The sequence below is a fragment of the Vitis vinifera genome, chromosome 19, assembly GCF_030704535.1.
Source record: "Vitis vinifera cultivar Pinot Noir 40024 chromosome 19, ASM3070453v1".
In the NCBI taxonomy this organism is placed as follows: Eukaryota; Viridiplantae; Streptophyta; class Magnoliopsida; order Vitales; family Vitaceae; genus Vitis; species Vitis vinifera.
The window spans coordinates 23,632,685-23,865,527 of NC_081823.1; the positions used below are offsets into that span (position 1 = coordinate 23,632,685).

Genomic DNA, 232,843 nt, shown 5'->3' on the forward strand with positions numbered 1-232,843 from the left:
GGTAATGGAGTCTTGAGTTTGCTCTTGGTGACGGGTTTGGGCTTGAGTTGGAGCCCAACCCAACCATGTTGATGAAGAGCCTATGCGCCCCCCCCCCCCCCCCCCCCCATGCTAGCCACCCTCATTGGCCCATGCCCACATCAATTTAGCCCATTAGGTTGCCCAAATCCTAAATAATTCTCTTAAAAATCTCTAATATCTATAATTAATTAATTTAATCATTCCCTTTTATTTGTTATCTTATTCTATTTTTACCAATTTAGTTAACTCAAACTTAAAGACAATTAAAAAACAAATTCTTATTATTAATTATATTTTTATCTCGAAATTTATACTATTTAATTTTACTAGTTTAAACATTATGATTGTTGATTATTATTATTGTTTCGTATGTATCCATTTATCATCTTTTAAAAATCTCATTCATTAAAGTTAAATTCTAATCCTTCAAAAACCCTATGTCTTAAATCTAATCTTTACATAATCCGTTCAAGTCTCATTTTCATCAATTGGAATTATTATCATATAATTATCTAGTTATTTAAAGTCTAACCCTTTCAAAAATCCCACATCTTAATCTAATTTTTCTATAATTGGTTTAAATCTTATTTTCATTAATTAGAATTATAATATCGTATTTATCTAGTTATTTAAAGTCTAATCCTTCAAACATTCTATATTTTAATTTAATTTTTCAATTCTAAAAAAATCCACAATTCGTTTAAACCTTATTTTTATCAATTAGAGTTATTATCCCATATTTATCTAGTTAGTTAAATTTTAATCCTTCAAAAACCTTATGTCTTAAATCTAATATTTCCATAATCCGTTCAAGTCTCATTTTCATCAATCAGAATTGTTATCATATAATTATCTGTTATTTAAAGTCTACCCCTTTCAAAAATCCCATATCTTAATCTAATTTTTCTATAATTGGTTTAAATCTTATTTTCATTAATTAGAATTATAATCTCATATTTATCTAGTTATTTAAAGTCTAATCCTTCAAACATTCCATATTTTAATTTAATTTTTCAATTCTAAAAAATCCACAATTCGTTTAAACCTTATTTTTATCAATTAGAGTTATTATCCCATATTTATCTAGTTATTTAAAGTCTAACCCTTTCAAAAGTCCTATGTCTTAATCTAATCTTCAATAATCAGTTCAAATCTCATTTTCATCCGTTATAATTATTATAACATATTTATCTAGTTATTTAAAGCCCAATCCTTCAAAAATCCTATGTCTTAATCTAATATTTCAATAATCCGTTCAAATCTCATTCTCATCAATTAGAATTATTAATCATATACTTATCCATTTATTCAAAGCCTAATCCTTCAAAAATCCAACGCCCTAATTTAATTTTCAATTAAAAAGACTCCACTACTCATTTTATTTATTTATTTATTATTCGTTTAAACATTATTTTGTTAATTAGCATCATTACTCCATATTTATTTATTTATTTATTTCAATCATTAACACTCAATTCTTCAAAACCAGATTTCCAAATTTAATCTTTAGACTAAAAAACTCCTCATTCGCTTTTATTCATTTAAATATCATTTTTGTTATCATTATTATAAATTCCATGTTTACTTATTTCTTTCTTCTAAAACTTCCAATAATTAAAGTTCAATTATTCAAAGATCCGACTTTCAAACTTAATTTTCAAAATTCCATTATTCATTTTTTTTATCTATTTAAAATGTTATTTCCTTTAATTAGCATTATCATTCCCTATTTATTTACTTATTCTAATCGTTAAAGTTTAATTCTTAAGAATCCGGCTTTTCAAATCTGATTTCCAATCTCAAAAGCTCCATCGTTCATATACCGCCGTTTAATGATGAAAAATAGAGAAAAATTGAACCAAGACAAAAAGAACTTCAACTTGATGACATTTAGGAACTTAGGAAGACAACCATGACTCAAAAATATGCAACAAGATGTCCTAGACAAGTTTTAGAGGATGTCAACGAAGTGTGCATAAACCTATGGATCTTCTAAGTGATTCAAACCTAGACACATCCAAAGGTTTAGTGAGAATATCAACAATTTGACCCTCTATTGGAACATATTCCAAGGATACAACTTTGTCTTCAACTAAGTCACGAATGAAGTGATGTCTAATGTCAATGTGTTTTGTTCTAGAGTGAATAACGGGGTTCTTGGAGATGTTGATGGCACTATAAAACACAACCATGGTTCTTTGATCAATTCCATAATTTTTAAACATTTGCTTGATCTATAGAAGCTGAGAGCAACAACTTCTGACGACAATGTATTCAACTTTAGTTGTCGAGAGTGAAACGAAGATTTGTTTCTTACTCATCCAAGCAACCAAACAATTTCTTATATAAAAACAATCACTTGAAGTGCTTTTCCTATCATCCACATTTCCAGTCCAATCAGCATCAGCATAAGAATGAGTGTCAAATAGATACCAAAGGCCTAGCTTTAAAGTACCAGCAATGTACCTAATGATGAGCTTAAGAGCTATGAGATGAGATTCCTTAGGATATGCTTGATACCTAGCACACACTCCAACACTAAAAGCTATGTCCGGTCTACTAGAAGTGAGGTATATAAGGCTACCAATCATGCTCATATATAATGTTTTTTGTATCCTTTTTTTGGATTCATCTTTACTTAGCTTTAGGTTGATAGGCATTGGTGTCCTAAAATGTTTGGTTGACTCAAGCCCAAACTTTTTGACAAGTTCTCTTACATACTTGGATTGGGATAAGAAAATCCCATCCTTGAGTTGTTTCACTTGGAAACCAAGAAAGTAAGTCAATTCCCCTACCATGCTTATTTCAAACTCACTTTTCATATTTTTGGAAAAATCTAAAGCCCACTCATTGGAGATAGAGCCAAACACTATGTCATCCACATAGATTTGTGCTACCAAGAACACTTCATCATTTCTCCTAATAAACAATGTTCGATCTGCTCCCCCTCTCATGAATCCTTTCATAAGAAGATAGGATGTGAGTATTTCATGCCAAGCTCTAGGAGTTTACTTTAAACCATAGAGGGTTTTTCTAAGTCTATAAACATGATTAGGATACCTAGAGTCTTGAAACCATTTAGGTTGTTCCACATACATTTTTTCATTGAGAATCCCACTAAGAAAGACACTCTTGACATCCTTTTGAAACAATTTAAATTTCCATGTGCAAGCTACAACGAAGAGTATTCAAATGGATTCAAGTTTTGCAATTGGAGCAAAGGTTTCATCAAAATAAATTCCCTCAATTTGCTTAAACCCTTGAGCAACCAACCTAGCTTTATTTCTCACAATCACTCCATTTTCATCCATCTTATTTTTTAAAATCCATTTTGTTCCAATGACATTCACATCCTTTGGTCTAGGCACTAAGAACCAAACTTCATTTCTAGAAAATTGATTTAGCTCTTCATGAAGAGCCTCTACCCAAGCTTCATCATTCAAGGCTTCTTCAACATTTTTTGGTTCAATTTGGGAGGTATAGCAAACATAACTTATCTCATTTAGCTTGGCTTGTCTCCTTGTTACCATGTTATCCTCATAGTTCCCAATCATATTGCTCAATGGATGGTTTTTAGGTACCTTTGACTTATTTTTCTTTGATGGCTCAATTCTCTCCCTATTTCATTTCTTTCCTTGCTCTTCTCTATTTTCTTCCTTAACTTTTCATCTTCAGATTTTTCTTTAATCAATTCAATCTCTTTTGACACATCAATTCTATCCTCATCACACTTTCTTGACCTTGATCCTAGATCATCCACAATCACATTGATTGATTCCACCATACATTTTTGTTGATTTTCGTGGAGCGATTTATGGTGAAAATTAGAGAAAACGAAAAGAAAAACACAGATTTATCGTGGTTCGGTAGATTGCTTACGTCTACAGGAACAAGGAAGAAGACTTTCACTATATCTCTAATTAGGGTTACATAAAAGGGTATTTTACTAACCCTCAAATAACAAAAAAAATCCAAAAATACCCCTAAATCGTATTGTGGGAGGGCGTTGCCCTCATATACCCCCCAACCTATCGTTCACCCTCAACAATAAAAATACAAGCTTGAATAGAAAATGTCATCACTTCACTCCAAAATTTGCCCATTAAATATATATATATATATATATATATATATATATATATATATATATATATATATATATATATCTTTCACTCAATATGAACCGCATATTACAACAAATTTGAACTCAAAATGTATGCTCTATATGCCCAACTTTTGGTGGAATATCCCTTCATCACTCTTAGACTCAGAAACTCACCAAGATTTTCATGATCTTTCAAGACATAACATCTACTTCCAAACACCCTAAAGTACTTCACACTAGGTTTCTTTCCTTTCTATAGCTCATAACAAGTCTTCTTAATGTGAGAACGTAAGTGAACTCTATTGGAAGTATAACAAACTAAGTTGATGGCTTCAACCCAAAAATGTGCAGGAAGTTCATGCTGATTTAGCATTGTTCGGGCCATTTCTTGAAGGACATAATTCTTTATCTCAACTACCCTTTTTTTTAGGTGTTATAGAAGTGGAAAACTTATGTTTGATTCCTAAAGAATGACAAAATTCTAGAAAATCAAAATTATCAAATTCTCTTCTCCTATCACTCCTAACTTTTTCAATGGGATACCCTTTTTCATTTTGAATTTTCAAACCAATGTTCTTGAAATTTATAAATGCTTCACTTTTATTTCTTAGGAATGCAACCCATGCCTACCTAGAATAATCATCAACCATCACCAAAATGTATTTCTTGCCTCCTAAACTCTTAGTTCTTATTGGTTTCATGAGGTCCATGTGTAAGAGTTCTAAAGGTTTAGAGGTCAAAATTTTATCCACTCTCTTATGTGTACTCCTATTTTGTTTTCCCTTTTGACAAGTACCACAAATAGGATTAGAAGGTTTTCCAAGCCTAGGAATCCCTTTGATGACTTCATTATTAGCAACCTTCATCAAGTCATGGTAGTTTAAATGACCCAACCTATGGTGCCACAAATCAATTGATTCAAATTTTGAAATAACACACATAAGGGAAGAAGAAGAAGAAGTTGAAGGATTTTGACAAACAACATAACAATTATCTGAAGTTCCTAATCCAATCATCACATAATTTCCATTCAAATCAAGCACTTCATATAAATTTTGTGAACATTGAACTTCTTGTCACATATTTGACTAATGCTAATCGAGGTAGCTTTCAATCCTTCCACATATAGGACCTCTTCAAGGTTAGGGATGTCGGGAGCACAAATTGTGTCTTTCCCTTTCACACTAGCAATATTACCATCACCAAAAGTCACATTTCCTCCATCAAATTCAATGAAATTAGTTAAGAATGATCTATTACCTATCATATGACATGAACAACCACTATCAAAGTACTACGAGTGTGACTCAATAGCCCTAAGTGCAATGTGAACAACAAGGCAATTAAGTTCACTTTTTTTCACTCATATTTGTTTAACACTTGTGACTTTGGTCATTCCATTGGAAGTGCCTCATTGGAAACCACTATGATGAGGGACATTTGAATCCCTCTTTAACACTCTTTTTCCTCCTTGTAACAACCTATTTCTTAAAGTGAATGATTCATTCATTAGGTTGGTCAACTTTCTTTGTAAACTCTTAAACATCTTAGCACAACATCTATCAACGGTGTGTCCCATTTTAATGCAATGAAGTTTCAGTTTAGAGAGGGTTTTCTTAGGGAACACTCCTTCACAAGGCTTGACAAAAATTGTTTTATCACTACTTGGAGTGGTAGTTTCATCAACAAAACCTAAACCTTTTTTATCAAATGATTTCATCTGCGAATTGATCAAATCACTAAGTCCTTTAGAGTTAGGATGTGACTCTTCTTTCCTAAGACTCAACTCATTCTTACACACTTGATTTTCATTCTTCAATTCATCACACATTTTCTTTATGTCAAAGTGTTCCCTCAAAGTGTTCACATTTTCTTTAGAATTTTAACCTCATTGATTAAACTCCTTTTAGAAGCCTTCCACTCAACTTGTTCCTGTTTGAGACTTAAGCACTCCTTATACAAAGTCTCATATGCATAGTCAAAACTTATCTCATCACCATCAGAGTCACTTACCTCACAAGACTCACCAAGAACCTCTTTCTTGAGTGGTTCTTTAATGACACTTGCCATAAAAGCTGTGAAATTAGTGCATTCCTCACTTGCATTAGATTCTTTTTCACTTGATTGACATGATTCCGTGTCACTCCAAGTGACTTGCATGACTTTTTTTCTTTTTTTCTTTGAGGGACATTCGGTGGCATAATGCCCATTTTCCCCACACTTGAAGCACTCAACCTCAAGGTCCTTTTTTATATTCTTGTCTTTCTTTTTGTCTTTTACATTTGATTTTTCCATTGAATTGTTCCATTTTTAAGCATCTTCCTTGGACTTTTTCTTATATTTCCTGAACTTCATGTATTTTTTGAATTTTCTAGCAAATCTAGCAACTTCTCTATTTGACATTTTCTTATCACCCTCACTTTCAGAACCTAAGGACTCATCTTTAATGGCATTTGAGGCAATGACTTTGATTTCCTAGGGGATTCAAGAGTTATTTCAAAGGTTTGGAGTGAGCCTACAAGTTCATCTACTTTCAAGGAATCCACATCCTTAGACTCTTCAATGGTAGTGACTTTTGCGCTAAATCTCTCAGGAAGAGATCTTAGAATTTTTCTAACCACTTTCGAGTTAGGGATGGGCTCACCTAGATTAAAGCTAGAATTCATAATGTCCATTAGCTTTGCATGAAACTCTCCAAATTTCTCATGATCTTCCATCCTAATTGTCTCAAACCTAGCGGTCAACATTTGAAGTTTGGACACTTTCACAACATTAGTTCCTTCATGAGTCACTTAGAGGATATCCCAAGCCTCCTTAGCCGAAGTACATGTAGCTATCCTATAGAATTCATTTGTGCTAATAGCATTAAAGATGGAATATATGACTCTAGCATTGTTCTCACTAGCTTCATTGCCACCTCTATCCCATTCCAACTTAGGCTTAATAACATTTGTTGGTCTACCTTCTTTATTCAACATCTTAGGTGCAAACTAACCAAATTCAACGACATTCCAAACTTTTTCAATTTGCATTTTGAAAAAATATTGCATTTTCACTTTCTAATGAGAATAATTTTCGTTGGTTAAGAATGGTGGTCTCCTAATGAAAGATCCCTCTTGATGAGGCTCCATAATTGAAATTCAAGGATTGAAAATGATTTTTACTTTAAAAACCTACTCTGATACCAATTGAAAGGTGAATCTCAATAATGGACTATACCTAAAATGGGAGTGAATAGGTGTTGTTGAACTATAAAAAAAATTTTCCAACAAAGATTACCTAACCTTAGAATTTCTCAATATCAATAAACTTCTCTTCCAAGTATGTATGTATGCACCAACACTCTCTCAACAATTTATAAATGCAATTCACATGCAAATGCTCAAGTATCCAATGATATCAAAAATTGAAAATAAAACAAAGAGTGGAATGAGAGAAAGAGACATTTGACACCAGATTTTAATGTGGAAAACCTCCGAAAAGATAAAAAACCACGAGTCTACTATTGATAAAAAAATCTACTACGAAGAATAAAAACTGAATACAAGGTTTTACCTAACTCAAGTCAACCAATCCTTCTTGAACCACTTGACTAGTACCTTCACTTTTAGCTTCTTACCTTTTTCTTCTAGAGCACACTTGGAGTTTGCACCAAACTTGATCTCAACCTTTTCTTGAATTCACACAAGAAGAAAAATGAGTTTTTTTTTACACAAAACCAAGAGAATAAGAGATGAATGTTTTAGAATCAACCCATGCTCATTTTTCGAAAATCTATTAAAAAAAAATTCTTGTAAAACTTGGATGCATTTTATTAGTAGGCAAAGACCCTTAAAATGGTGAGGAAAGAAAAACTCTCTCACGGCTGCTGCAGTCACCACTTTTAGAAATGGGAGAAATTTGATTTTAAATGAGAATGAAACCCTTAATACAAGGGTTGAAAAATGATCTTAAAAATAGGTTAGTTGGATCAATCTGCCCTACACTTGGATCAATCTAGAAACAAGGGAACAAAAGCCTTTCACTAAAAAATATTTCTCCCAACTTTCTTAACTCTTTTAAAGATGAAAAACAGGGTTGATTCATATTCAATCACCATACACTCAACTACATACCTTAGCCTCTTAGCAAAGTTTTAATCTTCAAAAGTCAAGTAGTCCGAAAAGGAATTGGAAAACCGAGTTAGGGAACATTTAGGAATTTTGTTTGGAATTTCCAACCTAGCTAAACACTCACATCTATCATTGGGGTTAACTACCTAGTCAATATTGGAAAAGGCATGAAGACGGAGTGGAAAATTCTTATGCAATAAGAGACCATGATGAAGTTTACCAACCAAATAACAAAGTAGATGCTTGATTGTGGACCAATGCATGATGGTGGTTGGACACATAAACTGGGAACAATCCCACCTCTAGGAGATATTTTGGACTTCCATGAACAGGAGGTCAATGTGAACTGCAATCAACTTTAGTTCCTCACTGAACTTCCTATTCTTTAGCATATGAGTATCAATAGACTGGAACTAAAACAAAGTACAAAGTTTTTAATATATTGATTGAAAAAATGATAAATGACCAAATGATCAAAAATGAGAGAAATTGCAAATTGGATAATGAATACATATCATGGACGAGACACAAACTAAAGAGATCATAGATTTGAGAGTATGGTGGAAGTAAAATTGTGTCAATTTAATGACTTTTTTTATTGTACATCGATTTAAAAATGCAAACCTTTAAAACTTCGTGACTTTTTCAAACTTATTATTTTATGAAACAATTTGGCAGTAAATAATAAAAATTGAAGCTATTAAAAGTAAGAAGAAACATTGGATTGCAAAACTGAAATATATTATGGATGATATGCTTGAATCAAAGAACATAAATATTTTATGAGTCAATCATCCATTACCTTTGAAGCTCAAATTCAATTTCAATTCTGGAAACATTGAAGAACTGAGGGGCACATCCCCTTCTGGCGATGATTCAAATTCAGGGCATACAACATTTTGAAGCTCATTAAGAGATCTTTGGTTGTTTATCCAGTCTAATAAAGTTGCTAAACAAGAATAGTGTTTTAAGAATTTCTAGAATGGTAACTAACATTTTGATGTCCCAATGATTAAGACACCAATTCAAGCTCCTAAGTCCTTGCAATTTGCATGTGAACCTCATCCCCATTATCTAACAAAAGAAGTTGTCTCCAACATTATTCAAGGTATCAAAGTTAAATGACATTGAATCCACTGGTGGAGATGTATATCATGATAGTTAATTTTAACCATGAAAATGCATATCATTAGTAATTGATATCTTTAAAGATTCGATTTGCAAACCAACAAAGTTCAAACTAAATTATAATATGACTAATGGTAATATCAATGGACTATTGTTTCTCTCTTTTCTAACTCCACTTGGTTATAGTTGATGTTGAAGAAAATAGTATAAAGCAGACCAATAACTTCTGTTTCGTTTATCCTAATACATACAGAGAGAGTAGAGACAAGACAAGTAGTACTATTGAATTTTTTTTCCTTTACTTGATCCAGTAATAAACAAAATTATAAATGAGTACAACACCCTCAATATATCAATAGTAAAATTTACGATGCAGCAGCCATCCCTACTTGGAGAAGGATTGCCTGAAATTTATGTCCACCAGCAGATTTGAATTGAAAACAGAGCAAAAGCCCGTTCTGCGTTAGTCATCTAATAGAATATGAATTTATGGGTCATGTGAAATCTTTAGGGCGATCCAAGACTTGTGTCCTTCTAGCATCCCTTTGGGCATTAAGCCAATCATAAGCTTCTTTAAGGAAGGTGAAATTTGTGACAATGGTTTGAAAATGGAAATCAAACTTGCAGATCTAAACATTTTAACAAACATATGAGGTTCAAATATAAATGAAAACGCAGCATTTTGCATGTAAGATAATAAAATTGAGAAGAAAGTTGGGTGAAAATGACATTCTGTATCCCTAAGTTGAGTGATCATGAAAATGCTTCATGATCTTCGACACGAATATGTGGGATATGAGCAATCTTGGGCCAGTCTTCACCTATTTCCTCTCGACATTTTTCTGTTAGGTGCTTACAATAATATATATTAAGTTGTGTAAGTGAGGTGAGGCAGCCTATCCAGTGTGGTAATGCTGCCAAATGACAACAGTGTTCAATTGTGAGACATTGAAGAGTTGAAACATGTTGAAGCAGCTCATCTGGGAGAGATGTCATATCAGCCATGTTGTTCATACATAGCATCTCCAACGAAGATTGTGAGACAAGAACTAACTGCCGTAATACCTCAGTTCTCTCGTTATGCCGGTATAGAGTCTTAAGAGAAGGTAATGAAGACACTTGCAAGGATGTCAACTTGGCCCAACCGTTGATCTTTAACTTAGAAAGAAGAGGAGATGAACACAATTCCATGGATGTCAACTCATCACAAAAGTTGATCTCTAAATGTGTAAGAAGAGGAGATGAATGCAGTAGTAAGGGTGCCAGCTTGCAGCATTGTCGGATCTCTAACCCAGAAAGAAGAGGAGATGAATGTAGTTCCAAGAATGCCAAGTCACCACAATATTCGATACCTAATTGTGAAAGAAGAGGAAATGGTGGCAGTAGTAAGGATGTCAACTGAGGGCAAGAAGTGATTTCTATTGTAGAAAGAAGAGAAGATGGAGGCAGTTCCAAAGATGCCAAGTCATGGCAATACGTGATCTGTAATCGCGAAAGACAAGGAAATGAAAAAGGTGGGTGTGTTGGAGGTAAGTCCCTCTTCCACAACTCCTTTAACTTTGGCATTTGATTGACATTGAGGTTTTCAAGAGATGGGAAGAATGGCCCTTTTGATGAACACTCCTCCATGCACTCCACATTTTCTAAATAATCAAGCTGTAGAGACTTGAGGTGCGGAAGTCAAACGAAGCATGGCAGAGTGTGGCATCTTGAACATCCTTCCAAATTAATTGTGATGAGGTTAGGTAGCATGGTACTCAACCCACCATTCATCATCCAACTAGGAAACCTCATTCCACCATAACCTTTTAGGTTTGGATGTGGTTGCAGGCCTTCCATCGGTGATTCGGAATCTTCACTCGATTGGGCTCCTCGGTACCACCACTCTAATCTTAAAGATTGAACATATTTTTTCTCCTTTAAATTTGCTTTCCTGGATTCTACCACGACATCCCTCACATTTTGGAGATTTTCAATCCTTAGTTCTCCTTTGAGATTGTTAAGCCCTTTCAATTCACTCAATCTACCAATTTCATGATCATCCCTGAATCCCCCTCCCCTATTTCCAACAATGAATACCCGTAGGGTTTGAAGCAAAGTCAACTCTCCTATTCCACATGGCATATGAGTCACACCACAACACCCATTATTCTCTAAGTGCCTAAGATTGATCGATTCTCTTATATCTTTGGGAAATTCTTTTAATTTAAAGCATTGAGCAAGCTGTAATATTTGCAAATTTTTTAACTTTGTAATACTATTTGGGAGTATCTCAAATTTATTTTTGGAGAGATCGAGATATCTTAGATGAGTCAATTGGTCTAGACACTTTGGTATTGAATTTAAATAGAAATGATTTAGGCCCAACACACGTAAACCCTTAAAACTTGAACTTGAAAAGGTTGAATTAAAAATTACATTCTCTTTACTATCATATTGATTAGATCTTTTAATACTTAAAAGGGTCCTTATGTGTTTCACCTTCAAAGCTGTCAACTTGAGATTTGGTCCAGATAATGAAACATGAAGAACTTCTTTTGAGATCTCCTTCACATCATCATTTAAAGTAAGGACCTCAGATCCTATAACTGATTGTGCAAGATCATGGATAAGATCATACATTTTACAACTTAATAAATTATTATAAGCATCCTTTTCAAACTCTTCCAACAATAATCTTGACAATAATCCCTCAAAATATTCATCCCCTACATCCTCATCTAAAATATAGCCTTGCGCTATCCATAACTCTACCAACAATTTTTTCTCAATTTCATAGTCTTTTGGAAATGATGCACAAAAAGTAAAACATTGTTTCAAATGTATTGGTAGATTATCATAGCTTAGCTTTAATACTGATAAAATATTATCATTTCCAATTCCAAGTGACAATAATTTTTCAGTATTTTTTATGGACAACCATTGACTTTCTTCGGTTTTCAAGTACAATATTGTTCCTAATGTTTTGATGACAAGCGGAACTCCATTACACTTGTTTACAATTTCTTTTAAAATTTCTACAAGGTTTGGATGAACTTTTTCTTGTCCTTCCCTAAATGCTATTTTTGAAAATAAATCCCAAGATTGAGTTTCTTTCAAACATTTCAAAACAAATGGAGAATCAATTCCCATGATTGACGCAACCTTATAATTTCGAGTTGTCACTTCAATTTTACTCTCCTTTCCAACAACCATCAACAAAATTCTCAATTGATCCCATTTGTCAAAGCTTTCATTCCAAACATCGTCTAGTACTAGCAAGCATCTCTTTTGACTTAATTTTTCATGGAGGAGATTTTTTAGACCATTCAACTCCAATCTACATCTTCCTTGCGTACTTCTTTTAAGATTTCTTAACCAATGACTTTACATCAAAATTATTAGAAACACAAACCCATATTCTAGGTTCAAAATATTGTACTACTCTCTCATTGTTATAAACCAATTGAGCAAGGGTGGTCTTACCCAACCCTCCAATGCCAACAATGGCAACCATGGAAAAATTTCTTGATTATCAGACGACAACAACAACTTTACAATCTCCTCTTTGTCTTCATCTCTTCCTACTATTTCAAATGTTAATACATGTGAGTGAGTGTCTCTCCTACTACTCTCCATTCCCCTATGAGTTATGTCCCGTTGAATAAGATTCAGCAGAGGGATTTCTTTTGCAATATCATCTACCCGTTCTGTGATATCCTTGACTTTATTGCTCATCTTAGAACGAAGATGAGAAGAAGTCACTGACCTTCCTTGCTACTCCTCGTTGCAGCTGATGGGTTGCAAAGTCATCCAACATGTCATCAGCATCATACACAAAGTCTTTGAGCCTCCTCACCCAAGCTTTTACCGCATGGCTTTCCTCCTGCTTCTCCTCAGCATCAAGAAATACAGCTTTGATGGTGTCCAGTTTCTCCTCCAGCTTTCTGAGCTCCTTTGGAACACCATAAATGGATCTAATTTCTTGAATGGCCGAGGAACCTAACTTGGCTAAGATGTTAGCTATAATATTGAACGGGATTTGTTCAGCCATTTTTTTGAAGAGCTGAAACTGCAGAAGACCAAGAAAGTAATGGTTTAGAAAATGAGAAGTGGGGAGGATTGTAAGAGAGAATACTTGAAAAGTAGTGATACATAGCTAGTGAGAGGACAATAGAAGTCCCATGTTGTGGACCCAATATGTTATATACTATAATATGCATAACATAAGATCAATGGTGTTACATATTTGAAAGAAACCAAAATGTAGGTGGCCAAGAAAGTATAAAATTGAACATGTGAAATGAGAGCAATATAAGGGAGAGAATAAACAAGTAAAAAACAACTGGAATTCACATGGAAGCAATTAAAATAATGTGTTTTAAATGAAAAAATTATTGTTATGAAATAATGAGGACTTTAATTTCATTCTTATTTCGATGAGTCAAACACACCTAAATCAACTTCTAATGATGATAAAAGATAGAAAATTTGAGGAGAACGAGGATAGGAGGCAAGCTAGTCATATAGGGGGTTGCGGATTAGGTGGACAGGGGCGAACTCCCATGCATGCAACATAATTATTTTAGACTAGTTTCAATTTAAGCAATTTAAATATTAATTAATTCAATTTTTTTTAGTTTTAAATTATTTTTAAAAGTTATTAAATTAGTTAATAAATCTAATGCATTATGTTTCATTTGATTTTTTAAAGTTTTTTAACCTATCGACAAAACTCAAGAAAGTTGGTGAACTTATTAAGGGAACTATAAGTCATTCAATGGTTATAGTAGTGCATGTGCGAGCATGGGATAATGCATATTTTGATAAGGGTTAGTACATGCATAAACAAATAATAACACACCCATGTGATTATTAGTTCCAATTAAAGCGTCTTGGAATTTCTCACTAGGCATACAAGTTTGGAATTGAGCAACTTTAATGCTTTGGATTTATTAACATGTTCAATCATTTTAAAAAATAGTTTGAAACTAAAAAATTAAGGGAATTAATATCATAATTCCCAAATTGGGCTAGAATGATTGTCAATTCCTCTTCTCCATATAATTATATTTAAAAAAAAATTATAGGCAAATGACTCCAAATCAAGTGTGAGTTGATATGTTAGATTTTTTAACGAGTCTAATAATTTTTAAAAATAATTTGGAACTAAAATACTAAACCAATTAATATCTATTTTCTTATAATAAAACTAATCAAGAATGATTATGCTAGTTTTTTCTCTCTATATAACTATCATTTTTAATTTTTCTCTATATAAGAATAATTTTTCAAATTTTTGAATAACTGATTTTTACATCAAGTGAGATTTATGTTTGAATTCTTGAAAGAGCTTAATAATTTTAGAAATAGTTGCTAGAAAACTTTAATGGACTGGTCCATAGTATCATATCAATATTTAAGAAAAAATTTAATTTATTTATATATTTATAAAATTAAACTAATTTTGTTATAATTAATTTTAGACAAAATATTATTAATTATTATAATTAAAATTATAATAATAATAAAACACAAACAATGAATTTAAATTTGATATAAATATAATATTAAAATTGAAGTAATTGAACAATTAGAATTAATACTTAAATTGAACCATAATCATAATTTGTAATAGTACTAGTTCACTAACATACCTGGAATTGTTGCTGATGTCTGATTTGGAATAGATCTGCAGCTTCGGCACAAGCCTCAAAATTGTAAAATTTTAAAAGAAATAAGAAAAATTAAGATGCAATTTAGTACGGGATTTAGAAAGCTTTCAAGTGGATTGTGTAGAGGAAATGGAATTGGTATGGAGTATTTATAGGCAAAATATGGACAAAAAAATAGCGAAATGATTTTGACTGTTGGATCACATTCAGATCCAAATCTAACTGTTGGATCATGAAATAGCAAATAAAAAACGATATCAGGGATCATTTCCAACCGTTGGATGGGAGAGACGTTGGGAGGAGGGGGCCAGCGTCTCCTAGGAGTGGCAAAACGCATTTGTTTCCTTCGATTAATGTGGATTAGTGTGTGGATGCAATTATTATAATAATTTGCTGACTGTGGTGTTGGGAACAGGGGAGGCGTGCATGTCAGCATTCACATGCAAAACCGAGCTTCCATAACGTAATTTTTAACGCTTTGAAAGTGTCACAAATAGTAGAGAAATCATAATAAGAATTTGAAGGACCAAAAAAATTATAAATATATATATATATATATATATATATATATATATATATATATATATATATATATATATATATTGTAAAGTGTGTAGGAAAATATAATAAAGAATGTGAAAAATGTAACGTGAAAGTGTGGTTTTGATTGGTGTGACACCATGTCTGAGTGTACTTAGGTTAAAAATCTACGATAAATAATGACAACTTATGTTGAAGCAAGTGAATTTCATATGCAGAGCTCACGGTTGGGAAAATCACGGCACCAATACAAAATAGAAAAAATAAATGAAACAAAGAAAATAAAATATTCACATGCTTTGATATCATTTTCTACATTCATGTGACAAGCAAATCAAATTTATTATTAAACTTCAAATATACACACTTCAAACTTTTTTTCAAGTTTTTTCAATTCTTTTTTACTTAAAGCCCAATATATCGTGTGCCGAACTCTATCCAATCTTTACTCACTTTTTTCTTTTATATGCTGAACTGTATTCACTCTTTACTCACTTTTTCCTTTTATCTTAAAATCCAATATAAAACCATATACCATCATAAAATCTTATGAATTTATACTAAACAAATAATTTTTTAATCCTAATCAAATTTTAAAAAGGGATTTTATGAAACACAAATTTTATAAATATTGACTATCCTAAAAATAAAATACAAATAATTTGAGTCAGATACCTACACTCACATGTTGACCTTTGGTATATATTGAAGTGATTGAAAGCAATGCATTTAGTGGACAAGTTGGGAAAAGCCTAGCTATAACTTGAGTTTTAAGGCATATGAAGAATTTGCGGATACAAGGAAAAAAAAAAAGATTTAGATAATCTTAATATATATATATATATATATATATATATATATATATATATATAGAAATTACTTGTTTTCATATTTTATATTAAAAAAACATCACTCTCCCTTCTTTTTTTTGTGTGTATATATGTTTGGGGAACATTAAAGCAAATAAAAAAAATAATATAATGATATGTAAAAAGATTTTTTTTTTCTTTTCTTTTATTAGAATTGTCCTAGAACAAGGTACAAATGTACAATTAAGTAATTATCAAAGCTCAAATAAATTGATGTTAGGAGCACTAGAATAGAAAATAATGATGAAAAAATAATTTAATTTATATTGATTAATGCATTTGAATTTTTTTTTTTTAAATGGATATATGAATAAAAATTTATTATTATGAAAATCAAATCTTATTTTGGATAAGATTTTAATTTTCCCACCTCCATTTTTATCTTATTTTCTTTCATAATCGGATGAACCAAATACACTTAGAATCAAATTTTAAATGTAATAAAAGAATGAGAAATTGAGGGGAATTGGAGAAGGGAGTCAAATAACTAGGGGCATGTGAGGAGTGTAGAAGTCACATGGAGCCTTATATTAAAATGCTAATTTTGTAAGGGATTAGGTGGACAAGTGGGAAACACACATGCATGAAAGCCGTAATTATGAGATATGCTTGGTTGGTCAAGAATATTAAATGAAAAGGAATGTATACATAGGGTTTATGAAGATAACAAAAGAAATAACATGGACGTAATGTCATAAGATGCTTCAAATGACCCTCTTCATAGGGGTTATATAGAGGGTAGAAAGTTTCTGGAGACTCCTACATTTAACCATTTGTGGGAAGAGTGTGAAAGGTTTTAAAGATGCCTAGAGAAGTTCACACATTTCTACACTATGGTGAAAGGCATGAGAGGGGTCCAAAACTTTCTAGAAAATTCTAAAAATCTCTTATATATTCTTGTACATAGGCTTGTACATAGAATTATGTAGGGCATTCTAGAATCTTCTTGATTTGTAAGGAACCCTCTAAGGTTTCAGAGAGTTCCATTGGTACCTATAAATAGGTGAGAGCCTCATTTGGTCAAGGCACCAAGCAAGTGAGTTCCCAAAGCACTTGTAAAGCTTCCTTTGAGCAATAAAAGTTTCTATTCTTTAAGAGTTGCAAACTACGTCTTCTTAAGCTTCCAAGTCGTGAACATCTTAGCCTAACAAGCTAAGCATTGGGAGTAAGACTGACTTAACAAGATCAAACATCTTGACTTGTCTAAGTGCCATATGAGCTTAAGAAAAGACTAAGTTCATGACAGTAAGGAGTTCATGAGGATAGAAGAAGCTATCATATGTGGTTGATATGTATATACCTAAAAAAATGACGGTATAAATATATAAAAAAAAATTGAGAATTGATTGAAAATAACAATAATAAGAACAAATAAGATGAGTTTGATAGTGTTTCTATTCGAAATGTTTTCTTTAAAAGTATTTTTATAAGAATCATTTCTCAACTATTTCTTTAAAATTACAACAAGTGATTTTTCAACACTATAAAATGATTTTTCAAAATTTTAAAAGTATTTCCTAAATTTTACTAAACACCTAGTGCTTGTTTGGAAATTGTTTTCAAGAACAAGTTTTTGTTCTCTAAAAAAAAAACATTTGATAATCAAAAACAGTTTTTTGTTTTTTATGATTAAAAGCAAAAAATAAGATGTTTTTAGATAACATCTTTTAGTTATTCTATGTTATTTTCACTTGTTTTTGTATGACTATTTTGAAAAATAATTATACAAACCTGTAAAATGATTAAAAATAAAACACTAAATATAAATTTGTTTTTAAAACATATTTAAAAATATTAAAAATAAGTTAAAAATATTTTAAATTTTCAAACAGACTTTTATTTTACAAAACATCATAGAATAGTTTTAAAAAACTATTCTAAAAAAAATTGTTTCTAGTTTTTAAAAATAGTTATCAAACATGCCCCTAATTTTCCTTTAAAAATACTTTTTAGGCTAAAAATATTTTTTTTAAAACACTATCAAATGCACTTTAAGGAGACTTACAAGGTCTCATTTTAGTTGAATTAGTGAAAAGGAACCAATGTAGTCTCAATAAAAGCAACAAATATTAGAAAATGGTATTGAAGCAACCAATGTAGTATCATTTCAATAAATATGATGTAGATGGTTGAGGAAATTAATTGGGTCCTAAGTAAGGTTAAAAAATCGAGATATACCATTGATATTGGGCTAAAGCCATTTTTCGACATCAAAATGGGAAAACTAAGAGGTAAGGTGCTTGGTCTTTCAGGTTTAAAATTCAAGGTATGCACCACGGGGTAGCACATGCCTTTAGTTAATAATTGAACATATAATGGGTTAATTTTATTCACCTTTCCTTAGTTTTTAAGTGCGTACCCCCAAGGATAAAAATATCGGTAATCACAGATATATCGGTACTTCGATTTTACGGACATATCGGAGATATATCGGCGGATATTCTGGAAAAAAATATCGCTAGACTTAAAATTATTAAAAACTCATGGAAATGTAAGGAAAATCTCATAATAATATAATTAAAAGTATAATGGACATTTTAAAGTTGTTTTATTGAAAAATTTGATATATATATATATATATATATATATATGATATAATTTGCGATATTAGATGTAATTATATCATATCGATCTATAAGAAATGTTAATTTTGTAATTATTCTCATTATAAAGTCACATAAACTACTTCATTTAATTAAATATCAATAATTTGTACACATTAAATTTATTAAATAAACATATTTCATATTCAAAATATACTAGTTCATGTTAATTAAATTAATTAAATAATTTAGCATGTTGATTAAATTAATTAAATAATTTAGCTAAGTTAACTAGTTTAATTTAATTCTAAATGTGAAAATAAATCACAAATAATCATATAAAATAAACATATCAATTTATAATTAAATAATCAAATTAACCTAAGTTAATTCAATAAAAATATAAAAATTAATTACAATTGAATGTAAAAATAGCATTAAATCATCCATATTGCAAACATACTAATTAATTGAAAATACATGAATTAATTACAATTGCAAGCAAAATTAATTACAAGTTAAAACAAATATACCTTAAAATGATTAAATAATTGAGCAACCTTAATAAAAATTGGAGTAATGAGAGCAAATGAAGAATGAAAGCAAAAATGTATGAAATATATGAAATTTGGGCTATTAATAGAAGAAATTTGGGCCAAAATAGCCATTGGAACATTAATTTACCGTTGAAAATCAATTTTGGTCATTGGATAAAAAATTGAGAGCAATCTGGCCGTTTGATCGCCATTACCATTGGAATCACATCTAGGCCGTCAGATCAACACGGGCGTGATTTGGGCCGTCAGATCACATTGCATGAAGGAGGGGAAATATCGTCAAAAAATCAGCGATATATCTCCGATATATCACCGATATTTTGTCACTAGAGGCGATTTTTTCAAAAAAATCTCCGATATATCTCCCCGAGCCGATATATCACCGATATATCCCAACATTTTCCTCCTTGCATACCCCTGATTTACATTAGTTTAAAATTTCATCAATATCCTCTTTATTTTAAATGGGAGGGTAGATAAGTAAAAATAATAAATAAAAATAATAGGAAAGGTATTTGATGATATTTCAAACCAATGGTACCTAAGTGTATTTAGTCAAAACCTTACACCTAATTTTCATTAGTTTGAAATTTCACTTATATAGCACTAGTGATAAGGAGAGAAAGTTTCTGATGCTATATAAATATGAGCTCCTCTTAACCTTGTACACGCATTTTAAAGTCGTTAGGGCTCATTTGGGCCCCAAGTGGACAATATCTACATGTTTGGTGCAGGTCGTTTCAAATGATATCAAAGTCAATCCTTAACTCCGATGTGGGGGTTTGTTTTACCCTATGAGGATTGTCTGTCTATTTAGCCCCATAATCTTATGAGATACGATGAGAATGTTGTGTCTGCATGGGGGGGGGGAAGGGGGGTGTTTGTGATATCTCATATCGAATATGGGGGAAAGTTATCGAGCCTATATGTATATATATATATATATGCTCTTCTTAACTTTAGAGATGCATTTTAAAGTCATGAAAGTCATACAATATCTACACAGTTGGGTGCGTGTCATTACAAATGGTATTAAAGCCGATCCTTGACCCCAATGTGGGGGTTTGTTTAGTCTTGTGATGAGTATTTGTATGTTTGTTTTGCAATCCCGTAGGACATAATGAAGATGTTGTGCTTGCATAGGAGGATGTTTGTGATGTTTCACATTAGATAGAAGAGAAAGTTTCTAGCGCTATATAAGTATGTACTCCTCTTAACTATGTAGATACGTCTTAAAGCCGTGAGGGCCTAAAGGGGCCTAGAGCAGATAATATCAAGACGGTTGGGTGTGGATAATTACAAATGATATTAAAGTCGATCCCCAACCAACTCTAGTGTGGGGGTTTGTTTGCCCCCATGAGAAGTGCCTGTCTATTTAGTCCTGTAATCTTGTGGGACACAACGAAAATATTGTGTCTGCATGAGAGGGTCTTTGTGATGTCCCACATTAGATAGAGGAAAAAGTTCCTGAAGCTAAATAAGTATGAGTTTCTCTTAACCTTGTAGATGCATTTTAAAACTGTGAGGACCAGTTTGAGCCCAGAGTGGACGATATTTACATGGTTTGGTGCGAGTCATTACAAATAGGAATTTAAATAGTTTAATGTTTGTATACTTGTGGAAAACTTGATGAATGCTAGACATGATGAGCTCTTAATACACGATTTTTTATTTTTTATTTCCCTTATGAGAGTATACTAACTGGGGATTATAAAGCTTCTTGTTGTGAGATAACATTTCTTTTGTAGTTATGGTTGTAGTAGACTTGTACAATACTAAAGAGTAAATCTTTTATAGAGAATCAGAAAGAGTCTTTGGTTTCTAAATATTTCATCTTTTTGCAGACTCTAGATTATACTTATAGTGGGTGGAACTGTGGAAGATGATTGTGTTCAAACTTCTATAATGGTTCATTGTCTGGATAATCCAACTGATATAGACTGAGTGACTGGCCTTTAGATGATAGAGGGAAAAGAGAAGATTTCCATCACATATCAGCTAAGCGAGATGAGCTTTTGATGATACTATGCTGCGCAAATAATTTGACCTCAGGATTTATATTGTAATGTAATGATGAACCGATAATAATTTACTCAAAAAAACGAAAAGTTAAAAGTTATTGTGTATGATTGGATACATTTTTCATATTTCATTTTTTTTTTTAATATGAAGTGTAGGTTGATTGGGATCTGTTTTTGAAAAATTGTTTTTGAAAATTGTTTTACAATATTTTGTAATACAAAAATTTATTTGGAAATCTAAGATGTTTTGAACCTATTTTCATTATTTATAAATATGTTTTAAAAATAATTTTTATATACTTTATTTTGTTTTTAAAAACAAAAAATAATTTTCTAGTTATCAAACATGCTTTTATGTTTTTTTTTTTGTTTCAAATAACAAACCGTTTAAAAAATAGTTTACAAATAGTCTAATAAAGATTCTCATACAAAAAGATGACGGATACCTTGAAAGCTTTTTTTAAAATTTGAAAAAGTAGGATCATGTTTAGGGTGATAATCAATTCAAAATCATTTTTAAGAATTGTTCCACAAAATTGTTTTCTAAAATTGTTTAAATTTCTTTTTTTTTCGAGAATTGTTTCCAAAAACATTTATAACATATATTAGAAAAATTCACTTCCAAATATTTTAGATATTAAAATTTATTTTTAAGATCATAACGAAAATATTTACTTTGTACGTTGAAGTTCTTATATTTTATATAGAAATTTTTATTTTTAAATGTAAAAATAGAAAGTATATTCAAATGTAACCTAAGAGCTGGTTTAATATTTGATTTGAAGAAATCCAACAAACTCACCATCTTGACGTGGAAATGATTAAGATCATATTTAGTTCTTTGAATATAGTTTTATTTGTTGTGAATATACTAAGTTATCTTCTTACTTATTATATCTCATATTACTTATCACATCTCATAATAATTATAAAAGTGATGAGATATATCATAAATCCTCTTTTATATTATCTCTGAGATATAATAATCACAAGTTAGAGATACAATATTTTCATATCTAATATGTCATAACTTTTTTCTTCTTTCTTTTTTTATCGATTTTGCTCATTTTTTTTCAAGTTTTTTAAATTACTTATTTTACAAAACATAATATTTTGATTAAAAAAATATTAAATTTATAGTTAAAAAAAATTATATATAAATTTTATTTATATAGTAAAATATACTAATATATGTATTATTTAATCTATAAAAAAACATTTTTATATATTTAACTACATATTATAATATTTTTATTTAGAAATTTTAAATGCTTTAATCATGAGTATCATTAACAAAGAAAATGATTATTTATTAAATTACAAATTATAGAATGATTTTCAAATAATACTAAATGAAAGATTTTATGCTTTTTAAAAGAGAAAATATTGAGATATAATATAATTTTTATTTTAAACACAGTTAAAATATAATATGTTTTCTATTCCATTTTTTATCCTTTTTAGAAACCTAACGAGGGAATCATACATAAAACATATTTCATCGGGTACTGTTACTACAAGAATGGAGAATTAGGAGAGGAGTTTTTGCGGCATAATGAATTGATACTTTAGGGAAGATATCCCAATTCTTTAATTTTATCCAGATTTTAATAACATTAATTAATCTCAACACTTTTAACAATGAGTAAAAGATAACTAACCTCACATAAGAAGACCAAATATAATATAGAAAAATCACCTAAGAGTTTCCCAAAAACTCCATAAATCTAAAAAATAACAGGTTGAACGATAGTAAATAAATTCATTAAATTAAAAAGGACTTGTGTGGTGCTTTTACTCCTAGAGTTTTATATTGATCAAAACCCACATAATCCCACACAACCTTGGTGCAACACCCTCATACTCTCTAATGAATACTTCAACATTATGTTGACGCTAGCCGATTGAATATTCTATTTTTCACTAAAAGAACTATGTTGAGATCACTATTGAAACAAATATTAAGGTTGTGAGGATGCTTCTGTTTTTGTATGTACAATACAATTCAATAACATCACATATGTATACCAAAAATGTAGGAAATCTTTTTGGAAAGCAGTCGTAAATTTAAACTTAATGTCCTTTAAAATACAAAGAATAGATGAAAGAACTTAAAACAAAGACCAATGTTTGAATGTCCATGGGGGACAATGGAGCACTTGGGGAAGTGGCATTTGGATGCCCTTAGGATGTTTGAATGCTGTTTGGGATATTTGAATGTCTCTTTCCAATTTGAATAATAACTTCTCTATCATCATCTACCTAAAAGATCAACCAATTCTAAATCAGTTCAAATTTGACTGAAATCAACAAGACAATGTAAAAAAAAAAAAAAAAAACTCAATACATCAATAATTATCATATATCATAGAATTTTTTCTATTGAATATAATATAAAAATATATGATTTTGATATATACATATTTGAAATTAATGAAATATTAATGAAGAATGAGGTAATAATGAAATATTTAAATTATTCTCATTAATGATTATATTATACTATTTAATTTGGAAGGGGAATTAGCCCAACAGCTGTGCTAAATACTTTTTGCTCTGAAACTTTTGCATATTTCTTTTTCTTTTCCCTAAAAGGACATTATAAGCACAAAAATTGAGTTCTAAATCTGCAGAAATGTCAGTGACGTGAACAAAATTTTTGGAATGCGATTAAGTGAGATTCCAAACGACACCGTTTAGAGGGGGTTTCATAACTTCCATTTCATCAGCAAGGTTCACATTTCCCACCATTTCTCCCTTTAAAAGTTTCTAACGTTCCACTCTATACCTCCCAAGAACGTCCCTTCTCCTGCAAGAAATTCTCTGAATTTCCTTTCATACTGCGAAAGCCTCACATAAGATGGATGCAAGAGATCAACAAGGAGAAGATTCAAAATCCACTGATCGAGTAAAGAGAAAGATGGATGGAGAAGAAGATTCAAAAACCAGTGATCGTGGAAAGAGAGAGATGGATGGAGAAGACGTGCAGAAATCTCAAGAGAACCCTTCCCAGCGCCCTTGCCCTTCTACGGTTATCCTCAATTCCCTACATTCTTCAATTTAAATGATTTATTGACTAGCTTTTAACTTCTTCACTGAAAGGTGTGTTGATTTGATGGAGAATGGAATCGGGGAAGAAAGAAATGAGGTGGTGTTGCCGTATAGATACGATCACTCGTGGAGATAGTTTGGTTCTAGTAAAGTAAAATGAGACTAGTTTATGATAAACGAGAAGCCATTGTTGAGTTGTGATGATTCTTTTGAAGTTGTGTGCATCAATTGATGACAATTTTAATTTGAACAATCTTTTTCTTTCTTTCTTTCCTTTTAAAATTTCTGAGTATCCATTGGCAACCCCACTCCCCAGATTTCCCAATTAAGAGATTACGTGTACCTGCTTGTGGTTTTTGTCTTAACTGATTTCTTCTTATAAAACTATATTGTTTATTTATGTTGGAAATTAACTTTTGTTAAGCTTTTAATCTCATCGTTTTATTGGGCAGGAGTGATTTTAGAATTCTTCTATGCAGTGTTTCCTTCATTTTCATCAGGATTTATTTATTTCTTTTGGTTATTTCAAGTTTCTGTCAAGTAATATCTATATTCAAGTCGTCAAAATTAGTGACATTTTAGCAAGAAATATATCAGAGATTTAATTCCTGAGGATTCTAAAATCTGTTGATATGACAAAGGCTTATGCTTTGGAGCGCAAATGGGTGTTTAAGATTCTTATCTTAGCAGGCTACTGCTTAGTTACGTAATTGTTAAGGCGTAGTGGCTAGCTCTAAGTACATGTTAATTTAATTTATGTATTTATTTTTACTCTCAAGGCTTCATTTTCTCAATAGTCTTTGTTGTGCATCGGTAGAACAGAATCAACCAATGGCGAGCCAATCTCCAAATATCGGGTGCAGTCAATTTTATTTTCGTAGAATTGAGATTCCTGCAGACAAGGTGAATTAATTATTGCACTGCCAATGCTTCCAGGTTGGTTATGTTGTTGGAAGGAATCGTGCAACTATTGGTAGAATACAGCAATCTTCTGGAGCTTAGATTAGGGTTTGTGATTTAACCACAAAAGATTAAATTGATAATTTGCCTATAGATTTATCATTTCTGCGGCTAGCCATATTATAGATAATAATTCTCTTACTTTTTTCAGATTGAATCTGGGGAATGCACTCCCGGTACGTATAGAAGAGTGCATTTAGGCGGAACAAGAGAGCAGATTCAGTCAGCAGTAAAAGAGATTTATGACGTGCTTCGTCAGGTGAGTCATGTGTGGGTGAATAAGAGGTGTATAACATAAAACAGACACATTTTTATGAAGCCTATAATTTATGGGAAGGTTTTTGGCAGGAGGCAGAACTGGTGCTCTTAATTTATTGGAAGTTTCTTTCATTGTCATTAAACCATATAGGCAATGCCCTTTGTCATCTGGAAGTTCTCGTTTCTGTTGAAGTGACATTTTTTTAATGCTCATTATGATAGTTATAAGGCCATAAAAAATGATCTTTGGGTGGATATAATAGAGTTAAAAATTAAATGTCCGATAATGATTTTAGGGAATGTTTTTAATCTTAAAAAATGTTATACTTTTTATATTAAGTAAGGTAAACTTAATCCAAGACAATAAAAAACAAAATAGTTTGGGATAAGCTTAGAGGGATTATGTCAAAAACAAATTAATTACTCATAATTAAATAACTACCCTTTCTGTTGTAATTCACTTCCATTAAAGAAAAAATAGAAAATTTTATATAAAAAATAAAAATAAAGATTTTATATCTTTAAAAAAATTTCAAATTTTTAAAATTTTAAGCAATAAATTTTTTTTAATACTTTAATTGTTTTAATCAATATTAAAAATGGTTATATTTTTAATATAAATTTCTAAAAGCTATTATATTTTATATAAAATTTATTATATTTTTTAAAATAGGAAATGAGGCCAAATGTACACTACAAAGATAAGATAAGGTTGTGCTAATTAAGAAAGCATATGACACCACCTAAAAAGGCTAGTCAAGATTAATATGTTGCAGGTCAAGTCACAGCCATAACATGAAATGATGTGCCAAAAATAACGGGCTATGGCAAGTCAAAGCTATAGACATAACTTAAAAGACCAATAAAAGTAGAAAATAAATTAGTTAAGGCAACAAGAAAGCTTTAAAAGGTTAAGGATATTAATTTGAGTTATAAACAAGGTTTAAAATATTGGTAAATATGGATATATCGGTATTTGAATTTTATGGATATATTAGAATATTGGTAAGTATTTTGTACACAAATATTGATTGAACATAAATGATTCAAAATTAATAGAAATGCTTAGAAAACTTTCAAAAAATGATAAAATAAGAAATAATATATATATATTAAATTTATTTTGTAAGTGTATTTAATAGAAGTACTATTAAAGATAATATTTATCAAATTTTTATAAAAAAAATAGCTTAAATTTCTTTAATATATTTTTATTCATTTATTTTAAAAAATTTTTAAATGTTTTCATTAAAAGTGTCCTAAGCACAAGTCTTTTTAGTAAAAATGTTTTATTTAAAAGTCTTTATGAGAAAATCACCTATTAAGTCTCTAATAAATACTATAAGTGGTTTTTTAAATTTTTTAAAGTATTTATTAAATTTTATCAAATATTTGATTTTTCTTTTTTTCAAAAATATTTTTTTTTATATTAGAAGTATTTTATGAAAAAAACTATGAAATCGACTCTTAAAGCATTGATAGAGGCTGACTAAATGAACTTGAAATCATAGAGGGAGAAGACCATAAATCACAAGGGTCTATGATAATAGTTTAATGGGTGAAGTCTATTAGCTAGCTAAAGTAATTATGATTAACCTCAAGGTAATAATTTAATTAGTGTTATTTAAGTTGTCAGGTAATGAATGACTAATAATAATTTACTCAAAAATGGAAAAAAGTTATAATGTTGTTTAAATACATCATTTATTTTTTATTTAAAAAAATAATAATAGTAACTTTTATATAAAATGGAGGAACCTTTTTGTAAAAATAATAGTGACAAAAAAAATTAAATACCACTAATTTTGAATTAAATTTTTTGGAAAGTAATTACTCTTATGCTTTAAAATTAGAAATAAAATGAAAATTATATCCAAACAACCCCTAAAATAGTAAGCTGAACAAATGTCGGACAAATTCTAGAATGTAATAGAATAAGAATCCAAAACGGCACCTCCATCCATCTGAGAAAGTCTCTTGATTTTCTTGGGCTTTTTTCCACAAGAATTTCTCTAAATTTCCCTTCAGACTAGGAAAATGAATGAAGAAGATCAAGAAGGAGATGAAGCTACCATGGACGTCCATCAAACCATTGATCGTGGCAAGAGAAAGGTAGAGGAAGAAGCTGCACCAAAATCCAAAGAATATGCATTCTTGCTTTTTTTTTTTCTATACTTATTCTCAATTCTCAACATATTCTTTATTTTAAATCATTTCTATACTTTTCTTCTTCACATGTGCTTGTTTTGATGGAAAATGGGAACGGGCAAAGAAATGAGTTGGTGATGCCAATTGCCCAGGATCAAGCTCTGTTTTAATTTCAAAGTAGTTTAGAACTTGAAAAAACATCCTCGAAAATGATAGTTGCCCAGGATCAAGCTTTGTTTGAACAATTTTTTCTTTCTCCTTGCTTTATTTCTTTCTTGAATTCTTTAAATTGGACTTGACAGGCCATGCTGTTGTCTGGTCCGTGTTATTTAATTTTTTATTATTCTCTCTGTTCTAGAAACTTCAATAATTTGTACCACTGTTATGCCTTTTAGATTGCTACTTACAAGTTGGGTCAGTTACCTTTTCTACCATCTCAAAAATCGTCTTAATTTTTTCAAATTGAATCTAGGCCATGCTTTGTCGATCGGTACAAGTAGAAGAGTGGAATTACGTGGAGCGAAGAAAACAGATTGAGCAGCTGCTTAGTACCAGGCAAAACCATCAGGCAGGTATCCAGCAGTACCATGGCCAGGATCTTCTTCAGACTTGGGGAACCATTCTATTCAACCATCTGCTCCAGACCGGGTAAATCCTTCAGCCATTTGGCCAGGATCTGATCTTCCATGAAGGCAGTGTTGGTTAACCATTCTTTTTCCACTTTTTTTTTCCTTTTCTGTATGGTGCTGCAGTATACTTATTAGAAGTAGTATTTTTATTTTTTTTTCTGAGGTACCCTTTTTGTTCATCTCCATTTTGTAGAAAAGAGAAATAATCGTAGCAGTTTTGGGAGAGGAACTGCTACAAAATGGAGATGAACAAAAAGGGTGCCTGAGAAAAAAAAAATTCCTACTTCTAATTAGTGTATTGTAGCACCGTGCACAAAAAAAAATTAAAAAAAAATGGAAAAAGAATGGTTAACCAGCACTGCCTTCATGGAAGATCATATCCTGGCCAAGGTGCCAGAGGCATGGTTAATGGGTCTGCCTAGTACTGAGCAACTAGTTGGATGGAATGGTTCCCTAGGTTTGAAGGGTGTGTAAATGAAGATCCTGGCCAAGGTGATAGAGGGCATGGCTGATGGGTTTGCCTGGTAACAAGCAGTTGGTTGGACGAGATGGTTCCCCAAGTCTAAAGGGTGTATAAAAGAAGATCCAGGCCAGGGTGCTGGATGCCTGCCTGATGGGTTCGCCTGACCCCAAATTGATGGTTGGGTAGAATACTTGCCAAATTCTCAACCATGATTTTTACTCAACTAAAGGATCTATGTAGTTGGGGCTTCTGATAGCTACTGCTGTAAAGGTATGACATCCACTAAATTTAATACTATATACCACTTATAGACATGACCCTTTGTGAGTGGTGGCTACAGGGATTCATATGGAAGCCACTTTTCCTTGCCTACTGTCATATGTTATTACGTGGACACAACTTATGCATGGTCACACCTACTAAAGTCTTGAATATTTTTTTCCAAATATTTTAATTAAAATTCTCATTTCAATGTTAAAGAGGTGCAACTTTCTTTTTCAACATATATTTTTTATTGTATATATAAAACTTTAGTTGAACCTTTTTAAAACTTTTAATCAAATTTTCCTTATCTATGATATTGACATCAGTTATTATCGATGTTGTATAATTGATTAAATAAACTTTTGAAATATGTTATTATGCAATTAATATTATGCATGGATAAAACTTCGATATATATTAGCAAATATGACATGTACTATGTTAAATCAAATGACATAATATAAGAAAGTAAATATCCTCAATGGTAATTTGAAAATAAACATAGTCAATTAATTAGTAAATTTTTATCATTAAGATTTTCAAAGAAAATTATAATAACATAGGTTCGATATGTCAACCATCATCCTTATCAGTAAGATTCATCTCTATTTGCAATTTTTTTTTCTTAAATAACATTTGGCAAAAGTGAACAAAATGCTTGATTATAGGATTGGTACTCATCATCTATCATTGTATGTCACACCTTTAATAATCAATGTTATGATTTCACATAGGTTTATATCCGCAAACATGATTTGTTTTTTTCTTTAATCATTTTACCAATTCTGATGGGAAAGTGTGGTCTTCTTTTTGGGAAAACTATAAGCACCATAAATTTAAGAGTCATTTTATACAACAATTCATATCACATCTTGGCCCATTGCCATATTCTAAAGCGATTAAATGCACTTTTGGGAATAACTCCAATCCAGTTAGATAAGACTAAAAATTTTTCATGAAAAAATCATTATTCTCGTATACATGATCTAGTTATAGTGAGCTTTGGAAGGAATTATAATATTTTGATGGTTATATATCTCTTTTATATTATTATATAGAATAAATGGCCTATTTAAGGCTCTTTACTAGTGTTATATTTTTGCATTTTGTAGAGTGATTAATTTTTCTACAACATGAAATTGATAATACGAATCTTCTGGGTTTGATATGGTCATTGTACAAGAAAATAATATATTGAAAAATAAAAATCTTTTAGGTGGTTTGATTTTGTCATTGTTGGCATCAAAGTCCAAAAATTTTAAAATAACAAATTTTGCAATCTTCCAAATGTCACCTAATCATGAGTGTGAAATCAATTATAAATATTTTAGTAGGCTTTTATTTAAACATTGTATGTGAAGGCAACACAATATAACCTAATAAAAAATAATAAAGACTTAAATAGTAGTACAAAAATTAAAAAAATATATATTAAGTAATAATTGTGGGCACCGGAAGCCAATCAAATAGCTTCACCTGAATGAATCATACCCGGTCAGATCTCTTTAAATAATGCAAACTTGGACAATAAGGTTATAAATGCGATCGTTATGCGTTTTACATAAAGCAGACAATCAATGCTCAACATAAATAGCCAACCATTACCGACAACCAATGATTAAATGTTAGGCATTAAATTTATAGTAAATGATAATCATAAGAACACATATAATGTTACAAGATCCCTCGCTATAAAAGCACATCAGATGCCAAAGGAAAATGTACGCACATTAATTCATACTAAAACTCCACCAAAAATTCCCCAAAGCTGACTTAGCCTTCGGAAGGGTTTACCCAGGCAAACATTCGAACACTCCTTTTTTGCAGGTCCGTTTAGCAACTAAGTAGGTGAGGCTACCCAAAGAAAGATATTGTTGCTTGTGTACCAACAATAACAAACCTACCTAACCTACTAGCAATCCCCTTCCAACATCTATGAAGCTTCAACAACTAACTAAGAAGCTTTAGAGTTTGATTTGCTCATCAGATTAGAAAACAATGTACTAGAAAACAAAAATATTGTAGGTGGGTTGATTCAATCATTGTTGGTTTCATAGTTCAAAATTTTAAAAATTGCAAAATTGATAAAAGAGAATTGATACAAAGTATTGTGTATGAAATTTTATCATCATTGTTTGTTTTATAATTATACATTTTTTTTCTACATTCATTGTGTTTTTCTTGGATCAATTTTTCTTATTTCAACCTAGTCTGGATGTAAAAATCCAACCCTTAATATTGTTAATATGTAGGAAATTGAGAAATAATAGAAAAAAAAAATTTTAAAACATATTTTCTTAGAGAAAAAAATACAAAATATTTGATGATATAAAACTTGAAATAGCTAGATTTTATTTATTAATTAAATGCTAAAGAAACAACATATGTGCTGCACTACATAGTATGTAATACTTCAAATTTTTATAATTTAAAATATCAGTTTAATTGTAAATATACGTACTAGTATTCTCATCTACTATATGATATAAGTTGGGTTGGGTTTGAATTGGATTGAGGCAACCTATCCAAGTTGTACCCCTACATAGGTATCAAACCAATAGTTCTATCCTTTTTGGTTTTAATTATAATTATATTTTTCAAAAATTTGAGTTTGGGTTGGGGCATAAGGTTAGAATTAAATTCCTAATCTAGCTTCCAAAAGGATCCAGGCCTGGCCCATTTAGATGGTTGTGTGTGTGTGTGTAAAGTAGGAAAGAGCCATTCACATGGTGTGGCTCCCAATGAATTTTCAATATCATATAAAATGTGGTAATTATTTCTCAAATTGATTAAATAATTATGCATTTGGATACACTTTTTGATTTTTGTTTCGAATATATATATATATATACAAAAACTCTTAGGCTATGTTTGGTCCCTGGAAAATGTGAGAGAAAGAAAATTGGGAGGAAAAATGGAAGAAAAGAAAAAGCTAAGGAAATGAATATAATTTTTTTCACTTGTTTGGTTATCCATAAAAATTCAAGGGAAAAAAAAATTATTTTCTTTTGTTTGGTTGACCACAAAAAAAAAAAAAAAAAAAAAAAAGTAAGGAAAAATAGAAGGAAAATAAAATCAACAATTTGTCTTAAATGGTTATTAATTTGTTGAATAATAAAATAAATTAATCCAATAAAAAACCTGTTGAAAAGCGTGAATTTTTCAACATAAAACATTGCTCATAAAAAGTCCATGCTATTATTTTTTTATTAATAATTATAAGATTTATGTATAAAATTTTCCTCATGCAATACAAATAAAATATATGAGTAATAACTATTTTTTATTTTCAAGGGAACATTTATAGCTAATAAAAAAACTCTTAAAAAAATTCAGAAGGATTTTCGAAATCAAAATTTAGAAATAAAATATGTTCATATAATGTAAAAATAAAAAACTACTATATAAAATATAAAATTCAAAATTAAAAAGGATTTTCTAAATCTAAATTTAAAAAATAAATTTGTAAAAATAAAAAGATACAATATAAAATATTTTTTATTTGTAAAAATAAAAAATTGTAACTTTTCATTTTTACATATTTCGATCTTACATTCGGCCAAAACTCACTAAGAAGGTCCTTCAAAATCTCCAAATTTCCCCCTCTGGTAGTAACATGAACAACTCTATTTATCATCTCCCACTTAAAAACAGAAGAGATCTCCCCAATTTGCTCCTCCATCTCTCCATCTTTGCCGGTGGAGAACCTTGGGGGGACTACAAAATCAAAAACAAGCCTAAAAACCTCACAATTCTTTCTCCTAGCAACGGCATAAAGTATATCAGTGACACCATATTCTCCTTCTCCAAAAACAAGAAGAGGGTCTCTTTCAAGCAATTCCTAAACAAAACCCAAGTCTCTAGTCGAGACAGTAGTATATAGAAACCATCCACCATAGCCAGACTTAAAACACAAGCTTGTGCTTGATTTGCAGTCTAGAACATGCAACCTTAGGGAAACTGTCATCATTGGAAGCATTATTGAAAAGGTCTCCATTCCTGCTCTACATTCAAGGTATGCGCTTGTGTGTATATATTTGATTGGTTTGTTCTTCTGATGATGGGTGTAAACTATAGTTTGTTAGTTGAAGTAGTTTGGTATATGGGTGACAGAGGTAGTATCCTCAAAAAAGAAGGATAGATTCAAGCTCTCCTGAATGAAATTGGAGTCTGTTGTGCACAAAATTCGCCTTAGCCCATTTAATAGCATTGAGCAACGACAAGTAGCTTTTGAGCCACCTGAGAACGACACCTAGCAACATCATGGAACTGTTCTTCATCATCCCACATAGTTTCAAGGAGACGAACTCTGGGGAGTGAGGTGAGCTTGATAAGGTGATTGTTGTCAATGCGAAGGAGCTCCCTGACCAAGTCATAGTGGCCATTTACAGCAGCCCAATCAATGGGGGAAGCAAACCACCATTGATCACCAGTGCTCTCCCACCAAAAAGGAAAGTATGAAGGAGGCATTATGAGCACAAAACTCAAAAGCAGAGGAAGATAATAACAAAGAAGACCAATTTTTAGGGAAAGAAAACTAGCAACCCTTTTGGGATCCAATTAAATCCAACTGAACAAAGCTATAACCCAACTGCTTGGTATCAGCTATGCCAATTCTAGTCATTTTTTTTTTTTTTGAGATAAATATCTAGAAAAATGAAAACCTAATCAATAATGCAATCGAGAAAATTGCAACAACTATGTAATCACCTAGAATTCACCATACATTGTAAAACTAAAGAAGTCTTACATAACAAACAAATAAAAAGAAGCCTTTATAGCAAATGAATAAAAGAAGTCTTCATAAGTCTAAAAATATAATAGATCAATTTCTAATAGTCAACTATCATCCATGAGTTTTGATATCAAAACTTCACATATAGCCCCAAAACAAAAGTAAAACTAAAAATAAAAATAATCTTCATCTTAAATTAGGCATAAAAAAAAGTAGGTCCAAATTTAACTGACAACCAAAGCTTACGCCTATCAATTGGACAAGCAAGAAAGGCTCAAGCTGTACTCACATCACCGGTAAGAGCTTGATATGCTTTCATATGAGATACATCACTCATGCCTCCAATCTTAGCAATCTCTTCAAACAATTGTTTTTCTGTATAATTTTGAAGGTTGCTTCTATCAAGAGCCACAACAACTGCATCCATTCCAACTCTAATTGACCTTAATTCTTCACTTACAATGTCAGCATATTTTGCTTTTCGCTTTTTTGTTTCTTTGTTTGACTTTGGTGCAGAAACAGATGCATCTACAGATGAGAAAGATGTCTCAATTGTTGCTTCATTTTCAACATAAGCAAATGTTTCATCTCTGATCCCATGTTGTGATGATTCTAATAGAATTGTGTCATCCAAATTTTGTTCCTAGGCCCAACGAAGTTGTCTTTCTTTTGCACCTGCAGCAAGACTTCCTGTTGCTCGATCTTTTCCAAGAAGAATGAACAACTTATCATAATTTCTAATAGGTTTGTATCTGAGCTGAGATGCTCCTGGGTGTGCCTTTTAACATCATAAAAAACAAATATTAACAAAACTCAAGTTCAATTGTGATAATGTCTATTAGAAATTTATAGCTCTACATTACATGCAAAATTTTTATTTCTAATAACTTAAAAATAATAATTAACTCACCTTAGTGTAAGTAGTCCATACTTCCGTGGTAGCTTCGATCATTTGAGTTGATTCATTGAAACCAAATCCACTACCACTTTGTAAAACTTCTTGAACAGCATAAAAGTTTTTTTTTTAAGTTTTCATTCTATTTTTTATGTGCTTAGAGTTACAACTCAATTCAAAATTTTCCCCAATTTCTCGAGCAACTATTGCATAAGTTGTCTTGGTGAAGACTCCTCCTATCTTTTGCCCTTTATGCATTTGCTCCATTAATCGATCAACCAAAAAGTTGTCCATTTCATCAATCCAAGTCAAGTTTCTTTTTTCACTTACACTTTTGTGTACTTCAAAGCCTTCACTATGTTCCATCTGAAATAAGAATACATATATGTATGTTTAAAATGAAAAGTCAAGAGGAGGAGATATAATAATAATTTCATTGTAACTCATTCAAAATGTGATTTTAACTAGAGGATTTATAGTTCTAAATTCAATCATTGTACTTAATATGAAACACAAAAAACTATACAAGAAAAGAATCATAAAATAAAAGGACTCATCAACGGTTTCTATTGTAATCTTTCCACATGTCCATGGCTATTTTCTTCCTTAAGATTTCTCCTTCCTTGCATTTTTCAGCTAAACTCAAAACCATTGATTCAAACTCCGTCTCTTCGCTAAAAAACTCTCTATCGACCTCTACTATTAATCTTTCATCTGGATCAACACCCATGAGATAGTTATAGAGGATACAACATGCTAGTATAATATCAGATTGTGTGTCAACAGGGTAATGTGGCTCTGTCCCACTAGCTATTATTGGAAACCTTTTCTTCAAAACACCAAATGCTCTTTCAATTGCATTTCTCAAGGACGAGTGTCGAAGGTTGAAAACCTCTCAAGCATTTTCTGGTTGATGAACACTATACTCTTTTAAATGGTAACGAGTGCTTCTATATGGGGTAAGAAATCCAATTTTTAGCTGAAAACCCGCATCAACCAAATAATATTTACCTAAGAAGCATAGACAAAGGATCTTTGTTATTACTAATAGTCACTTGAGCTAATAAATTATGTTATTATCTAATCACCAATAATTACCTTGTGGAACAATCAATTTATCAAAATCTCTCACTAATGCATTATCTAGGATTCTCGAGTCTGACACAGATCCTTCCTAACCAGGTAAAACATATGTGAACTTCAAGTCAAAGGAACATACTGTTAAAACATTTTGTGTTGGATAGTACTTTTGCCCTCGATACCTTTGTACAACATCATTTGACACTTTTACACGAAAATGTGACCCATCAATTGCTCCCATGCAATCCTATAAAAAAACAAAAGTATTAGTTTATTTTGAAATATAAATAATATTCTAATGATGTTTGTTAGATAAGTAAGTTTACCTTAAAGTAGGGCCAAAATTTGGTATTGTCCTTGATTTCTTGAGGGCACTTTAATCCATCAGGTTGTTTTAAGAAGACATCATCTAAAGATATTATAGCTCTAAGAACTTGATGAAAGTGATGACTAACAGTTTCACTAGAACGCTTGAAATAAAATTTCATAGTTCTATTCCTTAAATTATGACCAACAATGTGAAGGAATTTGGCAACTTGTTCTTCTACATTACTATGTGCATTATTTCTAAGACGACCTGTTCCCCGAAGAATGTTTACTAGTCTTGCGAATGCATCTTTTCCCATACGTAGTTGATTATAACAATCTTCATTATCCATTAGTGTAAGTCTTTCCATCAAAGCATGTTGTTCATAATCTCCTTCATTAGAGATTGATCTCTCCAAATAATTTGAGCGATGATAAATTGAAACAAGAATTGCCGCATATGCAGCATACATAGCTACACAAGTTGCAGCCCATCTTCTAAGTCTTTGCCACTCTTCATTATAAGTCTACATGATAGCAAAGTAAGAGGAATGATTTAGTAAAGTCATTAGGAAAAAGTAAGAGGAACTAAGGTATTATGATTTCTAGCTATGAAAATTTCGAGGAAAATATTGCATGAAAATTAAGGATAAGGAAAATATTGCAAGTCATGGAGGGTTTTGTAGTTACTGGGTGTTCCTGCCTGGCTTTCCTGGCCTAGCAGGTGAGATACCAGTACCATATGCTTTTGCTCAGCTATCTGGAGACATTTTGCACACAGCGGGTCAGCTCTAGGTATCGCCTAGGTAAAGGGTCGCTTCTGCCCACTAGTTCTTTTCTTGATGTTAATTGCAACATGGCTTTGCTATATAATGTTCGAACAAGGAGACAAAACTACCTAGTTCTATCAATCAAGACACTGAATTAATTGGACCTCTATGCTTGATGTTGAATAGTTTTTAAAAATTGTACTTAATGGGCTGGGCTTAGAGTGAATACGTGTGAGTTAGTGTGTAGCTTTGTGAGCTACATTTAATCCATCAAGAATATGGACCCTATGTTGTATCACAAACAAACAAAATTGAAATAAATGCTTGGAGAAAATGCATGAAAGAAAAATAACTCAGAGTTAAAACTAATTATTCTTCAGTAAAGGATTGAGTAAAAGACTTCAGATTAATCCAGCAATTACAATGGGGAAAAAGATAGTTTGGGGCGTGGGCCTCATCGGAAGTTCTTTGCATAAGATAAAAAAAAAGGAGAGGGCAGACATGCTATATATTAATTGGCATTAAACCCTAGCTACTAACATAAAGTATGAGCCACGACCTATGAAGATAAGCAGGAGTAAATGACACTAAAGATGACAAGCTTGGAATTTTAAATAATTTAGACAAACATGAATTCAGTAGGAATCCAGATCTCTCCTAGCATACTGCCAAATCTGGGACTGGAGAGTCCATGAGGATTCCGGACTTGGTTATTTAAGATTGATTTCATAGGATGCAAACAAACACTAATATAGTTTTCGGGTTATTTGCATTATTAGTAAAGCATGCTAAATGCTTCATAGTTTATGCTTTTTGCGGTTTTTAAGGAAGCCTGCATCATTGTATATAACAAGATCACCTAAACCAGTGGCCAACCAAAAGAACAAAACTGGCCACAGTATTTAAAATCATGTCTCAACCATGTCTCATTAGGAGTTAACATGGAGGACAAACCAGGTTTAAAATCTTGCACTAGAAAAAAACTTGGGTGCAATTAAAGAAATTCTAGAATCACCCTAGAATGAAATGGGCAGAGCAGAGCAGGTTTCCCAGTTTCATATGTTCTATTGTCACCTCTATTTTAGACAAAGTCCCCATATCAAAGGACAAAGAATCCAAAACCCTTAAATTGTTAGCCTATTGTTGCCAGTCTATTTTCTCACTTCTCAAAGCCAAGAAAGATACACAATCATCAAATATCTAAAAAAAATTATCCATCACCATAAAGTGGGCGGCATTAAACCAAACTTATCCAACTAAAAAAGACAATTAAACTTCTCTTATAATAGAACTGAAAGACTCTTGCAACTCTGTGCCCAATACTCCCTCAGAAGCTATATAATATTGCTGAAAATTTTCCATAGTGCTAATATATATAATACACGCACTCCTCCACAACCCATAGAAAAACTAAGAGCGCATTTGAGCCTGAATCAATAATAAGAATCCATGAAACTATCTCCCTAGCACCCATGAACTTCTTCAATTCAATATATAGCCATCACTATTACAATCCAAATCTGTCCTTATTTTCTTTCTGGTTTCTTTTTAGTTGTCAACTTGTCATGCCCCAAGCAGAACACTTCCCTGAGCTCTAGTAAATTTTCCCATCACCAGCAGTATCAATGAGCTTAAACTCTTGCTTGATCAGCCAGTTAGACTTCCATGGCAGCAAACGATGAGCAATTACAACTCCAAATTAAACTAGTAAGTATTATCCTGGGCTCTCTTCTCTTTTCCATCCTTTTAACATCTCTAGAGGCTTTGAAAGATGAAGACAGTTTCCACCCACTTGTCTGAACAGGCTTAGGTGAAGAAACACTAGGAGAGTTGGGATGGCAGAGTGAATAAAAAAGGAAACATAACCCAAGATGATTAGGAGCTTCCAATAAGAATAGTGTATGTGGAGTTGCCGTTGCTGCTGATTCCCAATTAACATTCAAAGTTGCAATTAACAATAAAGAGAATCAAAACCCTAATAACATTCAAAATCCCCATTCTGAAACCTGAAATCATTGGTCCATAAAGCCCTAAGAAATAACTCAAATCGAATTCAAACCCTCATTTGAAGGGGGAAAAAAATTAAGAAGCAAATATCAATCCAAACAAACTCAAAATTCCAATTGGAAACCTTAAACCCTAATTTCTAGTCAGTTGTATGGAAAAGGCTGAATGAGTGAAAGAGATCATAAAATTAAACCAACATCAAACATAGAGAAACTCGCAAGGAATGGAGCGATCAGAGAGACAAAAGAGTTTGGAGACTGAGATTAAGCAGAATGCGATTTGATTCTTAATCCAGTTAATTGACGTTGGGAGGTAGTTTGACTAATAATGGGATTCAATTCATAAGGTGTAAAGTTAAGAGAAAAGAGTGCAACTCATACCTAACTTGAAGACATGGATCCGAATACATTCATTGGATTTGAAGAATTTATTTCATCCATGGAAACTTGATTTGAAGAACACACTTCATCCATGGGAACTCGAGTGCCTGAAAATAGTAGGTTTTCAGAGGCACTAGAAAGATGGTCGGAGTGATAGTGGTGGCCGTTGAAAGGGTCGATGACGGTGAGAAGTCATAGCCACCAATGAAGAGGAAGTTAGAGATGAAGCATCGGTGAACAAGAGCCCGACTAAATTTTCCTCCCCTTTTCCCTGCTTTTTTTCTTTTATATTTTCCTCATTATTTTTTAAAGAAAATAGTAAGGAAAATATTACAATATTTTTTTTAATATTTTCCTTCATATTTTTTATCCATCATATTTTCCATGTCATCCAAACTAAAGAAAATCATTTTCCTTTGCATTTTTTTTCCTTTCCTTAGCATTTTCCGAGAACCAAACATAATCTTAGAAACATATATTAAAAAAAAAATTATTGTTTTAAAAGTTGTTTAAAAATTTTTTACTACATCATATTTTAAAATTTATAAAAGTGATTTTCAAAGATATAATGTATATATATATATATATATGTGTGTGTGTTTTGTATAAAATATTCTACTTTTTATAAAAATAAAATAAAATAAATTATTTTAAAATAAAAAACAGAAAGTATATCTAAATTGACATTAAATTATAAATTTTTATAACAAATAATTATGCGTAATGTGAACAAATTGGTTCGTTTTCTTCTTTGTTTTCATCTCCCTATGCACCAAATTTAGTTGATTGACCATTTAATCTTGAAACTTTGTGATTAAAATATAAAAATAAATTAAGAAAGAAGAAAAAAAAATACAGAACCCTATGTTTTCTCAACAAGTGTAAAGCATTTAAATATTTGAAAACTGCAATTTTATCATCACTCTCAACTCTCTTCTTCTATTCAATAGTTTACAAAAATATGCACCTATAATATTTCACCAAAAAAAGAAAAAAAAAAAAAAAAAACCTCTCTAATATTCCACATCCTCTATAGAAAGTTTGGTGTCCTCTGCAATAATCTTCTGAAGGACGACTGCAAGATACAATATCTCAGTTGAATTCAGCAGTAACTTTCTGAATCTTGCCCAGCAAATCACAAGTGAAATGATATTGTTAACATACCTGAAGATGATTTCCATCAACCTTTGTCCCCAGCCCCAGGAGACTTTTTGTCCGTAGGAGTTGGTAAAACATGTTATTGCTCCAATGTAGTGCACTCTTTGTGTTGAATATAATGTATGTATAGTATACTATCTTTCCTTGTTAATATAGGTCACATGTATGGTAGTTAGGACTCCTAGCCTTGTATATATATATCTCTCAATTGTAAGTAGACATTACATGAATGTGAATAAGGTTTTTCTCCTCTCTCTCTCTCTCTCTCTCAACATGGTATCAGAGCCAAAGGAGAAAACCTAATTTTTTTTCGGTTTAGCCGTGTACTCAATTCCGGCGAACCGTCCAGTGACCGTGTTTCACTCCGGTCCCCTCATTCTCTTCCCGAACCACCCCGGACAACCTCATCGCCGTCGGATCTCCACCACGCCGGCAACCTTTTCCGGCGACCTCTTTTCCGGGCAACGACCACATATTCCGAAACGCCGGAGGCTGATCTACACTCCAGTGGAAACCCCACCGGCAACCGGAATCTCACGCGCCCCCACGCGCCGCTCTTCTCCTCTGGACTGTCACCCACGTGCCTGCGCGTGACGGCGCGTGGCTCACTTTCCGGCCACTTCCGACACCTCTCCAGGCTCGTCCGGCGCCGTCTTGGCCTTCTAGCCCTCCGGCAGTCCTCCCCGAGCCCTGCATCTCCATTTTTTCCCTGTTTTTGGCTTTCTTGCCATTCCGGCCACCTCCGACAGGGCTCCCCCTCCATCTCCGAGGCTTGGGTGCTGCTTCTCTTCCTCTCCAGGCACGACACGACCTTTTTTCTCCATTGATTGCACCTCTCACAGCCGTGGTTTCACTGTTTTTCTCTCTCCGCCGAAATCTGAACCCATTTTAAGGCTCTCTTCGATCCAAATACGTGAATATGACCACCAAAAATCAGATCTTTACCTCTATTCTCTCTGGATCTCCTCTTATTACCTCAGAGAAATTGGTTGGCAGTGAGAATTATCTCTCCTGGTCTGCCTCTGTTGAACTTTGGTTTATGGGTCAAGGATATGAGGATCACTTGGTTACCCAGGAGGCAGATATCCCTGAGGTTGACCGCGTACAGTGGAGGAAGATAAATGCACAGTTATGTAGTGTATTATGGCAATCGGTTGATCCCCGGATTCTTCTTCATCTTCAGTCCTATAAAACTTGTTTTAAATTTTGGACTCAGGCCAAAGGATTATACACGAATGATATCCAGCGTCTTTATAAGGTGGCTTCTGCTATTGTCCATCTCAGCCAACAGGACTTGGATCTATCTACTTATATTGGTCAGATTGCCTCTCTTAAGGAGCAGTTCTTGACTGTGATGCCTCTTACTCCTGATGTTGGGGCTCAACAAACACAGCTTGACAAGTTCTTCATGGTCCTTACTCTTATTGGCCTCCGTCCGGATCTTGAGCCTATTCGTGATCAGATTCTTGGTAGTTCATCAGTTCCGTCCTTGGATGATGTGTTTGCTCGCCTCCTCCGTATCTCGTCCACTCAGACTGTGCCATCTGATAGCGCTTCAGATTCTTCTGTGTTAGTTTCTCAAACTACCTCTCGAGGAGGACGCAGTGGTACCCAAGGTAGAGGCCAACGTCCTCATTGCACCTATTGCAATAAACTTGGCCACACTCGCGATCGTTGCTATCAGTTACATGGAAGACCTCCTCGCACTGCCCATATGGCCCAGTCCTCTGATTCTCCGCTGCCTCAGCCTCCGAGCTCCTCCGCATCTCAGACATCTCAGGCTTCTATTGCCTCTGTTGCCCAGCCTGGTAATGCCTCTGCCTGCCTTACCCACACATCTTCTCTTGGACCCTGGATTCTAGATTCTGGAGCATCTGATCACCTATCTGGTAATAAGGATCTTTTCTCCTCTATTACTACTACCTCTGATTTACCTACTGTTACCTTAGCCAATGGTTCTCAAACTGTGGCTAAAGGTATTGGTTTGGCCCTTCCTCTGCCTTCTCTACCTCTCACTTCTGTCCTTTATACTCCTAAATGTCCTTTTAATCTTATTTCTATCAGCAAAATCACTCGTACTCTTAATTGCTCTATTACCTTTTCTGATAAATTTGTGACCTTGCAGGACCGGAGTACGGGGAAGACGATTGGCATAGGACGTGAGTCTCAAGGCCTCTATCACCTCACCTCAGATTCATCTCCTGCAGTTTGCATTTCCACTGATGCTCCTCTCTTCATTCACAATCGTCTGGGCCACCCTAGTCTCTCCAAGTTCTAGAAGATGGTTCCTCGTTTTTCCACTTTGTCGTCGCTTCCGTGTGAGTCATGTCAGCTTGGGAAACATACTCGTGTCTCGTTCCCAAAGCGTTTGAATAATCGGGCAAAGTCTCCTTTTGAGCTTGTCCACATTGATGTTTGGGGTCCTTGTCGGACTGCGTCTACTTTAGGATTTCAATATTTTGTCACTTTCATTGATGACTATTCTCGATGTACTTGGTTATTTTTAATGAAAAATCGAGCTGAGTTATTCTCTATTTTCCAGAAATTTTATACTGAAATCCAAACCCAGTTCAATATTTCTATTCGTGTGTTACGCAGTGACAATGCCAGGGAATATTTTTCAGCCCAATTTACTTCGTTTATGTCTCATCATGGGATTCTTCATCAGTCTTCTTGTGCTCATACTCCTCAACAAAATGGGGTAGCTGAACGCAAGAATCGACATCTTGTTGAGACAGCTCGTACTCTCCTCCTCCATAGTCACGTTCCTTTTCGCTTTTGGGGGGACGCTGTTCTTACCGCTTGTTATTTGATTAATCGTATGCCCTCCTCTGTCTTACACAATCAGATTCCTCACTCCCTTCTTTTCCCTGACCAACCACTTTATTTCCTTCCTCCTCGTGTCTTTGGTTGTACTTGCTTTGTTCATATTCTCACTCCTGGACAGGACAAGCTTTCCGCCAAAGCCATGAAGTGCCTCTTCTTGGGATATTCTAGACTTCAGAAGGGTTATCGTTGTTATTCCCTTGAGACTCATCGGTACTTTATCTCCGCTGATGTCACCTTCTTTGAGGACTCACCATTCTTTTCCACCACTTCTGAGTCTCTTCCTGTTTCTGAAGTCTTGCTCATTCCCATTGTCTCCCCACCTGATGCTATACCCCCTCGACCACTTCAGGTTTATCATCGTCGCCCTCGTGTCGTTGCTCCTCTCCCTTTTCCTGAGGCGCCTGCTGACTCACTTCCTATCCCTTCGGCTTCACCTGCCCCGACTCTGCCTTCTCCTAATGACTTACCCATTGCTATTCGGAAAGGTACTCGCTCTACTCGTAATCCTCATCCTATTTACAATTTTTTGAGTTATCATCGATTATCTTCACCCTATTCTGCTTTTGTTTCTGCTATATCCTCTGTTTCTCTTCCAAAGAGCACCCATAAAGCTCTTTCCCATCCAGGCTGGCGACAGGCAATGGTAGATGAAATGGTTGCTCTGCACTCTAATGGCACTTGGGATCTTGTTGTTTTACCCTCTGGTAAATCTACAGTTGGTTGTCGTTGGGTCTATGCAGTTAAGGTTGGTCCTGATGGTCAAGTTGATCGCCTTAAGGCCCGCTTAGTTGCTAAAGGCTATACTCAAGTTTATGGTTCTAATTATGGTGACACATTCTCCCCTGTTGCCAAGATTGCTTCTGTCCGCTTGCTTCTCTCCATGGCTGCTATGTGTTCTTGGCCTCTTTATCAGTTGGATATTAAAAATGTCTTCCTTCATGGTGATCTTGCCGAGGAAGTTTATATGGAGCAACCTCCTGGTTTTGTTGCTCAGGGGGAGTCTGGTTTAGTGTGCAGGTTACGCCGTTCTCTATATGGCTTGAAACAATCTCCTCGAGCATGGTTTAGCCGTTTTAGTTCTGTTGTTCAAGAGTTTGGCATGCTTCGCAGTACAGCAGACCATTTAGTTTTTTATCATCATAACTCCTTGGGGCAGTGTATTTATCTGGTTGTTTATGTGGACGACATCGTCATTACAGGCAGTGATCAGGATGGTATTCAGAAACTAAAGCAACATCTTTTTACCCACTTTCAGACCAAAGACTTGGGGAAACTCAAGTATTTCTTAGGAATTGAGATAGCTCAATCCAGTTCTGGTGTGGTCCTTTCCCAAAGGAGGTATGCTTTAGACATCCTGGAAGAAACCGGTATGTTAGACTGTAAACCGGTAGACACACCTATGGATCCGAATGTCAAACTTGTACCAGGATAGGGGGAGCCTTTAGGAGACCCCGGGAGATATCGACGGCTCGTAGGTAAATTGAACTATCTCACCATTACTCGTCTAGACATTTCTTTTCCTGTGAGTGTTGTCAGTCAATTCCTACAGTCACCATGTGATAGCCATTGGGATGCCGTAATCCGTATTCTTCGATATATCAAAAGTACACCAGGCCAAGGTGTATTGTACGAGAACAGAGGTCATACTCAAGTTGTTGGTTACACAGATGCAGATTGGGTTGGCTCACCCACAGATAGACGTTCCACTTCAGGGTACTGTGTTTTTATTGGAGGTAATCTAATATCTTGGAAGAGTAAGAAACAAGATGTAGTGGCCAGATCTAGCACTGAAGCCGAGTATCGAGCTATGGCCTTGGCAACATGTGAACTCATATGGTTGAGACATCTTCTTCAGGAGTTGAGATTTGGAAAGGATGAACAGATGAAACTCATCTGTGATAACCAGGCCGCATTACATATTGCATCCAATCCAGTCTTTCATGAAAGGACCAAGCATATTGAAGTTGACTGTCATTTCATTAGAGAGAAGATCGCATCAGGATGTATTGCTACAAGTTTTGTCAATTCAAATGATCAACTAGCAGACATCTTCACTAAATCTCTCAGAGGTCCTAGGATTAAATATATTTGTAACAAGCTTGGTGCATATGACGTATATGCTCCAGCTTGAGGGGGAGTGTTGAATATAATGTATGTATAGTATACTATCTTTCCTTGTTAATATAGGTCACATGTATGGTAGTTAGGACTCCTAGCCTTGTATATATATATCTCTAAATTGTAAGTAGACATTACATGAATGTGAATAAGGTTTTTCTCCTCTCTCTCTCTCTCTCTCTCAACACTTTGTTACCCGTAAAGCTTTTTAATGAGGACATTGTGCAGTTCTCTTTTGTAAAGTTTGCCTATAAATAAGTCAATGAAAGAAAGAGAGCTATCAGAAATTGTGGAAACACCTTCATAATGGAAGAACAATGACAGAATAAGCAGCAAGGCATTTCAAAAATTCCCATGCTGAAATTTGAGACAACAAGAATTGAAAAACAAATGCCATTATATAGCAGAAAAGACATTCTTCAGAAAGTTAAAAGATTACTAGATGATGAGATTTTTTCAACATCTGCCACAGGCCCAACTCCCTGGAAACATTGAAACGAGCAATTGGACCAACTGAAATTTATCAAATATAAAATATTAACCACATCTCTAAATCTCTAATGGAAACAGAAAACCTGAAACTAAAGGTATAATGCTAAGGCAAGTTGCTCCAGCCAATACCGCACTTGACAGTCTAGCAAACACAAAATTCCGTAGCTCCTAGTCAGCAGCAATTCTATTCACTGGTCTGCCAAAAGTAGCTCAAGATTTCGAACTTCTTTCAGATGATGGTGCCTTGTCAGGCTCTAAACCATCCTAATTGACAACAATAAAGAACAGAAACTAAAAAAATGAGTGATCTAATTATTTGCACCGGAATTCAAGTATATACTCATTGTGGGTTATACTGAGATCCAAATATTATATAATTCTAACTTCTCATCAGGGAGAACCTCAACCACTTCATGAAAGTTTCAAGAAAGTGACAATCAAAACATTCGGTATATGGTTTATGATACCACCAAAAACAAGCACCCCCAAAACGTGTGCCCCAAAACAGGTACCTGCATAAAGTCCACCTCATGCGATGTGTACGACAAAGTCTAACCTTCGTTCAAAAGATATCACCAACCTTTGACCTTATCCCGAAAAAGGCTGCAGCTCCATGTGAAAACTACGTCATCAACTGAAATCTTTATGCATACTATAAAAACAAAAGCGAAGAGGAAAAGAAAACTCAAGCTTTCTCTAGTCTTCAGTTTACTAAGTCGTAAATTACAGATGTCCCCTGATGCCTAGTCCCAATGTGTTGGAATGATGAAAAATTCCAGGTTCTATCACAAATTTAGCAGAATTTTTTACTCTACCAAAAAGTTTCAGTTACAATTTGAAATTCTCTAATGAACATTCATTCACAAAAGTCTCCTATTGTATTCTTTCAAAATACATCAAATAAAATGGTATAGAACCATGAAACCCTCATACTATGTCTAGAATAAGCATCATAACTGAACTTGCATACAACAGGATAGTTTAACAACTTGCATCTATAACTAAACATCTTCTATTGTATTTTTTTTCTGATTAATCATAATGGCTAGTATCAGAAAAAAAGAAAAACCAATTAAACAAAAAAAAAAGTGCTAGCTAAACGAATTTATATAGCTTGCCATTGCAAAGGTCTATCATGGATAAAATTACAAGCTGCCCCATGAACCACAAAAGACAAGTACCCATTTGACAGATTTTACAATTGACTTGAGACACAATTTGACAATGAATATTCATTTTCTAGAGAAGTTCCCACCAATTTTGAGGCTATCTTCCACACAACTTCTGAATTTCTTTTGTTTAGAAATCAATTGTTTGGGCAATAGGACTGACATGTTTTCAGTAGAATGTGAGGAATATGCACAAATATATTACATGAAGGTGGGTTGAACTTACTTTCCACCAACGTAAGGAATGCCCTTCCCTGAATTGCCAGGAATCTCTCCTTGAAACCCAGGCATTATTTCTGTCATTTCCTGGACAATTTTAGGATCCTCACTATAGCTCTCTAGCATCAGCCCCATCTTGGATCTCTGCATACATGATATATATACAAGGGTCCAAGATTAGAGTCAACACGGTGCAAAGGCATATGTACTGCTAGTATCTCTAACTTCAAGGGCAGTTGCAGGATGACATAATCAACCAAGTAATGGATCAAACATCCTCTGCAATAAAATACTTTAACCTAAAGTGGAGTATTTTCAGAATGGGAAGAGTGATACTCCAAATTCCCTTTTAATGAAATAGAAGACGAAGATGAAGAAAAGTCATTACCATTATCCTCGGTGTATTTCAGAGTATTTAAATTCCCATGCTCAAGAAAATTTAGAAAAGTGGGGAAACCAAATTTTCTTATGATTCAGTACTATATGTGTTCCTCACAAAAGTGTTGGTATTCTACTGTATATGAGAACAAACAAAAAAAGTTCAGGAAAAAAATAATTATATAAAGGGAAGCAATAAATTAATAATCCAAAAACTAAAAGCACGGAGAGAGGAAGGAATTATAGACCTCAATAATGAAGAGATTATAGACAACAAGCAAAAATGAAAGAAAGCATATAGGTTTAGGAGAATGATGAAATTAAAACAAAAAAAAAAAAAAAAAAGTTAAAGTGAGCTCTCTTTTCACATGCGTCAACCATCAATAAGCCACCATACACATTTATCTCTTGAATATTGAACCGATTTGAGTAAGTTCTCAACATTATATTCAACTGAATTGAGTAAGTTCTCAACATTATCTAAACTTTGGAGAGAAAACATGAAGCAACTTATGATTTATTGGGTGTATAATTTTCCATTAATGATAACAAGCATGAAATAAATTTCAAATCTAACCTAATTATTCAACAAACATGCACTGTGAACTTAAATAACATTATTAATTTTTCCAAAAGTAATTGGTTGATATAATTATAAGTGTATTTATCCAAAAATACTAAATTAACTCACAATTCAAAACCATGCAGAAGGTTTGCCTAACATGGAATCTTTTTAAGATTTCATATCTTCAGTAAACTACTTTTGCATCAGAAAAATAGAAATAAAGGGCAACACTTTTAGAAGACTGACAATAGAATGAAATAAATGGAGTCATAAAAAATGGAGAGATTGCACTCCTGGAATCTATTATAGATGACATGCTTGAATTAAAGAGCACAGAAATTCTTTTGACATCTTTTAATAAGTATAACATTCTCATTTTCATGTATAATTTATCAAGTATGGTTATAATGTCACTTGCTCTGGCAATGGTACTCCCTTTCAAAGTACTTTTTCAAACTATTGAGTCTAGCTATTTCAGATATGAGAAGAATAGTGCTACCTTCAATAAAGTTGAAGATGACTCTATCACTGTCACTCCAAACCATTTAGGTTTCCAAGCTTGAGTAGCTTAAAATATTGCATCCAATGATAGAGATGTCCAAGCCCCACCATTATCCCTTTTTACATTGAATTTATACCAATTACATCTGCAATAAAATAGTTAACCCGAGAAACTTCCAAACACAAAATAGAAAGTTCATTTTAGCAAAACAGAATTAGCAATTGATATCTTTAAAGATACATTTTTCAAACTTTACTAATTACAAGCATGCTTTCAGGCCACAAAGGTTCAACTAAATTATAATATCAATGGAACATTGTATTTTCTCTATGCTAAGTCTATCAATGGTTGACATAATAATCAAGTGTTCTTGTCTATGTTGTGCTTCGGTTCGAGTGATATTTAGAAAATAGTATAAATCATAGGAATATCCTACTGTTTTGTCTATGCTAATACATACACAGGGCATAGAGAAGACAAGGAGTGTAGAAAATCAATGATGATGCAGTCATGGACAGTGGGAGAAGGATTACCTGAATTGAAAAGAAAGCAAAATTCCTTTCTGCATGAGTCATCTAAGAGTATAAATTTTTGGGTCATGTGAAATTTTAGGCAAATTCAAGACTTGTCACCTTTGGGCTTTAGGCCAATGAATAATCTCAAGTTTCGAATCTGCAAGAAAATAGTAACTAAATCAACCCTAGAGTTTTCCAAAACTCTTAGAATGCAAAACTTTAAGTAACATGATTAGCTTGGTCCTCAATTACCAATTAAGGACTTGTCTAATTGTACATTAATTGGAAGATGAAAAATTTTCAAACTCAGTGATCTAAGATTTTTCCAAATAGATTGGGAAAAAATGATAAAAATTGAAACTATTAAAAACAAGAAGAAACATTGGATTGCAAACCTGAAATATATTGTAGATGACATGCTTGAATTAAAGAGTAGAAATCCTTTATGAATCAGCCATCCATGTCAATTTTGAGAACATGTTTCGTTTTGTGTCTCAAACTATTAAGTTTGAGTACTTTCAGAAATGAGAAAAATGATGCCACAAATTGTCTTTCAATGAAAGTAAAAATGATCTCAATACCATTAATGCTTTACTCCATAGCATTTTTAATTCAAAAGGTCAAGAAACCTGAAATAAAGGGTGACCAGATTGTCATATGATTCAGTAAGATGCACTCCTGCAAATTGTTGGTGTTCTACTACATATAATAATTAGAAAAATCAAAACTCCAAAAAGAATATGAAAGTCTTTAACAAATTGAATGGGAAGTATTAAATTAACAATCAAAAGTTTTAACATGTAAAAAGCAGATGGAAGGCCAACAACGTATATTTCCCCCACCTCCCCCCCCCTTTATACATGTTGGTGCTTATGAGAATTAGGAAAACAAAATTTTAAACAAAGTATTTAAACTCTTAGAAGATTGATTGTAAGATTATAAAAAATGAAGCCTTCAAAAACAGGAGAAATGTTTGATTACAAACCTAAAACATATTGTAGATGACATGCTTGAATTGAAGAGAGCAAGATCAATTCAAGAATCAACCATCATTTCTAGTCGGCATCAATTGTGGGAACTTGAGAAATTTCAGGAGGTCAGTCTTTGAGTTTTCCTTTCGGCATGTTTCTAAGCATAGACAGTAGGCTCACAACGCATCTTTTCTGGAAGTGCTTTCATATCAGGGCAGTCAACAACTGAAGGCCAAACCATAGAGATAGCTTTTGAGGCTTCAAGGGTAGTGATTAGGAATCACTTGAGACACACACATTAGGACACAACAGCTTTGAATTTTCAATAGCTTGAGAAAAGTGAGGTGTGGAATCGCTGCAAAAGACAATCCTAACTTTCCAGTTACTGAAGGGAAGTGGGATGTTTCAGCCACAATGTTATCTGTTTTTGCTTACAACACTATCAGGTTTTACTTTGATGCGACAACAATTATATCTGCAATAAAATAGTTCACATGACAGTTACACGATCCATTTAATAAACAAGATTACAAAGGTGCACAGAATTCTTAATAGATAGATTGAAAAATAAAAGATGAAGTAGCCATCAATAACAGGAAGAAGGGTACCTGAAATATATGGTTGTCATCATCCTCATTCTCTAATAGATAAAGTTCTTCTCAATGGTTGTGGCATGCTGAATACGTTGAGACAGAGACATTGTTCTCTACACAAACAGTTTACAGTCCTCGAGAGAAGGGAGGTGTCACAGTTCCACCTCTGGCAGAGATATTTTGAGATTTCCATGAAGAGGAGGCCAATGTGAACTCCAATCAGCTTTAGTTTCTCACTTAACTTCTTAATTCTGCTACATATGAGTATCAATAGATCATAACTAAAAACATAGTACAGAGTTTTTAATAAATTGATTGAAAAATGATAAATGACTAAAGGATCAAAGCTTAAAAAAAGAGAAATTGCAAACCCGGATAATGAATAAATATTATGGATGAGACACAAACTAAAGAGATCATAGATTGGAGAGTATGGTGGAAGTGAGTTAACTCTTTCCAAATTGTGTCAAATTTAATGGCTTTTCTAATTGTACATTGATTTAAAGATGCAAACCTTTCAAACTTATCATTTTATCAAACAGTTTGACAGTAAATAATAAAAATCGAAGCTATTAAAAGCAAGAAGAAACATTGGATTGCAAAACTGAAATATATCATAGATGATATGCTTGAATCAAAGCACATAAATAATTTATGAATCAATCATCCATTACCTTTGAAGCTCAAATTCTGTATTGGCCATCTAGTATATATGAATTTTTGGGCCATGAGAAATCCTTAGACCAAACCAAACTTTTGGCCGTGATTTTATGCTGGGGAATTGAAGAATGCAGGAAATGATTTCAAGATGGGCCAAGGAATAATCACAAACTTCTTAAGTAAATAAGGTGAATCTACTATAAAATAGTAATTAAATCAAGGTCGATCTTTAATTATAATTTTATACCGTCATTAGCAATTGAATTGAAGAGCAAAATTGTCAAACTTTCTCATTCAAGCATTTCATCATATGGACAAGGTGCGAACATTAATAATAAAATCAATTTCTGCTTTATATGCTAATATAATCAACTTTTGCTTTAAATAAATTACTTAAATAGAATTCATGTTATTATAGGATATTGATTGTAAAATCAATAAAAACGAAGGCATAAAAGAATGAGAAGAAGGGTACATTTCAGACCTGAAATGGCTTTCTGCATCGGACCCATACCCAATCAATACTAATGTTTGGGACATGAGCAATCTTGGGCCAATCTTCACCATTTTCCCTTTGGCATCTTCTGGATAAGTGTGGACAGTAGGAGATTTCGAGTATGTGGAGGGTTGCGAGGGAACGCATCTCTTCCTGTAGTGATGTCAATTTAGGGCAGTCACAAATTCCAAGTTGACACGAGGAAAGGTTGCCCATCAATAAGTTGTACGGGGACATGAGCAATCTTGGGCCAATCTTCACCATTTTCCCTTTGACATCTTTCGAATAAGTGTGGACAACCAGAGAGTTGGAGTATGTGGAGGGTAGTGAGGGAACGCATCTCTTCTGGCAGTGATGTCAATTTTGGGCAGTCACAAATTCGAAGCTGAGTCAGCGAGGAGAGGTTGCCTATCCAGTGTGGTAATGTTGCCAAACGAGTGCAGTTCCAAATTTCGAGAGTTTGCAGAGTGGAAACATGTTGATGAAGCTCATCTGGGAGTGTCATCAAATCATCTATCCTTTCAATAGACACAGACTCCAATGAAGAAGCAGTGGCCAACAATGACTGCCGTAGTACCTCGTCTCTCACTTTCATCAATTTTAGTTCCTTGAGACAAGGTAACGAAGACGCTTGCACGGATGTGAGCTTAGGGCAATCGAAGATCTTCAAACTAGAAAGAAGAGGAGATGAATGCAGTTCCAAGGATGCCAGGTCACCACAAAACCTGATATCTAATCGTGAAAGAAGAGGAGATTGAGGCAGTCGTAAGGATGTCAGCTTAGGGCAATGGTGGATCTCTAAAATAGAAAGAAGAGGAGATGAATGCAATTCCAAGGATGCCAACTCGTCACAAAAGACGACCTCTAATTGTGAAAGAAGAGGGGATGAATGTAATTCCAAGGATGCCAACTCATCACAAAAGTAGATCTTTAATTTTGAAAGACAAGGAAGAGAAGGAGGTGGGTGTGTTGGTAAGCCCCTCCTCCACAATTCCTTTAACTTTGGCATTCGATTGACATTGAGGTTTTCAAGAGATGGGAAGAATGGCCCTTCTGATGAACACTCCATGTACTCCACCTTTTCTAGATCATCAAGCTGTAGAGACTTGAGGTGAGGGAGTCGGACAAAGCATGGCAGAGTCTGGCATCTTGAACATCCTTCCAAATTAACTGTGGTGAGGTTAGGGAGCATGCTACTCAACCCACCATTCATCATCCAACTTGGAAACCTAATTCCCCCGTAACCTTCTATGCAAAGCTTCTTTAGGTTTCGATGTGGTTGTAGGCCTTCCAGCACTGACTCAACATCCTCACTGGACTGAGCTCCTGAGCGCCGCCAGTTTAATCTCAAGGACTGAATGTGCTGTTTTCCCCCCAAATTTGCTTCCCTGGATTCTAGCACGACATCCCTCACATTTTCAAGCCCTTGAATCCATAGCCCTCCTCGGAGGTTATTAAGCTCTTTCAATTCACTCAGTCTACCGGCTCTTCTCACATTTCCAACAGCAAATACTGGTAGGCTTTGAAGCGAAGTCAGCTCTCCTATTCCACATGGCATATGACCCAAAGCATGACAGTCATCATTTTCCAAGTGTCTAAGATTGATCAATTCTATTGTATCTTCGGGAAATTTTATTAACTTATAGCATCCAACAAGCTTTAATGTTTGCAAATTCTTTAATCTTGTAATACTATTTGGGAGTACTTCAAATGCATTGTACGAAAGATCAAGATATCTTAGATTACTTAATTTGCCCAGAGATTTTGGTACCTTATATACAATGAAATTATTTAAGCTCAACACACGTAAATGCTTAAAACTTGAAAAATCTGTACTTTGAATTGAATCAAATAGATATTCTTTATATGTTATAATGCTTAAAAAGGTCCTTATGTGTTTTACCTTCAAAGCCTTCAACTTGAGATTCATTGATTTAAACAACGATATATGATGAACTTCTTTTGAGATCTCCTTCACATCATCTTCTAAAATAAGGGACCCTATAACTAATTGTGCAAGGGCATGGATGAGATCATGCATTTTGCAACTCAATATATTATTAGAATCATCTTTTCCAAACTCCTCCAACAATGATCTTGACAATAATTCCTCAAAATATTGATGCCCTACATTCTCATCTAAAGGTTGAATATAACCCTGTGCCATCCATAATTGCACCAACATGTTTTTCTCAATTTCATAGTCTTTTGGAAATAACGCACAGTAAGTAAAACATGGCTTCAAATAGATTGGCAAATCATTGTAGCTTAACTTCAACACCGATAAAACATTATCATTTCCAGCTCCTAGTGATAGCAAATTTCTATTATTTTTTATGGACAGCCAATGACTTTCTTCTGTTTTCAGGCGCAATATTGTTCCCAATGTTTTGATGACAAGCGGAACTCCCTTACACATATTTACAATTTCTTTTCCCATTTCCACCAACTTTGGATGCACTTTCTCTGGTTCTTCTGTGAATGCTATTTTTGAAAATAAATCCCAAGCCAGGCTGTCTTTCAACCCTTCCAAAAAAAAGGGAGAATTAATTCCCATTATTGATGCGACTTTACTATGTCGGGTGGTCACCAAAATTTTACTCCCCTTTCCAACAACCATCAACAAACTTTTCAATTGATCCCATTTTTCAGGATTTTCATTCCAAACATCGTCCAGTACTAGCAAGCATCTCTTTTGACTAATGTTTTCATGAAGGAGATTTTTTAAACCATTCAACTCCAACCTTTCTACATCTTGGTTACACACTTCTTTTAAGATTTTTTTAACCAACGACTTCACATCAAAATGATCAGAAACACAAACCCATATTCTAGGCTCAAAACATTGCACCACTTTCTCAGCATTGTACACCAACTGGGCAAGGGTGGTCTTACCCACCCCCCCAATCCCAACAATCGCAACCATGGAAGGAATTTCTTGATTATCAGATGACACCAACGACTTTATTATCTCCTCTTTGTTTTCTTCTCTTCCCACAATTTTAGAGGTCAACACAAATGAGTGAGTCTCTCTCCAACTACTCTCCACCTCCCTCTGAACTATGTTCCCTTGAACAAGTTTTAGCAGATTCATTTCTTTTACAATTTCATCAACCTCTTCTTTGATATTCTTGACCCTACTACTCATCTTAAAACTAAATACGAGTTGATTCGAAGATGAGAAGAAGTCACTGACCTGCCTTGCTACTCCCCCACGCTGCAGCTGATGGGTTGCAAAGTCATCCAACAAGTCATCAGCATCATACACGACATCTTTGAGCCTCCTCACCCAAGTTTTTACTGCATGGCTTTTCTCCTGCTTCTCCTCAGCATCAAGAAGTACACCCCTGATAGCGTCCAGTTTCTCCGTAAGCTTCGTTAACTCTTTTGCCACACCAAACGCAGATCCAATTTGTTGAATAGCCGAGGAGCCTAACTTGGTTAAAACGTCAGCCATAATATCGAATGGGATTTGTTCAGCCATTTTTTGAAGAGCTGAAACAGCAGGAAGACCAAGAAAGTATGGTAAGAGAAGGAGAAGTTGAGAGACTTGTAAGAGAGAATACCACCAGACAAGTAGTGATGATATACACACAGCTAGTGAGAGGATTCTTGAAATAAGTACGAAAGTGGATGCTTTTAGTAGAATAGAGGGGTTTATAAAGCAAGGTGGTTTACAAAATGAGAATGACACCATCCTCAAAGAAATAGTAAGTTATTTTTTGAGGGCAGGTGGAAGGAACTATTTTTAAGAAAATTGGACATTTTATCACACGTATATATGTAAACAATTGACGGAGATAAAATTTGAAACAAAACCTTTGTTCACAACTATTTATTATATAGAAAAAGCTCAAATAAATTGATGATTTTATATCTTAGGCATTTTAAAGCAAGTAGCTTATATAGAAAATCTTATAGAGATTACTTATAAGTCCATGTTCAAAGCATTGGAATAAAAAATGGGAATGTAAAATTAATTTTATTTTATTTTATTAATTAATGTCTTTAGATTATTTTTAAAATAAATATAAAAATAAAAATTTAAATTTTACTTTTATTGATATTTTAATTTTCATTTATATATGATATTATAATTGGTCTTCATTCTTGTTTTTCTTTCAATGCGAAATGTTAATTGAATATCACACCAAATGTTAATTGACCCTTGTTTCATTCACAATCAAAATATGAAAAAATAAAATAAATATTGGTGATTGAATTTTATGAATGAAATTTAATTAAAAACTTATGAAATATTAAAAATATTTCCAAAAATAAGCAATACAGTAATATATGATAAACCACATAAGATTATGTCCAATTAAATCAAATAATAAACAATTTGAATTAATACTCAAATTGAACCATAATCATAATTTATAGTAATATTAATTTGGTGACATACCTTAAGTAGTGGTTGAGGTTGATTTGTAATAAATCTGCAGCTTCAACACAAGCCTCAAAATTATAAAGTTTTGAGAGAAATGAGAAAAAAATTTGATGCAATAATTAATACGAGATGGGGAAAGCTTTCAAGTGGAATGGAGAGGAAATGGAATAGAGAAGAAGCATTTATGCTGGGAATCAAAATAGCCGTGTTGGGAAATGTTTTTGACTGTTGAGATCGAAATCCAACCGTTGGATTATGAAATTGCCACCGGAAAAAACGTTTCTGACCATTGGATGACATCATGGATCATTTCAGCCGTTGGATGGGAAGACGGGTGTGAGGAGGGGGCCCCAACTTCTCCTTTGCGTGTAATTGTGGGTTGGGAATTGGGGAAAGCGTGTGCATGTCAGCATTAAGATGCCAAACTGACATTTCATCACATTAATTTTTATTTTTTAATGCTTTGAAATTATAATAAAGTATTCGAAGGACACCTATTGAAATAATGAAAAGACAAAGATAGGAATCTGACAAAGCAAAGTGATATAAGGCAGCATATGAGATCAAAGTAACGTGAACATATACAAAAAAAGGTAAAGCATCAAGTGGAGAATATGGAGGTGAATAGATGCATTCCATTCAACATCAAGTGGAGTAGGAAACTACCTCAAATCACTTCCCAAAGATCCTTTAAAGGAATAAACTGAATATGGGTGATAAGATAGGCGTTCAGTTGCTCCAGAATTGGATATATCAAATTTTTTTAAAAATGTATCAAATTTTATAAAAGATGTACTAGAATTTTTAAAGAATATACCAAATTTTGTAAATGATGTACCATAATTTCCAAAGTCCGTTTCAAGGTGGGGAATGACCTTCAATCACTTTTCGAGGGTCTTTAAAGGAAGAAATGGATCATGGGAAGGGGAGATAGGTGTCTTGTTAGCTCAAGGAATTGATGTATCAAATTTTTTAAAGAATGTACTTAGGGTTTCAAAGTCCATTTCAAAGCAGGGAACAACCTTTAATCATTTCTCAATGGTCCCTAAAGGAATAAACAGACCATGGATAATAACATAAGGGTCCTAGTAGCTCAAGGATTTGATGTATCAAAATTTTTTCGGGATATACCAAATTTTGTGAAGTATGTACTAAATTTTGTAAAAGATGTACAAAATTTTGTAAATGATGTACCAAGGAAGGACCTCCAATCACTTCATGAAGGTCTCCAAATGAAGAAATGAATCATGAAAGGGGAGATAGGTGTCCCATTATCTCAAGGATTGGATGTATTAATTTTTTTAAAGGATGTACCTAGGGTTCCCAACTCCGTTTTGGAGTGAGGAACGACTTCCAATCACTTTCCAAAGATCCCTAAAGAAATAAACGGACCATGGGTAATAAGTTAGGGGTCCTGGTAGCTCAAGGATTGGATGTACCAAATTTTTTTAAGGATGTACTAAATTTTGTAAAGGATGTACCAAGGGGACCAAAGTCCATTCCAAAGTGGGGACTGACATCCAATCACTTCTTAAGTGTGTCCAAAGGAATAAATGGACCATGGAAAGGAAGATAGGTGTCCCGTTAGCTCGAGGATTATAAATATCAAATTTTCTTAAAGATGTACCTAGGGTTCCAAAATCTGTTTTGGAGTATGAAATGACTTCCAATCACTTTCCAAATATTCCTAAAGGAATGAACAGACCATGGGTAATAAGATAGGGTTCCTCGTAACTCAAGGATTGGATGTATCAAATTTTATGAAGGATGTACCAAATTTTGTAAATGATGTACCAAATTTTGTAAAAGATGTACCAAAGTTGCCAAAGTTCGTTTTGAGGTAGAGAACAACCTCTAATCACTTCCCGAGGGTCTCTAAAGGAAGAAGTAGACCATGGGAAAAGGGATAGGTATCCCGTTAGCTCAAGGATTAGATGTATCAAATTTTCTCAAGGATGTACCTAAGGTTCCAAAGTCTGTTTCCGAGTAGGGAACGACCTCCAATCACTTTCCAAAGATCCGTAAAGGAATAAACGGATCATGGTTAATAAGATAGGGGTCCCAGTAGCTCAAGGATTGAATGTATCAATTTTTTTTAAGGATGTACCAAATTTTGTGAAGGATATACCAAATTTTATGAAGGATGTACCAAATTTTGTAAAGAATCTACTAAGGGGGCCAAAGTTCGTTCTGAAGTGGGTAACGACCTCCAATCACTTCCTAAGACTGTCCAAAGGAATAAATGGATCATGGGAAGGAAGATAGGTGTCCCATTAACTCAAGGATTAGATGTATCAAATTTTCTGAAGGATGTACCTAGGGTTCCAAAGTTTGTTTTTGAGTAGGGAACGACCTCCAATCACTTTCCAATGATCCTTAAATGAATGAATAGACCATATGTAATAAGATAGGGGTCCTGGTAGCTCAAGAATTGGATGTACCAAATTTTTTTAAGGATATATCAAGGTTGCCAAAGTTTGTTTTAAGGTGGAGAATGACCTCCAATCACTTCATAAGGGTCTCCAAATGAAGAAATGGACCATGGGAAGGGAGATAGGTGTCCTGTTAGCTCAAGGATTGGATATATCAAATTTTCTCAGGGATGTACCTAGGGTTCCAAAGTCTGTTTTGAAGTAGGGAATGACCTTCAATCACTTCCCAAAGATCCTTAAAGGAATAAACGAACCATGGTAATAAGATAAAGGTTTCGATAGCTCAAGAATTGAATGTACCAAATATTTTTAAGGATGTACCAACTTTTGTGAAGGATGTACCAAATTTTGTAAATGATGTATCAAATTTTGTAAAGAATATACCAAGAGTGCCAATGTTAGTTCCAAGGTGGGAAATGACCTCTAATCATGACCTGAGGCTCCTCAAATGATAATATAGACCATGGGAAGATAGATAGGGGGTTTCAATAGCTCGAGGATTGGATGTACCAAAATTTCTTAACGATGTACCAAATTTCCTTAAGGATGTACTTAGAGTTTCGGGGTAAGGAACGACCTTTAATTACTTCCTAAAGATCCTTAAAAAAATAAACGAACCATGGGTAATAATATAGAGGTCCTGGTAGCTCATGGATCGAATGTACCAAATTGTTTTAAGGATGTGCCAAATTTTGTGAAAGATGTACTGAATTTTGTAAATGATGTACCAAATTATCTTTAGGATGTACCTTGGGTTCCAATGTTCGTTCTAGGATGGGGAACAACCTCCAATTCCTTCTTGAGGGTCCCCAAAAGAATATATAAACCATGAGAATGGAGATAGGGGTCTTGGTTTCTCTAAAATTGAATATACCTAAGATTCCAAAGTTTGTTTTGGGGTGGGTGAGGACCTCCAATTACTTTTCGAGGGTCCCAAATGAATATATACACCATGATAAGTATGATAGTGGTTTCAGTTCCCTTAAGCATGAATTTATCTTTTTTTTTTTTTTTTTTTTAAGAATGTACCTATTTTTTTTTATGAAATTAATATAAAAGGTTAAATATAATTTATTTTTTTTATGAAAAATATATTTTATTTTAATTAAAAATTAAATATTTTAACTAAACAAAAAGTTAGATCCACAATCAAACTAAAATCATAAGAAAAATGATAAAAGCACCATCACTTATTGTGATTTTGATATGATAAATTTAAAATGAAAATTAAAAGAAAAATAATGTAAATAATAAAATAGTATTACAAAGATATTTTTTACTTTTATATGTGATAGAATTTACAAAATAAATAAATCTTTTGTTTAGTATTAATATAAAAAATCTTATATCATAAACTTCTAAATAATAAAATAGAATTATTTCATGAATTTTTTAATTTTTAAAAATAATTTTGAATTCAAAAAACCAATCTAATTAATTACATATAAAATCAAAACATTTTATAATATTATGTTCATAATTCAATTCTACATGAGTACATGGAATGAAAATTTTGACTCATTTTTAAAAAATTAAACTTTATTAATTATTCAATTTAAATAAAATATTATGAAAAATTATTACTTTAAATATTAATTATTAATTTTTAACCCAAAAAATGATGAAGATGTTAATATTTTTCTGTTTCTAACATATACTAAAATAGTATTTTTTTTTTATAAAAATAAAATAAAATTAACCTATGATTTTATTATAATATCATATATAAGTAAAAAATTATAAGTACTCTTTTGTAATAGATACTAAACCTTTGTTTAGGTTATATTTGATTCCCAAAAATTTATTAAGAAAATTAATTTATTTTTTTCACTATTTTTATCATAAAAAATATAAAAGAGAATCAACTGCAATTAAAAATTAGTTAAACATTTATATATTTTTAAATTATATAATCTTTATATAAAAATAAATAAATAAATAAAATGAATTAAAAGAGCCATAAAAAAATAATTTATTAACCTTAAATTTGTTTAGTTTTCTTTTTTTTCCTCTAATATTCATAAACCAAATATAGCATTAGTAAATGACTTATTTAATTAAAAAGGTTATTGAAAACCCAATTTTGTAAATCTAACCCTTCATTATTTTTTTGACATCATTTTAAAAAAACACTCTCATTTTTTCCTTATAAAAATAATTATTTCTTTTAAAGCATTCATGTAAATACTTAAAATAATCAAGGGTATTTATATATAAAAAAAATGAGTTACTCTTCAAATATAAGGATTATTTTCATCATTTTTAACTAATTAGGTTTTAATAAATTGAGTTACTCTTCAAGTATAAGGACCGTATAAAATTTTGTATAATGGTACAAAATATAATGTACAAGAAATTGTATTGAATACTTTAAAAATATCACTCAATTTTCTATTAGTATAAATAAATTTACATTATATTAGTGACAAAAAATTTCCCTATTACTCAATTACATTAATACTATATTGCAAAATTAAATTACAATAGAAAATTAATAATTATTGAATTTTTTTTTCAAATAATCATAAATGATTTAATAATACGGAATGAAGGGTATGTATTTACATGGTCAATTACATTTATATTTGAATCAATCTTACTTCATTATATCATGTAGATTTTTTTTTATATAATATTTTACAATTAAATTACAATAGGAAATCAATAATTATCAAAACAAACTTTTTTAAAAGAATTTTTTTATAAAAATATTCATTTATTTAACTATTATTTATTTTAATTAAAAAAACATATAAATAAGTGGAAACAAAAGATGATGAACTTAGGTGAGATCGTGTTTATTGCTTTTTTTTAATACAATTTATTTTTATATGGTAACAATATGAAACATATAAGTGAGTGAAAAATTGAATATTATAATTTTTATATAAATGTGTTTATATATATTTAATTTGAAAAGTAAATTTTTTTCATTTTATACATGGTTAGGTTAAAATTTCAAAATGGCTTTAAAAGATGATATTGGTTGGGAGCATGCAGAACCTATTGGTGATAGTAGAAGAACCACAAAGTGTAAATATTGTAGGAAAGTTATACATGGTGGTATAACAAGATTAAAGCAACACATCGCACATATCTCTGAACAAGTGGAAGGATGTCCACATGTACCGGTAGAAGTGTCACATAGTCTTAGACAACATATGTCTAATACTTCAAAAGAAAAAGCACAGTTAAGGAAAAAAAAGAACGACTTTTGAATTCCTTAAATAGAGAAAATTTCTATGAAATTGATGAGGGTGATTCTGATGATGAAATTGAGGAAGTTGCTATGACTAATTTTGAAAGGAGACAAATGAAACAAGCAATGAAAGAAAATCGTCGAATTTTTGAAGAAGGTGGACAAGAGCATCAGAAGGGTGGTAGTTCCTCACAATCTTCTAATGTTAGGATTAAGCACGGACTGACACGTAGCTTCAGTGTAAGAGAAGGAGCTAGCATACCTCCAAAAGGAATTGATCCTTACATGTTCCCATCAAAGCAGAAATCAATAAAAAGCTTGTTTTCTACTGAAGGCGTGAAGAAAGTGGGTAAAGCTATTTCTAAATTATTTCTCTTTAATGCAATAGCCTTTAATGCAGCTGACAGTGGGCCTTACTATCAATCAATGATTGATACCATAACAGAAGCAGGTCCAGGCATCAAGGGTCTCACGGGATACCAAATTGGAAATACATATTTGGAAGAGGGGTGGTAAGAGCTTGAGGTATACATAACAACATTGAAGGCTAAATGGCCTATATATGGGTGCACAATCATGTGTGATGGTTGGAGTTCTAGGACTAGAAAGTCTATCATCAATTTCATGATTTATTGTGATAGAAGTATGATATACCATTCTTCAGTTGACACTACCAACATACCTAAGACAGCAGACTACATCTTTTCCCTTATGGATAAAGTTGTAGAGGAGGTTGGGGAGGAAAATGTTGTTCAAGTAGTCACTGATAATAAGGCAAGTTTTAAAGCAGCCGGTATGTTGTTGATGAAAAAGCGGAAGCATTTGTCTTGGTTTCCTTGTGCAACCCATTGTATTGATTTAATGCTTGAAGATATTGGAAGCATGAAGCAAATTAAGGAGACATTAGATCAAGCTAAGATGATCACATATTTATTTATAATAGCTTGAAAGTGGTGAATTTGATGAAAGTGTTCACCAAGGATAGAGATCCGTTAAGGCCAGGAATAACCCGTTTTGCCACTGAATTCATTTCACTTGAGAGTCTTATACGTTATGAGGCTGATTTGAAGAGAATGTGCACAACAAATGAGTGACATGAATTTAATAAAGATAGGAGCAGAAAAAGTCTAAGAGATAAGGTATTCAACCTTATCTTAACTGATCGATTTTGGAAGAAAGCAGGGAAAGTTCAAACCATCATGGAAAAGTATTGAAATTGGTTGATCAAGATAAAAAACTCACACTATCAATCATTTATGAAGCAATTGATAGAGCTAAATTGGTTATCAAGGCATCAGTTAAGCAATGGGAAAAGTATTGGGAAGTCATTGATAGAAGGTGGGAAGGTCAATAGCACAAACATTTGCATGCTGCAGGTAATAAAAAAATTCTTTATATATTTTTTATTATTTTTTTCAAGTACAAATTATTATAAACTGATTATTATTTAACTTATGGCAGATTATTTTTTAAATCCAATGTTCCAATATTCAAAGCATTTCTCCAACCATCCGGAAATTAAAATTGGATTAAAGAAGGTTAACAAGAGATTAGAGCCAGATTTGGATAGACAAGCAAAAAAAACTAGATAACAACTTGAATAATCAAAAAATATTTTTTATTCTAAAAAATATAAAATATAAAATTTTCAGACAATATTTTTTAATTGATTTTACTTTTTTTTTTTAAGAATTGTTTTAAAAAATAATTATATAAATTTACATAATAATTAAAAATAAAGATTTAGATATAAAAATTATTTTTAAAACATATTTAAAAATGAGTTAAAAATATTTTAACTTCTCAAACATATTTTTATTCCAAAAAAAAACAATAGTTTTAAAATATTGTTCTTAAAAATAATTTTTTAGAACTGTTTTTAAAAACGATTGCCAAAAGACTTAAGTTTATCAAAGCTCCTTTTATTATTATTATTATTATTATTATTATTATTTGACATATATTGATGACATTATGATAAAAAAATTATTTATTTTAAAAATATTTAGTAAAATATGATAATTTTAACATAATTTCCTAACCTACATTTAAAAAAAAAATTAGCATCTTAAAAGCAATTTCCAAATTCAACTGGAAATACAACTTTCAAATGAAATTTTCAATTATTATATTTTAAAAATAATTTTTAAAATTATTGTATTTTTTTAAATCTCATATATTAACAACCATTTAAAATATAAGTAAATATAAATTCTTGTACAAAAGACTATGATTCCTGACCATAAATAAGGCTAATTATCAAGAAAATGATCATTAAATATTATGAGGATGGAAAATTAAGTGAATAAAAACAAGAATATATCCAAAAAAGAACATTAGCTTTGCAAACACAAAAACGTGGAGTGGTTGAATTCTTGTGGAGTGGTCCAAATATATTATGGATTCTCTCCACCTTTTTCAAGGAAAAAAAATATTTGGGTTGAATTATGGATTTAGGTAGTTTTCCTTTTCTTTTTCTTTTTTCATTTCAAGGAGAAGTAGTAAAATTCTTACATTTTAATTATTATTTGAGTAAAAAAAATAGCTTCTAAATTCGTGACAAGACCTTTAAAAATATTTTAAAAATTGCCTATAAGTTTGAATACTCTAAATAATTATAGAATTAACAAAAAATATTGATGGATAGAAATTTTATAAATTTTTTATTTTTATTTTTCAAGATAAAAATAAAATGAATATAAATTAATAATAAAAACAATATATTATCATATGATACTAAGAAATTGTTTTGGGTTTCCATTTAATTTTGTAACATTATCCTGTTGATGACATGTAACGGTCAATACTTACGATGGCTCAGGCCAGCTTTATTTGGGATGGCCTACATATCCCAAATATCACAAAATGATTGAAATTTTGAAATTTCACATGCCAGGTACCCACATGACTTATAATTGAAATTTCACAAAACGATTTATCAGAAGAACACATTAACATATCCCATTAAAGCTTCATGAAATATATTTCAAACGTAACTACATGAATCACACTCACAGACCATGGAAAACATTTATCACACGAGAAGTTTTTAGAATGGTGATTAATTTTGCTTCTGAAACAATCCAGGAACTAGAGAAGGAGGTGTCATTGGACAGTTATGAATAGCAAGCCTCGATGTTAACTTTTCACATTGATGTGCCCTATTCGAGTCTCTCTATTGGTGCTACACATGTCATGGCATTGCGTCCATGGCTCACCAAGTCATCTCCTTGCACAAGACATTGAGTCCTTGTGCCACCTTGTTATTGTCCATGTCAAGGCTAACAAAGTCAAATCCATGTGAACCTACAAGAAACACCTGTAGTATAAATGTGAATAGAACATATCAGATAAGTATCTTTGTTGAAATACTTTTGGTGACATAGTTTCCATTACTACTTTCTCCTATCGACATAATTTTTTTTTAGACAATTATACTTAGACTCTGTTTGACATTGAATTTAGGACGTGTTTTTAGTCTAGAAGTGTTTTTGAAAAAAAAGAAAAATTAGGTGTTTTACAAAATTTAAGAAACACTTTTAAAAATCTGAAAAATCACTTATAGTATTTTTTTGGAAAAACACTTTATATGTGATTTTTATAAAAATACTTTCAAGGAAAATACTTCCACTAGAAATACTTTAAGTAGCAACACTGCCAAACACGCTCTTTTTCCAATTTATTAAAATAATATAGCAGTGCCCAAATATGAAGAAGAGGATGCTAATTTAGCAATAGATGCTCAAAAATAAATTTTAAACATTTTACAATTCATCAAAATTTCAGAAATACATGGACTTACAGAAAGGCTCTTCATGAAAAGATACTCCACATCCTCTACAGAAAGTTTGGCGCCCTCTGCAATGATATTCAATGGAATGGTACCATCTTCTGAAGGACGGCTGCAAGATACAATATCTCAGTTGAATTCAGCAATAACTTTATGAATCTTGCCCAGCAAATCACAAGTGAAATGATATTGTTAACATACCTGAAGATGATTTCCATCAACCTTTGTCCCCAGCCCCAGGAGACTTTTCATCCGTAGGAGTTGGTAAAACATGTTATTGCTCCAATGTGGTGCCCTCTTTGTTACCTTTAAAGCTTTTTAACAAAGACATTGTGCAGTTCTCTTTTTGTAAAGTTTACCTGGAAACAATCAATGAAAGAATATCAGATATTGTGGAAACACCTTCATAATGGAAGAGCAGTGACAGAATAAGCAGCAAGGCATTTCAAAATACGATGCTGAAATTTGAGACTATAAGAATTGAAAAACAAATGGCATTATATAGCAGAAAATACATTCTTCAGAAAGTTAAAAGATTACTAGATGACGTGATATTTACAGCATCTGCCACAGGCCCATCTCCATGGAAACATTGACATGAGCAATTGGACCAACTGAAACTTATCAAATATAAAATATTAACCAAGTTGCTAAACCAAAGGTTTAATGCTAAACCAAGTTGCTCGAGCCAATACTGCACTAACACAAATATCCATACCTAGTCAGCAGCAATTCTATTTACTGGTCTGGCAAGAGTAGCTCAAGATTTCAAACTTCTTTTAGATGATGGTGCATCCAAATTGACAACAATAAAGAACAGAAACTAAAAAAATGAGTGATCTAATTATTTGCACCGGAATTCAAGTATATACCCATTGTGGGCTATACTGAGATCCACATATTATATGATTCTAACTTCTCATTAGGGAGAACCTCGACCACTTCATGAAAGTTTTAAGAAAGTGACATTCAAAACATTTGGCATGGCTTACTAAGTAGTAAATTACAGATTTCCCCTTATGCCTAGTCCCAATGTGTTGGAATGATGAAATTTTCCAGGTTCTATTACAAATTTAGTGCAATTTTTTACTCTGCCAAAAAGTTTCAGCTACAAACAATTTGAAACGCTTTAATGAATATTCATTCACAAAAGTCTCCTATCGTAATCTTTCAAAATACATGAAAGGAAATGATGCAGAACCATCAAACCCTCAGACTAGGTCTAGAATAAGCATCTATAACTGAACTTGCATACAACAGGATAGTATAACAACTTCAAAAACTAGGTTTCAGAGAACTGCCATCTAAAAAATATTTTAAAGATGGGCATATCTTGATTAATCATAATGGCTAGTATCAGAAAAAAGAAAAACCAATTAAACAAAAAAAGAGGCTAGCTAAACGAATCAATATAGCTTGCCATTGCAAAGGTCTATCATGGATGAAATTGCAAGCTGCCACATGAACCACAAAAGACAAGTACCCGTTTGACAGATTTTAGAATTTTCTTGACACACAATTTGACAATGAATTTCTTTTGGTCATAAATCAATTCTTTGGGCCATAGGACTGACATGTTCTCAGTAGAATGTGAAGAATATGCACAACTATATTACATGAAGGTGAATTGAACTTACTTTCCAACAACGCAGGGAATGCCCTTCCTTGAATTGGCAGGGATTTCGCCTTGAAACCCAGGAATAATTTATGTCATTTCCTGGACAATTTTGGGATCCTTACTGTAATAACTAAGTTATAATAAATGACAAGTAAATCATAATATCAATGAACTACTCTATCACTGCCAGAAATTTTTTTATTTACATGATCCATTAATTAACAAAATTATATATGAGTATAACACTTTCAACAGATCAAGAGTGAAATCAATCATGATGCAGCCACCAATAATGGGAGGAGGATTACCTGAAATATATGTATTGTTCACATTTGAATTAAAACGGAAGCAAATGTCCTTTCTGCTTTAGCCATCTAATAGATATGAATTTGTAGGCAATGTAAAATCTTTAGGCCAATCCAAAACCTATTTCCTTCTGGCATCCCTTTGGGCATTAGGCCAACTTAAGCTTCTTAAAGCAAGTAAAATCTGTGACAAACGATATTTATATGAGAGTTTGGTATTTCCTCGAACTTTTAGAATGCAGAACTCCAAGTAAAATGATATTAATTTAGTAAACTGCATCAGCATATGGTTTGAAGATGGAAAAAATTTCCAAACTGACTCATTTGAGCATTTTGACAAATATATGAGGAGCATATAAATTTTGAATACCAGGACAAAACGGAAATAGAGAATTTTGAATGTAAGATAATAGAAACTAAAGAAAAGTTAGGATTTCTGACCTGACATGGAATCCAATTTCATTCATTCTTTCATAGATGAAATCTATTTGTGGCCGGTCTTCAACAGTTTCCTCTTGGCCACTTTTTTCTAAGTTCGAACAATCAGAGACAACAGCTTTCTGTAGGCTGTTGAGGGAAGGCATCTTTTCCGGCAGTGATGTCAATTCGGAACATTTATATATTTTAAGCATTCTGAGTGAGGAGAATCTGCCTATCCAGTGTGGGAATGCTGTAAAATTGGGGCAGTTCCAAATGTTGAGAGTTTGGAGGGTGGAAACATGTTGGAAGCAGCTCATCTGGGAGAGTTCTCATATCATCCACGACTGCAATAGATAGAGACTCCAATGAAGAAGCAGTGATGAACATTCCAGGTAATAGCTCTTCCTTCACCCCGAGCAGCTTTAGAGCCTTAAGACAGGTTAACGAAGCTACTTTCAAGGATGTTAGCTTGGGGCTAACCCAGATCTCCAAACTAGAAAGAAAAGGAGATGAATGCAGCTCTTGGGGATGCTAACTTTTAGAATAAAAGAGTATCATTTATATTTCGATAGAAAAAATAAAATTAGAAAATAAATTAAATTAGTTTGAGATCAGGAGTGTGGAGCTCTATTGAAAAGTATGCAAAGGACCAATATCATGCCATTATAATTAAAGCAACATTAAAAATTATATAAAAAATTTTCCCATAAGGTTTTCAACTAAACAAAATTATATAATGTAATTCTTGTATTAATTTTTGTACCAACATATTATTATTTTTAAGTTACACTCTTGAAATAATATTTTCGAAAACATTTATTTACTCAAAAATAAAAATTTTCATTCTAGAATCAAACACGCTTCTTTTACCTCTAATATAGATACAACAAATATAAAAAGAAAATTAAGAGTATTTTTTTGACAATACTTCTACTTGAAGTGTTTCTCTTAAAAATGTCCAAAAAATACTATAAGTATTTTTTTAACATTATAATAAATTATTTTTCATATTTTTAAAAGTATTTCCTAAAATTTATTAAACACTTAATTAGTTTTCAAAAACACTTTTTAGGTTGAAAGTACTTTCTTAAATCATGACGGAACTGACTCTAAATTTTTAAATTGAATTCTCTCATTCACTAATTAATTGTCCTTTTTATAACTAAAACCCAACCAATTTAATTATTAATACAGGATAAAATGCTTAGCATGGGAAGCCTAAAGTCAAAGTTCTCTCGTGACTCGGTATCACTAATTTCCTTAGTTGCTAATTTAAAATGCATTAATGTCTCTATTCCAAATATTTTTAGTAAAAGTTTTTTCTGTACAAATGTTATTAGAAAAATCTCTTATAAATGTTTCTTTAAAAAACACTATAAGTGATATTTTAATTTTTAAAAAATATTTTTTAAAATTTATCAAATACCTAAATTTTTTCAAAAACATTCTTTAAACTAAAAATACTTCTTAGAATAATTATATATGAACTATTAATAAAGTCATTCCTCACTACAAGTTAACACTCATCTTATAAAATATTTTATACTAACAAAGGATATTACAATGATAATTCACTTTACCATCAAATAAGGGAAAAAGAAAAAAAAAAGGGAAAAAGAAACCTCAAATCAATTATTTATGGATGATACAATTAGCCCTTCATCTCATTCTCCTTACTCTATTTTTTAGTTAAGAATTATACAAATGACAATTCTCTCTTCAAGTTAAGTATTAATTAACAATCACACATCCTTGCAAACTTCTATTAATTGTGGGCCTCCCAAAATACAAGTTAAATTTAACAATCCACCATAAAACCAAATTACTAAAATATATTTTAATAAATATATTAATTCTAATTATTTTATTTAATTGATTACAAAAAAAATATAAAAATCTATCATTGTAATTTTCTTAACAAGTATTTTTTTTATATATAATTAAATATAAAAAATATAAATATTAAAAAAAATTCATATATATATCACCATTTATTTTACATTATTGAATATATTTGAATTAAATAAATTATAATTTTAACATTAAATATATTTCAAGTTAGAATATATTATCATCAATGTTATAATATTATTATAAAATAATATTTAATGTAACTTCATAAAAAATATACACTTACAAAAGGACGTGATATTATTATTGAATATGAAAAATTATATATATATATATATATCAATTTCTTTAATAAAATAATATCAATTATTATCATTTTTTATATTTTTTTCTAACATTTCTATAAGTTTTAATCAATTTCCATCTTATCAATCTTTTGTATCAAAATATCAATTAATATTTCTCAATATATCCTCAGTAAAATCTCAAGTTATCAATATATCTGTCAAAATCGATATTTTCATCATTTCTTATGAGTAACTTTTCAAAAATTTCTCTCAATTAAATACTAACTTTTGACTAACTTCTCAAAAAATTCTCCCACTTAACAAGTAGATCTTAACCATTCCCTTTGACAATTTGAGCTACAATTTTGGGAAAACTTTTCTAATCCCTAAATCTAACTTGTCATTAAAAACCCGGGTTTTACACTACAATACCGGAAAACCTCCAATGTCATTGTTAACCAATCAGTAATCTACTGTTGAGAGGTGAAGATAATTCGAGGTGACAATAACTGCAAAAACTTCAAAATGAATATCTCTAAATTGAATATACAACTGATCAACTGATCTTGGATTCTTTTGGTACAAAAACTTCTCAACTACAATATTGGAGTGGCGCCATTTCCTTCGAGTGTCATCAGTGATCCTAGCTCACAATTATCCCACCTTTTGCATTGCCTTGTGAAATCTGGAAATTTTCTCTTACATCAAGATGAGCCATGAGAAGCCAGACATGAGTGAGCAGCTCTCCGCCTCGCCTGAGCTGCTTGGCATGCTGATTCGGCCGACATTGACTTGCAGCGTAACATAGCATCTCCACCCACACACCCCTCATCAGCTCCCACTTATGTTCCCGGGATTGCAGAGACTTGGCCAGCCTGCAGGCATCAAATAGCAGAGACTTGCTTCTATCACCTTTCACCTGTGATGCTGGAAATTCAGTGCTCACTCTCAGTAAATCTTTGCAAGCTTGGGTTCTACTTTTTATGTGCTTTCTATCCTTGAAGAATTCTTTAGCCTCGGCGCAGCTGTCTCGATATCTAATCTCCCCAATTCCGTCAGGCAGCATGAAAGGGCACATGACCAGAAGATACAACATATAATCAGAAAGCACCTTGCACGCTTTACAATCTGGATTCTTCTCTGCATCATTCTCATAGCAGAGATCAGTTGCACGCTGTGTTTTTGTTTTTGTTTTTACTTGACCACCGCTTAGTCCAATCTGAGAAAAGCAGTACAAGAATGGCATAGATCTCTAAAACAATAGCTCCAACCAGCAACAAGTACGTTATAATAACATCAATAGTCGAGTACTCTTGCCTGTCAATGGTCAAGAAGGCTATGAATGCAGAAATGGTGAAACTCAAACTAATCGAGCGGAGGAGGCTGCCCCATCTAGAGCAAGTCACAGTTGCCTTTGTGTAGAGAACATCGTACATGAATCCAAGCTCAATCTCAACCACTTCAAAAGCCACTTTCAAAGCCACTTCCAAAGGCACTTCTTCCCAAGCTTGTTGTTTATGTTTCCCCTGGAAGAAAGACTGGCTCCTTTTGCGCCTCTGGGAGCTAAGAATGATATCTGCAAACAAACCCTTGAAAGTTTCGAAGAAGTAATAAGCCTGTCGCAAAATGTCTCCTTCTGGAGGAGAATGCACTGTCCTAGAAGTTTTACCTCGTTGTTGTATTGAAACTTGATATCCCTCGGCTTTTCCTGAAGTGTACTCATCCATGAATTTGGGATAATTAGGCCCTGGATCAGGACGAGGTAGCAGGGCATCTCTGAATTGCTCACTGCTTGCAGACCTTAGAACCCAGGTCCTTTCCCCATACTTGATGAGTCCAGCCACAAAAATTGGAATGGCCAGAATATTAAGCAGTTTGGCCTTCCAGGACCTAAGAAAAATGTAAAATGTCCCTCCAAACTGGATGACTAGTGCAAGAAAGTGTCTTAACCATAATTCATTATCCTCCAATGAATAGGCTGTAATGGTATCCGGGCCGCCAAGGTGCAGCAGCAGAAATGGTGCCCAAAATGCCCATATCAAACTGTTTGGTTGTGATAAGTTGTCATCTCCATTCTCATTGGACAGGACGCCAATACAGACTGCTGCAATCCAATCTGCAGCTAAATAAGCCAGCCAAATGATGATTCTGACCCAGTTACTAGCTATATATTTCCTCCTGTTACCCAAGAGTATGAGCACAATTTGTAAGAAAAGGCTCAATAAAACCAATGCGCGGAGTTCCCATTCATTCCAAAGTTTTGTCACACTTTCTGGGAAGAGTTCCATCGCTCTTCTCTTATTTACGAGGATCATACTGCTAAGACCTGAAACTGTAAATATATATATGCATACACATATAAGTGGTTTGATCAGTACAGAAGATCTGAATTAAAGCAGATTGATTATGAAAATAGCAGAGTTGGATTGATGAGCTCACCCGTAACTAGCATGCTTCCTCCCTGAGTACATCTAAGGATCTGATTTTAGTAGTTGATGCTTCTACTTTAGAGCTGATTTCAGCAGCCCAGGAAGCTAACAGAGAGGGACTTTCACACAACTCATTTCTCAACTGGGTGGTGCACTTGAAAAATAACATTGAAGAATTAAGTGCATCAAACATTTTGTTAAAAGAAAACAACAACAAAAAGACAACAAAAATGAAAGAAAACCAAATGCCAAACTGTATGACTTGTGACAGATGCTTGAAACTTGAAACTGTTCTTGCTTTTATTTTTCTTTAGCATATAGGAAATTTCATTTAAGACCCATGAACAAAATGGTGTACAAGGTTAACAGGAATTATAACTTATTTTTTTAGTTAGATCTGAGTCCATGTCAGTTGAATTGTTTAATAATTGTCGTTGGTGATTAAAATCTTTGAAATATCCAATTTTTTTTTTGTTTAAGAATCGGATTAGTCATTGAAAAGGGAAAATTATTGGACAATGATTCAATAGTCAGACCATTGAACATTAGTTGAACCATACCATTAGTGATAAATGTATCATTTATATATAATTAAAATAAAAAAGAATTATAAGAAATTAAAAATGATAAATTCTACATATAAAGACACTAACATAATGTACACTAGCATAACGAAGAGAACAAATAGAAATGAGTGCAATTTTGAAATTATAAAAACTAAATTAAAATTTGATTCGTTATAAAAACATTTGATAACTAATTTAAAATTATTTAAAATTAAAACTAAATTATAAAAACTAAATTGATTCGTTATAATTATAAATTGAAAAGGGAAATTATAAAAACATAAAATTAAAATTATTAATTTTAATTATAAAAACTAAATTGATTCGTTATAATATTAAATTTAAAATTTGACAATATAATCTAATCTTAATCATTTGATAACTAATTTTTCTTTTAAATTTAAATTTAATTCTTGAAATTTTCACTCTTTAAATGGGAGTAGTAAAAATGTCAAACTTACGAAATTTCCGAGGGATTTTTCGTTTTTTTTTTTTTTTGGCATTTTGCCCATTTTATTTTCCGTGAATGCGGCCAAAGGGCACTTCCATGCGCCCACATCAAGAGGTTCAAAACTCGGGCAGGTGGATATGCAGAAACATTAATATATGGGAGAACTGTGTAATTGAGGTAAGGTCCTCCCATCACTCTTAATTAAACTCGAAACCTAACGAAATAGTAGAAATTGAGATGAAGGATATTTATCTTTAAAAAATCTCTAAAATACCTTTGACTATTAAATGAAAAAACTAACCAATCACCTCATCTTTCTCATCCTCTCTTTGACTTTTTTACCCTTCTCTCACCTATTTAATGGTAAAACCAACTTGAATCATTTTTCTTCATCAAATTGAATATGAAAGATGGTTAAAAATTATTATTGCCAAATGCATTTTTGAAGTGAATAACTTTTAAATACCTCATCAAATATTATTATTTTTTCAAACTTACATAATATATAATAAATATTTTTTAAATATGTTGAAAAATTACATAATATATAATAAATATTATTCTTTATTTCAAACTTATATTATTTCTCATATATATTAAATAATTTTTAAACACCTCATAAAATATTAGTATTATTTGTTTGTTCTAACTTGTAAATTAGATATCATCAAATATTATATTTTTTCAAATTTATAGAACATATAATAAATACTTTTTAAATACCTCATAAAATATTATTATTATTATTTTTTAACTTGCAAATTAGACACATGTGTTTATTATTTCTCATATTATTTCGAAAATAATGTAAACACTCACACGCATATAAATAAATAAATATATATATATAATATTAATCAAGAAAATAATATTTTTAAAACTAATTTACTAACCTTTCAATAATTTTGAAAGTGTAAATAGAGTAATTGGCCGAATTAAAGTCTTCAAAATATTCAAAATTTCTCTATTCCAAAATTGCCTAATTGCTCTCCACACTAATCCTAAATATTTTTTAATAAAGATTTAAATATTTAAAACCAATAAAATAAATACTTTCTTATTGAAGCAATTTTTTCAAAGTAATAAGATAAAAATCATGAAATCTTCAAAACTATAATTACAACAAATATTTTAAAATTTAAAACTAATTTCATAATTTAAATTAATGATTTAAAAAAATAAAAATGTTATAAAAATAATTATTTTTAATTTTTAATTCTATTTAAATATGATTTTTTTACTCTCTATTGATAACAATGAAACTATGTTTATAAAGGTAAAATAGTAAAAATATATATTTCATTTAATTTACTTATAATGAACAATTCAAACATGATTAATTTTAATTTTATACCCTATGTGTTAATTTTTGTAGGGAATGTCTTAATGACATAGTTTGGTAAAAAAAAAAACAAAAACTCTCAATAATCGTCTTAATGTCAAACTCAAGTTGTTTAAAAATCGTACAAAATATATTAGGAGCCTTGTACACTCTTGTACACTTAGCACATTTTCATTGTACAGTTAATGTAATACCCTTGTACAATGACATGAATTTCATATCTCTCTTAAGTTATATGTTCATGTGGGTGTATTAAGTATATTTTCAATGGTTTGGTTGAGAAAATGGTGGATGACTTAGTGTACACTAGGAAGGAAGGGGAAAGAGTTTTTTGTTTTGTTTTGTTTTGTTTCTTTTTCTTTTTTTTTACCACTCCGAGAATAAGCTGTTCTAGGGGGGTGAGATGGAACTGGAACAAAAAAAAAAAAAACAACAAGGCATGGGTGAACTTTTTGGGGCGACCAGATGGGACGGGAAAAGGCTGGAAAAAAAAAATGAAAAAGGAGAAAGATAGCTTCATAGGCCATCGGTGAGGAGCCTTAGAGAGAGAAATTGAAAAGGGAGTAGGGGGGAGCTTGTCAGTTCAATATGATTTCAGCATTCTCTAGTATTTTCTCATTTCATACTTTTCTATCCTGGTTCTTGCTGTTTTTTTTTTTTTAGTTCATTTGCTGATTGGTGTGGATGTTATAGGCCACTCGTTTGTTTTGTGAGACTCTTGGTATGCTTGCTCTATTTTTAGATTTATTTTTGGGTGTTTTTGGACTTCTCTTGAAAGTATCTGATGCTCTGTCCCTTCCCATAACTTGATGTATCAAAACCATGCCCTCGTTTCCTCTGGATTCTAGTTGCTCATATCTCTTCGACAGTCCATGGCGTAAAGCTAGGCTCATACTTTGTTTTTATTACGTTTTCATTCTTCCATGGTTTTTTGCTCTGTTTCTTGTCAAGGGTGGATGACGCTCCTTCAGATGGTGAGCTCTATCGAGCTAATGGACGTGGGGATAACATAAGGATGCATGCATTACGGAAACCGGTCTTGCAACTCCATCTACCATTCCACATCCTTCAATCACCACACCCATGTCTTCCTTCCTCATATCCTAATACACCCATCCCCATTCATACCTTTATTTTCCTTTAACACCCAATACCCACTTCACTCACCACCTTTCTCATCTTCACAAACCCACTGCCCTCGAAGCATTAGATCGCCATGGCGAAGGTGTTTGCGTTGTTTCTCTTGGCTCTTCTCGCCATTTCCATGCTTCACACCACTGTTTTGGCTTTGCATGGCCATGGCAGTCACCACTACGACCAAAAGAACTATGGTCCGGGGAGTCTGAAGAGCTTCCAATGCCCGTCACAATGCTCAAGGAGGTGCAGCAAGACACAGTACCACAAACCTTGCATGGTCTTATGTCAGAAGCGCTGCAAAAAGTGCCTATGCGTTCCCCCAGGGTATTATGGTAATAAAGTCGTCTGCCCATGCTACAACAACTGGAAGACCAAGGAAAGAGGACCAAAATGCCCTTGAGCTGTTCCCTTATTTACCCTTCTTACCCATTTTAAGTTGGCCCATTTGATTGCTTTAATTTTTAAGTAATTTCCACGTTTCCAATTTACGTAATTTAATTTTTAAAGCTCTAATTTCTCAATAAATTTTCTAAATTCCAATTTCTAAATCCTATTTTCAAAACTTACGTCTTCCAGCAATTCTTCAAAATCCCAACTTTTAGATTTAATCTTCAAGGTTTCCAATCTCACATAATTTTCCAAAAATTTCCAAATTCAAAATTCAATCCCTTAAGAAATCTCATTCCTCAAACAATTTTTTTCAAGTTCTAATTCTCAAATTCATTTTTTTTAAAAAAAAAAAAAATCAATTTTTAAGTAATTCTTCAAAATTCCAATTTCTAAATTTAGTTCTCAATTTCTAAAATTCCAATTTTCCAATTTCTAAATTTAATTTTCAATTTCCAAAATTCCAATTTTCACATTTCTTTATTTAATAATTATTATTTTCGTTATTATTATTATTCTATTTATTTATTTATTTTTAAATTTTCATCCTTAAACATTTTTTTAAAAATTCCGATTTCCAAATTTAATTTCCAACTTCCACAATAAAATTCCATCCTTAAACATTTTTTTAAAGTTCCGATTTCCAAATTTAATTTCCAATTTCCAGAATTTTAATTTTCACATTTATTTATTTAATTATTATTATTTTTGTTATTATTATTTTATTTATTTATTTATTTATTTTTTAAAATTTCATCATCAAATAATTTTCAAGATTCCAATTTTCATAACTTAATTTTCAAAACTCCAATTCATAATTTAATTTTCGAAGCTCCAAACTCTCAAATAATTTTCAAAATTCCAACTTCTTTCAAATATAATTTTTAAAATTTCAATTCTTAAATCTAATTTTCAGAACTCCAATTTCTTTCAAATAATTTTCAAAACTTCAATTTTCAAATTTAATTTTCCAAACTTTAATTTTCAAATTTAATTTTTAAGAAATCTCATTCCCAAATAATTTCTCCAAGTTCCAATTTTCTAATTTAGTTCTTAAAACTTCAATTTTCAAATTAGTTTCAAAACTTAATTTTCTAAAATTTGTCTTTCAGATAGTTTGAATCTTTTAAATTTATTTATTTGATTTGTTTATTCACCTAATTTAATTATTTTATTTATTCATCTTTCATACAATTATTTATTTATTTATTTTATTATTTTACTTTATTTTATTCGTTCATTTATTTATTTGTCATTATTATTATTATTATTATTATTATTATTATTATTTTCTCCTTTCTTTCTTTTTCTTTTCTTCATTAAAATCCTGATTCGCCAAAACCTATTCTTTTTTTAATAAACTTGTCATTTCTTATTCAGGCATGCATCTTGTGATTTTATTTGGTTTTTAATAATCTTTTTCGTTTTTCACTATTTTTAATAAGCGTGAATGAATTTTTTCATAATTTCAAAATAATGGAATTTATGATATTAATTCATGCAAAATGAATTAGGCTTTGCTGAGAGCCCTACATATGAATTTTCTTTTTCTGATTGTCAATTGTTGTACTTAATGAATATTGTTTGATCTTTGTCTTGCTCGTTAATATGCATGTAATAATTTTATACTTGAGCTAACATTGTTTCCATGATAGCACACTATTGTTTGCTACTAAAGTACGACCTCACTCCCATTTTGCTTATTCTTATACATGATTTGCTTTATTATTTGATCATTTCATTGGTATCCATTAATTTCTTCATCAATTGTCACACTTGCTTCACCTTATTTAGTAGAGACCCATTTTTAGGGGCTTAGAGGGGTGCTACGGTCTTTACCGTACCTTCCCAATAGGTAACCTGACTCCCGAATCTAGACTTGGTTTTTCACAGACCACCTTTTCCAAATAAGGAGTCACACTTACGGTTTTCTTTCTTATTTTGTTTACCCTTTAAAAATAAAACAAAAATAAGTGGCGACTCCAAGTTTTTTTCAACAAAAATCAAATTTTCACAAAATAAATAAAAAACAAGTCACGTCATCGAGTGGAAACGCATGAGCCAAAATGCGGGGTCCACACTTAGGGTCAATTTTTTTTCCCCAAATATCATTATTGGGAAAAATATGGAATTTTCATGTGAGAGTTAAATAAAGTGCATAACATAAGTGTACAATCCTTGGGTGATAAGGAAAATGAAAAGTGGTTTAGAATCGATTAAAATCATTAACAAAGGATAATCTTGTACACCTTTGTATAATTAGTACATTTCCCTTATACAGTTAGTGTAATATCCTTATACAATGGCACAAATTTCATATCCCTCTAAAGTTATGTGTCCACGTAGGAGTGTTTAACCATATTTCCAATGGTTTAGTTGAGAAGATGGTGAATGACTTAAAGATCAAATTTTTTTTCCCCAAATATCATTATTGGGGAAAGTATTGGAATTTTCATGCAGGAATTAAATAAAGTGCATGACATATGTGTACAATTCGTGAGTGATAAGAAAAATAAAAAAATGACTCATAATCGATTATAATATTTCACAAAGGGTAGCCTTATACACCTTTGTACACTTAGTACATTTCCTTGTACAGTTAGTTAGTGTAATACAATTGTACAGTGGTGCAATAAATGAATAAATAATTTTTTTTTTCATACAAAAAAATAGTACTAAATAAGGTTTTCAATTTTCATTTTTTAATTAAACGTATTTTCAAAAAGAGACAATATAGAAAATAAAAATTATTTTTAAAAATAAAAAATAAAAACTAGAAAAAATAGTTTTTGTTTTCATCTAAAATAAGTAAATATACCTTTCAACCCTTTTATATAAGAAAAATTTAATCTCTATTATGTATTGATATAATTCACTTCTAAAATTAGGTCATATGAAAACATTTTAATTGAGAACTTAAAATAAAAACTCTTCATCCATCCTCTTTCCTTTTCTTTTTCTTATTTTAATAAATTTTCAATTAATTCAAATCATTAAAAAAAATCCTTAATAAACAAATTTGTAATATTTCATGTAACTTATTACTAAAAGTCATGTTCAAAAAGTTATTAAAATGAGGAAGGAAGAAGATTAAAAAAAATTAAACTTTTTATTTTATAATAGTAAAAAAAGACTTTAAAATACTTTTTAATATAAAAAAAATTAAAATAGTGAATATATTTATTTTAAACAGTATTTTAATCATTAAATTATTTACTTCTAAAATGTAAAAGATAAAAATAAATGTAAAAGATAATTTTTATTTATTTAAATTAATATTTTTTTAGAAAGTATTTTCCAAAATAGTATTTGAATCATTAATATAATTTTTGTTTATTTATAATTTAAAAATAAAAAATAATATTGATTTTTCAATTATTTATAAAAGAGTTTAAAAAAATAATACAAAAAAATCCAAATATAGTTAAATAAGAAATAATAGTGACATGTGAAGAATGGTAGAATAAAGACAAAAATGAGTCAAGTAGGTATTTTTGTTAATTACTATCTCATACCCTTACCATCAATTATGGGTGATTGGATGATCTTACCTTAATTATCAAGCCTATATGGGTTGAAAACACAATTGTCCCTTAATATATTACAATCCACCATAAAACCAAAATACTAAAAAAAATAAAAATAATAATAAATATATTAATTCTAATTATTTTATTTTAAATTTTATTTAATTGATTACAAAAGATATATAAAAATCTATCATTATAATTTTCTTTAGTCAAAACCACATGATATTATAGAATATGAAAATATATATATATATATATATATATATATTAATTTCTTCAATAAAATAATTTTAAAATGTCAATTATTATCATTTTTTATATTTTCTTTTCTAATATTTCTATAAGTTTTAATCAATTTTCATCTAATCAATATTTTGTATCAAAATATCAATTAATATTTCCCAATATATCCTTTGTAAAATCTCGAATTACCAATACATCTATCAAAATTGATATTTTCATCATTTCTTATGACTAACTTTTTCAAAAATTTCTCTCAATTAAATATTAACTTTTGGCTAACTTCTCAAAAATTTCTCCCACAAGTAAATCTTAATCATTCCCTTTGACAATTTGAGCTAAAATTTTGGGAAAACTTTTCTAATCCCTAAACCTAACTTGTCATTAAAAACCCGGGTTTTACACTACAATACTGGAAAACCTCCGATGTCATTGTTAATCAATCAGTAATCTATTGTTGAGAGGTGAAGATAATTCGAGGCGACAATGATTGCAAAAACTTCAAAATGAATATCTCTAAATTGAAAATACAACTGATCAACTGATCTTGGATTCTTTTGGTACAAAAACTTCTCAACTACAATATTGGAGTGGCGCCATTTCCTTCGAGTGTCATCAGTGATCCTAGCTCACAATTATCCCACCTTTTGCATTGCCTTGTGAAATCTGGAAATTTTCTCTTACATCAAGATGAGCCATGAGAAGCCAGACATGAGTGAGCAGCTCTCCGCCTCGCCTGAGCTGCTTGGCATGCTGATTCGGCCGACATTGACTTGCAGCGTAACATAGCATCTCCACCCACACACCCCGCATCAGCTCCCATTTATGTTCCCGGGATTGCAGAGACTTGGCCAGCCTGCAGGCATCAAATAGCAGAGACTTGCTTCTATCACCTTTCACCTGTGATGCTGGAAATTCAGTGCTCACTCTCAGTAAATCTTTGCAAGCTTGGGTTCTACTTTTTATGTGCTTTCTATCCTTGAAGAATTCTTTAGCCTCGGCGCAGCTGTCTCGATATCTAATCTCCCCAATTCCGTCAGGCAGCATGAAAGGGCACATGACCAGAAGATACAACATATAATCAGAAAGCACCTTGCACGCTTTACAATCTGGATTCTTCTCTGCATCATTCTCATAGCAGAGATCAGTTGCAATGTGCCAGAGAAGAATGCTATGACTGAAGTCTTCGTTATTGCTCAAACCTAATTTCTCTAGCAGCACCAGATCACCCCGACCAGTGCATAATTGCTTACCGGCCTCAATATCTGAGGCACTCTTTGATATTTCTACAAGGTATTCAAAGATCAATTTTTTCATTTCTTCAGAGAAAACAGCTAAATTCTTGTGATAATACTTCTCAAATATTTGATAAATGTGGAACTTCTGGAGTACACGGACTTTAATTGGCCTCGGTTTAAGGCAGAAATCTATTAGATTGTATTGTGCCATGGTTTTAGACCACCTCTGATTCGTCGGGAATAGAAAACGCAATTGGAAGCGAGAGATGGCTTTAATGATGAGCTGCACCGCTGTGTTTTTGTTTTTACTTGACCACCGCTTAGTCCAATCTGAGAAAAGCAGTACAAGAATGGCATAGATCTCTAGAACAATAGCTCCAACCAGCAACAAGTACGTTATAATCACATCAATAGTTGAGTACTCTTGCCTGTCAATGGTCAAGAAGGCTATGAATGCAGAAATGGTGAAACTCAAACTAATCGAGCGGAGGAGGCTGCCCCATCTAGAGCAAGTCACAGTTGCCTTTGTGTAGAGAACATCGTACATGAATCCAAGCTCAATCTCAACCACTTCAAAAGCCACTTTCAAAGTCACTTCCAAAACTTGTTCAGAATGTTTCCCCTGGAAGAAAGACTGGCTCCTTTTGCGCCTCTGGGAGCTAAGAATGATATCTGCAAACAAACCCTTGAAAGTTTCGAAGAAGTAATAAGCCTGCTGCAAAATGTCTCCTTCTGGAGGAGAATGCACTGTCCTAGAAGTTTTACCTCGTTGTTGTATTGAAACTTGATATCCCTCGGCTTTTCCTGAAGTATACTCATCCATGAATTTGGGATAATTAGGCCCTGGATCAGGACGAGGTAGCAGGGCATCTCTGAATTGCTCACTGCTTGCAGACCTTAGAACCCAGGTCCTTTCCCCATACTTGATGAGTCCTGCCACAAAAATTGGAATGGCCAGAATATTAAGCAGTTTGGACTTCCAGGACCTAAGAAAAATGTAAAATGTCCCTCCAAACTGGATGACTAGCGCAAGAAAGTGTCTTAACCATAATTCATTATCCTCTAATGAATAGGCTGTAATAGTATCCGGACCGCCAAGGTGCAGCAGCAGAAATGGTGCCCAAAATGCCCATATCAAACTGTTTGGTTGTGATGAGTTGTCATCTCCATTCTCATTGGACAGGACGCCAATACAGACTGCTGCAATCCAATCTGCAGCTAAATAAGCTAGCCAAATGATGATTCTGACCCAGTTACTAGCTATATATTTCCTCCTGTTACCCAAGAGTATGAGCACAATTTGTAAGAAAAGGCTCAACAAAACCAATGCGCGGAGTTCCCATTCATTCCAAAGTTTTGTCACACTTTCTGGGAAGAGTTCCATCGCTCTTCTCTTATTTACGAGGATCATACTGCTAAGACCTGAAACTGTAAATATATATATATATATATGCATACACATATAAGTGGTTTGATCAGTACAGAAGATCTGAATTAAAGCAGATTGATTATGAAAATAGCAGAGTTGGATTGATGGGCTCACCCGTAACTAGCATGCTTCCTTCCCGAGTGCATCTAAGGATCTGATTTTAGTAGTTGATGCTTCTGCTTTAGAGCCAATTTCAGCAGCCCAGGAAGCTAACAGAGAGGGGCTTTCGCACAAATCATTTCTCAACTGGGTGGTGCACTTGAAAAATAACATTGAAGAATTAAGTGCATCAAACATTTTGTTAAAAGAAAACAAGAAGAAAAAGACAACAAAAATGAAAGAAAACCAAATGCCAAACTGTATGACTTGTGAAAGGTGCTTGAAACTTGAAACTGTTCTTGCTTTTATTTTTCTTTAGCATATAGGAAATTTCATTAAGGCCCATGAACAAAATGGTGTACAAGGTTAACAGGAATTATAACATATTTTTACAGTTAGATCTGAGTCCATGTCAGTTGAATTGTTTAATAATTGTCTTTGGTGATTAATATCTTTGAAATATCCATTTTTTTTTAGAATCAGACTAGTTATTGAATTGGAAAAGCTATTAGGTCATGATTCAATAGTCAGACCAATAGTTGAATTGTAGTTGAACCATGCCATTAGTATGACATCATAAATATATCATTTATATATGATTAAAATTAAAAATAATTATAAGAAATAAAAAATGACAAATTCTACCTGAATTTCTACAGCGTATAAACACTAACATAATGTACACTAGCATAATGAAGAGGACAAATAGAAATGAGTGCACTAATGGATGAGATTTAGCTAATTAGATGAATAAAAGATCTCATCTACATTTCTTTCTTTTGCTATCTACTAGTAAGATCATGATGTCTTCGACTACCTAAGAAGAAATGTTTTAGGTTCTTCTATTTCCTAAGAAGAAATGCTTTCAAATAAAATTAAAAATTAAAAAAATATATATAAAAAAAAACTAATAGAAAAAAATCCCAAAGAGAAATTATGAGTTTTGACTTCGCTGTACTTGTTTTTCTTTTCTAATTAATTTCTACAATCATGGTAGCTTGTAAGGTCCTTTATTTCCACATTTCCCTCACTCTATTCTCTGTATCATCTCTGAACTTATGCTTTTCAAAGCTCACATAACAAAGAGAAAAACAAGATTACACACAATTCTTGGGCATTTATACAAACAGCATGTATATAAGCCATGAATGACAGTTGTATGAGATTGGAAAAAATTGGAATTGATTTGTGGGTTTTAAGCTTGAGAGAGTGCCTATTGAAGATACTTGAAAGCTTTATGATAATTCAAGAATCCAATAAATCACAAACTTTCTGGATAGGATGAAGTTGGCTGCCAGAAAACATGAATTTGGCTGGAGATTGTATCTCATCCACGGCAAAAAAAACAGTCAGCTAACAAAGATGCTTTGGGTTGTCGACAATGGTGTTGCTCACTGGAAATCAATAGATTAAGCATTAGATCTTTGTTGAAATGAAACACAGTAAGGTTAGATACTTCAGTCTGTTCAGAAAGGAATTCCGGATTTGAATTTAGATTATAGTAAAACAGTTTCATTCGATAATGAAATGCATTAAAATGGCATCATTTTGGATAAGCAGAACTTAAAAACAAATAAATAAAAGGCAGACTGGATGGTTCTTCCAAAACCGGTCAATTCACATGGGTTAGTGATCCAACCATCGGTTTACACAGTTCAAGGTTTGGTCGACTTCAAAACAGCTCAAAAGTGCTACCCAAACCAGAGAGGATACTGGTTGACGGTTAAACCGATTAAAACTGACTAGTCTGATCTGGTTTTTAAACCATTACAAATATCTCAATCATACAATACAAAAACTTATTAATCTTTCTGCTTAACTGTCATTTATCATTTAACAAATCAATATCTGATACCCCTTGCATTCCAATACTCTAATAGATTGCATACACAAATATCTTTGCATCTCAATTAGGTTGATATATATGTTATCGTTTGGTATAATTTAATATTTTGGATAACTCAATGAGGAGAAATGTAAACAATACTGCAAATTATTTAAAAAAAAGGAAAAAAAAAGAAAAAAAAAAAAAAGAACATTCTTTTGTAGATGAAATAGGATAAATGACATTTTACTAAAAGTATTACAAAAATCATTTTTTTAATAACAAGTATAAGAATTATTTTCCTGTAAATAAAGTAAAATTTTCTTTGTACATAAGACTAAATAATTTATTTATTTGTAATTTTTGTAAATAAAATTATAAAAATCAATTTTCTAAATAAAGATTGTGAAAGCCTTTCTATCGTAAATAAAAATGGAATTGAGATATTTTATTTTGTATTGTAAAAGTCATTTTTTAATAAAAATTGTAAAATACGCTTTCTTGTAAAAAATATAAGAAAATAAAATGAATTTAAAATAGTTTGTAAATAAATAATCAAACTCACTTTTCTTATTAGTTCATTACATCAGTTGTGAAATTCTCATGTACTTTAGTTTGCATATTTTTGTAATCCATTGTCATTATGTCTTTACTTTTATTCTTTTATATTATGCCTTGTCCATTTGCTAAGTATTCTTTAATTAATTAATAAAACACTCAAGTTCCCTCCATTTGTATATTAGAGACCATAAGTACACAAGCTTAGAGGGGTATTACAATTTATCCCTATACCTTTCCACTAGCTAACGATCTCTGAATCCATTCTTAGTTTATAGACTTGTCTTTTTTCCAAATAAGGAGTTATACGAGGTTTTCTTTCTTATTTTATTTTACCTTTTAAAAATAAATAAAATAAGTGACAACTAAAACTTTTTAAAAATCAAATTTTCACAATAAAAACAAGTTTTGCCATCAAGTGAGGACACACATAAAAAATACAAGTCCACACTAGGAATCTAAAAAGTCACCATTTTTCCAAAACAATAAACAGAGGCATGATAAGAGGCTAACCAATCCATCCCCAAAATCACATCAAAATCTTGAAGGTCAAAGAGTACTAAGTCAATTGACATCTCCCTATAACCAATCATCACAAGATAATCTCTAAGCATTTTATTAGCCATAACTGAATCCCTCATAGGAGTAGCAACAATCAAATCAAAGTCCATGCTAGCAATAGGCATACCTAACAAACCAACAAAAGATACTAAAACAAAGGAGTGTGTTGAGCCTACATCAATCAAGGCACTAGCAAATAAAGTGTGGATTCGGATAGTACTGTCACCACATTGGAAGTGGCATGAGCTTCTCAATGAGTCATAGCAAACACCTGCCCTTCAATCCTAGGCTTTTGTTTATCCTCTCTATTCTCCTCCTTAGGCTTTTGGGCAATCCCAAATCATATTTCCCTGCTTCCCACAACCAAAGCAAGCTTCAGTCTCTCTATAGCATGGCCTACCCCCATGCTTCTTACCACAAGTAAGACAATCACATATGAAGTTTGCACTATTTTCCTTTTATTCTAACTCCCAACTAAAACAGACCTTTTCTGTGCTTGGCAACCATGAGCACCATCACTCCTACTCTTTTTCCTTTGTTGTTCCCTGTATTGATGAAGCTTTTCATTATCCTTCTCTGCAATAAGGGCTCTACCCACAACCTTTGAATAAACACTAAGCTTCAAAATAGATATCTTATTCTTCAGGTAGGGCTTCAATCCATCCTGAAACTTCAATACCTTTTCCACCTCTGTAGCAATCAACTATAGGGCAAAACAAGACAACTCCATAAATTTGGCCTCATACTGGGCCACAGTCATATCCCCCTATTCCAAACGAACAAACTCTCCCACTTTCCGTCGTCTAAAACCATCAGGGAAGTACTTGTAGAAAGTCTCCTTAAATAGTTTCCAAACTATAGGTAATCCTCTAAAAGCTTTTGGGTCATATGCCACCATTGATTTACCTCTTGTCCAACATAAATGTTGCATAAGAGGCTTTTTGCTCCTCAATCTATGACATCAAAGAATTTCTCAATCTTAAGAATCCAAGCCTCTGCCTCCATTGGATTTGAAGTACCAGAAAAGTAAGAAAAACCCAACTTCTTCCAAGGACTTCCATATAAATCTCTTCTTTAAGATCTCCATTCAAAAATGCATTTTTGACATTGAACTATTGTAGATCCTAGTTATAATTTGTTGCTAATGATAACAAAATTCTAACTCTGTTCATCTTGGAAACCAGAGCAAATGTCTCTAGATAGTCTATGTCATATGTCTAAGTGTATCCTTTAGCCACCAGTCTTGTCTTATACCTCTCTAATGTTTCATCTACTCTGTACTTAACAATATAGACCCACTTACATCCCATTGGTTTCTTTCCTGTAGCTAAATCTACCATCTCCCAAGTTTTTATTTTTCTCCAAGGCCTCCATTTCTGCATTCATGGCTTGCCTCCAATTTTCATTAGATAAAGCCTCAAATAGAGTGGTAAGAATATAGATATTGTTCAAACTTGTGAGAAAGCTCTTATGGGATAGAGACAACTTTTCGAATGACACAATATGAGAAAGTGGATATAAATGATGTTTAGTGCATTCCCTTGTTCCCTTCCTAATGGCAATAGAGAGATTTTGATCAATAGCTTTTTCAAACTGAAATTTTGACTCGGTTTGTGAGAAAGGATGAGAAAATGTTACCTCATTACTAGAAGCCGGTTTAGATTCTTGGACTTGTATAAGTTTAAGGACTACAACTTTCTTCCTTTAGTACATTTTTTTAGTCATTCGATTCTCAGGAGTAGGCTCAAGCAGCCATGACTCAAGTTCAAAGAAGTGGGGTACGGATACTAGATCAGACACTAGACCACATATTAAAGGAAGGTCAATGAGAAAGGGATTAATGAGATAGGAATCTTGATCCTTGTCTTCCTTGATGGAATTCTCCCCCTGAAGATAAGGAGCGGGAAAATAGGATTCATTCTCATTGAAAGTAACATCTGTTGAGACAAAAACTTTTTGGATGGTGGATGGTAACATTTTAACTCCTTTTGAGTTGAAGAATATTCCACAAAAATACATTTGACTACTTTTGAGTCCAATTTTCCCTTATTTGGACTATGAACATGCACAAAGGACACACACCCAACTATCAGGAATGAGATGGTTTGTGATTCTCATATTTGGATAAAACGATGAAAGTATATCCATGGGACTTTTGAAACCTAAGATTTTGAAAGGTAATAGATTTATGAGATGTGTGGCAGTTAGGATGACTTCCCCCCAATAAGATTTAGGCACATTTTTTAAAAACAAAAAAGCTCGTGTTATATCAAACAGGTGGCCATTTTTTCTTTCAACAACTCCATTTTGATGGGGAGTGTTAACACATGATGACTCATGAATTATTCCCTCATATTGAAAGTATGGAGTTAGGACTTGATTGAAATAATCCCTGGCATTGTCGAACCAAAACCTCTTGATAGTGACACCAAACTGGTTTTTTTTTTCATGTTATGAAAGTTTGGAAGAACAAAACTCACATTAGATTCGTGTTTAAGTAAGAAAATCCAAAAAACCCTAGCACACTCATCAATAGAAGACACAAACCAATGTGCCTCACTTGAAAAAATAGGGTTTCACGAGAATAATTTTCTATCATTGAGATTATTCTTTTACCGAGTTTACAACATATACAAATCCTTCAAATCAGGAAACTAAATCACTGATTAAAGGGAAAGAATTACTCCTAACAATTACTTTCCTAAAAATACAATTACTTTCCTAAAAATACAAAGATTGACAACTAAAAGCTAATTTACAACTTTACAAAATTATTTCTTTTCATATCAGTTTCGGTTTTCCAACACTCCCCCTCAAGCTGGCTTAAAGATATCTTCCATAGCCAGCTTGCCAACTAGAAAATTGAATTGCCTCATGTAGTCCTTTGGTGAAGACATCAGTCACTTGTTCCTCAGTAGGGATATAGGTCATACAAACCAATCTGTTGTCTATCTTCTCTTTAATGAAATGCTTGTCCACTTCCACATGTTTGGTGCGGTCATGGAGAATCGGATTGTGAGCTACTGAAATTGTTGCCTTGTTGTCACAATACAACTTCATAGGAGATGAACCTATCATCTTTAACTCTTCCAGTAATCTTCTTATCCACATAATCTCACAAATACCATGAGCTACATGTCACAGGATGCTTCAAATGACCCTCCCCATGGGCTTATATAGGAGGAAGGAAGCTTTTGGAGACTCCTAGAGCAATCTACACTAAGCCATTGGTGGGAAGAGTGTGGAAGGTTCTAGAGATGCTTAGAGATGTCCACACATCTCTATACTATGGTGGAAGGCATGAGAGGAGTCCAAGGCTTTCTAGAGAATTCTAGAGATCTCTTGTATATTCTTGTACATAGGGTTGTACATAGATTAGTGTAGGGAGTTCTAAAATATTCTTGATTTGTAAGGAACCCTCCAAGGTTCTAGAGAGTTCTATTGGTGCCTATAAATAGGTGAGGGCCTCATTTGGCCAAGGCACCACCCAAAATCACTTCCTAACCAAGCAAGTAAGCTCTCAAAGCACTTGTAAAAACTTCCTTGAGTAATAAAAGCTTCATTTCTTTAAAGAGTTGCCTACTACGCCTTCTAAGCTTCCGAGTCGTAAGCGTCTTAGCCTAGTAAGCTAAGCATTGGGAGTCAGGCTGACTTAGCAAAGATCAAGTGTCTTGACTTGTCTAAGTGCCGCACTAGCTTACGAAAAGACTAAGTCCGTGACAAGTGGTATCAGAGCGCGGCTACGAAGCGGGCATAGTAAAGGAAGCATGTCGAGCTCTAACAGGGATGAGACTAGTGAGCAAACCCGGGGGAGGGAGATCGAGCCTACTGCATGGGGCAGGGGCAGGAAGGATAAATCTCGTGACACCATGGCCAACATGGAGGCAAGGCTAGCCAAGGTGGAGCTAGCCATGGCAGATACACGGGAAGGGGTGGACTTGATTGAGCAAGGCATGGAGAAGGGCTTAGAGGATCTAAGGGAGCAGATCCAGGACCTTCGTGAGGGGATGCTCAGCTCACAAGTTCAACCGATGTCGCACGAGGAGTTCATGTCCTTCCAAAACAAGGTCATGAGCATGTTCGCTAGCATGGAGTCAAGGATAGAAGCCTTGGCCACTTGAATGGAGTCCCGAGACCAGGAGGTTAGGCAAGAGTTGGCCATCTATAAGGCTGTTGTGTCGGCACAAGTCATGGCCACACAAGGGGCATCCAGGGTGGAGGTGTTGAAGCCACAAGGGTTTAGTGGCAAGAGGGATGCCAAGGAGTTGGATAACTTCTTATGGCATATGGAGCGATACTTCGAGGCTATCGCATTGACGGATGAGGCAGTTAAGGTAAGAACTACAACCCTCTACCTTATTGACACAGCTACTCTATGGTGGCATCGGAGGTTCACCGATATGGAAAAAGGCATTTGCACCATAGAGACATGGGAAAACTTCAAGAGGGAGATCAAGAGGCAGTTCTACCCCGAGGACATGGCTTACCTGGCTAGGAAAAACATGAGGCGTCTCAAGCACACAAGCTCGATACGAGACTATGTTAAGGAATTCTCTTCGCTCATGCTTGAGATTTCTAACATGACTGAGGAGGAGTTGCTATTCAACTTCATGGATAACTTGCAAGGGTGGGCTGAGAAGGAATTAAGACGCCAAGGTGTTCAAGACTTAGCCACTGCTATGGCAGTAGCAGAGTCTTTAATGGATTACTAGAGGGGAGACCTCTCCAAGGTTGAGTCTTTGGAGGATAGCCACACCATGGGTGGGGGAGACGAGGCTTCAAGGGACCGTTATGCTCCTAGAATGGGATCAGGCAAGACGCCTAATGTTTGGGAAGGAAGGGGTAAGGCGGAAAGGAAGGAGTTTATGCCTAAAATCAAATGCTTCCTATGTGACGGTCCACATTGGACACGGGATTGTCCAAAGAGGAAGGTGCTCAGTGCAATGATCGAGGAGAGGGAACAGGAGGACAAAGCACATATGGGCTCGATGTAGCTACTAGGTGCCCTCCAATTCAACCCAAAGCCTAGTACACCTAAGACCTCCTTACTATCAGGGGTGCAAGTAAAGGGGCAAAAGGGAAGCGAGCTTAGGTAGCCCGCACACACATGGAAAAGGTCACCAAGGGAAAGGTAAACTCGATGGGTAAGAGGAAGCAACACTCTAAGAATCGAAAGCGTATGGGTCTGCTTCCATCTGAAGCCTCACGGGAGAAGGAGGTAAAGAATATCCTGGCTGAACGGGTCACTAGGAGACAAGGGGTCCCTCCTATGATAGAGTATCTAGTCCGATGGAAAGGACTACCTAAGGGGCAAGCAAGTTGGGAACATGTGGATTCCTTGAGAAGATTTTGGAAACACATCGAGAGGTTTCAGAAAGAGGCAACGACGAGGACGTCGACAGCATAGGTGGGGGAGAGTGTCACGGGATGCTTCAAATGACCCTCCTCATGGGCTTATATAGGAGGAAGGAAACTTCTGGAGACTCTTGGAGACATCTACACTAAGCCATTGGTGGGAAGAGTGTGGAAGGTTCTAGAGATGCCTAGAGATGTCCACACATCTCTACACTATGGTGGAAGGCATGAGAGGAGTCCAAAGCTTTCTGAGAATTCTAGAGATCTCTTGTACATTCTTGTACATAAGGTTGTACATAGATTAGTGTAGGGAGTTCTAAAATATTCTTGATTTGTAAGGAACCCTCCAAGGTTCTAGAGAGTTCCATTGGTACCTATAAATAAGTGAGGGCCTCATTTGGCCAAGGCACCACCCAAAATCACTTCCTAACCAAGCAAGTAAGCTCTCAAAGCACTTGTAAAAACTTCCTTGAGTAATAAAAGCTTCCTTTCTTTAAAGAGTTGCCTACTACACCTTCTAAACTTCCAAGTCGTAAGCATCTTAGCCTAGTAAGCTAAGCATTGGGTGTTAGGCTGACTTAGCAAAGATCAAGTGTCTTGACTTGTCTAAGTGCCGCACGAGCTTAGGAAAAGACTAAGTCCGTGACATACAACTCTAAACTTAGCCTTAGCACTACTTCTAGCAACCACGTTCTGTTTTTTACTTCGCCATGTAACCAAGTTGCCACCTACAAATGAACAATACCCAAAGGTGGACCTTCGATCCACTATGCTTCCAACCCAACTTGCATCGGTGCAGGCTTCAATTTGTAGGTGTCCTCGTGACTTAAACAAAAGGCCTCTACCTGGTGTCCCTTTTAGATACCTTAGAATTTTGTAAACAGCTTCAAAATGCTCTGATCCAGGAGCATGCATAAACTGACTAACCATACTTATTGAGAATGCAATGTCAGGTCGTGTATGGGATAGATAAATCAATCTCCCAACAAGTCTCTAATAACGATCCCGGTCCTTCACATTCTTGGCTTTTGTAGGCTGCAGTTTTACATTCGGCTCTATAGGTGTTTCAACAGGCTTACATCCTAACATACCTGTCTCATCAAGAAGATCAAGAACATACTTCCACTTATTTACAAAGATACCTTCTTAGACTTAGCAAACTCCATCCCAAGAAAGTATTTTAATGCCCCTAGGTCCTTAATCTCAAATTCCTCAGCAAGTTTCCCCTTCAACTTTTCTAGTTCATTACAATCATCCCCAGTTAACACAATATCGTCAACATACACAATTAAGATGGCTACTTTACCTTCATTTGAATGTTTGTAGAACATCGTGTGATCAGCTTGACTTTGAGTATATCCATAATGCTATATTAGTTTGCCAAAGCGCTCAAACCAAGCTCTAGGGGACTGCTTAAGTCCGTATAAGGACTTCTTCAATTTGCACACTTCCCAACTCTAAAACTTTCTTCAAAACCTAGTGAAGGACTCATGAACACTTCTTCCTCTAGGTTTCCATTAAGAAAGGCATTTTTAGCATCCAATTGGTGTAAGGGCCAATTAGAATTTACTGCAAGGGACAACAAAACTCTAATCGATTTTATTTTAGCTACGAGGGCGAAAGTCTCTTGGTAGTCTATCCCATAGGTTTGAGTAAAACCCTTTGCCACAAGTCTGTCTTTGTATCTCTCAACACTTCTATCTGCTTTACTCTTTATTGTAAACACCCATTTGCACCCTACAATTTTTTTTTCCTTTGGTAAATCTACAACCTCCCAAGTGTCATTCTTTTTTAAGGCATTCATTTCCTCGAACACTACCAATTTCCAACTCGGTTCATCTAGTGTTTCCTGAATATTTCTAGGTACCACAAGTTTTGAAATATTTGTAGTGAATACTTTATAGTTGTCAGAAAGGTTACTGTAGGATATATATTTGGCAATGGGATGTTTAGTGCAGGCTCGGGTTCCCTTTCTAAGAGCAATAGGGAGATCAAGGTCAAGGTCTTGTGCAAGAACAACTGGGGCTAATCCTAAACCAAGTTCGGGTGCAGATATTTCTGGACTTGGATCAAAGTGTGATGGTAAACTTAGATCAGTAATAGGAGAAGAAGAAACATGTATAGGAATAGGAACAGAATGAGGGTTACCTGAAGCATTTAGAGAGCCATTGCCCAGGGCTTTCGGTTGATTATGTGCTGGGATGATCGGCTGGTCTTTACTTCTTCCAAGGACTTTTTTCCTTGAATAAACCACAGGCTCAAGATTGTTTCTATTTTTTTTCATTCGTAATATTTCTTCTTCTGACAAACCAATTTCAGATTCAGATTCAGTAGGCTTAGTTTCCTTATTTTCTTTTTCAAGAGAGATATCAAGAATTACATTAGGCAAAGGGTTAACAATTTCCCAAAAATTTGGTTCCACTAATTTCTCCCCCTGAAGTAAATTTTTGGTAAAATATGGGACATTTTCCATAAAAGAAACATCCATAGTTGTGTAAAAATGTTTTATAAGGGGATTAAAACATTTGTAACCCTTTTTATTAGGAGTATATCCTACAACAACACATTTTTATACTCTTGGGTCTAACTTAGATCTTGACTTTTTTGGAATGTGTACATATGCAGTGCAACAAAATATTTTCAAGGGTAATTCAAAATTAATTCGAGATTCTGGAAATAGCTTTTTCAAGCACTCTAAAGGAGTGGTATATTGCAAAATTTTTGTAGACATCCTATTGATTAGATATGAAGCAGTTAGTATGGCATCCCCCCATAAGTATTTTGGAATATTCATGTAAAACATCATAGCCCGTTGTCAAGGACTTAGTCGTTTTCTAAGCTCGTGCGGCACTTAGACAAGTCAAGGCGCTTGATCTTGCTAAGTCAACCTGACTCCCAATGCTTAGCTCGCTAGGCTAAGGTGCTCATGACTCATAAGCTTGAAATGCGTAGTAGGCAACTCTTTAAAGAATGGAAGCTTTTATTACTCAAGGAAGCCTTTACAAGTGCTTTAAGAGCTTACTTGCTTGGTTAGGAAGTGGTTTGGGTGGTGTCTTGGCCAAATGAGGGCCTCACCTATTTATAGGCACCAATGGAACTCTCTAGAACCTTGGAGGGTTCCTTACAAATCAAGAATATTCTAGAACTCCCTACACTAATCTATGTACAACCCTATGTACAAGAATATACAAGAGATCTCTAAAATTCTCTAGAAAGCCTTGGACTCCTCTCATGCTTTCCACCATAGTGTAGAGATGTGTAGACATCTCTAGGCATCTCTAGAACCTTCCACACTCTTCCCACCAATGGCTTAGTGTAGATGTCTCCAGGAGTTTCCAGAAGCTTCCTTCCTCCTATATAAGCCCATGGGGAGGGTCATTTGAAGCATCCTGTGACACCATGCTACTTTTAACAAGTGTTTATTTTTACATTTAGCTATTCCATTTTGTTCAGGGGTATCAGAACATGAGGATTGATGTAAAATTCCTTTCTCGTTTAAAAAGGTTTCCAAAACTTTATTAAGTACTCAGTCCCATTATCAGATCTCAAAATACTGATTTTTGTTTGAAATTGGTTTTCAATCATTCTGTAAAATTCTTTAAAAATCCTTTCGACTTCAGATTTTTCTCTCATTAAATATACCCAACAAAGATGTGTATGGTTGTCTATAAAGGTCACAAACCATTTTTTTCCTAAAATTGTGGTTACTTTTGAAGGTCCCCAAACATCACTGTGAAAAAGATAAAATGGTTTTGATGCATAGTAGGGTTTTGGAATGTAAGTTTTACGTTGGCTCTTTGCCAATAAACAACTTTCACATTGAAATGATAAAGGATCAACCTTTTGAAATAACACTGGAAATAAATGTTTTAAATAAGAGAAACTAGGATGGCCTAATCTGCAATGTCAAACCATTATTTGATCACGAACAGAAAGAGATCTAATACTACTTAGTCCTTGAGCAATTTTATTATTAGGTAAATTATTCTCAAAATAATAGAGACCATTGATCATCCTAGCACTGCCAATCGTCTTCTGCAAGCTCCGGTCCTAAAAAATACGATGAGATTCATAGAAGATAACACAACAATTAGAATCTCTAGATAATTTGCTAACAGACAAAAGATTAGAAGTAAGTTTAGGAACATGGAGAACAGATTTAAGATCTATTCCCTCAGAGATTTTTATTAGACATTTTCCTGCAATAGGTGAGAAATTACCATTAGCTATCGTAACCCTTTTATTTCCAGGACACGGTGAATAGGATTCAAACATGTTTGAGGAATTGGTTATGTGGTCAGATGCTCTAGAATCGATTATCCATGGAGTATATTTAAAACGATAAGATAGAGCATATAATTCATTACATGTGTGTGCCATAGAGGCATTAGGAGTACCGGATGTTGAGTTGGATTTCAGCAGTGCAAGAAGATGCTCCATTTGCTCAGTGGTAACCAAGGCTGAACCTTCAATAGCAACTCTAGGTCCCTTCTTGCCCAGCATCACATTCCTCCCGTTTGGTTTGCACTTCCAGTGATCAGCCGTATCGAATCCTTGAAGACATCGTAGGTCCAAACGGCATCGTTGTGGCCACGATAGGTGCCGACGCGCTCCCCGTTGTCGGCGTACCAAACGGTGGGAGTGTGATCCTTGGCAGAAGAAAAGAGTAGATCTCCATCTCTGTTATACTTTAGAAACGTTAATGGCCTTTTATGGCCTTTCATCATAATAAGCGTCATGGTTGCCGCTTCAAGCTCTTTCATGTCACCCTCTTGATGAACTCACATCCCCCTTCTAAAACGAAGTCTGATTGTGTCTTCTTCAAACTCAATTCTGGTGGTGTGGTGTTGAGACTTGGAGATTTGAGAGAGCCTTTTTCTCTCTCCATTCTTATGCGGGTTCTCCCCTTTTCCGCCATGAAAGCCTTCTGAAAGAAGTGTATGATGAAAGTAGAATTAAGATGGGATCAACTGTATCTCCACGCTCACAGCATAAGGAATAATCATCTTCATGGGCGAAGATCTTTCCAGACTGCATGACAAAAAAATCGCGTGACTGCAAGAGGCTGAGGCTTGAATCACATGTCCTGAAGGCATGCTGTTGAACTAGATCCTCGTCAATGAAGTGAAGAAGACAAGTGTCAGCCCCTTAGACCCTTGACTTAACCATGGAGGAATAGGCCTCATGGGTAGGCCTTGCACCCATGAAAGCCTAGGATGAAAGTAGGGAAATCCTGGAGGTTTGGTGGTTCAGACTCTAGGAGCCATGTGAGGAGGCCGCGGGCGAGCCAGACACGCACCGCGCGTGCTCCGTGGGAGAGCCAGACGCGCACCACGGGCAGGCCAAACGCGCACCGCGCGTGCACCGTGGGCGAGCCAGACGCGCACCACGGACGAGCTAGACGCACATTGCGAGCAGGCTAGACGCGCACTGCGCGCGCACACGTGTGAGCCAGATGCGCACCGCGAGCAGGCCAGACGCGCACTGCGGGCGAGCTAGACATGCACCGTGTGCGCATCAGATGGGCATCGGGCGTGCACCTGACTTAGGTGGTGCAGATGAAGGCTGACTTGAAATTTTAATTTATAATTAAAATTATATTCCATTATGCATCCTCAGACATATTGATGTCTCCTCAAGAAACTATGAAAACGGCCCGTATCGCTCTTTAAGAGGGGGGGGGGGGGGGGGGGGTAGGTGACTCAAAGGAGGGAGCCACCAAGAGAAGCCTTAACCGCACCAAGGGGGCACCATGGCACGACCTTGGCGTGCCAAAGACACATGACGCGACTCGAGCAAGCACACATGGGCTCCACAACATGTGTGCTGTGCACCCTGTGGCCGCAACGGCACGGGGCCTGGTGCGGCCTACCCCCTCCCCGCGCAGGCACGACGACGCCTAAGCCTTGTGCGGTGAGCCAGCTGATGAAACCATGGGCACAATGCCATGGTCTGATGGCTCTAGTAGCTGACTCGCACCGAGATGCCTACGCACAAGCACAGGGGTGCAATGCCCTGTGCACCAAGAAGGATTGACCATGGGCGCAATGCCATGGCTCGTTGCTGGGAAGCAAGCAACAAGCCCAAGCCATGGGCACCTAGACATGACACGGGCTCAGACATTAGTGTGAGGAAGGCGCACTGATGCACCAGACGCTTGGTCAGATGGGTGGTGCACGCTGCCTGGCTTAGAGGGCTTGATCAAAGACATGCTGATGGGCACCCAGTCACAAGAGGCACCTTGAGGGGGACTCACCAGCAGCTTAGCGAGCAAGACCTGAAGGAGAAGGCAGTGCAGCTAGCAAGTGGCAGCTAGCTCAGACAACCAGTGACCAAGTCAAGCCGTCATTGACCTGTAGTTGGCTGAGGATGATGGCTGGTGCAAGTGGGTGGCATGTGCAGCCCACTATCTGGGGTGGTGGGTGGTTATGTAGGGCAGTTGAGGGCAGTTTTGGCCAGTTGCATGACCACCTAGTTGGCTCCAAGATTTGAATTGAGGAAATTCAAATTTGTAACTGCAGATGAGTCATTTAAATAGGGCTCCTACAGCCTTGAAACAGAGAGTGAGAGTTGGGGAAAGGGTTCCTTCTCGTATGCCTTGGGTGAGTGCATTGTACTCTGGTTCAAGAAGCAATTTTGTCTTATAAGAGTGATTAATACAAGTTGGGAAAAGATTTTCCTGTAACCTCGTGTGTCCCTGTTGCTTTGTGATTTTTGTATTCTACTCTGTTCTTCTAAACGTTGGGAAGGGAAGGTTGGCTAAGGAAGGGTCCTTAGCACTGCACACTCGTGAAAAATTAAGTGAGATAACCAGGGGTGTGACAACAAGCATCTTGGCTTCGGGTGCAAGACAAGCCATGAGAACAACCACCTCATTACCGACCTTGTTCTCCTCTACAAAACTTCTCGTTCCATGAAGTTGGGCCCAATCATTTTTCCGTGGTGCGTTATATATGCAGTGTCTCGATTTGATTGCCCCACTGAAAGTCTCTCTTGATCCCTCTTCAAGACTCAGTGCCCTCTCTTGTAAAATTCTTCCCAAATTCTTCAGAGGCGAGTTGTGCGCTGGTTATGGGTCCAAAAACTACAAGCAATCCATGAAGAACACAAAACCAACAACATCATGTGGTCTTTAACAGCCACTCCAATCATCCCAACGAATATCAATATTTGCAAATGGAATCAAAGTAAAAAGGAACATGGATGTAAAATGAAAACCTTATCTTAGAAATACGTAGGCTAACCAATATTCCCTCAAGAATCCTAGTGAGGTCATGGGTTCGAACCCCAGGGGTATCGCTGGGGGGAGATTGTTGGCATATCAAAGGGTTGATCGGGTCCATCAATTCTCCTTATGTTCGTCGTGGGCGCTTGGGTAAATGCACTATAAGGTTACGGTATGCACTTGTTCTAACAGCAATTGCTTTTAGGAGCGTTGGTAGCGTCTAAGGTCTTACAAATGGTATCAGAGTTGATTCCCGACCTCGGTGTGGGGGTTTGTTTGACCTTGTAGGAGGTGTTTGTCTGTTTGACCCTGCAATCCCATGAAGGGAAAAAGTTCCTAGCGCTATATATGTAGAGGCTCCTCTTAACCAAGTAGACGCGTTTTAAAGCCGTGAGGACCCCTTTAGGTCCAAAGCGGACAATATCTACACGGTTGGGAGCGGGTCGTTACAAATGGTATCAGAGCCGATCCTCGACCCGGTGTGGGGGTTTGTTTGGCCTCGTAAGGGGTGTTTATCTGTTTGACCCCACAATCCCATAGGACACAACGAGGACGTTGTGTCTTTATGAGGGGGTGTTTGTGATGTCCCACATCGAATCGGGGAGAATGTTTTTGACATTATATATGTAGAGGTTCCTCTTAACCAAGTAGACGTGTTTTAAAGTCGTGAGGGCTCCTTTGGGCCCCAAGCGGACAATATCTACACGGTTGGGAGCAGGTCGTTACAAATGGTATTAGAGCCAATCCCCGACCCGGTGTGGGGGTTTGTTTGGCCTCGTAAGGGGTGTTTGTCTGTTTAGCCCCACGATCCCATGGGATACAACGAGGACGTTGTGTCTGTATGAGGGGGTGTTTGTGATGTCCCACATCGGATATGGGAGAATGTTCCGGTCGCTATATATGTAGAGGCTCCTCTTAACCAAGTAGACGCGTTTTAAAGTCACGAGGGTCCCTTTGGGCCCAAAGCGAACAATATCTACACGGTTGGGAGCGGGTCGTTCCCTCGCGGCTTTAAAAAGGGTCTACTTGGTTAAGAGGAGCCTCTACATATATAGCGTCAGGAACATTCTCCCCTATCTGATGTGGGACATCACAAACCCCCCCCATACAGATACAACATCCTCGTCCCATGGGATTGTGGGGTCAAACAAACAAATACCCCTTACGGGGCCAAACAAACCCCCACATCGGGGTCAGGGATCGGCTCTGATACCATTTGTAACAACCCGCTCCCAACCGTGTAGATATTGTCCACTTTGAACCCAAAAAGGCCCTCACGGCTAAGAGGACTCTCTACATATATAGCGTTAGGAACTTTCTCCCCTATCCGATGTGGGATATCACAAACACCCCCCATGCAAACACAACGTCCTCGTCCCATACAAACCCGAGTATAATTGGTTGGCTGCAACTGTTGACCACCCCCAACCGAGAGCAACCCTCCTCCTGCCACTTCCTCCTTATTCAGAAACAAGTCTTCTATACCCCCTCAACGCAGCATGTAGCCCAACCACCGCAACCCCAATTATTATAGAAACTAAAACGCTCAAACCCACATCAGTAAACACCAATGCCACAACTGTAATCAATCCCAGTAGTACCAACACAACACGATCATCGATTGTTTGGTCAAACAACACTATAGGGTTGTCCTGGAAGTACAGAAAGAACCAGGCAAAGAAGATTATCAAGAAGACAATCATGGATGTTGGGTGCCACAAAAGGCTCACAAATAGTATGAAAAACATTACCATTGCGTAGTTCACGCGGAAGTAGTTGACATTTCTCTTGATTCGAGCCATTGCATCGCTGTAGTTGTAGGGACGGGAAAGTGCTAAGTAGTCCAAGAACTCCCGCCATGGGCGTCTTGTGGCCATTAGGGTTTGGGTCCATTGGGTGGCGCGTTAGATGAAGGTGAACTGTTCGGAGGCTAAAGACGATGGAACGGTGGCAGAGGAGTTGGGAAGTATACCGTAGCCGGCGGATGATTTTAGCAACATCTGAGAGAAATTGAGAAGCAATAATCCTTTACCCAAGAGAGAAAAAACAGAAGGGCTCTGGATTTGAGTTAATAAAGTGGAAATCCCAAGCTTAGATTGATGAAGAGAGGAAAAAACTAAAGAGAGAGAGAGAGCGAGAGAGAGAGCGAGCCTTAAACCTAGATTTATGAAGAAGAGAGAAAGCTTGGCTTAGAATTTAGGGTTTCACTGTAACCGTCTCAACCTGCAAGACTACTGATAGCGAAGCTGACTTGCCTCTGAGTCAAAAATCCCCACAAATCTCACCACCAGCATGGGTGATGCATGAGCAGGAACCTCTAGCCTCTAGGAACGAGTGAACGACCATGGCCTGGTTCAGAAATCTCGTCTAATTATCATCTCTGAAATCTTCACTCCGATCTAGAACCGCCATAACCCCATTTCCAAACACCCACTTCGTCTCCATCTTACAGTTTAGTTCTCAGCCAAATTCGGAGCTCACCCGCCATGTGCTGAGCTCTGGGCTCGGACCCACCTCGTCAAAAGAGAAGCCGAGGGTGGTGGTGTTGGGGTCTGGGTGGGCTAGGTGCAGGGCCATGAAGGGTTTGGACACCAACATCTATGATGTGGTGTGCGTGTCGCCAAGGAACCACATGGTCTTCACTCATCTCTTGGCTTCTACTTGTGTTGGGACTCTTGAGTTCCGGTCCGTGGCTGAACCCATTGCGCAGATCCAGCCATTGATTTCAAGGGAAACTGGGTCCTACTTCTTTCTTGCTAATTGTAATCGGGTTGATCTCGATAACCATGTGGTACACTGCCAGACTCTAACTAATGGAGCAAATGTCCTGGAGCCATGGGACTTTGAGATCTCATATGATAAGTTGATTATTGCTTCGAGTTCAGTGCCCTTAACATTTGGAATTCATGGTGTGGAAGAACATGCCTTTTTTCTTCGTGAAGTCCATCATGCTCAAGAAATTAAGAGGAAGCTGCTCCTAAACTTGATGTTGTCTGATGTGCCTGGAATTTTGGAAGCAGAGAAGTAGAGGCTCCTACACTGTGTTGTTGTGGGAGGTGGTCCAATAGGAGTTGAGTTCAGTGGTGAACTTAGTGATTTTATCATGAGGAACGTTCATCAAAGATTTGCCCATGTGAAAAATTACATCCATGTTACTTTGATTGAGGCAAACGAGATATTGTCTTCCTTTGATGATCGCCTTCAGCACTATGCTACTAGGCAGTTGACTAAGTCAGGAGTTCGTCTTGTTCGTGGGATTGTTAAGGATGTTAAAGTTGACAAAATAATTCTAAATAATGGGACAGAGGTTCCATATGGGCTGTTGGTATGGTCTACACGTGTTGGTCCCTCTTCTTTTGTGAAGTCTATAGAGGTCCCAAAATCTCCTGGTGGAAGGATTGGCATCGATGAGTGGCTACGTGTTCCTTCTGCACAGGACATTTTTGCAATAGGTGACTGCAGTGGGTTCCTTGAAAGTACCGGCAAACCAGTTCTTCCAGCTCTAGCACAGGTTGCAGAGAGGCAAGGGAAGTATATAGCAAAACAATTGAACAGGATTGGCAAAGCTGGTGGAGGGTATGCAAACAAAGCAAGAGACAAGGAATTTAGAGAGCCCTTTATTTATAAGCATTTGGGAAGCATGACATTCCTTAGCAGATACAAGGCTCTTGTGGACCTTAGTGTCATAGGATGCTTCAAATGACCCTCCCCATGGGCTTATATAGAATGAGGGAAGCTTCTGGAGACTCCTGGAGCCATCTACACTAAGCCATTGGTGGGAAGAGTGTGGAAGGTTCTAGAGATACCTAGAGATGTCCACACATCTCTACACTATGATGGAAGGCATGAGAGGAGTCCAAGGCTTTCTAGAGAGTTCTAGAGATCTCTTGTATATTCTTGTACATAGGGTTGGACATAGATTAGTGTAGGGAGTTCTAGAATATTCTTGATTTGTAAGGAACCCTCCAAGGTTCTAGAGAGTTCCATTGGTGCCTATAAATAGGTGAGGGTCTCATTTGACCAAGGCATCACCCAAATCACTTCCTAACCAAGCAAGTAAGCTCTCAAAGCACTTGTAAAGGCTTCCTTGAGTAATAAAAGCTTCCATTCTTTAAAGAGTTGCCTACTACGCCTTCTAAGCTTCTGAGTCCTGAGCACCTTAGCCTAGCGAGCTAAGCATTGGGAGTCAGGCTGACTTAGCAAGATCAAGCGCCTTTACTTGTCTAAGTGCCGCACGAGCTTAGAAAACGACTAAGTCCGTGACATTAGGCAGGGCAAGGAGGGCAAAGGTTTATTTCTAGCAGGATTTACAAGTTGGATTATTTGGCGATCAGCATATCTCACGCGCGCTTTAAGCTGGAGGAACCGATTATATGTTGCAATCAACTAGGCAACAACTTTTGTGTTTGGTCGTGATATAAGTCGAATATAGAGTTCTAGGAAGGAATCAGTTTTTTTCGCTCAATTAGCATTGAAGCTATGTTTCCTGATGATGTTAGAGGAACAGCTCAGCATGCTTCCATGCTTTTCTTTTGGCTCCATCAAGCAAAGTAGAGAAGAACATAACATATTTGAATAATGAAGGATGCTGAGTATGTTCAGAGAAGGTTGAGGAACAGTAGTGAACTCGTTTGAAATATCCGACATGGTTTCAGAGAGAACAGGGATTGAAAGAGAGGAAGAAGGAGGGTTTCGGCAAGCAAATTGTTAGCTTTGATACCAACTTAAAAAAATAGGGTTTCACGGGAATAATTTTCTTTCATTGAGATTATTATTTTATAGAATTTATAGCATATGCAAATCCTTCAAATCAGGAAACTAAATCACTGATTAAAGGGCAAGAATTACTCCTAACAATTACTTTCCTAAAAATACAAAGATTGACAACTAATAGCTAATTTACAACTTTACAAAGTTATTTCTTTCCGTATCAGTTTCGGTTTTCCAACAGCCTCACATATATTAGGAATAGGGGAAGGGCCCTAACTATCACTATGAATTAGATGAAAGGGTTTTGAACTTCTTTATTATTATTGGTGGGGAAAACACTTGTATTTAGCAAGTTCACATACATCACAATAGAAACTCTCAACATCTAATTTCCTAAATAAAGAAGGAACTAGTCAGTTGTGTATTGTTGTTCGTACATCTATGTACAGTTGTGTACAACTAATTGGGAGTTGTGGTTTATTCTGTATAGTTGTCAACTATTTTGTATAGTTGGTTATCCTAAAATAACCTTATGTACTCTATCTATATACCATTGAAATATATGAGAACATTCATTCAGCAATTTATCAAGTTATCAAGTTGGTATTAAAGCCAAAGCAGAGAATTTCCACTACTGCCTAGCTGACACTTTAGGGGTCATTGATCATATGACTAGTCATACTCTCTCTTGCGGTCAATCTAGGCTAGCCATTGAGACAATTTGATGTAAACAATACATTTCTCCATGGGGATTTGATAGAAGAGGTGTAGATGGACCCCCCTCTGAGGTTTACAGCAAAAGGAGGCAAGGTATGCAAACTAGAAAAGGCTTTTGTATGGATTGAAGCAGTCACCAAGGGCATGGTTTGGCAGATTGAGCTACTCGATGAAAGAGTATGGTTTTAAACAAGCAATGGAAGACCACACTCTGTTTTATAAGAGATATGGTGATGACATTACTTTGCTTATTGTTTACGTTAATGACATGATTGCTATAGGTAGCAACTCTACAAAAATAGAGAAGTCTCGAAGCTATCTGACCAAGGAATTTGAAATGAAGGACTTGGGTGCTCTAAAATACTTCTTGGAAATTGAGGTGTTAAGGACTTTTCCTTTCACAATGGACGTAAACATTAGATGTCTTGGATGAAACTAGTAACTCCACTTGTGAACCTATAGATACTCTCATTAAGATAAATCATGGTTTGAACATCTACCTTGATCAAATTCCAACAAACACAGAAAGATATTAAAGACTAGTGAGGAAATTAATCTATCTGACCGACACTAGACTTTACTTGTCATATGCAGTTAGTGGTTGTAAGTCAATTCATGCATAATCCGAGTGACCGACACATGAATGCAATAAATCGTATCCTAGCCCATCTGAAGTCCTCTCCAGGCAAAGGTATTATGTTCTCCAGACATGAACATCTAAATATTAAGGGTTACACAAACTCTAACTTTGCCTGATCTAGATTGGATAGAAAGTCTACCTCAGGGTATGTGTTATTTGTAAGAGGAAATTTGGTGACTTGGAGGAGTAAGAAACAAAATGTGGTTTCATAGTCCAATGCAAAAGCTAAATACCGTGCGCTCCATCATGCAACTATGGAACTTAGTTAAGAATTCTCTTAAGCGAGCTCGAGTTTGGTCCCAAGAAACCTATGGTGCTCTTTTGTGATAACACGACAACTATTGAGATTGCAAATAATTCGGTACATCATGATTGAACTTAACAATAGCTACATTAAGGCATGATAAAGGTTCCTTATATCAAGAGTGCGGATTAGTTAGGGAATATGATGACCCACACTGTTACTAGTGGTCCATTCTATGCATCATTATCCAAGTTGGGCATGTGTGATATCTATGCACCAACTTGGGAGGGAACGTCAATTGCATATAGATGTTCGTACAACTATGTACAGCTGTGTATACAGTTGTAGATACAACTATGATGTACAGTTGTGTACAACCAATTGTGAGTTATGATTTATTCTATATAGTTGTCAATTATTTTGTATAGTTGGCTATCCTAAAATAGCCTTGTGTACTTTGTATAAATACCCTTGAAATATATGTGAATATTTATTCATCAATTTATCAAGTTATCAAGTAAAGACTTTAAACTTCTTTTATTATTATTGGTGGGGAAGGTTGAACGTTTATATTTGAAAAGTTCACATACATCACAATGGAAACTCTCAACATTTAATTTCCTAAATAAAGAATAAAACACAATCTTAAGAGTTCTAAATAATGGATGTCCAAATCTATGATAATGAAGCTAGATTTTTTCTTTATTGACAAGGTGGTGCTCAGAACGAAAAAATATGGAGGACTCACTTGATGTCTCAAAGTAGTATAACTTGTTCCATTCCTTAGCAAGTCCAATCATCTTCCCCAAGTCCTACTCCTAAAATACACAATGAGTAGTGTAAAAAGTCACATTGCAACCTAAATCTTGTGTAAGCTTTCATATAGAGACAAGATTAGTAGACAACTTGGGAACATGAAGCACATTTCTAAGTGTGAGTGTAGGACTAATTTGGACATCTACTACACCTATGACAATGGTTAATGAACCATCTACTGTGGCTATTTTCCTATTGTTTGGACAAGGGTTATAGTTGTTAAATTAGTGTGATGAATGAGTCATGTGATCTATGGTACTTGAATCTAAAACCCAAGAATTGGCAAAGGTTTCATCTAAGGCTTTTAATCCAATGGAAATAAGAAACTTACTCGACAATGCCAATGAGTAGGTACTTGAAGATTTCTTAAAGGTTTCTCAAGAGTTCCAAACAAATCTCTCAAATTTTCAATCTCCTCCTAATTTAATTCACTTTGTTCTAGGGATTTTTCTTCAACTGGCTAAATAGAAGACGAGTTTGCTTGCCCATTATCCCTTTACTACCCCCCGTTTAAACCCCACTCTTTGCTAGATGTGGTTGGCTTACCATGAAGTTTCAATAATTCTCCCATGTATGTTTAGGCTCTTGGCAATAAGTGCCCCATAAGTTCTCCCTATTATCACAGTTTGAAGCTCTTGATCAATTGGTCTTTTTGTTATCGATAGTGCTAGCCTTCTGATCACTCCCTTTGTTAGCAACCATAGTCGAGTCTTCCTTATTCTGAGGTTCAAGCATGACACTCCTGCTTTCTTCTACTTGGATAATAGAGATAGTCTCATTCAAAGTTGGAAGCTTTTTGCTTGGAATTTGAACTCTAACTTGGTCAAACTCAGTATTGAGACCAACTAAGAAATCATAGACTCAATCTTCTTCAATATAATTCTTCAAGATAGCTACATTCTCAGGACATTTTGTCTTAATGCATCCATATTGCCATAGGTTTTTCAACATATTGGAATACTTTGTGGTTGTCTTGTTTCCCTATTTCGCTGCTCCGATCTTGACTTTAATTCACACACTTGTGTTGCATCTAGTGCCTAAGTATGTCTTGTGAACTGCATCCCAGATGTCTTTAGCAGTTGTCAAGAGCATCCAAGTGTCACTAATTTCAGGTGTCATTGAGTTCCATAACCATGTCATAATCATTGAGTCATACTCATCCCAAGCATCAAACTGAGGGTCTCCTCTTCTTAGTCTCATTCCCAAGAGATGACTTAATTTCCCTTTTCCCTTGAGAAAGGTAAGAACAAGTTACAACCATTTTAAATAATTCTTCCCATTAAGCCTATATGTTGCTTCAATATTCTGCAATTCTCTGGTGTTGTGACTAGTAATCATCCTTTAGATTGAGCAGTGACAATGGTAGTTTCTAATGCCTGTGATTTTTTATTTTTTTTTCTTTCTTTACTTTAAGGCTTAAATAACCAAACCTAAACACTTAATTAGTACAATAGCCAAACTTTAAATACTCGTATTGAAGCCCTCGCTGACAATCAGAGGTGTTTTCATGAGGTAGAGGCGAAGCCAACAGCGATGTCAAGATCCTAGTGCGACGACAATGAGATCTAAGGGCAATGAAAAATGCAAGGCAAAGACAAAGCCGCTAGCAAAGGGTGAGAACAAGGGCACTGATGATGGTGGAATTTCGTTGGTGGTGGTTATGTTGGAGCTTTGGAGCTTACAATCTTGTTGGTGGCGTGATCTCCTTGATGGTGAATGACAGAGGACGCGATCCTATTGTTTTTTACGACACGCTCCCTGGCGATGAAGGACAGAGAGCATGAGAACAAGGGTTGTTACCATTGGCAAAGATGAAGATGATGACACGATCTTCTGTTTCGCGATGAGTTCGCGATCTGGAGAGTGTGTGATGCGATGGTTTGGTGATGATAACTACTTTGGTGCTATGTTCACAATTCGATTTGCTACAATGGCTTAATTCAGACAAGAGGAAACTTTAAGATCGACAATGAAGGTCGATTCTAGTCTTTTACTCAACAATGAAGGCCTAAAAAAAAAATCTTCTCTTCCCAGATTTACGAGCCTAAAGCTCTGATACCATGTAGAAGAGCGATGGAAGGAATATAAGGTAAAAAATCATGTTCCTTAATTCTTTTCTATGTAGAGACTCACATATATATATATATACACACACAAAAAAATCCTAGCATCTAAATTAGGAACTTTCCTAACTCAATTACAATGAATCCCTTTGATCACAAGATGTGTATTCTTTCTATTAAACTCCTAAAAGTGTATTCTATCTATCTATTTGTATTTCATCAAATTCTTCATACCCTTTATTTATTGTTTATTCCGTATGAAGTGCAAGAATGCTATGTGCAAATTATTTGTATTTCATCAAATTCTTTTGTTTTTTTTATGAATAAAAAACAATATATTAAAAAGAAAAAGGCACATCAAGGATGCACCCCAAAGTATACAGGTTGTATACATACAAGAAAGAGAAAAAAGAACCCCTTAACCAAAGTCTAACCAATCTACAAAAACCACAAAGGAAAGAGGGCTGGAGTAAAAAAAAAAAAAACCCTTAGTCCATGCCCAAAGATTACAAAGGAACAATGATTTACACCCTTGAACCGAATGCTCCTCATTTTCAAAAACCCTACTATTTCTTTCCTTCCAAACAATCCAAAAAAGACACAAGGGAGCTGAAAACCACATTTTCTTCCTCTCCTTTCCCACACAAGGCCCAAGCCACCCCTTAACCAAAGTCTAACCAATCTACAAAAACCACAAAGGAAAGAGGGCTGGAGTAAAAAAAAGAAAAGAAAAAACCCTTAGTCCATGCCCAAAGATTACAAAAGAACAATGATTTACACCCTTGAACCGAATGCTCCTCATTTTCAAAAACCCTACTATTTCTTTCCTTCCAAACAATCCAAAAAAGACACAAGGGAGCTGAAAACCACATTTTCTTCCTCTCCTTTCCCACACAAGGCCCAAGCCACCCCAATAACGCCTCTCTAATTGAATAAGGGAGCACCCACGAAACCCCAAAAAGGGAAAAAAGTAAGTTCCATAAACTTCTTGCCAGCACACAATGCAAGAGGATGTGATCAATAGACTTTTCCTCTTACTAGCACAAATAACATCTATTAGCCAAAGATAACCCTCTCCTTTTAATACGATCTAAGGTTAAGACCTTTTTCCACCTAGCCTCCCAAGCAAAAAAACTCACCCTCGAAGGCTCCAAAGAGTTCCAAATAACTCTTGTAGGAAAATCCCCTAGTCTTTCGATTCCAAAGCCTTATAGTGAGACTTGATAGAAAATCTTCCGTCCTTTGCCTTTGTCCAAACTACTTGATCTTCCACATCATTATAAACCCTCCTCCCTTGCAGCCTCAAGAAAAAATGCTTCACATCGAACACTTCCCAATCATTAAGCCGCCTAGAGAACCCAGGAGCCCATACTCCCTCTCCAAAATGGCACCACACATCCTCCACCTAAGCCTCCTTAGCCAAGGATATAGCAAATAAAGAGGGAAAAGAAATACACAAAGGATCGTCTCCACACCACTTGTCCTTCCAAAATCTAACCTTCCTACCATTTCCCACAGAATAAACCATATTGTCGCCTATCTCATCCCAAACTCTCCCAATCGCTTTCCACAGACCAACCCCAAAACTACCTCTCACAATACAAGACCTCCATTCGCCCTCATCTTACCCATACTTCGCACAAATAACTTGCCTCTACAAAGCTTCCCTCTCCACCGCAAAACACCAACTCCACTTACATAAGAGAGCCCTATTCAACAACGTCAAATTCCTCACACCCAAACCACCCTTTTGTTTATCTGAGCAAACAATAGACCAATCTACTAAATGAGACTTCCTCTCCAGGGCCCCACCACCCCAAAGAAAATCTCTTTGGATCTGCTCCAATCTCAAACTCACACTCCTTGGCATATAAAACAAGGACATACAGTAGATAGGCATACTAGACAGAGTGCTCCGGATCAAAGCTAGTTTGCCCCTTTTGGAGATATGCTACCTTTTCCAAAAGGAAAGTCTCTTCCTGAACCTCTCCTCAACCCCATCCCAAACTGCCAACTCCTTGAAACGAGCACCCAAAGGAAGACCCAAGTTAGAAGATGGGAGCGTGCTCACCTTGGAACCAAACTTAAGAGCCAAATCCTCTACATTCTCCACTCTCCCCACTGAGATGATCTCACTTTTGTCCAAATTCACCTTCAACCTAGACATGGCTTCAAATCACATAAGAGTCCAACTCAAGTAAGACACCTGATCAAGAGAAGGCTCACAGAATACTAACGTGTCATCTACGAACAGCAAGTGAGTGATCTCTACTCCCGCGCCTCCTCTACCACTGATCTGCCACCCCGGAAAAAACCCTTCCTCCCTCGCTTTCTTCAACAAGCAATTGAGAGCCTGCATGACAATCACGAAAAGGTAAGGGGATAAAAGATCCCCCTGTCTCAAGCCCCGAGAACTTTGGAAGAAACCGGAGGGGATTCCATTAATAAGGACGGAGTAATTGACAGTACCAATACACCACTGGATCCAACTAATCCACTTAGCTCCAAATCCCATCCTTTCCAACAACCAAAGAAGAAAACTCCAATTTACATGGTCGTACTCCTTCTCAATATCTAGCTTACAAAGGATGCCACCACCCCCGCTTCTCTGCATCGAATCAATAGCCTCATTCACAATCAGCGAGGCATCCATGATTTGCCTTCCCTCCACAAAAGCATTTTGGGACTTAGACACTATCTTACCCATTACCTTTTTAAGCCTATTAGCTAGCGTCTTTACTAACTTGTAAAAACTGCCCACCAAGCTTATAGGCCTAAAGTCCTTGAGATCTTCAGCTCCTCCTTTCTTAGGAATTAAGACCAGAAAAGAGGCATTAATGCTCTTGACGAACCTGCCCCGATCATGAAAATCCTTAAAGAACTCCATAACTTCCTCCTTTAGAAAAATCTAGCTGAATTGTCAAAACGCCATTAAGAAACCATTAGGACCAGGAGCTTTATCTCCATTGAGGTCTGAGAGAGCACCAAAAACCTCTTCCTCAGAGAAGGGAGCCTCTAACATTGCTGCATCTTCTCCTTCAAGGGCCTCAACCTGCAGCCCATTACATCTCGGCCTCCACTCCTCTATTTCTAACAAAAGAGAGTGGAAAACCTGAACCACTCCATCTATGATGTCACATTCTTCTATTACCCAAGACCCATTTATCTTGATCCTCACCAAGGAATTGACCCTCTTACGCGCATTGGCTATTTTGCGGAAAAAGCCAGTATTTCTGTCTCCCTCCCTCAGCCATAACTCTCTAAACTTTTGCCTCCAAGAGGTTTCTTCCATTATCACCCGTTTCTTATACTCCTCCAAAGCTTGCTTTTTGAGATTTTGCTCTTTTGCAGACAACACTCTGTCCCCTTCTACAGAATCCCAAAACACCATCTACTTTAAGGCTGATTCTTTTCTAGCAGTGATATTTCCAAACACTTCTCTGTTCCCAATCTTCAAGCTAGCCTTAAGCGCTTTAAGTTTTTCAAATAAAGTGAAATTGAAAGACCCTCTGAACTGGAAACTCATCCACTAACTCCTTAACAAATCCTTAAAACCGTCTTCCTTCAACCACATATTCTCGAATATGAAGGGGGAAGGACCTTCCTCCACCGTTCAACAAGATTGGACAGTGGTCAAAAACAAGTCTGGGAAGAAGACTCTGAACTGCCCCACTGAAACAACACTCCCAATCCTCGGAAACTAGAAATCTATCCAAATATGAAGGGGGAAGGACCCTTCCTCCCTCCTCCACCGTTCAACAAGATTAGACAGTGGTCAGAAACAAGTCTGGGAAGAAGACTCTTAATTGCCCCACTGAAACAGCACTCCCAATCCTCAGAAACTAGAAATCTATCCAACCTTGACTGTAATTGATTATTCAAACCGCCCCTCCACGTGAAATACCCTCCTACATAGGGAGATCCCGCAATTCCAAATCCTCAATGACCTCCGAGAATCCTCTCATTGCTGAAGACAGTCTTGAAACACTGTTCCTCTTTCTAAAAAATTTAATAACATTAAAATCTCCTCCTATGCACCATGGATCTTGCCACAAACCCCTGATAGTCCCCAACTCCTCCAAGAAATATTCCCTAAGCCTCCCAACAGAAGGGTCATACACCCCTATAAAGACCTAACAGAAACCATCCTCCACATTCTTAAACTGACAAGAAACCAAAAAATCGCTAATGTCCATTCCAGTCAGCTTTAAAACCCTACTATCCCAAAAGACTAACACCCCACCCCCTGCCATACCCCAAGAATTAAGAGCACCCTACTTCAGGAACCTGCCCACCCCCAACGACCGAACCAAACTACACAACAGACTTTGGATTTTGGTTTCCTTAAGACAAACCAAATCCACTTTCTGAGCCTTGACTATAGATTTGATGATCTTTCTTTTATCGCTATCATTTGCCCCTCTCACGTTCCAAGAGAGGATTCTTAACTTCATTTACCCTCAGAGACTGAACCCCCACTCTCTCAAGAGAGAGCTCTTCCACTTCCTGCACTTTTAAAATTAACGGAATAATCCAACCTTCTAAGTTCCCTTTTAGACCTTGAGGATTCAACCTTAACCTTTTTAACCCCAAACCACCGGTTCTTTTGTTCTTTCCTCATAATCCATTTCTTGAGCAAAGCTAGAATTTCCTCCTCAAATCCCATGGTCGGCATGCCCAGAAAATCACTAAATTGGGCAAGGCAAGAGGATTTCCACTCCTTAGTTGACTCCGTTGCACACTCAAGCCACCTCATGAAGTTGATTTCCTTAGGGCTCGTCTCTCCTACCACAACCAAAGCCCTTTCCTCCCTAGAAGGTGTCGTCGCAACACTCTTGTCAGCCAAAACCACACTCAGAGGACGAATACTCACATCCGCTTCAACCACCTCTATCCCTAAGCCACAAACACGACTACAGTCCCTTTTCGCAACCCTTTTCTGATGAGAAGGAAAAGAAGAAGAGAAACCCCGTGCCCCCCGAAACACCAAAGGAAAGGAATGAGAGGAGTACCTTGTCTCTTCAACCTGGAGAGCCTCTTTGGTGCCTGAACTCCAAGCCAAAGGCGACTCAATCAACTCCATCGGGATAGTCTCTGCTGCTCTATCGCCCTCGACGAGAAGAGCCCTAAAGGGCAAACCACCCCCACACTAACCTCCTCCCTCATAAAAGAAGGGTCACGCCCTTAGGCCAGGCCCAACCTACCATCTTCTCCAACAACCAGCCCATTCACCCTCTAGGCCTTTTGCAACAAAGATGGGCCTTCCCACATCGGCCCACTTTCCCCCTCTGAGCCCACGATCTCCTCTAAACAGTTCCTCCTGCCAACTGAACTCCCCCTGCCACCGTCTCCAAAATCTTCCCCACCTACAATAACTTTTTGAACACAGCAATCCAAACTTTCGCCAAAACGGCCACTCTTCCCTCCAAAGTTCAACACGCCTTCCCTACCAGACTGCAACATAAATATTTCTTTCTCCATGCTTATACCTGCATGTGATCCACCATCGTCGTCATCCCTGACCTTCAACTTTGGAGACCCATTGTTGCAACTTCTCGGAACAACCATGGAAAATTTCGGGGGAACTTCCCACCACAACTGGATCGAATAGCTCGAAGACCCGATCACTAGCTGCAATGAAGTGAGTAGACTTCTCCCATTCAACCTCACTAGCCCACTGCAATTGAAATGAGTTCACAGAGCCTTCATCCATTGTGACGAAACCTCCACAACAGTCCCCAACTTTAATAAAGACTTCATGGCTCCACAAATGCAAAGGAAGACCCAACACTCTCACCCACGCCTCCTTGCAAGACCCCTCCTTCACCTCACACCCAATCTCATGTCGCCATCTTTCCAAACTAAGAAGTCTCTCCTTGAACCTCCTAGAACCTCTAGCCAACACCCTTTCTACCTCCATTCGATCCTCAAACTCAAACAAAATTAAAGACCCCCCAAAAACAAACACCTGCAACCCATATCTCAATTGCCATGTACCTTTTGCCCACATTTTCATTGCCTGAATCTCTAAGACCGAAAAGGGTCCCTCACCAAACTTCCTAACCAGGCATCTCCTAAGTTTCTCATCTCTGTCTTAGACGACTCCCTCTCTAATCTAGAGCCAAGCAGCCTCCTCTGCCAATCCCTCATTCTTTCTTACTACACTCGCATAAGTCATGCTCCCACTTTCTGCCTTCCCACTTCCAGCCTTCCAATTGCCCCTATTCTCAACCGAAGGATCCACATTTTCCTCGAAAAAAAGGAACAACCCCAAGCGACCGTAATTTCTCAGCCAAAATGAACCAACCCCCATGGTTTCCTTTTCCTTCTAAGAAAACCAGAGAGAAACTCTTTGATTTTGCCATGACCACCTTGCAGAATAAGAACCTCCTAGCCCTATTCTCCCAACATTTCAGCATGAATATCCTTCCTCCCTCCTTCCACCCTTTACTCCACCTCGACAACCCAACATCTCTACAAACAGCTTCCACCCCTACCAGAAGGCAACCTAAACTAAACTCCTCAAACCTGACCCACCTGGAAAAACCTCTTCCACGCTCCATGATGACCCCTCTTAGTCTCCCAATCACTAAATTCTTCATACCCTTTATTTATTGTTTATTTTGTATAAAGTGCAAGAATACCATGTGCAAAGGTACCAAAGAGAAAAAAAAAAAAAAACTCCTAATAATTTTATTATACAAAAAAATAAAAAATACAAAGAAAGCTAAGATTTAAATAGAAATCTCCAGTCAAATAACAAATCAAAAAATCATGGAAATAATCAACAATAAATTAGCAAATAAAATTCAATATGGGATCATATTTTATCCCCTAAAAATCAGGACTGCATTAGCAGTCTAACTGCTTCCTAAAATCTTGGAATTTCTAATATCCTAAGGGAAAAGCTTTTCAACACTCCCCCCACATTGGATTATAGACATCAAACATCCCCACACTAGATTGTATTAGCAGTCTAGTTGCTTCCTAAAATCTTGGGATTTCTGATATCCCAAGGGAAAAGCTTTTCAACACTCCCCCCCACACTAGATTGTAGACATCGAACAATCCCAGCTTATTCAACATCTTCTAAAAAAAAAAAGGTCATTGTAATCCCTTGGTTAGAATATCTGTTGTTTTCTCTGAGGAAGAGACATGAGGAATGCAAATTTCACCACTTTCAATCTTTTCTCTAATGAAGTGTCGATCAACCTCTACATGCTTTGTCTGATCATGATGAATAGGATTGTGAACCATACTAATTATTGTCTTATTGTTACAGTATAATCTCATTGGACTTTTGGTTGACATCTACAACTCCTTGAGTAGTAGCTTAAGTCATATTAGTTCACTAATCCCATTAGCCAAGGATCTACGCTCAGCTTTTGCATTGCTTTTGGCCGCAACATTTTGCTTTTTATTTCTCCACATCACTAAATTGCCCTAAACAATAAGAACAATACCCCGAAGTAGATCCTTTATCAACTTCCGAATCTACCCAATTTGCATCAATATAAGCCTCAATCTCATGGGACTACCCCTTCTTAAAGAGAAGACCTCTCCCTGGACTTCCTTTTAGATGCTTAAAAATTCTCATGACAGCCTCAAGATGTTCCTCATACGGGGCATGCATAAACTGGCTTACCGAATTGACGACAAAGGCTATATCCGATCGTGTGTGGGCTAAGACAAGTCTTTGATATCTACCCTTGTCTATTGGAGCACTAGTGTTCTAGTCAGTTATTTTGGCATTGCAATCAACAGGAGTGTCAACTGGCTTGCATCCAAGTAAACCAATTTCCTTTAATAGATCAAGAACATATTTCCTTTGTGATACAAAAATACCATATTTGTTCCTTGCAATCTCCATACCCAAGAAGTACCTTAGCGGGCCTAAATCTTTAATTTCAAATTCTTCTGCTAACCTCTTCTTTAAACAAGCCAATTCTAAAATATTGTCACCAGTTAAGATAATATCATCAACATACATAATAGTATAGTTGATTTACCATCCTTATGTTTATAAAAAAGTGTATGGTCTGAATGAGCTTCGTTTATACCCTAGTTTTTTACTACTTTCGTGAATCTTTCAAACAATGCCCGTGGAAACTGTTTGAGTCCATAGAGGGACTTCTTTAGTTTGCACACTTGGTTCATAGTTCCTGTACCCCTTAAATCCAAGAGGAAGGTCCATGTACACTTCTTCATATAGGTCCCCATTCAGAAAAACTTATGTCAAGTTGTTGGAGAGGTCAGTCCAAATTGGCTACTAGCGAGAGAAGAACTCTGACTGTGTTGAATTTAGCAACTAAAGCAAATGTCTCCCAATAGTCTATCTCATAGGTTTGAGTGAATCCCTATGCGACCAATTGTGCCTTATATCTTTCAATAGACCCATCTAGTTTGTATTTTACAATGAATACCCATTTACTTCCGACTGGAATAACATCTCTAGGTTTTGAAACAACCTCCCAAGTTCCATTTTTCTCCAAGGCCTTCATTTCTTCTTCTACTGTATTTTTCCATTCTTTCTTCAAAAGTGCTTCTTCAATTGTCTTGGGCATTTCAACCTCAACTAGATTAGATACCAAAGCTTTCATAAAACAGCATAGATGATCATATTTTACAACTCGAGTTATGGGATGTTGTGTACAGGAATGAATACCTTTCCTTAAGGCAATAGGCAAATCATCAGTATTAATAGCAGGCAAAGGAACTTGTGAATTACCTAAGTCTAAGTCTGAGTCATGACAAGTCGTAGGAGGTACTAGGTCTTCTTCTCTTCGTTGATTTCCCTGACGAGTCTAGACACGAAGCTCAGGAATCTGTTGTCAGGGTTCTTGTTGAACATCCAAATTAGGCACCCTATTTTCACTATTTCTTTCATAATTGTTTCCATTTTCCAAGTTGAGATTATGGTCAATTGCAGGGACGTTAAGAGAGGAATAATTTGGTGGAGTAAGGCTAGATGAAACTAGTAAAGTTGGATGGAGTATGTCGGAAGAACATTTCCAGAAATTACCTTCACTCTCATTCTCCACTTGAAGGGAATTTTTGGGATAAAAAGGTGTATTTTCGAAAAGGTAACATCCATTGTGACAAATAATTCTCTTTTCAAGGAAGTAACGTTTATACCCTTTTTGGTTTGCTCCATATCCTAAGAAAATACACTTAAAAGCTTTGGGATCAAGTTTGTTGTGGTTAAGCTCATGATTGTGGACAAAGGCAATACTTCCAAAGATTTTTAATGGGAAACCAATGATAGTTAAGGTTTCTGGGAAGTTTTTTGAGAAAACATTGATTGATGTTTGGAAATGAAGAACATTAGTAGGCATTTTGTTTATAAGGTAACAGGCTATGAGAACAACATCACCCCAGAAAAGTTTTGGTGTGTTCGTAGTAAACATGATGGACCTAACAACTTCTAAAAGGTGTCAATTATTTCTTTTAGCAATACCATTTTGTTAAGGGGTGTTGGAACAAGTACATTGATGAATGATGTCATTTTCACTTAAGTAACTTACTAAAATTTGGTTACAATATTCTTTTCCATTGTTTGTATTTGGAATTTGAATGTGGGTAGAGAATTGAGTTTTAACCATATGATGGAAGTTTTTGAAAATTTGTTCTACATCAGATTTATCTTTTAGCAAGTAAAGCTAACACACTCGTGTATGATCATCAATGAAAGTTATAAACCAGTGTTTGGAGTAAAGATTTTGAGACCATGAAGGTCCCCAAATATCACTATGCACAAGAGCAAAAGATTTAGAAGCTTTATAAGGCCAGGTTTAAAAAAGGCTCTCTGATGTTTAGCTTACTAACACACTTCACATTGAAAAATATCTTTATTTGTAAACAATGAAGCAAATAAAAATTTAAAAAAAAGGAAACTAGGATGTCCTAACCTAAAATGTCGTAACATTTTTTTATATCTCCTCATGAGAGAAGCTGATTCCCAACGAACGGTTTGAGCTTGTATATACTCATCAGTGTCCTCGTCAAAGTAGTAGAGTCCCCCATCTTCACTGGCATTGCCAATCTTCTTCCCCAAACTTCGGTCCTAAAATTCACAATGATCTTGTGAGAAAACAACCCAGCAATTACAATCTTTAAATATCTTACTCACAGAAAGTAAGTTACAAGACACGTTTGGAACATGTAACGTAGACTTAAGGACAAGGGTAGAGTTAATTTTAACGGTTCCAAACCTTACAATTAGAGATAATGATCCATCTGCAATTTTCACTTTGAGTTGACCAAAACTGGGGGTATATGAAGAAAACAAATTTGTACAACCTATCATATGATCTAATGCTTCGGAATCAATAATCCAAGGCTCTTTTTCCTTCTTTGAGCATTTAAGGGCTGTTAGGAAATTACTTTTCTAGGCTATAAGAGAGTTACTGGTGGTTTTCTCAGGTCTAAGCAGCTTGCAAAGCTTTTCAATTTGCTCTTTGTTCAGGTTGAGGCCGCCAATATTGTCACTATTTTTAAGTTCCTAGGTCTCGGTAATAGACTGGTAAGCATGGGTACCTCTTCTAAAGGTCCCTTGTGGCTTCGAGCTTTAGTTGGCAGGTCTACCATGCAATTTCCAGCAATTTCCCCTGTTGTGATTTGATCTTTGACTGAAATCACACCAAAGATTACCCTTGTGTGCTCACTGTGAGTTGTTGGAATTTTTAGTTTGGCATTGTGATTCTTGGCCTTTGGCAATGAGGGCTGAGGCTTTGGTTTGGATAGGAGTCGTGGAGTCGCCTAGCATATTTTTTCGCTTGCTTTCTTCCCAACAAACCTCAGCAAATTTTTCTTCAATCAGTGGTAAGGGGTGAGTTCCAAGCATCCTGCCACATACCTTATCAAGATCTTTATTAAGACCAATAAGAAAGTCATAGGTACGTTGCTTTTCCACTAACTTTGCATCATTTCCAACACATTCTCCACACCAATAAGTTGGTTCGAAAATATCCAATTCTTGCCAAATCTTAGTCAAGGATGTATAGTACTTAGTCACACTTTTATTACCTTGTTTGAGATCTCAGGCATGATCACTTAATTCGCACTATTAGGTTAAGTTCTCCAGGTCTGAATATGACAATAGGACCTTATCCCATATTGCCTTTGTCGTGTCATGTACCAGATATAGTGAACCAATGTGATCCTCCACTGAGTTAATGAGCTAGACCATTACTAGAGCATTATTTGGGTCCCAAGAAGAGTAACTCAGGTTTGTAAGAGCATGTTCCTATACAATCCCATTTATGAAGCTGATTTTGCCTCTCCCTCAAATAACCGTTTGAACTGATCGAGACCATTGAAAAAAGTTCCTGCCATTGAGTTCATAAGAGGTAATTTGGAGAGATGAATGATCAAAGAAGCAATGGGGTTAATTGTGAGGGCAGATGAAGAGGACTGGTTAGAGCCTTCTTTGGATCCATCCTCGCTTAACCCAATGAGGGCCTTTTTGAAGTCACCCATCTTTTTCTCTCAATGAAAAAAAAAACCTTTGCTCTAATACCATGTGCAAAGGTACAAGATAAAAAGAACACTGCTACATTTTTAATTATTTGAAAAAAAAATGAATAAAAAATTACTGAGAAAGCTAAGATTTGAATAGAAATCTCCAATTAAATAAAAGATAAAAAAAATCATGGAAATAATCAGCAATAAATTAGGAAATAAAATTCAAAATGGCATCAGATTCCCTTAAAAATCAGGACTGCACTAGCAATCCTTGCTTCCTAAAATCTCGGGATTTCTAATATCCCGAGTGAAAAGCTTTTCAACATACTATAACATTCTATCTACCACTTCCTCTCTTTTCAATCTTCACACACCACTGTCTCTCTCTAAGGTACCAAATGCACCAGTTTTTAAAATTTTTTCTCTTTTTCCACTACCAAAGACATTTGCCAACAAGCCATTCCTTCTTGTTTTCTTTTCTTTTCTTTTCAACCTCCACCTTCAAGCGTCACACACATCCACACATTTTATTTTGTTTATTTTATTTTATTTTTTTGTACCCCCTACAATCCATATGTTTTCTCCTCTTTTTTTTTTAATCTAACCATCCTATTGCAAGTTGGACTGCCATTCACCCTTTTTTTTCCTTTTCTTTTCCAATCTAAAGCTCGCACAATCGAAATATTTTATTTTATTTTATTTTTCATCCAAACCTACAATTTATTTTCTTCTACTTTTTTATATTTTATTTTATTTTATTTTTAAATCTACTCAATTGAATATTCAGAATTTTCCTATCTCCATCAATAAATCAACCCATGTTCATAAATTTCTAATCTTCTTGATCTAAAATTAAATAAACAAACCCTAATCTAGATTAAGATCTTTCAAGGAATTTTAAATTGTTCAAAACTAATAAAGGAATATAAAATATTAATCTAAGGGTCAAAATCTTACCTAGAAAACTGATCTTTAAACCCTTATGTCACAACCTACTCCAAATGACTCCCTCACTTGGGTTTATACAGGGGAGCAGGAAGGTTCTAGAAGATTGAAGGAGCCTACATAGCTTTGGAAGTGTGTGGAAGGTCTTATAGAAGTGTGGAGAGTTCTACACAGCTTTGGAGAAGTATGGAAGGTCCTTGAGCGTTGTAGAGATTTCTAGAGTCTTCCATGTATATACTTGTACATAGGTAGTGTCTAGGTTAGTGATGGAACATTCTTGATTTGTAAGGAACCCTCCAAGGTTCCAGGGAGTTCCTAAGGTGCCTATAAATGGGTGAGGGCCTCATCTGGCCAACCAACCAACCAACCAACCAACCGCCAACCAAGCAAGTTGAGAGATTTTAGCCGTGTAAAGCATTCCTTGAGCAATACAAAGCTTTCTTTCTTCAAGTGTTGCCATCGGTTCTCATTCTAGCTTCCAAGTTATGTACCTACTTGCCTAGCTTAGCTAACTAAGCAGGTGGGAAAGGTTGACTTAACAACATCAAGTGGCTTAAGTTGTCTAAGTGTTGCATATGAACTTAGGAAAAGCCTAAGTCCGTGACACTAAGCTCCCAAATCTTCAACCTACGTTCTCTGATCTCTCTAATCTCCGTGTAAAAGGGTTTCTATATAGAGAAGTCAAAAAATCTAATTCATAACTAGAGCTTTTAAATGCGAAAAAACATTTTTATCCTTATTTAATTTATTTAATTTATTTTGTATTTCTGATTTATGATTTTACCCCTAAAAATTAATTTGAGGCGTTACACTCTTGCTCCTCTCCCCCATCCTTCCAATCACTTCTCAAATCTAAAAATGCAAGTTCCAAATCATAGAACCCCATGAACACCACATGCACCCTGTTTCCATCACTAAAAAAAACCAAACCAAAAGCAGAGCAAAACCTACATAGAATAGGAGCAAGATGAGAGAACCCAAAGGCGAATGCATCTCAAGATTCCAAAAGACCAAAATGGAGAAAATAGAGCAAGAATCTATATCTTCCATCTTGTGGTTCTATCCCAACCTATACGATCTTCTAAAGCTAAAATTAATCATTTTCTTAATTCATTTGCATGTACAATGTGTTTGTGCGTGGGCCAATGGGTTTGTGTGTGTGAGATAGAAAGGGAGGGAGAGTGTGATTCTTGGTGAATGCATAATGATCTTGTAAACAATTCAATAGAATTTCAAGTGGTAACTAGGCCAAAGGAGTGCAGTTTTCATGTTCTCCAGACTTCACAGTTTCAAGCCAAAGGAATGCCTTAAAGTAGCACATCAATCCACAAAATTTAGGTTAGATTCAAGCAAAACAATGCAGAGAGGACTAGCAAGGACCAATACATCTACATCAACTAAAATAACCAATCAACAAAAAAACATGGAGCGTAATAGCCACATTGTAGATGCACAAGACATGATGACTGGTTCAAACTCCTCAAGCTCTTACAAATTGGATTACTTTTTAGACACTTTGTGGATTTCCAATTTAATTCCTAACTTTTAGTTATTAGTTTCCTAGTCTTTTGGAATTCTAATTAGAATTTGATTTTATTTCTTATTTTAAATAAAAAGAGAAGGATGATTGTATCCTAAATCTTTATTTTAATTCCATCCATATATACCCATTATTTTAAGGGATTGTTTATAACTAGAATCGTGGCAATTCAATGACAAGTTTATTGTCATGCTTCTCCTATATATTCTAGCTTTTTCTACTGTTTATGTGATAAGAAAAAATTAGAGTGTTCCTCTTTAAATCTCAATATGGCATTAGAGCCAAATCTGTACCTATCACTATCCACTCGAGTCCACAAGCACCAGATCAATCACTCAAAATGGTAACTTTTCAGTGCCTTTGAGCACTCAAATGGAGAAACACAACCCTTGGATTGTAGACTCCGATGCATCAAATCCTATTGGTAATGCTGCTCTATTTCACAACTATAGCCCAAGTTCTGGGAATCTTATAGTTTGAATTGCTAATAGATCATTGTCTAAGGTAGCCGAAATAGGATCTGTTGCCATTACAGATGACCTAGTTCTAAATTCTATTCTCTTTGTTCCAAATTTGATTTGCAATTTACCATCCATTAGCAAACTTAACAAGGATTTGAATTGCATTACTAATTTTTTCTCAAATCATTGTGAATTTTAGGACTTGGAATCGGGGGGGATGATTGGAAATGCTAGGGAACGTGCAAGGCTCTATCTCCTTAAAGGTCATAATAATCCTAAAAAACAAGCTTGCAAGTACCATGTCTTTTCCTGTTTTTTCAAGATTATATAATAACAAGTGTCATCATGTTGTGGCACTATAGATTAGGTAATCCCAATTTTTTGTATTTGAAAAAGTTGGTACCTACATTATTCAATAATACCAATATCGAGGTTGTCCAATGTGAAGCATGTCAATTATCCAAACATGTGAGAAATAACTATCCTCTCCAAGGGTACAAACATCTCATCCTTTTGCATCCATTCATAGTGATATATGGGGACCCATTAGAGTCAAAAACATCTCAAGAGCTCGGTGGTTTGTGTCTTTTGTTAATCACCATACTAAATAACCTGGGTATACTTAATGAAAAAAAAAATCTGAGGTTGGTACTGTATTAAAAATTTTCAATAGTACGATCCAAACACAATTTCAAACAAAAATCAAAGTCTTTAGATCAAAAAATGTTAAAGATTACTTCAAGTCTATACTTGGAGAGTATCTAATGAGTCATGGTATAGTGCATCAAAGCTCTTGTGTTGACACACCTCAACAAAATAAGGTAACTAAAAGAAAAACCAACGCCTTATTGAAGTGGCCAGATCTATTATGTTCATCACAAATGTTCCTAAACATTTTTTGGGTGAGGTAGTCCTTACAACGACATACCTCATTAATGAAATGTCATCAAGATTCCTAAAATTCCAAAAACCTTGTCAAGTTCTCCTCTCCTACCCAAAAACCCAAATCATCTCATCCCTACTACTAAAAGCATTTAGGCGTACGACATTTGTCCATGTCCATAAACAATTCTGAAGCAAACTTGACCCAAAGGCCATCAAATGTCTCTTTCTCAGCTACTCTCCCACTAAAAAAGGTTACAAACGCTACTCCCCTATCACTAGAAAATTCTACACTTCCATGGATGCAACTTTTTTTGAAAACTAATCATATTATCCAAAAACTTAAATTCAGGGGGAGAACTCAGCTATACAAGAAAGTAATTTTTGGCCTAATACTTCCATTCCATCATAAACTAAAACTGAACCTACCTTCATTCCCTCCATTCCACCAGAAACCGAGCCTAATATCATCATCATCAAATCAACTTTGCCTTTGCCTAACAACCAAGATCCGGTCACTCTTATCCATACTCAACTTGCAATAACAAGCTTTGTGTTTATTCAACGAGGAAAAGGCCCCAAGAGGAAATAAAGGATCACACACCTCCCGAGCAAAAACATGAATCCAATCCGAGTATAAATAGTCCAAGTAACACTTTTCATGAAATCCAGACTGATATTATTGCTAATGATGACCTTGATGTTCCTATTGCATTAAGGAAAGGTATGAGAGCATGTACCCAACATCCTATCTACAAATTTGTTTCCTATGATGGTCTATCACCAAAATATCGGGCATTTGTCACTAATCTCTCCCATGTAGAAATTCCACAGAGTATTCATGATGCTCTAGAAAAATCATAATGGAAGGCTACCACCGAGGAAGAAATTAGCGCTCTAAAAAGAAATGGTACTTGGGAACTTTCAGATTTACTAGAAAGGAAACAACCAGTAGGATGCAAGTGGATTTTCACTGTCAAGTATAAACCAAATGGAAGTATAAATCACTACAAAGCAAGGCTTGCTGCCAAGGGATTCACTCAAACATACGACATAGACTACCAAGAGACTTTTGCTCCCATTGCTAAGCTCAATACAATTCAGGTTTGTTATCCTTAGCAACTAACCTAGATTGGCCCCTTTATCAATTAGACGTCAAAAATGCTTTCCTCAATGGTGACTAGGAAGAGGAAGTGTACATGGAAATTCCACCCAGTTTTAAGATAGGAAGTAATGTCAACAAAGTCTACAAACTTTGAAAGTCTTTGTATGGTCTTAAGTAATTGCCCAAAGCGGGGTACTCTCAAGGACAAGCCAATCATACCTTATTCACTAAATTCTCTCCAAATGGGAAGATTGTCATTCTCATTGTTTATGGTGACGATATTACTGTGACAGGGGATTATACTAAAAAATGGAGTGTTTAAAGGAAGTTCTTGCTAGAGAATTTGAAATCAAACATCTAGGAACTCTAAGATACTTTCTAGGCATGAAAAGGAAAAAATAAGGAAGTTGAAGTCTAATCAGATGTTGATTGGGCATGATCAATTATAGACTGAAGATCAACCACTAGCTATTACACCTATGTGCAAGGAAACTTGGTGACTTGGCATAGCATGAAGCAATCTGTTGTCGCAAGGAGTAGTGCCAAGGCAGAGTATAGGGCCTTAGCTCAAAGTATATGTGAAGGAATATGGCTGAAAAGATTACTTGATGAATTAAAAATACCAACAAAAGAGCCAATGACAGTGTTTTGTAACAATTTGGTTGCAATCAATATTGCTAAAAATCTTGTTCACCATGATAGGACTCAACATGTGGAGTTGGATCATCATCTCATCAAAGAAAAAATAGAAGAAGGGATACTAAACTTGATTCATACTTCTACACATCTTCAAGTAGCTAATGTTCTAACAAAAGTCATTTCAAGAATAAAGTTTGAAGAATTACCCATCAAAAGAATAAAGTTTGAAGAATTGACTTCCAAGTTAGGAATGATTGACATCCATTCCCCAACTTGAGGGGGAGGGGGGGGGGGGGGGGGGGGGGGGGGTGGATTTCCAATTTAATTCCTAACTTTTAGGAATTAGTTTCCCAGTCTTTTGGAATTCTGATTAGATTCTGATTTTATTTCCTATTTTAAATAAGAGATAAGGATGACTGTATTCCAAATCTCCATTTTAATTCCATCCGCATATATCCCTTATTTTAAGGGATTGTTTGTTACTGGAATTGTGGGGATTCAATGACAGGTCTGTTGTCATGCTTCTCCTATATATTCTAGCTTTATCTACCATTTATGTGATAAGAAAAAAATTAGAGTTTTCCTCTCTAAATTTCAATACACTTCATTGAAGTTGCTGCTAGATTTTCAAGGGTACAACAATATGGGCTTCTTACAAGGACACACTGGATAATCATCATGTTCCAGCCATGTGTAAAGTTGAGTTAAAGCTTATTTTCTTTTGGCTTCTTGTATTCGGCCTGGCAGGTTTCCTCTTATTTATCTATAAGGCTCCATTTGATTGCTAAGAAGACAAAGGGAAAGAAATGAGAACTTAGAATCTGGTGAAAGGTTGAAGTCATCCTGGTTTTCGTTTCATCCTTTACTACTTCCCATCAATCAAATATGACTCAACAGAAGAAAACATAGGGTAAAAAGAGGAAAAAGTTTTTAGGAGGTTCGACAAATACAGCTGGAGATGTATTCCCTATGATTTCTATAATACATGCGCTTTTTTTTTATAGGCATTATATTGATATATGCACATGATTTAAATAAATTAAAGCTATTCACCTCAAGTTTTCATTTCCATGGATTGGTCAAAACTTAGGCAAACAAACTAGTGAGATATATAAACTACAAGCCATGGCTTACACCAGATACATCAACAATTTGCTAGACTCATAATTCAAATTTTAGTTTCAAACACAAAACAATCAAAATTAAGCTAAAACTTTTGAACAAAAGGAACAAAAGTTGCTCTGTTCTGAAAGGAATGGCTGCAGAGTAGAATGTAAGTTGCTGGGAAACTTATCTGTGTTGCAGTTTAAGATCATGGAATAAGAGTTTTTGTGTCTAAAACCTCTTCATATGGGAAGAGTCCAGAGGAGGACCTAAACAGATTCATTGGAGATCCAGTCTCTAATGTCCTCAATGGATTCCAAACTCCTCTATATTGCTTTCCATTTGGTAAAAAAAAAAAGATTAAATCAAAATGGTTCTCAAATCAAAGACTTGTACAGAGGAGTGAGGAACCTTGATGAAAATTCAAGCTCCAGATAAGCAGAACCTTATTCATTTGCTTAAGTTCATTGAAATAACTAAGTTGAATTTTTCCAACTTTTATGTTCCCAGAGCCTGAAATTTGTTTCTTCAGTTTCCTATAAGCATGCTCCTCATTTATGCAGCAAGCATTAAGGCTTCTCAGTATTGAGACTGTAGTCAAACCATGAAATTAGTATAACATCATAAATATATCATTTATATATTATTAAAATTAAAATCAATTATAAGAAATTAGAAATGATATATTCCATCGAAATTTCGACAGCTTATAAACACTAACATAATGTACACTAGCATAATGTAGAGGACAAATAGAATGAGTGCACCAGTAGATGGGATTTAGCTAATTAGATGAACAAAAGATCTCTTCTACATTTCTTCCTTTTTCTATCTGCTAGTAAGATCATGATGTCTTTAACTACCTAAGAAGAAATGTTTTAAGTTCTTTTATTTCTAACAAGAAATCCCTTCAATACATAAACAAACTAACAGAAAAAAATCCCGGAGAGAAACCAAGAGTTTTGACTTTGAGCTACTCGTTTTTCTTTTCTAATTCATTTCTACAGTCATGGTTGCTTCTAAGTTCTTGTATTTCCACATTTCCCTCACTCTATTATCTGTGTCATCGTCTGAACTTATGCTTTTCAAAGCTCACATAACAACCAAAAAACAAGATTACACACAAGTCTTGGGCATTTGTACAAACAGCATGTACGCAAGCCATGAATCACATTTGTATTTGATTGGATAAAATTGGAATTGATTTGAGGGTTTTAAGCTTGAGAGAGTGCCTATTGAAGATGCTTGAAAGCTTTATGATGATTCAAGAATACCATAAACCAGAAGCTTATAGGATAGGATGAAGTTGGCTGCTGGAGAAGATGAATTCAACCAGAGATTGTAGCTCATCCACTGTAAAAGAACAGTGAGCTTACCAAGATGAGTTGGGTTGTTGACAACTTACTGATCATTGTATTGTTCACAGGAAATCAATACATTGAGTCTTAAAGAGCTTCACTAAAATGAAATACAGTAGGGTTCGATACTTCGGTTTGTGTAGAAAGAAATTGGGGATTTGAATTTAGACAACAATAAAACAGTATCAATTAATAATGAAATGCATCAAAATGGCGTCGTTTTGGTTAAGCAGAAAAAAATAAATATATAAAAAGGTTATGGACCTTTCTTCAGTTCTTCCTTCTCGGTGTTAGCCATTTTTTTGATTCTGTTGGAGTCAATCTTTGCTTCTCAAAGTGGTCCCTTTTCAAGTTCTCCTATTGTTGAGCTCAGTCGTCGTGTTGGCGTGTCCTGTTCTGAAGGTGTGGCATTTTCTGTAGAAACCTCTAACCAAAATTTTAAAGGCTGCCCTTTGTCTAGGGAAACACTCAGTAACCTAGAGGAGCTTTGTGTCTCAAGCAAGGCTTCGTCCCCAGAGCCAAAACCTCCCACCCTCCCGTTGGAAGGTTTTCAGGTTGAGGGTCTCACGACTAGGAAAATAGTCAAGGTGTAGTCGGTTTTGGAGAGTCTAAGGATTAGAATTGTCAAAGATAATGGAAAAGGTGCAGAAATAGAGAGCAAGAGTACTCTATCTACGGATAAGGTATATTCCAGAAGGAAGAAGAAAAATGACTCTAGAACCTGATGAGAGGATTAGGTTTGGTTGCTGGTTGTGATAGGTTGTTTTTGTTTACATGAAGATCTTAAGTTGGAATACAAGAGGATTAGGTTCCAAGAAGAAAAGGAGAACTGTCAGAAGGTTTTTAAGTACTCAAAGTCCAAATGTGGTGATGCTTCAGGAAACGAAGAGAGAAATTTGGGACAGGAGGTTTGTGAGCAGTGTCTAGAAAGGTAGAAGCATGGAGTGGGCTGCTCTTCCTGCTTGTGGGGCTTCAGGGGGGATTGTGATTTTGTGGGATTCAAATAAGTTCAAGTGTACAGAGAAGGTGTTAGGATCTTTCTCTGTAACTGTGAAGTTGAACTCTAGTGAAGAAGGGTCTTTTTGGTTAACTTCAGTGTATGGCCTGAATAAGCTTTTGTGGAGGAAGGACTTTTTGTTGGAGCTTCAGGACCTGTATGGTCTGACCTTCCCAAGGTGGTGTGTAGGAGGGGATTTTAATGTTATCAGGAGGGTCTTTGAGAAGATGGGTGATTCTAGGTTAACTCTCAATATGAGGTGTTTTGACAAGTTTATAAGAGAGAGTGGTTTGTTGGACCCCCCTCTAAGGAATGTGGCTTTTACTTGGTCAAACATGCAAGCTGTTCCTATTTGCAAGAGATTGGATAGGTTTTTGTTTTCTTTTGAGTGGGATTCCTTTTTCTTTCAAAATTTTCAAGAGGCGCTTCCTAGATGGACCTCAGATCATAGCCCAATTTGTTTGGAAACTAATTCCTTAAAATGGGGTCCGACTCCTTTTAGGTTTGAGAATATGTGGTTGCTCCATCCTGAGTTTAAGGAGATGTTTAGTGATTGGTGGCAAGAGTGCACGGTTGAAGGTTGGGAAGGTCACAAGTTCATGAGGAAATTAAAGTTTGTTAAATCAAAGTTGAAAGATTGGAATAAAGTGGCCTTTGGAGATTTAAGAGAGAGGAAAAAGCTCATCCTTTCGGACTTAGGTAGAATTGATCTAATTAAACAAGAAGGGAATTTGAATCCTGATTTGGTATCAGAAAGGACCTTAAGAAGAGGGGAGCTGGAGGATTTGCTATTAAAGGAAGAGGTTCAATGGAGACAAAAATCTAGGGTCAAGTGGATTAAAGAAGGGGGATTGCAATTCTAAGTTCTTTCACAGAATGGCCACTGGAAGGAGGAGCAGGAAATTCATTAAGTCTCTGATTTCTGAGAGGGGGGAGACTTTAAGCAACATTGAGGTTATCTCTGAGGAGATTGTAAATTTCTTTGGGAAACTTTATTCCAAACCTGAAGGTGACTCTTAGAGGGTTGAAGGTGTTGATTGGGTCCCTATTCCTGGAGAGAGTGCAGTTTGGCTGGATAGGCCTTTTTTTGAAGAGGAGGTACGAATGGCAGTGTTTCAATTAAATAAGGAAAAGGCCCCTAGTCCTGATGGTTTTACTATTCCAGTTTATCAAGAGTGTTGGGATGTGATAAAAGAGGATCTTATGAGGGTGTTTATTGAGTTCCACACCAATGGGGTAATAAATCAAAGTACAAATGCAACCTTCATTACTATGGTGCCTAAGAAAAGCCATATCTTCTATACAATAAGGAAAGGTGAGTTGAACTCCAAACCCTTATTCCTCTCATGGGGAAAAGAGGAGGGAGTTGCTGGTTTACAGTAGAGGAAGGGAGTTGCTGGTTTACAGAAAACTAGGGGAAGCAACGTGGCTACAACTGGGAGAAGAAGATGTGGCAAGAGGAAGGGAGCATTTAGACCGATGCCTGGTTGGGAGATGGGGAGGGACTTTGGTTTCGCTTCCAGACCTGTGTGCTCTGGAAAGTTGGGGAAAAGATCACTGGAAATTCAAAGGAGGAGTGAAGTTAGCGAGGATGGGGGGCCCTTTTATTCTGATTGAGTTTGAGAATAAAGCAGAGGCAAACAAAGTGTTATTAAGAGGCTTCCGATGTTTTAAGGATTCGATTCTACACTTGGAAAGGTGGGACCCAAAGGTGGGGTGTTTTCAAAGTGGTGAACATCTTAAGGAAATTTGGGTGAGAATGATGGGATTACCACTGCACCTTTGGAGCTGGGAAGTTTTTGAAAAGATTGGAGACTGCTGTGGGGGCTTTGTTGCAGTGGATGAAAGCACTGCTGCATTTAACGAGCTCCAATGGGCCAGATTATTAGTGAAATTGGAGGGGATAGAATGGCCAAGTTCCCTGCAAGTGGTAATCGGCACCACTTGTTTTGCTTTTCAACTGTGGTGGGAGGTGCTGCCAAGGGTGTTCGAAGTGTTTCCGGTGATCAGAAATGGATCGAGAAAGGAGCAGGAGGTTAGGGAAGAAGACCGGGGGGCTTCACGCGCTGGATGTGTGGTGAAACAGGTACAGTCAACTGGGCAGCCTGCAAAGGTGGCTGTGCCGTCTGAAGATGGAGAAAAATGTTGCAGAACAGTCACGGAGACTCCTTTTTCTGACTTGATGCCGACAAGAGGGGCAGAGGCGGACACGTCCAAAAAGAGGCAGAAGCATGGTAGGGGGAATAATTCAAAATTTGGGCCTGCAGCCAAAGCTAATGGATCTTTGGGCTGGGATAAGGAAACGGCGGTGGAGAGGAGGCTTGACGAGGAGGGCCTGTCTGGCACAAAGAAGAGTGTGGGCCATCTCACTTAGGCCCACTCTCAAACAGGCTGGAGACAACTTTCCAGAGATGGCCCAATGAGGAGGGCCTGTTAGGTTTCATAGAGGACTGTGGGTCATCCCACTTAGGCCCAACACCAAACTCACACACAACTTTAATTAGTTATATGGAAGTGGGCCGACCCACTTTGGACTTAACTAAAAGTCCAATTGTGGTGGGGCGACCTACTTTCAAAGACGACATTAGGGCTTGGGCTCGTAGGGGTTGCCGAGAGGTGGTCCGCGGGTGTTCAGACGGGGTTGTTCTCGGCGTGCAGCAGGGCTCCTCTCCTCCGGTGCCATTCACTAAAGAGCTTACCGAAGAAGCTCTGTTGGAGGAGGCGTCCAAGCACACAGTCCCTCTTTCTCGGTCTTTTTTCTTGTTGGGGAAGCGGGATTTCTTCTCTTTTTCTACTCTTTCTAGGTGGGATGGGATGTTTGTCGGCACAAATGGGGGTTGCGGCCGAGGTTGCAGTTCGAAAATAGTTGGGGAAGCAGATTTGGGTCCTCTAAGGATAATCATGGCGAATGGAAGGGAGGCGGAGCTCTCTGGGTTGTTAGGGTCTGCTAATGGGACTGGCGAGGTGGAGATAGAGGACGTTATGGAAAGGGTTCCTCAAGAGATTACGGAGGAGGGGAATGCAGTGGGTGAGTCGTGCTGGCAGTCCAGTTGTTTGGCTAAGTTTAGCTAATGTATCGGAATGCCGACGGAGGGCTTTGAAGGAGAGATTCTGTTTCTACTTAAAAGAATGAAAGAAAGGAAACTTCAGAAGGGGAAGAAGGGGAAGCTGGATGGTAGGAAAAAGAGAAAATTGGAATCTTCAAAGTTCGAAAGGGAGTTGAGAAACCTGGAATGGACTGTGAATTATATTGGAGGAGGAGAAGGGGGGGCAGTTCTTCTAAGTTTAGATGAAGATTCGACTATTTTCTTGGAATGTTAGAGGGGCTAATAATTGTGATAAGAGGAAGGTGATCAAAGCTTTGATTAAGAATAATAGGGTGGACTTGGTCTGTTTGCAGGAAACAAAAATCTAGGAGATTTTAAGGGGTATTGTTCGGAGTTTGGGAGTGGGAAGATTTTTAGAATGGGGAACTGTCGATTCAAGGGGTACATCGGGTGGTATAATGGTGTTCTGGGATAATAGGGTGTTGGAACTGATCGGGTTAGAAAAGGGAGAACATTCAATCTCCTGCCATTTCAAGAACTATGAGGATGGCTTTACGTGGACTTTTACAGGGGTCTATGGTCCGACCATGAGGAAAGACAGGGAATGTTTTTGGAATGAGTTAGGGGCCATCTACGGTCTTTGGAATAGGCCGTGGTGTGTTGCTGGTGACTTTAATGCTATCCTAAGCCCTGAAAAACACAGTAGAGGAGGGAGTTTAGATTCAGACATGAGAAGATTCTTAAATGTAATAGAAGATTTATAGCTAAAGGGCTTGCCTCTGATTGGGGGTCCTTTTACTTGGAGTGGAGGGGTGAATAACCAGTCTCTCTCAAGACTAGATCATTTCCTGGTCAATGAGGAGTGGGATAGCCACTTTAGTGGCTCAAGGTAATGTGTCCTCCCAAGACCAGTGTCTGAGCACTTCCCAATTCTGTTAGAAGGAAGGGATTTGAGAAGAGGGTCTTCCCCTTTCAGATTTAAGAATATGTGGCTTAAAGTGGAGGGGTTTAAGGATCTGTTGAAGGCCTGGTGGGAGGGGGACAACTTTAATGGTTCTGCAAGCTTTATACTAGCTAAAAAACTAAAGGTTGTAAAGACTAAACTTAAGGAGTGGAACAAAGATGTTTTTGGCAGGGTGGATTACATGAAGAATTTGGCGTTGGATCAGCTGCAGTTTTGGGATACAAAGGAGAAGACTAACAGACTGTCTTTGGAAGAGATAGAGGCTAGAAGAGAAGCAAGTGAAGAATACAAAAAATGGGTGTTATTAGAAGAGGTTTCTTGGAGACAAAAATCTAGGGAAGTATGGCTGAAAGAGGGTGACAGAAACACAGGCTTCTTCCACAGGATGGCAAACGCTCACAAGAGAAGAAATAATGTAGACCAAATTAGGATTAATGGTGTATGGTATTCGGAGGAGAATGGGATTAGCGAAGGAATAGTAAATGCCTTTAGATCTCTGTTGTCCAATCCGGGGGATTGGCGCCCTCCTTTGTCTGGGCTACAGTGCGAAACGTTGCAGAATTTGGATGTTGATACCTTGGAGGTGTCGTTCACAGAAGAGGAGGTGCATGGCGCGCTGATGGGTTGTAGTGGGGATAAAGCTCCGGGGCCTAATGGCTTTACAATGGCTTTTTGGCAGTTTGCTTCGGACTTTGTGAAAGAGGGTGTGATGAGCTTCTTCAGGGAGTTCCATGACCACAGTAAATTTGTCAAAAGGCTAAATGCAACTTTTCTGGTTTTAATCCCAAAAAAAGTGGGGGCTGAAGATTTGAGGGATTTTAGGCCCATAAGTTTAGTGGGAAGCCTATACAAGTGGTTGGCTAAGGTGTTAGCCAATAGACTTAAAAAGGTGGTTGGAAAGTTGGTGTCTAAGGCTCAAGGGGCTTTTGTAGAGGGTAGACAAATTCTAGATGTAGTGCTCATAGCTAATGAAGCCATTGACTCGGTTTTGAAGAATAATGAGAATGTTATCATGTGCAAACTTGACATAGAGAAGGCTTAGAACAATGTGGATTGGTCTTTTCTTCTCACAGTTATGCAGAAAATGGGTTTTGGGGAGAAATGGATAGGGTGGATCAAGTGGTGCATATCCACTGCAAGTTTCTCTGTGCTGGTGAATGGAACATCTAAGGGTTTCTTTCAAAGCTCAAGGGGATTGAGGCAAGGTGATCCTCTCTCGCTTTATCTCTTTGTGATTGCCATGGAGGTTTTTAGCTATTTTCTCAAAAGGGTTGTGGATGGAGGTTTTATGTCGGGCTGTAAGGTGAAGGGTAGGAACGACAAAGGAGTTCAGATTTCCCATTTGTTGTTTGCTGATGACACCTTGGTGTTTTGCCAAGCTTCTCAAGACCAGCTGACTTACCTAAGTTGGTTGTTTATGTGGTTTGAGGCCGTATCGAGGTTGAGAATCAACTTAGAGAAGAGTGAGCTCATTCCAATAGGGAGAGTAGAGAATATTGACGATCTTGCCTTGGACTTTGGCTGTAGAGTGGGTAGCCTCCCGTCCACTTATCTAGGCCTTCCTTTGGGTGCTCCGTTTAAGTCAGTATCAGTGTGGGATGGAGTGGAAGAGCGATTCCGTAAAAGATTAGCTATGTGGAAAAGACAATATTTGTCCAAGGGAGGGAGAGCAACTCTAATCCGAAGTACTTTGTCGAATCTTCCTATTTACTTTATGTCCTTGTTGAAATTACCAAGTTCCGTTAAACGCAGACTTGAGCAAATTCAGAGGGACTTCCTTTGGGGTGGTGGCAACTTGGAGCGAAAACCACACTAAGTAAGATGGGCAGTGGTATGCTTAAGTAAAAAAGAAAGGGGGATTGGGGGTTGATTACTACCAAAAAGTGCTATTTTGTAGACCTAATTATAATGGTTTTAAGCACCTTTGTGTAGTAATCATATTCATTTAACCCAATTAATTCATTAAGGTCCTTAGTAATTGGTTTTAACCATTTTGTGGCAAGTTTACATGTTTTTATCAGCTTATGAATCAATTCAAGCATGCCAAATGATGGAGGGGCTACTTGGACAAGTTAAAGCAAGGATTTTGGAAGTTTACAGGCTTGAATTTCAAGTGGAAACATGAGCACAAACAAAGGGATAGCCATTTCGCAAGGCAAGGCAAAGTACCTTGCCAAAATGCAATTTTCGCAAGGTGAAAATGCACCTTGCCAAATTTGGCAAGGTGAATTTACTCATGATGCGAAAATATGGCACTTCGCATCATGAGTAATTCACCTTGCCAAAATTTCGCAAGGTGCCTTTTACCTTGCCAAATTTCCTCTGTTTCTCCACGCACGCACCACCGACTTCCCAGATATTTTTAGCTTGATATTTTCTCATGTAAATTCCTTTTGTAACCTTGTATTCAACCGACATAAGGCTTTATCTTGTAATTTTGCTATATATAGAGGTGCACAACGCCTCCAAAAGACATTGGGGGGGATCGATCCTCTGTACATTAACTTAGAAATATATAAAGCTCTGTTTTTCTCTCTTCTCCTGTTCTTCCCCATTTCTATTTTCTTAGTAGCCAAACAGTCTCTGAGGGCTTTTCCTCAGAGGATGATTGGCTAAAACTTTTAGTTTCTCAAAGTATGGATGTTATGTGATGGCTTGGATGCAATCCCATGGAAATTTCTCGCACCTAGAAGGTAAGATAGTCGTTTTTCATTAATCCGTTAGAACCAATTTCAATGGCCATTGAAAGGTGAGTTTATCACCTGGAATGACTTTGAGTTGCCAATATTTGGTAAGCTTTTGGCTTTAGACCATTAGTTATCTCTTGCGAGCCATTCAAAGGAAGTCTAAGGTGAATAACCATTGATGAAATTCACTACCATCTGTTTTGCCATTTTAAAGGATTAAAACTTGATTTGCTAAATCCATACCGGTTCGGGAAGCAAGCATCACCATAGTTGCAACCCCAACGCGAGGAGCCTATCCTGAGATTTCCAATTTGCATAAGAGCCAAAGCATAGCTATCCTATCTTTGAGAAACTTGTTTTTACACCATTTCATTTTAGTTTTTAATGTTAGCTTAGATTAGTTTAAATCTTTCTAAAACATTTACATCTTCTTTTAAAGCTAACATCCATAAGAAAATCACCTATTTTCCTAATTTGAATATCACTAGATTTTGCGAAAACCCTTCCTAGTGAACGATCCTAAAACCACTATGCTATAGTAGCTTGGCAACTTTAGTAATAGTATTTAAGGTATAAATTTTGTTGATACGCCTTTAAAGCTAAGCTACCATGAGTCGCATCAAATGGCGCCGTTGCCGGGGAAGGTGCCACAAGCACAGTGAAGCAACCATTAAGGGTAACTTGTGATCTTCATCACAAGTTTGGTGAGTTTTCTTATAATTTTTTTTTTAGTTTAGTTTTTATTTAGTATATTTTTTTTATTCTCTTTTATTTTATTTTTGTTTTAATTTCAATTTGTGCATTCCTTGTTGGATTCGAGACCAAGAGGGAACCCTGGTACAAGTTGAAGAAAAGAGCCTTAGTTGAATATCATTTTTTTTTAGAAATGGAAATTCCACATGAAGATCAAAGCTCTCATTATGATCATGAGAAAGACAAATTTGCATACTTATCCATAAGGGATCGGATTGAATTAGGGAAAAGACAAGTTCAACAAAGCCAATGGGGTAGTAAGTATGCTTTGAATGGAGATGATTCATATGAGCATACGGTAGGGGAGTGCCCTACCATTCCAACTGTGAGAGACATGTACGGTTACCAAAGCTCCTACACCTCAAGTTGGAATAACCATCCCAACCTTACAACCCAACCTCAACCTCAACCATCAATGAGTACATCTTCATTGGAGCAAGCCATTTTGAAGATAAGCAAAGTCATGGAGGACTTTGTAGGTGAGCAACAAAAGATCAACTCTCATCTTAATGAAAAGATTGATAATTTGGAGAGTTCAATAAATGTAAGAATGGAGGGGGTTTATAATGATCTATCACTAAGGATAGAAAAAGTTCAAGACTCCATTGAGAAGCTCACTAATCTCGACATAGCAAGGGGGAAAAGGAAGCTTCCTTCTCAACCCCACCATAACCTTCAAGGAACCAATGTAAAAAGATCAAGAAAAGTGTTGAAGATCAACACTTTGGTGGGGGATTGCTATGACAACTCTATGGACCAACCTTCCATTGAAAATCATAAGGTTCAAGATGATAAAGGGTTACCTGAACCCTTTAAAGCATCCACTTCTCCAGGGAAGAGAAGAGAAACGAATTCCCTTGGACCAAATGGGAAGGATGCCAATTTTGTTTGGGATCCAGGGGGAATTCAGCATGAAGTGGGTGTGTGAGTGAGGATGAGCTAAATAGTTCATCTTCTTTTTGGGGTACATGCTATCAGCTTCATTTAAATTCTATCATTTCTTTAAATTTATGCACGTTTTAGTTTGAATTCTTAGCTTTAATTTAGTTTTAATATGTTTTTAAGATGAGTTTTGAAGTGTTCATGCAGGTATGATGCTTGCAAAAATCGAAATGGAGGTGAAACAGAGGAAACAGGGGAGCCAAAATGCATAAGCAAAGCTCTCAGTGGAATTTCGCACCATGAACACACTCAGTGCGAATTTTTCGCACAGTGACAGTGCATGGTGCGAAAAGGAATTTCTATACATTTTGGAAAGCCAAGCCTCCCGGGATGCTATCTTCGCACCTCAATTACCAGTGCGAAAACTTTCGCACCTTGTTTATCTTGGTGCGAAATCATTTTCAAGCTAATTTCTAAAAACAAAGCTCTCGGGAAGGCCTTTTTCTTGAATTCCATGTTTTTCCAAGTTTAAAAATTCATGAATGCATTTCCAAACCTTTTGTTTTCAAATCCAAACCCAATTTCTTCCAAAAATAAACACCATTCTAAGCCAAAAATACTATTCACCTTCTTCCACAACCTCCATAGCCGCACACCACCATTCTTAATTCTCCACCCTTCACCAATTTTCTAGTTTTCTCCTATTAGAAACCTTCCCTTCATCCATTCTAAGCCTTAGGAACCCAATTTTAGAAATCCCATCCATCCAAAACTTTTTAAAAATCGAATTTCAAAACCATTCCATGCATGGCCGTCCACTTTGATTTTCATTTTTCATCATTTAATTTTGTTTTTCATCATTTAAAAACTACCCAAACACTTTAGGAATCTTGTTTAGAGCCTAACCATACCTTTTAAAAAAAAACCATTTTTGAATTTTTTCTCAAAACTTGGAAAACACACAGTCGAGCTTCAAAGGAGGTGAACAGTGACTGTGCCAATATTGGCACTCACTGTTCACTCCTCCTTTGTTTTCCCCTGTTTTAGCCAAAAATCTCCAATTTTAACACCCCTGCAAGCTACATTCAAATTTCATTGCAACTTATATGAGTATACCATCATGGCATGGACCCTTTGAGCCTTGTCCTCAGCTGCTCAAAGTGGGGCCCACTCATCATTTTTGTAAATATTTAGTATAAATTCCTCTCTCATTCAATTTTTGAATTTTGAAACAGGTGGTTCAACCTTCTCAACTCCAAGTCCACATCACATGAGGTACTACTTCCTTCCTCCTTATTTTTTATTCAAACATTGAGGACAATGTTCATCTCGGTTGGGGGGAGAGATGAGGAAGTAAGTATTAGTTTAAATTTTTATCATACTTAGTTAAATTAGCTACTTTTTGTTTAAATTTTAAAATTTTTGCTTTAAACTCCATGGATATTAAAGATTAACTCTCAAAATTAAATGAGAGAAGTCGAGTTTCAACTTGATTACATGAGTCTTAGAGTTTGTATTATGCTCTTCTAAAAGTTGATGAATTGTTGAAACTCCCATTGCATGCAAACTTATCTCTTCCACCTTAAGCTATTCGCACACACATACATTAGATTCCGGTTATAAGATGTGAAACTATCTCACCCTCTAAGCTTGAGAAATCATAATTTGGCACCTTTAATCTCTCTTTAATAGTGTTGGGACACCTCATAAAGACCAATGAGTCTTTGAAAAAATAGAAAAAGAAAAAGAAAAAGAAAATAGAATAAACTTCTTTGCTTGCCTTGAAACCTGAGCATGGTCCGAAGGGGTGGCAAAAGCCTTTAAAGCCTGGTGCCCTAAGCCTTTATTGGTTGGGAGTCACCGATCCTCTGCTTGTTACATGGGTGAATTGGTTAAGTTTAGTAAGTGAAAAGAATTGTGAATAAGAGGTGCGTTCCTAGCCTATCAAGAGATGGTTAATTTTGCTAAGCTTAAAGAAATACTTAGGTTGGGGAGAGATGATAGTTATCCATACTATACTCGGAAGCTAATCACATTAACACTTAGCTTTTAGTGGAAGAATTTGATTTGGATCTTTTGACAGTGGAAATTCTTTTGATGCTTAAACTTGCATAATATCCATTCTTTGTACTCTATGATCAAGTGAATGCTTTGACAACTCTTATTATAGGTTGAGTTTCACATCTTTATTGATCCATGGATGTCCATCATGCCACTCATATCATTTTTTGGAGTGATTTGCATGATCCCTTTTATGTATATTATTATAGTTTACTTAGTTTTTATCTCCTCCATTGCTAAGGGACTAGCAATGAGTCGGTTGGGGGGTGTGATTACTACCAAAAAGTGCTATTTTGTAGACCTAATTATAATGGTTTTAAGCACCTTTGTGTAGTAATCATATTCATTTAACCCAATTAATTCATTAAGGTCCTTAGTAATTGGTTTTAACCATTTTGTGGCAATTTTACATGTTTTTATCAGCTTATGAATCAATTCAAGCATGCCAAATGATGGAGGAGCTACTTGGACAAGTTAAAGCAAGGATTTTGGAAGTTTACAGGCTTGAATTTCAAGTGGAAACACGAGCACAAACAAAGGGATAGCCATTTCGCAAGGCAAGGCAAAGTACCTTGCCAAAATGCAATTTTCGCAAGGTGAAAATGCACCTTGCCAAATTTGGCAAGGTGAATTTACTCATGATGCGAAAATATGGCACTTCGCATCATGAGTAATTCACCTTGCCAAAATTTCGCAAGGTGCCTTTTACCTTGCCAAATTTCCTCTGTTTTTCCACGCACGCACCACCGACTTCCCAGATATTTTTAGCTTGATATTTTCTCGTGTAAATTCCTTTTGTAACCTTGTATTCAGCCGACATAAGGCTTTATCTTGTAATTTTGCTATATATAAAGGTGCACAACGCCTCCAACAGACATTGGGGGGGATCGATCCTCTGTACATTAACTTAGAAATATATAAAGCTCTGTTTTTCTCTCTTCTCTTGTTCTTCCCCATTTCTATTTTCTTAGTAGCCAAACAGCCTCTGAGGGCTTTTCCTCAGAGGATGATTGGCTAAAACTTTTAGTTTCTCAAAGTATGGATGTTATGTGATGGCTTGGATGCAATCCCATGGAAATTTCTCGCACCTGGAAGGTAAGGTAGTCGTTTTTCATTAATCCGTTAGAACCAATTTCAATGGCCATTGAAAAGTGAGTTTATCACCTGGAATGACTTTGAGTTGCCAATATTTGGTAAGCTTTTGGCTTTAGACCATTAGTTATCTCTTACGAGCCATTCAAAGGAAGTCTAAGGTGAATAACCATTGATGAAATTCACTACCATCTGTTTTGCCATTTTAAAGGATTAAAACTTGATTTGCTAAATCCATACCGGTTCGGGAAGCAAGCATCACCATAGTTGCAACCCCAACGCGAGGAGCCTATCCTGAGATTTCCAATTTGCATAAGAGCCAGAGATAGCTATCCTATCTTTGAGAAACTTGTTTTTACACCCTTTCATTTTAGTCTTTAATGTTAGCTTAAATTAGTTTAAATCTTTCTAAAACATTTACATCTTCTTTTAAAGCTAACATCCATAAGAAAATCACCTATTTTCCTAATTTGAATATCACTAGTGTTTGCGAAAACCCTTCCTAGTGAACGATCCTAGAACCACTATGCTATAGTAGCTTGGCTACTTTAGTAATAGTATTTAAGGTATAAATTTTGTTGATACGCCTTTAAAGCTAAGCTACCATGAGTCGCATCAGGGGTCAAATGTCTTTCCATCCTCAATAAGGCTCTTCTTTCCAAATGGAATTGGCGATTCGCAAATGAGAGAGAGGCTTTGTGGAATCAAGTGATTAGAGGGAAGTATGGGGAAGATAGAGGGGGTTGGTGCTCTCGGGAAGTGAGAGAGGCGCATGGTGTGGGGCTTTGGAAAGGAATAAGGATGGATTAAGAGTTGGTGGGCGCTCGGATTTCATTCAGTGTTGGCAATGGGAGGAGGGTCAGATTTTGGAGGGATAGATGGTGTGGGGATTCCCCTTTGTGTGAGTCTTTTCCTTCCCTCTTTGCTTTGTCTACTGAAAAGGAAGCTTAGGTGGCGGATGTGTGGGATCCCTTGGCTAAGGGGGGTAGGGGGGGTTGGAACCCCTGTTTTTCAAGAGCCTTAAATGACTGGGAGGTTGAGGAGGCGGAAAGATTTCTGGAGCGTATTCACGAAAAGAGAGTGCTTGGAGATGTAGATGATATGGTGATTTGGACCGAAACAAAGAGTAGCAAATTCTCAGCCAAGTCCCTCTACTTTTCTCTAAAGGCGGATTGCCCTGTTTTGTTTCCATCTAGCTATATTTGGAATGGGTAGGTACAACCCAAAATTAGTTTCTTTACGTGGGAGGCTGCATGGGGTAAAGCTTTAACACTAGATCTTGCTCGGAAAAGAGGATGGTCCTTGGCAAATAGATGCTTTATGTGTCTTGAGAACGAGGAGACCATAGACCATTTGCTTCTTCACTGCTAAAAAACAAGGGTCTTATGGGAGTTACTCTTTACTTTGGTTGGGGTGTCTTGGGTGTTGCCCTCTTCAGTAAGAGAGACTCTTCTTAGCTTGCACGGTTCATTTGTAGGCAAAAAGCGCAGGAAGGTGTGGAGAGCTGCCCCTCTTCATATATTTTGGATGGTTTAAAAGGCCAAAAATAGATTGGCATTCAAGGAAGATGAGTTGTCAATCCAAAGATTGAAATGTTCCTTTATTCTCTCTCTTTGGTCTGAGCCTAAGCTGTTTATAGTTAGAGATTGCCCTCTAACTATGGTTAATTTTATTAATTGGTTGGGATCTTTTTAAGGCTATTTTTGGGCCAATTGGTTTGTAGGTCTCTTTCTTTTTCTTTGGCCTTTTTGGTGGTGGGTGTATAGGTTTGTATACCTTACTTAGGATTGTATACCTTGAGTTGCTCTTTTAGCGTCTCTTTATAAATGAAATTATCTTTACTTATCAAAAAAAAAAATGGTGCCTAAGAAAAGCCAAACTTTTAAAATCTCATATTATAGACCTATTAGCTTGGTTACAAGTTTATATAAGATAATAGCTAAGGTCTTATCAGGGCGTTTACGCAAAGTTCTTCATGAAACAATCTCTGGCTTTCAAGGAGCTTTTGTTGAAGGGAGACATATTTTGGATGTTGTTTTGATAGCCAATGAAGTGGTGGATGAGAAAAGAAGGTTAGGGGAGGAAGGGGTAGTCTTCAAAATCGATTTTGAGAAGGCCTATGATCATGTGGATTGGGGCTTTTAGATCATGTGCTACAAAGGAAGGGGTTCAGCCAGAAATGGAGATTTTGTATAAGGGGTTGTTTGTTATCATCAAGTTTTGCAATCCTAGTTAATGAGAATGCAAAGGGTTGGGTTAAGGCCTCTAGAGGTTTGAGACAAGGAGACCCCTTTTCTCCTTTCCTTTTCACTTTAGTGGCAAATGTTCTAAGTAGGTTGATGATCAGAGCAGAGGAAACTGGGCTAACTGAGGGGTTCTTTGTGGGGAGGGATAGGACTAGAGTGTCTTTGTTACAGTTTGCAGATGATATCATCTTTTTCTTTAATGACTCTCTGGGACATCTTCAAAACCTCAAGATTATTCTTTTGGTTTTTGGGCAAGTATTTGGTTTAAAAATCAATTTAGAAAAAAACACCATTTCAGGTATTAACATTAGGCAGGAGTTGTTGTCTAGTTTGGCCTCGATTTTTTCTGCAGAGTATCAGAGTGGCCTTTGTCTTATCTAGGCCCTCCATTGGGAGGGAACCCTAAAACAATAGGTTTTTGGGATCCAGTGGTTGAAAGAATTTCGAGGAGATTGGATGGTTGGAAAAAGGCATTTTTGTCTTTGGGAGGGAGGATTACTTTAATTCAGTCTTGCCTGTCTCACATCCCTAGCTACTTCCTCTCCCTCTTTAAAATCCCAACTTCAATTGCCTTAAAGATTGAGAAGATGCAAAGGGATTTTCTTTGGTCTGGGGCGGAGGAAGGGAAGAAAGATCATCTCATCAGATGGTATGTTGTTAGTAGACCAAAGGAGTTGGGAGGTTTGGGTTTTGGGAAGACTTCTATGAGAAATATAACTCTCTTAGGGAAATGGCTTTGGAGGTTCCCTAGAGAAAGGAGTGGTATTGGGCATAAGGTTATTGCGAGTATATATGGGACACATCCTAATGGATGGGACGCCAACATGGTGGTTAGATGGTCACACAGATGTCCTTGGAAGGCTATTGCTCAAGTTTTCCAGGATTTTTCCCCTTTTGTCCGCCTAGTGGTGGGCAATGGGGAGAGAATTCATTTTTGGGAAGATCTTTGGTGAGGAAACCAAACTTTGTGTCCTCAATTTGCTGATCTTTATAGAGTTACTTCTGTGAAAAACCTCACTGTCTCAAATGTCCTTGGCAATTCCTTTCCACTGTCTTGAAATTTTAATTTTCGCTGCAATCTTACTGATTCAGAAATTGATCTCCTTCAAAGATTAATGTCTTCTCTTAGTTCAATGCTTCTCTCTCCTTCTTTGGCAGATTCAAGAGCGTGGTATTTGTCATCGTCAGGCTTGTTTTCAGTGAAATCTTTTTTCTTGGCCTTGTCAAAAGTCTCAAATCCTATCTTGTTCCTTCCAGCCAAGTTTTTGTGGAGTTCAAAAGCCCCCTCAAAGGTTAAGGCCCTCGCTTGGTTAGTAGCACATGGGAAGGTAAACACCAATGACAAGTTGCAATTGAGAAGACCCTACAAATCCCTTTGTCCTCAATGGTGCATTCTTTGCAAAGGAAATGGAAAGTCGATTGACCACCTTTTTCTTCATTGTCCAGTTACCATTGGACTCTGGCACAAGTTGTTCAGTCTAGCAGGGTTGGTTTGGGTCCCTCTAAGGAGTTTTGAGGATATGTTGGTTATTGTTTTTAAAGGCTTGGGGAACTCATTAAGAGGCAAGACACTTTGGCAAATCACGTGTCTTACCTTGGTTTGGATGGTGTGACAAGAGAGAAACAATAGGATCTTTGAGGAAAAGGGGAGAACGGAAGAGATGTTATGGGATTTGATTTTGTTCTATTCCTCTCTATGGGCTTCTTGTACTACAGCTTTTAGAGGAGTTCCTCTAAGTGTTTTACAGCTCAACAGGACTGCGGTATGTGCGTCAAAAGTTTGAGTTTGTTGGGGTTTCTCTTTGTTTTTAGATTTCTATTTTTGGGTGTTTCCTCTTTTGTTCAGTTTGTGTAGGAAGGACCTGATTACTACCGAAAAGTGCTATTTTGTAGACCTAATTATAAGGGTTTTAAGCACCTTTGAGTAGTAATCATATTCATTTAACCCAATTAATTCATTAAGCTCCTTAGTAATTAGTTCTAACCATTTTTAGTGGCAAGTTTACATGTTTTTCATCAGCTTATGAACCAATTCAAGCATGCCAATTGATGGAGGAGCTACTTGGGCGAGTTAAGCAAGGATTTTGGACGTTTACAGGCTTGAATTTCAAGTGGAAACACGAGCACAAACAATGGGAACACCATTTTGCAAGGGGAGGCAATTCACCTTGCCAAATGACCAATTTCGCAAGGTGAATTTTACCTTGACAAAATTTCGCAAGGGGATTTTCCTCATGGTGTGAAATTTGGCCATTTCGCACCATGAAGACCACCTTGCGAAATTTCGCAAGGTGGATTTAGGCACCTTGCGAAATTTGGACCTTTCATCTTTCCCCCCTTTCGAAATGCCTTTGAAATCCCTTGTTTTGAGACGTTGTTGATGATATTCCCCTGCCGGTTCTCCAAGATATTTTGCTTGACTTTTAGCTTTGTAAATACCTATTTTACCCTTGTAATCAACCAATGAAAAGGTTGCTTTTGTAATAGCTCTTGTAATTTAGCTTTTTATTGTCTTTAAATAGAGGTGAAGAGCCTCAGACACGATCATCTTGTAACCTGTAACTTTATAAGTTATAAGAGCACTTTTGTTCATACGCAACCATATTTAAAGACAGCACGGGTACGGGACCAGACGATCATCTGGGTCTTCTAGGGCACTAGTGCCACCCCCTGTGAGCAGTCCTCCACCTAAGAGGACTAGGATTTCAAGACCAGGCGAGTCCTCCAGAGCCCCTCCATCACCTCCAGCATCTACTATCCCAGGCCCTTCACACCTAGCAGAGGTCCTCAAGCGGCCTATTATAGTAGGGCCACCCCTCCCAAGCAACACGGATATCAGAGATAGGCCATTTCACGATGAGATCTATATGGAGCATGAGACTCTCCGCCTATTACCAGAGCTAGAGGAGTCATACCACCTTCTGCAGAGGTACCACATCGAGCCATTTATGACTCCTAGGTCCTTCTATTACCCTAGGGTAGTCTTAGATTTCTATCAGACTATGACTACTAGAGGCGTCCAGGACCCCATAGCCATTCATTTTTTGATTGATGGCCAGCATGGTATTTTAGAGGCCCGAGATATAGCCGCCGCTATGCATTTTCCGCCTATCCCTGAGGACCTTGGTTCCTTCCGGCATTGGTCTCAGTATTCAAAGCCCGACATGGTGTTTACCTTATCAGGAGGTAGAGTCACTGGTAGGACCATTTTGAGGAGGGAGCTTCCTCCACGGATGTTACTTATCGATTTGGTGCTCCGCACCAATCTTTTTCCCCTCCAGCATGTCGTCCAGAGGAGAGGTGCTATCCTGGATGCGCTTTACCGCATCTCTGAGGGATTCTACTTTGGACCCCACCATCTAGTCATGGCTGCTCTTATCTATTTTGAGGAGAAGGTGCATAGGAAGCGCCTACGCAGAGCTGGCACTATTCCACTCTTATTTCCGAGGCTGATCTCTCAGGTCTTAGAGGATATGGGATACCTTTCTCAGCCCCACCTAGAGCGTAGTCATCATTGTCGAGAGCTCTTTACCAGTGAGAGTTGGACCCATTTCTTAGACCGCTCACCCATGGACCAGGGTATCCCTAGACCATTAGCTCCCGCGCCTCCAACTTCTCCAGCGCCTCCCGATTCTCCAGCAGCCTTAACACCTACAGTATAGACATCACCAGAGCAGGACCCACATACCACAGAGCCTTCTTCTTCAGTACCTGCTCTAGTGACTTGCACTACTGATACTCCCACACCACCAGTCACTCCTGCTCTAGCCTATGCTGAGTCTTCAGCCGGGCCATCCATTACTGTCTCCGCTACAGAGTTCAGAGCTCTCATGTCGTCCTTTCACTCATTGAGCGCCTCTCAGGCCACCTTAGTCCGTGAGATGCAGGCCATCAGACAACAGATGGATACCATACAGACACATCAGGCTCAGCATACAGCTATTCAGGCTCAGCATACAGCTATCCTCGACCAGCACTCCGCCATGGTCTCTTAGATCCACCATCACCTGGGCATATCACCTCCTCCACCTCAGGAGCCACATCCATGATTGGATATTTCTATCTCCATTTTGTATATGTTTTTTTGTATATGTTACATGTTTTATATTCTGAGATTGTATGTACCTCATGCTTATATCTTGTACTCAACTCTCTCAGTTTATATAAGCATCATTTTTTGTATCTTATTTCCTCTCTCACGTTTCTTATGGTTTTTGAATCATGTGGATGCACTCACACGCCTTGAATACCACATCACCATAAGGTATATCATTCCTTCCTCGTCTTTTTCGATAGAAACATTGTGAACAATGTTCATCTCGATTGGAAGGAGAGTTGAGGAAGTAAGTATTTCCTATTTTAGTTAGTTATTTTGTTGATTTAGTAGTTTTTGCCCTTTTTCAAAATTTTTTGTTTCATTCTCTATGGTTGTTAAAGATAATTTCTCAAAATAAAATAGGATAAGTCGAGTTTTAACTTAATTACTTAAGTCTTAGAGTTTGTTTTATGCTTTCAAAGTTGATAATCTATTGAAGCCCTCTTTGATTTCGAACTTATTTCTTCCATTTCAAGCTTTACACACACCGTGCACATTAGATTCCGGATATATGATGTAAAACTTTCTCACCCTCTAAGCTTAGGAAAATTTTGACTTGGTTCATTACTTAACCTCTTTTTAATAGTGTTAGGACACCTCAAAAAGACCAATGAGTCTTAAAAAAAAAAAAAAAAAAAAAAAAAAAAAAAAAAAGAATAAGCTTCTATTCTTTCCTTGAAACCTAAGCATGATCCGAAGGGGTGGCAAAAGCCTTTAAAACCCGATACCCTAAACCTTGATTGGTTAGGAGTCATCGATCCTCTGCTTGCTACATAGGTGAATTGGTTAAATTTAGCGAGTAAAAAGAATTGTGAATAAGAAGGTGCGTTCCTAACCTATTAAGAGTTGGTTAATTTTGCCAAAGTTCGAGAAAAGCTTAGGTTGGGAGGAGAGGATAGTTGTACATACTATATCCGGAAGCTAATCTCATTAACACTTAGCTCATTATGGAAGAGTTTGATTCGGAACCTTGAGAGTAGAGATTCTTTTGATACTTAATTGCATAATCTCCACTCTTTGTACTTTTTGTTTAAGTTTTAGCTTTGACAACTCCTATTGCATTTTGAATCTTCATATCTTGAGTTCACCATGTGAGATGTGTTTTGATATTAGTCATGCCACTCAATTATTTTTTGGAGTGATTTGCATGACCTCTTTTATGTATATTATTGTGTTTGCTTAGTTTTTATCTCCTCCATTGCTAAGGGACTAACAATGAGTCGGTTGGGGGGTGTGATTACTACCGAAAAGTGCTATTTTGTAGACCTAATTATAAGGGTTTTAAGCACCTTTGAGTAGTAATCATATTCATTTAACCCAATTAATTCATTAAGCTCCTTAGTAATTAGTTCTAACCATTTTTAGTGGCAAGTTTACATGTTTTTCATCAGCTTATGAACCAATTCAAGCATGCCAATTGATGGAGGAGCTACTTGGGCGAGTTAAGCAAGGATTTTGGACGTTTACAGGCTTGAATTTCAAGTGGAAACACGAGCACAAGCAATGGGAACACCATTTTGCAAGGGAAGGCAATTCACCTTGCCAAATGACCAATTTCGCAAGGTGAATTTCACCTTGACAAAATTTCGCAAGGGGATTTTCCTCATGGTGCGAAATTTGGCCATTTCGCACCATGAAGACCACCTTGCGAAATTTCGCAAGGTGGATTTAGGCACCTTGCGAAATTTGGACCTTTCATCTTTCCCCCATTTCGAAATGCCTTTGAAATCCCCTGTTTTGAGACGTTGTTGATGATATTCCACTGCCGGTTCTCCAAGATATTTTGCTTGACTTTTAGCTTTGTAAATACCTATTTTACCCTTGTAATCAACCAATGAAAAGGTTGTTTTTGTAATAGCTCTTGTAATTTAGCTTTTTATTGTCTTTAAATAGAGGTGAAGAGCCTCAAACACGATCATCTTGTAACCTGTAACTTTATAAGTTATAAGAGCACTTTTGTTCATACGCTTCTTTTCTCTTTTCTTTCTCATTTTCTTAGTAGCCAAACATCCTTGGAGGATGAAATCCCCAAGGATGAGAGGCTAAAACCTTTTAGTTTCTTGAAGTAATGGATGTCATGTGAAGTTCCCGTGTCAGGATGGAGATTTCCAAGCCATAAATGTAAGTAGTTGAGCGTCATAAATGTTTTCATTCAAAGTAAAGCTTTTAATCCCTCAGACTTGCCTTGAATGACCAATACTTGATAACCTTTTGGTCTCAGTGGATTCTTATTGTTAGATCCACTGACGTTCATTAGTTATCTCCTACGAGCCATTGTATTGCAAGTCGAAGAGATGACCTATACCAATAAAAGAGCATTTATGAGGTTCAACTACCCTTTCTATAAGTTTTCAAGGATTAAAACTCAGTTGTTAAACTCATATCGGTTCGGGAAGTAAGCATCACCTTAGTTGCTTCCCCAACTCGAGGTGAAGAGTCCCAAAATCTCCATTTTTACACAGTGAGTTAAGCATGGCTATCCAAAGCTTTGAGAAACTTCTTTTTCCATCTTTTAACCTATTTTCATGTTAGTTTAGTTTACAACACCTTCATCTTTTTATGTTTTCATCTTAACCTAATTTTTATTAAGAAAAGTTCACTCCATCCTCCGAACTTCACCAGTTAAAGTAAAAACCCTTCCCAGTGTTCGATCCTAGAGCCACTATGCTATAGTAGCTTTGCTACTTTAGTGTAAGGACCTTAGGTATAAATTTTGTTGATACCCTTACATGCCAAGCTACCAAGAGTTGGACTATCAAGACCTCTCATCCTTCCCTTGGTTTCTTCTCTTTCTTTTGTATCTCTTCTTTCTCCTGTATCTTTTCTTCTATCAATATATTTTTCTTCGTTTCTGATATAAAAATAAAAAATAAAAAAAAAGGCTATGGACCGGACAGTTCCTCCAAAACTGGCTAGTTCACATAGGTTGGTTGGTTTCACTTCAAAAAAGCTCAAAAGTGCCACTGTCACCTGAATCGGAGAGGGTACTAGTTGACGGTTGAACCGATTAGACCAATCAGTTCAATCCCCTTTTTAAACCATTACAAATACCTCAATCATACAATACAGAAATATATTAATATTTCTCCTTTAACTGTCAGTATCATTTAACAAATCAATCTCTGTCAACACTCTAATTGATTGCATACCCATATATCTTTCTTTGCCTCAATTTATGCATCTTGAAACTTCTGAAATAAAAAGCAACCATATTTCTATCTAAAAATTAGAAAATTTGGGAAAATATATAATGTGCTACAAAATTTGTCTGAAAAAGTTAAAAATTCGTTAACGAAATTAAAATGTGTCTTAGCAAAGCTTTCTGAAGTTTTATACATGAACACAAAGAGGAGAAATTTTTTTTTTGATGGATATGAACACAAAGAGGAGAAATGCACCTGAATCTTAGAATAGTCACTCTTTTGCTCATCTCCTCCATCCTTCCAGTCACTTCTTCTCAAATCTGAAAACACAAGTTCCAAATCATAGAACCCCATGAACACCTAATACACCCATTTCCACCACCAGCAAAAAAACAAACAAAAAGCAAGCAAAACCTACACAGAATAGGAGAGAGATAAGAGAAAGCAAATTTCTGGGTGGGGTGAATGCATCTCAAGATTTTAAAAGACCAAAATTGAGAAAATGGGGCAGGAAGCTATATCTTTCATATTGTGGTTCTACCCGCCTCTGTACAATCTTCTAAAGCCAAAATTAACTTCTTTTTTTTCTTAATATGTTTGCATGCACAATGTGTCTGTGTGTAGGCTGATGGGCTTTTGTATGAGAGAGAGAGAGGGGGGGGGGTAGGGGTCAGTGTGTGTGGGGGGCAAGGGAGGGTCTGATCCTTTGGTGAATGCATAATGACCCTATAAAAAATTTCAACAGAATTTCAAGTGGTAACTAGGCCAAAGGAGTGCAATTTTCATGTTCTCTAGACTTCATGGTTTCAGGCCAAAGGACTGCCCTGGAGTAGCATGTCAAAGCCCCATTTCTCCACTGTCCACAAAATTCACAACAGGTTCAAGCCTCACAATGCAGAAAGGACCAGCAAGGATCAGCACATCTACATCAACTAACATAACCAGTCAACAAAAAAACATGGGGCACAAAAGACATGATGACTGGTTCAGACTCCTCAAGCTCTTATGAATTGGATTACTATTCAGACACTTTATTGAAGCTGATGCCAGATTTCCAAGGGAACAAGGATACAGGCTTCTTACAAGGACACACTGGGATAATCATCTTTTTCCAGCCACGTGTGAACTGGAGTTAAAGCTTATTTTCTTTTGACTTCTTGTATTCATCCTGGTCAGTTTCCTCATATTTATCTGTACTAATCTATTTGATTACTAAGAAGACAAAGGGAAAGAAATGAGAACATAGAATCCAGTACAAGGTTGAAGTCTCTGGTCTTCATCTCATCCCTTACTACTTCCCAGCAATCAAATGTGTCTGAACAGAAGAAAACATAGGGTAAAAAGAGGAAACAATTTTGAGGATCGATAAATACAGCTGGAGATGTATTCCCTATGGTTTTATAATCATCATAGCTAAAAACTATGAGCACTTAATTTCAACACGTGTAGTTAATATTGATATGCACATGATTTAAATGAATTAAAGCTTTCATTTCCATGGATATGTCAAAAATTAGGCAAACAAACTGATGAGATATATAAACTACAAGCCATGGCTTACACCAGATCCATCAACAATTTGCTTGATTCATAATTCAAATTTCAGTTTCAAACACAAAAACATCAAAATTAAGCTAAAAATTTTGAACAAATGAAACAAAAGGTGCTCTGTTCTGAAAGAAATGGCTGCAGCTCAGAATGTAAGATTGTTGTGCACGGTGATACAAAAGAAACAGGCTCAAGTGTGCCTAGAGCCACCTTTGATGACCTTTATGGTAGAGGTTGCTGGGAGAACTTATTGAGTTTGCACTTTATGATCCTGGAATAACAGTTTTCCAAGGGAGGCCCTCAACAGATCTCTAATGTCCTCAATGTATTCCACACTCCTCTGTATTGCTAGCCCTTGGTAAAAAAAAAAAGAGTAAAACCAATATAGTTCTCAAAATCAAAGACTTACTCATATGCTAAGTTCATTGAAATGACTTTTAAGCTGATTTTTTCCGCTTTTTATGTGCCTGGAGACTGAAATTTGTTTCTTCACATTCCTATAAACATGCTCCTCTTTTTTTCAGCAGCCATTAAGGCTTTTCAGCACTGAGTGTTGATCATGAAACTTGAATCAGTCCTGTTGGCTCCCCACTGAGCTCACAGGAATCCAGCTGCCGGGTCAGCTTGCAGGGTTTAAGGAGACAACGCCCATGGACAATTATCATTATTTATTAAATGACAAGTTTACCCTTATTGTATTTTGACCCTCCGTATGATTTAAGCTTTCGTTTGTAGAGAAAAGAATTAGAGTGTGGCCGCAATCGAAAGGAGAGACAGAGCCTTCACCATTGTAACTTTGCATCTTGTTTGTTTAGTAGACTCTTGAGTGTTGGTGTGCTCCGTGGATGGTGTGATCCCTGGAGGTAGACATTAAATGCCGATGCTACTTAAAATCTCTTGGCTTTCTCTATTTTGTGCTCTCGTGTGTGGTTGGGTGAACACAGAGACCCAAAAATTTTGCATGCAATATCACAATTATAGTATTATTTTGGAAATTCAGAACAGAAAAAGGGGAAACGTGGAGCAGCAATGTTCAATTTGCAATTGTATTTCATAGCGTAATTGTGGTTTGTTACCACTCATATACGTTGCTTTTGAACTGAAAACTGAAATCCTTGGGTAGATCCTCTAAAATTTGGATTCCTGTGCCGGATTTGGGGGGCAAGAAGACTATTAACATCATCCTAGTGGGAGATTGTGTTTAGGAGAGAAGCTCTTGTTTTGATCGCGGACGAAATTGCAAAAGCTGCCAAGATCTGAAGGTTCCAAAAACTCAACATACCACAGATCTACAGTCCTAGAATCTATTCAGATCAGAAACCAGAACTTAATCAACAAATAATGCACATCGTGCTCAAAAAAATCAGCTTAAGTAATCAAAAAGAAAATCGAAGTACAAATCGAACTTGACAAGTGCAAACACAAAGGTCAATTGAAAATCGGCCTTAAACAAATTTACCTTATAGATTGAGTACTAGCTTTTCTAAGAAAAATCTAGACAGAGAAGGAGAGGGGGTCAAAGCTGCTCACGCTGACAAGAAAGAGAGCAGAGTGTTTGTACTTTCATCCGCCAGATATCACCAGCCATCCTCCAACAAAAATGGCTCTTAATGAAATAGCTAAAATAATGAACTTGCTTCGGGCAGCACGAAATTTTTTTTTTTTTTTTTCCTTTCATTTTTTTTCATTGTTTCAAAATTTATAATTCCTAAATTATTCCTAACTTTTTATTTTATTATCTTTATAATAAATTTATATCAAAATTTATATAAATCATAGCCCCTAAAAAAATGTAAAAGGTTACTTATCTCAAATATTTTTTTATTAATAAAATGTTTGGAGAAAAAAATTTTACCTTAGGATTTGTTATTAAAAAAAAAAATTAAGAGAAGAAGGAATAAAAAGGTAGGTATGAAAAAAAACAATGAAAAATAGAGAAAACTCAAAGAAATTCTCTCTCTATGTACTTAGAGAGAGAAAATGAACATTATAGTTTTCTAATAGCCAAATAAGGAAGGAAGATTATAATCTCAACTATGAAGATGACTCTAATAATTATTATTGATGCTATCCATGTTGATTCGAAAGGGCAATGTTCATGATTTCTCAAGAAAATACTTGATTGTCTCTATAGTTTAAGAGGGAATGACATCCTAAAGTCCACTACTTTGTTTAACTTTGCCTAGGGTTGGATCTATTGAAAAGGGAGTTCCTTATCTCTTTTACTTATAGATTTTTTTTTTCTAATATGCAATTGGACTATTGTTTGTCATCTCTTTGTTTTATATTTGGGGTTTTTGCTGAGAAAAAAAAAAAAAAAAAAAAACTGTGTATGCAAATGTGGCTACGAATGCTAGTTTTACTCTTCTAGAGATGGAGTGAAAAGGAAAAAAAGCCAAAAGTGGTATTCAACCTTCAACCACCTGGACGAGTGGAAGTTTGGATCTTTGAAAGATTCAAATATGAGATTCAAATGGATTTTTTTGTATTCCAAGTAAGTTGCCTTCCATAAATCCAATTCACACAAAAATTATGTGTATGCTTCATATCATGAATTCAAATCCTAGTTGCGGAGGATTTAGGTTGAGAAATTATGAGCGTAAGAGAATTGGGCCAAGAATATTGGCTTGGGGGTAGGATTGGTTGCCTATGGGCTTTCTTTTGAGTTGGTTTTTGGTTTATAATTTTGATTGAACTGTTTCCTTTAGGTATTTTTTGAAGTCTAAGGATCACATGGGTAGGTATGGCTTGAATAAGAGACCTTTTGAGAGGAATTCCTCCATTAGGAAGTCAAAAACTTGGATCGAAGTTCAACCAAAGAGGAGCACTAGACCACAGAGCTCAAAGATTGGTTCCAACCCTAGTAAGGGTTACTCCAATTTGGAACAAAACTTTACCCAAAGAGGCTTATCTAAGGAAAAGAAACAAGACACTTCAGGTGCAAGTAATGCTTATGTCACTAAAGTATTGGGGACCATCCCTCCTGGTGGCAACCCTAAAGATGGAGTTGTAAATAGGAACAAACTAAATCAAGAGACTCAACAACAAGAAAAAGGTGACAAAAACCCTAGCAAACTCAGTCCAATCAATGAAAAAGTAGTGCATACTTTAAACCCTAGCTTTATGTTTGAATCTCTACCTTGTGATTCTCTTATGGAAATGGATCCATATGGTGGAGAAGGTAAGGAGGCTCCCGTAAAGGATAAAATGGTTGCAAAGGGTTCTAAAGCTAGTGATAATGCATCCAAGATGGAAACAAATGGTAGCTAACCTATTTTAGCAAAAAGAAGAAGAGTTAATTGTTTAAACTCTTACAAAAATGATATGCAAAGAATATAAAAAAAAAATTAAACAAAGGAACAAAAAGAAGGAAGATGAGGGACAAAGAACCCTTGAACCATCCAATCTTACATGGCCTAGAATGTTAGAGGGATTGGTTGGCCTTATTTTCATTTGAAACTAAAGTTAATGCAAATAGAACATTGGATATTTTACCTAAGATCCCATTCGATTGTTATGACTTCATTAATCCAATAGGATTTTCAAGAGGATTATGTTAGCGTTGGAATTCTATTATTATCTCATCAAATATTATTCTAAAAAAATGATAGGATATTTCATTGCATGGTTTATTTTTCTAATTTTAATATTAACTATTTTATGACATTCTTGTACTAACACACTCAACATTTTAAATAAAAGGAGATTTGAGATATTTTACTTAATATTAAAAAATCTATGATTAGGCCTTAGGCTATTGTTGGATATTTTAATGAGATTTTAAAACCCCTTGATAAAATTAAGAGAGCCAATGGTAAGTCCTCTAGAATTTAACAAAATTTATTGATCATTGTGAATTACTCGAGTTGGAATAATTTGGATTACCATATATTTGGTTAAATAAGATAATGGATTCCTCATCATTTTTAAAAAGTTGGATAGAGTTTTTATGAATATTGGGCTTTATTCTTTTAGGTGTCTTTGAGTTGAAAATTTACCCATCATTGGTTGTGATCATGAGTCTATTGTCTTGCACCTAGATAAAAGTGATATAGAGATAAACACTAAACCTTTTAGATGTGAGGAGTTTTGGTTCCAAATTCTAGGTTTTATTGATGTTGTTAAGGAAGCGTGGACATTTTTAGGATCTAATGCCTTCCAATTAGTAACAAAAATCCAAGTATTTAGACAAAAAGTAAACATTGGAATAAATGTAAAGTTGGGAATTAGAAACAAACATAAAAGAAATTAATGTGGTACAAGGAAATTTAATGACTAATCTCCATAATGTATTCTTTCAAATAAAGTATGTTTCTCTATCCCAAAATCTTAACCATGTATTGAAATTGGAAAAGATAAAGTGGCCCAAAAAAGGAAGGTAAACTTGGACCCAATTAAAAGAAAAGAATAATCGTTATTTCCAAATGTTAACCCTAAATAGGAGAAGAAGAAATCAAAATTGGAAAATCAAAGATTCTGAAAGAAGATGGTATGATAATCAAAAGGAAATTTCAAAGGTGTTTATTAATGATTTCTCTAAAATATTCACTTCTAAAAGTCTATGGATAAATCATGAACTATTTGATTCTTTTAGTCCTTCCATCACAAAAGAAGAAAATAGAGAGTTAATTAAAGAAGCAATAGAGGAAGAAATTCATGAAACTCTTTTGCACATCAATCGTCTAAAAGCTCATGGACTTGATGGTTTCTAAATTAGTTTTTATCAAAAATATTAGAAAATAATTGAAAATGTATGTAAAATGGTCAAAGAGGGTACGGTGTCTCTTAAAAGAGAGATATATTCTCTTTCTTAAGAGAAAAGAGATGTTAGGAAAATAAGTTAGTTTGTTTTTGTTGTTGTTATTGTTGTTGTTTTCTTCTCTTTCTTTTCTTGTAATTTGTTTCTAATTTCACTAAAGTTTTATGTTTTGTCTTTTTATTTCTATGTTTTTATCTTCCATTTTTGTGTTTTCACTTCTAAGTTTGTAAAGGGGACTGAGGTCTACTATCTCAGTTTGATTTACCATGGTTTAACTATCTATGGTTGAAAAAGGCCCCATCAAGTTTTGTGGTCACAAGGACCACAAGGAGTCTCCACAAGCCAAAGTTAGTGGTTATGAGGACCAAAAAAAGTAACCATGGTCATGAGTCTAATATACTAGAAACAAGCTTTTTGACATGAGAATAAACTCATCTAAATCATTCAATTATGAGGACTAAAATGAGCAATTAGATCGAGTTAAGTTTGTGTTGAGGTGGTTGATTCTCCTGTCAACCAAAACCTTACTGTTAGTGTAAACCCCCTAGTCTGATCCAAAAGCTACTAGTACTAGGTCAAGACTAGGTGATTAAATTGAGCTTGAGATAGGGAATTTTAGTGGCTTTCCTCTTTGTAAGTTTGTGTTCTCTTTCCTTTTAATTTCTAGGTTTCCAATCTTTCTCAGATAATTACTAAAAATATGTTTTATCCCTTGCACTCACACCCAAGGCCAATTGCACTCATCAAGGGAAGCCACATGGATATTATTCAATGTGTTAAATCAAGGTTTGGTTAATCTCAGTTTTGATGATAACAAAATAACGATTGGAACTAATGTTTTATCTTACGTTTGTTTAGATAAGAAGATTTCTAAAATAGCAATTATAAAGATAAAACAAGCCAAAGAAAATTCAAGAAAAAGATGAAGACCTCAAAAGAGAAGAACTTTCAAGACCTTTGTATAAGATCTCTTTGTAAGGTTGTTAGTATGCTAGGATTATGCATCATATTTTTTTATGCACTTAAAATCATCCAAGTGCCTAAATCAATTTTATTCGTTTGTAAATTACATGAATAATCTTTTTAAATGAAAACCACATTTGTTTAATGTTATTCATAGTTAAAAAGGTTTTCAAAATGATAAGGTGTTATCAAACTGGGTTTTCCTAAGGTTTTTAATGTTAAAGTTACAAAAGTTGCAAAAACTTTGAAGTTCATTTATGCATCTTTTAATGATTTTTATAAAATTAGCATTGACTATTTCAAGGATAAAAACCCATGTTTTAACATGCATTTCATCATCAAAAAAGGTTTTTCAATCTTAAGTTTTCATATAGAAACAATTTGAGTCGTTAAAGGTCATTTGTGTATCATTTTCTTACACTTTTTGTAAGTTTGACCAAGGTTTAACCAAAAAGGTTCAATCAATTACTATTTACTCAATTGGTTACTATTCAACTGGTTCAATCAGTTACCATTCACTCAACAAGTCAAGGTGCATTTTGCACCCTCTCTCTTCTAGAGGACTTGTTTTCCTCGATTGAGACATTATCTTTCCCAATTAACCACCGATCAAGGCTTAGTCGAGCCTCAAAAAGCCCAACGGTCACTTGCAATACATTTATCGCTTCGATGTCTAGTCAACAGATCGAACCTAAGCGTCGGGTCAATCCCTTAACTTGCTTAACGATTAATTTGGGCTTCCAAGCCTTATAAAAAGGCTTCAATCTTCATTGTTTTCAAGCTTAGACTTTCAAAATATTTCTTGATCATATTTGAGTCTTGGGGGAGTGTTTTAAATGCACTTTGTTTTCAAACTTTCATATTTATTATTACATCTCAATCTTGGTTTATCTTGTATCCATTTGAGCTTGTATTTGTACTAGGATTTTATGAAAATATTTCCTATCATTTCTTGTAAATCCTTAAGAGAGAGAAATTTAAGTGTAAGGTATCACTTAGGAAATCTCAAGTGTAGGGTATCATTAGAGAGATCATTAAAAAGTGAGGGATTTTTTAAGGATTGTAAAGGGTGCTTAAAGCCAAAAGTCTAAAAGGGTTTATTGGAATCATAATTTAATTGTATTCCTTGGAATCTTGAGTTGAAAGCTTCGATTTAGTGGAATCCTCGCTCGATTAAGAGATTAAGGAGAGTTGACGTAGGTTAGGTTGCACCAAACCACTATAAAAATGAGTGTTTGCATTTTCTCTTCTCTATTAACTTTATTTTATATGCAATTGTGATTCCATTATATTTATTATATATCTACATATAATCATCTTTTACATTTACATAATTTAAATTTGTAAAAAGAGAGCATCACCTTATTCACCCCCTTTAAGGTGATTACTTTACGTTGATATAGTTAAAATCCTAACACAAGGGATTCTTAGATACTTAAAGACCACTCCTAGAAAAGGATTATTGTTCAAAAGAAATGATCATCTTTTGGTGAAGCATATACAAATGCAGATTGAGTAGGTTCCAATAAAGACCAAAGATCAACATTCGGTCATTACACTTTTGTGGGAAGAAATCTTGTGACATGGAGTAAAAAATACCCTATTATAGCTAGATCAAGTAGTTAAGCTGAATTTGGAACATTGGCACAATGGATATGTGAAGTAATGTGGATTAAGATCCTACTCAAAGAACTGCATATGGAGCCTAAAGTCCCTATGAAGGTTTATTGTGATAATAAAGCAATCATTAGCATTGCACACAATCCAACTCAACATCTAAATATGTTGAAGTGAGTAGGCATTTCATAAAGGAAAAGATTAAAAATGGAATGTTGTCTAGACTTTTTGTGACTACCAAATGACCATTAACAAATATTTTCACAAAAGGAATTCCTAATTACCATATTTGATTATATCGTTTAAAAGCTAGCAATGTAGGATATTTATGCACCAACTTAAGGGGGAGTGGTAGATACATGATAGACTTCGCAAATCTGATTATATTTCTCATTTGTTTTCTCTAATAAACTGTATTTTGTATTATAGACAAGTCTTAAATTTTAGAGTAATTCTAAGAATTATAAATTTTTAGGATCACACCTAATTTAATTTCCTATTTCATTTTCTGTACAACTTGTGTATACATTGCCTTATGATCCCTCTAATTCAATGAAAACAAATTATTTAACAAATTCATTTTTGTTTTCAGCATTTATTGGCATGTTTAAAGTAGAAAGGTTGCCTTGAAAAATGGGATTTACAAATTTTATTGTTGACATTAATAAAGCATTAATAAAGACAATTTTTTTTATTATTATTATTTAAATATCTATGGACACATTGCTTGAGAATATCGGTTACTGTGCTGTGTTTTGAAAGCTTAAATTAGCAAAAATGGTTCATGTTCATAATTCAATTACTTCAAAAAAAATATCTTTGTATAATATTACAAATTAACTTATCTCATAAGTTAATTACATCTTTTGTACAATAAGTAACTTATAAAATTAAATGGGGGATAGTACTGCAAAATCTGTGAATTCTACACGAACAAGAACTCTCTTTCCATATTAATTAGGTCTCACTGAGGAATTCAGCAAATAATAGGTAAATTTTTGTATATGATAGAGCAAGAGCTCCTACTATTGATACTCAACCAATATCCACATAAACTTTAGCATAGAGTTCAGCATCCCCAGTTAATAGCGACATGAGCAAAGGGCAACTTGGTCTTCTTAAGAAGCGCTTCAGGTCTCCACATGGTAATCCTGTCAAGAAAAGGGTGCGACTGATTAAATAATTGAACCACTGGGATTTTTTCCATGGCCAGCATGCAAGTTCATCTCATATTATTAAGAACACTTCCATTCAAAGAAGACCAGAATACATACCATTTTCTCCCATGTGTGCAGTTCTAGTTCGATGGGGGGGGCGCAGTCAATCTAAAATGTCGAAGAAAAATAGAGCTTTAGCTTCAAAATATCGGGAAAATTAACGGAAAAAGCAAAAGATCTTACAATTACAAAGTTCAAGGGAAAATCAAACATGATAACATGATTCACATCCAAATCCAATCCCCTAGCAGCCAATCCTTTTTATTTCCAAGCATGTGAAAATCATGAACACACATCAACTATTTCTTTTTTTTGGCATTTTAGCAGTTTGCTTTTATGTAATGACTATTTTTGTTTTTCTTATTTTCCTACTTTGTAAGACCTATAAATTTACCTGTTCCTTCAAGCAGTATGAAAATACAAAAAGGTTCATTCTTAGACTCATTATCCAAACACTTCCACAATAAGTTAGGAAAAAGAGGGCAAGAAAATGGTACCTGTAAGCAGTATCAGGGTGGTCCAAACCAGGCCATGTCATTTATAATCAGTTCCTTGTGTTGTTGCATTATGGCTCCACCAATGTCTCTTGCATGATACAGAACCATGGCAAGGTACCTGAAATTTTGAGAAAGGGAAACCATAATTAGCACTCCAATCAATGAAATTAATCAAAAGACTTTTTGACCAGGATATCACAGCAGCAATGCCTATTTGTTTAGACAAAATATTAAAGCAAAAGAAGCATAGTCTTGAAATTGCATCCATTAAGATCACAGAAACAGGAGAAACAAAAAGGTGCAGAATGATTAAGTTGTGGATGATTACTGACAGCAGTTTGCAACCTCTTGATGCATCAGACCTCTCACCTGCATTTCATTATAAAATAAACAAGAAACTTTACATATTGAAGATATTCAAGAGGGTAGGAAAATCTATGAAAACAGAGTAGCATACCTGGAGAAATATTGAAAATGCTTCTCAGAAAATAATGTGTAGTATTCATTGAGCATTCCCTGAAACAAGTATCAGAGGATTCAATGACCAAATTTCTTCCTACTGGGAAAACCAACCATAAAGTTGTTCTGAGTGTCTTGCTAATCCAGAGTTCGACACTATTGTGACTCCAATCATTTCATTCTGAGTATACAAATTCATGCTGGCCCATGAACAAGGGAATAGAGCAAGGTGAATACATAAAACAAGATGAATCCATGCAAAAAGTTATCAATGTTCAACGTGCAAATGAGGTACACCGGTTAAAAAACGCAAAAGTAGTATGTCCTATGGAAGTTTGTATAAGCTCATGATGGCAAATACTAGAATTCTATTAATATTGCTGAATGCATAAAATAATATAAATGAGGCATGCCTATACAGTACCCTAAAAATGACTTCCCACAAATAAAGTTAATATTTTCCTTCATTTTGTACTAGTCTAAAACTCATTCCAAGCTAAGCATAAATTTAGTATTAGATGAGAAGCACTTCTTCTAGAAACATTTCCAAGGATCCTCAATTCTATTTGTTATATTTTGAGAAAAATTGTGGGAAGCTATGGCAAACATCACCAAACAAACAACCTAAGTTCTGTTCAAGATTAAAGTTTTAGCAAAGCTCATATTGGTTGATTACTCATAGTTTTGAATTAGAGGTGCAAGTGCCTCTTGTACTTAGTGTGTATGTGTGTGTGTGTGTGTGTGTGTGAGAGAGAGAGAGAGAGAGAGAGAGATGCACACACATGAGAGCATGCAACACACTCACACACTCATAGATGTATCTGGTTCACCAAAGGAACCAGAATATACATTAATTAGAAGGTGCATGTTTTTTCCTAAAGAGAAAAGCTGAATTAATTGAAAGACACCATTTATATGCCCACTAAATAAATATAATTGCAAATAATAAACAAAACAGTGGAACTGAAAAAATAAATTAAAAAGATATCAACCTGCACAATGGCAACATTAAGATCCCCTGTTAGCTTCACTACCTCAACATATTCAAAGAACTCATCTCCTCATTCCAGTGGCCAAATTTAAGTCTCAGTTGTACCACCTCAGTTCCATAAGGGCCAAATGTACCAACATGGAGGCCTGTACTTCACCCAGAGAATCTTATTTCAAAGAAACTTTATTACTTGAATTGAAAATTAGAAACAAAAGGAAAGAGAAACAAGCACACCATCAAATGGATCTAAGTGGCCTTTGGAAGTGGTAAACCGACTAAAAGTTGCACACTTAGTCTATTCAACTTCTGCACCTGACTCGTAATAAGTTTCACCATTTCAAGTACAGCTCTAGAAATGTAAGACAAATACAAAATTGATTAATTTACATTCAAGAAAAGCATACCACATCAGTAGAAAGTAATGAAGCCTAATGACCAAGGTCTTAATTTTTTATAAAATTCTCAAAGTTTTTTGTTTCAATGTCAAACCTCTTCCAGAGTATGAACCATTCACCTGGAGAAAATTTCCTGATCATTCAAAGAATCAAAGTATTAGTGATTCCTTCCATTAGCAGCCGGACCAAGATTGATATTGAAACAGATATTCAAAACCTTGATATGTTTGTCATGGAGACCAGTTGAAAGTAGAATAGTACCTATTTTGATCATAAAACAACCAAAAGAAAGGCAAAGGGAGGCATTTTCCCCAAAAAAAAAAAACAAAAGCAAAAACAAAATTATGTCTGCTATACTCAAACCAATTCCTTCTCCAATTACCATGAAACTCCAATTAGGTAATATCTGTTACTCATGCAACTTGTTTATATTCAACTGCAAATAAAAACCGATGTATTAAAACTATTAGCACATTGTAGAAGTTTCTAATTGGTTGCAAAGTAACATATGATAGCAAATACATATTATGGACAATGCACAAAACATAAAGATTTCAAAAGATGGGGAGTATGACACACTGAAGCTTACTCTTACCCTCCTAGGTATCCACCATCTACAGCTTCTTAATATGGGTCTCTAAGACATAGTGACCCTTTGTCAATCCTCACTATAACAGCTTTTCCAATTGGCTAGATAGTGATTACATCTGCAAAGATATATTTAATTAATCTTAATCTGTTTCCCAAAGTAATTGTATAAATTTTGTATATAAGTATCTATTAATGAGTATAAGCACGGTTCTACACATGGTAATTGCTTTTTTCTTTTAAGATAAAAAGGGAAATTTGATAAAAAATAACATAATAACTTTGTGGTTGAGCTGCAAAATGGAGCATAGTTCCAAACTTTCAGACCCTAAAGAGGCCTTAACCCTCTAAGCAATTATGCTTGCACTAGACCATGTCATGCTCCTTTGCTAGCATATATATTGGATCCTTGATGCTGCTTTCAGTTTGCATTGAAATGAATGTCAAAAGAAGGGAGAAGAGTGGAAATGAAGAAGATAATCTTGAAGTATAGATCATTTAGATGCAGATGCAATGGATGTCATCTCGAGAAATTGATACCGGTAACAAGTATTGTTGTTGTCACAAGCCTTGACAGTGGTGCTTCCCTCCAACATATCTTAGAATTTGTCAAACTACTGAGTACCTTCGGGAATGGGGCGAATCATGACAAACCATGCTGCTGATTACCTTCAATAAAAATAAAGAAGAAAACGAAGTCTCATTATTAAGATTGTTTGTGCACTCTTCGACCATTTAGATTCCCATGCTTGAGAAGCTTGAGCGAAGTGAATTGACTAAACTGTTAAACTGATTCAATAGTACATGTTAGTCACTCAACTTATTGTTCTACTGCACATAATAATCAACAAATCAATATTGCAAATAGAATATAACATTTTTTTTAACAAATTGATTGAGCAGTAATAAATAATAAAGAGAATAAAATCAGAAGGAAAAAAAAATTGAGAATCATAAACCTGAACAAGGAATGTTGTAGTGGATTGTAAGGAGAGCATAAGTCAGTGATGAAATGAGCCAACTCTTTCCATATTCATCAACCGTCCATAAACTGTCAACATTTACCTGTGGAATATTGAACAACACTCTTTGCTAAGCCAAGTATTTTAACAAAAACAGACTATCCTCACTCTTAAGTGTATCTGTTCATGAATGCATGTCTCGCCTACAAGGCATAATGAGTATTACCAGAAGTAGCAGGATAACACACTTAACAGGTTGACTATAAAACAATAAGGCATGAAACCAACAAAAACAGAAACAAAGGTAATTGGAAATGCAAACCTGAAATATTTTGTTGAAACCATACCTTAATTAAAGAGAGCCTAAGTCCTTCATGAATCAACCACCCATTACTTACCAATTTAAAGAGGCCATGAGAGCTTGAGGGCAAACAAAAATAACAAATTTGGGAAATTATTGATAACTAATCTTAAAAGATAGTAGCAAGGATGTGACCATGTCAAAATGAACAATTCTGCCCAACGGTACTTCTCAAGAATTGAAACCTATAAACATACTCCATTTATCTAAATCTGAGTTGAAATTCCCTTGGAGAGATGTCTCTATTGTAATTGGCGACTCATGATACCATAGACCAACAGCTGTTAGTAGCCCATGAACCTACATAGGAATTCTCATCAATAAGTAGAAAATGTTTATTTTTTTGAATTCTAAAAATTTGATATTTAGAATAGAAGTGTATACTCTGCAGCAGTTGCTCTTCATGGGCTCCACATTCTCTAAATCAATTTGTATATATAAAACAGATCTACATATGTGTTTTGAGTGTGTGTTTGCCCACATCAATCCTCTAGAAGAGAAACAAGAATAAAGAACAAAATATTTATGTCTAGATATAATAACACAAAAAGCCTCAAGGACAAGGCACTTGAAGATAAGCCCACTCATATGCATTGATTTGAAAATTTGTGTCATGCCCTTAATGTTTGATTGTTCTACTACCAATAAGAACCAAAAGCTGAATTGCAAACAAAGTGTAACAGCTTTTTAAAAATTGCTCGCAAAGCGACAAATCGCAAAAAGAGACCAAAAGTAGGAAGAGGTTGGAATCATAAACCTGAATAACAAATACATAATAGGCAAGTCAGCTGTCTGTCTCCATGCACCAACTATCAATAGCTTGTTAACATATATTTCCAAGGCTTGGACAATATTCACCCAATCCTCAATATTATCCCTTTTAGCATTGGCTCAAAAGTTATCACATCTGCAATAAAATACTTAACCTAAGTAATTCTCTTAACAGATAGAGTGCAAACATGAAGTCAGATTATCACTTTGGCAAACATGTTAAGTTTGGAGACTATGCAACTCTCAAGTATTCTCAGGAATGAGAAGAATGATGCTCAAAATTCCTTTCAACGAAATAGAAGATGAAGAAGAAGACTCATTACCATTCTGTCTGTGTATTTAACAGCAATTAGATTCCCAAGCTCAAGAAACATGAGAGAGATTCCCGGTCACACGATTCAATAATCTATGCTCCTCACTTAAACTTTCGGTATTCTACTGTATATGAAAACAAAAAACAAACATCATCATGTCAAAAAGATATAACCGGGAAGTAATAAAGTAACAACCAAGAATTTTAGACCTGTATAATGAAGAGATTATATAAAGCATGCAAAAAATGAAAGAGAGCAGAGGTTTGGAAAGTCAAGAACTAATCCACATTTACCTCTGGAATATTGAACAATACTAATTAAATTATCCATATTATCCAAATTTTGGGAAGCAAACATGAAGTAATGTAGGATCTATTGCGCATCCAATTAAGTACTGCTAATGATAACAAGCATTAAATGAATTAATAACCTAATCATTTAAACGAACATGTACAGTCGGAACATAAATATCATTAATTTTTCCAAAGCATTCCATTGACATAATTATATGCATATTTATCCAAAAACATTAAATTAAATCATAAGAAGAATTGCATAATATGGAAGCATTTTCATGGCACTTATATGTAAAATAAACTAAGTTTGCATCAGGAATACAGAACTCTAAACATAGTATAACACTTAGAAGATTGACTGTAAATTTTTTTTTAAAAAAATTGAATCCATCAAAAAGAAGAAAAAGAGAGGGATTGCACTCTTGAAATATATTATGGGTGGCAAGCTTGAATTAAGAGCATAAAGTCCTTTATGAATCAACCATCCATTGCTATCCAATTTAATTTTAGAAACATAAGAAATCTTACGCCTATCTTCACCTTTTCCTTTTGACATCCTTTGTGAATAAATGTACATGACAAGTTTCTGTGGAGTGCTGAGGGGGGAATCCCTTCTGGCAATGATTTCATTTCAAGGCAATCAGTAAGCTGAAGCTTGTTAAGTGATTGTCATCCTTTGTGAATAAATGTATATGACAAGTTTCTGTGGAGTGCTGAGGGGGGAATCCCTTCTGGCAATGATTTCATTTCAAGGCAATCAATAAGCTGAAGCTTGTTAAGTGAATGTGAGTGACCACTAAACCATTATTCTAGGGCCTTAAGAGCTGTCAGATGTTGAATCCTTAAGATGGAGATATTAGTCTATGACAATCATCAATTCTTAGTTGCCTGAGAGAAGTGAGGTATTGCACCCTCAGATTTATCATCCTTTTTTGCATCAAACTAGAGCAATTATATTGGCAATAAAATAATTAAAATCTAAGAAATTTTCCTAACATGAAGAATGCAAACACAAAGACAATGTCACCTTGGAAAATAATTAACAATCACTAAGCATAACAAAGAAAGTACACAACAATAGCAATTGATATTTTTGAAGATATGAACTTCAGACTTCACTAATTTAAACATTTTATAAACAGGTGAAAAGCCAACAAAAGCGACAAAGTTACTTTGTCCAACAGCTATTAGTTAATATAATCATAGCAGTGGAGAGGAATGGCATAGTAAGGAAGTGCTGTGTCTATGTAGTGTTTCAGTTACATTGAAAGAACAGCAAATTATTTTAACTCCTAATTGTATGTTTCTGTTAATACATGCTGAGCACAGGTAAGGCAAGAGTGTAGAAATTTTTTTGCTTTACTTGTTATTGAATTGCACAACCTTGTTTTTGTGTTAATACATATGAGAATTAAAAACAAAGTTACAGACTGAATATAACATTTTTAATATATCTGTAGTAAAATGAAAAATGACACAGCCATCAAAGTGGGAAGAGAATTGGTATTGAGGACCTGAATTGAGAAGAAAGCTGAATTCCATCATGCATTAGCCATCTAGTGGATGTCTAGCTTTTCCCAGGCACACTATGATATCTGTAATTAAATACAATCTGGATATCCAGATTTTCAAATATAACCTATTATACACAAAATTTACATAAAATTGAGAGAAGGAAGATGCTTTCAATATGCACAAACTTTGACAAAGAAGAATGGGAGAAGTGAGATGATATCAATATACAAATGCAGTCACATGAATGTTTACTCAATACAACTTGCATAATATGGGAGTCCAAGTACTCCAAAACATTCAGATTCCAAAGCTCTAGAATGTAAAGAGAAGTGAGGTAACCAAACTGCTATTGTGACTCATTTGTGCTTGACACTATTGTTGGACTGCTACATATGAAAGTCAATACATCAGAACCAAAAATATAGGCCAATAGATTTTAACAAATTGATTACAAAATGGTAAATGCCCAAGAGATCAAAAGAAAAAAAAAAGAAGGGTTAGACTCATAAACCTAAAGAAATATTATGGATGGGACACGAAATGAAGAGAGCCTAGCTCAAGGAGTATGATGGAAGTGAGTTATCCTTTTCCACATGCAACAGACATCCATAGCTTTTCAACATAAATATCTGGAACATTATGCAAATTTTGGTTGATCTTCACCTCTATCCCTTTAGCATTGACCCAATATTTATTAAAGCTGCAATAAGATCTTTAATAAGCTAAGTGCTTTAAAGTCAAGGAAAATTTTTATCTAAAATGACAAGATTAATTTGGCATATAATTATCAATTATTGATTATAAATATGATCTTGTACAGCAGCAGCAATTGATTTCTTTAAAGATATAGATTTTCAAAATTGATTAATTTCCCATGAAATTGACCAATTAATAATTAACTTGGCTAACACTTTCCGCATGCGTGAATCATACATAACTGCTAAATCCCTGCTGCTATGTCCATTATATATATTATGATATCCATCAGGTTGATAAGAACCACATTATCAAACTAGTACAAATTCTTTGGTGTACCAAGTCACAAAATTTCTATGGTATTTACATCAAAAGTTTAAATTATATAATATTATAATAGTTTCACAAGTTTTATGTTAGGAGTAGCAAAGTACACATGTTCCACTCTATAAATTATAAACTTGTTTTCCATCTATTTTTTTCAAATATTCCCTCTCCAACTTAGACAACATTAATACTTCTATTACTATTTTCATCTAAAATTTTCATGCATGTTTGATTTTTTTTCACGATTTTTATCAAGATCTTCAAAACCTAATTTTGTGGCAAACTTGTTTTCCATCTATTTTTTTCAAATATTCCCTCTCCAACTTAGACGACATTAATACTTCTATTATTATTTTCATCTAAAACTTTCATGTATGGTTGATTTTTTTCACGATTTTTTATCAAGATCTTCAAAACCTATTTTTGTGGCAAACTTGTTTTCCATCTATTTTTTTCAAATATTCCCTCTCCAACTTAGACGACATTAATACTTTTATTACTATTTTCATCTAAAATTTTCATGTATGGTTGATTTTCTTCACGTATTTATCAAGATCTTCAAAACCTATTTTTGTGGCAAAAATGAAAAAAATAAAGAAAAGATTTTCCATAGATGTTTCCACCATTATGCTTTAGCAATAGTGCAATAAAATATATAAACAAGCTAGCATCTTTCAACCACTTGGAAAGCAAAAGTTAAAGCGACATGATCAGTTTGGGTACACAACATTAGAAATTGGTTAGAGGATGCAAAATTTTCTAACTTGTTAATCTAAGCATTTTGTCTAACATAATAGGTCTAAATATAAATAAGAAAGTTACTTTTTTCTTTATATGCTAACGCATACTAGAATTATGTTAGCAGAGCACACTGATCGTAAACTAATAAATACAAAGAAAAGGTCTGGATATCAGACCTGAAAATGGCTTTCTATATTATTTGGATCTTCACCGAATATGAATTTCCAGGACATGAGCAATCTTGGGTCGATCTTCACCTGTTTCCTTTTGAAATCTTCCAAAGGTGTAGACAATTGTAGATTTCAAGTTTTTGGAGGATGCTGAGGGAATGCATCTTATCTGGCAGTGATGTCCGTTCACCTTTTTTCCTTTTGGCATCTTCCAATAGGTGTAGACAACTGTTGATTTCAAGTATTTGGAGGATGCTGAGGGAATGCATCTCATCCGGTTGTGATGTTAGTTCAGCAAAAGAATGAATTTGTTGAGGGAATACATCTCTTCCAGTGGCAATGTCAATTAAGGGAAAGAATGGATTTGAAGTTTTGTAAGCTGGTGAGGTTGTCCGTTGAATCTGGTAATGTTGCGAAACAGAGAGATATCAGATCATGTTCGGGACGTTCAATGAAGAAGAAACAAACATTAACTGCTTACTGACTCATAACCGTTGTTGTTTGTGCACTTCAAAAGTATTTCAATTCTAAAGCTCAAGATACTAGAGAGAAGGGAGGTGATTATATTATCATATGATTTAGTAAGACATGCTCCTCATTCAAATTGTTAGTGTTCTACTACATATAAAAAAAAAAAAAAAAAAAAAAAAAAAAAAACCAAATCAGAACTCCAGACATAGTTTAACGGTTTTTAACAAATTACAGATCAACAGTTTTTAACATGCACATATATGTACATATTGGGTGGAAAGCAAGGATGTAGAAATAATTTTATTTTTTCTTTTTAGGTGCAAATGAATATGCGAATCAGGAAAACAGAATTTGTAAACAAAGTATATCACTTGTGGAAGATTGATAGTAAAATGATAAAAAAAAATGAAGCCGTCTAAAACAAAGAAAGTTGGATAGCAAACTTGTAACATATCGTAGATTAAATGCTTGAATTAAAGAGAGGTGTAATTAATGAATCAACCATCTTTCCTGTCAATATCAATTGCAGGAACTTTAGGAATCTGAAGTTAGTATTCACCTTTTCCTTTTGGCATGTTTGCAATATGTCTCAACAGTTGTAGATTATGAGTTTCTGTAGAGTGCATCCCTTCTGGCAGTGATTTCAATTCAAGGCAGTCAGCAATCTGAAGCCCCAACTGTAGAGACAGCTTCTAAGACTTCAAGGTTGATGATATGTTGAATCAGTTGTAACAAAGACATCAGGCTACCAAGCCTTTGAATTTTCAATAACTTGAGAGAAGTGAGGTGTGACAGCCACTAAGAGAGACAACACCCAATGTGGTCACTGTGTTAATACATGAGAATTAACAAAAGTAATGAAATCTCCAAAAAAGCAAGACGAGGGTTGGAATTGCAGGCCTCAAATATGTTGTAAACAGCACACCTGAATTTAAAGCAGAGCAGAAATTCTAAACACCACTAGATGCCTTAGTCATCTAGAAGATATGAATAATCGCAAGCTTCTTAAGAAAGGTGAAATCTGCAACAAAATAATAATTAAATCAACCCCACAATTTTCCCAAACTCATAGTGTGGAAGTGTTATATTACTTATATGTACAGCACAAGTTATATTCTGAACATTTCAACAAAAAGCACCACCATGAGATTCAGGTAAACAAAATTGTAAATAGAATATAACTCTTAGAACATTAACTACAAAGTAATAAAGAAAAAAAATGAAGCCATTGGAAATAGGAGGAAGGTTTGATCATGAACCTGAAATGTATTGTAGATGGCATAATTAAAGAGCCCATGAGTCCTTCATGAATTCAGGGTGGCGATCTCAATTCAAGGCAGACAGCAATTTGAAGTTCCTTAAGAGATGTAAGGCAGAGTATTCCTAAATCAAAACAGTAAATGTTTTTTAGAATTTCCAGAACATTAACATGTTGAAACTCCAATGGTAGATGCAGCAACTCAAGCTTCATTATCTAACAAATGAAGCTCTCAAAGGTGATGAAATGTTCAATCCATTGATGTAGAGATTAATCAGTCATACCTCTAAATTTTCCAAGTGGCAGCCACTGATACAGAGACACTAGTCTACCAGAAACCCTTTTTGCCTTGATTTGACAACGATTACATCTGCAATAAAATAGTTGACCTAATAAATTTTCCAAACATGAAGAATTCAAAACACAAAGTGACCATCATTTCTGCAAACCATTATAAAAATTTATTAGAACCATCAAAGTGCATTGTATTAGCAATTTATATCTTAGAAGATACAAATTTCAAACTTTACTAGTTTATATATAAGATGAGTGAAGATTGAAATTATTAAGTTCTTTGTCCAACACTTACTGGTTCACATAGTAACAATCATCATTTCTAACCAAAAAAAATCCAGCTAAATTATAGTACGTAACAGCCAACAGGATTGGCCTATCACAGAGGAAAAAAAAGGAAAAGGGAAACAAACAATATCAAGAAAAGAAAATACATTACTTGTAGGACAGAAACAATAAGGAAGTGTTTAGTCTATGTTGTATTTTGGTAAGAGTGATATTTAATAAACAATAAAAAGCACAGCTACGAACTTCTGTTTTTTTCTATGTTAATGCACACACAAAGAGTAAAGACAATGGTAGTGTTGTAGAAATTTCTGTTATTGTTTCAGTACATATGAGAATTAACAAACAGAATTACAAATAACTACAACACCTTTAACCTATGGATAGAAGAATAAAAGATGCTTCCATCAATAGTGGGAGGAAAGTAACCTGAAATATATGTCAGATAGCAGAAGTCTTTCTGCACTAGCCATCTAGTAGATATGAATCTCTGGGCCATGTGAAATCTTTAGGCCGATTCAATATTTTGGCATCCCTTTTGCAGTGATTTTAAGCTGGAAAATGGAAGAATGCAAGCAGTGATTTTAAGTTGGGTCAAGGAATAATCACAAAATTCTTAAGCAAGGTGAATATGTAACAAAATAGTAATTAAATAAATCCCGGCATTTTTCATGCTCCTATAAGTAACATGATTAGTTTGGTCTCCAATTACCAATTAATATAACTATATGTTCAACTGTACATGGCATTAGCAAATAATTTGAAGAGCAAATCTTCAAAGTTACTCATTTAAGCATTTCATCAAATAGATTTGGTGTAAATACAATATCAAAATCATTTTTGTTTTTTGTTTTTTGTTTTTTTTTGCTTTATCTGCTAATATATACAAAAATTACCCAAATAGAATTCATACAAACATAGGACGTTGAATAAAATGGAGCATAAAATAAGAGAAGGCTGGATTTCAGACCTGAATGGCTTTTTGCATAGGCAAATCTCCACCAATTATGAATTTCTGGGACATGAGCAATCTTGCCAGTCTTCACCTATTTCCTCCCAGAGACAATAGGAGATTAGGAATATCTGCAGGTTTTTGAGGCAACCCATGTCTTCTGGCAATGATTTCAGTTCAGGGCAGCCAACAATTTCAAGTTCTGCAATTGCGAGGAAGTTGCCAAACCAGAAGAGTAGCAAATGATGAGAGTTTGGAGGGTGGCAACATGTTGAAGCAGCTTCTCCGGGGAAATCATATCATGTATGTCGAGAAGCAGAGACAAACGTAAACTGATGTAATACCTCCTTGTTGAGTGTATTCAAATGCAGTTTCTCAAGACCAGGTAATAAAGGCACTTCCAAGGAAGTCAACTTAGGGCAATCTCTGATCTCTAAACTAGAAAGCTCAGGAGCTGAATGCAGTTCAAAGGATGTCAAGTTAGGGCAATCTCTGATCTCTAATTGAGAAAGATAACGAGATGGAGGTTGTGCCAAGGATGTCAGGTTATTGCAGTCCCGTATAGTTAATTGAGAAAGATCAGGAGATGAATGCAGATTCAAGGATTTCAAATCATTACATTCAGTGATATATAATTTAGAAAGACCCGATGAAGGTAGTTCCAATGATTCCAAGTTGCAGCAAGTATTGATAGATAATTCCAAAAGGCAAGGGGATGAAGGCAGTGTCAATGATTTCAGATTAAGACAATGATGCAGTGTCAATGATGCCTCTGAAAGGGAAGGAGATGAATGCAGTGTCAATGATGTCAATTTATGGCAAAAACCAACATCTAGCTTTGAAAGAAGAGGAAATGAAGGATCTTCCTCTGATGATGAGCCTTTCTTCCGCAACCCCTTCAATTTAGGCAAATTATCGAGTTTGAGCATTTGAAGAGACGGGAAGAATGGGGGTGTTGCCGATGAACAGTCTGTCACGTATTCCACCTCTTCTAGACCACTAAGCCACATAAACTTGAGAGCAGGGAGTTGAGCAAAGGGTGGCAGAATTTGGCATCGTTCACAACTAAATAAAACAATGTGAACGAGCTTTGAAAACAACCCATCGTTATAGCCATGCATCCAATTGGGAAACTTCTCACCTTTATAGCCATCTATCCAAAGCTTCTCTAGCTGATCGTGTGGCCGGAGCTCTTCCATTACCGATTCAGCAGCCTTACACCTCTCATCGTTAGCTTCAGGATCCCTCCATTCTAATCTCAAGGAACGAATGTGTTGTTTTTTTGCCAACTTTGCCTCGCTGGATTCCTCAGCATTCCACACATTTTCAAGGTTTTTAATTCGTAGCTGTCCTCTGAGGTAGTCAAGCTTTTCCAGTTCATTCAACCCGCCGATTTTACGATCCCTTGAGTACCCTCTCCTATTCCCAACGACAAATATTGGTAGGCTTTGAAGTGAAGTCAGCTCTCCTATTCCACATGGCATATGAGTCAAATTTGCACACCCATCATTCTCCAAGTGTCTGAGATGAACCAACTCTCTTGTATCTTTTGGAAGTTCTTTTAGATTCACGCAATCAATGACTTTCAGGGTTTGCAAATGCTTTAACCTTGCAATAGCACTCGGAAGTACCTTAAAATCATTGTTGGAAAGATCAAGATATCTTAAATGACTCAATTTGCCTACAAACTTTGGCACCTTCTTTATATTAAACTTATTTAGACTCAACACACGTAAACACTTAGAGCTTGTGTTTATAATTGAGTCATCTTTTGAATCATCTTCAAAACCATCCTCATTAACCATGAAAAAAGTCCTCAAGGAAATTTTCTGTGAAGCATTTATAATAGGATTTACCTCTTCAAACAATAATACATGACGAGCTTCTTTTGGAATGTTATTGTCACCACTTCTTAAAACAAGGATCTCCGGTTTTACAATTAATTGTGCAAGATCATGCATAAGGTTATGCATTTTATACATTAATGTATTAGTAAAATGATTGGTTCTTGCCGTCTTCAACAATGACCTTGACAATAATTCCTCAACATATTGATCCCCTGTATCCTCTAATTGCTCTTTATTATCATATGAAGATTGAATATAACCTTGTGCCATCCATAATTGTACCACCAACTTTTTCTCAATCTCATAGTCTTTTGGAAATAAAGCACAATATGTAAAGCATTGTTTCAAATGTGTTGGCAAATTATCATAACTTAGTTTCAGCACCCCTAGAACATTCTCATTTTCATCTCCAAGTGACAGCAAATTTTTATTGTTTCTAATAGACAACCACTGCCCCGGTTCTCTTTTAGACTGCAATATCGTTGCTAAAGACTTAATAACGAGAGGAACTCCCTTGCACATTTTTGCAATTTCTTCTCCAATTTCTACAATTTCTGGCTCCAAAATCTCCTGTTCTCCAAATGCTAATTTTGAAAATAAAGCCCAAGACTCCTTTTCTCCTAGACCTTTCAAACTAACGGGAGACTTATCTCCCATAATGGATGCAACATAAAGTTTTCGGGTGGTTACTATAATTTTACTACCTCTAGCACCAACCATCAACAATTTTTTCACTGCATACCATTTTCTAGGATTTTCGTTCCAAACATCATCAAGTACTAACAAGTACTTCTTTTGACTTATTTTTTCGTAAAGCACGTCTTTCAAACCATCCAAGGTCTCCACATCCTGAACTCCCATAGATTTTAAAATCTTTTTGACCCACAGTTTGACGTCAAGACCATCACCAGAATCATCAGAAATGCAAGCCCATATCTCAAACTCAAAATGATTGACCACTCTTTCATCATTGTATACCAATTGAGCAAGGGTGGTCTTACCCAACCCCCCGATGCCTACAATGGCAACAACCGAAAGCTTTTCTTCACCCTTGGACGACAACAACTTCCCTATTATCTCCTCTTTGTTTTCTTCTCTTCCTACCATTTCAGATTTTAACACGAATGAGTGGGTTTCTCTCCCACTGTTCTCTTCCCGTGTGTGTATGCACCGTGGAGTCAGTTTTAATTCGAGGATGTCTTTTGCAATATCATCTATCCTTTCTTTGATATCCTTGAGTCTATGACTCATGTTTAAATGAAAAGCAACTTGATTTTCAGATGAGAAGAAGTCACTGACCTGCCTTCCCAATCCTCCTCGCTGAAGATAATGGGTTGCATAGTCATCCAGCAAGTCATCTGTGTCATAAACAACGCCGTTGAGCTTCCGGACCCAATATTTGACTTCATGATTGTTCTGCTGCTGCTTCTCCTCGGCATCCGAAAGCACAGCCTTGATTACGCCGAGTTTCCCATTGAGCTTGGTTAGCTCCTTTGGAACACCACACATGGATCCAATTTCTTGAAACGCCCTGGACCCCAACTTGGTCAAAATGTGCTCCACAACACCGAATGGAATTTGGTAAGCCATTTTGGAACAACTCAAAGTTGCAGAAAGCCAAGAAAATACAGCACGTAGAAGATGAGAAGCTGAGGGAATTGTGAGAGAATAGGGAATAAAGTAAGAGATATCTTTATAGGGGTGGATGGGATGGGATGGGCCAAGTCACATGGGTACTGGCTGATATTATGGATTCGGTGGACAAGTCAACACGCTGCAATTAAAGGTGCAGAAAGTAGTCAATATAAAATTAATGTAACATTTATGCTCCTGTAGTTCATTCATTTTTTTTTCGTAACATTCAGTTCCTTTTGGATGGACATTAGGCTGATTATTCAAACGTACGAATCCGAAATTTGGAAAAATACTAAGGAAAGGGAACAAATTTAAACAACATTAACAAAAAAAAAGGACAATACTAAGATTGTGTTTCAAAAAAGTGAATAAAAATTAAAAATAATTTTAAATTCAATAAATTATTTAGTATACTCTTTAAATTTATTTCATTTATTTTAATTTTTTTATATAAAAAATAAATAATTTAAAAATACAAAAATTTTAAATTAATTTTAATTATATTCTATGTGAAAACTAAACATTAGAAAATCATTTTCTTTTCTTTTAGAAAATGATGAGAAAGGTTTGGGATAACTCATGGATTTGAAAATATTTTTTAAACTATTTTAAAATGATTGTAATTTTGTCGAATTCTCGTAAAACCACGTGCTACCTGCACCTTTTTTTTTATTAAGGATTTATTAAGATAAGGTTACTTTATTAACTTTTATGAGAAGTCACTTGATTTATACGAGAGAATATCGGAAGTGAAATCAAGCAATGAGGTTAACAATGGATTGATATAAAAGTATAAAAAGTGCTTTGGTCCAAAAATGAAAAGACACTAAAGCAATATGGAAGAAACAATCAAGGAAAACAAGAATATGATGCCTAGTGTCACTTAGCTAGAAAAGTTTTGCAGAGAAAATTACATCCTTCATGTAAAATGCATCATATTTTTGTATTTATTTGCGTTTTTCACTACATTTCAACTTTTTTATTTTTTGGTTTCTCATACACTATGTTTGGTTTTCAAAAAAATTGAGAAAAAATGCAAAGGAAATAAAATAGAGAGGAAAAGTAAAATAAAAGAAAAAGTGAAAGAAAGTAAAAAATAGAGTTAAAGATGACAAATTATTTTTATTTATTACTTTAAACTCATTTTATTTATTTAAAATATATAAGTCTTTAATTAATTTTAATTATATTTAATTTTATTTAAAATATTTTATAAAACAACCAAAAGAAAATAATTTTTCTTAATATTTTTTTTCTTTTCTTTATACTTTTCGGGAATCAAACATAACCTTAATGTTTTGTTCAACCATTTTATTTGGGAGAAAGTTTAATTTGTAATCTTATTTACACTTTAATAATAAATTGAGAAAGTGGAGAAAATTTATCAATTTATCTAATATAAAAGATTTATTATATTTAAAGATTAGATTAGGTAAAAGTTCTTAGAATTTATTTATTATATTTAAAGTTCAAATAAAAATATTATCATTTTAATCTATTAGAAATACTGAAAATAGGACTCATCAAAATATAAAATATAAAATGAGAAGCGGAGAGGATTGTAAGAGAGAATGCTAGACAAAGGACGATGTAATCAAACTGTGGTTACTGGTTAGTGAATTTCATCACCCTCATCAATTTGATCCATAAACACCGAATTAATACTTTGGAAGTGTCAGAAATGATGAACAATATGAAAGGCTGCTGGCTTATGGGAAAAACATATGCTAAAAATGAAATGTAGTCTTGACGGAACCTAAGCTAAAAAAATCTTTACTCTCAAATTCTTTTGTGCATCCATGTTTGGGAAACAAACAAGCAAAATGAACAAGGGGGAAGGAACTATTTTTAACAAAATTGGACATTTTAGCACACATATATATGTAAACAATGGAGGAGGGAAACAATTCATGGAGATAAAATTTGAAACTCACAACTATTTATTCATCGTCCGAAAACAAGATATAAATATATATACTTAGTCAATTGTTAAAGCTCAAATAAATTGATGATTTTATAACTTTAGGCATTTTAAAGCAAGTTAGTTAATTTACATAGAAAAACTTAATTAATGTAAGACTGTGTTAGGAACATTGGAATAAAAAAGAGAAAAGTAAATGTTGATTTACTAATTAAAAATATGGAAAAGAAAAGAACCTCAGTTTTATCTTTATCCATTTAAAAATATTTTAAAATTCATGCACTTTTATAATTATTTTCTAAAATACCCTTTTGCATAATAATCTTAAATTAAATTATCAAAAAATTAATTTATCATTTTAATTTGGTAAAAGTATCTTATAAATAAATATATTACAAATCATTTTGCAAAAATTCTCTAGGATCCTCATGTAATAAGTAAAATCTTTCAAATTCCCTAATTGATAATGATTTTATATTTATATATTATATAAATTCACTCATTTTCTCCTCTTTCTTTTATAAATAAAATTGAATAAAAAATTTTGTTAGTTGACATTAACAATAAAATAAAATAAAATTTAAATTTAAAATTTAAAATTAATTAAAATCAAATCCAAAAAACTTAAAATTTGAAAAAATAAAATAAAATATTGACTCTTATTGTATTTCAAACTCTTTCTTCTTAAATATATATTTTCTATTAGTATGATTAAAGTTAAGTGAAAGTTAATATTTTATTTTTATATTTAAAACTTTAAAGTTCTTTTAGTTTTAACTGTATTTTTTAATTTTTAAAATTTCATATTTTATTGATTTCAAATCAGTTTTCATGAAAAATTGTCAATTGGTGTTATTAACCTAACAAGTAAAAGGTCATTTTAGGAAATAATTATCTGAATTGTGAAAAAACACATGTATTTTAAAATAATTTTTAAATGGATGAAAATAAAATTGATTTATAAAAATTGAAGTTAGTTTTTTTATGTTTTTTAAAATTAGTAAATCAAAACCCACTCTTCTCAATAATAATAAAAAAAAGGAATAAAAAATAAATTTTATTTTTATTAATTAATGTCTCTAGATAATTTTTAAAATAAAATTTAAATTTTACTTTTATTAATATTTTAATTTTAATTTTAATTTTTATAATATGTTAGAATTCATCTTCATTCTTATTTTTCTTTGAATGCCAAATGTTAATTGAATGTTACATCAAATGTTAAATGACCCTTGTTTCATTCACAGTTAAAATATAAAAATAAATAAAGCTAAAAAAAAATAAATATTGATGATTGAATTTTATGAATGGAAATTAATCAAAAACTTATTAAATATTAAGAGAATTTCCAAAAATAAACAATAAAGTAATAATACAAACGTTGAAATATATGATAAAACATATAAAACTGTAGACTCCCTCTTTTGGTCTTTTTTTTCTTTTTTTCTTTTTCCCCCTACATATATTATGTTTGTTTTATTCATTAGGATTTTTTCCCACCACTTTGGAAACACCTAGACAAGGTGTCGGTGCCTTGAAAGAGTGGGGGACCGGGCTTCTTGAGGAGGCGGCTGCATGGAGCACGTGGAGATGGGGCGGCCAGATGGGACGTGTAGCAGTGGAGCCGAGGATGGCTTGCTAAGGAAGACACAAACAGGGGAAGAAAAAGGGGATATTTGAGGAGGACGAGAGTAGAGAGAAGGGAGGGAAGAAAAAGGGAGTTCCGGGTGAGACTTTTAGAGGGGTCTGGGAAGGGGTAAAAACACGCTGGGAAACACCTTGCTGGAGGGCGATACAGGTATTCTTCCTGCTGGCTGAGGATCTTTTTGTGTTCATCACATTCTATTATGCTTTCTAGCTAGCATGAGATGCTATCTCAGTTCTTAGAGGCGGGCAGCTAATACATTTTTTAGTATCTAATTTTGCTCACTCATATTCTGCAGCTGATTTTCTGACTTATCCTTTAGACTCTGTTCTGCATTTTTTTCTTTTTTTTTGTGAGTTGTTAGTCATGCCCATCTGGTTTTCTCTTAGAAATCTGTTTGAAATACATTTTGACACACCTCCTGCATGTGAGCCCATGGATCATTATACGAAATGATGCGTGTAAAGGGTCATTTTGTGTCTATTGCTTGTGCTCTGTTTTTGCTGTTCTCCCTTTGTCATTGGTGCTCGGCCATAGAGGGGATCAGACTTTCCATCTCAACTTGAAGGAGTAAGAGGACCCAGGAGATATGCTCCCTGTCTGTGAGTACTAGAAAGGCCATGGCTACGCTCCACTCATTTCATCTGTAAATGAGACATCTAGCTTGTTTTGTACTGGTGACTCAAATCTATCCATAGAGGTGGCATTCTTCCGTCAACTAAACTTGAAACCCTTTTAAGAGAGACAAACCATGTCATTAGCTGTGGATATGAAGACAAGACTGATTGGGCAAGGAGATTGGAGAAGTTCATGGTTCTGTGACAGAAGGTATTTTGACCGTGTTCAAGATGTATGCACGAGGTTGGATTTCAATGTATGGCTATAATGGGAGGTTCATTGCGCCAATGCCATTGCTCATCCCCCTCATACCCATGTCAGCCACTTTCTGCACCCTCTCACCATCATTTCTCTCACTAAACCATACCTCATATCCATTAAATCTTTCACGCCTTTACCCATATTTCCATTACGCCCATGCCTACCACGTATCCACCATGCCCACATCCTCACTCACTCCTCCTTACGCCCATATCTCACCTCCCATGTGTGTCATCACCCTTCTTAGTCCCATACCCGTATACCCACTACCCAAATACCCCACTTATCCATCTCTTACCCGTTTCTCTCTCTATATTATCACCATACCCATACCATGCTCGTCCTCATTAGCCAAGACCACCTTGCATACCCACAAAGTTCATCACCTATTGCTCTCCACGCCAAACATTTTCCATTTCATCAATCACCGAAAACCCTTTTTCTCACTATTTTAATGTTCCTTTCTTACCAATCCTCTTGCCATCTCACCCACGTCTACGTTACCCATGCACGCCCGGCTGCCCAGGTTGTTGTGAGTCTCCGCTAAGGTCCCGAATCTACCTAGCCTTCATAGTGGCAGCAGGAGCATAATAAAAAAAAAAAGAAGGAAAGAGGAATGTATTGCATGGCAGACATGAAACCATTTAAATAATTGGTGAATTGAAAGTCAAAATATGAGTTTTTATATTATTTTTTATTCTTAATCAGTGGCATGGTTCCAGCAGGGTTCAAGATAGTTTTTTATTATTTTTTTCTCTTTTCTCCCACGTGTCATCTTCTTAATTCCACTTTACATGTTAAAATTTTCATTTTTTTTGAAAGTCCTGTTATCAAATAATTCTTTTAAAATCCCAACGTTTCAAATTCATTCATTTATTTTATCTATTTTATTCATTTATTTTTTATTTGTCTATTTATTTATTTATTTAAAAATCTCAATCATTAAAATTCAATTTTTCAAAAATCCGACTTCCAAATTTAATTTTTAATCTAAAAAAATTCCAGTATTCACGTTCACTCGTTTAAATATTATTTCGTTATTATTATCATTATTTCATTTATTTATTTGTTTATTTCCTTTAAAAATTCCAATCATTAAAGTTTAATTTTTCAAAATTCCAATTTCTTTCAAATTTAATTTCTAAAAATCCGAATTCCAAACAAACTCTAAAACTCCAAATTTCTAGTGATTTTCGTGATTCCAATTTTTCAATTAAATTTCAGAAATCTAATTTTCTCTCGAATAGTTTTAATTCCGCTCTGGCTTTCAAATAATCTTTTGCTCCTCTTGACTTTAATAAGCAGGAACGAATTTTCCGTAATTTCGAATAATGGAATTTATGGAATTAATTCACGCAAGATCAATCGGGCTTTGGTGGGGGCCCCACATACGTGATTTTATGATTGATTGATTTGTTTGTCACGCGCGATTTATTTATCCTGTTCTCCGACATGCATGCTATTATTTCTTAATTGTGCACTAACCTTTCTCTTGATAGCGCATGGTGGCTCGTTGCTCAGGTACGCACCTACTTTCACTCTGGTAATTGTCCAAGCATATTTTGATTCTCACGTGTGCATGATTTATTCTGAGTACTCATTGATCTACTCGTCCACTGCCATGATTGCTTCATTTTATTAGTAGAGACCCGTTTTTAGGGACTTAGAAGGGTGCTACGATTTTTACCGTACCTTCCTGATAAGTAACCTGACCCCCGAACCCAATCCGGTTTTTCACAGACCACCTTTTCCAAAGTAAGGAGTCACACTTAGGGTTTTTCTTTCTTATTTTGTTTACCCTTTTAAAAATAAAACAAAAATAAGTGGCGACTCCAAGTCATTTTCATAATCAATAAAATCAAATTTTTCAAAATTAAAATCGAGCTCGCCATCGAGTGGGAAACGCATGAGCCGAAATGCGGGGTCCACAAAAACATATATCCAATGAAATCAAATATTAAACTAATATTTAAATTGAATCAATTAATTAATTATAGAGTTATCTCAAGAAGTAAATAACTAAATTTATAATATTAAACAATTTGAATCAATACTCAAATTGAACCATGGTCATAATTTATAACGATATTAATTTAGTGACATACCTTAAGTAGTGGTTGACGTTGATTCGTAATAAATCTGCAGCAGGTTCAACGTTCTCAAAATTATAAAATTTTGAGAGAAATAAGAAAAATTTTGATGCAATTAATACGAGTTGTGCCTTAAAATTATAAAATTTTGAGAGAAAATGAGAAAAAAAAAATTGATGCAATAATTAATACGAGATCAGGAAGGCTTTGAAGTGGAATGGAGAGGAAATGGAATAGAGATGAAAAGCATTTATACTAGGAATCAAAATAGCCGCTGGGACATGTGTTTGATTGTTGGATCACAATCAGATCGAAATCTGACCGTTGGATCATGAAGTAGCCGTTGAAAACCGTTCCTGACCATTGGATGATATCAGGAATCATTACGGCCGTTGGACTGGAGAGACATTGGGACTTGGCAGGGGGCCAACGTCTCCATTGTGGGAAACAAAACATGTGGTGTTGGGAATCGGGGAAAGCCTGTGCATGTCAGCGTTCACATGCCAAACTGTCCTTCCATCATATTAATTTTTGGGAGAATTGGGCTTTAGACCCATTTGGTTTTGATAATTAATAAAGAGTCCATCAAATACCCATAATTGATTATAAGGATATGAGATGGGAATAGACAAAAATACCCACTTGACTCATTTTTGTCTTTATTCTACCACCCTTCACATGCCACTATTCTTTCTTATTTAACCATTTTTAGATTTTTCATTATTTTTTTAAACTCTTTTATAAATAATTGAAAAATCAACATTATTTTTTTATTTTTAAATTATAAATAAACAAAAATTATATTAATGATTCAAAGACTATTTTGGAAAATACTTTCTAAAAAAATATTAATTTAAATAAATAAAAATTACATTTTATATTTCTTTTTATCTTTTATATTTTAGAAGTAAATAATTTAATGATTAAAATACTATTTAAAATAAATATATTCACCATTTTATTTTTTTTTATATTAAAAAGTTTTTAAAAGTTTTTTTTTACTATTATAAAATAAAAAGTTTAATTTTTTTTAATATTCTTTTTTCCTTATTATAATAACTTTTTGAACATGACTTTTAGTAATGAGTTATATGAAATGTTACAAATTTGTTTATTAAGGATTTATTTTAATGATTTGAATTAATTGAAAATTTATTAAAAAAAAGAAAAAAAGAAGAAAAAAAGAAAGAGGATGGATGAAAAGTTTTTATTTTAAGTATTCCATTAAAATGTTTTCATATGACCTAATTTTAGAAGTGAATTATATCAATATATAATAGAGATTGAATTTTTCTTATATAAAATGGTTGAAAGGTATATTTACTTATTTTAGATGAAAACAAGTAGTTAAAAATTATATAGATTATATTTAAGTTTGGTTTTAAAATATTTTTCTAGTTTTTATTTTTTATTTTTAAAAATAATTTTTATTTTCTATATTGTCTCTTTTTGAAAATATTTTTAATTAAAAAATGAAAAGTATTTTTTAAAATGAAAATTGAAAACCTTGTTTAGTACTATTTTTTTATATAAAAATAAAAAAATAATAAATTTTATTTATTCATTTATTGCGTCATTGTACAATTGTATTACACTAACTGTACAAAGGAAATGTACTAAGTGTACAAAGGTGTACAAGGCTATCATTTGTGAAATATTATAATCGATTATGAGTCATTCCTTTATTTTTTTTTATCACTCATGAATTGTACACATATGTCATACACTTTATTTAATTCCCGCATGGAAATTCCAATATTTTTCCTAATAATAATTTTTTGAGAAAATTTTTTTTAACCTTAAATCATCTACCATCTTCTCAACTAAATCATTGGAAATATGGTTAAACACTCTTACGTGGACACATAACTTATGAGGGATATAAAATTTGTGTCATTGTACAAATGTATTACACTAACTGTACAAGGGAAATGTACTAATTGTACAAAGGTATACAATATTACCCTTTGTGAATTATTTTAATCAATTCTAAACCACTTTTTTATTTTCCTTGTCACCCAAGGATTGTATGCCTATGTCATGCATTTTATTTAACTCTCACATGAAAATTCTAATATTTTCCCTAATAATGATATTTGGGGAAAAAAAAATTGATCCTAAGGCATCCATCATTTTTTTAACCAAACCATTGGAAATATTATTAATACACCTACATGAACATATAACTTATGAGAAATATGAAATTTGTGTCATTGTACAAGGGTATTACACTAACTGTACAAGGGAAATGTGCTAAGTATACAAGGGTGTACAAGGCTCTTAATAGGTTTTGTACAATTTTTAAATAACTTGAATTTGACATTAAGATGATTATTGATAGTTTTTTTTTTCTTTTTTTACCAAACTATCTCATTAAGACATTCCCTACAAAAATTAACACATAGGAAATAAAATTAAAATCAATCATGTTTGAATTGTTCATTATAAGTAAACTAAATGAAATATATATTTTTACTATTTTGCCTTTATAAATATAATTTCATTGTTATCAATAGAGATTAAAAAAATCATATTTAAATGGAATTATAAATAAATAAAAATTATTTTTATAACATTTTTATTTTTTTAAATCATTAATTTAAATTATGAAATTAGTTTTAAAACTAAAAAATATTTGTTGTAATTATAGTTTTGAAGATTTCATGATTTTTATCATATTACTTTGAAAAAATTGCTTTAATAAGAAAGTATTTATTTAATGGTTTTAAATATTTAAATCTTTAAATCTTTATTCAAAAATATTTAGGATTAGTGTGGAGAGCAATTAGGTAATTTTGGAATGGAGAAATTTTGAATATTTTTTAAGACTTTAATTCGGCCAATTACCCTATTTACACTTTCAAAATTATTGGAAGGTTGGTAAATTAGTCTTAAAAATATTGTCTTCTTAATTAATATTATATATATGCATGTGAGTGTTTACATAATTTTTGAAAAAATAATAAACACCATGTGTCTAATTTGCAAGTTAGAAAAAAAAATTAATAATATTTTATGAGGTATTTAAAAAGTATTTATTATATGTTCTATAAATTTAAAAAAATATAATATTTGATGATATCTAATTTACAAGTTGGAGTAAACAAATAATACTAATATTTTATGAAATGTTTAAAAATTATTTATTATATATGAGAAATAATATAAGTTTGAAATAAAGAATGATATTTACTATATATTATGTAAGTTTTCAATATATTTAAAAAATATTTATTATATATTATGTAAGTTTGAAAAAAAATAATAATATTTGATGAGGTATTTAAAAGTTATTCACTTCAAAAATATATTTGATAATAATAATTTTTAACCATCTTTCATACTTGAGGAAGAAAAATAATTCAAGTTGGTTCCACTATTAAATAGGTGAGAGAAGGGCAAAAGAGTCAAAGAGAGAATGAGAAAGGTGGGGTGAGTAGTTACTTTTTTCATTTAATAGCCAAGGGCGTTTTAGGGATTTTTAAAGACAATATCCTTACTCTTAATTTCCACTCTTTCATTGGGTGTTGGGCTTAAATATGAAACTTATATGGACCATACATTAATTTTTGGGCCCAGCTGAGCCCAAAACACAATTTTCCCTTAATTTTTATTTTTTAATGCTTTTGAACGACACTTCTTGAAATAATGAAAAAGACGAAGAAGGAATCTGACAAAAAGGTCAATCACCAAATCGGAGAAAATAGGGTGGTGAACAGAAGATGGGATTCCATTGTACATTACGTACACAAACATGTTTATGGGATCATGGAAGAAATTAAGCTTGTCAGGTCTCCTTTTATTATTATTATTATTATTTGACATATATATCAGTGATATTTTGACAAAAATATTATTTATTTTTAAAATATTTAGTAAAATATGATAATTTTAGCATTATGTCCTAAGCTACAATTTTTTTTTTAAAATTATCATTTTAAAAAGCAATTTCCATATTCAACTTTCAATTGAAAAAATTAAGTAAATATAAAATCACATACAAAAGATTATGATTCTTGACCATAAGTAAGGTTAATTCTCAAGAAAATTATCTTTTTTTCAATTTTGAGTAGGGATAGGAAAAAGATACATTGAATTGACCCTGATCAAACCAAATCAATTTTGATTTTTTTCTTTTTATGGTACTTTAAATTTTAGAAAATTAATTAAAAATTCCAATTTAATTTATTATTTTAAAGGTTCAATAAAAAGATATTAAATATTAATCAAAACTTGTATCAATTGTAATATCATAAATAATTACAAAATTAACCGTCATTTTAAAATTATTATTAGAAAGTACATATTAATGTTACTTGTAACTGTAATTACTATTAATTTTTTACATTTTGTTTGAGTGTGTTAAAATTAAGTACATCAAATTCAATTCTATAAATATCTTAATATTCTATATTTTATTTAATGTATGTTAACAATACCCATGTGCTCGCAATCAATATTCTTGTGCTTATCCATACATATGTTACTCCTATCAAAATGCACAATAAATGAAATAACAATAATGATATTGGTCCAAACAAATAAAATCACTATATACCATTTCATTATTCTTATTTTACGTCAAATATATTTGTTTAAATTATATTTTCTACTCATTACAAAATTTTACTATGGTAATTAACTTAACTTGAAATGTATTTTCAGCATAATTTATATATTTATTTATGTATTTAATTTACTTGTTTCATTCTTTTTAAAGTTTCAATATTAAAATTTCTTGATTTATTTTAGAGTTGATAAAATATGATAAGTTTACGATGATAAATGACACATATTCTTATTTTTATAAAAATAATGTTATGACTTTCAACAAAAGTGGTCGCAAGACAATTACGTTGGGTGGACAATTGACAAAGGATGCCATGTTGTGGGTCCTAATCATCTTTGGATTCTTCAATATAATCAAACTGACAAAGCAAAGTGATACAGGGGCAGGCTGGTGTGAAAGTAATGTGAACGCAGAGAGGGTAACGTTTGGATTTTATTGAAAAGGTAATGTGAACCCATATTGCATTTGATAGAAAAATACGGAAAGAAAGAAAATATTGCACTGAAATATTCATTGAAAGCAATGTGAACTATAATGAAGTGAATGAATAATATATTTGATGCATATTCATATAGGAAAAGAATTGACTTATTGAATTAATTATATCTAGATTTAATCTTTATTTTATTTTTAAAATAGAATATGACACTTAAAACTCTTAATCAAGTCATATTAATCAAATGATAAATTCTAAGTGAAAATTGGCATATTTTATTTATTACTTGAATGATTAAATAAAAATATTATTTGATCAAAATCTTTTCCAAAACTTGTTCAAATACCTTAAATAATAATAAAACTAACATGTTTATAACTACATTAAATTAAAAATATTATGTTTAATTCCATAAACAAAGCTCCTTAATTTCTACAATTTGTTGGACATAATATCAACATAGCTATTTTCATGAATAAATAATAAAATAAATTAAAAAAAAAATCAAATTATAATCTAGAATAGGATTAGAGAAGGGTTTTTTTCCTTACATTGTAGTTCATTATTATTATTTTTATTATTATTATAAGATTATGTTTGGTTTTGAAAATTTTGAAGGAAAATGTTAGGGAAAGAAATTAGAAAAAAAATAGAAGAAATGAAAAAGTGAAAGAAAAAAAAAAGATTAAAAGTTAGTAAATTATTTTTAAGTGTCATTTTAAACCAATTTCGCTTATTTTTCTCTATTATATAAATATTAAATAATTTTTAATTAATTTTAATTATATTTGACTTTATTGATTTAATTATATACATATTTAATCTTTTTTTTTAAAAAAAAAAAATTAAATACCATACTTAAAACCCTTAATCAAGTCATATTAATCAAATGATAAATTCATGTAATATGTATTATTACGTTACATTGTTGTTTTTGTCCTTTTAACTTATTTTTATAATCTAATTTGGTTGTTTTAAATCATTTGGTTTTGAATTAAGCCCAACCTCTCATTTTAATTTTAAAATCCAAAGAAAAAATTAAAAATAAAAATAAAACATGAATATTTATATTTATTAGTAAGTGAAACAAAATTTTGCAAGAGTAAAAAAATCATATAAAGAATATTGGCAGCTAGTCCAAACCTTTAAAAGCTCATATAACGTACTTACACATTTTAATTATGGTTTTGTGGCATTTGTAATAAACTAGCATTATATTGACTATGCTTTTTGTAATTATCAATCAAAATATATTTTAATTATATAGGTTTATTTTTTTAATTATACTTATAGATGTGTGGATAGAAAATAATAACAATAATAAGGATGGAAAATTATGCTAACTTAGATAAAGATTAGCATTACCGGTAAATTTGTATCAAAAAGAGTTTGAATACATGATGTTTCTAGAGAAGAGGTACAAATAAGCTACCAAATGTTAGGTCTTGATGCTCACACTCTTCGAAAATGATCAAATCTTTTAAAGTTTTCATATACATTTAATTTCACATGTAATGGGTCTTAAAGGTTTTAGAGAAGAAGTAATGTGAATGCATGATCTATCTGATGGGGAAATAGGAAAAGAATGCATCAAGTTATGGGATTTTGAAGAAAACTTTGCATTGAATTATTGTATTTAATGGAGTAATAGGAAAAAAGTGACGGGGTTTTGAAGAAAATGTTATATTGAATTATTGTATCTGATGGAGAAATATGAAAAGAATGCATCACATGGTAGGGTTTCGAAGAAGATGTTGCATTGAATTATTGTATCTGAAGGACAAATGAAGAAAGAATACATCAAGTGGTGGGGTTTCGAAGAAAATGTTGCATTGAATTATTGTATCTGATGGAGAAATGAAAATGTTGCATTGAATTATTGTATCTGATGGAGAAATGAAGAAAGAATACATCAAGTGGTGGGGTTTTGAAGAAAATGTTGCATTGAATTATTGTATCTGATGGAGAAATGAAGAAAGAATACATCAAGTGGTGGGGTTTTGAAGAAAATGTTGCATTGAATTATTGTATCTGATGGAGAAATGAAGAAAGAATACATCAAGTGGTGGGGTTTCAAAGAAAAATGTTGCATTGATTATTGTATTTGATGGAGAAATGAAGAAAAAATACATCAAGTGGTGGGGTTTCAAAGAAAAATGTTGCATTGAATTATTGTATCTAATGGAGAAATAAAGAAAGAATACATCAAGTGGTGGGGTTTCGAAGAAAAATATTGCATTGAATTATTATATTTGATGGAGAAATATGAAAAGAATCCATCAAGTGGTGGGTTTCGAAGAAAATATTGCATTGAATAATTGTATTTGATGGAGAAATATGAAAAAAAATCTATCAAGTGGTAGGGTTATGATGAAAATGTTGGGAAGATAAAGGGCTCATCTAGAGTATTAAACTATCAAGGTTAAAAGATTCCTCCACAACAATAACAACCACTCAACACTAATAACCATCTCTCAAGAATAATAACAATCTAACAAGAATCAAGAATGGTAATAAAAAACATTCAACCAACAAAGGGACACCAAATATAATGTGGAAAAACCCTTCAAATGGAGGTAAAAAACCATAGAGAAAATTTCTTTCACTACAATAAATGGGAATGCAATAATTAAGTCCTCAAGTTTCTTTTCCTTGAGAACTTATATAAATATCTTAATACTTGATATGGGAATCCATCATCCTAGAAAACATCAACAAAAAGAAATCAGGGAGAAAACATACCATAGGAATTCCCTAAAAGGTTGATGAAAGGAATCTGTAACTTCACCCTTGAGCCCTAAAATAGTGCCTAGAAAACAACCCTAATTTTCTTTCATTTTCTGAATAAAATACCCTTTTTTCTAATACCAAAGCTTTAATGCTATTTATATATCCATATTTGGGCTTAGGGAATACCCAAACATAAAATAACCTAATATATGGGCTCATGGGCTGGATAAACTTAGCCCAACCGAAAAGGTTGGGATGAAGTATTGATTCAATAATAATATGGATTCAATCTTGAGTTATATTTTTTGAAGAAAATGAGAATATAATATTTAAAGCCCTTCGTTAATTCATATCAATCAAATGATAAATTTATGTAATATGTATTATTATGTTGTATTATCATTGTTATTATTATTTTGTAGTTTAACTTATTTTTTGAATCCTAGTTTAGTTGGTTCAACCGTTCTATTTTGACTTAGAGTTCAACATCTCATTTAAATTTAAAATCTTAGAAAGAAATTGAAAAAATAAATAAGAACATGGATATTTATGTTTTCTTAGCAAAAAAACTTAGACAAAGGGGGAAATTCCAAGTGAAAATTGGCATATTATATTTATTACTTGAATGATTAAATAAAAATATTATTCAATCAAGATCTTTTCCAAAACTAGTTCAGATACCTTAAATAATCATAAAATTAACATGTTTATAACTACAATAAATTAAGAATATTATCTCTAATTCCATAAACAAAGCTCCTTAATTTCTACAATTTGTTGGACATAATACCAACATATGTTACTTTCAATAATAAAATGAAGTAAAAATCAAATTATATTCCAAAATAGGCCTAGAGAAGGTTTGTTTGTTTTTTTTTGTTACATTGTATTTCATTATTATTATTATTATTATAAGGTTATGTTTGGTTTCTGGAAAATTTGAGGGAAAATACAAAGGAAATAAAATAGAGAGGAAAAGTATAAGAGGAGAAAAAAAAAGAAGGAAAATAAAAAAATATATTTAAAGTTAATAAATTATTTTTAAATATTTTTTCAAACTCACTTCACTTATTTTCTTATATTGTATAAAGATTAAATAATTTTAAAATGTATAAATTTTAAATTAATTTTAATTATATTTGATTTTCTTTCATATTTTTCATAATGAAACCAAATAAAAGAAAAACATTTTTCTTAACATTTTTTACTTTCCTTACTACTTTCCAAGAATCAAACATAGCCTAAATGTTAAATATATTCATTCATACATATTCAATCTCAGAATTTTATGAGTGACAAAAATTTGATTTATAGCCTTATTAGCTATAATTATGATTTGGTTGATTCTTATTCTCATCACCATTTTAGAAAAAGACTTAAATGTATTACCATTTATTTTTCATTTTATCATTTCAATTAGAAAAAGTAGATGAAATAGTTTATATTAATTAAATTTCAAATTAAAGATACATTATTGCGTTGTATTTATTTATTTGAAATTTTGGACAATAGTTTGATTAGATCAACTAGAGAATTCAAGCTATCATTTAAATTTAAAAAAAAAAAGAAAAAAAAGAAAAGAAAAAAATATGACATTAACAAATAAAACTATTATACATCATTTTATTATTATTTTAGGATAAATAAATTTTACACCATTTTATCCTAACGCCAAGTAGCATATTCCAGAAAGAATCATTGAAAAACAACTCATGTAAATCCAACTACAATCTGGTATCGAAAATTTGGTCTTGTTGTTGAAGCATATACATTGAGTACTGGCATAAAGCTAAGGTGAGCTTCCAAATTATGGCAAATATATGCCTACATATATTTATTTTGTTTGATTTGTTCTTGTAAGATTTTTTTCGTCTTGTAAAGTTTCTGGGAATGTATGCATTAAAGAGAATAACAAGGGATGAGGAATGTGTGAATGACTTGATTTTTTTTCTCATTTTATTGATGTATGTATATACGCTATAAAAAATTGGTTTCCTAAAATAAAGGGATCACATAAACACGATTTTAAGAGTATATGCATAAAATCAAAATCAAAGGGAAGGTGGATCATATTGTTTCCTTATTTGGAGGAGATTTGTCAACACGCCCCACAAGATGGCAAGTGGGTGCACACCTATCTTGACTCAAAGAGTCTATATCTGAGTTGAAGAGAGAGACTTAGTTAGAGCATCAACCAACTAATCAGTAAAGGAAACATGAGATACCCGAAACTTACCCGCCTATACTTAGTCCTGAACAAAGTAGAAGTAAATGGCGATATGTTTCATACATGAGTGGAAAACGGGGTTGGCATAGAGGTAAGTCACCCTCACATTGTCACAGTAAATAGGAGGGGCTGATGAAATAGAAAAGTGAAGCTTTATGAAAGGAAACTAAATGACTTCAGTAACAGTCAAAGCAACAACTCAGTATTCAGCTTCAGTATATGATTGGGCGATTGACTTCTGCTTCTTAGTGATTGGGTGATTGACTTCTTCTTCTTAGAGGACCAGGAAATGGGGTTGTTGCCAAGGAAAACAACATGAGCACTAATTGAAAATCTATTGAGAGGTGAATCTCAATAATGGACTATACCTAGAGGAGGGGTGAATAGGTGTTGTTGAACTATAAAAAATTTTTCCAACAAAGATTACCTAACCTTATAAATTCTCAATGCCAATAAACTTTTTTTCCAATAGTTTTTCAACAAAGCATAACATCCACAAGCAAGTATGTATACACCAACACTCTCCCAACAATTAATAAATGCAATTCACATACTAATGCTCAAGTATCCAATGATATAAAAAACTGAAAATAAATCAAGGAGTAGAGTGAGAGAAAGAGACAATTGACACTAGATTTTAACGTGGAAAACCTCCGAAGAAATAAAAAACCACGAGTCTACTACCAATCGAAAACATCCACTATGAAGAATAAAAACTGAATACAAGGTTTTACCTAGCTTAAACCAACTAATCATTCCCAGACCAATTGACTAGTACCTTCACTTTTAGCTTCTTACCTTCTTCTTTTGAAGCACACTTGAAGTCCGCACCAAGTTCGATCTTGGCCTTTTCTTGAATTCACATAAGAAGAAAATGAGATTTATTATTTATTTATTTTGCACAAAACCAAGAGAACGAGAGATGAATGTTTCAGAATCAACCCATGTTCATTTTCTGAAAATCCATTAAAAAAAATTCTTGTAAAACTTGAATGCATTTTATTCGTAGGTAAACACCCTAAAAATGGCGAGGAAAGAAAAACTCTCTCACGACTGCTGTAGTCACCACTTCCGGAAATGGGAGAAATTTGATTTTAAATGAGAATGAAACCCTAAATCCAAGGGCTAAAAAATGATCTTAAAAACAGGTTAGTTGGATCGATTTATCCTTACACCTGGATTGATCCAGAAACAGGGGAACAAAAGCCTTTCAGCAAAAAATACTTATCCCAACTTTCTTAAATCTTTTAAAGATGAAAAACAGGGTTGATTCATATTCAATCACCACACGCTCAACTATATACCTCGGTCTCTTAGCAAAGTCTTAATCTTCAAAAGTCAAGTAGTCCGAAGAGGAATTGGAAAACTGAGTTAAGAGACACTTAGGAATTTTGTCTAGAATTGTCAACCTAGCTAAATACTCATAATCTTCCTCTTTGGTAATTATGGGACAAAATCCTTTACAACACAAATGAGTATAAGTAAGCCCAACCCAACTCTCATACAAGGTCACTCACTCACTCAAAACCTCACCAAAGGTACTACAATTCCTGCAAATAAATCTTAAGAAAAACATTAGTAGCACCTGCACATATTACCAAGACACTTCCACAAGTTTCAAATGAATTGACATACAAATATCCACATATATCCACAAAAATCACTTGTCTAAAGATAGTCAATATGCATTCATGAGTCTAAAACCATGTCAAATATCCATAGATATAAAAAAAGATGATCATGATCAACATATCAAATATCCAAAGCAACAAAACACAAAGAAACTGTTGTGATCAACTACATGTCATATCAACATCCATGTAAAATGTAAAATGTAAAATGTTTCCCATTTTTTGTCCCAGAAAGAGACAAAGATCACTTAAGAGTTGTCCAAAACAAGCAAAAGATATAAAACTAGCATACTGAACATGATATCAAAAGAAAGTTGTCCAAAAAGATAACTAACTGCTACATGACTAAGGGAGATGCTTATGGACAAAGGTGATGTTTGTTTTTTGGCTGAATAGAAAAAGCTAAAATATTTGGCTTTTTCTATTTAGCTAAAAGTAACCTATTGACATCATCCAATATAACTAAAGTGAACTTGCTATCAATAGGTTTAGTTTAGGTATGTTGGTTGATATCAACAGGTTGCTTCTAGCTTAATAGAAAAAGTAAAATATTTTAACTTTTTCTATTCAGTAAAAAAACAAACGCCATCAAAGTCTTAAAGAGCTTGAAGCTGATCCAATGAGATTGGAGTTGAGAAATTTACTCTGAGAACAAGGTGGATTATGCGGAAATTTTCTCATCCAATGCATCAAACCCAACACATAGTTGAGCTAGGACACTTAAACCTATAGCTAAATTTGAATCACTTTCACCAATTTGTATCTTAGTTCTACAATGACATGCCCATAGAGAAGAACCTTCTTCTTAGACATGAAGCAATCTCCTCGAACAATCATTTCATCTATGATGCAAGATGCTAGGTTGATGGGTTTCCGATGAATAATTCGAGACAAGAGAATGCAACACTTCTTACAAATATCTACTCGATGAAATGAAGGATAAACTGAAAATGTTAGAAAAGTTGCCAACACCCTTGCAGGATGAGATATACTACCAGTGTGAATAACTGAACCTATTTTACCTCGTACCTCTCCCCATAAATCCAACAGCTTAGAGGTGATTTCCAATTCACTCATAAAGGGTGCTTTAACTAATGTGATGCCTAAGACTTCAACAACCACCTTAGGAGTGACTTTAACAACAATTCCAAAGAGACTTGACTTCAGGTGGGACTCATCCAAGTCATGTTTAATAATATTCAAATAAAACATATGAACAATGGGAGCACACACGGTCCTAATGAAGCCTGCTAGAGGAAGCCAACCTAGTTCTACAAACATTATTGGAATTGGTGTGTCGAGAAATGATTCTAGATGAAGTTGTCTCTCAAGAAAAAAAAACCTCTGATGATAAACCTTGATGTACAAGTTTCTATGGAATTTTTCTGAGAAAGTATTGAAATGAATCCCATCTATAAAAGTTTTTGCAGGAGTCTTAGGGATACTAGGAGTTTGAATAGGGGGATTGATGGGTAAATTCTCATTCCGAGTACCTTTTAGGGTCTTAGAGGATGACCCTTTAATTGGGGCTTTGCTCCCATGACCTTTCAGAGGCATAGTTTTGAAAACACGTACTCTGAAGACCAGTATAACAGGGAGGCCCCGACGCCCACTCAAACCCTTGTCAGAATGCTTGAATAGAAACCCAATACAGACACACAAGACTAGTGGAGGATGACAAACCTGTATACAAAGGATTAGTATTTGCCGGAAAAGAGATCCTGTTATGGAGAAGACACGACCATAAGAAGAAGAACTATTTAAAAAGGGTGTCGAAAATAACAGATGGAGCACCAGCTGACGATAATAGCAAAGATTGATGTTGTACAGGTCGACAACTTTGATGATGAGAGTGGAATGACAAGAAGAACGCATCGAAAACAAAGATTTTCAACGACAATGGTAGGAAAGAGAGAACCTGGTCGCGGTAGTTTTCGATGATAGTGAAAAAACACAAAATGTCAGCTTTGGATGACAACACACGCCAGAGCATAAGCGAGCGTCACATGCTGGACCTGTGAGATGATTCCCATAGAAGAAGGTTGCAAGAAAAGATGACAATAACTATTGAAAGAGAGGAACAACAAGAAGACGTCCATTGACAATTATGTTTTTCGGTGACAATGGTCGAAATGAACGGACAAGTGGTGATGATCAGAGAGGATGTGTAGAGAAGAAAGGTTTTCTTCTTTGGAATGAATGCCTTAGGGCTATGAGAAAAATGAAAGAAGGAAATGTATTTTTGGGGATTTTGACTTTTTCAAAAATTTTAAACTTTAAATTATGAAAATGCCCCTCATCTATTAAACCATACGAGTATAACCAGTTGGAGGCAAAAATGGAATTTTTCACAAGTGCATAAGTGGTATTGATCTTGATAGATCGATCCAACTTTTGATCATGAACTCTAGGAGATACATAGTCACATAGGTTTGAATAGGCCAAATTTGAAGAAAATTGGCTAAGTGTGTGAAAGATAAGGTATAAGTGGTATCGATCTTGGTTGATCGATCCAAGATTAGTTCAAGGGCTCTTGGTCACAAGACTGTGCACACAGTGGATTGATCCAAAAATTCAGTAGATCAATCAACACCCTACTAAAAAATGACAGGCAAAAACTGACGAAAAATCACAACAAATACACCAACAAGCTTTCCAAAAACTAAAAATTGATCTACTAAAGTTGAGACACAATAGTATGACATACTTATTTTTCAATCAATGAGTTATAATTGATTCATATTGAAAAAAAATGCTTCCAAGAACTTAACAATAGACAAAATTAACAAACATGGAGATTGAAGAACATTCAAAATTTATCAAATGAATAGGTAAAAAACAAATGATTATCAACACTCTAACAAGGAAACTTAAGCTCAAGAAAAACTCACTCATGAACCATAAAATGGTGAGAATGTTAAATGATTTCCTCTTATAAACCTCTATCCATCCATGAGACAAAAATCGTTTTCAAGACACTCTTCCTTCCTAGATAAATCCAAGATAATATTCGAAGAAGTCAATTTGCACATCTCTTGGTCGGATTTCTATTTAACATAGCCCATTCACATCCCTTTTCCAAAGTTTATACCTCATTTACTTTTCACATTTGGTATTGAAATGATTACAAAGATATAGACTTTACCCTTATGATCAATTTTTTACTTGTGGAACAATAAGGAAGCCTTTACAACACAACAACATAAGGGATGTCCCAATCTTGCAATGGAGGCTTTTCACACTTGAAACATTGCCAATGAGCCGTAAACATTCTGAGAAACTTAATATTTTTCTTTTTCTTTTCTTTTCTTTTCCATTTTTTTTAAAAACTTAATATCAAAGAAAGAGCAAACAATCAAGGAACAATCATCTCAACCACTCAAGGAATTTTCAGGTGACTTTACTCACTCTTTAATGCTCATTAAATAGGTATAAGTTTACATTTAGACTTTAAAGAGCATTATTCACCATTTATGTAATCACAAGGTCCAACCATGAGCTTTTACTCACTTAAAAGAAATGAAGCTAACTTTTTGTGGTTTAACTAATCAAATCAAAATAGCAAGGATTCAATATAATGTTGATCAATCAAGCCATGGAGATAAAGACATCTTGAAGCTTTTAAGATCATTATGAGTCAATCTCACTTTTAAGCAAGACAAATAAGTATGTCACTTAGATTAACTCAACAATTTTGATGAAAAACAAGTGAAAAATAGAGAAAAATTGAACCAAGACAAAAATAACTTCAACTTGATGACATTTAGGAACTTGGGAAGACAACCGGGACTCAAAAATATGCAACAAGATGTCCTAGACAAGTTTTAGAGGATGTCAACGAAGTGTGCATAAACCTATGGATCTTCTAAGTGATTCAAACCTAGACACATCCAAAGGTTTAGTGGGAATATCAACAATTTGACCCTCTATTGGAGCATATTCTAAGGATACAACTTTGTCTTCAACTAAGTCACGAATGAAGTGATGTCTAATGTCAATGTGTTTTGTTCTAGAGTGAATAACGAGGTTCTTGGAGATGTTGATGGCACTATAAAACACAACCATGGTTCTTTGATCAATTCCATAATCTTTAAACATTTGCTTGATCTATAGAAGCTGAGAGCAACAACTTTCGACGAAAATGTATTCAACTTTAGTTGTCGAGAGTGAAACAGAGATTTGTTTCTCACTCATCCAAGTAACCAAACAATTTCTTATATAAAAAAAATCACTTAAAGTGCTTTTCCTATCATCCACATTTCCAGTCCAATCAGTATCAGCATCAGAATGAGTGTCAAATAGATACCAAAGACCTAGCTCTAAAGTACCAACAATGTACCTAATGATGAGCTTAAGAGCTATGAGATGAGATTCCTTAGGATATGCTTGATACCTAGCACACACTCCAACACTAAAAGCTATGTCCGGTCTACTAGAAGTGAGGTTTAGAAGGCTACCAATCATGCTCATATATAATATTTTTTGTACCCTTTTTTGGATTCATCTTTACTTAGCTTTAGGTTGATAGGCATTGGTGTCCTAAAATGTTTGGTTGACTCAAGCCCAAACTTTTTGACAAGTTCTCTTGCATACTTGGATTGGGATAAGAAAATCCCATCCTTGAGTTGTTTCACTTGGAAACCAAGAAAGTAAGTCAATTCCCCTACCATGCTTATTTCAAACTCACTTTTCATATTTTTGGCAAAATCTAAAAGCACACTCATTGGAGATAGAGCCAAACACTATGTCATCCACGTAGATTTGTGCTACCAAGAACACTTCATCATTTCTCCTAATAAACAATGTTCGATCTACTCCCCCTCTCATGAATCCTTTCATAAGAAGATAGGATGTGAGTCTTTCATGCCAAGCTCTAGGAGCTTACTTTAAACCATAGAGGGTTTTTCTAAGTCTATAAACATGATTAGGATACCTAGGGTCTTGAAACCCTTTGGGTTGTTCCACATACACTTTTTCATTGAGGATCCCATTAAGAAAGAGACTCTTGACATCCATTTGAAACAATTTAAATTTCCATGTGAAAGCTACAACGAAGAGTATTCAAATGGATTCAAGTTTTGCAACCGGAGCAAAGGTTTCATCAAAATAAATTCCCTCAATTTGCTTAAACCCTTGAGCAACCAACCTAGCTTTATTTCTCACAATCACTCCATTTTCATCCATCTTATTTTTTAAAATCCATTGTGTTCCAATGACATTCACATCCTTTGGTCTAGGCACTAAGAACCAAACTTCATTTCTAGAAAATTGATTTAGCTCTTCATGAAGAGCCTCTACCCAAGCTTCATCATTCAAGGCTTCTTCAACATTTTTTGTTCAATTTGGGAGGTATAGCAAACATAACTTATCTTATTTAGCTTGGCTTGTCTCCTTGTTACTATGTTATCCTCAGTTCCCAATCATATTGCTCAATGGATGGTTTTTAGGTACCTTTGACTTATTTTTCTTTGATGACTCAATTCTCTCCCTATTTCATTTCTTTCCTTGCTCTTCTCTATTTTCTTCCTTAAATTTTCATCTTCAATTTTTTCTTTAATCAACTCAATCTCTTTTGACACATCAATTTTATCCTCATCACACTCTCTTGACCTTGATCCTAGATCATCCACAATCACATTGATTGATTCCACCATACATTTTTGTTGATTTTCGTGGAGCAATTTATGGTGAAAATTAGAGAAAATGAAAACAAAAACACACAGATTTATCGTGGTTCGGCAGTATATCAACATTTAATAATATGAGGATATCTATTATCTAAATATGGAACTTGCATGAAATGATCTCTAAACATGGAATTGATTCATAAAACTTACAATAACCACAACATGTTACCTCAAAATTCTTTTGATGATATATTTTGAATTGTTTATGGGTGTCCTTCATCAAGAGCAGTAGTGACGTTGTTAATAGAATGACCTATGCCTTTTTGTACAACCTGAAGAATATATAATAAACAATTTAACAACCAATTAGTAAGAAGTGCTATTTCCTTCCATAGGCTTATTTGTAAGAAGTCTTAAACTAACTTCCTATTTTTTATGTAAAAGAAAATGGAAGTACAAGATATTATAGACTTTAAGCCCATTAGTATAGTAGGAGACCTTTATAAATTTAGATTAAAGAAGTTTATAAAGCTAGTAATCTTAAAGAACAAAAATGCTTTTGTAGAGAATAGACAAATTCCTAATTCATGCACATGTAATGAAACTAAAGGCTCTACGAAAATGAGCTTGGACATGCGGGAATTTTTGTAGCTAAGCTATTGTAGGATTTCTCCAAATCTAACTGATAATAATTTGTAGAGCAAATATACAAAAGTTGTTACACCTACCATGTCTACTTGGCTTCACCTCTCAATATGTCAACTATACATCAATCATAATAGAGCAACCCCCAAAATGATCCATATTGAAAACACTGCCAACTAGGAGTACAAAGATATACATTAACAAATTATCATTGTGAATAAATCCATTATAAAATTAACATTAACAAAATATTGACTACATCTTTAAAAGAATATGAAGTTGTATTAGACTATAAGTTATAAGAGGTACATTCAAACATGAGTAATGATTAACTGAGTCACTAACATAGCCCAATCTGATCGAACTTCATTAATTTCCATTTCACTATATGATTTCTTCCCACAAAACTGAATTGGAGTGACATATACAATTCACTAAGTTTAATTGACCAAAAAAAAAATGCTATAGTAAAATGACCAACCATATGAATTGAATTGAGTGCAAACCTTTGATGTTAGTTGGTTTGGATTAGCAATGATTTCCTTCATATATCTCATCACGTAATAGCCACATTCCACACTACCTGGTTGTCTTGGGCACTATGGGAAAAGTATCAACAATTGCAATAAACACTAGAATGATGTTCTTACTTCTTTAGCATCTTATTGATGATCATATTAATAACCATCCATTTTCTAATTTTGTCATAAATGAAGTGGTGAAGCAATATATTTTAATCTAAACAAATAAGTACTTACAACCACTTTCACCCAAGTTGGCTCCCTCTTTGATGTTTTCTGTTTTTCCGGTGGGTTGATTCTCATTGCCATACAAAAAGAATTAAAAAGATGTTATTTAGACACTATCAATTGTATTAAAATAGGAGAAAATATATACTTACATGTTAACTATGTCCTTAAGATCATCACATGGTTGACAGGCCATTGGATCAAAGTAATATGCAATCATTTTCTTCATCTCCAATGCTACTAACACCCAATGGAAACTAAAGAAAAGAAATGAAAATTGTAATATAGTATCCACAAATTCAAACATCACAAACTAACTTACAAACACCATATTGATATTTAGGATAAAAGGTTACTCTGGGTTGTATGGAATAAGCATATATTCAGCATGCTTTGTATTCTTTAGTCGATCTGCAATAACCCTTGACCTGTTTTCCTTCCTTCCCTCTCACATTCCAGTTTTTGAGACCAATGCTGGATTGACAAAAACATATCGTTCGGCCTGCTTTACATCAATCAACTTTCTATGCAAATGCCTGATTATAACCCACATGACAAGTTATCAACAATCATTATAGGTCATTAGAAAATAACCTTCTATCTCATAATCTTGTGAAAAGTCATTCAAAAATTATAAAATCCCTTACCAGATGTAGTATAAAATACAATTGGATGACACTTCTTTTGATGATATTATCATTTCCATATCTTCTTTCATCATGAAGGTCTTGAAACTCTCACCAAAAACATCATCTGGGAAGTTTATAGGTTGTGTTCTTGATGTACTCAGCATGAGGCCAACCAATGTCTCAAAATTTTTCATATCTTGTGGTTTTTCACCCTTGGATTTGACTTCAACTTCATTTACTTTTTGTTTCTTTTATCTTATTTATGAAACTTCAACCATTAACATCTTCTCATTCTTCTTATAGGTTGTACAAGACATTAGCTGTTTTGCATGAGAAGGAACTAAGGAATGAAAAAAAAAACAAAAAAAACTAGAAGTCCGAAAAATTATAAAATTGTAAATTAACATATTTATGTAAAATTATAAAATTGTGTTAAAATAATGGCCAGCTCACATTTTCTAACCTACAAAACTCAATTCACAATAATCACTTCAATATTAGTGGGTTATAAAAAACTAACATAAATGCATTATCATCATCAATCACCTTATAGCTCCTATTACAATGATAAATGCAATTTCATTTACATTCAATTGCAACAAACTTGCATGATAACATTTCAGTCCATTGCATATAACTCAACCCATAATTTAGACATATCCTATTATATGTTGCCACATCAAAGAAGACCATATATGTTGCCATTAAAATTTGAAGTCAATTCAAACAACAAAATTAAATTAAATTATTTCTCGTATTAGAGGAAACTTTGTCATCAAATTAGCTTAACTGAATAAATACCTTCTTCTGTGGTTCTATTGCTTCTGGTGGGGTCACTTCTTCAACTTTACAGATTGGCTTATCCACTGCTTCTGGTAGGAGAAGTTGTTTTTGCTTCATGTTTGAACTGCTAACATCAGATTGGGGAGTAACAGCTCCTACTTGAGACAGTTTTGCTAGCACTTCTACCTGAAATATTCTTTGTTCTTCTTTAGATGCTGCTATGAAATCCCTGACAGCACGATCTGCAGCACTATTGAAATATTGGCGAGGTGTGTAGTGCTTCCCTTTAGCCCTAACTCGACCACTATACTCAGGAGTACCCAATGCTTCCACAAGTATATAATTATTTCCACTAACACTTCTACCATTCTCTTGAGACTCTTTCAATAGCTTGTCCTTAAAAAATATTAATTATAAAGTTAAATTGCAAATATGTTATTGTAAATAACTTATTATAAATATATGTAATTAAAATTGAAAAATATTCACTTACTATTTTCTCAATTACTGGTATGGCCACTTCATCAAAAGTGCCGTCCTTTTTTTCCCTTGCTTTCTTCCACAATATGCTTCGATCAATAGTTTCAGTTGATCCACTTGCAACCATTTTTCAAAATAGGACAATGTATAATATAATTATCATATAACCCTATTATGTATTATGCATAGGCTTACACTTACCATCTCTTCCTTAAGACCGGCATATCCTTTCCTACTTAGATGGTGATTATAAATGTTTCTCTTTCTTCTTTCTTTTTGAATTTCTCGATATTCCTATAAATTAAAATTTTATAATTAATGAATGTGAATAAAAGGTATGTAAAGAGTCTTAATTATACCTTAAAGTTGTCAGACAATCTATCTTTGACAAATATTGTCCAATCTTCATCCTCAATAAAAGTATATTGAATTGGTGGTCTTTTGAGGAGCTCCGGTTGGTCTTCGAAAGGAAGAATGTACTTCACTATTAGCAAGTTCTTAAAGGACCGAAAGCATTTTCCCATTGTTAACATACAATTCCTCCTGCTTTTATGATTTAATGAAAAAGCAGTATGCACATTAATACCAAACTTTAGTAATTTCAAGAGGTTAAGAATGATAGACATTTTGCATCAAAGTGATTTAAATAAGAAATGGTTACCTCAATGTTGTCCCATAACTTATCCTTCAATTGTTTAGATACAACATGCTAAGTTTTATATCTTATTGGCACCATAGTGCGTGCTAACACGCCTAAGTAGCTTGTTAGATGAACTGCTGATTCTCCTATGAAAATGCCATCAAGATTGTACTTAACCGGCAACTTAACCCCCTTGCTTCTGTTTTTTATAATCATATGCTTCCGTGTCATCCCTCTGTACTTCATTTTTATGGGTTTTTCTCCTTCCTTTGTCTCCATTCTTGTAACAAAAAAAAAAAAAATGATAAAGATTAGTTAAAATTATATTGCATATAACCTAGTCAAAGAATAATTGTAAAACATAACTTTTCAAAGAAACAAATCCATAATCATTGCACAATGAAATGCAATAGATCATGAATTCAATAGATCTTTTTAGAATTGTTCATCATATAACAAGGATAACACTTCATTTAAACTTTTTTTTGTCCCGCTTTGTTTAACATTTCATTTATTTTAAGCAACCCAAGGGCCTTTGTATAAGAAAGCTAAATTTGCAGTTGGAATTTCCTATAAGAATCAACATGGAAGGAGCACGTGGTTTCAACAAGTTCATCAAGTCCATAAGAACTTATGAAAGCTTTTGGACTATCGTTTGTGTTACATTAAGTTTGGAAAACACAACATGCATATTGATAATAAAAAATTTCATAATTTTTTTACTCACAAACATAACTAATTTAGTATCTTCCATGCACAATTTAGGGAAAAGGTTTTAGTAAATATGTTATTGGGAGATGTTAAAGAATGGTCAATATTTTGTGCAAAAAAATAAAGAAAGGATAAAAATTACCTATTTTGTGGCTGTTGCAACCCATTCCATGGCCTTTATTCATACATTAGCATTAAAATATAGCTACATAGAGGATTTGTTCTCAATCCAAATCCCCTCACAATCGCCTCGCATACATGTTGCATCTGAGTCATCCATTACATCAAACGCTTCAATTTGTGGCAATGCCCCTATAAAGGGATGCTGTTCAATCGAATTGTCAACAAAGTCTTCACCTCCTTCCATATCCAAGAAATCTTTTTGAGGAGTTGACAAAACAACCGACCATCTTGGATCAAGTTGGTCTTGCACATAAAATACTTGCTTAGCTTGGGATGCCAAAATGAAATGATCTGATTTATGAGCAATTTTGCTAAAGTCAACTAATGTAAAGCCAAGATCATCAACTTTTATGCCATTTTTATTATCAACCCAATCACACTTGAAAACCGGTATCCTAAACATGGTATAATCAAGGTCCCAGATCTCGGTAATAATGTCATAGAAACAAAGCTCACCAAACATTGGATTTTGATCCTTTGCACTTGCAATTTGCATTGTTGAAGCTACAATACTAACTCCACTATTTTGGGTAGCTCGTAAGTCATCTCGTTCCTTGGTATGGTATTGACACCCATTAATGACATATCCATGATATTTAGAGACATAATGGCTAGGACCATGAGCTATCCACTTAAGGGTTTCAGATATAGGTTCATTATTACCAATTGCAGCTTCAATCTGTAATTATAAATAATATTTATTATGTATGTTAAACATTAGTAAAAAGAATACTTCACATTTTAACACCATTCCAATACCTTTTTTCTCAACCAATAAGTAAAAGTCCGCAGGTGTTCATCCTGGAGCCACTTTTGTCTTTTTTTATTGACGAGGATTTTTCAATTTCAAACATTCCATATGCTCTCTATGTAATTATTTATAAGAAATTCAAAGTTAATGTCTTAAAGTTATTTTAAGTATCAGACACAAATATTAAGTGTTAGTGGTTCTTACTCAATATAAGGTTGAACAATAGTTGTATTCTCTAAAACATAATGATGTGCATGTAACCACAAATTGGAATCAATTGTCACAACTTGACCTCCAGGTATTGGTGCCCCAACTTGTTGGCCAATGTTTGCACTAATAGGAATCCCAATTGCATCTACATTTGATAAATACTCTGTACAAAATTCAATAGCTTCCTCTACAATATAGCATTCAACGATACAACCTTCGGGCCGATTATGGTTTCGTACATACCCTTTCAAAACTTTCATGAATCTTTCAAATGGGTACATCCACCTTAGGTAAACTGGTCCACAAAGTCTCACCTCCCTTACAAGATGTACAGTAAGATGAAGCATGATATCAAAGAAGGAAGGTGGAAAGTACTTCTCAAGCAAGCATAATGTCACCACCAAATCATTTTGTAACTTATCCAGTGCAGACACATCAACTACTTTGCTACACAGAACATTGAAAAAAAAACTCAATCTACAAATAGCATGACTTACATGCTTTGGCAAAAGGGATCGTAATGACATTGGCAATAACTGTTGCATTAATGTATGATAGTCATGCGATTTAAGACCATAAAGCTTCAAGTCTTCCATTGACACAAAGTTTCTCATGTTAGAGCAATAACCTTCAGGAACCTTTAATTGTGATAAAGTTTGACAAAAAACCTTTTTCTCCACTTTAGATAACGTATAACATGCAGGTGGGAGATAAGTTCGATTTGATTCAAACCTTGACCCCAATTCACACCTTAAGCCCATCTTTAGCAGGTCTAGGCGAGAATTAAGTCCATCTTTTGTCTTACTTGGAATGTTGAGTAAGGTACCAATGATGCTTTTACAAACATTCTTCTCTATGTGCATTACATCCAAGCTATGTCGAACATGTAGGTATTTCCAATACTCAAGATCAAAGAATATGGACTTCTTTTTCCAACAATTTGTAGTATTGACATTCAACTTGCCTCGGGAGTTTTTATTTTTTCCCCATGAATTAGAAATGACATCAATTTTCCTTAGGATTTCCTTTCCACTCAATGGTTGCGGAGGTGAGCTAAACTCTTGTTTACCATTAAATGCCTTCTTTTGTTTCCTAAAAGGATGGTTGCAAGGAAGAAATCTTCTGTGACCTGTATATGAGTTCTTTTTCCCATGCTTCAATCTGTGAGAGTATGTATCTTCCCCACATATGGGACATGTAAAATATCCTTTAACTACACAACCAGATAAGTTTCCATATGTAGGAAAATCATTGATTGTCCATAGTAGAACAACTCTTAATGTAAAGACCTCTTGCTGATGCACATCATAACATTCAACCCCTACATCCCACAACATTTTTAAGTCATCCAATAATGGTGCTAAATAAACATCAATGTCATTTCCAGGTTGTCGTGGACCTGATATTAATAAAGATAGCATCATAAACTTCCTTTTCATGCACAACCAAGGAGAAAGGTTGTAAATGACCATTATAATAGGCCAACAACTATGTCTACTGCTCATTGAACTATGAGGATTTATACCATCTGCTGAAATGGCAAGTCTAAGGTTTCTAGGTTCTGAAGCAAAATCAGGCCATCTGTGATCAACTAGCTTCCATGATGGGAAGTCAGATGGATGACGCATTTTACCATCAAATTCTCTTTCTTGAGCATGCCATATGAGGTCTTTTGCAATTTTTGGGGACTGAAACAATCTTCTAAATCTTGGAATAGAAGGAAAATACCATATTACTTTTGCAGGGACTCCCTTCCTCTTTTTAGTACTTGTTCCATCTAACTTCCACCTTGAAGTTCCACAAGTAGGACAAGAAGTTGCATCCTTAAACTCATTTCTATACAATATGCAATCATTGGGACATGCATGTATTTTCTCATATTCCATTCCCAATGTATTCAATGTTTTTTTTGCTTCATACATAGACAGAGGCAACTCATTGTTTAGAGGCAACATATCTCCAAGAATACTTAAAAGCTCTGAAAAGCTTTTATCAGACCATCCATATCGTGCTTTCAGGTTGTATAATTTGACCAATGCAAATAACTTTGTAAAGTTTCTACAACCAGGATATAAAGGTTTTTGAGCATCTTCAAGTAATGTTTCAAACAATTTTGGGTCATTCTTGCGATCATCATATGCAACTTGAACCATTTCTATCGTACTATCCACATCGTTAAATTCAACTGTATGATGCCATTCTGCCCTACTAGTTGGTGGTCCACTTGGAGCAGCGTCTCCATGCCAATACCATGTATGGTAACTCTGATCAATTCCATAGAAGAATAAATGTTCTCTAATTTTTTGAGGAGTGTGGAATATCATATTACCACACTGAAGGCATGGACATTTAATGGAGTTTTTATATGTGGAATATTGTAATGCAAATGCGATAAAGCTTTCTACCCCATCTGCATAATCCTTTGATCTCTTATCCTTTGACATCCAAGAACAATCCATTTGATGTACAAGAGATAAACACAACTCCTAGATACCACTAACAACTAAAGTTATTAATAAAATCCTATTAATAGGCTTAAAATATATAATCTACCAAATTAAAATTTCCCACATTGTCACAAAACTTAGACCAATCCAAAAAACGACAATGTGCAAGTCATCTAACAATAAGCAATATGACAAGAAACATAATTAGTATATTAGGTTATTCAATATTAGCATAAAAAATGGATCTTAGTTCATTCATGATGTTTGCTTTATTCATGAATAGGAATGAAAAGCAAGATCTAACTTTTAGTCTTCTCTTATATTATTGAATACACCAAGTTTGAAAATTTAAAAAACACATAACCACATGAGACAATGATACCATGAACTAAAACAATTAACGAATGGAACTAAGATTTGAATGAATAGAAGCAAGTGATTTATACATGATTTAGGCATTCTAACATCTCCAACATCCTTAATTAGGTGGTGGTTCCTATCCCATATAGGAATACATAATCCCTATGTGTCAATTGCCAATATACTTAAATTCATTTTAAAGAAATTTCGGCAGCATTTCCCTATAGTTGTCCAAGTACACAAAATGGATGAGGCACAATATGTGACCTTGTCCAAATATGCACCCAAAGAACAAGAAGAAAGACTACCAAATTTTCTAAAAATTGAATTAAGAACAAGCAATTAACTTCATAGATATCATGTTTTCCTATACCGTCCAACTGGACAATTCAAACATTATTTGCAGAGAAAAGATCTTTATCACATGGAAGACAAATTTAGTAGTTGTCAACTTGAAACTGGCTTAAATATACCCACATTTCACATTTTGACAACTTATTGTCTTAGTATGTAATAAGAGAAACTTCTGTCTCACAATGATACTTGAATGGGAATTCTAAGGTTTCATGCATGCATAGTTGATTAAAACTAAAACATAAATACTTATTAAAATATTACATCTAGTTATGTATTATAAATTATTCATATCAATTGCAATGGTGAGAATAGGAAAATATTGTTTGTAAGCATCACATTTTAGGCCTAAGTTCACAAACTTGGCTAAATCCATTAAAGACCCACTACATAAAGTTCATGTTAAAATTGGTTCATCTCTAACCCCCAAAATGATTTATCAAAGTTACTCATTTTTTAGAGTCTTGATTAATTAGATAATCAATATAGATACATATAATTTGTATTAATATAATATCATGATATTTTTTTCATTTTGTTTTTAGGCTTAAACTTGGATAGATTTCCCAAGTAAGGCTAAAGTAGAGCTAAGCCGCACCTTGACATGTGTTCTAATTATGTTGGGGGTGACCATTCTAGTTTGTGGTCATAAGTGGGGTGTCAAATCTCAATTAGTTTATTGAATAGATGAACCAAACATGACGTTATTATTAATTAGATAACATGTTGTGTAACCCATTTAAAAATGAAGTTGAATAGCATCTTTTGTAACATAAGCAATGAAGCCTATGTCAGATTGTGAAGCTTAAATTAATAGTAAATGTTGCACTTTGCTCGGGATGTCGAGGGTCGAGCTGCCCGGTCAGCTCGCGGGGGTTGAAGGGGGCAGCGCCCCTTGAAGAAATTTTTTTTATTTAATTCGAAAGCCACATGATTCTGCTCATAGGCAGCAATTATTGAGTTCCATGACACTACATCCCTTAATAAAAATTGGTGAAAAACTTTCTATGCATTCCAAGAGCCCATATCTCGAAATGGAATTTCATCAAACAAGTTATAGGCAGTACCTACAACTCCATGGAAAGCAAGCTCCTTTCGGCATGAACCATTGTACACAAATGGAACAACACCAGAACCATTTCCAAATCTTCTAGAGAACATAAGAACCAGAGAACAAAAACAGAGGAGAGACACAACTGAGCCTAAAAACAGAGGTATAGTATCTTTTTATCGGAGATGCAAACCAAGAAAATAACTGATAATAAACAAAAACCACAACAGATTTACAAGCATTCACACTCAAATCCCAGAAATCAATAGTGAAGAATGTGAATCCATGGGAAAACAGGAACATATGGGCTCGTACCTGACAACTCTCTCTTCTGGGTTTTTTCTTCTCCCTTCTTTTCTTTCCTCTGTTCCTCTGGTTCTTCGACCTTTCCTCCTTGCTTACCTCTTCAACCGAAGGCACCTGCCTTTGCTGCTTCTTGCCTCTCCCAACCTACGAATCTAAAAAAACCCTAGCTTTCTCTCATATCTCCATTCATTTCCTTTCTCTCAATCCAGCACCCAAATAGTCAAATCGGTGGAACATCCATGAATGCTATCTTCTTGATTTGGAGTAAGAACTTCATTTTCTCAATCGAAATTGGCTGGAGCTTGCTGGTTCAATTAGAGACAGATTTGGTAATGAAACTTGAGTGTGGGCATCAGGTATGAAAAAGGCTTTATTACATTTATCTTTTTTTTTTTAATTGAAAAATGTGAGTAATTATAAAATGAACAGAAAATGACACTTTTAAAAGCGCCAAGGTTGAGGTTCTTCTACAATGGCACTTAAAAAAGCGTCATTATTTGAAATGCATTGTACAATGACGCTTAAAAAAGCGCCATTATTTAAAAACGTCGTTATTTCTCCCATTAAAGCGCTAAGATAATGCAAGCGTCATTAATACCCATTTTTGAGAATAAATAATGGCACTTTATATAAGCGTTAAGAAAAAAAACGTCATAAATTACATTTTTTGTAGTAGTGATGCCTACCTAGAATAATCATCAACCATCAGCAAAATGTATTTATTGCCTCCTAAACTCTTAGTTCTCATTGGTTTCATGAGGTCCATGTGTAAGAGTTCTAAAGGTTTAGAGGTCAAAATTTTATCCACTCTCTTATGTGTACTCCTATTTTGTTTTCCTTTTTGACAAGTACCATAAATAGGATTAGAAGGTTTTCCAAGCCTAGGAATCCCTTTGATGACTTCTTTATTAGCAACCTTCATCAAGTCATGGTAGTTTAAATGACCTAACCTATGGTGCCACAAATCAATTGATTCAACTTTTGAAATAACACACACAAGGGAAGAAGAAGAAGAAGTTGAAGGATTTTGACAAACAACATAACAATTATCTGAAGTAGCTTTCAAATCAAGCACTTTATATAAATTTTGTGAACATTGAACTTCTTGTCACATATTTGACTAATGCTAATCGAGGTAGCTTTCAATCCTTCCACATATAGGACCTCTTCAAGGTTAGGGATGTCGGGAGCACAAATTGTGTCTTTCCCTTTCACACTAGCAATATTACCATCACCAAAAGTCACATTTCTTCCATCAAATTCAATGAAATTAGTTAAGAATGATCTATTACCTATCATATAACGTGAACAACCACTATCAAAGTACTATGAGTGTGACTCAATAGCCCTAAGTGCAATGTGAACAACAAGGCAATTAAATTCACTCTTTTTCACTCATATTTGTTTAACACTTCTGACTTTGGTCATTCCATTGGAAGTGCCTCCTTGGAAACCACTATGATGAGGGACATTTGAATCCCTTTTTAACACTCTTTTTCCTCCTTGTAACAACCTATTACTCAAAGTGAATGATTCATTCACTAGGTTGGTCAACTTTCTTTGAAAACTCTCAAACATCTTAGCACAACATCTATCAACGGTGTGTCTCATTTTAGTGCAATGAAGTTTCAGTTTAGAGAGGGTTTTTTTAGGGACCACTCCTTCACAAGGCTTGACAAAAATTGTTTTACCACTACTTGGAGTGGTAGTTTCATCAACAAAACCTAAGCCTCTTTTATCAAATGATTTCATCTGTGAATTGATCAAATCACTAAGTTCTTTAGAGTTAAGATGTGACTCTTCTTTCCTAAGACTCAACTCATTCTTACACACTTGATTTTCATTCTTCAATTCATCACACATTTTCTTTATGTCAAAGTGTTCCCTCAAAGTGTTCACATTTTCTTTAGAATTTTAACCTCATTGATTAAACTCCTTTTAGAAGCCTTCCACTCAACTTGTTCCTGTTTGAGACTTAAGCACTCCTTATACAAAGCCTCATATGCAGAGTCAAAACTTATCTCATCACCATCAGAGTCACTTACCTCACAAGACTTACTAACCTCACAAGACTCACTAAGAACCTCTTTCTTGAGTGGTTCCTTAATGACACTTGCCATAAAAGCTGTGAAATTAGTGCATTCCTCACTTGTATTAGATTCTTTTTCACTTGATTGACATGATTCCGTGTCACTCCAAGTGACTTGCATGACTTTTTTTCTTTTTTTCTTTGAAGGACATTCGGTGGCATAATGCCCCTTTTCCCCATACTTGAAGTACTCAACCTCAAGGTCCTTTTTGATATTCTTGTCTTTCTTTTTGTCTTTTACATTTGATTTTTCCATTGAATTGTTCCATTTTTTAGCATCTTCCTTGGACTTTTTCTTATATTTCCCGAACTTCATGTATTTTTTTTAATTTTCTAGCAAATCTAGCAACTTCTCTATCTGACATTTTCTCATCACCCTCACTTCAGAACCTAAGGACTCATCTTTAATGGCATTTGAGGCAATGAATTTGATTTCCTAGGTGATTCAAGAGTCATTTCAAAGGTTTGGAGTAAGCCTACAAGTTCATCTACTTTCAAGGAATCCACATCCTTAGACTCTTCAATGGTAGTGACTTTTGCTCTAAATCTCTCCGGAAGAGATCTTAGAATTTTTCTAACCACTTTAGAGTTAGGGATGGGCTCACTTAGATTAAAGCTAGAATTCATAATGTCCATTAGCTTTGCATGAAACTCTCCAAATTTCTCATGATCTTCCATCCTAATTGTCTCAAACCTAGAGGTCAACATTTGAAGTTTGGACACTTTCACAGCATTAGTTCCTTCATGAGTCACTTAGAGGATATCCCAAACCTCCTTAGCCGAAGTACATGTAGCTATCCTACATAATTCATCTGTGCTAATAGCATTAAAGATGGAATATATGACTCTAGCATTGTTCTCACTAGCTTCATTGCCACCTCTATCCCATTCCAACTTAGGCTTAATAACATTTGTTGGTCTACCTTCTTTATTCAACATCTTAGGTGCAAACCAACCAAATTCAACGACATTCCAAACTTTTTCAATTTGCATTTTGAAAAAATATTGCATTTTCACTTTCTAATGAGAATAATTTTCGTCGGTTAAGAATGGTGGTCTCATAATGAAAGATCCCTCTTGATGAGGCTCTATAATTGAAATTCAAGGATTGAAATGATTTTTACTTTAAAAACATGCTCTGATACCAATTGAAAGGTGAATCTCAATAATGGACTACACCTAAAGGGGGAGTGAATAGGTGTTGTTGAACTATAAAAAAAATTTCCAACAAAGATTACCTAACCTTAGAATTTCTCAATATCAATAAACTTCTCTTCCAAGTATGTATGTATGCACCAACACTCTCCCAACAATTTATAAATGCAATTCACATGCAAATGCTCAGGTATCCAATGATATCAAAAATTAAAAATAAAACAAAGAGTAAAATGAGAGAAAGAGACATTTGACACTGGATTTTAATGTGGAAAACCTCCGAAAAGATCAAAAACCACGAGTCTACTACCGATAAAAAACATCCACTACGAAGAATAAAAATTGAATACAAGGTTTTACCTAACTCAAGTCAACCAATCCTTCTCGGACCACTTGACTAGTATCTTCACTTTTAGTTTCTTACCTTCTTCTTCTAGAGCACACTTGGAGTCTGAACCAAGCTTGATCTTGACCTTTTCTTGAATTCACACAAGAAGAAAAATGAGTTTTTTTTTTTGCACAAAACCAAGAGAATAAGAGATGAATGTTTTAGAATCAACCCATGCTCATTTTTCTAAAATCTATTAAAAAAAATTTCTTGTAAAACTTGGATGCATTTTATTAGTAGGCAAACACCCTTAAAATGGTGAGGAAAGAAAAAATCTCTCACGACTGCTGTAGTCACCACTTTTAGAAATGGGAGAAATTTGATTTTAAATGAAAATGAAACCCTTAATCCAAGGGTTGAAAAATGATCTTAAAAACAGGTTGGATCAATCTGCCCCTACACTTGGATCAATCTAGAAACAAGGGAACAAAAGCCTTTCACTAAAAAATATTTCTCCCAACTTTCTTAACTCTTTTAAAGATGAAAAACAGGGTTGATTCATATTCAATCACCATTCACTCGACTACATACCTTAGCCTCTTAGCAAAGTTTTAATCTTCAAAAGTCAAGTAGTCTGAGAAGGAATTGGAAAACCGAGTTAAGGAACATTTAGGAATTTTGTTTGGAATTTCCAACCTAGCTAAACACTCACATCTATCATTGGGGTTAACTACCTAGTCAATATTGGAAAAGGCATGAAGACGGAGTGGAAAATTCTTATGCAATAAGAGACCATGATGAAGTTTACCAACCAAATAACAAAGTAGATGCTTGATTGTGGACCAATGCATGATGGCGGTAGGACACATAAATTGGGAACAATCCCACCTCTAGGAGATATTTTGGACTTCCATGAACAGGAGGCCAATGTGAACTGCAATCAACTTTAGTTCCTCACTGAACTTCCTATTCTTTAGCATATGAGTATCAATAGATTGGAACTAAAACAAAGTACAAAGTTTTTAATATATTGATTGAAAAAATGATAAATGATCAAATGATCAAAAATTGAAAAATGAGAGAAATTGCAAATTGGATAATGAATACATATCAAGGATGAGACACAAACTAAAGAGATCATAGATTTGAGAGTATGGTGGAAGTAAAATTGTGTCAATTTAATGACTTTTTTAATTGTACATCGATGTAAAGATGTAAACCTTTAAAACTTAGTGACTTTTTCAAACTTATTATTTTATGAAACAGTTTGGCAGTAAATAATAAAAATTGAAGCTATTAAAAGTAAGAAGAAATATTGGATTGCAAAACTGAAATATATTATGGATGATATGCTTGAATCAAAGAACATAAATATTTTATGAGTCAATCATCCATTGCCTTTGAAGCTCAAATTCAATATCAATTCTGGAAACATTGAAGAACTGAGGGGCACATCCCCTTCTGGCCATGATTCAAATTCAGGGCATACAACATTTTGAAGCTCATTAAGAGATCTTTGGTTGTTTATCCAGTCTAATAAAGTTGCTAAACAAGAATAGTGTTTTAAGAATTTCTAGAATGGTAACTAACATTTTGATGTCCCAATGATTGAGACACCAATTCAAGCTCCTAAGTCCTTGCAATTTGCATGTGAACCTCATCCCCATTATCTAACAAAAGAAGTTGTCTCCAACATTATTCAAGGTATCAAAGTTAAATGACATTGAATCCACTGGTGGAGATGTATATCATTATAGTTAATTTTAACCATGAAAATGCATATCATTAGTAATTGATATCTTTAAAGATTCGATTTGCAAACCAACAAAGTTCAAACTAAATTATAATACATGATGACTAATGGTAATATCAATGGACTATTGTTTCTCTCTATTCTAACTCCACTTGGTTATAGTTGATGTTGAAGAAAGTAGTATAAAGCAGACCAATAACTTCTGTTTCGTTTATCCTAATACATACAGAGAGAGTAGAGACAAGACAAGTAGTACTATTGAAATTTTTTTCCTTTACTTGATCCAGTAATAAACAAAATTATAAATGAGTACAACACCCTCAACATATCAATAGTAAAATTTACGATGCAGCAGCCATCCCTACTTGGAGAAGGATTGCCTGAAATATATATGTCCACCAGCAGATCTGAATTGAAAACAGAGCAAAAGCCCGTTCTGCGTTAGTCATCTAATAGAATATGAATTTATGGGTCATGTGAAATCTTTAGGGCGATCTAAGACTTATGTCCTTCTAGCATCCCTTTGGGCATTAAGCCAATCATAAGCTTCTTTAAGGAAGGTGAAATTTGTGACAATGGTTTGAAAATGGAAATCAAACTTGCAGATCTAAGCATTTTAACAAACATATGAGGTTCAAATATAAATGAAAACGCAGCATTTTGCATGTAAGATAATAAAATTGAGAAGAAAGTTGGGTGAAAATGACATTCTGTATCCCTAAGTTGAGTGATCATGAAAATGCTTCATGATCTTCGACACGAATATGTGGGATATGAGCAATCTTGGGCCAGTCTTCACCTATTTCCGCTCGACATTTTTCTGTTAGGTGCTTACAATAATATATATTAAGTTGTGTAAGTGAGGTGAGGAAGCATATCCAGTGTGGTAATGCTGCCAAATGACAACAGTGTTCAATTGTGAGACATTGAAGAGTTGAAACATGTTGAAGCAGCTCATCTGGGAGAGATGTCATATCAGCCATGTTGTTAATACATAGCATCTCCAACGAAGATTGTGAGACAAGAACTAACTGCCGTAATACCTCAGTTCTCTCGTTATGCAGGTATAGAGTCTTAAGAAGGTAATGAAGACACTTGCAAGGATGTCAACTTGGCCCAACCGTTGATCTTTAACTTAGAAAGAAGAGGAGATGAACGCAATTCCAAGGATGTCAACTCATCACAAAAGTTGATCTCTAAATGTGTAAGAAGAGAAGATGAATGCAGTAGTAAGGATGCCAGCTTGCAGCATTGTCGGATCTCTAACCCAGAAAGAAGAGGAGATGAATGTAGTTCCAAGAATGCCAAGTCACCACAATATTCGATACCTAATTGTGAAAGAAGAGGAAATGGTGGCAGTAGAAGGATGTCAACTGAGGGCAAGAAGTGATTTCTATTCTAGAAAGAAGAGAAGATGGAGGCAGTTCCAAAGATGCCAAGTCATGGCAATACGTGATCTGTAATCGCGAAAGACAAAGGAAATGAAAAAGGTGGGTGTGTTGGAGGTAAGTCCCTCTTCCACAACTCCTTTAACTTTGGCATTTGATTGACATTGAGGTTTTCAAGAGATGGGAAGAATGGCCCTTTTGATGAACACTCCTCCATGTACTCCACATTTTCTAAATAATCAAGCTGTAGAGACTTGAGGTGCGGAAGTCAAACGAAGCATGGCAGAGTGTGGCATCTTGAACATCCTTCCAAATTAATTGTGATGAGGTTAGGTAGCATGGCACTCAACCCACCATTCATCATCCAACTAGGAAACCTCATTCCACCATAACCTTTTAGGTTTGGATGTGGCTGCAGGCCTTCCATCAGTGATTCGAAATCTTCACTCGATTGGGCTCCTCGGTACCACCATTCTAATCTTAAATATTGAACATATTTTTTCTCCTTTAAATTTGCTTTCCTGGATTCTACCACGACATCCCTCACATTTTGGAGATTTTCAATCCTTAGTTCTCCTTTGAGATTGTTAAGCCCTTTCAATTCACTCAATCTACCAATTTCATGATCATCCCTTAATCCCCCTCTCCTATTTCCAACAATGAATACCCGTAGGGTTTGAAGCAAAGTCAACTCTCCTATTCCACATGGCATATGAGTCACACCACAACACCCATTATTCTCTAAGTGCCTAAGATTGATCAATTCTCTTATATCTTTGGGAAATTCTTTTAATTTAAAGCATAGAGCAAGCTTTAATATTTGCAAATTTTTTAACTTTGTAATAATATTTGGGAGTATCTCAAATTTATTTTTGGAGAGATCGAGATATCTTAGATGAGTCAATTGGTCTAGACACTTTGGTATTGAATTTAAATAGAAATGATTTAGGCCCAACACACGTAAACCCTTAAAACTTGAACTTGAAAAGGTTGAACTAAAAATTACATTCTCTTTACTATCATATTGATTAGATCTTTTAATACTTAAAAGGGTCCTTATGTGTTTCAGCTTCAAAGCCGTCAACTTGAGATTTGGTCCAAATAATGAAACATGGAGAATCTTTTGAGATCTCCTTCACATCATCATTTAAAGTAAGGACCTCAGATCCTATAACTGATTGTGCAAGATCATGGATAAGATCATGCATTTTAAAACTTAATATATTATTATAAGCATCCTTTTCAAACTCCTCCAACAATGATCTTGACAATAATTCCTCAAAATATTCATTCCCTACATCCTCATCTAAAATATAGCCTTGCGCTATCCATAACTGTACCAATAGTTTTTTCTCAATTTCATAGTCTTTTGGAAATGATGCACAAAAAATAAAACATTGTTTCAAATGTATTGGTAGATTATCATAGCTTAGCTTTAATACTGATAAAACATTATCATTTCCAACTCCAAGTGACAACAATTTTTCATTATTTTTTATGGACAACCATTGACTTTCTTCAGTTTTCAAGCACAATATTGTTCCTAATGTTTTAATGACAAGTGGAACTCCATTACACTAGTTTACAATTTCTTTTCCAATTTCTACAAAGTTTGATGAACTTTTTCTTGTCCTTCCCTAAATGCTATTTTTGAAAATAAATCCCAAGATTGAGTTTCTTTCAAAACAAATGCAGAATCAATTCCCATGATCGATGGAACCTTATAATTTCGAGTTGTCACTACAATTTTACTCTCATTTCCAACGACCATCAACAAAATTCTCAATTGATCCCATTTGTCAAAGCTTTCATTCCAAACATAGTCTTGTACTAGCAAGCATCTCTTTTGACTTAATTTTTCATGGAGGAGATTTTTTAGACCATTCAACTCCAATCTACATCTTCCTTGCATACTTCTTTTAAGATTTCTTAACCAATGACTTTACATCAAAATTATTAGAAACACAAACCCATATTCTAGGTTCAAAATATTGTACTACTCTCTCATTGTTATAAACCAATTGAGCAAGGGTGGTCTTACCCAACCCTCCAATGCCAACAATGGCAACCATGGAAAAATTTTCTTGATTATCAGATGACAACAACAACTTTACAATCTCCTCTTTGTCTTCATCTCTTCCTACTATTTCAAATGTTAATACATGTGAGTGAGCATGTCTCTCCTACTACTCTCCATTCCCCTCTGAGTTATGTCCCGTTGAATAAGATTCAGCAGAGGGATTTCTTTTGCAATATCATCTACCCGTTCTGTGATATCCTTGACTTTATTGTTCATCTTAGAACGAAATACAACGTGATTTGAAGATGAGAAGAAGTCATTGACCTTCCTTGCTACTCCTCCTCGTTACAGCTGATGGGTTGCAAAGTCATCCAACATGTCATCAGCATCATACACAAAGTCTTTGAGCCTCCTCACCCAAGCTTTTACCGCATGGCTTTCCTCCTGCTTCTCCTCAGCATCAAGAAGTACAGCTTTGATGGTGTCCAGTTTCTCCTCCAGCTTTCTGAGCTCCTTTGGAACACCAAAATACGTATAACATAAGATCAATGGTGTTACATATTTGAAAGAAACCAAAATGTAGTTGGCCTAGAAAGTATAAAAATGAACATGTGAAATGAGAGCAATATAAGGGAGAGAATAAACAAGTGAAAAACAACTGGAATTCACATGGAATCAATTAAAATAATGTGTTTTAAATGAAAAAATTATTGTTATGAAATCATTAGGACTTTAATTTCATTCTTATTTCGATGAGTCAAACACACCTAAATCAACTTTTAATGATGATAAAAGATAGAAAATTTGAGGAGAACGAGGATAGGAGGCAAGGTAGTCAAATAGGGGGTTGTGGATTAGGTGGACAAGGGGCGAACTCCCATGCATGCAAGTGGAAATTATAAAGAGCCTGTGACCAACTTTTTTCCCGTTAAGGGGAATTAATATTTTAAGAGCACCAAGTGCGTGCCATTTGCTTTATTCAAATATTAAAAATATACTAAAATACTAGAAATGTAAAATTATCATATCATATTTCAAAAAAACATCAATGAAAATTCATCAAAACTCATAAACATATTAGAAAAAACTATAAAAACAGGTAATAATACATATATTGAAGCATAAATGATACACTATATCTAACTATTAAACCAATATATTTGTTGTGTTGGAAATTTTAGACATAATTATTTTAGACTAGTTTCAATTTAAGAGATTTAAATATTAATTAATTCAAGTTTTTTCAGTTTTAAATTATTTTTAAAAGTTATTAAATCTAATGCATTAACTTTTATTTGATTTTTAAGCTTTTTAACCTATTGACAAAACTCAAGAAAGTTGGTGAACTTATTAAGGGAACTATAAGTCATTCAATGGTTATAGTAGTTCCAAACATGGGATAATGCATATTTTGATAAGGGTTAGTACATGCATAAACAAATAATAACACAGCCATATGATTATTAGTCCCAATTAAAGTTTCATGGAATTTTCTCACTAGGCATACAAATTTGGGATTGAGCAACCTTAATGCTTTGGATTTATTAACATGTTTAATAATTTTTAAAAATGGTTTGAAACTAAAAAATTAAGGGAATTAATATCATAATTCCCAAATTGGGCTAGAATGACTGTCAAATTCTCTTCTCCATATAATTATATTTAAAAAAAAATCACTAGACAAATGACTCCAAATCAAGTGTGAGTTGATATATAAGATTTTTTAACGAGTCTAATAATTTTTAAAAATAATGTAGAATTAAAATATTAAACCAAATAATATCTAATTTCTTATAATAAAACTAATCAAGAATTATTATGCTAGTTTTTTCTCTCTATATAACTATCATTTTTAATTTTTCTCTATATAAGCATAAATTTTCAAAAAGCATAATTTTTCAAATTTTTGAATAAGCAAATGATTTTTAAATCAAGTGAGATTTATGTTTGAATTCTTGAAAGAGCTTAGTAATTTTAGAAATAATTGTCAGAAAACTTTAATGGATTGGTCCATGGTATCATATCAATAATTAAGAAAAATTTAAATTTATTTATATATTTATAAAATTAAATTAATTTTGTCATAATTAATTTCAAACAAAATATTATTAATTATTATAATTAAAATTATAATAATAATAAAACACAAACAATGAATTTCAATTTGAAATAAATCTAATTTTAAAATTGAAGTACTTGAACAATTAGAATTAATACTTAAATTGAACCATAATCATAATTTGTAATAGTACTAATTCACTAACATACCTGGAATTGTTGCTAATGTTTGATTTGGAATAGATCTGAAGCTTCGGCACAAGCCTCAAAATTATAAAATTTTAAAAGAAATAAGAAAAATTAAGATGCAATTAGTACGAGATTTAGAAAGCTTTCAAGTGGATTGTGTAGAGGAAATGGAATAGGTATGGAGTATTTGTTAGTATTTAACGTGGAAATTAACACACAAAATTCAAGATCATTGAATTCAACCCATATCTAAAAATTAAGAATTGATTACATACCGTTTGAAGAACACGCAGCCATGTTAAATCGAGAGATCCCCTTCAATTTATAAATCTTAAATCATTGATCTTTTCTTCTCCTTATAAAACTTTAATACACAGAATTATTTTTGTAATTGATGGAAGAGAACTCACTCCTCGAAAAGGGTTTCTGTATATCTCTTTTATTGATAGGAGAAGAGGGCCAAGAATACACGTTCAAAACCGTTCTGAATGTGTTATTCGAATAACTGTTTTATTCCTATTAATATTATTATTATTATTTAAAATTTACCCACTCCATCAAAGGGTAAATATCCTTATAACAGTTATTAACAATTTGGGCATTCTTTTAATTGGCTAAAAACTTATAAGTGGATAAAATAATTAAAATACTAGGTTAGTGGGCCACCCACTTAATTTTAACGTGAAAATAACATTCTCCCACTTGGCCCACTAAACCGATTATGAAAACTATAATATATTTACTTTCATATATAAAATATATATTGGAAAATAAATTTGACACGTGATCACGATTTCAATAAACTTAGCCAATACGTCCAAAATCATATACCATAATACTAAATCAGTTTAGATCATAAATGCGAGTCATGGCGGTCACATAACCATAATGTCATGTTTCCTTCCATGCACCACACATCAATAACCCTTACTAACCCAGTCCTTAATGCCAAACAGCCCCTGTAATTTGTCTTGTCATGACAATTCTTGTTTATCAAACAATAAAACGTGCACCCATAATTGAAAACAAGAATAAACAGAAACAATCTTTAATGCGCAAATTGTCAATTACATAACCACCATTCATTATCATACATATTATGGATTAATCAAAAGGCCCATCCTCATAACATGTTCCAAATATGCCTTTGGAGGTAATCCTTTAGTTAATGGATTAGCAACCATAAGTGGGGTCCTAATATTTTTAATTGACACTTGTTGTTTTTGGACTCTTTCTTTAACAACTAAATACTTTAAATTCATGTGTTTCAATCCACTAGAAAATTTTCCATTCTTAGAGAAGAAAACAGCTATGGTATTATCACAATATATTCTCAAAGGTTTAGCAATAGAGTCAACAACACCAAGGCCTGAGATAAAATTCCGCAACCATAAAGCATGACTTGAAGCTTCAAAACAAGCAACAAACTCGGCCTCCATCGTGGATTAAGCAATAATTGATTGTTTTTCACTCTTCCACGATATTGTCCCATTTGCCAGCATAAAGACAAATCTTGAAGTTGAATTTAAGCTATCGAGACAACCACCATAATCAGAATCTGAGTAGCCGACAATCTCTAATTGTTCTGATCTTTTATATGTGAGCATATAATCCTTTGTCCCTTGTAAGTACCTCATCACCTTCTTTGCAGCTTTCCAGTGTTCGAATCTTGGATCACTTTGGTATCTTCTTAACATGCCTACAACAAAGCTGATATCCGGTCTTGTACATGTTTGAGCGTACATCAAACTCCCCACAGCTGATGCATAAGGAATTTTCTTCATTTGCTCCCTTTCCATGTTATTCCTTGGGCACTGCATTTTACTTAATTTGTCACCTTTCAATATAGGTGCAATACCTGATGAACATGATTGCATATTAAATCTCTCTAAAACTCGATCAATATATCCTTTCTGAGATAAACCTAGCACTCCTCGAGATCAATCCCTAAAGATCTCGATGCCAATAACATAGTTTGCCTCACCCATATCAACCATATGAAAGTTTTTAGAGAGATGTTCCTTGGTTTCACGTAATAAACCAAGATCACTGCTAGCAAGCAAAATATCATCCACATACAGTATCAGAAATATAAACTTGCTCCCACTAACTTTCAGATATATACACTAATCAACAATGTTCTCTTTAAATCGGAAAGATGTAATGGTATTATTGAACTTAATATACCATTGTCTGGAAGCTTGTTTAAGATTGTAAATGGATTTCTTTAATTTGCAAACTAGGTGTTCATTTCCTTTCTTTGCGAACCTTTCAAGTTGTTCCATATAGATATCTTCATCCAAATTCCCATTTAAGAATGCAGTTTTCACATCCATTTGATGTAACTCTAAATCAAAATGAGCTACAAGTACCATGATGATTCTAAGCGAATCTTTCTTGGAAACTGGAGAGAAGGTATCTCTGTAATCGATACCTTCCTTTTGAGTGAAACCTTTGGCCACAAGTTTGGCCTTAAATCGTTCGATATTGCCTTTAGCGTCACGCTTTGTCTTAAAGACCCATTTACAACTGACGGGTTTACAACTATCAGGCAATTTGATGAGATCCCAGACACTGTTATGGGCCATAGATTTCAACTCTTCATTCATAGCTTCCATCCATTTACTAGAATCATCACTTTCCATGGCTTGTGAAAATGAAACCGGATCCTCCCTTATCCCAATATCAAAATCAGATTCCTGTAGATATGCCACATAATCATTTGTAATGGCAAGTCTCTTTTCTCTTTGAGATCTCCTCAAAGGTGCCAGTTGTGGTGGCTCTACAGCATTTTCAATGGCAATATTTTCTGGTGGTAATGAACCATCTCTATTATGTTGCTCATGTTCCTCAACTTGTTGAACAGGATGAGGGGCAATAATTTCTTAAGGTAAAAAAAGTGGTGGGATATCCACTCTTATCTCCTCAATATCTACCTTTCTTGGTTCATTACTCCCACTAATTTCGCCATTCTCTAAGAATCTGGCATTATCGGTTTCAACTATTCTCACACTGTGGTTAGGACAGTAAAATTTGCACCCTTTCGATTTATCTGGATAACCAATGAAATATCCAGATATCGTTCTCGAATCAAGCTTTTTCTCATGTGGATTATAGATTCTTGCCTCCGCTGGACAACCCCATATATGTATATGTCTCAAACTAAGTTTCCTACTAGTCTATAACTCGAAAGAAGTTTTTGGAACTGCCTTACTAGGAACTCTATTCAAGATATACATTGCGGTTTTTAAGGCTTCACCCCACAATGAAATAGGTACAGAAGAATAACTCATCATACTCCTAACCATTTCCATTAATGTACGATTACGCATTTCAGCAACGCCATTCTGTTGTGGCGTACCAGGCATTGTGTACTGAGCACGAATGCCACGCTTTTCAAAGAATTTGGCAAAAGGACCAGGATTTTGTCCTGATTCATCATATCTGCCATAATATTCACCACCTTGATATGATCTCACAATTTTAATCTTTTTAGCTAATTGTCTCTCAACCTCTGTTATGAACATCTTGAATATGTCAATGGCTTGAGACTTTTCATGCATTAGATAAACATAACCGTAACGAGATAGATCATCTATAAAGGTGATAAAATATTTCTCTCTTGTAAAACATGGAACAGAGAGTGGTCCACAAATATCCGTATGAATTATCTTAAGAAGCTCATTACTTCTTGTGGTACTTTTCTTTGTATGTTTAGTTTGCTTTCTCTTTATGCAATCCACGCATACATGAAAATCAGTGAAGTTAAGATTTTGTAAAATTCCTTCCTTCACTAATCTCTCAATTCTTTCTCTAGAGATGTGCCCTAGTCTTCTGTGCCACAAGATTGAAGAATTTTCATTAATTAAGCCACATTTTGAACCAACATTTGAATGCAGGGTTATCAAAGCTTGTGCAAATTCACGATTCAAGGAAATTTTATATAAACCATCATATAAAATACCATAACCAACTGTAACAGAATTTAACAACAAACTTAATTGTCCAAAACTGAATAAAATAGAATATCCAGTAGCATCTAATTTGGACAAGGAAACTAAATTCCTAGAAATAGAAGGTACATAAAAAGTGTTTAAAAGATCCATCCGATGACCCGTCTCTAATAGTAAGCGATAGGTACCAATAGCTACCACTTCAACCTTGATATGGTTTCCCATATAGAGTAACTTTTCACTTTCCTTTGGTTTCCTGGTTGTAAGGAATCCCTGCATTAAATTAGTCACATGAGTTGTGGCTCCAGAATCAATCCACCAAGTATTTGAAGGAACTTCAGCAAAATTGGATTCATAACATACAAAAGAAAGATTTATACCTCTCTTTTCGAACCAAGCCTTGCGCTTGTTATGGTCTTTCTTCACATGCCCTTTCTTGCCACAAAAGTAGCAACTTACTGTGAATTTTCCATCATGACTCTGACTACCTTCCCCAGGTCCACTTTTCTTAGGTGGAAACTTCTTTAATTTTCTAAATTTTCCTTTCTTCTTCGTGACTCCATGAGTTACAGTAAGGGCAAGATTATGTCCTTCTTGTCTTAATCTCACTTTCTCTTGTATGCATTTACTGGTGAGCTCATTCAAGTTCCATTGATCGCTGTTAGTATTATAGTGGATTTTGAATGGAGCAAATTGTGATGGAAGTGAGTTAAGGACAAACTGTACCAAGAAGGACTCATCCATACTCATGCCTAGTGCCTTAAGCTTTGCAGCCTTTTCAGTCATGTTTAAAATATGTTGCTGAATACCTTTCCGACCATCATATTTCATGGTGGTCAATTCAGCCATCAATGTGCCTGCAAGGGACTTAATTATCAGCGCGTTTGAAGCGCTCCTCAATAGATTTCAGAAATTCCGAGGCAAACTCGGTTTGAGGGAGAGAGGTCTTGATATTATTGGCAATAGTCATTCTCATAAACATCAGACTGAGTCTGTTTGATTTTGCCCAGGCTTTTGATTGTTGCACCTGCTTCGGAGTATTGTCATCCGTAGCTTCAGGAGGTTTATCAGTTATTAAAGCCAGGTCAAGATCCAATACGCCCAGTGAAAATTGAACCCTTTCATACCATTCAGAAAAGTTCGACCCATCAAAAACAGTCATTCCAAATGCAAGAGAGTGTAACGAAGTGGGAACTGTACAAAATAGAACAATGCTCACAATAAGGCCTCAAGTATAAAATAAATAACAATGAACTATTGATATCGTTAAAATTCTCCTTTGGGTAAATTTTAACATATCCAATGTTCACTTGGAGGGAGCTTAAAATGCTTTACTATTTTGTGTCATTTATATGTTACCTTTGGGTATCCATTTTACCTTTCTAAGCAACACAAAATAAAAGCATTAATTAATAATTAGCATAAATTGGCTCTCCTTTGGGTTAGTCTCATTCTCCTAATTATAAAGAGAATTATTAAGAATTTTACAAGTCTCCATTTATTCTTTTATGCAATTTAATAAATACAAGACTCACTAATTTAGGTTACTTTGGCAACTATCTAAACTAGTTAACCTTACATTTATAAATTGTCTTTAGATAAAATATTCACAAGATGAAATTATACGGGTGATAACAACATAAAAGAATCTTTGGATATCATTCTCCTAATATGTCTAGAGTGAATGACGTGTTTGTGATATATGTACAGTATATTCAAAGCTCAACAATTTTGAAACATTCATGTGAATGGGATAATGTTCAGTATCCTCTAGAACTTCAATAAAAAGAGAGCACAGTGCACATGCATATAAAGAAGGTTCACATGACCAATGAACCTATGTTTCAAATATTAAAATAGACATATAATCCTTATTACTAAGATGTTAAAATGGGGCTGCTATAACCGAGTCTATAATAAATCACAAATTCACAAATTCCTGCATCGACATCGGCTGCACCACACCGAGACAACCTGCAGCCATAGGAAGAGCCTCACGGGTGCCCTCCGGTTGCTGTGAACGACACCTGAATGACGCTTCCAAGGGCGTCTCCTATGGCGCCTAAACGGCGCTTGAATGGTGGCTGAGGCCAGCCTTAAATAGCACCTGGTGTAGCGCCTAAACAGCGCTTGAATTGGCGCTTTTGGAGTGTGCCTAACATGGCACTTGCAGCACCTGGAACGACGCTACAAACGGCGCCTCTAATGGCGCCTACAATGGACTGGAGCCTCAAGGAGGAAACAACACTTGCAAACGGTTCCTCCAATGGCGCCTGCAGTGGCGCCTGGACTGGCGCCTTAAGGAGGAGATGGTGTGTGCAAACGGCGCCTCCAATGGAGCCTGGACTGGCACCTTTTTTTCGACCACGGGACTGACGCCAAAACGGCACCCCTCGCCGGCATCGCTCCATCGGCTGCAAATGGCGCTGTTGCGCGCCTTTTTTCGACCACCGGTCTGACGCCAAAACGACGCTCCTCACCGGCATCGCTCCAATCGGTGTTGCAAGGAAGACAGCGCTGAGGCTGGTCTTTATTATGTTTAATTTTTTTATTTTTTTATTCGTTTTGGTGAGACGAATTAGTCGAAAATAAAATTTTAGAATTTAATATTTATGAAACAATGATTTTGAATATTTGAATTCAACCTTGCTTTGATACCAATTGTTAGTATTTAACGCGAAAATTAACACACAAAATTCAAGATTATTGAATTCAACCCATCTCTAAAAATTAAGAATTGATTACATACCGTTGAAGAACACGCAGCCATGTTAAATCGAGAGATCCCCTTCAATTTATAAATCTTAAATCCTTGATCTCTTCTTCTCCTTATCAAACTTTAATACACAGAATTATTCCTGTAATTGATGGAAGAGAACTCACCCCTCAAGAAGGGTTTCTATATATCTCTTTTATTGATAGGAGAAGAGGGCCAAAAATACATGTTCAAAACCGTTCTGAAGGTGTTATTCAAATAACTGTTTTATTCCTATTAATATTATTATTATTATTTAAAATTTACCCACTCCATCAAAGGGTAAATATCCTTATAATAGTTATTAACAATTTGAGCATTCTTTTAATTGGCTAAAAACTTACAAGTGGATAAAATAATTAAAATATTAGGTTAGTGGGTCATCCACTTAATTTTAACGTGGAAATAACAGTATTTATAGGCCAAACATGGACAAAAAAAATAATCGTTGGGAAATGATTTTGACTGTTGGATCACATGCAGATCCAAATCTAACTGTTGGATCATGAAATAGCAATTAAGAAACGTTTCTGACCATAGGATGATATCAGGGATCATTTCCAACCGTTGGATGGGAGAGACGTTGGGAGGAGGGGGCCAACGTCTCGGAGTAGCAAAACGCATTTGTTTCCTTTGGTTAATGTGGATTAGTGTGTGGATGCAATCATTATAATAATTTGCTGACTGTGGTGTTGGGAACTCGGGGAAGGCGTGCATGTCAGCATTCACATGCAAAACCGAGCTTCCATAACGTTAATTTTTAATGCTTTGAAAGTGTCACAAATAGTAGAGAAATTATAATAAAGAATTTGAAGGAATGCGAGCCAATGACTAAATTTTTTTTATATATATTGTAAAGTGTGTAGGAAAATACAATAAAGAATGTGAAAAATGTCACGTGAATCTTTCACATGCAGGAGTGGTGGTTGGGAAAATCACGACACCGAGACAAAATAGAAAAAATAAATGAAACAAAGAAAATAAAATATTCATGTGCTTTTATATCATTTTCGACATTCATGCGATGAACAAATCAAATTTATTATTAAACTTCAGATATACACCATTCAAACTTTTTCTTAATTTTTTTCAATCTTGTTTTCCTTAAAGCCTAATACATCGTTTTCGGAACTCTATCCAATCTTTACTCTCTTTTTCCTTTTATACGTTGAACTCTATTCTCTCTTTACTCACTTTTTCCTTTTATCTCAACATCCAATACAAAACCATATACCATCATAATCTTATGAATTAATACTAAGTGAATAATTTCTTCATCCTAATCAAATTTTAAAAAGAGATTTTATTAAAACACAAATTTTATAAATATTGATCATCCTAAAAATAAAAAACAAAAAATTTGAGTTAGATACCTACACTATATTGGCCTTTGGTATATATCGAAGCCTTTGGCATAATATTGAAGTGACTGAAAACAGTACATTTAGCGGACAAGTTGGGAAAACCCTAGCTATAACTTGAGTTTTAAGGCATACGAACAATTAGCAAATACAAAAAAAGAAAAAAAAGAAAAGAGATTTAGATAATTTAATATATATATATATATATAAATTACTTGTTTGAAGATTGTAGTTTTATTTATTAATTATTTTACTATTTAAAAAAAAAACATTAGGATTTCATATTTTATATTAAAAAACATTTTTTTTTGTACATATGTTTGGGGTACATTAAAGCAAATAAAAAAAATATTAATATAAAAATAAGTAAAAAGAATTTTTTTATTTTATTAGAATTGTCCTAGAACAAGGTACAAATGTACAATTAAGTAACTATCAAAGCTCAAATAAATTGATGTTAGGAGCACTAGAATAGAAAATACGAATGAAAATTTAATTTAATATATATTATTAATTCATTTGAATTATTTTTTAAAATGGATATATGAATAAAAATTTATTATTATGAAAATCAAATCTTATATATTTTGGATAAGATTTTAATTTTCCCACCTCCATTTTTATCTTATTTTCTTTTATAATCGGATGAACCAAATACACTTAGAATCAAATTTTAAATGTAATAAAAGAATGAGAAATTGAGGGGAATTGGAGAAGGGAGTCAGATAGCTTGGGGCATGTGAGGAGTGTAGAAGTCACATGGAGCCTTACATTAAAAGGTTAATTTTGTAAAGGATTAGGTGGACAAGTGGGAAACACACATGCATGAAAGCCGTAATTATGAGATATGCTTGGTTGGTCAAGAATATTAAATGAAAAGGAATGTATACATAGGGTTTATGAAGATAACAAAAGAAATGACATGGGCGTATGGAGTTCATAAGGATAGAAGAAGATATCATATGTGGCTGATATATATGTAACTAAAACATGACGGTATAAATGTCGAAAAAAAAGAAGAAGAAATGATTGAAAATAACAAAAACAAAAGCAAATAAGATGAGTTTGATAGTGTTTCTATTGGAAGTGTTTTTAATGAAAGTGTTTTCTCTAAAAGTATTTTTAGAAGAATCATTTCTCAATAATTTCTTTAAAATTACAACAAGTGATTTTTTAACAATATAAAATGGTTTTTCAAAATTTTAAAAGTATTTCATAAATTTTACTAAACTCCTAGTGCCTGTTTGGAAATTGTTTTCAAGAACAGGTTTTTGTTCTCTAAAAAAAAAAAAAGTTTGATAATTTTTTGTTTTTTATTATTAAAAGCAAAAAATAAGATGTTTTCAGATAACATCTTTAAGTTATTTTATGTTATTTTCACTTGTTTTTTTTATGACTATTTTGAAAAATAATTATACAAACCTGTAGAATGATTAAAAATAAAACACTAAATATAAAAATAATTTTTAAAACATATTTAAAAATAAGTTAATAATATTTTAAATTTTCAAATAGATTTTTATTTTACAAAATATCGTAGAATAGTTTTTAAAAACTATTCTAAAAAAAATTATTTTTAAACTGTTTTTAAAAATAGTTATCAAACATGCCTCTAATTTTTCTTTTAAAATCTTTTTAGCGTAAAAATATTTTTAAAAAACACTGTCAAATGCACTTTAAGGAGATTACAAAATCTCATTTTAGTTGAATTAGTGAAAAGGAACCAATGTAGTCTCAATAAAAGCAACAAATATTAGAAAATGGTATTGAAGCAACCAATGTGGTATCATTTCAATAAATATGATGCAGATGGTTCAGGAAATTAATTGGGTCCTAAGTAAGGTTAAAAAAATCAGGACATACCGTTGATATTGGGCTAAAGCCATTTTTCGACAGCATGGGAAAACTAACAGATAAGTTACTTGGTCTTTCAGGTTTAAAATTCAACCTATATATGCACCACGGGGTAGCACATGCCTTTAGTTAATAATTGAACATATAATGGGTTAATTTTATTCACCTTTCCTTAGGTTTTAATTGCATACCTCTGATTTTCATTGGTTTAAAATTTCAGCTATATCCTTATTATTTTAAATGGGAGGGTAGATAAGTAAAAATAATAAATAAAAATAATAAGAAAGGTATTTGATGATATTTCAAATCAATGGTACCTAAGTGTATTTAGTCAAAATCTTACACCTAATTTTCGTTGGTTTGAAATTTCATTTATATAGCATTAATGATGAGGAGAGAAAGTTTTTGATACTATATAAGTATGAGTTCCTCTTAACCTTGTACACGTATTTTAAAGTCATGAGGGCTCCTTTGGGCCCAAAGCAAACAATATCTATATGGTTGGGTGTAGATCGTTTCAAATGATATCAGAGTTAATCTCCAGCTCTGATGTGGGGGTTTGTTTTACCCCATGAGGGTTGTTTGTTTATTTGACCCCATAATCTTATGAAACACAATGAGAACATTGTGTCTGCATGGGGGAGAGAGGGGTGTTTGTGATATCTCACATCGAATTAGGGGGAAAGTGACCGAACCTATATATATATATATATATATAAGTTTTTCTTAATTCTGTAGATGTGTTTTAAAGTCACGAGAGTCAGATAATATTTACACAGTTAGGTGTGTGTCGTTACAAATGGTATTAAAGTCGATCATCGACCCCGATGTGGGGGTTTGTATGTTTGGTTTCGCAATCTCGTTGGACATAATGAAGATGTTATGTTTGCATAAGATGGTGTTTATGATGTTTCACATCAGATAGGAGAAAAAGTTTCATGCGCTATATAAGTATGTGCTCTTCTTAACTATGTAGATACGTTTTAAAGTCGTGGGGGCCTAAAAAGACCTAGAGTGGATAATATGAACATGGTTGGGTGTGGATAATTACAAATGGTATTGAAGTCGATCCCCAACCACCTCTAGTGTGGGGGTTTGTTTGCCCCTATGAGGAGTGTCTATCTATTTAGTCTTGCAATCTTGTGGGACAACGAAAATATTGTGTCTGCATGAGAGGGTGTTTGTGATGTCCCACATCTTTTAGAAGAAAAAGTTTCTAAAGCTAAATAAGTACGAGTTTCTCGTAACCTTGTAAATGCGTTTTAAAATTGTGAGGACCATTTGAACACACAGTGGACAATATTTACATGGTTCGGTGCGAGTAATTACAAAAAGGAATTTAAATAATTCAATGCTTGTGTACTTGGGGAAAACTTGATGAATGCTAGACATGATGAGCTCTTAATACACGATTTTTCTTGTTTTTTTCCCTTATGAGAGTAAACTAATTGGGGATTATAAAGCTTCTTGCTGTGAGATAATATTTCTTTTGTGGTAATGGTTGTAGTAGACTTGTACAATACTAAAGAGTAAACCTCTTATAGAGAATCAGAAAGAGTCTCTAGTTTCTAAATATTTCATCTTTTTTCATACTGTAGATTATACTTATAGTGGGTGGAACTGTGGAAGATGATTGTGTTCAAACTTCTATAATGGTTCATTGTCTGGATAATCCAACTGATATAGACCGAGTGACTGACCTTTAGATGATAGAGGGGAAAGAGAAGATTTCCATCACATATCAGCTAAGCGAGATGAGCTTTTGATGAAACTATGCTGCGCAAATAATTTGACCTCAGGATTTATATTGTAATGTAATGATGAACCGATAATAATTTACTCAAAAAAAGGAAATGTTAAAAGTTATTGTCTATGATAGGATACATTTTTCATATTTCATTTTTTTTTAAATAGGAAGTGCAGGTTGATTGGGATCCGTTTTTGAAAAATTATTTTTGAAAATTATTTTATAATATTTTATAATACAAAAATTTATTTGAAAACCTAAAATATTTTTAACATGTTTTCATTATTTATAAATATGTTTTAAAAATAATTTTTATATGCTTTATTTTGTTTTTTTTTTTAAGAAAAAAAATTCTAGTTATTAAACGTGTTTTTATATTTTTTTATTTTTATTTCAAAGAACAGATTGTTTAAAAAATAGTTTACAAATAGGCTAATAAAGATTCTCATACAAAAAGATGACGGATACCTTGAAAGCATTTTTTTAAATTTGAAAAAGTAGGATCATGTTCAGGGTGATAATCAATTCAAAATCGTTTTCAAGAATTGTTCTAAAAAATTGGTTTTTAGAATTGTTTCAATTTTATTTTTTTTAAGAATAGTTTCCAAAAATATTTATTAGACAAATTCATTTCCAAATATTTTAAATATTAAAATTTATTTTTAAGATCACGAGGAAAATATCTACTTTGTAAGTTAGAGTTCTTAAAATATTAAGTTTATAGTT

The 232,843-nt window shown here is 34.4% G+C and overlaps 7 protein-coding genes, 1 long non-coding RNA gene and 3 pseudogenes across 76 annotated transcripts; 3 read left to right on the forward strand and 8 right to left on the reverse strand.

The window, feature by feature from the left end:
• Positions 1-10,119: 10,119 nt before the first annotated feature.
• On the reverse strand, positions 10,120-13,399 carry LOC100250999 (putative disease resistance protein RGA4; annotated as a pseudogene).
• A 26,992-nt stretch (positions 13,400-40,391) lies between these two features.
• LOC132252523 (putative disease resistance protein RGA4) lies at positions 40,392-56,670 on the reverse strand. Of its 13 annotated transcripts, XM_059735210.1 has the most exons (12): positions 56,570-56,670; positions 52,150-55,656; positions 51,021-51,256; positions 50,427-50,887; positions 49,460-49,598; positions 48,924-49,071; positions 47,489-47,625; positions 46,606-46,696; positions 46,223-46,357; positions 46,041-46,114; positions 40,661-45,849; positions 40,392-40,571 (listed from the first exon to the last, which is right to left on the reverse strand). In XM_059735210.1, exon 2 carries the CDS (start codon positions 55,643-55,645, stop codon positions 52,340-52,342), a length of 3,306 nt encoding a protein of 1,101 aa, XP_059591193.1. In that variant the 5' UTR covers positions 55,646-55,656; positions 56,570-56,670; the 3' UTR covers positions 40,392-40,571; positions 40,661-45,849; positions 46,041-46,114; positions 46,223-46,357; positions 46,606-46,696; positions 47,489-47,625; positions 48,924-49,071; positions 49,460-49,598; positions 50,427-50,887; positions 51,021-51,256; positions 52,150-52,339. The 13 variants fall into 13 exon arrangements, 12 of the variants coding, with proteins under 12 accessions (XP_059591193.1, XP_059591189.1, XP_059591190.1 ...); XM_059735206.1 differs by having other exon boundaries at positions 46,041-46,357; XM_059735207.1 differs by having other exon boundaries at positions 46,223-46,696.
• Positions 56,671-65,136: 8,466 nt separating this feature from the next.
• On the reverse strand, positions 65,137-68,972 carry LOC109121838 (uncharacterized). Of its 2 annotated transcripts, XR_009465240.1 has the most exons (5): positions 68,340-68,942; positions 67,613-68,082; positions 66,177-66,589; positions 65,988-66,087; positions 65,137-65,504 (listed from the first exon to the last, which is right to left on the reverse strand). It is a non-coding gene; the product is annotated as an uncharacterized LOC109121838 (long non-coding RNA). The 2 variants fall into 2 exon arrangements; XR_002029098.2 differs by having other exon boundaries at positions 66,177-68,082; positions 68,340-68,972.
• A 2,647-nt stretch (positions 68,973-71,619) lies between these two features.
• Positions 71,620-73,215, reverse strand: LOC132253371 (uncharacterized). Its single transcript, XM_059735142.1, has 2 exons — positions 72,896-73,215; positions 71,620-72,788 (listed from the first exon to the last, which is right to left on the reverse strand). The coding sequence occupies exons 1-2, from the start codon at positions 72,906-72,908 to the stop codon at positions 71,620-71,622; spliced, it is 1,182 nt and encodes a 393-aa protein (XP_059591125.1). The 5' UTR covers positions 72,909-73,215.
• Positions 73,216-76,447: 3,232 nt separating this feature from the next.
• LOC100254384 (gibberellin-regulated protein 4-like) lies at positions 76,448-76,794 on the forward strand. Its single transcript, XM_002264303.5, has one exon. It carries the CDS (start codon positions 76,461-76,463, stop codon positions 76,779-76,781), a length of 321 nt encoding a protein of 106 aa, XP_002264339.1. The 5' UTR covers positions 76,448-76,460; the 3' UTR covers positions 76,782-76,794.
• A 4,154-nt stretch (positions 76,795-80,948) lies between these two features.
• Positions 80,949-152,711, reverse strand: LOC104877757 (uncharacterized). Of its 12 annotated transcripts, XM_019217228.2 has the most exons (6): positions 152,491-152,696; positions 149,739-149,803; positions 126,569-126,748; positions 117,927-118,081; positions 83,320-83,463; positions 80,949-83,204 (listed from the first exon to the last, which is right to left on the reverse strand). In XM_019217228.2, exons 5-6 carry the CDS (start codon positions 83,330-83,332, stop codon positions 81,163-81,165), a joined length of 2,055 nt encoding a protein of 684 aa, XP_019072773.1. In that variant the 5' UTR covers positions 83,333-83,463; positions 117,927-118,081; positions 126,569-126,748; positions 149,739-149,803; positions 152,491-152,696; the 3' UTR covers positions 80,949-81,162. The 12 variants fall into 12 exon arrangements, with proteins under 12 accessions (XP_019072773.1, XP_059591230.1, XP_019072772.1 ...); XM_059735247.1 differs by lacking the exon at positions 117,927-118,081 and having other exon boundaries at positions 83,320-83,451; XM_019217227.2 differs by lacking the exon at positions 117,927-118,081.
• On the forward strand, positions 100,737-103,319 carry LOC100252621 (internal alternative NAD(P)H-ubiquinone oxidoreductase A1, mitochondrial-like; annotated as a pseudogene).
• Positions 109,970-110,905, reverse strand: LOC132253372 (uncharacterized). Its single transcript, XM_059735143.1, has 3 exons — positions 110,570-110,905; positions 110,256-110,371; positions 109,970-110,177 (listed from the first exon to the last, which is right to left on the reverse strand). The coding sequence occupies exons 1-3, from the start codon at positions 110,903-110,905 to the stop codon at positions 109,970-109,972; spliced, it is 660 nt and encodes a 219-aa protein (XP_059591126.1).
• Positions 133,608-134,339, forward strand: LOC132253374 (uncharacterized). The gene has a single exon (XM_059735144.1). The coding sequence runs from the start codon at positions 133,608-133,610 to the stop codon at positions 134,337-134,339; it is 732 nt and encodes a 243-aa protein (XP_059591127.1).
• Positions 152,712-159,138: 6,427 nt separating the features above from the next.
• LOC100855352 (putative disease resistance protein RGA3) lies at positions 159,139-175,467 on the reverse strand. Of its 45 annotated transcripts, none has more exons than XM_059735220.1 (22): positions 171,949-175,467; positions 171,408-171,532; positions 170,684-170,769; positions 170,401-170,524; positions 170,067-170,162; positions 169,701-169,939; positions 168,677-169,071; positions 166,736-166,833; positions 164,935-165,049; positions 164,598-164,747; positions 163,477-163,582; positions 163,058-163,186; positions 162,525-162,636; positions 162,312-162,365; positions 162,024-162,062; positions 161,769-161,883; positions 161,536-161,680; positions 160,542-160,600; positions 160,417-160,453; positions 160,085-160,202; positions 159,645-159,695; positions 159,139-159,521 (listed from the first exon to the last, which is right to left on the reverse strand). In XM_059735220.1, the coding sequence occupies exon 1, from the start codon at positions 175,365-175,367 to the stop codon at positions 172,230-172,232; it is 3,138 nt and encodes a 1,045-aa protein (XP_059591203.1). In that variant the 5' UTR covers positions 175,368-175,467; the 3' UTR covers positions 159,139-159,521; positions 159,645-159,695; positions 160,085-160,202; positions 160,417-160,453; positions 160,542-160,600; positions 161,536-161,680; positions 161,769-161,883; positions 162,024-162,062; positions 162,312-162,365; positions 162,525-162,636; positions 163,058-163,186; positions 163,477-163,582; positions 164,598-164,747; positions 164,935-165,049; positions 166,736-166,833; positions 168,677-169,071; positions 169,701-169,939; positions 170,067-170,162; positions 170,401-170,524; positions 170,684-170,769; positions 171,408-171,532; positions 171,949-172,229. The 45 variants fall into 45 exon arrangements, with proteins under 45 accessions (XP_059591203.1, XP_059591200.1, XP_059591204.1 ...); XM_059735217.1 differs by having other exon boundaries at positions 163,477-164,140; XM_059735221.1 differs by having other exon boundaries at positions 162,049-162,365.
• Positions 175,468-215,866: 40,399 nt separating this feature from the next.
• LOC100259343 (putative disease resistance protein RGA4) lies at positions 215,867-225,249 on the reverse strand (annotated as a pseudogene).
• Between the last annotated feature and the right edge of the window lie 7,594 nt (positions 225,250-232,843).

Coding starts and splice junctions, on each gene's coding strand:
- LOC132253374 (XM_059735144.1), top strand. CDS start 133,608: ATGGGTTTTGGGGAGAAATGGATAGGGTGGATCAAGTGGTGCATATCC.
- LOC132253372 (XM_059735143.1), bottom strand. CDS start 110,905: ATGGAGTTCTTTAAGGATTTTCATGATCGGGGCAGGTTCGTCAAGAGC. Junction 110,372..110,569: donor TTGAGAAGGAGTACGACCAT/GTAAATTGGAGT, acceptor ATTGTCATGCAG/GCTCTCAATTGCTTGTTGAA. Junction 110,178..110,255: donor TTGCTGTTCGTAGATGACAC/GTTAGTATTCTG, acceptor AGCCATGTCTAG/GTTGAAGGTGAATTTGGACA.
- LOC132252523 (XM_059735208.1), bottom strand. CDS start 55,645: ATGGCTGAACAAATCCCATTCGATATTATGGCTGACGTTTTAACCAAG.
- LOC100855352 (XM_059735226.1), bottom strand. CDS start 175,367: ATGGCTTACCAAATTCCATTCGGTGTTGTGGAGCACATTTTGACCAAG.
- LOC100254384 (XM_002264303.5), top strand. CDS start 76,461: ATGGCGAAGGTGTTTGCGTTGTTTCTCTTGGCTCTTCTCGCCATTTCC.